Source organism: Zonotrichia leucophrys, chromosome 2 (genome assembly GCF_028769735.1).
Source record: "Zonotrichia leucophrys gambelii isolate GWCS_2022_RI chromosome 2, RI_Zleu_2.0, whole genome shotgun sequence".
In the NCBI taxonomy this organism is placed as follows: Eukaryota; Metazoa; Chordata; class Aves; order Passeriformes; family Passerellidae; genus Zonotrichia; species Zonotrichia leucophrys.
The window spans coordinates 98,554,670-98,843,027 of record NC_088171.1 but is presented as its reverse complement, the minus strand read 5'-3'; the positions used below and the strand labels follow the sequence as shown (position 1 = coordinate 98,843,027).

The window sequence follows — 288,358 nt, the reverse complement described above, 5'->3', positions numbered from 1 at the left end:
AAGGGTCTTACCTTCCTTTTCCGTATGGCAATTTGAACTCGAGGGGAAGAGAGAAGAGGGGCAACGGTTCTTACCTTGCATTTTCAAATATCCCATCGTACTGGAGGGGAAGAGAGAAGAGGGCCAAGGGTCTTACCTTCCTTTTCCATATGGCAATTTGAACTCGAGGGGAAGAGAGAAGAGGGGCAAGGGTTCTTACCTTGCATTTTCAAATATCCCGTCGTACTGGAGGGGAAGAGAGAAGAGGGGCAAGGGTCTTACCTTCCTTTTCCGTATGGCAATTTGAACTCGAGGGGAAGAGAGAAGAGGGGCAAGGGTCTTACCTTCCTTTTCCGTATGGCAATTTGAACTCGAGGGGAAGAGAGAAGAGGGGCAAGGGTTCTTACCTTGCATTTTCAAATATCCCGTCGTACTGGAGGGGAAGAGAGAAGAGGGGCAAGGGTCTTACCTTCCTTTTCCATATGGCAATTTGAACTCGAGGGGAAGAGAGAAGAGGGGCATGGGTCTTACCTTCCTTTTCCATATGGCAATTTGAACTCGAGGGGAAGAGAGAAGAGGGGCAAGGGTTCTTACATTGCATTTTCAAATATCCCGTCGTACTGGAGGGAAGAGAGAAGAGGGGCAAGGGTCTTACCTTCCTTTTCCATATGGCAATTTGAACTCGAGGGGAAGAGAGAAGAGGGGCAAGGGTCTTACCTTCCTTTTCCATATGGCAATTTGAACTCGAGGGGAAGAGAGAAGAGGGGCAAGGGTCTTACCTTCCTTTTCCATATGGCAATTTGAACTCGAGGGGAAGAGAGAAGAGGGGCAAGGGTTCTTACCTTGCATTTTCAAATATCCCGTCGTACTGGAGGGGAAGAGAGAAGAGGGGCAAGGGTCTTACCTTCCTTTTCCATATGGCAATTTGAACTCGAGGGGAAGAGAGAAGAGGGGCAAGGGTCTTACCTTCCTTTTCCATATGGCAATTTGAACTCGAGGGGAAGAGAGAAGAGGGGCAAGGGTCTTACCTTCCTTTTCCATATGGCAATTTGAACTCGAGGGGAAGAGAGAAGAGGGGCAAGGGTCTTACCTTCCTTTTCCACATGGCAATTTGAACTCGAGGGGAAGAGAGAAGAGGGGCAAGGGTCTTACCTTCCTTTTCCACATGGCAATTTGAACTCGAGGGGAAGAGAGAAGAGGGGCAAGGGTCTTACCTTCCTTTTCCATATGGCAATTTGAACTCGAGGGGAAGGGAGAAGAGGGGCAATGGTTCTTACCTTACATTTTCAAGTAACTCGTCGTACTTGAGGGGAAGAGAAGAGAGGGGCAGGGGTCTTACCTTCCTTTTCCATACGGCAATTTGAACTTTGCACTGATTAGGTACCATGCGGGTGCCCCAAGTTCAGCTATTCAAAGATGTGGACGTCTAAGGCAGATGTTACTGCTACTGCTCCTACATGTTGGCAAATATCTCCAATAAAACAGGCCAGGATTTTCCAACTAAATAAAATAGGCATGAGAGATTTTGCTGGAAATGTGCCATACACTTGATGAAATTCATCAGACTAAATATTCTTTTTTATCTCCCCTGAAACATAGCAGGAAGCCTTTCTGCTTTAGGGCGTTGGTTGGTACTCAACAAGCCTATTGAAGAGACAAAAGTCACAAGTGTAGGCAACGTGATTACATGGACTCCCTCACTGAAGGACAGACCTCTGCTGGAAGGTAAGGTACTCATAGCTTCCATTTCACCCAGAAGCTAATTGATGTTGATAGATTGTGTACATTTTCCACAAACACTGGAAGCGGGTTTCATCTCAGGTAGCTTTAGACACTTACAACATGTATGGGATATATCAGAGCTGCTCTGTTAGATTCCTTTTGTTGACAGCAGGGAGAAGTAGGTACCAAGGAAAATGATTCATCTGACCTGCCTTAGAAATCTGCTGAAGGACGAGATGACTCGTACTTGAGCAAATTGTATTACCTTCCATTGATAGGAAAAGAAGTTCAGACAAGCAGCCTGACTGCAAGTAAATCTGACACAAGAAAACAGCACTGATTCATAAATCTGGAACCAACAGAAGTCTTGTAATAAAAGGGAGAAACAGCCTCATTCCTACAGAAGAGCCACAATTTCAGTGTGCCTGCTTCAGACATGATTAAAACAAACCCACATAAAGAAGTATTACAGTGCTATGATCAAAACTACAAGTCGTAAAAGTTTGAAAATCAAACTTTTTCACATATTGAAGGTTTTTAACCTTCAATAAAGCCATGGAAGATGAGAATGATAGTTTATTTTTCAGAATCTTTATATATCTGAACGATATTACATTAGCTTTATATATCTGAAACTTTATTTGGCCACCAACCAGTTCCTTCTGAGTATCATCACATATAACTTGCAGCAAGTAGCAAAAAAATACAAGCTTTTTTGGAACTCCCCTTGTTTCTCTCTGGGAGGGTAAAGTTCCTCTCAATCTGAAATCTATAGGGTACCACTGTAACCAACAAAGAGCTCGCAGTCAGCTCACAAGTATTTCTGTTCCTATTTTTCATCATTATAGATAACAATTTCCTAGAGCCTTCTTTGGGGAATTATGTAATTTGGTGAAAATATGTCTCAATCTACCTCCTTTTGTTTTTTTTTTCTTCTTTTTCCAAATGAAAAAACAATGCTCTTTTTTTTTTTTTCTCTGATGACTGCAGAAAGCCATCAGAGATTACTTGACTGGGAGAAACTGATCAGCCAGAATCAAAACGGAGACAGAAGTCCCAGAGCTGCCCTGGTGGCCTGTAAGGCTGCCAGGAAGTCTCCCAACTCCAGAGCTCAGCATCATGCCTTGCCTAAGCCCTCTGTCCTCCCCCTGTAGTGCTCAGCTGTGCTGCAATTCCAGCTGCCCAGAGTGACTCTCTGAGTCATTGCAGTTTCAGCACCACATAATCCTGACAGGGATGTGAACAGAACAAGTTGAGGCTGCAGGGGGAAATGCACACATGCCAAAAGAAAAGGGAAGCCAAAATGGTAGGGAAGTGATAAGTGTGATGACTGAAGAAAAGCATGACACACCCAGAAAGCTGAGCAAAGGAAAAATTGTCCTGTGTCCCTCCACAGTAGCAATGCAGAGCCTTGAGTGTGACAGAGGGAGCACAACATTCACATGGAGAGGTCATCACCTTCCCCACCATGGAGAAGAGCAACCAGAGAGAACAAATTTTCATTGAAAGGGAGGTGAAAGCTTCTAGCACGTGATGATGATGATGATGGACATTCAGCAAACTTCAGGCTTATTTAGAAAAACCAAAGGAAGTTTTCAATAATTTATGCTGGATCTTCTTAATAAAGAGAAGTGAAGCTTATTTTTGAACATTGTAATCACAGAAAAATGATGAATAGACCCCTTCTATCCCAAGAATCAAGTAAAGGAAAACAACCTGCTGTGCTGCTTGCTCAAAATTTAGCACATGGGTACCAAAATAACAAAGCATCTCCAACGGTAATTTTGACCAGAGTGGCTGACCACCATATTGGGGTTGTGGTCACACATCATGACCTTCCTGCAGCAGAGCCAAGTGAAGACACTGCCAGCCCTGCCCTGTTCCCAGCTGTTTATCTGCACTATTTACAGGGGCCACTGACTTGTGGACCTGCTGGCATAACTATGCAGTCAGGTGCTCTCTGCTTCAATAAAAGCAAGTCACATGAGCTGATATGTCATAAATATAAGGCCTTCTCTAGGCTGAGCTGTTGCATCTCACTGGGTCCTGTGGTGATCAATCACCAGCATTTCCAGGGATCTTGAACCTTACCAGCACTGCCAGGGATCTCGAACCTCAGCTACCTCTGGCCAAGGATTGTTACTTAATGGAGAAGGGAGACAAACTCTTTGCCCCTCATGCTGCTGAATTCTAACATCTCCATGCTTTTCCCCTGACAACTCTCTCCCTACAAACTCTGCCTTTAAGTCATGTTAAAAGTTTTCTCTAATTTTTCTGCTGCCTTGGCCATCAGCTTCTTTAGTGTTTCTGTTGTCTTCAGCCTGCCTCCTTCCCTGGCATTTTGTCCCACAGTGTCCACTCTCTGTCCAGCAGAGACCTACTCCTACCGTGTTCAGATCCCTGCAGCTGCTGTGCATTTTGACTCATAGTTCCCAGTGCTTTGGTTGTCTGCTCAGTAAAGAAGCTTATATCTTTTTGGCAGGGTAGCAAAGTGCATAGGTTCTTCAGGAACACAGTAAATGAGCTGGTCCTTGCTCTGCATTGAAACTAGGCACAGAGAATTGCATTAAGATAGAAATTTCAGTAACTATCCAGTCCAGGAGGTATGGTGGGCTGGCTTTCAGAAAGGGACACTGAGAAATGTGCATAGGGAATCCCTGTCTTTAAAGAGCCTTATCCATTCTTTTCTATGGACTCATCCCCAAGGGATTGATGGGTGATCTGAAGGAAAACAGACTACTTTTGCTGTCTGGTCTGAGCTGCCCTTTGCTTATGTCTGAAGTCAAGCCTTGTGGCTGACAGGCCAACCCTTGTTGGCACCCTTCAGCCTGACCCTGCTTTTGTGGAACCAGCCTTAACAGGGCACCCTCAGCTCCCAGCACTACAGTGTGTACCTTTAATGTCAGTCTCTGTCTCATGATTTCACTTTCAAATGAGATACACAGTAAAATTTGAAGGGGCAGAGAGATATATGTCCTCACAAAGGTTCATACTGTTAAATATTACAGCTGATTTCTCCCCAGAATATTCCTACACTGCTGTGTTGGTACATGTTTCTTAGTTGGTATGGTTTAACTGAGAAAACGTTTGAAAATGCAGCAGAAATCATTATAAAGATATCACAAGTAATTTGTAAAACTAAACTTTTTTCATGATGTATAATTAATGAGACTCAGTCTTCAAATACTTGTGTTCAGCAGATAGAACTATAGACTTCTTATTCCAGAAATGAGATTTGTGATATACACAAAGATCTGAAAAATGGACCAGCAGTGAGGAAAATGTGCATTTGTCACTCATACCACAAAAATGTTAGGACAATATGGACAATGATTTTTGAAATGGGCTTAGTCTTTTAAGAAAAATACTGCAAAGGCTTAGAAATAGATTAATGCTTTAAGGGCTTCTTAAGTTCATTTTCCCAGAAGTTCTGAACTAAATTCTTCTACAATTCCAGTATTACAGTAAGCCATTTATTCTAAATACAACAGGAAAAGAATATCTATCACTTGGATATTTTTAAACTGTCTCCCATAATACATTCCTGATAAATGAAGCATTGTGGGGCCAAGCTCTAATGGGAGAAGAGCAACACCAATGAAAGCACTATTGTCCTTGTGCTACCTTTCATCTCAAACTGCAGATGAAAGCAGTTTTAGCCTTCTTTTCCTTGGGAAGAAAATTTTCTATTTTTACTCTGTTCAATTCATTTGCTTTGAAAGCACAAATACATCCACACATATATTTGTCTGAGTTTTTCATCAAAGCACTTATCAAAGTGAAGAGACATTGACCTTGTGTTCCTTTAATATTTCATTCATATTGAGTCACCACCTAAGCAATGCTGAGTTTTGTCTTAGAAAATTCTCAGTTATAGCCATATTTGGCAAAGAATCACACTATCAAAATACAGATTTTAGAACCACTTTTCTCTTTCAAGAGAAAAGCTAATAACTGGTTGAGTCAATAAATGGCATATTAAAAATAAAACTTTAAAAATATTTGTGAATCCAATTAGGGTTCATGGAAAGGGTAACTTTGTCATTGATTTGGGATCTGTTATAAATTTTAGCAGTTGTGTTTGAAGCTTGAGTGGTCAAAGTGCAAACAGAAAATATGCCCCATGAGCCCTGCTCGACGGCCAAAGGTACTTCAGCCAGTAAAACAAAAAACAGTTCAGCATGAAGAACTCTCATATTTTATTTTTAAAGAATATGGGATCAGACCAGAAATCATTACTTCATCAAAGCAACCTTTCAGTTCATTAGATACACAAATTTGAAATCTCCAAAAATGTCATTCTTAACAATATACCCAAGCCTATTCTTCCAAAACTGTATGTTTCAAAGTTGCAGTAATTCATTGAGAAACACAAAAGAATTTCATAGAACTTTAGAAAATAAATGACATTCTTTGGTTAGATTGAGAAACTCACAAATGTTGTCCAAGTTATATATCAATATACTTCTCCATTAACATAATTGTTAGTCCTGACATGGAAGACAGTTGTGCACATCTTGAAGTTAAAACATTCCTGGAATTCAGATTAGTTTTTGAACATGTGATTAGAGTGCTTTTTGAAACAGAAATAAAAGATATGTCACTCAAAGCAATGAAGATTTCCCTCATCATCCCACACACTTGCAAAATATCTGTTGTAAAATGAAATATTATGAAATTTTTAATTACCCCATCTTCAGATTAAATGAAGTAAAAGCAGATGGATAAAAAAGGAAAGGTCATAGTATATGTGTATGAACTAATAACATAGACAGCATTGATTTCTAGTATAACTGAAGTGTCTCTGATAACATTTTAAAATTAAATAATAAGTGTAAATATTTGAGGCAACTAATCTCAATGGCATAAATGTCCAGAAATGTACAGTGCTGCAAATATAATTGCTGCACATATTCAGACATACAGTTTCCTAATTACATATGCAAACATTTGCTTAAGAACTACTTCAGTCAATATGGAAGAGATTGAAAATGATTCCAAACATTGAAAAATTACACATTATTTCCTGAAAGCTACAGTGAGATGTTTAAATACAAATATTGAAAACATTCTCCATTAAAAATGTAATTTTGAATTATAATAATTTAAAAATAATGCTAACTTTTTTTAGTTAAGTTAGACTTGGGATGAACTAGATTTTCTTCATGATCTGAAAATTTGATAGTTCTCTTGCCTCAAATACAAATTTTAAGTCTTCACCATGTTCCAGTTACTCAGGTTTTTGTCTGCGTCCTCTTCAGACCAAATGGCAACTGATCTCTTCCTGAGTCGGGACACACAGAACTGTTGCACACTAAAAATTCTGTTCTGCCTTTGGAACTCTGGGTGTCATGTTGCTTTGGTTTGTTTCTCTGAACCAGCTCTTGTCACAATCACAAAAGCGGGCAACTGTAATCCTCATCCAAGCTGCAATTTGCGTCCTCTCCTTCTCCAGTACGGAAAAGAGGTTCCACATCTTCAAAACCGGTTGCTATGCTGGTACTAACAGTGTACTCCTTTGGGATGGCCAGCAGTTAGTTCAGGCCTCTACACATGGCAGGCCATTCTCAATGTCCTTTTCAAAAACTTGATCCTGTCATTTAAATGGCAGAGCATTAAAATAATTAAATCAAGTTAACACATCCAGCAAACTGTCTAGTGAATAGTGACACAACTTTCTCCTTTACTAGAATGAAAATTGCTACAAAGGCCTACAAGTACACCTAAGATTTAAGTACAGCTATGCAAATACTTAAAGGGTATGACCAAATTACTCCTTCAAGTTGCCTCAAGTTAAAAACTCTAAGGATTTTTGTGAGAGCTTGTATATGTTTTTTTCAACTACACATAGAATTATTATTTTAGGGCCAAATCACAGCCAGCATGGGTTCATTAGGGTAAAGTCCTGCTTGTCAAACTTTGTAGGGGATAGAATAAAAGAAATAAAGATCGTACAGAAAGTAATCTTACCCCTAAGGAGTTGCAGCTGAGCCAATTACTAGACCATTAGGAACAGGCCTGACTTTAACAGGCCACAGCTGTAGCCAATGAGGAGAGTGCTATAAAAGAGTGGGTTGGTTGCTTGAGAGGGGAACTGGAGTCAGTTGGCTGCTGCAAGAAGAAGGGAGTGTCTGTGCTTAGAGGGGCTGCCTATGAGAAACATCAAGGAGGTATGAAACTTGTGCAATAAGGAGACAACAATATGGGACCTTTGCAATATAATGACAACAGAGCCTGGTTTCCTTTTATAACAGGGTAACTCACCTAGTTGATCTGGGAAAGCCAGCAGATGGATTTTTCTTGGACTTCTGTGAAGCTTTTGATGCTGTCTCTCACAGCTTTCTTCTGGAAAACATGTCCAGAAGGAACCTGTGAGAGACAGTACCAAAAGCTTTGCTGGATAACTGTGATAAGTGATGTGTGAGCAACTGGCTCATGGGTCAGGCCAGAAGGGTTACAGTGAATGGGGTGACATCAGACCAGTGATCTGTCACTAGCTGGGCTATGCAGGGCTCTCGCCCAGCCCAACTCTCTTTAACAGGTTCATTGCCCACCTGTATGTGAGGCTCAAAGCAATACTGTGTCTGCTGACAGCACTGGATTGGTGGGAGTTGTTGACTCTTTTGAGGGCAGAGAGGCCCTGCAGACAGAGCGAGACAAGAGAGATGGGCAATCACCAGCTGTACAGAGTTTTACAAGGGCAAGTGCCAGATACTGTACCTGGGCCAAGTCAGCCCTGGTTGTGTGTATAGGTTGAGGAATGTAAGGATGGAGATCAGCACTGTGGAAAGGAACCCGGAGGTCCTGGTCAGTGGCAAATGGGACGCAGCCAGGAGGGCCAAGCATGTCCTGAGGAGAGCCATCAGGCACAGCATCACCAGCTGGGCAAGGAAGAGTTGAGGTTTCTTGGTCTGTTCAGTTTGGAGAAGGTGAGACTGGGGAAAGACTTCATTGCAGTCTTCAACATCTGCATGAGGGGAAGAGGAGGGGCAGGCACTGATCTCGTCACTCTTATGACCAATTACAGGACTCAAGAAAACAGCATGAAGTTGAGTTAGAGGAGGTTTGACTTAGATTTCAGGAAAAGTTTTTTTGCCCGTGGGATGTTTGCTCTCTGGAACAGGCTCCCCAGGGAAGTCATCACAGCACCATGCATAACTGAGTTCAACAGGTGTTTGGACAATGTTCTCAGGCTCCTGGTATGACTCTTGGGGTGTCTTGTGGAGTGTCAAGTGCTGGAGTCTGGGATCCTGATGCATCTCTTCCAAACAAGCCATATTCTATGGCTTTGTTTCTGTTTTAAAATCGCTTGAGTGTTTTAGGACCCTTCTCAAGGTGTGGATCTCTGTAACAGGCACCTCTTTACACCTCTTTCCTTGTTCATTAATTACCTTTGTAGTTATGCTATTGGAGACTATTGCAAATTCCTATTTAATTATCTACTTAGTCTTTAAGAGTATTTGCTTTCTGGTATAGTTCTTCTTAAAACAGTCTTTCTGTATGCATAGCTTGCATTGTTTTGTTTAGAAAGGAATATTTTTCTTGTCCTAGTTTACCAAGTGAAGCCTATCTTCTTGTGCAATGATTTGTACTGCTCATTTTGAACCAATTACAGAATCTTTGTCTTTTAAGTTATTGACTGTGACCTTATTTCTACTAGGCCATTGACAAGGGTCAAAATAATGTGGGGTCAGAAATCTATTTTTGCTCAGCTTTTCTCATAATGCATTCAGCCATGCCACATTCAGGATTTAAGCATATTACTCAGAAGTTATTTGTCGTGAAATTCTATGGGTATTTTTATTTTGCATTATATCTAAACCCAATCAAATTTAACCTTTTTGTGTAACATTGAGTTTAAATGGGCTTTAAGATATTGGTGTAATACTGAAAGTACTTATTGGAACAAGTAGGCTTTTACACTTTCTATGTGTAGTCACAACTTAAATGAGTTTGTAAGAAAACCATTTCAGCTTGTAACAAGTGTTCCTCAGCAATATCACTGAGTACATATAAAACACCATAAAAATATTTTTAAAGCTGATATTTAGGTATTAGAGTGCTTGTTCCCACAAGGGTTTGGGGCATGAAGAGCGAGGTCCTTCTTGGTGGTCCTTCAGTGAGTCTAGACTCTAGTTTCCCGTGGTAAAGAGAGGCATATTTTCAGGGAAGGCACTGCTTGTAGTTGTTACCCTCTTTGAATGAAGAATCAAACGAATTTTGGACTGCAACTTAAGTTAACATTTTTCTGCCACTAGCTTCCTCAGGCCTAATTTTCTTCTTAGTTCCACACAGACTTCAGGAGTGAGATTCATTATTAAATATGTGTCTATCTTTAGCCTGACTGTGTTTTCTGATGTAGCTATTGTTGTTCAGAAGGTGCATTGTCTCAAGTGCTGAATAACTTACTGCTATATTCACAGAAGGTTCTGTAGATATATACCTTCATGAAAATAGCATTTGAAGACTGTCATGTTTTCACCAAGGTGTCATGGTTTGACCAGGAAGGAGTGGGAATTCTGGGAAGCTGTGGTCAAACCAATGAAGGTTTTGGGTTTCATACTGACACCTGGTGTAGCCAGTGGGGTTTGGACACACCTCCGAGAATACACAGGGGTTAAAAGCAAGGCACTGCCCTGGCACTTCCTCTTTTGGACATCGCGGCGAAGAGTTCAGATCTCTCTCCCCGCCCGGCCTGTTGCTGCTGGGCGGGGGAGGGGCCGGCCATGCGGTAGCGGTAGGCCCGGGGCCTGGACAGAGATGGGGTTGAGGGGGCTTTGGGGGGGCTTCGAGGATGGAAGGGTGGAAGATCCCAGAGAGTCAGCCCTCGGGCAGCCAGCCCCCCTCCCCCCCCCCAGGAGAGCAGCCAGCCGGGAGGAGAAGGAGGGAGACTGCCCGGCCGCAGCAGCAGCAGGTGTGGGAGTATCATCGTTCTAAGATAGACAGAGACTGAAACTTTTAACCCTTTCCTTTCATGATTAGAGCCTTGCAAAAATGCTAATCCTCCTCGAAGCTGAATAAGAAGGGAGATAAGAGATGAGATGTGGAGATGATTGGATGGGGAGAGATGATTTGGAGTGGCCTTTTGGCTGGACTTTTCTCGTGGCTATGGACTCAGTTGTTCCTGTGACACAGACTGCATTTAGGGGGAGGCAGTGCCTCAAAACCAGGAAGGTTCTTCGTGAGGACCCCCCGGCCCCAGGGGGTTGGAAAAATATGGGGGGGACAGAGGTCCCAAAAGCAGAGACTGTGCCTTTTTGGAGTGAGACAAGGCATCCTTGAAAGACAACCCTAAAAGCAGCTCTGGTCCATGCCGTCAGTGGTGAGAGCACTGGGCATGGAAGGACGATGTTACAAGCGGCAGAAGGACTTTTTTTCTTCCGGGCGGTGCCGAAGTAACAGAGAAGCACACGAGGTTCTCAGTGTGTTTCCAGGAGAAGCCTATGGAACGAGAAGGACTCCTTTCCTCTTCATGAACTGATGTTTGAGTATACTAAAGTGTCGTGCCGGGCTGGGCAGTTGTTTTGGGAGAATGTATTGGATTGGGAAAGTCAGGTGGTGGGGGAGGAGGAAAATGGTTTTTTTTTGTAAGGTTTTCAATTCTTTTTTTCTTCTTTTTCCTTATAGTCTCTCCCTATTTCCCTGTAGTTTAAGTAATAAAGTGGTCTTTATGTTTAAGTTAGAGCCTGTTTTGCTTATTCCTGGTCACATCTCACAGCAGACACCAGGGTGAGGCATTTTCATGGGGGGGCACTGGCTCTGTGCCAGGCTCAAACCATGACACAAGGTTATATCACAAGCCACAGTCAAAGAAAGCTACGTTTCTGATCCCTTTCAGTGCACCCTCAGTTCCTCCTTACATTCTCTCCCTGAGAAGAAAGCCCTTCCTCTAAACTGGAGTGCATATTAGTCTTCTGCAATAGTTTCAGCCTGTAGAGGTAGGAATAAATTGCATGTATAAGGCACAGGTGAACAGCTTTTTATCTCATGGAAGAGCATGTCATAGATGTCCGGTCTGTTATGTCCAGTGGAAGTCTCTGCTTCGCCGAAGGCATGGGGAAAATAAAACAATATTGCGTATGTTTTTTAAAACCAGACTCCAAGCCCCAAAAATGTGTGCTACATAATGAGGCATTATTCCTTCTGTCCCTGAACCAGAGAATGTGTGCAGCTGAAGGAAGGAGCAGAAGTACCGGTTTTCTGCCCTCTGGAAGGAAGCAGAACAGAAAGAATAAAACTGATTCACCTCAAATTGAGGCTGACAGTATTAGGCCTTTACAAGGACACCTCACCTCCCACTGCCTCAGTCAGAGCTTGTGGCATTTACTCAAAAACCACTAGGCATACATGCCAGCATATCAGTTCAAACTCCTTAGAGACATGTCAGCACCACACCTGGACTACAGCATCAAACTGAAGGTGATGTGTGTCTGGTACAAAAGCTTATGTGATGACAGTGCTTTTTACTAAAGAAGATGGTTGAATTAAACAAAGAAGCGATGGAATCATAGAATCATTGGTTTGGAATAGATCTCTAAGATCACTTAGTCTGAACCTTATCTAACACTGTCAAGACCACAAATAACCTATGCCTGTAAGCAACATATTAACTAATCTTTTAATTTCCTCTAGGGCTGGTCACTCTGACAACTTCCCTGGACAATCTCTTCCACTGCTTCTCAACCACTTTAAGACTAAGCGTTCTTATTGTCCAATCTAAATGTCTCCTGGCGCAGCTTGAGACCTTTTCTCAGCCTATCCTTGTAGTGTGAAGAAGAGTCTGATACAACCTCCTTTCATGTAGTCATAGAGATAAATATGTTCTCCCCCGAGCCTCCTTTTCTCAACATTAACCAACACCAGCTCCCTCAGCCATTCTAGCCTGTACTCTAGACTTATGTTGTAGACCTTCCACCAGCAAAGGTGTCCTTTTGTGGACATGCAAAAACAAGAAATGCAGGAAGTAGAGGAATGCATCTCTGGGTTTTGCTCATGTATACTTGATGTGTGTGTCTACATGGCCTTGTTGGTAACTTGCGGGTGGAGTTGAAAAGATTGGGCCAGCTTGAAAAAATACAGAGAGACCGAGAAAAAATTTGAATAACCACCTTTTTTTGTGCCCTAGCACTTTTACGATTACAGTTTAGTTCCATCTCACTACACCTTTCAGGCTGTAATCAAGTGTGTACTCCAGGACTTTGAAGAGGAATTCATGTTTTTGGGTGAGTGTATCTGTCTGAGATATCTTCAAGCAGTGCTCTTTAAAGTAGATCTCCAAGACCTATCCAACAGTTTGAGTATCTTGGGCAGATACTGAATGAAGAAGAGAATGTGCAGTGGTCTTTGCACTGGCTGAGAGAACAGCTAAACAGATGGAAATGGGTATCAGAGGTCTCACAACCAAGACTGACCTCATGCACTAACACAAACTGCACCAGAACCCCCAAAACAGAGGAATCATTCTCATAAATAATTTACTTTTAGCCAAATGAATTTCATTCCTAGCAAGGGATATACTAGTAGGGCATTGATGTCAGGTTCTGTATTAGTCTCATGTTCAACTGCTAAACATACTAAACTTTCTTTCCTGGGTGTTTTAGGCATATTAGTAGCATAGGTATGTCCTGGTCTTGTCATCTATCACAGTCCCTCTCTCAAAGTTAAATGTAAGCCTCTCTCTTTACAGAGAGTACTGTAAATTATGGATGAAAAATGCTATATGGAGGCACAGGAGAGCAGTTAGCTCCTTAGAACAGATGAAAACCAGAGGTCATGGATATGAAATTAGTCTAAAAACTGAAAAAATGACAAATTCTAAATCAATTTTTATCAAGACAGTATAAAATATGATTTTTCTATCCTATTTCCACTACGCCATAAGCTAACCCTTTTATAGTCATGTGAGGATAAAGCAAATAAATCATTCTGTAAATGTGAAAATGAAAATTAAGACAAACAAGTGTGGTGGGTTGACCTTGACTGGATCCTACATGTCCACCCAGTTGTTCTCTCATTCCTCCTCCTCCTCAACAGAATAGAGGACAAAATTAGATGGCAAATGTCAGGATAAATATACAAACATCACTTACTTGCCAATTACCACCATGACAAAACAGACTCAGCTTGGAGAAGATAAATTTAATTAGTTTTCAATTAAAATAAAGTAGAATTGTGAGAAACAGACCAACAATCCTGCCCCCATCCACACACCAAAGCAGATCTCTCCCACTTAGCCTTCTCCCCAGGCTTGACATTTTTAACTCCTTTACTTCATCCACTCCCTGAACGATGCAGAGGGATAGGAATGGGGGTTGTGATGAGTCCATAAGAGTTCCTTGCTGCTCCTCCTTCTTTCTCACACTGTTTCCTTGCTGTAGTGTGGAGTCCTACACACAATGTATAGTCCTTCACAAACTATCCAGAATGTGTCTTCTCAACTGGGTGTTGTCCTTCAGGAAGAGACTTCTTTCATGTAGGTTTCCCACTAGGCACAGCTCCTGCCAGAAAAACTGATCCTGCATGGGCACTGCTCCCTGGGCCACAGCTTCCTTCAGGATATTTCCATTTGCTCTGCTGTGGGGTTCTCCATAGGCTACAGGTGGGAATCTGCTCCAAATTGTTTCACCAAGGACTGCAAAGGGTCAGCCTGCTTCACCGTGGGTTTCTCCAGGGGATGCAGAGACCTATAAAACCTCTTCCTTCCTCTTTGACTTTGGTGTCTGTCACAGAGACCATCACTGCATCCCCCTGCTACCACCACCTTGATATGTAAACCCAATAGAGCAATTGAACAGTCTACCGTTTCCAAGGACAGGTTGTAGGGAAAAAGAAAACAAAAAATCTTTAGTATCATAGTAATAAAAATCCAAGACTTTATACATAAAGTGAAGTGAATTACCAAATTACTTCTATGTATAAGTTTCTGCATGCTGAGTATTTGTGCAGATTCAAATGGTCATTCCTTACCTAACCAAAACTATTTGAAGACAATATGAGGGAGTATGGTGTACCATATTGCTGATCTACTGATAAAACAAATCTTAAATCCTTTGTCTAAAACTGAAATTTTGGTTGCATATCTTTCTTAATAGTTTCTCCAGCTTTTAATGACTTGTGAAAATGTAGTTAGGAGAATTACAAAAGGGAAAAATTGTACCAGCTGAAAGAAAACGTGTCCGTTTTGTGTGTTTGCAGAGTAGGGATGCACAAGAATTTCTGTGTATAGTTACTGTGTGTACTTTGCCACTCAGTTAATGTCTATATTCCAAGTTACAAAATGTAACTTGTGTTCTAGCATCCATAAGTGAACACATAGTAAAAAATAAATAAATTAATAAATAAAAAAAAACCACAGAGAAGTTATTATTTATGGTAAGAGCCTTTGGAGTAGTATTGAAAGAGGAAATCAATACAAACACTGTCACTCAAATCACTTTATCCTTTTGATGAAAATGGCATTAAGCCCTGGTAGAAATGCTGCATCTTGTTTAGCAGACAAAAATAAATACATGTACGTAATTATAAATTGTGTTTATTGTAGACTGCCAGAAGTAGCACTAATGATAATAATTTCTGTTAAAACTATTGAGGCGTATTGTGGTTTTACTTTTTACCATATGGTTTGCCTGGAGAGACTGTTTTAGATAAAGAATTTTCTTTTTTCCTGCAGAATATCCAGTTGTCCTGAAGAAAAATAACTGAGAAAATGCATTAGATCAGATATTTTTTACCCAAAGTTAGCAGAATATTTTGGACAAATACAAAAAAAAAAAAAGGCAGTTTTAAAAAATGAGGTAGGCTCTTGCAACAACATATTGCAAACTTTATTTTGTTGTGAAGCTCATCATCAAGCAGTTATATGAACTCCTGCTATTACCTCTTATAATGAAATAAATTTTTCTTGCCTAGACAAGATATAACTAATGAAAATCAACCATCCTCAATTGGTTCATTTTAAAATAATAGTGGAATTATGTATTACTATGAAAGATGAAACCTCTCAAGAAAAACTTGGTCAAGGAAAAAGAGCTCTTGATCTGTAGCTGCATCTGCATTTTTGCTGGACTTTTATTCAAATGAATCATCTGGCAAATTAAGTTTGTTCTTCCTAGTGGTGCACTTGTCTTCTGGGTTAGTAAAATCGTATGAGAGTCCAGAGAAGGGAAAAGGAAAAGAAAGTAAAAGAAACACAAGACAATAAGTGATACAAAACACTGCAAAATCACCATTATGTGGATTGCCAGATATCAGCCCTTCTGTGGGGATAAGTATGGAGGTATTGTTTTGCGGAGAAAAGAAGAAACCTCACAACTTGTAAAAGTTGTAAAGCCCGGTATGCTTTATTACGACGCGCGCCGGACGCAAGACTCCCCAAAAGGGCATGCGTACCCCTGAAGATTTCAGACCTCCTTTTATCCCCCTTCCAAATGCATATGCATACAGTTTCACAATAAGTTCATACATATTCATCTTGCATGACACTTAGCACTAATTCTTCTTTATCGGAGGAATTCCTAGGTCGGGGGCAGATTGACCTCGTGGTTTTTCTGTTTTTCTTTCTCTGTCTCCTCGCTGTCTCTGGAACGCGGCCTCTCCTTCAGCTTTAGCTCCACAGACCCTTTACCTCTCCTAGACACTTTACCTAGTTCAGGATGGATATTCTGTCTCATTCCCCCCTTTCCTAGGAAATAAGTAAATTCTTTTACTTAAGGAAAATTTCCACGACAATAAGTGTCTTTTAGCGCTTTACCATGTACATTTGACAAAGAGGTTAGTACAGCTATTCGTTGTAGCATTCTCCAGTTCCAAATTAACAATGTAATAGATAATCCTAAGCTTATCCCAACTAATATTAGTAAAACTAGAATAGGGTGGCACAACTTATCAAAGATTCCATTTGCAGTTGGTGATCACCCAAAGATCACATCTCACCAGTGATTATCCGTATTTTATTCTTTGTAGAACTCTGGTTATTTCTTTTGTACCATGTTGGACAGTAATTAAGGTTTTCTTTCCACTTTCTCGGATTTCTTTCAAGACTTCTAATAGGTCTTGGTGCTTAATTAATTGTTTTACCAATGTAAGGTTCACCCCGGTAGGGGTAGGTGGTAGTCTGTGATACATTGTGTAATTGGCTGTAATCAGCTGGTGGGATGTTACTGGTACCAAATACAAAAAATCACACCCAATAATCTTAACAAAATTACAAATATAAATACAGAGATTAGAATGGTTTCTACTAGACAGAATAACATCATTGCTATTAATTTGTACAGCAGTACAAGCAGTTCTCAAACATACACCCTTTTCCAGTATATACGAGCACAGTTTTCTGGTCAGTGACTGGATGAATTTCAAAGTGACAAATACTCTGTTCAGTGTCCAAACACATCCTGGGCATTAGCAGTATTGCTTTCACAAATGAATCCCATTTGTTCTCTAGTAATGCAGGATTCTAAGTTTACTACCTGCCACTTTTCATTCATCTTTTTGTGCCCACACTCTATGTTCTGAAGGATAGAGTGTTGTTTCTTCATGGTTTAATCTTAGGGCAATGATGGGATGGATAACATAAACAGTGGCATTACATATGGTAAGCACAAAGGCAGTGGCCACATTAGAAATAGGATCATAGGTGAAATTCACCATAATCCACCAGGATTAAAACTTCCTTTCAAAATCAATTGCATTATCCCATTCAATTCTCTGAATTTCAGCTGGAAAATTACCTTCACCCCTTTCCTATATGATCAGAGCTGCTGTTGCTTGTATCCATAACTGTGCTTGTATACAACTGAAAGCTAAAGACACATTATCTTGAACTATACTAAGTGCTTCTACTATCAATTTGTGGTCTTGGTCCCCGGCCTGTTCATACTTCTTTACTTTGGCAGTACTTTTGAAATCTGTCACTGGCTAGTTCCTAATGCCAGTAGAGATTACTATAAAGGCTGCTTCAATTTTGTTAGGCTACCTGCTGCAGCAGCCAGTTTATTCATCAGTATTTCTGAATCAATTCTATTTAAAACTCCTAATCTTGTCCCTAATATGCTAGTTAGATGTTTGTTATGGGGAACAGGAACTGCTTTCTGTCCATGATCATCCCTCCCTGCCAGAGGGATGTGCTGGGCTCCTACTACAAATTCAGACACACTTCACAAGTGTATCTGACAGAGGTTTAGGTCATACTTGAGACAGATGTTTGTTCTGAAATGTAGAGACTTCAGGGAATCTTAACTTCTCTCTCTCCCTCCAAAGCACCTGATTTCCCAGATGTGTGGCAAGCAGGAATGTCTCTCCTGGTCACCCACCTTGCCCTTAGCTAAGATCAAGCTGTGGACTGTGTTCAGGGCAGAAGATAATGGAGGGGAAATCTTGAGAGAAAAGCCTAAATTCATTGCAGTGCCTCAGAAGAAACTGGGATCAGGTTTCTGCTATTTGAAACACTCAGCACAAAAGTGATGCTCAAAATCCTACAGCCTGCTGCTGAGCTCTGAGGGGGTCTCTCTCTCTCTACCTCTTTTAAGCAGAATCCAACCACCTCAGACTGGGACAATCACTGATCCAAATCTCAGTAGGAAAAGGGATAGCTATAAATAAGGAAAATCACCTTATAAGGCCCCGCTGTGGTAAAAAGTGCAGTGTCCACTTTGAATTCAAATGAAAATCTGACAGTAACTTGAGCTCAAAGGCAGGTCACTTCTACAGGCTGTGTCAGGGTGAAATTACACCAACAGTCTGATTCACTTAGGTCATCACAGACTTCCTGGTGCTCATATACACCAGGGGAGGTTCAGACACTAATTACATCTGGTCTCTCATAAGCCATCTTATTGATGACTAAGCACTTTACTTTGATTTCTTCTCTTCAGATTCCTTGAAGTGTTTACAGCTCCTGTTCTTGCTATTTTTACTGCTCACATACTTGATTCTCGTGGATTACTACAGTAGATATGTTTAATATAAACCTTCTTTATCTCAAAAGGTTTTCCTATGGATCCAGTATACTGATTAAATGCCAGGGACCAAGGCCATTCAGCATTGCTTTGGGTAGAGGTACTCTCTAGTTCTAAAACTTCAGTTATAATTCCATACAAAACAATTCTGTACACTAAAGTATGAGCTACTCCCGACCGCAATATACTCATTTTGCCCGAATAAGTTTTAGTCTCAGTTCATTGTCTCCTGGTGTCACTCCTGAAGGGGCTTCTGGGCCTTCTTCACCCGAGAGTGATGGATCCAGCATTCTGCTCCTTGATTTTGATTGCAGTGAAGGTGGTGAGAGGTACTTGCAGTGGTCTCTCCCACTGTGGTTCCGAAGTCTTCTCTGTAAGAGACTTAACATATACATCAACCCCAGGCTATCCAACTCCCTGCTCCGAGTTCCAGCCACAAGTTTCTCAATTACTCTGAGCTGTTTGCTTAATGCCACCATGTAAGTGGACATTCTGGACATTCCCCTTGTATTCTATTGTCTTCTATAAGGCATTCCAAAAGGATTCAGCATTCCTTTAGCTCAAAAGGTTTAGTTTGAATTTGCAATAGTGCTAGTGGAAGAGCTTCTTGCCCCAGTCTTACGATTTGCTACTTAATCAAATGATTCATTCTCTCCCCCTGGCCGCTTGATTGGGGGCAGTATGGGGTGTGAAGTTCTTAATCTATGCCCAGATGGCTACTAATCTGTTGCACTATTTTGGAAATGAAAGGTGATTCTTTATCTGAGGATATTGTGGCTGGAACTCTGAAGCGTGGTATTATCTCTTGTAAAAATGATCTGGTCACCTCTTGAGCTTTGACAGTTCTGGTGGGGAATGTTTCTGGCCACCCTGAAAATGTATCTATTAATACCAGTAAATACTGATACCCCCCTTTCCTTGGGAGTTCTGAAAAGTTGATTTGCCACTGCTATACAGGCCCATGGCCTCTCCCAGTCTGACCAAGTTTTGGCCCGGGGGTATTTTGAGGTTAGTCTGGAGGCAAGGATCACATTATCAGCTCACCTGAGTGATAGTGGCATATAGATTCCTGACAATGATACAACAGTCCTTTCAATCAGATGTGTGTTCTAGAAAGCCTGTGGGAATTACTACTTCAAAGTCAACACTTCATTCCAGTGCACTCTGTATCACTCGCAGCCTCGGTCATTTTGAGAAAGGAGCCACACTCTATAAAAGGCTTTAAGTAATTAGGCCCTAGTGTGTTTTCTAGTGCCCTTCCTTCACTAGTAACCACGAAAATGGGAGGGGATTACTAGCTCTCTTTCAATGGTAGCCCACCCCTTGCAGTTGTACGTCTCTTTTGATTAGTATTATTGTATTATGGCTTACCTTCGAGGAAAATCTGTACCTCACCCTTTGCTGCTTTCTTTGCCTCTCCATCCGCCAGCTCATTTCTTTCCTCCAATTTTAAGCTCACTGTCTGGTGTGCCTTAATATGCTTTTTCAGGTAGCCGAACTGCTTCCAGCAGCTGGATTGTCTCTTCTTTTCCTGTGAGGTCAGCAGTCCCCTCTCCTTCCAGATGGCTCCCTCTCTGCAGGTAGTCACTGTGAACTTTGCAATGTCGCTTTCTTGTCAGTGAACCAGGTCTCTGCATCGTCCGGAGGAGTGTCCTTTAAGTCTGGGCGGCTGGAGTAGGTAGCTTCAGTGGTCTCTAGGCAATCATGGTGTACTGCTTCTCCTTGATTCCACTGAGAAAAGAAGCTGGGTTGACAATATTAGTCACCACTATCTCTCCATCATCTTGCTCTACCATGATGGCCTGGTATTTCAGAAACCTCTCTGGTGAAAAGCCAGTGGCCACCCTTTACTTCCAGTACTGCAGACACTGTGTGGGACACTAGCACAGTCATTTTTGTCTCAGGATAAACTTGTGTGCCTCTTGAATGTTCAGCACAACTGCTGCTACAGCTCTGAGGCAACCTGGCTATCCTTTGGCTGTTGCATCTAGTTGCTTAGAGAGGTAAGCAACTGCCCTCCGGTATGGACCCAAGTCCTGAGCCAATATTCCCAGAGCAATTCCTTGCATGGAAAAATAGAAAGAATGCTTTACTTACATCTGGAAGTTTCAAAGCTGGAGCCGACATGAGGGGACTCTCTAGCTGGCGAAAGGCCCGTGTGGTGTCTCTTGTCCACTGGAGATCTCAGTTCCCATTGGCAATAAGAGCATAGAGGGGTCTGGAGAACAGTCCACAATTATGAACCCACAGCTGGCACTACACTGCCATGCCTAAGAAGGTTTGGAGTTCTTTCGTTGTCTGGGGTTCAGGGTTTGGCATAGGGCTTCCCTGCCTTAAAGTCTGCTGCTCAGCACTCACTTCTTACTCCAGGTAGATTACCTTCTGTTTCACTACCTGTGCCTTTTTCTTTGAGACTCTGCGTCCTTGGAGTCCTAGGAAATTCAAAAGGCTTACCGTCCAGGCTTCTCTTGCTTCCCTCGTCCGAGTGGCTACTAGAAGACCATCTATGTACTGCAACAGCCTCCTTTCCTCTTGTGGAGCTTCCTGGGACTCTGGGTCCTTGCAAGCTGTTCTCCAATCGGAGTGGAGAATTTTGAAGCCTTCAGGCACATGGACTGTGTGAGCTTGTGTTTGAATGCAAAAATGTTCTGGCTGGCTTCATGGATAGGGAGGCAAAAGAAGGCATCTCTTAGACCTAAAACAGTGAACCAGGTTAGCTCAGGTGTTAAACAAGTTAGTAAGGTCTATGGATTTGCTACCACAGGGTACAAATTCTGTGTTATCTTATTGACAGCCCTTAATCCAGTACTACCAGTTATTGGACTGATTCCTTCCTTACCTTCCTTTTGAGGGTACTACTCAGTTCTCACTGGTTGTGTTCTTTCATTAAGCTTGATGGGGGAGCATCCCATGGGGGAGCATCTTTCACTCTCCCTGGTGCAGCAGAGGCCCATACCCTTGAAAACACTTATTTACTTATTCTAATATCTCCTTACTAATGTCTTTCTTAATTTCAGTGTCTGTTAATATTAAGCCTAACATCTTTATATTATTTGCCTCCAGAGTAACTTTTCTCATTTGAGAATGTTTAGCAAATTGAGCGAATTGTACAAAAGCTTTTAGGTACACATAGTACACATGTTACTTTAAAGGTTTGCAAAAGTATGCCTTTTCAGACTGGCCAGTTGTTCATTCCCCACACTACAACATAAACATTCTCCACAGGTACTAAAGCTTTATTTAAAACTGAACACATGACCCTTGTGCTGACAAAAATTCTTCCCTTTTGGGAAGGTTACCTTTACCCCTCCTCCCTTACCTTGGGAGGAAGCCTTTACAAATCATATGTACTCATTTTGCGAACTGTGATTGCTTCGCATTTCAGCGTGATAACCCTTGCCTGATTTCATACGTTGCTATCTTATGCTGCATGCTGAACAACATGTTTGATTTGCTTTCTCTTTGCCTTGTTTTCCTTTTCAGGGGCCAAGACCAGAGAGCAGTCTGATCTCACAGTCTCTTTGTCATTCTGGGTGATTTCTTAAAACAAAAGACATTTCAGCATACAAAAACTATCCCATTTATCTTCCTATTATAAAACAGTACTAACAGCAATGAAGCACTATAAATCTTTTTATTTTCTGAGCTGCTCTTACTGGCAACCTCCTCCCAATGAGCCCCTCCCAAAAGGGGCTAATTTAGGAACCTGTTTGCTCTGGTCAGTTCTTATTATTTATTTCTCCTTGCCCTATCCCGCTTCCATTCAAACCTTTTTACAGACCTTCACAGTAGTTTCTCAGTTTTCCTCCTATACACACAGCTCCAGGTGGCAGGTATCAGATGTAATTCCCACACACAAGCTCTAAGACCTTAGGTTCTGAATCTGCTTGACCAGAAACCTTTAATTTACACTCGGGGCGTGTACCCTGACACTTATTGGAACAGCAAAACAGCAATACCAGTGTTTCTCATAAACACCGCACTGCAATAATACCTGCACATCCAGCTTTTGCCCACAGGCCATTCCCGTGTTCCCTGGGGAGACAGGGCAGCCAGAGCTGTCCCTGTGCCCAGGGCGCAGCCACTGTCACCTCACACAGCCTGCTAGCCTCTTGATGTACCAAAGGCTCCCCGAAATTGCTCACAAAGGGAGGCTATTCTGTTTGTTACAGAGAACTTTAAATCCCTACAGCAGATTGTTTCCAGTAAAGACTTACTGCAGTACCAACTGAAGTCTCATAAATCTCATAAGTCTCATTAACTAATTCATCTCATTCACCTCTTCTATATAAACTCTGTTTTACAAAATATCAGTCTTTTCTAGTTCTCTTCTTGCACAATCTAATTAAGGCACTGTGTCTACTTACACTTGTTTTGCTGCTTTGCAAAAGGGCTGTGCTAGTCACAGCCAAAACTCTGATATACTTGCAGACACAGACACACGCACTCACTCTCCCCCCTCCCCCTTATCTCAAATTCACTAGAGCCATGGCTTGAATTACTATGAGGGGGAGAATTCTTGGAATTCCTTTAACTCGCTTTATCGAAGTTAAACATAAATCACCGTACTATAGTTCTCCTATGTAAAATGCTACTCTTGTTGCAACAAAATCTTAAAATCTCCACAAACACCACTATACAATCTGAGAATCAAATTACCACAATGCAGCGAAAAAAAATCACCACACAAAATCACTGGGAAAGGGCTTATTTCTCAAAGTGCTCACTTTTCTCAACACAGCACAGCACACCATAATTCGGCATTTACTCAAATCAATTTTCCTGGACACAATCAAAATAACAGCACACAGTCTAGAGATCAAGTCCAAACATCCAAGGCAAAGGAACTCTCTGAGCTCATACTCACGGTTAAAATGTACCAAATCTACACAAATCACTACATTCAAACACGATAAATACCATCACTGACATTCTTCTACTCACTTCTCCGCGGGCACTTCTCTCCCTGCCCCCGCAGCCTGCTGCAGCCGGCGCCTCTGGCCTCACTCGGCTGCTTCAAACACGGGGAGTACTGACCCATCCCCGCACTGTAGGGCACTGTAGATTTACTCTCTTTTATACACCATACACATATCACCTGCACGATCACAAACACAGTGCACTGGCCACACACATTAACCATACAGCAACACAGTGTCCGGACACCACTCACACACGCACAAACAGAAGAAACATACGCGAATTCAGCTCTGCCCTATCAGAATCTGAATTCTAATACACGCATACACGGGTTCACCCGGCTTACACCCGGAGCCGCTGGCAGTCCTGCTCTATCAGGACGACGAGGGGACGAACCCCGTCTCTAATACAGCCGCTCTATCAGCTGCAGCTAGCTTACACCCGGAGCCGCTGGCAGTCCTGCTCTATCAGGACGACGATGGAACGAACCCCGTCTCTAATATGGCCGCTCTATCGGCCGCTCTATCGGCCGCTCTATCGGCTGATCCCCAGACGTCTCTGGGTCGTTAATTCCCTTGTTCTTTCCTTGTTCTTCCCCCCCTGGGGCCCCATACATACCGTATTCTCCTCCGCAGGCCAGCGGGTCGTTGTCTGTCCTCGCAGGTGGCAAGTTGAGACAAGCGGAGCCCCATCAGGAAAAAATCCTGGGGCGCGCCTTGGAGGTCCGTCTATCCCCCCTGCCCCCGCGGGGACAGAGAACTCCTGCCTTGGCTCGCCAAAATGTTTTGCGGAGAAAAGAAGAAACCTCACAACTTGTAAAAGTTGTAAAGCCCGGTATGCTTTATTACGACGCGCGCCGGACGCAAGACTCCCCAAAAGGGCATGCGTACCCCTGAAGATTTCAGACCTCCTTTTATCCCCCTTCCAAATGCATATGCATACAGTTTCACAATAAGTTCATACATATTCATCTTGCATGACACTTAGCACTAATTCTTCTTTATCGGAGGAATTCCTAGGTCGGGGGCAGATTGACCTCGTGGTTTTTCTGTTTTTCTTTCTCTGTCTCCTCGCTGTCTCTGGAACGCGGCCTCTCCTTCAGCTTTAGCTCCACAGACCCTTTACCTCTCCTAGACACTTTACCTAGTTCAGGATGGATATTCTGTCTCAGTATGAATTCTGGTGTTCTTACTGTGCTGACTGTTTAGAAAGCATATGAAATGGTACATCTGTTTTTTTCTTCTTGGTTTTATTTTTGGGATTTCTTTCATTTGGTTGAAGTATTCTCAAACAAAATTTATTTTTTTAGAGCACCAAACTACACGAAGTGCTCTTAGAAAGTACTGAAACCAGAATCATAATTTTAACTACTTAACTCTACAAATGATGAAAGTTGTCTGCCAAAAGCTCTTTGTCTCTGCTTTGCTATATGTTGTCAACTACATGTTTCTCATGAATGGGCTGAAGAAAGCTGTTGTTTTCTGGCCCTCAAAATGCTGTTTCATCACAGGGATGGAGTCCTTCCTGAAAAGAAATCCTTGCCTGGGCTCTCATTCCCATGTTGTCCTTTAATATTATACTTCTTTTCTGTGATTAAATCTTATCAGACTTCTTAACTTCAGGCGCTATCACTGTTTGAAGGCACAAAATAAAATACACACTTGTCATTTATCCTATTAATGTTCCAAATTAGTTGTGGAGCAGCAGCATTGATTGGTGTGAGGGTGGGGCTGGTAGTGCAGGTAAGACTGTGCCTTTGCAGACAGTAGTATCTTTAGAGAACTTTCCAGAAAAGAGCTATACACAACAAGATGGTTTTTCAAGGACTTCTGATTATGAGCCTGAGGCACCTTCAACCTGCTTTCTGCATTGACTGAAAGAAGTAGCTGAATAAAAGGCACAAGAATGAGTAAATAGGTGGAGAAGAGCCAGGCTGTTTTTGCTGTGAGGCGTCAGTGTTTTCAGGATCCTTTACCTTCACATGTTTCAGGTCTGATCTGTATGGAGAGCAATATTTTAATGCAGTTGTGGTGACTTACCACTGATATGTCTGAAACTAATAGATGACAACAATGAAAAGTTTAAAAAAATACTTTATGTATGTAATTTGAACATATATCTATCCTCTAAATAGACTGTTAGGGCTTTCTTGTGGATTGACCTATTCAGGGACTTAGGTACGAGGATGTAGGTGCAAGTAATTGCTGCTAATGAAGCATTAGTTGTTGGTAGCATTTACATCAGGACTGTTGCAGAGAACCTCAAAAGTGCAGACACAAGACGATACAAGTGTCCTAAGGGAATGAAGATAAATCACAAGTGAATAATTATGTGTCACTAAAAATGCAACCTTAATAGCTGGATAGGAGAGGTAGTAGGGAATACATAATTATGCTTCCAATTTCATCTTGTTAGGAAGTAATCACTTAAGAGTTCCTTGGTCCTGATTTATCCCCTGAGTTGAAGGGATGTCTAAAAATGTGAGAAAATCTATTTCAGAGGTATTCCTTCCCTGTCATGTCATATATGTCTAATGTGTTGAGTCCTGTCCTGGGCTCTGATATAATATCTCATCACAGATTATTACTTGCTGAGTCAAGAAGCAAAGCTGGTGGCTTGTAACATTCATCCAGGCAAAAGAAGAGAAGCTCCAAGAAGCCAGAACAATTCTTTTTTTTTTTTTTTTTTTTTTTTTTTTTTCAAATGACAAATTCTGTTGAATTGTGAGATTTCTCTGTTGGGAATTTTTTTTTCTGGCTCAGGTTAGATGATGAGTCAGGCATGAAAATTGTCCTAGATTATGTAAATGACTCCTTAGCAGTATCACTGTTGAAAGCAGAAGCAACTTGAGTTTTATGTGTGGTTGGCTTTTGAAGCTGTCAGTCTGACCAGGTGGTGTGCCTGTAGCAGTTAAATTGTAGGCATTAGGTGCTGGACAGTCGCATGGCAGAGTAAGGAAGACTCAAAATGCTATGCAGGGTAATGCAGTGCAGTTTTCTACAAGGCTTATTTATTAAGCAAAATGACAAGAGCCACTCTGAGTCACGGCTCCTAGAGAACCTGAACTCTTTGGACTACATATCAAGGCATTGCAAATACAGACATTATGATTAACATGCTAGTGTGCTGCAAGTCTGTATTAAAAACTTCTTCATACTGAATGCAAGCCTGTGTAAGCATGGGTATATATCATAGCCCCAGAGACTGTGGAAAAATCTGAGGTAGAGCATGACAATCATTCAACGAAATTTATCAATGATCGAGGACATGTATTAATAATGGACCATTAGTGATGACAGAGATATGACTTGTTCAGTCTGAAGTAGCACATGATGACAGCAATAACCATAATGACAAAAAGCTTTTACAATCAGGCAGCAGGTGACTAAGGTACATTTCACTTGCTACCAATATTAATAATGTTAATAACAATGATTTTAGATATCAGAAGGTTCAAAAGATTTTGAAGCATTACCTCACAGGTCTATTACTAACCACTAACAGTCTGTAACTATAATTCATTTTCTTTCTCCTCTCCTCTCCCTGCCTTCCTTCCTCTCTATTGGGCTAATAAAAGCAAAACTTGTTCTGGCAGAAATTGCTTTCAAAATTAAAAATATTATTATTCTGGTTATCATCTTTGTAAACCAAAAAATTGTATATGTAAAAGACAGAAAATTAAGTCCAGATAGCATTCTTTACATCATAAATAATATTGAAAAAATATATCTCTACAATTTTTAAAAATACTAAAATTTATCAAATTAAATTTTTATTTTGGTTTTAGATCTATTCATTAATTGTACCAAAGTAATATTAGCAGTTACATTAACTCTAAGGTAGCAAATGATGCATTTGTAGTATTGATCACATTAAACACTGCAATAAGCAGAATTAGAAGGATAGAAATTAGTGTTCTTCTAAATGTCAGAATGTTAGTTATTAGAACTTACAATTATATGACCACTATATTCAGCCAAGAACTTTGAATTGATCATGAATTAAGTTATTCCTTCTTATGTTTAATTTAGTTTCCAATGTAATTTAATTATGTCCTGTTCTTTCCCTCTCCTTTTTAAGTCCAGAACATGCTTAAATTGGAATTATTTAAATTATGAGACTGCAATTTAAGGTAGCTAATTACAATGCAAACTGAGGAAATAAATAAGAAGAAATTGATTTTTTCAGAATGCTCAGCTGATTTTTAAGTTCCAGTTGTAATATGAGCATTACACAGGAAAGAAGAAGTACTTTATCTTTCTGACAGCAGAGGTTAAACTGACCATTAAAAGAGCAGCCAGGGTGCATACCAGGACAACTTTTTTTAGCATGTGTTTAAAACATTCAAGGAGATAAAAGCCACCACCTACTGTCTCATTGAAAGTAGTCCAGCAAGGAAGGTGATTTATATTTTGAGGACTAATCTTCAGGAAATGAGAATTGTCTATTCTTCTTAAAACAATGAGGGACAACTCATATTGCACTTACATAACCTGATAGTTGGGAAGCTTACCAATACTGGTTGATGTGGAAAATGTATAGGGTTCTGGGGATTGCCAGTCCCTTTGTTGCCAGAAGAGATGGTAGGTGACTTAGGTCAAAATGACACAAGTCATGGACATTCATTTACTCTGCTTTGTCAATGACTTTGGTCATAATCTCCCAAAATTGGTCAGGCCACTTTGGATCCTGAGGTCTCAAAAACTAGTTTAGGTGCCCATTTGTCCTGTATACTATCCAACTGACTTGTGGTGTTGAACAGCCACAGCATTCCTCTAGATTTTGCCCATTCTTGGACTATTCTTGCTGTGAAGTGACTGCCATTATCGTATTGATTATAATAATAATAATAATGATTATTATTATTAATGGTAGCATTGATTTTGCTTTAGGAAGGAAACTGAACCATAACCCTTTCAGCCCCAGTGACCCATGCTACTGCTTCAGCCTGCACCAGACCTGAGACGATTTCAACTCATGCATATAATATTTTTCTTCTAATTTGTCAAAAGCACCAATGTAGTCAACTTGCTAAGTTTCCCATAACCCTTTTCCTGCTCTTAGAAGAAGAGGGGAAGTATTGCAGGGGATGTTTCTCCAGTCTAGTGTGGAATTGGCTGCAGGCAGAGATAAATGTTTCATATGCCTTAAGGGTGACCAGCCATCCTCTACTTAGCCCCTCTCTTAACAAGTCTCCATCCTGGTGTGACCATGTTTCACTTGTGACCATTCCAACAGATAACCTCATTTCTCTTCTTCTTGTTCTACTTCTTTTTCCTCTGCTAAGACAGCCAGCTGAGTGAATGAGTCCATTTGATTATTTAAGAGTTAGGCTGCATGGTCCCCTTTATGCTGGGCTGTTTCCCATCCAGCTGATACTGCTATAGATCTTAGAATTTTCAGGGTTTCTCCCACTTCACTTTTTGCCATACCAGTACCTTATTTACCTCTCGCAGGTTTTGTTCCCAAAAAGGGAGCCATTCAATACACCCTATAAAAGCTGCATGGGAATCTGTATAAAAATTGACTGGCCTCTTATCATTCAAATTCCTTATAGTCAGACTCCAGACTGCTGTTAACTCTCCTTCGTGAGCACTGCCCACCCCTTCTGTTCTCCCACTGTCAGATGATCAATTGGTTATTTTACGTACAGTTAATGGTAGTAGTTTCCTAAAGAATATGCATGTGAAAGATGGGAAAACCACATCCCAAGATATAATTAACTCATCTCCAAAATACACCCAGGATCTGCATCCTGGCAGTTATGCCATTTTCTAGACAAAATGTTATTCTGAGCTCTATAATTTATCTCCCACACAAATAAGTACCATTTAATCACTACAAGCTAAGTGTCTAACTCTCACCTTTTCCCATCTTCTACCTTTTTTTGGTTTAGGCTATGAAGAAATACATTTACTTGAAATTACTTTAGCCTGCAGGCAGTGCACACAGGAGATTTTCCAAGCTGTGTCAAAGTATGAATACCTTTTGAGACATTGAAATCTAGCCTTTTGGGTTAAAGGAAATTAAGATTAGGAAGAAGAGAGCTGATAATGTTTCTTTCATCTGACAAAAAAAAAAAAACTTACATTTTAAAATTGTATGGGACAAAGGATCAGAGTGTGGATGTTTGAAAAAGAGCAATCTTTATTCTCTTTGAGCTAAGAAAGCTGCCTCAGGATATCTTGTAATGGATTGATGGGAAAGACAGCCTCTCTCCAGCCCCTGTGTTGACTCAAGGCAAGAAAGTGAGGAAGAGCTGTGATGTTGGTAGGAAATTCATTTTGTAGAGTGATCCTGTTCTCTCTTCATTGACAACACTTTGAAATGCTCCATGGACATGCCCACATTCACAAGGTTATGATATTTTGCTCTTTTATGGTGTTTTTTTCTGCATTACAGAATCATAGAATCATTTAGGTGAGAAAACACCATGGACCTAGGGGTCTACAGGTCTGTGGATCTGACTTCACGTTTGATTTAATGCACAATTTCTCTGAAAGCTGCTGCTCAGAATAGTTCTCCATCCTTTCAAAATCTTGTAAGTGTTAGCAGGTTTCCACCAATTCATTTACTTCTGAAGACAGCTGGGCCCAAAACTCTCTTTTTGCAGCCTTGCATTGAGATCTGACCAGAAGATAATAGTTGGTCACACAAAGTGGTTGGACTTGCTGTTCCTGCAGATGCCCTAGAAAATTTCCCTAGCTCTCTGTGTGATGTTGTCCTTTTCTTCCCTTTATATAAAAATACTTTTCTCTACAAACATAATGATTGCGTCAGAAACATGGAGCTCCAGCCCAGTTTACCTAAGCTGCTTACTCAGGTCATGTCTCCTGGCTCTTTCCATGAGCTAAAAATCTGCTAGAAGCCTCTTATCTATTGCATCTCACAGGTGGGTGGCAGCTATGCGTCTCTGGATATGGTATATGGTTACCTTCACGTTTATTCTTGTTGGGTTGTAGGTTTGGGGGTTTTGGGCTTGGTTTGGTTGGTTGGTTGGTTTGTATTTTTTCTCTTCTTTTACTTCGTCCTGTACTTCCTGACTTCACATTGCTATCATGGAGATGTGGTGAATCAGTCTTTAGTTAAATTATCAATGCTCTGCCGGGGAAGTGAAGGTCAAGAGGGAGTGAATTTTTCTGCAATATATTCCATGCTTTGGGATTCATCAAAGAAAGAGACTGACCTGATTGGAGGCCAAGAATAATTGAAAGTATGGTTAAAGTTGTGCAGTGACATAGAATCTGTCTCAGAGTTTGGTGTCCACAGTACAACTGTGAATAAGGATTTCAAACTGTAAAGACCATCTTTCTACCTCCTTGTCTCACTAGTAAATACATCTCTTGGTCAAAATGAGAAATTAAGAATTGTATTCCTGAACTCAGTTTACTACAACAAAGTGCAATAAACATACTTGCTAATTGGGTGTCTTTGTCCACATTTTCCTGTTCATCAGATTGAGATCTGTGCTATACCAAATGCTTGTAACAGAGAAAAAAGTGGGAAAAACAAGAGAAAAGATCTTATCTCCAAACTAGAAACAAGTAGGAACCTCTACCTGACAAAGTTCTGCTTCATAGAAATCTATTAGTATTGATTACAAATTTTCTTTCAGGACACAACATAATTATGAATGCTAAAGTTCATGCTGATAAATGCCTAGTTAGTGGCTAAGATAATGGAAGGAGGAAAGGTCACTTTTTAAAACTTTTTTTTCCTTAAAATAATAATTTTTTGCAATTCCCCTAATTCATTAAGTACTGAAATAAAACCAGGACATGCATTCATTGCTGTCTTGTAAAAAAATGTCTCAGTACTGAATTTGTTAAGAAAAGCTTTTAGGTGGAGCGCTTGCAGCCCATCCATTTCTCAGAGAGTGCTCTTAAAGAGGGAAGAACTAAGAGTGGGGTTTTGTCTGTGGTTTCTAGGCCTTTAACTGATTTCCTTATATTATATTTTTTGTAATTTTCTGAATGCAGCTTCATGACTGCTTCTTACACCAGTAACGCATTCAAGGCTTAATGAATGTAATTTGTGAGACACTGACTTGCTGTTAATGATGGACAACAGCAAGCAAAAATTCCCCTCTGATGATCATTGCTATTGCAGACTCAGAACAGAGGGACTATATTCTATGATATATATCTAGCACAAAAGAGAATAGTGAGACATTTTAACTGTGAGGCTGGTACTGCCTTTTCTTAGAAATTCACCTTCAATCCTAGACTTGTCTTTTATCAGTGATGTCAGAAGTAGGGAAAGTACTTGTGTGCCCAGAAAAAGCATACCAAAAATTGTTAAATGTAGGACTGGAGTGAAAATGTAGAGAATACTGTGAGAAGAATGCCATGAAAATGTTCTGAAAATCTGATGTGGTTAAGTATCCAGGTAGATGAAAAGGGAGTCCATCATTTGAGATGAAGACCTACAAGTCTGAAGTACCACATGAAGTCCTACATCCTGAGACACAGCAGTGAAAAATTGGAAATACCTGCTCTCTAAGTTCTTAGCTACATAATCCAACTTGAAATCAGAATTGGCTGGATGGTTTGAGTGTTTTATACTGAAGAACTTTGTTCCAGTCACTGAAAGAAAAAACTCTGAGTATTCAAGTTCCTGGACTCACTGAAGTGTCACAGATAGTTACCCTCCTATGTTACACATATGTGGGTGCAGAGACATGGAAAGGACCACAGAAATACTATCACTGTAAAGTAATTAAGAACAAATGTCCAACAAAGAAGTGAGTACTTATTCTGCAAGATTTCTCTGAAAGATCTTTTTCTGAAGATCTTTTTAAAATTGCATTATTGTTGAATACTTTCATTAAGTAATCTCAGTTTTCAGTTACAGGATACTAATTTGCATTTTAGCAAATGGGTACTAGTGGGTGTTGCTTCGTGAGTGTAAGGACACTAATAAAAAAGCTTTTGGCTGGGTTATTTTAGTATCAGACTCCAAATAAGTGGGTGAACAATAGAAACAAAGCTGATTTTCCTATAAAATTAAAATTGTGGGGAAAAAAATGCGTTAAAATACATGGGAAAGCTCACAATATGATTTTTAAATATTGACTTGTATAACTAAGCATCTTTTTTTTTTTCTTAGATAGCTAACTTTTATCTTTTGACTTCCATATACATTTTTCTTACCTTTGTGAGACAGATATTTTTTCAAGAGCATAAACTGTTTGCTTTAAAAAATCCTATAAACCCAGACAGATAAAGATTTCTTCTTCAGTTCTTCAATTATACTTGATTTGATTGCACTAGCATAATTAACCCCTTAACACTGCAAAATACATGAAAGAATTGTGTAGAGGTCTGAACTACCTCTGTTTTTAAAGGAAAATATAAATGTGTGTTGAGTGGTTTTATTCCTTGGAAGGAAATAGTATTACAGTTTAAAAACTCTGGCAATTTTACAAATTATTACTAAAATAAATAATTGTTCTTGACTTCAAGTATATCTCCTAGGAATATGTTTTGTGGTATAAATATACAAAATAAAATTAAAAAAAAATAAAAATGCCACACATAGTTCAATGCAATACTTAAAAATTAAAAGTAATCTCCTTTGCTCATTGCATAAGTGTAGGGGGATACAGTATGGGTAAGTGAAGGTGGTATAGAATGTAATGTTATCCCCTAAAGAGTTGCAGCTGAACCAATTACTAAAGATTAGGAGCAGGCCTGATGTTAACAGGCCACACCTGTAGCCAATAAGAAGTGTTATAAAAGAGTGGATTGGTGGGAACTGGAGTCAGTCGGCTGCTGTGAGGACAAGGAAGAGTCAGTGCCTGGAGGAGCTGCCTACAGAAAACATCAAGGAGGTATGAAACTCTAGCAATATGGAGCCCTTGCGATGTAATGATAATAGAACTCTTGCAATATAATGACAACACATAAGTGAAGTTTTTTGTCAAATAGAAAAATTATTTGAAACTGTTCATATTATCTTTTAAGTAAAACATCATGTCCAAGTCTTGGGGTTGTGAATAGGAGAGGAAATGTGCTGTTATTGAATTCCAATGAACTTTAGATGTCCAAAAAGCAAAAGTTTTTTTATGCTAAGCTCCTCACAATCTAATAACAAAAGGCAGCTCAGAGTTAAATCTGAGCTAAACAGATATTAGTGTATAGACAGGCAAAATGTTAAATTCATTGCAGCATCTGTAAGCAGCAGAGCTAGAGGTAAAATTTCCTTAAGATAGTCAGGGGATATAGTAGGAGTCCTAGTAAAATATGTGTATTGTATTTGAATATCTGCATATAGGCCTTGCCTTGATAAGCCCCAGTTGTTCTTGATGGGCTGCAGCTGCGATGTCCTTAATTGGGCTGCAGCTGTAGCTAATGAAGATAACTGTGATAAAAGGGGCTGGGCTTGGCCAGTCTGGGAGAGCCTGGAAGGACCCCTGACTAAGAAGCAGCAACAAGCGGAAGAAGTCTGTGCTGTGAAGAACTGCCCCAAGAAATATCACGGAGGAGGTATGGGACTTTAGAAATATGATTGTGACAGTATGGGATGCTAGAAATACGATAACAAAGAGGGGAGACAAGGAGGGAATTCTGCCCTTTTTGTCAATGACCAAATGGAATCCTGGACCTCTGCCTGGGGATGGGTGAGGTATGAACTGAGAGCTTATGCTCAGGATCAAAGAGAGGCCTGGAACAGGAGACATTAGAGCAGAAGTCTGCCATAGTATGCCGCTGTAGGAGAGACTGAGACCATCTTAGCAGTCCCCTCATGGGACTTGGTTTGATGCATCAGCAGGTCCTGATGGAACTGGCAGATGATGTGGCTAAGCCACTATCCATCATATTTGAGAACTTGTGGCAGTCTGGAAAAGGGGCAATACGATTCCCATTTTTAAAAAGGGAAGAAAGAAAGACCTGGGGACTACAGAATGATCAGTCTCACCTTGGTTCTGGGGAAGATCATGGAGCAGATCCTCCTGGGGTGTATGCCATAACGTGTTGAAAATGATTACATGAGCCAACATGGTTTCACAATCTGCAAATCATGACAGCCAAATTTGTTCTTCAGGTCAACAGAGTTTATTCTGTTCATCTTCTCCACTTTTGTAAGACCCCACCTGGAGTATTGGAGCCTCCAACAAAAGGAGGGCAAGGACATGTTGGAGCAGGTCCAGAGGAGGACCATCAAGATTATCAGAGGGCTGGAGCATGTCTGTGGTGAAGACAGTCTTAGAGCATTGGGGTTTTTCAGTCTGGAAAAGAGAAGATTCTGGGAAGACCATTTTAGCAGGCTTCAGCTAAAGATGGACTAGGAGAAAGCGGAGATGGACTTTGCACAAGGGCATGTAGGGATAGGGAGAGGAAAAACAGTTTTAAATTGGCAGAGAGTGGGTTTAAATTAGTACTAGAAAGAAATTCCTCACTCTGAGGGTGGAACAGGTTGTTCAGAGAAGTTGTGGATGCCCCATCCCTGGAAATGTTCAAGGCCAGGTGAGGTGGGGACCTTGAAACAACCTGGTCTAGTGGAAGGTGTCCCCGCCCATGGTAAGGGGGTTGGAACCGGTTGGTCTTTTTCCACCCCAAGTCATTGAATGATTGTATGATTGATTCCATGATTCTATCATCATAGTCAGTACTTGTCTGTAATTAATATTGAAACAAAACCCTAAAAGCACCTAGGAAGAATTTTTCTTTTGATTAGTTTCTGTATATTTATAGGGGTAACAACAGCTTAGGTGCAGTTAGATTACATCTAAATGCTTTTCAGTATCAGATGGAAACTTATCTATTGTAAAGTTTGTGTTGCCCTGTTGAGCTTGATTCTGATTTTTTTAGGGCCTTGTAAGTGACATTAAGGCTTCTAATATTATACTGGCCTAGAGACTTGCACAACTGGTATGGGAAAGCACTTTGCAAAGTTCAAAAAATTGCTTTAAAAATGGAATAGAAATTTGCATACCAACATTGAAAAGAACATATAATACAAGTAATTGATTTTGTGTGATATATTAAATGAATAATTGTTCAAGAAGAACCTTTCAAACTAATTTAAAGCATGAAATGTATAAAATAGAGTAGTCAGTACATTTCAAGGAAAAAACCCAAGTGGAGAACTTGGTAGAATCTTCCGATGTGCTTGCCTCATAGCTACTTCAAACTAGAAAAATTTCATTCCTCATGTGTGTGATTATGCCAATATCTGATTCTGTCATATGCTGCAGAAATTCTTCAGTCCTGACAGAGCTAACTACCTTGGACTAGTGTCCAACTAGAGCGCTGAAGCTGTACTCCACAGTATAAGTACTGGGGCTTAGGTACTTCAGAAAGGGATGAAAAACTTTCTCCCCTTTGGGAGTTTCATGCTGAGAATTTCAGGGCTAGTTTCTTTAGTGTTTGTACCCCTGTGAACTTCCTCCTTTCTTTAAAATGGAGTAATGGCAGTCAACTATTTAATATCTCCAGCATTGTCCCAAACCAGGGGAGACAAATAATGAAACTTAATCTATTACAGTGGGTGGAATAAGGTAGGAAGAAGACAGTTAATATAAAGCTATTTGATGTCTCCCTGTGCTTCAGGTTATGAAAGGAAAACATAATTGAAAACTTTTACTTGTTTCTACAAAGTACGTTCTTTATTTTCTCTGTGGGTAGAGGGCAATAAGAAAGGAAAGCTACTGACCTTCTGCACACATTAGCATATGGCAAGACTTTGTGTACATAATGGGGTGAAAAGGAACCTCCAGTATTATTCCAAATGTCACAGGCCTCATAATCTGAAATAAATACCTTAAGGCTGAATTGTTCATCACTGAAATACAAAATAAGCCCTTGAGAGTTTAAAGCATGTGATTCTGTTGCTAAAATTGTAAAACAGAAGGCATATTAAAGAGGCTAATACAGAATAATGCATAAAGGACAACATAGTCAATTTAAACTAAATTTCTGCATTAAATAGCTTATTATAATGCAGTTATTATTATTATGACAGGCAGAAGTGGTTGCATATAAATAATGTTATATGCTTAATATTTTTTATTAATGACATATGCATGCTGAAAGACTAATTGTACATTCGTCTCCACTCTGGCAATATCCAAAAATGTTATAAATTAATAACTCCCAAATTGTTGCACAGATTAAAAGCAATCATATATGCTAGTCTCTTGACTTATAGCTGGACTTTTCAGGCTCAAGACATTGTCAGTTACTATATTCCTCAGTTAGTCTTTCTGTTTAATTACAAACCCTCTTATATGCATATGATTTAATAATTCATGCAAACTACCATGCTGTTTGTTGTGATAAAATTTTTATCTGTGCACACTGGGAACACATGAGGACTTGTAGTAGTGCTCAGTTTATTCTTTCCCAATAGTTCATGACATTTACATTGGTCTCCTGTGATCATTAATATGCCAATCCAACAGTTATTTTCAACCATCCTATTGCATGACTGGCACACTGTCTGTGAAAATCCTTTTCCATAAATTGAAGCAAGCAATATCCCAATGCTTTGCTGGATGGTATTGAATTTTTGATGAAGTCCAATTTATTGGTCAGCTGCTCACAGATACTCTTTGTTTGTAACTTACTAGATGACAGTCTTAGAATCCAACATCAAAACTGTATAATTTGGGTGGTGATGCTCAATAAATGGGCTTTATCATACAAATACAGGAGGAATACATTAAGGGCTAAGCAAAAAGATGAAGACTAGTTGAATTATTTGGTCTGGTTTCTATTTTAATTGAAAAGAATTTCCATTTTAAAATCTTTCAAGAGAATCAGCCTCTCTTCCATCATAGAAAAAAAAAGTCCTTTTATATTGTTTTGTGATGGATTCAATGTTTTGAAAGACTAATCATATACAAACATATTTGTTTCTTAATATCCTCAGTCAAGGAAAGCTAATAGGTACTTGGAATATGAATAGCTGGAGGCTAGCAAAAGTAATCAAATAAATCAAAATTGCATGCGCAGCTAGGTATGTTCTATCTGCAGGACTGGCACCTGCATAAGAAGAAAACTTACAAAGAAATACACATGTACACAAAAAATATGCCCATGAACTATACCTACGCGTTTAATAGTTGTATAATACTACTAATTTGTTAAATAATAGAACATTAAATGGTAGGGGAGAGGAATTGAAGCCAGTAAAATAACCTTCAATTGAATAGAAGGCTAGATATATTTTTCTGAATCATTACAGATTGTTTTGTGTGGTTGTTTTTTTTTTCAATCTTGCTAATATCTTGAAATACCAGTGGAGAGAAGAAAAATAATGAATTTCTGAGAAAAAGTATTATAGTATGATGCAGTAATAATAAAAAATCTGAAGGTGCGAGCTGTGACTTGCTACTATTTCAATCACATAAGCAGTTGATTTTTGGTTCAAAATATACAACATTAAGGAAATTACTAGAATTACATTGAAGTCTGCTAGACCTTAGGGCACCTCACTGAAGAAAGTCTAGAGGGTCATTAACAGAAATTCACTTTAAAACAGAAGAGTGTCATTGGATGGTAGAAGAAATCTCTGCAAGTCAGCTGGGTTGGGGATCTTTGTAATGTTCTTAAGTTGTTGGGTTTTTTCTGTGTGCAGAGTATAATGTAGTGCTGTGGTGGAAAGTAAGTTGTTCACTCACTAAAATGCAAATAAATGGATGCCAGACTTGAGCTCAGAGAAACCATGGCATGAATGGGTCATTTATGCAAACCAAAGGAAGCACCTTTGTACCAGAAGGGTTCCATCTGAGTTTGATCCAAAAATATTATCACTAACAGGTTTCTCCTGATTTTTTTTACTCAAGTCAAAAAGAGAAGGTAATAATGTAAATAAAAATGGAGGGAAAAATTTCTATTTCCTGACATCTGGAAAATTTGTCTCTATCATGCAGACATATATTATGGAGCTCCTGGACTGAAGATTATTTTTTATTTTCCTGAAACATAAAACAGCAGATGAAGGTCCTTCTGTCCTTCTTGCCTTCCTTCCTGCAGTACTTTCATATTAAGATGGTTTCTCTTCTATAATCTATGAGAAATAGCTTAATGTCAAAGTGTATGGGAAAACTTAAGTTCTGATGACACTTAAACATGTCATCTTATTTAATCTGAGAGAAAATTAAGAAGTCTTCTCAGGCTTGTCAAGAGCACTAGATCAATCCACCAGCTACTTTCCCATGTATTGGGTTTAGATTCTACCACAGAAGAGTTTTAGATGAGTTCTGTCTACACAGGCCTTGGAAGCAGAGAGAATATCACAGAAAACAAAAGCTAAAAAATTCATGAAAGTTTCTAGGTTGTTACATGTTTTCCAAGTCACCAAATTATTTCAGATATTAATGTTATTTATTTGGTAAATCTATGGTTAGCTTTTGCCAACAGATGGTACTAGTGAATATAGGGCATAAACCTGTGAGGAGTGGAGGAAACTGGTCATTAGAGAACCAGTAGAAATTAGCGAAATGATAATCTAATGGGAATCAGAAGATAAGGCTACAACTGAGAATTAGAAAAAATATGTCATATTAACATCTAACCTATTCCTTTTACCCATAACATATAAATTTCTGTACCTGTTACTGCTGGAAGATGCTTGGTTAATTGTAGATAGTTTTGGCTATATCTGTGTTACCACAAGCAATGTAGTCTGGTGTTGGTTTGGGTTTAGACATAATTGGGAGATGAAACATACCTGATTGTCATCTGATACTCCATCATACCCTGAGACTCTTGGTGTTGAAAGAGACTATCAACATCCTGCTTACTAAGAAACAGTTAAAACCTCTAGGGTTTTTTTGTAGTTTAATGGCAAACAACATATGGAAAGGTAGGAATCCAAGAAAAAAAGAGTACTCCTATGTTCTGATTTCCCTATCCATTGTAAAAGTTTTATTATAACTCTCTCCACCTTCAGAAGCACCTGTGTTTTGTGGAGAAAAGAGGAAACCTCACAACTTCATAAAAGTTGCAAAGCTTGATATGTTTATTTAAGTTGCCGGACACATGCGAAGAATGCTCTCCTTAAAAGGCTCCCCTACCTCTGAGAACTTCAGATTTCCTTTTATCCCCCTCTCAAATACATATTGAAACAAAGTGAAAAGTTTCCAGGATAGTAATCCATTTTAATTTAGGTGAAAGGTACATTTTTGAGTTGAGCCTGTGGTTAGAAATTGTAGTTATTTTGCCAGACTGCAAGGCCTAAGCTCAGTGAAGTTACTTCAGCGAAGGACAAAGATAAAGGGGGGGAGGCAGAAGATGATAGAGACAGACAGGGACTGCTGTAAGGGCAAGTCAGCCTGACCTCAGAATTCTTTCTAATAAAAAGGAACTAGTGGTAAAAGTCACACGAAACCCATAAAAATGAATATTTATGAATCTATTGTGAAACTGTGTGCATATGTATTTGAGAGAGAGATAAAAAGAGACCTGAAGTTCTTAGAGGTACGCATGCCTTTTGAGGAGAGTTTTCTCCACATGTGTCTGGCGCCATAATAAAACATACTGAGCTTTGCAACTTTTATAAAGTTGTGAAGTTTCTTCTTTTCTCCGCAAAATATTCTGGCGAGCCAGCCAGGTGTTCTCTGTCCCCGCAGGGGCAGGGGGGATAGACGGACCTCCAAGGCGCGCCCTAGGATTTTTTTCCTGGTGGGGCTCCAGTCGTCTCGACTTGCCTCTGGCGAGGACAGACAAGGACCTGCTGGCCTGCGGAGGAAGATACGGTATGTACTGAGGGGTCCCTGGGTGGGGAAAAGAGACCTAGGGAGTAAATCACTCAGAGACGTCTGGGTGCAGCTGATAGAGCAGCTACAGTAGAGATGGGGTTCATCATTCTGATAAGGCAGACTGCTAGCGTCTCTAGGGGTGGGTCGGGTGAACCCGGGTATGTGTGTATTCGGGGTTCATTGTTCTAACAGAGCAGAACTGCTGAATTCGTGTGTGTTTTGTTTGTGTGTGTGTGGAGTCCGGACACTGTGTCGCTGTATGGTTAATGCATTGTGTGGTCAGTGCACTGTTTGTAATCATGCAAGTGTGTAAGTGTATGGTGTATAAAAGACAGTAGATCTACAGTGCAGGGGGGTGAGTATTACCTGTGCTTGAAGCAGCCAAGTGAGGCCTGAGGCTGCAGCAGGCTGTAGGGACAGGGAGAGAAGTGCCCCGCAGAGAAGCGAGTTGAGGAACATCAGTGATGGTATTTATTGTGTTTAAATGTAGTGATTTGTGTAGATTTGGTGCATTTTAACCATGAATATGAGCTCAGAGAGTTCCTTTGCCCTGGATGTTTGGACTAAAGTATCTCTAGACTGTGTGCTGTTATTTCAATTGTGTCCAGGAAAAACTGATGTGAGTAAATGCTGAATTATGGTATGCTGCGTTGTGTTGAGAAGAGCGGGCACTTTGAGAGATATGCACTTTCCCAGTGATTTTGTGTGGTGATTTTCTTCCACTGCATTGTGGTAGTTTGATTCTCAGATGGTATATTAGTGTTTGTGGAGATTTTAAGATTTTGTTTGCAACAAGAGTAGCATTTTATACAGGAGTATAGTATGGTGATTTATGCTTAACGACGATAAAGCGAATTAAAGAAATTCCAAGAATTCTCCCCCTCACAGCAATTCAAGCCTTGGCTCCTGTGAATTTGAGATTAAGGGGTGGGGGGAGCTGCTTGTGTGTCTGTGGGCATATCAGAGTTTCAGCTAGGACAAGCACAGCTTTTTGCAAGTAAAACAAGTGTAAGTAGACACAGTGCTTAATTAGTTTGTGCAAGAAGAGAACTAGAAAAGACTGATATTTTGGAAAACAGAGTTTAGATAGAAGAGATTAATTAGTTAATGACACTTCAGCTGGTACTGTAGTAAGTCTGGACTGGGAACAGTCTGCTGTAGGGATTTAGAGTTCTCTGTAATAAACAGAATAGCCTGCCTTTGCAGGCAATTCCTCAGAGTCTCTGGTGCATCAAGAGGCTGGCACACTGTGAGGTGACAGTGGCTGTCCTCTGAGCACAGGGACAACTCTGGGTGCCCTGTCTCCCCAGGGAACATGGGAATGACCTGTGGGCAAAAGCTGGATGTCCTGGGGTGACGTTATGATGCTTGTATATCCCCATTCATCTGTTCTGTGCCTTTAAGACCGGCTCTGAAGAGTGGAAGTTTTGTTTGGGTTTCTCTTATCAGGGACACAGAGACAAGCGGTACATAGGGCTGTTTTTTCACTTCCAGCTTCAGCTTGCTGCTTTTGCTTGCTCTCTTTTTCTGCTCTTGCTTCTACTCTGCTTTCTGCCTCTGCTCATTAGCTAGTTCTAGCTAAACAGTCCACATTGCTTCCTGGACTGTTTCTCCTCTCCTGTTCCTGTGACCATCTCGAACCTGCTCCGGACTGGGACCCGGGAACACCGAAGGTTCAGCTGCAGCGGCTGGCCCAGCGCCGGAGGGACTGAGAACAGAGCAACCCCCCCCAAAAGAGACTTTCTGATTTTGCCATCTTTCTCAAAGCGGTGTCATCGGGTATTGTTCATTTTGTGTGCTGGGGGGTGTGGGACCAGTCAAATAAACAGGTTCTTTCCACCTCTCTCCGAGGAATTTTTTCCCAAACTGGTTGGGGGGAGGGGCCGTGTGGGTTTCGCTTTCTGGAGGGGCCCTCCTTTGCAGATTCTTTAACAAATTTGCCCTAAACCGGTACACTGGATGTGCAGGTATTATTGCAGTGCGGTGTTTGTGAGAAACGCTGGTATTGCTATTCTAATAAGTGTCAGGGCACATGCCCCGGATTTAAATTAAAGGTTTCTCATCAAGCTGATTCAGAACCTAAGATCTTAGAGCTTGTGTGTGGGAATCACATCTGATACCTGCCACCTGGAGCTGTGTGTGTGTAGGAGGAAGACTGAGAAGCTACTGTGGAGCTTTGTAAAGAGAAGTTTGGGTGGAAGTGAGATAGGGCAAGGAGAAAGAGATAATGAGAACTGCCCAGAGCAAAGAGGTTCCTAAATTAGCCCCTTTTAGGAGGGGCTCACTGTGTGAAGGCTGCCAGTAGGAGCAGCTCAGAAAATAAAAATATTTATAATACTTCATTGCAGTTAGTACTGTTTTAAAATAGGAAGATAAATGTGATAGGGGTTTTGTATGCTGAAATGTCTTTTTGTTTTAAGAAAACACCCAGAATGGCAAAGAGACTGTGAGATCAGACTGCCCTCTGGTCTTGGCCCTGGAAAAGGAAAACAAGGCAAAGAGAAAGCAAATCAAACGTGTTGTTCAGCATGCAGCATAAGATAGCAACATATGAAGTCAAGCAAAGATTATCATGCTGAAATGCAAAGCGATCACAGTTCGCAAAATGAGTACATATGATTTGTTAAAGGCTCCTCCCAAGGTAAGGGAGGAAGGATAAAGATGACCTCCCCAAAAGGGTAGAATTTGAATCGACACAAGGGCCATATATTCAGTTTTAAATAAAGCTTTAGTACCTGTGGAGAATGTTTGTGTTGTAGTGTGGGGAACAACTGGCCAGTCTGAGAAGGCATACTTTTGCAAACCTTTAAAGTAACGTGTACTATATGTACTTAGAAGATTTTGTACAATTCACTCAATTCGCTAAACATTCTCAAATAAGAAAGGTTACTCTGGAGGCAAATGAAGATGTTAGACTTAACATTAACAGACACTGAAATTAAGAAAGACATTAGTAAGGAGATATTCTAATAAGTAAATAAGTGTTTTCAAGGGTATGGGCCTCTGCTGTACCAGGGAGAGTGAAAAATGCCCCCCATTGGTAATCAAGCTTGAGGAAAGATCATAACCAGTGAGAGTTGAGTAGTACCCTCAAAAGGAAGATAAGGAAGGAATCAGCCCAGTAATTGATAGTACTGGATTAAGGGCTGTCAATAAGATAACACAGAATTTGTACCCTGTGGTAGCAAATCCATAGACCTTACTAACTGGTTTAACACCTGAGCTAACCTGGTTCACTGTTTTAGGCCTAAGAGATGCCTTCTTTTGCCTCCCTATCCATGAAGCCAGCCAGCCAATTTTTGCATTCAAACAAAAGCTCACATAGTCCATGTGCCTGAAGGCTTCAAAATTTCCCACTCTGATTGGAGAACAGCTTGCAAAGACCCAGAGTCCCGGGAAGCTCCACAAGAGGAAAGGAGGCTGTTGCAGTATGTGGATGATCTTCTCTAGCCACTCAGACGAGAGAAGCCTGGATGGTAAGCCTTTTCAATTTCCTAGGACTCCAAGGATGCAGAGGCTCAAAGAAAAAGGCACAGGCAGTGAAACCGAAGGTAATTTACCTGGGGTAAGAAGTGAATGCTAAGCAGCAGAGTTTAGGGCAGGGAAGCCATATGCTAAACCCCAAAACCCCAGGCAACGAAGGAACTCCGAACCTTCTTAGGCATGGCAGGGTAGTGCCAGCTGTGGGTTTATAATTATGGACTGCTTGTCAGACCCCTCTATGCTCTTATTGCCGATGGAAACAGAGATCTCCAGTGGACAAAAGACGCCACACAGGCATTTCACCAGCTAGAGAGTGCCCTCATGTCGGCTCCAGCTTTGAAACTTCCAGATGTTAGTAAATCATCCTTTCTATTTTTCCACGCAAGGAATTGCCCTGGGAATATTAGCCCAGGACTTGGGTCCGTACTGAAAGGCAATTGCTCACTTCTCTAAGCAACTAGATGCAACAGCCAAAGGATGGCCAGGTTGCCTCAGAGGTGTAGCAGCAGTTGTGCCGAATATTCAAGAAGCACACAAGTCTACCCTCGGACAAAAATGACTGTGCTAGTGTCCCACACAGTGTCCGCAGTACTGGAAGTAAAGAGTGGCCACTGGCTTTCACCACGAAGGTTTCTGAAATACCAGGCCATCATGGTGGAGCAAGATGATGTAGAGATAGTGGTGATTAATGTTGTCAACCCAGCTTCTTTTCTCAGTGGAAATCAAGGAGAAGCAGTACACCATGATTACCTAGAGGCCATTGAAGCTACCTACTCCAGCCGCCCAGACATAAAGGACACTCCTCTGGGCGATGCAGAGACCTGGTTCACTGACAGGAGCAGCTACATTGCCAGTGGAAAGCGACATTGCAAAGTACACAGTGACTACCAGCAGAGAGGTAATAGAGTCTGGACCCTTACCAACAGGTACCTCTGCACAGAAGGCTGAGATAAATGCATGGACCCATGCCTTAGAAACAGCAAAAGGCATTCAGAGTTGTGCATGGAGCCATCTGGAAGGAGAGGGGACTGCTGACCTCACAGGGAAAGAAGAGACAATCCAGCTGCTGGAAGCAGTTCAGCCACCTGGAAAAGCATATTAAGGCACACCAGAGAGTGAGCTTAAAATTGGAGGAAAGAAATGAGCTGGCGGATGGAGAGGCAAAGAAAGCACCAAAGGGTGAGGTGCAGATTTTCCTCGAAGGTAAGCCATAATACAGTAATACTAATCAAAAGAAATGTACAACTACAAGGGGTGGGCTACCATTGAAAGAGAGCTAGTAATCCTTTCCCATTTTCATGGTTACTAGTGAAGGAAGAGCACTAGAAAACACACTAAGGCCTAACAACTTAAAAGCTTTTTATAGATTGTGGCTCCTTTCTCAAAATCACCAAGGCTGCCAGTGATACAGAGTGCATTGAAATGAAGTGTTGACTTTGAAGTAGTAATTTCCACAGGCTTTCTAGAACACACATCTGATTGAAGGTATCGTTGTCAGGAATTTACATGCCACTATCACTCAGGTAAGCCGACAATGTGATCCTTGCCTCCAGACTAACCCCAAAATATCCCCCTGCTGAAACTCGGTCAGACTAGGAGAGGCCATGGGCCTGCACAGCAGTGGCAAATTAACTTTTCAGAACTCCCAAGGAAAGGGGAGTATCAGTATTTACTGGTATTGATAGATACATTCTCCGGGTGTCCAGAAATTATTCCCCACCAGAATTGTCAAAGCTCAAGAGGTGACCAGATGTTATTTTTACAAGAAATAATACTACGCTTCAGAGTTCCAGCCACGATATCCTCAGATAAAGAATCACATTTCATTTCCAAAATAGTGCAACAGATTAGTAGCCACCTGGGTATAGACTGGGAACTTCACACCCCATATTGCCCCAATCAAGCGGCCAGGTAGAGAAAATGCATCATTTGATTAAGCAGCAAATCATAAGACTGGGGCAAGAAGTTAATCTACCCTGGCCCCAAGCTCTTCCACTAGCACTATTGCAAATTCAAACTAAACCTTGAGCTAAAGGAATGCTGAATCCTTTTGAAATGCCTTAAAGAAGACCATATAGAATACAAAGGGAATGTCCAGAATGTCCTCCTACATGGTGGCTTTAAGCAAACAGCTCAGAGAAATTGAGAAAGATGTGGCTGGAACTCGGAGCAGGGAGTTAGATATCCTGGGGATGAGGTGTATGTTAAGTCTCTTACAGAGAAGACTTTGGAACCACAGTGGGAGAGATCACTGCAAGTACTTCTCACCACCTTCACTCCAATCAAAATCAAGGATCAGAATGCCTGGATCCGTCACTCTCGGGTGAAGAAAGCCCTAGAAGTCCCTTGGAGAGTGATACCAGAAGAGAATGAACTGAGACTAAAACTTACTTGGGCAAAATGAGTATATTGCGGTCGGGAGTAGTTGATACTTTAGTTTGCAGAATTGTTTCGTATGTAATTATAACTGAAGTTTCAGAACTAGAGAGTACCTCTACCCAAAGCAATGCTGAATGGCCTTGGTCCCAGGCATTTAATTAATTTACTGGATCCATGGGGGAACCTTCTGAGCTAAAAGATTTAAACCTATCCACTGTAGTAATTCATGGGGATCAGGTATATGAGGAGCAGGAATGGCAGGAACGGGAACAGTGGACACTTCAAGGGATCAGAGGAGAAGAAATCAAGGTAGGGTGCCGGATGATAAATGCGACGGCTTATGAGAGACCAAATTAAATTAGTGTTGTAACCTCTCCTGGTGTATATGAACAGCAGGAAGGTTGTGATAGCCTAAGTGAATCAGACTGTAGGTGTAATTTCACCTTAATACGGCCTGTAGAAGTGACTTGCCTTTGGGCTAAGAATGCTAGTGGACTTTCATTTAAATTCAAAGTAGACACTGCACCTTTTACCACAGCAGGACCTTATACAACACATACTAAGACTCAAATAGTTCAGAGTCAACCCAAATTTGAACCTGAGGTGTATGAAATAGGCCCCTACGTAGTGAGGAATGTGGGTGAACAACAACTATTATTCAATCCAGAATGGTCTCTCAAACATGTGGAGTTGATAATGCAAATTAACATCTCAAGAATCCAACCAGCCTGCTCCTCCTTCCTAAAAACATCCTTTGAGGGCTGGCCAATGTGGTTACAAAGAAAGGCATATCTCAGGAGCAGAATAAGAAAAGGTGTAACTGGCATATTTGAGACAAGATTAGGAGTTTTAAGTAGAATTGATTCAGAAATACTGATGCATAAACTGGCCACTGCAGCAGGTAGCCTAACAAAATTGAAGCAGCCTTTACAGTCATCTCTATTGGCATTAGGAACTAGCCAGTGACAGATTTCAAAAGTACTGCCAAAGTAAGGAAGTATGAAAAGGCTGGGGACCAGGACCACAAGTTAATAGTAGAAGCACTTAGTACAGTTCAAGATAATGTGTCTTTAGCTTTGAGCTGTATACAAGCACAGTTATAGATGCAAGCAACAGCAGCTCTTATCATACAGGAAAGGGGTGAAGGTAGTTTTCCAGCTGAAATTCGGAAAATTGTTTGGGATAATGCAATTGATATTGAAAGGAAGTTTGAATCCTGGTGGACTATGGTGAATTTCACCTATGATCCTGCTTCTAATGTGACCACTGCCTTTGTGCTTACCATACGTAATGCCACTGTTTATGTTATCCATCCCATCATTGCACTAAAATTGAACCATGAAAAAACAATACTCTACCCTTCAGAACATAGAGTGTGGGCACAAAAGATGAATGAAAAGTGGCAAACAGTAAACTTAGAATCCTGCGTTACTAGAGAGCAGATGGGATTCATTTGTAAAAGCAATGCTATTAATGCCCAAGATGTGTGTCTAGACACTGAACAGAGTATTTGCCACTTTGAATTTCATCCAGTCACTGACTAGAAAACTGTGCTCATATATACTGGAAAAGGGTGTGTATGCCTGAGAACTGCCTGTGCTGCTGTAAAAATTGATAGCAATGATGTTATTCTGTCTAGTAGAAATCATTCTAATTTCTGTATTTATAATTTTGTTAAGATTATCAGGTGTGATTTTTTGTACTCAGCCCAGTGACATCCCACCAGCTGATCAAAACCAATTACACAATGTATCACAGACTATCACCTACCCCTATAGGGATGAACCTTACATTAGTAAAACAATTAATTAAGCACCAAGACCTATTGGAGATCTTGAAAGAAATCCAAGAAAGTGGAAAGGAAACCTTAATTACTATCCAACATGATACAAAAGAAATAACTAGAATTCTGCAAAGAATAGAACAAAATGCTGATCATCACTGGTGGGACGTGATCTTCAGGTGGTCACCAACTACAAATAGAATCCTTAATAAGTTGTGTCATCCTACTGTAGTTTTGTTAATATTAGTTAGAATAAGTTCAGGATTATCCATTATCAAACGTACATGGTAAAGCACTAAAGTACAGTTGTTGTCATAGGAATTTGTACGAAGTAAAAGAATTTACTTCCTCCTTTTAGGAAAGGGAGGGAATGAAGCAAAGTGAAAATTTTCCAGAACAGAAATCCGTTTCAATTTAGGTGAAATGTACATTTTTGAGTTGAGTCTGTGGTTAGAAATTGTAGTTATTTAGCCATACTGCAAGGCCTAAGCTCAGTGAAGTTACTTCAGTGAAGGACAGAGATAAAGGGGAGGAGGCAGAAGATGATAGAGAGAGACAGGGACTGCTGTAAGAGCAAGTCAGCATGACCTCGGAATTGGTGATCACCTAAAGACCACATCCCAGCAGTTGCTACTCTTGTTGCAAACAAAATCTTAAAATCTCCACAAACACTAGTATACAATCTGAGAATCAAATTACCACAATGCAGTGGAAGAAAATCACCACACAAAATCACTGGGAAAGTGCATATCTCTCAAAGTGCCCACTCTTCTCAACACAACACAGCATACCATAATTCAGCATTTACTCACATCAGTTTTGCCTGGACACAATCAAAATAGTAGCACACAGTCTAGAGATACTTTAGTCCAAACATCCAGGGCAAAGGAACTCTCTGAGCTCATATTCATGGTTAAAATGCACCAAATCTACACAAATCACTACATTTAAACACAATAAATACCATCACTGATGTTCCTCAACTCGCTTCTCTGCGGGGCACTTCTCTCCCTGTCCCTACAGCCTGCTGCAGCCTCAGGCCTCACTTGGCTGCTTCAAGCACAGGTAATACTCACCCCCCTGCACTGTAGAGCACTGTAGATCTACTCTCTTTTATATACCATACACTTACACACTTGCATGATTACAAACACAGTGCACTGACCACACAATGCATTAACCTTACAGCGACAGTGTCTGAATGCCACACACACACACACAAAAAACACACACGAATTCAGCAGTTCTGCTCTGTTAGAACAATGAACCCCGAATACACACATATCCGGGTTCACCCGACCCACCCTTAGAGTCGCTAGCAGTCTGCCTTATCAGAATGATGAACCCCATCTCTACTGTAGCTACTCCACCAGCTGTACCCAGACGTCTCTGAGTGATTTACTCCCTAGCTCTCTTTTTCCCCACCCAGGGACCCCTCAGTACATACCGTATCTTCCTCCGCAGGCCAGCAGGTCCTTGTCTGTCCTCGCCAGAGGCAAGTTGAGACGAGCGGAGCCCCACCAGGAAAAAAATCCTAGGGCGCGCCTTGAAGGTCGGTCTATTCCCCCTGCAGGGACAGAGAGAACACCTGGCTGGCTCGCCATAATGTTTTGTGGAGAAAAGAAGAAACCTCACAACTTTTATGAAGTTGTAAAGCTCGGTATGTTTTATTATGGCACCGGACACATGTGGAGAAAACTCTCCTCAAAAGGCATGTGTACCTCTGAGAACTTCAGGTCTCTTTTTATCTCTCTCTCAAATACAAATGCATACAGTTTCACAATAGATTCATAAATATTCATTTTTATGGGTTTCGTGTGACTTTTACCACTAGTTCCTTTTTATCAGAAAGAATTCTGAGGTCAGGTTGACTTGCCCTTACAGCAGTCCCTGTCTCTCTCTATCATCTTCTGCCTCCTCCCCTTTATCTCTGTCCTTCGCTGAAGTAACTTCACTGAGCTTAGGCCTTGCAGTCTGGCAAAATAACTACAATTTCTAACCACAGGCTCAACTCAAAAATGTACCTTTCACCTAAATTAAAATGGTTACTATCCTGGAAACTTTTCACTTTGCTTGACCTGGCAAGCCTGCTTGCATTCAATAACAAAAATGCAACTTAGCCTGGCCTAAGGCAAACTCTACTGGATTGTCTCCACTGGAGGATGTAAAAGATGGAAGAAATTAACAGAGCAGTTGCAAACAACCATAAATCCAAATAGATCAAAGATGTAAAGCCTATAACATAAATACGTTTCCTAATGCAGATGTGAGTAGTAAGGGGAATACAACTAACAAGGATCAGCAAACTATAAAGAATAAGGATAATTTAATGGGTGAACCTGTGGTTGATGTCAGCTAGCTCTCTGACTAGCAGATTCAGCGAGCAAGTCAATGATCCTAGATCTGAGCTAAATAAAATATGCTGGCATCTGTGGCCATTTTAAATTTTCTCAATTGCATTTCTCAAGTACATTCTCTATTCCCTTTTCATGTGTCTCCAGTTTGTGTCTCCAAATCTGTAACTCAGCATCTAGGTGAGTTTGGTGTCAGACTTATTGGATTTCACTGATTTAACTATTTGATTTTATTAATTCTAATTTTTATTTTTATAGTGAGAATTCAATTTTTAATAAAAAATATTTTATGTTGTCTGTTCGGTGAGACTGCTCTAAAGATGGATTTTCACATGTTTTATATCAGAACAGCTTTGTTATATTCCTCTCTTGTGGTTTTACAGTAACTCAAGGACAAATATTTTCAACTTAATTCAATCATCTTCATTTTCAGTCAGGACTGAATATAATGTAGATGGTGAGTGACATGTCAGTGTTATTAATTTCTGGTGATTCTGGCTTCAGAATCTGAATTTTTGAGGCCCTAGTGAAATATGAGTGCTGTGTTTCTTCCCCTCTAATTCTGGCCAGGTGATTGGGTTACTGAAGCTCTTGGACAGATTTTGCTAGAAATTATTTTGGTCTTATGAAGTGCAGGAATGTACTGACATGCAATTATTAAGTATTATGGGGCTTTATGACCTGTTTATGTTTAGTTTCTTAACTGTGGTTAACCTGGCCTCCTTTTTGAGATGTACTTGTAGAGAAGGAAATATCCTTGTATTTCCTGGGAACTACACTTCACTGTCTCGGTGAGAAATTCTTCAGTAGTTGCGTAGCTACAGATACAATTTTTGTTCCTGCAGTTTCTTCTCTGTCTACACTCATTGATGTGAAATTTGATTTCTCCTTAATCGGAGCACAATACCTTTGAGCCCATTGATTACAAAAAGTGCAGTGATATTTATATTTTCAGAAAGAAAGATTTAGCAGGTGTTGTAACAGACATTTTGGAATCTAATTGTTTTCATAGATATATTTAAAAAATCCTTTTTTTTTACATTCCCTTTAAAAAAATATTGATGAAGCAAATAAATTTCAGAATCTTGCAGAAACACAAACTGGTAGATACATGGAGAATTTCACAGAAATTTATTAGAAACAGTAGGAGTGAGTCTTATCATTCCTATTGGAGCTGCTAGGAGTATTCTCTTTGTGGTTTTTCTTGCCCTCAGAGCAAGCTACCAAACCTTTCTTTCTCCATGGCAAGGAACAGCAGAGGTATCTAGTCTGACAGTAAATAATTTTGATTCTTGTGGTTGAGGCTGTGACCATGTTCAGGTCCACTGGGAATGTTTATGGGACATTTGCTTTTAGTATGTGTGTCCACTCAGTCTCATTTAGATGGATTGGGATCTAAAGGCATTACAAGAGCTCCAGCTTGGCTTTCCTATTTTATTCTGTTACCTTTTGTCTTAAGTTGAATCATAACTATTGCCTCTCTCAAAAGTAAATTTGTAAAGAAAAAGAATAATAGCAGTCTGTTTATTCTGTTACTGAATTTCTATATCAAAGATTTTAATGTCTGTATGATGACATAAGATTTTTCTCAAGTGGTTAGCTTTTGACCTTGTAATCTGCTGTCTTGATTTGAAATTACACCTAACTCATCACTTTCCATGTCAAAAGATGTATCAGTATTCACCAGAGCAGCGGATTCCTCAGGGAAAAGGCATGTATCAGTTTACTTTAAGCACTGACAGTTATTCTTTATCCTCTGCATTTAGCCTTTATCATTGGTTGTTAATAGGTTTCCTAAAGGCTCTATATGAAAAATGAAATCCAGAAATAAAAAATGGAGAGGAAAAGTAGATCATATATAAAGGCTTGTGTTTCAAATTAGAAGTCAAAGAAGAACATTACAGAGCATGTATGTGGGCGTTTTGTTTTATTTTTTTTTTTGTTCATGTTTGTTTGGGGGTTTTTATTGTTTTCTCTTAAAAATAAAACTTGCTCATCAGGTCTTTAATTCCCTTTGGTTTTTGTAATGCTGTCAATATTACCTTATTAATGTAGATGGTAAGACTTTAGAATTATTTTGATGTTCAGTCACAAAAAAAATTATTAGTATTAAAAGTTTTTCATCAGGATTATTTCAAGATAATAAATATATTAAAGAATGTAAGGAAATTTCTCTTGTCATTCTGTATTGAAGAGCAAAAGGATTAAGAGCAAGACCCATAAGGAACTCTCTCCCTCCGTACTGTTTCCTTCAGCCAACAACGCCACTGCTCATTTACCTGTGATTACAGCAACGGTACTGCAAAAATTAGACTGAATCCAGAAAGAGATATTTTTCTCAGATTTTATATCTCCAAACTACTAAATTGTTAAATTACTAGAATTGACATCATAATATTTTTCTCGCCCTTGAAGAATGCATCTAGAGGCGGAAAGCTTGAGCTCATTAGTTTGATAAAAACAAATCCATATCAATTTCTCTGAAATTTTGTCGTATTGCCTCCAGACTCTGCTAAAAAATGACAAGTATTTTACTTTCAGCTTAGGTTTTGAGTTGAGAAATCTTAATATTTTTAATATGTGTACTTGATATTCAGAACTATTTCTAGACAGCCTTGCTTGATCAAGATTGTGGAGCCTAGGTTTTTTTACAACTCTGGGACTTAAAATAGGTCAAGATTATGCTTTAAGACAGTTTGGTGACAAGTGTAATTCTAAAATATCATGCTTTCCTGACTGTCAGATTATTTTTCTTTCCGACAGCATATTCCTTCGTTGGTCAAAATCAAGATGGTGTATCCTTCTGTACTATATTCTAAGCACTGATTCCCATCTTGAAATTTTAACCATGGATTTTAAAAGCTCTAGGACAGTTTATTGAGAAACTTACTTCACGACTTTAATTTTCTTAAGAGAAATATGGACTCTTATGGACTGTACAAGTGTTCCTGTTCATGCTCTACCTTCACAGAAAGTCCTAATTCAACAGGGATAGTGCTAGATACCTTATGAATTGTATGGATCTTACATTTTTTAACTCTTCCTATTAACAGGAAAATAGTATTTTTTCTCTAAACTGTCAACCACAAATCAGTTACACATGATATCTGTAACTCAAACCCCTTTATTTTCCCTGAATTTTAAAATTACTGTTAAAGAAAAGCGAAATTCTCTTGTTATCTTATCTTCAAAACTACTTTAGTTCTTGTAAGTTATTAAGTGTAGTGACTTTATCCAAACAATTTGTCTAAGTCATAATCATCAGTTTAGTGAAAGAAAAGTTAGTCGTGTGGTTAATCTTCTGCAACTGTCATTACACCTATTCTGGGCTGACGAGATAATACCACCAAATGGACATGACTTCAGCACCTGTTTCACACAAAAAAATTAATAAAATGGCAAAAAATGTTTAAATAAACAGAGGGAAGTTTACTTTGCATTAAAATTTACTTTAAATCACAGTAATTTTTGAAACTAGAAATTTTTAAAGAATTCTTGGCCTTGTCCTAATACAGTTCCCTTGGAAGAACCTGTTTGTAAGAAAACTCACTAAAGTGAAAAGAAGAAACTTCAGTTATGGATCAATGTTCGTTTATAGTCACCTAATTTATTTATTATATTCTGCAAAATATTACTGTAAATCATTTCTTAAAGTGTTCAGGGATCTCAAATTATTTAAGATTTTGTGAGGATTTTTTCCTGATTCTGGTTTATCTCGGTTATGTCTACAAATTGTAAGGAAAAAAAATATTGTTCAAAATCCTATCAAATTATTTCTATTCTCCTAATTGTCTTTCAAATATTCTGTAGGTTAAAGCAATAAGTAGGTCTAATATAAAGCTTAAATCATGTGACTATCTTAATAAAATTCTAACTGAAAATTTTTCAACCAACTCTGATTGTAAATTCTATCTGACATCTAATTGCATGTTACATATAAACAAATAAGCCCATTCACAAGATAAAAAAATAATAAAAAAGATAACCTGAAAACAGCTTTGTGTTTAATCAGAGGTAGATCCATAAACAGTATGAAGGAGTGAAGTATAAATTAATTTTCTGTACCGCTTGCTTTGAAAGTGTCTACAAACAATAATTGATAACTGGATTGGATTTTGAACTGTAATACTGACCCTGACATCAAGGCTTTTTGATGCTTACTATGTGCGTGCAGCTTGTTTTCTGTCATTTTCATTTAGATTGCATCTCTCTGAGGCAGGATTTCTCTCAATTTTTGTGCAACATGGATCAAATCGAGCTCCCAACTGCTTCTGCCTGCTCAAAGCATGGATCCTAGAAACAATTACCAGTTCAGCCATATCTGGCCTCCTAGATTATTCTCAACACTTTCCAACAGCTGAGCTCTATATGTAAGAAAAAACAAGTGTATAATGCGACAGAAGCAGTCCTCTATATCCAGCGAATTTTATGTTATATTAAATGACTAAATGCAATTTAAATTATAAAAAATTTGGCGTATTTAAAAAAAACCTTAAATCAGACATCTTTAGAAACAATTTAGATAAATATATCTCTGAAAGTTATGTTTTTTCTACGCATTTTCCTGTTATCGTCACATAATAGACATTCTCTGTCCTTTTATAACATTCTTGTATAACTCCAAACATCAAAGGAATCAAAGAAAGTAAGGAATATCAGCTAAATGATATTTCAAAATTCAGTTTCAATCAGCAGTCATTTAATAACTAATATTTAGAACTAAAACTTCCTCCTCTAGGAGACTTTCTCAAATATCTGTTTGATAAATATGCAGATATTGTAGTGATATTTCAAGTTGGACTATCTTGTCTATGTATGTCTGTATCTTAGCATGCTCCAGGATAGGTCCAGATGCATCTTTATGTGAGGTAGCAATATGAGAGAAATTAATAATAAAAGCAACGTTATTGATACAAAGAACAACAACATCAAAAAAAAAGAGGTATGGAATTAAACTCTGCTAGATACTTCACTCCTCTTTTTTTCTCTTTACCCAGGACAAGTCTCCATCCTTGGACATATTCCAGTGTCTTCTGCACATGGTTCAGGGTACCTGGTCTGGATGTCCTTGACTAAACAGGGAGGCTGGATGAGGTGATCTTCCAATCTCAATCATTCTGTGAGTTTTTGATTATCTGAATCTGACATGCCTTTTTTGCCTGATGCTGGGATAAATAGACAAGCTGCTGTGAGAGATTAGTAAAAGGTGTTTTGCTAGCATTATCTTAGATAGTATATGGGGGATTAAGAGCCTAGCTTTAAAAAAAAAATGAAAGGTTTTCTTCAGCAAGTCAGCCCAAATTTGTTCTGAAAACTTACAACAATAATTCAATGCTTTTAGAAGTACTTGTAAGACATAGCTAAATCTTGCTAATCTGTATAAATGTATTATTTTTGCTATAATCAAGATTATGGACCTGGTTATGATTAACAAAACATTCATGTTAATGGAAAAGCTTATAGAGACATATTCCATTTTATAATACCTGAGGATTTGAACTGAAATGGATCATTAGTCTTTTTACCTGTTGGCAACTCCTCTCTTGATGCAGTCCTGGATGCAGTGGGCTTTCTGCACTGTGAGCCACACTGTTGGCTCATATCCAGCTTTTCATCTATGAGAACCCTCAAGTCTTTCTCTGCAGAGCTCCTCTGAATTCTCAGTGAGTTCGTCTCCCAGTCTGTACTCATGTCTGAGATTACCATGATGATGTGTTGACTTTGCTTTTATATACCTTTTATATACCTTTTGTGTGTCCTCAGTGCTTTTAGCATGCATACTTGTAATTCCTTAAGTCTGATAATTTAGCTAGTCCTGATATTCTGTTAGTCCAAAAGACCAAGCATCCTAGAGCTATTGTAGTTGGAGGTCAGAAAGCCCTATCTTGAAAAACCAAGGTCCTCTTTAGAATACATCCTGTAAATTAAGATTAGGCCCGTTCAGGAGGGAATTCTTTGGGGTGGGGGAGTATCACATTATTCATTTAAGCCTCTCATTGGGGCATCTTTTTTAGATATGCTAATTTGTAAGGTCCATAACTTTGTATACACAATCTGTGTCTGCGCATTTCAGTGTATTCCACCTTGGAGAAGTGGTGCACCATAAAGATCCTTATTAAATACTGAGATTAAAACCCTTTATCCCTTAACCGTATCTGGCTCTTAATTTTTAGGACACAGGGAAAGGCATCAGCCCCACCCAGGTGAACTTGGACTTGTTGAACTTCATTAAATTCTCATAGGTCCCACTTCTCAAGCTTGTCCAGGTCACCCTGTATGGCATCCCATCCTGCTGTGTCAAATGCAAAGCTTGGCCTGGTGCCCTCCGCAAACTTGCTGAGGGAGAAATTGGTCCCACTCTGTGTCATTGATGAAGATATTGAAGAACACCAGTCCCAAGACAGAGCCCTGAGGGACATCACTCATCCCAGGCCTCTTCCTGGACATACAGCCATTGAACACAGCTCTCTGTATCCATCCATCCCTCCATCCATCCATCCATCCCTCCACCCATCCATCCATCCATCCATCATCTCCTTATCCACTGAAAAGTCTGCCCTTCAAATCCAAGTCTCTCCAGTTTGGAGATAAGGATGGTTTTTGGGACTGTGTTAACGGTAGTACAGAAGTCTAGGTAGATTCATCAGTCAATCATCTCTTGTTGACCATGGCAATCACTCCTTCATGTGTGGCCACCAGATCGGCTGCACCTGATTTGCCCTTGGTAAAGCCATGCTGGCTGTGAAGGATCATCTTCTTGTCTTGCATGTGCCTTAATGGGGTTTCCATGAAGATCTGCTCTGTGATTTTCCCAGGCATAGAGGTGAGGCTCACTGGTCTGGGGATTCCTTTATTTCCTTTTTAAAAATCAGAGTAGTGTTTTCCTTCTTCCAGTCACTGGGCACTTCCCCTAACTGACATGGCTTTTGAGACAGAGTAGGGATCCATCCTGAATTAGGTGAAGTGTCTGACAACGGTAAAAAGTCAAACGGCCAAAGCTGAAGGAAAAACTCGCATGCCGAGACAGCAAGGAGACGGAGAAAGAAAAACAGAAAAGACCACAAGATCAATTTGCCCCGACCTAGAAATTCCTTTGATAAAGAAGAACTGGTGCTACGTGTCATGCGAGATGAATATGTATGAACTTATTGTGAAACTGTACGCATATGCATTTGGAAGGGGGATAAAAGGAGGTCTGAAATCTTCAGGGGTACTCATGCCTTTTGAGGAGAATTTTTCTCCGTGTGCGTCCGGCGCCGTAAATAAACATACTGAGCTTTACAACTTTTATAAAGTTGTGAGGTTTCTTCTTTTCTCCGCAAAACACTTTTCAAATACAAAGGAGACTGTCAGGGCAAACATCAGCCAGCTCCCTCAGAACCCTGGGATGCATCTCTTCAGGACCCATAGACTGGCAATTCAGTTTCACCAAGGGATCCTGCATCTGCCCTTCATTTACATTTGGAGGTACTCCACTTGTCCAACCCTCACCTGGATGTTCAAAATAGAGAATCTGGGCATTCCTCAACTAAATGTGATAAGATCAGATGTGCCACACATTTTTATCAACTTTTTTTCACAGTATAACTCAGTGGAGTAATTTAATTTTGACATTTACCTTATCTGGAAGTTGCAGAAACACTGAAACATTTATAATATATTAAAAAAACTTCAGAGCCATGTTTTGTCACTTGTGTATTTTGTTTAATTTATATTCTTTCTCAGGTGACAAGCAATAGTGGAACGCTTAGGTTTGCCAGGATGAATATGTGTGCTATGCTAAGCCCCATGAATTACCAACAGCATTTTCAATAATGAAACACAGCTTTTTAAACACATTCATATATCTTAAAAGCCAGCTGAACATATGAGGGTTTTCAGAGGATTTTTTAAAAGCAAAACTGTAAAGTGTGTTGATTTATGCCATGCCTTGATATTGAAATGCATTATAATTATCCTAGTCAAAGTTTTATGTGGCAACATACCCATTCCATAAAACATTCCTCCAAAGAGGCATTTTAGCCAGTACAGCCATTTCTCATAGTATAAAATGTACGTGCATGTATGTTTACATTGTCTATATCATTATCAGATTAGTTCATTGGTATTGATGCATATGAATATGTGTGTGTATGCATATCAAGTATATAAAAACATATATGTGATATAGATAAGGTGTATATTTCTATCTACATAAGTACTGGTCCTAAGAAATCTGTAGCCTCATATGAAGGCCCCAAAATTTCTATACTAGAATGTTAGATCTCCATTTTGATAAGGACTCATCGTACTCAAACTCTACACTGAAGCCTAAATCTGCATAAGAAGCCCAGTGAATTCCCTTCAGTCCTGTGTTCTCTGTTCTGACACAGATTTATGGAATTCTCAGGCTCTGGCATTGTGATGCTCCATTGTACATTTTAATGATTCTCAGTTGCTGGAACCCAACGGTAACAATTCAAGTCAGTAAGTGGGGTGCCTCCACCCTAAACTTTATAACGCAGGAAAGTCCTTGCTTCTCTAGGGGGTTTAGAAGGTCCTTGCCCTCAAAACAGAATCAAGTGCTGATGTATTAACTCCATTTTCTTCACTGATACTAACTGAACTGTGAATACAGGTAGATTTTAAAGTGTCAATTTCTACAGTTACCGTGGTCAAAAATGGAATTCTTTTCAGACCAGTTTGTAAATCTTTACTACACCACACCTCTCATATTAGGTTCCAAAAATCACATCTTCCCCCTTTTAAACAATAAGTTTTCATGACAGACAGCTTCTATTTGTAGATCACAAATGTTAAAATGAAATCTTCAGCAATCTGAGTGCATGATAGCCGTTGCCCATTCCCCGTTCTAGGTTAATTCCAGCCCTAGGAGTACTATCTTCAAGTGCAAGGGCTTTCCTTTTTTTTTTTTCTTCAATTCTTCATTGCCTCCTGACTTCAGGAGCTGCTGAGGATGTAGCTACACAGAGAAAATATCCAGAGTTTTATGGCATGCTTACCCCAGTCTGGCCCTCTGCAAGTATTGATGCAACATATTTTTCTCTTACTGTGCTTCTGGCTGAATATATCTGCTCATAATATTTAACAGGGAATGTGAGGCAAAGAGTAAGTACAGGTTAACTACATGTAACACAAGTATTTTTGTAATCTTTGAATCAGATGTACACTGGAATCATTACTGTCATCATAACTGCTGTTTATACTCAAAAGGTGCCCCTAGAAAAGCAGATTGCTGGCACAGATGAACTTTGATGGTGTTCCCAACACGGGGTTGTTCATCAAAATGCTTAATTTTTATCTCTGTGCAAAGGAACAGGAATGAGATTGAGCTTAATGGCTAGCAATTTAACAATTTAGTAGTTTGAAGGTATATGACCTAGGAAAAGTATCTGTGATTGGCTTTGATCACATTTTGCAGTGTCATAATAATCACTTAGTATTACTATTAAACACTTGACAAGCTTTTCATTATAAGTCTGTGTTATTAGGACATTTCAGCTTAAATACATTATCCTTTAAAAACTATAGCCCTAATCTAAAGGGAGGAAACTTACTTTGTAAAATGGTTCTTTTTATGTTTTTTCCCCCAAAGATGAAGTATATAAAGCTGCAGAGAAAAGGTGGAAACCACTACTTGATCTAATTTTAATATATGATTTAGACTTTTTCACTTTTGTCATGGTTGCAAACAAAAAAGGACATACATGACTAATAAGAGTTAAATCTTACCCTGTGCTAATGACCAAAAGAAAAGGGCATCATGGGAATGTACTACTTTATGAATGATACCTAATCAAACAGTATTTACATAAAGCTAAGCACATGCCTGATTTCCAGCAACGTGTTGTTTTGATCTATGAAAGCGGTTCAAATGAAAATTTCTTAAAGAAATAGACAGTCTAATGGTAGTATTTGTATTTTAGAATTTCAGGCTTTAGAGTTAACAGTAGTTTCTCTAAACTGAAGAAATTTATTTATTTACTAGCCCAGTTAATGAAAGATCTAATTTAGAACGAGTAACAGTACAAAACCCAAACTTCACAGTGTTAGTCTGTGTCCTGGTTTCAGCTGGGATAGAGATGATTTTTCTTCTGGAGTTGGTAGAGTCTTGTTTTCCAGATCTGGTATGGGAATATTGCTGATAATACAATGATGTTTTAGTGATTGCTAAGCTGTGTTTGAACTAAACAAGAAGGCTGGTGGGACGCAAAATGTTGAGAAGAGACATAGCCAGGACCAGCCAACCTACACTGGCCAAAGGAATATTCCATAATGTATGGCACCACTCTCACAATATAAAATAGGAGGGAAGCTGGCAGGGCAGCCACTTGTCAATGGGCTGGAAGTGGCGGGCAACTGTTTCCATTTGTATCATTTGTTTTTTGGGTTTTTTTTTTGTTGTTGTTTTTTTGTTGTTGTTGTTGTTATTGCTATTTTCTTCTTTTTCCGTCCCATTAAACTGTCTTTATTTCAACTGACAATTTTCTTACTTTTAAACTTCTAATTCTCTCTCTCATCCAGATAGGGGCAGGAGGAGTGACTGAGTGATCTAGTGGCTGGCTAATTTTAAACCCTGATAATTTGTGACATTCTAGAGGAATGTATTTCCTCAGGATTACATCTCAGATGTTTGTCCACATTGTAAGGGAAAGATATAAGTTTGGAAAGAAGAGATGTTCTTGAAATACTTACCTAACCCTTACCTACTACTATCAATTTCTCAATACTTATTCACAAATTTTCCAAGATAGTTCTTCTCATGAAATATCTGATATACCATAAATTGAATAAAATATCCAGTATTTTTAAAATTTTTTTAAACTTTTGAACAAGACTGGAAAAAATGGATCTAAGGCTGACAACACCTCTAAGGTGAATCAACAGTTCTAAGCAGAATCACAAAGGAAGAATTTCAGAGTTTTGATTATATGAAAAGCCATTGGGATTTGCTTAATAATAATAAAAAAAGCTTAAATACCAAAACAGGAACATTTATGATCATTCCAGAATTTCAAAAAGAAATGGGAAAATAGACTCACTAAAAGATCGATCATTTTGCTTTCTTGTGTGGCAGTAGAGGAAGAGGAAGAAAATGATCCATTAGGTTTTGAATTATGAAAATTCCCATAAAATGGCCTGCCAGGAAATGAAAACACATCTCAATTCTGGAAATAGCAAATATGATGTAACAACTATGAACCCATCCAATTACTACAAGCTACATGAGGACAGAATGTGGGAAGGAAAAGACATCCGCTATCCTGAAAACATTAAGTTAGACTTTGCATACAGGAGAAAGGAAATGAATCAAAATGACACATCAATATTGAAGATATTAATTATTACCAGATTTTCGCACACAATTCCCACAGGCTGTCTGACAAGAGAAATAAATTCAAAATCAAAGCAGGTTATTATTTATGCATAGGTAATAGAAGAGGAAGTTTATCAAAGACAGCCCATTCTCCTGGCAAAGAACAAAGCTCTCCTTTCCTGGCGAGAAGAAGAGTTCTTTTGTCTGGAGAATACTTCTTTTCCGAGAACAGGATTTTCAAGGGATGTGGGTTTTCTGTAATGTCCTTCTGGGAGCTCCCCTGATCTAGCTGTATTCCAGCTCTACATATTGTATAAAATCAGAACAAGAGTGAAATATTAAAGATTCACTAACATTAGATCTATTACTGCATACTGACTACATATTAAAAAAAAAAAAAAGACTTCATTAACTCAGCTGGTGCAGCCATATTCTAAGTCTTCAAGACAGGGCCAAACTGAAATGCAAAATCTTGAATAAAAAAAAATAAAAAGGAATAATATCTTCATGGATAGAAACAATGAGGTGTAGATATGTCAGTTAAAACACTGCAATGAAAATGGAATCCTGATCGCATTCAGCAGAGCAATTGGTGGATGACCAGGTTGCCTAAAGTAGTTAGTTATTTATTATATATCAAAAATGAGCTGGAAAACATATCCTGGAAGACTGTGAGGCTCCTGATGCAGAATCAGTAATGGTCTTATTCCCATTCAGCAGACATATTCTTATGGTACTTAAAAATCAATACACTTCAAATGAGAGCAAGAAGGTAGAAGTAATTCAGCAGTTGAAAGACTTCACCAAAAGCAGCATAATTTGTGATTTGTACACTGACGGTGGAAGAAAAATTCATATTATTAATGTAGCAAAAGGGAACTTAATATGTATCCAGGCCATGTATTGGCATATAAGCTTGTAATGTACCTCTTAGAACTAAAGAGGAAATTGAAAGCAAAGTTACATATCTAAGTAGATTTGAGCAGCAAATCTTTTTAAATTATATGTGCAATAAAGTGCCCCTTGTGGAAGAAGTATTATCATCTTAACTCTCTTTTCATCAAAGCTCAATACATACCAGTTCCAGAACTGAGAGGCTGTCCTAGGCAGGAAAATGATTGTCAACCAAAGCACACTCTGTGAAGTTTTTAACAAGTAATAACAGATGCTGTGTGGATTCCAAACAGGCTGGAGGCTTAGTTTGGCACAGGAACTGTGTTTGCATTGCTTTAAATACAAAGACTATGGGCTAGTCCCTGTTTCTTAAGCCAATTCACACTGGGCATTTCAAATATGCATTCATGTATTCTGTTCATCAGTGGTTACATTTACCACCCATAGCTCTTGGTGGTGGTGGTTAGATACATATCCAACATGTCTCTCTGCATATTCATCCAGACACTTCAAGACTACAAACACCATCTTTATCTGCACTAAGGGCTTGCAATAGAAAAAAAATTGATACTAACTCAACATTGAGGTAACTTCTGTTACATGGCACAGTAACTTGTACCTACTACCCCTACTCCTGATTTTTGGCATCAGAACTACATAATCTGGCTATGGTTTGTCTGACAGAATTTGGTGTCTTTGTTAATAGATCTTCCTCAGTCTTTGTCATGATGTCACTTCAGCTGCCACTTATTAGAAACATCCAACCAGAGGCGTAGGAGAGTACTCCAAAGAAATTAGGCTTAAACTCAACAATATAGGTGCAAGTATGGACTGCTACCTTTGCAATTTTCTTGAGAAAACTTCTGCAAATTAAAAACACATCCCTTGCAAACATTTCTTATCCATTGCTTCTTCAGTCATGCTTCCTTCAGCCTTTGTGAGTTCAGTTCAGGATTGGCAAGACACTTTGGAAATAATTAGATGAAGTATCCATGCAGTCCCCTATCCTGGCTGTCAATGGGTGATTTGCAGTAACAATCTACGTCTTGGATGTTCTGGCACAACAAAGGCTGATCAGCTGACAGAGGGCAGCCGGCAAGGACAGGTAAAATGTGGCCCATGAAGTTTTTATGGGGATGTCCCCTGCAACTTCTGAAATTCATTTGCTACTATCACTGATCAGCAATAGATGAAACCATTTCGCAACCACACGTCACATGCTAGAGCCTTTAGGAATTCATCTTTAGATGAAAAGGGATGGGATGACAAGTTCTCTTTATCTAGGACTCTCAGTACACGTGGGGCATCAGCAGGACTTTTCAGGGAGCAAGATTCTGCTTTAATCATACTTTACTGTGCATTCACTTTGGGACAGTCCTGGGCATCACAGCTTCTCTCTGGAAGGTGCATTCATCCAGCTGACAAAGCGTGCAATAGAGGAATAAAACGTATATGCATAAAATGTGCAGATTATCATAGACTGCTTCACTTAGTGCAATCTATGTAAGATACTTGCAGTGTGTTCAAGGCAAATGAGTATATTTCATACTTTTTGAAATCTTGTATTTTCTATTGGCAAATGTTTCCAAATGCAGATTTCCAAGTAATTATACTGTAATAGGACTAAGTATAGCAATAAAGCATTTTTTTTGAGTCACACACAGATTTAAGATGAGGAAGTTTGAAGAATGCTATTCATTTAATAGCTCATAAGAGCCATCCTCACCAGGTGTTGAGTTTTTTGTAGCATGCTAAATACTCATATTTTTTAAAAAAACCCAAAGTGTTCTTCTTGGTTCACAGTGTTCAGCATTTTCCATATTTTCCATGGTGAGGACCTAAAAATGCAGGTTGCGGCACTTTTTTTCTGACATATGCTGTTGTTCCTGAAAGAAACATTGCAAGGGTGGAAATATCTCTCTGTTTAGTCCATATCCTGTTAAAAAATCCTTTATTCTCTCTTGCAATTAGTTTACAAAGCTACATCATCCACATAAGAGCAAATTATTTCAAGCAAATGACTCTTGGGAGATGGTGAACTGAAGTACAAAGGGTCAGCCCAAGCCAACTTACACTGCCAAAAGTGGGGATGTGAAGTAATTGGGGCAAGATAAAAAAAAAGAAATTGTTTTGCATTTGTTATACATTTTCTGCATGGATATGAAAGGCATGAATAGTTATACTTAGTACTCATGTCAATAAGTTAACTCAATCCTACAGAAAGCATATTGTCAATGCAATCATATGAAAAATATAATCTCTAAGAATTAAACTAATTGCTAATTATTTTGTGATGATCTAAGTTAAAATGTGGGAGATTTTTGGCATGCATGGAAAAATATTTTTATATATACAAAAGCTATCATTGACTGCAAGAGAGTTTATAACATGTAATATTTCTTGTCACAATGGATGGCAGATTTTACTGAAACTCTTACTAATGAGACCATTGGTTTTGGATTCCTTACTCAACAGTATAATTGCAGCTGACTAAAAGGATCTTAAAATTCTTTCAGCAGAGGTGTCAAAACAATTTTCATTCAGTCTGCCTTCAGCATTCACTCCCAATGGCATAGGACAAAAAACAGTGCAGGTAAGAACTCACTAAAAATGTACAAAGTTTTTCAAAATACTAAGTTCATTATTTCCAAGTTAATAAACTGAAAGCATTCAAGCATGAGGTTCACCTAACAAAAATATTTTTTATGAAATAACAAATGCATCATAGGTAAAATCATTCTCATACTACTTTTAAACATGCTTAGAGGCAAATGGCGCAAATAAAAAAAGGTTTCAACCAGAACTTGGAATGAAATTCAAATAAAAAAATCACAATTGCATGTTGAATTTAAAATAATACTGACCTTCATCACTAAAACGTGTATTCTATATTGAGTCTGACTAGACTACAATCCGGTGCACAAATTAAAATTTGCATGTGCTTGCCTTTGCTACAACTCAGTACTATAGAGCTACTTTTAAGCTTACCACATCCTTGATATTAGAATTATTGAGCCAGTGGATGACTCAGATTATAAATGGGAATGTTTATATAATGCACTAGGGATTGGTTTAATGCAGTTTGGTCCTTTTTCACCTATCAAAGTAAATAACAAATTTGATGTCTAAGTCCCTAAATTACTTCAACTTTTCTGCAACTCCAGTCAGTGTTTTAACCTTATCTGAGAGTTTGCTTTAAGACTGTCATAAATGAACCACCAGGGATAAATGCTGTAGGAGTGAGCTTGAAGCAAAATCCTTTCCTGATCAAAATTTCTCGCAGATAATTTGTGTCAGACTGATTTACAAAGATTGCTTCTGAGATTGAATGCATTTATGTAGTTATTTCTTAAGATTCATGTAAAAAAATTGTGTAGCTCCACTTGTGCTGTTTCTCTATCAAATTAATTGAAGCCTCTGCTACCAATGTACTTTCTTGTCTGCTGGTATCCCAAAGGCAGACTTGTCAATCACACCATCCCTCTGCTGCTGCTCTGCAGTTGACCTGATTCAGCACTGAAAAGGAGCAAGTGCTTCTATGCAATCAAACTGAAATGTATGGATACCGAGGAGACCTTGAGAGACTCACTTAGAACCAGGCAATGGAAGTAAGGGAGGCAAGATAGAGTAAAAAAACATGTACCGGGGGAAATTGTTGATTTAGAAGTGATATTTCTTAATTTTTTTTTGAATCTTTGCAGAAAGAAACATGCAAATATTCAACTAAGGTAATATCTATGCATATATGGCGTGCATACCACGCATCCCCTACCCCCAGGTGTAATTGTAAGAATGTTAGCTGACTTTCGAATAAACTCAAAATATAGATTTGTTTGAAAAATTCTGGATGGGACATTTGACAAACCTGATACTACCCAGATGTACAAGGGCACAGTCCAATGATCCTTCAATTTGAACTTAATTTTAGATAATTCAAAACTTGAATATGACGGACATCAGTCCCAGTGGTTATAGGAATAATTTTAAACTGAGAAATTTAAAATAATTTAAAATTATGCCTTTTTTTTTTTTTAATTGCACTTCTACATTGTCACCCTGATGACTTAAAACTTCAAATTTTAATGCTAAAATCACAAATGTTCTTCCCATTGTAGGAAGGTGATTAAATGATGATCCTATCACTCAGACATTTAAAAAGTATTCTTGGTAATGTAATATTAAGAATAACAGTGAGTAACGACCCATAGAGAACAGCTATTGAGAGTCCAGTCTGAGAAAATAATCTGATTGTTTTCTCAGAAGATACTAATTTCTAAGGAGTACCATATTGGGTTAGCAAGATTGCATGTTAGTTTTCCAATGTTTTACAAGGCCTCAGACTTGGTCTGAATTTGGGTTTGGCAGTCTTGCTCATTTGGATGTTTGTGATAGATCTAAGATAGATTCTTTCACAGGCATGAATGATGTTCACACACACAGCTCAGCTTTAGGTGTTTACAGCTGGTTTTAATTATCCAAGCCTTACTGTATAACTACAGTAAGAGAAGAAATTCCTTTTGTGGATTGTCACAGACATTTTTTCATAGAAATCCTTTCTTTGGGATTTGTTCATCTTCTGGGAAGCTGAGGCCCCAGAAAGAGAATGTAAACAATGATTATCAGCTGCTGTGGAACGCAATAGGGTGCACCTAGTGCCATAGTGATTGGCTCATGTTCCATGTGTACAATTAAGGGCCAATCACAGGGCAAGCTCGCTGGAACACAGTGACAGAGAACTCTCTTGTTTTTAGATTTTAGCTTAGCAAGCCTCTGCAACTTCTCTCTTTATTCCTTTTAGTATAGTTATAATGTATTATACATCATATATCAATAAATCCAGCCTTCTGATCATGAACCAAGATTCTCTTCCATCTCTATCACCCTGAAGACCCTCATCAGGTCGCTGTAATAGTGGATGGTAAGTGTCCTTAAACACTGTTCTGAAATTAAGGAAAATGTAGCCTAGGGTGAAGTATTTCTCTTAGGAAAAAATACACAAAGTGTATCAAGTTTCAGTATTCTCTTTAAAAACAAAAATCTGTTATCTTTTTTTTCCCCAAAAATGTAATAGATGACAGAAACAGGAATACTGAAATAAATCAACAGTTGCCACGAATAATTTATGTACAATGAAAAAACCAAATTTAGATTTTACAGAGGACTATATGGCCAAATTTCTAGGGCCACCTTTCTGGAATCAGATTAAAGGTTGATTGTGTATAGCATCTTGACTTTTGCAGAACAGAAGTTTTATGTGATTTATCACATAAAGACCCATTGAAAAACAGTTGGAGACAGAAATCTGATTAGATGTTGTTCAGAGCCTCAATAAATATTTAGGAAGATAACTCTTACTGAAATTAAGAGACATTAAATGCCTTACAACCACTGAGAATGTAACTGTGTATGGCTGTATACACTGACAAAAACAAAAAAAAAAGATATTACAAGACTGGTTATGTGTTCTTTTAAAAGGCTGGAATCTGGAATCAGATTAATTTAATCTGATTCTCAATTCATGTTTACTCTTTTTGTAAGAAAAAGAAAGACTTTAAATGTTTATCTGAAAAAGACAAAAACTCTAGAATACTGTCCTCAGACAATTTAGTTAAATTTGAAATATGTTTCACCTTTTGAAAGAAGGCAATTAAGTCGAGATGGTTATTATTTTATTTTTTTTTTCCTCAGTTTGCTCTCAAAAAGACAGTAGTTCACAATGCAGAATGCACAAGTTTTTTTAAAAAATATGTTATTAAAATAATAGTAATAGCTTAAAACACAAAATTCTGTTTGGAAAAGATACACCTTGGATGGATTAAAGCCTTTTTGAGGATACCAAAAATTATCTTCAAGAAAGAAAAGAAAAATTGGTAACAGCTTTCCAGAATAAAAAATTAAATTATTTAGTGTATTCTGTAGGGAATGTAGGGGGATCTCCACATTAATAATTCTGAAATTTTTTGCTGCTTTTACAAATATAATAAATATTCAACTTGCTGTCTAGAAGTTATGAATGCAGGATGCATTTTACTTAAATTTATATCCTCATAAGAGGACTGTTTCCCAGAGAAGATATACATGCAATATCCAGTGATCACATGCAAACAGATCAGTAAGATCAGGTATTCCATCTTATGGGGACAAAAACAAGGACAAGCATGACACTTGTTCAGCATATTTTTACTGTGGATGGTCAGAGGTTGCGCTAAAGGTACACCTCAGTCTCTGTGTGAACCTAACCTGTGAGAGACTTCTCCAGTTGCCAGTTGCCCTTTGTGCATCTTCTAGAGTTTGCTGCTAAAAAATGTCTGAGTCAATTTATTTCAGTACCTCCTGTTCAAAAGCTGTGTTTGGCTCTCTCTCCCGTGACATTCAGATAACCTATCATCAGTCTGGTGCATCAGACACCTTGACCAGAAGGTCCATGTCTTGTAGGTTGGGATACCCTTGGGGAAAGAGTTGTTTCTGTGGATCTTCCACAGGAAGCAGCTACTCTGTAGGAAAGGTAGTCACAATCATTTACTGCTCTTAAATACTTTTGTTTTTCTCACTCATCTGTAGGAATCTGAACAGGGTTCTGCATTTACACATGATTTTCTGATGTTTGAAAATGGCAAAAATGGTACTTTCACCTTGAACAGCCCTCAGCATAAACCAGACTGCAGTTTTCAGAGCAATGGAAGAAGTATTTCACATCTGGGCATACGTGTGTATTTCTGTTGCAGTAAGAGCAGCATACTAAAGAAAGACAACATTTTGCTCAGTGATTGTCTAGACATTCTGCTATGTCTAGAGAACAGAAAGAAAAATCTTTAAATCACGTCTTTCAAGAGAAGACCAGAATGGCTTGTGACTCAGGAGGCAGATTTTTTTTTAATAGGGAAATGATAATAAAGTGTCAGTAAAGATTTCATTAAAAGATTGAACAGAAAAAATACTTGAGAATATTTGTTCAACTTTTAAAAATATGAAGCACTGCTTTTATGAATGCTATGAAGAGACCCAAACAGAAGAGATATATTTGCTTACTTTCATCCATGAAGGTAGATTGGAAATATCTAATCCAGACATAATCTTTAATGGATGCTGTCACTGTTAGTATTTATGGCAAAATATGCATGGTTGATTTCTCAAAAGGTTTAGAAATTAACTCTGAAAATAATTTTCTGAAGTCATTAGATATAGACCGTTGATATTCTCTGATAATAGTAATCTCATGTTTTAAGTAATTGTAATCAAATAAATCTTTACCTTTAATTTTTATTTGGTGGATTTTCTCTGACTCAAACAAAACCAGCTTCTGCTTCCATTTATTACCTTCTTCAATATCTGTGTTGTTTTTTTCCCTAATTTTACTGCACTCTGGAACTATTTGACACAATATAAGTTATAATAAATGATGATTACTAACTTAAATTTCCAGCAAGCAATTTTCTTGTCTCTTTTTTAAAATTGTTCATTTGATCTTCTCTTTAGAAGAGGTGATTGTCTTCAAGCCAATCAGAACAAGATGTGCATTCTTCAAAAATGAAGAAAGGAGAGATAGATACTTCTCCTCAGGGATGAGATTAAGATCAATATTTGCATCTGAAAATCATAATTTTCCCTCAGTTGAAAGAGAAATAACAGATCGATTAAGTACCTACACCATGAAAAAAAATTATATTCATAATCTCTGTATTGTCTCCTCTGCTACAAAGAAACACATTGAGATCTACATTCAGACCAGATAAACACACCTTGGTAGCAGTTTAACAACAAAGTGCTGTATCCCTTGGGTATTAGTCCCTGGTTTAAGTGGTTTCTTTTTGACAAGCTACTACATACTCTTATTCAAAATGACCTATTGTCTAACACAAAAAGAAAAATTAAGAAAGAGAGGGGGAAAAAGGAAAAAGTGTCTTTACTCTATGGAGTTCACCAGTCCTCCTCAGATGTATTCAAATAGAAGAGTGGTGAAATAAATATTCAATAATTTGGTGGGGAAAAAATGATAGCTAAGTACTCTTGACCTTTGGTACAGCCCATTAACACAGTCCACTAGCACCTGCTTTGTAATTAATGTGCTAATCAAGGCAGCAGGATTCGCCAGTTGCCACATTTCTGTACAGATTTCCAGCTTTGTTGCCACGTTGCTATCAAAATTAGTCTGCAGCACTCTTCATGTAGCCTCCTCCTGCTGGAAGAAAATTGGTTTCAAATGTGAATGCTTCATAATGAAGCAATCCCTTAATGTATAGTGAACTTATTATGCATTGTGCTGAAACTAATCTTCTTTCTTCTAGAAGTGTATGTGTGCTTAAAACTTAGAGGCAGAACAAATTATATTCAGATTTGTCCCAAAATGAGGTGTTTGGGAATAGTTTACAATAAACAGAAAACTGTCACAGTCACGGAGTTGAAAAAGCTGTTCAATCAATATGCTGTTTGCTTAGGTTCTGTCCACACACGCACACAAACCAATCATTTTATGTCATATATTTCACGTCCACTTGCAATATTAATACTGTTAGAATTACTGAAATGACACCTGTAAAGCAGAAAAGCATTTGAAAACTGTCATGTGGATAAGGTTCCCATGGAAACCAATTTCCTTGATATCCATGTGTTCAATATACCTGCCTATAATTTTGTTTGGATACTTGTGGGGAAAAATACCAACCAAATGGAAACTAGAACAAAAACGTGGAAATAACTTACACATTTTTAAAGTATATAAAAATATTCATTTAACACACTGTATATCTCATGCTGTAGAACAGCACTAATCTGATCAGCATTCATCACTTCTAGCTGCAGCTTTCTTGCTACCTATGATGAATATAGTGTGTTGACTTAGAAAATCTAAGGATTTTACCTAAGTAAACACAGTGCTTTGAGTTCTTTGCTCAGTAGAAAGCAAGACTAAGCACATTTGCAATGGAGACTACAACATCACTAAATTCCCTTCCGAGAGTCCCTGAAACTGGTTACCTTATACAGCGCTTCTCTGTGACAAAAATATGTTTTAGTTCCAGGAGACACTGCTTCTATCCAAAACTATTTATGATAAAATGTAATGCTTCAGACAGAAGTGGTGAGAAGTCAAAGTGTATGAGATGCCAAGATAAAACTCTCATAAGGATGTCCGTGATAAGAGCTAATAAAAATAAAGAAAGCTTATGGATAACTATAAAGTTTATTCCTTAAAACACAAGCAAAAAACCCCACCAAAAAGACCTTATAACAAATCCCAAAGGATTTGTTGATATATTTTTTTTCTTTTTTTTTTTTTTCTTTTTTATTAGCTGAAGAAATTTGTGGTCTTTAAGGCTGCATTATTTTTAGCTTTGGTCTTCCAACATCCTGCAGTCACCTAAGGCTACATTAATCACCTATATCCTCAGTTACTTAAGTTTCTTCTGCCATCTCATATCCTTAAACACACTAAAACTTCAACACCTGGCATCTTTGTTTACCTTGTAAATATTCCAATAAAATAGATAGTCCAGTTATTGAAGTAATGCTTCTAAAACATGGTTATGTTATCCACATGAACTATGAAATAAGTGGTGAGTATTTTTTCTGTCTTTTTGCTGATGATGAGGACCAGGTATCCAAAAGATGTCTACATTTAATTTAAGACACTGGAAAATAAGGATTCTTTTTTCTGACATTTTTAATAAAAAAAACAACAGTGTAAAAAGAGAGAATATACTTTTCAGTAAAACAACACTGGTAATTCAAGGGGAAGAAGTAAGAATACAGACTTTTTGTTTTGTTCAAAACAAGTTTATGAAGATTTTCCATCATTGTATTGCTTCATTGGGCCCTAGTTAATCTGTTTGCTATTTTACAAAGCTGATAACCTAGATTTTCTGAGCTATATGGCAAAGTACTGAGCCCATGTCAAATAGAAATAAGAAATGTGCTCAAAGCTTGAGATAATTCTTGGTGTTGTAATTTCTACAGCTGCAGTGACAACTGTAATAAGATTTTCCAGAAAGTACAACAGTATATTTTGCCTCTTTAAATATATCCTACTAACTACAAAAAATGTTAATCTCAGTACACTCTGTTGTATTTCCTACCTATCAAAAATAAACCATAAGCAGAAAATAATTTAAAACTGTATTAGCTATTTCCTGGAAGGAATTAAACACTGTATTATACTGCTGATAAGTGGTCTGATTCTCAATTAATGTCTTAATTCTGGCTATGCCATTCTTTGATACGCTTTGGCACTGAATGAAAACATGATGTTTTCTCCATAGGCTACACCAATTTCTAATTTTTGTGTGCACACCTACTTTTAAATCGAGTTTGAAATATAATTTTATTTTGTAGTTTGTTTTCTTGGTTAAAAATAAAAGAACTCTAAAATCATTCTATTGCAGTTCCGATACATTGAGACAAGACTGTTCTGAGATTCTTTGTTTAAATTCCAAAGGCAGTAACCGTGTGATCAATATGTTAAAGTCATGAAAAATGTTTCTGGATAGTCAAGAGACATGCCCAAAACCTTCATGCAGTGTATTGTGGAAAGAACAAGAGAAGCAAAAAAAAGAAATCAGATTGTAGTCTTTGAGGGCTTAAAGTGAGAATAATGGAGTAAATGGGACTACAGAGAGTTTTGTCTCTAGCTAGATACCTTTTACTGTTCAGAGAAGATGAGGTAATAAATTGATAAGGCAAATGTACTGATCATATATGTATTTAAACTTGCTTGACTGGACATTATCAACAAAGTTAAGTTTTGTTTTCTTTTTTCTTCAAAACCCATTCTTTTTAAGGTTTAATATTTTATATTTTTATAAGTTTTACCAGAGTTTTTAGTCTCCTAAAATATGTGGGACTATTTGCTCATAATATTCTTCCCAATTTGTATTAGAGTCTAAGTAAAGAATGAGTAAATATATGGAGTATTACAGAAGTGTTTTAAATGTAAATTAATTTTCAGAGAAAAAGAGTACAAATACCTTGCTAGCTCTTGGTATTTGCTAGATAAGAGTGATGATCCTAAATCTGAATGAATCCTGAATGAAAACTATCTATCTTAAAACACAAAATAATAGTGAAATATTTATTGTATGTATATTACATCACTTGTTGCATATTTTTAGCATTACTCTGTAGCACAGATTTTTTTTTTTAATTGATCTTTCTTCCTTGAGTGTATTGCAACTACAAGTCAAAATGTAGATGTCTCTGAAGGTAAATGCCCAGATCCTTACAAACACTTTCTGAAGTTAAAAACATTTGTTAAACAACAGGCTATGAACTCCAGTTTTGTTTGTAAATGATCAAGCCCTGCAGAAGTCTTTAGATTCCTATTATAGGAGCCATTTACCCTGTACCATCTTCAAAAGAAACTGAAAATATCAGACCCAAATGCATGACTACAGAACGCTTATCTAAACATTTTTTTCCCCCTAAAGATACAGGGTCTGAAGAAACCTGATCTAGTGATTGGCATCCCTGACCATGGTGTGGGAATTGGAATTATATTTAAGGTCTCTTCCAAATCAGACCAATCTATGATTAGTTAGTTCTACAAGTTTTGTAGTTTTGGGCCTGATATACTTTACCATTCTATTTTTTTTGTGTGTGTGTGTGTTTCTAAAATATAGTCTTTCACCTTACTGCAGTATAAGAGCCACAAAGCTAAATGTCCTCATTCCTTTACATGTTGTGGAATATGAAGTAATATAAATTTAATGGAATATTTCTATGAAACCAAAGGGAATATTACTGGAAATAATTCTTTGTAAATAGAAGAATCCATGTGTTTTAGAAGTTTTGTGTCTTCACAGGGCTGCTCTCAACCACTTCTCTTCCCAATCTGTCGGTGTGGACAGGGCCTTGAACAACCTGGCCTAGTGGGAGGTGTTCTGGCCCATGGCAGAGGTAGTTGGAACTGGAAGGTTTTAACATTCCTTCCAGTCCCTAAACATTCTATGAATCTATGATTTGAGAAGACAGGCTGATATCTTTGGGAGGCTACATATGAGTTCTCTAACTGATAAATACTATTGGATCTGGCTAACCAGCTAGTACAAGGGAGGTATTTAAGAGCACCTGCAAGAGGCTTAAAAAAATCTTAATTGTCTAAAACACTATTATGATCCCCAAAGGTCTTTGCTCACTATGGCAAACTTTATAAAGAATTTGCAACCACTGAAGCACACCCTGCCTCCTGGGTTTTGGGAAGCTGGACTTTAAGACACCTGATAGGAAATTGAGATAAGATAAAGGTGACACTATTATCCAATTATCTCAGATCGAAGGAGAGGTAGACAGGGCTTAGGGAGAAGAATGTAACCACAAGGAAAGCCAACAGCAGCTGTGCTGAAAATCAGCTCTGATTGGGTTTGGTGTAGGAGAGACCATAGCCACACTCATTTGATAAGGTCAGGGAGGCTCTTGAGCATTCCCAGATGCACCTGAACTGCATTAATCTGTGGAACTGTGTGTTTTGTGCAACCCTCACCACTGAGAAGACCAGAAGACTGATGTGACACCATGGGATCTATAGGGCTGATGATTATTGTTCTGCTTAATCTATCTCTCTTTTTGCTCCCTCACCACCATGCCCCCTCACTCTCCCCACTTTTCTATGTCTTTTTTTTTTTCTCTTTCTCTCTCAATTTTACTGCTAAATGAAGTTCATACTGTTGACTTCAGACTTCAGCTTATGGTCTTGTTTGCACCTTAAGTTGGGCAGAGGTACCTCTCTAATAATTTTAATAATCAGATTGTAACAGTGTGGTGTAAATAAGCTGGCAAAATGCCAGTCCTTTTTATACCTTTGGTCCTAGGGACAGATACTCCAGTCCTCTCCTTGCCCTACTTACGGTATAAAACATTTGTCCTCTATGTGCAAGCACAGTGGCAATATTGGAAACGTAATTTTATATGAGAGGGTTCATTTTTTTTGTTGTTCCTCTATAAGACCAAAAAAATAAAAAAAAAACAACAAAAAAAAAAACACAAAAAAACCTGTAAATGGACTATATTCATCCAAATAACAGAAAAGGCTGATACACAGTGCTGATCTGAACACATCTCACTAATAAAAGAAAAGAGGACAAAAAATACCTGTTTATCTTGGTAAAGCCTATTATCTGGAGATACAAATTTTATTCCTATTAGAAAAAAAATCCTTTTTTGACATGAGACTTTTAATTTATGATACTTCATCTCCAAATTGGGATGAAAACACATTTCTGTGCTCCAGAAGAGTGTTGTATATAGATGTATTTTGAGATTTTTTGTGATCTTAGAAATGAATTAGTGAAGTCCACAAAATTATCTTGTATACTGTAGTGTAAGTTATGTTCCAGTTGTGTTTAATACATGCTTTTATAACATAGCAAACGATCATGATAAATAAAAGGTTTTATTTGGTTGGCTTTTTTATTCTTCCTTGAATGAAGTAATGCAATTGTACTTTCAGTTCTTCCAAAATTACTGCAAGAGTGGCCTATTTTTAACAAGCTAATCAGAAATGATGTGTCAGAGCATACTGTTGCTTTAAGAACAAGATATTAACCTCATTTTTCTTATGATTCTTTCCCAGAATAAAGAACTTTAGGCAAACAAAGTGCTTTGCTGGGTAACAATGAAACCCTGAATAACTCCGGTAGCTGAATTTTCATTTACAATGGTTTCAGCCACTAGCTACACATTCAGGTTGTAAGTTCAATTTTCCCAAGATTTTTGTATCTTTTCTATATCCTTGTTAAGTTCTATCTTGCCATCCAGAAGCCTGAAGTTAACCATGTATAACATGGTTTGATTTAAAAAGTCAAATGTAATAGAAAATAGGGAAAAAACCCCATAAAATAGAAGTAATCACATAAACTCTGTGTCTCAGCCTCATAAGCTCTGCAGCTCTACAGATTCATCATCCAAACTTAATTTGAAGTGACTGGACTGATGCTACATTGGCTGCCGCTTAGGCTCCGACTAGTGCTACTGCTGTGTATCATTAGAACACCTCCTGTTGGACAGGAAAATGTCATTGCTGCTGGCTAGCACTGCAAAAGTATGCCATGCTACAAGAATCTGTTCAGTACCTGGAATAAGATTTGAGCTGTCTCAGTCCCATTTAAATGGAATATAATTTTAAAAAATTAAAATAAAATATATAGGAGGGGCCTAAGAGACAGGGTAGGAGAGAAAGAAGTGACTAATAGTCAATAAAAATAAGTAGTCAATAAAAAAAAAATCTGACATCCTGAAGAAGAAGCTGGAGTAACAGCTGTCATCAGATTGAGATGGAAGGTGACCTCTTCCAGAAAAAAGGTGTCCCTGGAGTGTCCTGGCTGACACCACAGTGGATACATCAGCTTAAATACATCTTTATTTAAGCACATAAGGTTGCAGCTAAAATGTCAAATCTCAGTAGCAATACGTAAACACACACAGAGACAAATATTTATATTTACACATGCATGCACGTATACACACAGATGTACGTGTGAGGGGAGATTGAATGCACATAAAGAATATAGACAGCCCTGTGGTGGCAAAGGAAAGATGAGGAAAGCTGTAGAAATCTAAGACAATTTTTTGAAGGAAGAAACTTAAATTCACTCCCCATTGTTTATAGGGTACATGACCTCAATTTGTAGGAAACTCTTACATAATTTAAACTCCTAATTTCACATATCCTCAGAGAATTTGCCCGTACAGCTAAATTGATGTGTTATTGCTAATAGGGGCTAATTTCCAATGTGGAAATATCAAGCACACATTGAACAAATTACTTTAAAGTCAGTTAGATTTACAAATATGCTATTTTTTCATGGTAAAACAATCCACATAGACAATTAATTCTCAGTAGCTAGACATTCTAAACCTACTTTATTGAACATTTTTTTGTAATCTAGGCAAGTCCACAGTTGCCTTACACTTAAACTCTTAACAGAACAGTACACCATACGTAGGCAACAGACAAATATACCCTCTTAGACACTTTTCTTCCACTATCCTTTGACAAGAACTTCCAACAGTCAATGGATCGAGTAAATTTCTCAGATTCTGAACCCTATGAAAATATATAACTATGAAAATGGAACCTGGTGAAACCTAGGAAATTATGAGGGAAAAATCACACATGTATATATAGGTGCGTATTTTTGTATTACACAGTGGTAATACAAAAATAAATCCAAAGAAATTATTTGTATTAGAGATTTTTTTCTTTGTAATTACAAATTAGAAGAGTTTTTTCTTAGACTGCTTTTTTCTTTTTCCCCCTTTTAATTTTTCTTTAACCTAAATAAATATAAGAGAATTCCCAGAAGTAAAAGTAGTTCTGTTTAGTTGAAGAATGACTTAAATATTATGAATATTCTTTAGCAATATAATTTAATGTACTATTTTTTATTTATTTTGAGATTAAACACAGACACTGATAAATGTAATGCTGAGCACCAAAGAGAAGATTTTGTGAAGGACTTGGCATTCAAATTCAGTGTGTTGTGTATAATACATTTCCTGGCTCTGTGTGTAACTTAGGCACTTAAGATTTAAAGAAAGCCTTGTGGCCCAAAATAGTGTTACAGAGGATATGAATAGAGTCCATCATTAGTGGAAGAAAAATGCACTTATCTGAAGAAAACAATGTGCTGAGTTGAAGGCATGTGACATAAAGGTTTAAAATGTCTGCACATCTTTGGAAGTGTGACATTTTCTACTGGCAGGAGCAGAGACAGGCAGAACAGACTGAAGAAAGGAAAATGCCTAATGAGGTTTGAAGGGAAGGTTGTTATAGAGCTGGTTGAAAACACACCATAATCAATTTGTATTTCTCTTTTTTGCCTCATCCACTGTACCAGGTTTTCTGTCAGGGTCTGCAATTCATTCATAATAACATGTACACTGTGCAGGGATAAAATGGTTAGGAAAAGTAGTGTGGGTGATAATATTGACAGAAACTGCATAGTTTGCATGAAGGTAGTGATTTACACCAGCTGAAAAACTGGCTAGTATATGCATTTTTTAAAAAAACAATAGGAATTTGCAGCTCTCCTTTCTATTACTGGCACATTCTCTGTGCATATGCAAAAGAATAATTACCGATAACTACATACATTTATGTAGTACTCTAGGTAAAATACAAAACTCCCATTACTGCATGGTGACATGACATTTTAAGCTTTAATTATTCAATGAAGTAAGCAAGAAATTTTGACTTTTAGAAAAATAAAAAAAATAAGATTCTTAAAAATACAGCCTTTCATTCCAAAGAGTTTAAAATAAATAAAGAACAGTTTTGTATACTGTGTAATACTGACAGTTAAATTCTAAGTATTTTTAGAAAGTGCTAATAAGCATTTTGTCTAGTACAGATAACAAACAGCTTTCAAAGCAATGCCAAAATTCCTTCCATAGACAATTTGCAGAAAATTTTGCTATCCTATAGCCTACAAGAACCAGAACAGAGGGACTGTAAACTCAGGAAATCAGTCTGGCTTTTGTATGTTTTTCTATTTCATTGATGTCATGGTTACATCTTGCCTAATGTATAGCTGATGCTGGAAAACAAGTTGACAGCTATATGAAACAGCAAGTACCATCACTAGGAAGAATTGTGTTTAAATATGTATTGTTAACCACAGAAACTCATGGAGTTGATACTTAGAAAGGACTAACTTAAATCAGACTGGCTTATAGCCAGCATTGAGACAAGGCTGACACTTTCATGACTAATGAAGGATATTATTTTTTTTTTGTTTAAGCGTAAAGAAAAAACCCAATCTGTCAAAACATCTAATAATTAAATTTACTTTTTCTGTATTACCATAGAAATAGTAGTAGGTGGATACTCAAGAGCTCTGGGCTGTTCTCAATTCTATCATATTATCAGCTGTATCAAGTAGAGTAGTTTGAAGAATAGTAGCACAGAATAGTTTGAAGTATGCTGCAATATAAGTATATACCATCTTGTAAGTAATTTAATATATTGTTCTCCTGAAGAGCTCCTCATGTGACGGTGATGAAACTATATAATTAGAATCACAGAATCATAGAATGGCTTGGGTTGGAAGGGACCTTAAAGGTCATCTAGCTCAACCTGCCTGACATGGGCAGGACATCTATCAATGGACTGCATGGCCCAGGGCTCCATCCAGCCTGGCCCTGGCCCAGGATGGTGCATCCACAAGTTCACTGGGAAACCTGTTCCATGACTTACCATCCTCACAGTAAATAACATTTTTACTGACATCTAATCTAAACCTGATCTCTTTGTGTTTGAAGCCCTTTCCCCTTGTCCTGTCACTACATGTGCCCTTGTAAATAGACCCTCTCCATCTTCCTGGTAGGCTTCCTTCAGGTACTGGAAGGGCACAATTAGGTCACCCCAATGCCTTTTCTTTTCCAGCCTGAACAAATTGAAATCTCATAGCCTTTCCTCATAGGTGAGGTGCTCTATCCCTCCAGTCAAGGGACTACCTTTGCTACAAATTACTGATACTTTGATAATTTACTACACACTGCTGTGGTGCAATCTGCTACACAGCGAATGCTTTAAGAGGATGCATTATGTTTATGTTATATGGGCCAAGCCCTTTGACTGCCCCCCAACTGAATTTTATGACTTCAACAAAAATCATGCCTAGTTTTGAAAGCTTTCTTTATATTCCAGTGTTTGTTCGTCTATGAAGCGAATAAAATGATGTAATTTTAAGTGGATTATGATAACTAAAACTGGTGCAGACTACCATAAAAAAAACCCAAACAAACAAAAAACCAAAAACTAAAATACAACACAGACACAAAAAAGCAATCAACCAAACAAACAACCAAAACCCCCCACCAAACAAACAAACAAACAAAAAACCCCTCCAAACTCCCCCCTCCAAAAACCCAAGCACTCAAACAAAATATTTTAAGACATACAATATGAATTAAAAATACTAAACTGCACAGACTAGCTTCAAGAAACACTTTGTCAGTTTGAAGTGTGATAATGGACAACGTTTTTTAGTTCTTATATGAATCAAAAATTTCTCCTTGTTTCTGTTCAGCTACCTTTTTGAAATTTCAAAACTGTTCAGCAAAAGTTCATTGATAGCACCAGCTGCTGCTATCTCTAACGTAAGATAGGTGAGTCACCAACTGACATAATAGGAAGGTTACACTACATGATGCATTATGAGATGATGTGAATAGCGCTATTATGTCCACTGTAGGGTAAGACATTCCCTTCATTAAATGAAGAAATGAAACATTGATGCATCATACAAATGTTACCACAAGGTTCTCTCTTCATATAGATGTCTACATTATATGAAATTCTACAAGGTGCTGAGGCACTAATGATAGACACCCCATAGCTTTCCATATTCACATTCAGTAACAGAAGCTACAAAGTCCAGTGCAGCTGCTTCCCAGTGGGACAATGTGCTCCTGAAGCACAGGTTTTCTCAATGTGCTGGATGCCTTTGTGTAGTAATGGGAATGTTTCAAGTTTCTTTGCATAGGCTGAAATCATCTTGTTCACTGATTGCTTATATTGAAAAGGGTATTTCTGAGGTGGTTTTTGGTTTTATTTTTTTTCTATTTTGAAATTGTGTTAGTTGGTCATTTAGTAGGTGAAATTTGTTTTATGAAAAACTGCACTTTGATAGAAAAGCTTCAGAGAAGGCTTATTCTTTGAAAAAGGCAATTTTTAACACAAAATGGTGAAACTCTGGAATGAAACCATTTTATTTCCATGAGAGAATGCTTTTTCACTATTCTTTGCTCAGAACAAAGATTGCACTCCTATATTACTACCATCTTGTCTATGTTTGACCTCTTACTTCTTCCTTGCCATTTGTGGATGCTGACTATGTTTTTAGATTCATGATGCCTTGGTATCTTCAATTTTAGTTCTCAAAAATACCTACTTTGCAAATATATAGCAGGCTGAAGATTATTCTCCAAGATACAGCGCCTCATTAACTCATGTAGTTTCTATAAAACCATAGAATCACAGAATTATTTGGGTTGGAAGGGATGTTAAAGATCACCTAGTTCCAACCCTCCTGCCATGAGCAGGGGTATCTCTCACTAGACCAGGTTGCTCAAAGTCCCATCCAGCCTTGCCAGGATTGCTCATCTTCTCTGAGGAGCCTGTTCCACTCTCATAGTAAAGAGTTTGTTCTGCATATCCAATGTTAATTTGCCTTTTTTCTGTTTGAAAACATTACTCCCTGTCCTGATGAAGGAATGCCTTTATCATTGACTAACTATGGCAGTGTTTAGGTTTATTATGAGAAAAAGCTAGCTTTTAGGGTCTCATTGCTGGACTGAGCAGGTTGAACCTGAAAGTTCAGTCTTCATCACTGGTGTCTAAACCCGCACTGGATTCCAATATCATGTTACAATTTTTTCTCTTATAAGCTAGATGCCCAAGTCTGGCCTTTACTTCAAACTATGGATCATGGTTCACCACTAGTACAGGCATACTTAACTTAATGTGATCTTCCTAACAAATACCACTATTTTTTTTAATCCTTTCCTCCCCACCTTCTTTCTCTACCTGGCAGGAAAAGTATGGCAGAAAATGAAAAATGCCCTGTTTGCTTAATCACTGGGAAAGTCTGAAGATATTATAGTTTCATGGATTATACATTTAAAATGTACATTTCTCCTATGAAAAGACTTAAAACCCAAACCAAGCAAAAACTTCCAAACTCTTTATCAGTGGTTTTGTCTTAGGGAAAACAAAGCAGTTTCCAGAAGTGATATATGAATGCAAGTTAGAGAAACATAGGTATATCCTAGATTTTTCCTACCTGCCAAGTCTGTCTTTGATTTTATTTTAATTAACACCAGATACATTTCTCTTGCTCACTCACACTAAGAAGTATAATTCATGATGACTCTTCCAAAAAAATTTGAACGAAGATGAATAGATGATCTGAAATAGAGAAATTTCTCAGAGCTAACTACACTGATTTACTGGCACTTCTCTGAATATAATTTCAGTAGCACTACTTCCTAAATAGTGGAATATTTTCAATTTTGCAGTATCCTAGTTGCACTGCCAAGAAATGTGGTGCTTAAAGCATAAATCATTTAACTCATCTTCAGTTTCTTGTTATCAGCTAAAGAAACAAAAATCTGGTAAAGAATTAGATTCATAAACTTGTCTTTCCATGAGACAGGGAAGTGGACTGTACTCATGAGAGCTAGAAAATATCTGTGTCAAAGAAGTAGGCCAAGGGACCATCCTGGCATCAGCATTTTTGCTGTATCTTTCAATATATTTTATTTGATGTGTTGGGTGGCAATGCCTTGGTGATGAGAGGGGTTCAGAGGAGGGCCTGTCCTGTGCTGGACACAGCTGGTTCCAGCAAGGCACAGCTCAGTCCCTCATCCAAACTTACTTTAGAAAGGGCAAAACACTGCACAGTAGCTGTGGGAGAGGAGTGAGTGAGAAAAGGGTGAGAAATAGCCCTACAGACAGCAAGGTGAGAGAAGGAGATGGAGGAGGTGCTCCAGGTGCCAGAGCAGGGCAGAGGCTCCCCTGCAGTTCAGGGAGATTACACTGGAGCAGATACTCACACTGCAAGCCATAGAGCACGTAGATATTTTTTGAAAGAAGCTGCCATCTGTGGAAAATCCATGTTTATCCCATGGGAAGGACCTATGATGGAGGAGGGCAAAAGTGTGAGGAAGAAGAAGCAGCATGGAAGAACTGTTAGGAACTGACCACAGCTCCCATTACTCATCACCCTGCTCTACTTGGCAGTGAGGTAGAGGAGTCAAGAATGAAGGAGTTCAGCCAGGCCTGAGAGTAAGGATGGGTGGTGTTTTAGTTTTTCTTTCTTAGTATTTGAAGGTAATTTAATTAGCAAAAAATGAAATTAATTTTCCCTAAGTAGATTCTGTTTTGTCCATGATAATGGTAATTGGTAAATGATCCCACTGTATTTATTTTGACTCATGAGGGTTTTCATCTTAGTTTTTCTCCCTGTTCTACTGAGGAGAGCACCTGGCAGCCAGCCAAGGTCAACCCACCACATCTGTACATTAATGGCCAGCCTTCAAATTCTTTGTTTCCTTGAAGGGAGTTATACAGCAACTTATCTGTAGAAGAAAAAGGAAGAGCAAGACAAAAGGATAGAAAGATATAAAGGCAATTTAAAGTGGATATTGAGGTCATTTGAAGCCCAGAATAATATAGATTTTCCTTTATTAAAATATTTTTTAGACTGAAGTAGAATCTGTGAACTTCATAGGGGCAGATTTTCATCATTGCAAATCATATCTCCTCGGCTTCCATAATGGTTATGCCAATTTGTGACAGATGAAGATGAATTGCACCTTGAACTGATCTTGCAGGTTTAGAAAACCTATCTTCTAGAACAGTAAAGAAGACTGTGTTATGTTTATTGATTTTGTGTCTGTGTGTGTATGTACATGATTTTTTTTCCCCCAAAGTGATTTAAATTTCAGAAACAGGAAAGCATATTTGGAACCCTAAGTATAAGTTTAGAATTACAAAGAATTCAGCAAAGGCTAAGAAATTAGCAAGAGAGAGGATGAGGAACAGTGTAAGATATATAGTGCAGTGTATGAAGATTTAGAGCTTGTATCTCCAAGATATAACTAGAATATAACTTGAATGCGCTATATAGTTTTTGTCACAACTCTCTCCTTGCCTAATGCTCTTCTCCCGTAGTTTTTTGCCATACTCCTTTGCTTTGTTATTTTTATTCCAAATTTTCTGCTTTTTCCTCTACTCTTTTTAAAGCCCTATCTCCCTTTACTTTCTGGTTTATTAGTTTTCAGTAATTCAGCCTTTCAGAACCCAGCATTTATGACTTTCCTAGTCAGTTCCAACAAACCTGTTTCATATTATGCAAAATTAACATGTCCATTATTATTGAACATACTCCTCTTTTGAGATGCAGTAAAATCTTAGGCCGCGTATGCATTACTACGTATGACTATATACAGAAGATTTCTTATTTTTGAAAAAAAAAAAAATACAGTAAAATCTGTGTGGTATTACCTGGAGCTGTGAATCAGCATATCTTTTATAATTCATATTTTTTCAGCTTAGTATCTGAAATCAGAATTGTTCCCCAATTTGTCCAAAATGTGCCTGTCATTTTAATTAACTTGTAACCAATAAAATTAATTTTTAAAAAACTTAGCAAATAGGTTTGACAAGGACGGTCATTCTATCAGAATACTGTAACAGACATATATGACTAAAAGAAACCCAACAAAATGGTAAAGACCTCGTTGTCTTGGAAATGTTGCAAGGAAGTATTAAAGAAGAAAGTACTGCTCTATCACACTAATAAGTTCCAAAATCTATATTAAAAATTAAATATTTTAATTAATTATTTATATCAGCTCATCAGCTGCTAAGCACAACTTGGATGAACTTCAGAGAGCATTAACATTACTGCAAAAAACAAAGGGAGGACATGAAAGCTTGTGTTTCCTGTTACCTTACCAGCCAAGACATTATTGCAGCATCAAAGTAGAAATTAGTTTTTCACATCTGGATTAAGAGAAAATTTAAACCTTTTCACTGCTGAAAAACTTTTTCTGTTCATTCCACAGAACGGTTTCTCTGAGCTCGATTTTCTCACTGCAGAAAATGAACTCAGTTCTTGCCTATAGTATAGAAGTTATAAGAATCTGAATGTGATATTGTGTTGTCATCTGTTTACTTAAAAATACGGTTGATAACAAAGTTCAAAGGACTCCGTTTCAGCATATGAAAATCCAGGGATCATTTGATTTTCCATCTCCATTTATTTGATTCTGTGGATCATCATACTATGCCATACTTTCTTTTCAAATTCCAACATCCATTATGAAATTTTTCAAATTTTGTATACTGTCATTCTTAATCTTTCACCACTTTATTACTTTGATACTTCTCAGATCATTGCTAAAAGACTATGTTTAAAAATCAACATCTAACTTCAGTTAAATATGTCTATGGTATTTTTCCATCTCCTCTTTTTTTGCAAAGAGAAACAAAATCCTTTATCAATTTATGTTTTGCAAAACTTTATTTTCTTCTATGGAAAAAGTGTTCTATATGAGAGGTTGATCCAGAGCTTTATTAAAAGATCTTTTTTTTTTTTTTTCTGAGGTTCTAAATTTCAGTTATAGAAACTGGACACAGTATTTCTAAATACATCTCATCAGGATCATGAGACTCATAGAAAGTGGATTTGGAAAAGATTCCAGGAGTTTACATGTATCATGTCATTTTTCTACAGTATTCTTTTAGCTCTGTTAGTAATTTCATTATTTGTATGAGCATGCTTAGTTTTTCACAGTTTCTTTGATTTATAGAATCAAAAGGGGTTGGAAGGATCATCTGATTCAACTTTTCTTGACAAAAGCAAGGTCTTGAAAAACTGTCCCAGTATCCTGTTCAGATTAATCTTAAATTTATCCAAGGGTGGGAAATCCACAATTTCCCTGGGGAGATTATTCCAATGGCTGATTTCTCTCCTTGTGAAATATGTTCCTCTTGTGTCCAATTGGAATCTTCACAGGAGGACCTTGTACCCAATATCCCTTGTCTTTTCCATGGGAGTCCTTGAAAAAGAGGATCTCCATCCCCTTTGTAGCCATCATTTAAATATTGGAACATGATGATAAGATATCTTCTAAGCCTTCTTTTCTCAAGACTGAACAAATGTAGCTCTCTGAGCTTTTCCTTTTAATGGTAGGCACCCTAATCCGAGAGACATCTTTGTGGCTCTTTGATCGTCTTTGTGTTCCTTTTCTAAACTCTCTCCAACCTGACTACATCTTCACTAGTAATGCAATTAAGTCAGGTTTTTTTCTGTTATTTGTTTTAAGTTTATAGAAGCTAACCTAATGATTATCCAAGTTCCAAGATCTGGCACTTTAGACTATTTGATCTTTTCCCATAATTTTTTAAGTGGTTCATTAATCAATGCCTAAGTCTTTCTATATCATTTTATCAGGTTCCTTGTACTGATATTTTCCGGTAAACATATTTCACCATCCTATATCAATGAAAATATGAAATGACATTGCCCCCTAATTTTTTGTGGATTTCCAGTTCTTAAGGATCTTTATGACAGGACAATGAAAAATTACACAAAATAATTTAAGTTTACTTTCCATGATTCTGCATGGAGTTTTTCAATTTTCCAGTAGTGAAATTTCCAGAGACACTTTAGAATTAGATCAAAGTTCCTGACATCAAAGATATATTAAGAAAACTTTAAGAATCCTCTTTCAGACTTTATATCAGTCCACTAGTAAAAGTTTTACCCTGTCAGACACTTTGATCAGTTAGCCTAAGCAACATTAATATTAGAAAAAGTCCTTATAACTACTACATATCCTTTACATGAAATCATGAGATCTGGGAGTGTTGCACAGAACATCATTAATCACATGTTAATTAAATAATTATTAAATCACATATACATTAAATATACATTAATACAGAAAATATTAGTAGTATAATATCTACATCAAGAGTAATGAAAATGATGCTTTAAAGAAAGCCCTGATTAAAAAAAAAAAAACAATAATTTCTGTGGGTCAATTTTTTCCCTATTTTTTTGGTGTGATTCTTCTCCTAGACACTCAAGATAAATCTATGGGGTTTTCAACCATAAATATTCTGGTCTCCATTGTAACATCTATTATCAATAAATTGCCATGTAATCTGGATGCTGCTGGCTGATTGTGCATTATTCTCCCTCCCGAAGAGAAAATCTTGATCAATGCAAGAATATTTTTGGCACAGAAAGCCCCTGACCCTGAGATAGACTCCTCTGCCTGAGATAAGGAAAAGATAGGAAGAGTTCTTTGTACATCTTGACACAAGTATTAGCTTTGTGGATAGCTTTTCAGAGCCGTGGTGTGTTATAAGGAGACGAAAGTAAGCTGAGAATCAGAGTGAATACCTCCGTCTCCGATTTCACCCTTCTCACCCATACTGTTGTGGGAGGCTTTGATATGAGTCTCAGCAGCAGGGAGGATGCCAAGAAAACTCAGCACTTTGTGATGCCATCTTGTACTCCTCTAACACTACTTCTCAGTCCAGAGGAGAAGCTGTTGCACTCTGTGGCCCTTGTAGCTGTTTGATGTATGGAGTCAGAGCAGCGTGCAGGGATAATACTCACTCCAACACAGGACACTGTGGAATAGACACAACTTCAATGCATTCTTTCACTGCTGAGCAAATGCTTTGGCAGTGACATGACTTAAGTTAACCTTCCTTCTCAGGATGGCAAAGGCCCTTGTAAAATTCTGTGTGCTTCAGGGAGGTATGTTTGTGAGTAGTAGAGAAAACAGCACACTTCACAGGCTTTTCTCTGTGTTTCTTAATTTCTGAGGCTATCACTCTTTATCACTTGACATGATCTAGTTCTCATTATTTGTGCTTTGAACACTGTTCACTGCTAACAAAGTTTATATTCTAGTTTTATTTCTGAGCCATATGGCAAAGAGAAACATATAAAATAAACCTGGACTGAAAATGAAGCACAAGTTTCATCATAGACAAGTGTCCCTTGTCTATGATGCCACATTTCCATTGTTTTTACCGTTATCAGATCTGGAAGGGAAGCTGACAGGAAAATTGCTTACTTTTACAGATCACAGGTTGAGCTCCAGAAAGTCAGCTGGCATGAAAAATGCCTGAGTTTAGACAGAGAACACAAAGTTTTTGTGTCACTGTTCCTGAACATCTAATCTATAAAAGGGTTATTAGAACTCAAAAGTAAAGTGATTTGCTGAACACTTTAAAGCAGAAATATTTGGGTTATGAATTCAATTAGGAAATACAATAGAAAATTGTTATAATACCATGAAATATGAATAAAAACCTGCTCATTCTTATCTCAATCTATTGAAAGCAAAGGCAAACTTTAAATCAGGCATGTCCTCATTTTTTAATAGAATTCTCCTTATCTAGATTAAGCTTCTTCTTAAAATTAAAGAGACTCATTGAGACACAAAATATCTGTTTCCAGATTAGCGATATTAGGGATCTAATGTTTCAATAAGTTTTCAATTGTACAAGAGGAAAGAAATTTGCAGACTCTCTACTCAGCAAACCATCCTACCTTAGGGCATGACACTAAACAAAAAAATAAAAAAATTTTTCTATTGATTCCAAAAAGCTCTTTCCCTGACCTTATAGCTGTCCTTATGTAGTTCTTACAAATGGAAGTGAACCACCTGAAGAATTTTAGACCTTTTCTTAGAAACAGGCCGAGTCTCAACTGGCTGAGAGTATCCAATTTTGGATTTGGGGAAAAAAATATTGTTGACTGATACTTTAGTAGAGCCTGTCAGGAGAGAAAAAAAATTAAACCAAAAAAAACCAAAACAAAACAAACAAACAAACCCTAAAACCTTCCAGGTTTGAGCTTTGTTTAGGGAGCATAGTTAGTGGGTTTCTAAAAGAAAGTAAAAATTCAAAGACGAAATCTCTCGATTAGATAGATGTGCCCACACAATTCATGAGCCCCTTTAGCTGCTGCAGAGGATTCTGGCTACTTATTATGAAGGAGATCCTTGTCTGACATAGAGATGCATGTTTTAATTCTCTTGAAGACAGTAAACAATAACCTTGGTATCAAGATATTTGGCAATTTTTGTTAGTATAAAAATTCTGAGCATTTTCTCCTGAGGTGGCCTCCAATAATTTCAGCTCATCTTGTTTATCTGCTAACAGTAGAGATTCAAGTACTATTTTGAAACAAATATAAAGGTGTTTAGTTTGTGGGGAGGTATTTCTTATTTCCCATTTCTTCCTCCAATGCTATCGCTTTGTCTCCATAAGACATTACAGAAGGCTAAAAACCACAATCTTAGAAAATTGTACTAGGATTAATTCATAGCCAAACAGAAAAAAGAGTGGTCTTAACAGAAGAAAAAAAGAAAAAAAAAAAAACATGACAGAAAGAAAGCAGAACTTGGCTGATGCAACTGATATAAACTGGACTTTTCTAATTTACATAACTGAACTGGAATTTTTGTTTTTGGTGGTGGTGGTGTTATTGTTGTTGTTTGGTTTTGGTTTTTTAACAGGTTTGACTTCTTAGTGCAGCCTTTTTTGATGTATTCATGTGATTCCTCAAAGTCCTCTGGGGGTAAATACTGAAATGAATTCACTTATCTGAGAAAAAAAAAAATATATATACCACTGATATCATTGCCTAGAGAAATATTAGGAAAAACAAATAAATCACAATAGCAGAATCATTCCAGAGGGGAAATAAACTCCAGAGACGGAGTGTTCTCTTGCACATACAGTATATTAGAGATGCAAGTTACCTCAAGGCTTTCAATTGATTTGATTTTTCTGTGGTTGGGTTGACTCACTATTTCAAGGTTCTTGATTCTTTGTTATGTTACTGTTTTCTTGTTTATTATGTTTTTATTTTGAAATATTATGCTCAGAAGCAGTATTTTGAATATTGTATGAAGACAGCAGGATACATAAGAGCACTGACATTTTCATATGACCTCATTATTCCTTCAGTTTAACCGACTTTTGGACACCTCTTTTCTTCTGCAACCCACCTTCTTTCCCCCAGTCCTGCTCTGCCTCACACATTAAATATTTAACATTTTGGGAGAAATAAAACTCAAAAGACCTGCTACTGTGGTAAAATAAGTGAAGACGTTCAGGGTTCTTGTGAATAGTACATGATTTTAAATCATTAAGGATAAAGTCTGTCTTCATCTTCTCATGGGTATCATGCTGAGTAACTTAGAGAAGGGGAAGAAGAACAGCATGCTGAAAAAGCATATGGTTTCTCTTCGGCAGGTTGCCCTAGACTTAAGACATGATCTCAGCTATGTTGCCTGTAATTGCATTTTTCCACTCATTGAGGTCCATTTTTACACAAAGATGGATATTGAATGAGATCTTTAAGAGACCTTGCTTCTACTACCTGAGAAAACTTTCAGGAGTCAGGCCAAAACTGGCTTTTCATCTTGCTTGTTTTTAATTTTGGCTATCCCCATATTGTCTGTTATGACTTTTTAGAAAAACAAGAAAAATTACTCACATGGTTTAGTTATATTCATTTCATTGCCATGTAGGACACATAATTATTTTTGAACACAATTTGCTTAAACTACTTCTAATAACTTTTAAAATAACTTGTACAGGATATGGATGCTATGAAGGGTTTCTGACAGAGACTACTTGATTTATAAGTTCAAGATGGACCATATTACTGTAAATTTTACTGTATGACATTTCATAATGCACTTTTAAATGTTTGAAAACTATCAAAACATCCTAAGGATTTTACTTATTAGTATTTTTTGTGTGTATCTGACATGTAGAGAGAAAATTATCTCTTTTTTATTAATATTTAGCAGTTGTATTCTATGTCAAAGACCTGAGGCATTTGGCACTTCGTTCAGTTGCAATATGTTATGCAGTTGTTACACCGGTTCCAGCTATACAGTTCAGGCAGAAGGGGATTTTTCTGCCCATAGGAGTTTACAAAAACACATGAAAGGTCAGTGTAATTCTCTCTTAGAACCATGACAATGAGAGCAGCAGAGGAGCACATCATGTAGTGAAAGTGGTGTGCAAAAGGGATCAAAGGCAGCCATGGTAATGCTCTGTGGCTGAGCAGTACAGCCTCCTCAGGCAAGGTGGGAGCTAAAGCAGCTTTTCAATTCCATCTAACCTTCCTAGGGGGACATTTCCAGGGGGTCACTTCAAAGGCAACGTCCTGTGTGGAAAACTCAGCTGAGTTCTGTCTCAGCCACTGGAGGTGCAGTTGGCTGCGGTGTTGGTAGCCCTCACTGCCTTTGAAGATGGGGTCCTCTCTGCTGAATAAAGGATAAGATCTCCCAGCTCTTTGTGTTGCTGCTGTCTGATGCAGCTACAACAACCATGTTGTTTGTGTTTTAAACAAGGCTTTCTGCTAGTCAGTCATCCCTTAGTGGAATAGGCCTGGTGGCTCTAAGTAAAAAAACTCACTAAAGACAGTCCAATAATAGAAAATGTAGTAATACCGCTAATAATATAAAACTATAAGGAGGAAAAGGAAAAGACACAGAAAGACCTAATAAAGACAAGTGATGGCAATGAAAACCATTGCTTGCCACCATCATCGAGTGACTTATATCCAGCCAGTCCCCGAGCAGGGTGCCCTGCTGCCAACCTCCTCCCTAGTGAGACTGCTGAGGACGGTGCCATATGGTGTGGAATGTCCATTTGGCCACTTGGGGTCGGCTGTCCTGGCTGTGTCCCCTCACAGCTCCTTGTGCACCCTCGGCCCACCCACTGGTGGGATGGGGTGAGTCATAAAAAGGCCTTGGCACTGTGTAAGCTCTGCTCAGCCGTACCTGCAGTATCCGTGTGTTAGCAATGCCATTTTCAGCACAAATCCAAAACACAGCCCTTTTCTGTGAATAAACTGCACTCTATCCTAGCCAAAAAAAGTGCAAGATGAAAACAGGACCTGTGCAAGCCAGCACATGTGTTTAAGGAGTTACCACATTCAAAGTGCCTGTCTCAATCACAATTTGCAGTGAATACCCCATCCTCCCTTAGGGCATAACGAATTCAAGAATTAAAGAAACCCCTATATAGAGTAATATAGGTTAAACTAGAAATATTTTGCTGTGGTGTAGATGTAAGGAAAGAATATTGATAAACTTCTTCTAGATATCTCTCATCATCTTTCTGCATAAAAGGCTTTAGAAATGCAGAAATAGCTTTATTGGAGCAACCTAAGATAGATACAATGTAACAGGTAGATGCATTTATATCGCCTTTATTCACTTTGATTCTGCTTATTTGTCCTACACCCATATACCTCAGTGAATATAATTCAGATTTGAGTTTTCACAATGAAAAATCAGTAAAAAATAAAATTCACAGCTGATTCGGTCTTGACATACTTTTCACACATTTTATTACATACCTGTGTACAATATAGTCCGTTACTGTTTATAGAAGTGTTTAGGAGATTCTTTTGGGGAAAAGGGCACTATTTGTAAGTGTAAGCCTTTCACAGCACTCTCCTTTATTCACACACAGTCAAATATGGTTTGGGGAGACTTGGGGAGACCAAAACTGTTCAGAAAAAAAAATCAGTTTTATTCCCTGTAAAAAAAAAAATTATAGAGAATAAACCTTTTCCAAGATCTGTACTGAAGAGAAATACACTATATTATTGATGAAGTAGATAAAAATAATAATGGTCTAATATTATTGATTGTATATTCCAGATCCTATTTGCTTACTATTTTCCCTTTTCTTCTGAATGTTTGTCAATAAGAGATCAGGATTACTGCTTTTCAATTTTAGTTTCCAACTTTCCCAACTCTTTCCTATTGCAGGTTTGTATTTTTTCTATAATTATTCTTATCTTGAGAATAATTTTAAAATATATTACCCTTTCCCTTTCTTATTTATTTTCTTTTATTCTTTTATCTATTTTATCCCCTGCTATTTCAATTTCATTTTTTATCTTTATGCAATTTATACCTGCCTTCCTCTTTTTTTCCCCCCAACTTTCCTCTTATGGTTCTTTTTGTTCATCAGGTGAAAACATGCCATTTAATTTGACACCAAAGATCTGGAAGCATGGAAAAGGTCTGTGTGTTGTACTGTCTATGGCAGGTTTCATTTTAAGGAATATGAGGTAGGGTATCATCTCATAGGCCACTTTTGAATGGTTTCCATTAATAAGCTTTTCTTCCTACTGTCTGATTCTTTAGCTCACTAAGAGCAAAAAACTCTATTCCCTTTATTTTGCCCTCTTTTATTCTCAGTGTGATATCTGGGTCTCATAGCAAGGAGCAGAAAAAAACACATACTATTTTCTTTATGCCACTGCAAAACTGATTTTGCTCAGGGTTCTTGAATCTTTGAGTTTTCTCCTCTGTCCTCTTTTAGTCTGAGATTTTTTTTCTATATTTTATGTTCAAGTCATCCTGTGTTCCTTGTTCAACTCCTTGTCTAGCATTGTGACACCTCTCTTTACCACCTTATCTATCCTCCTCCTCTGTGGGAATGCATGGCAGGATTAGGAGGATGAGTTAGGATCCCATGTCCCTATCTCATTCACTTCTAAAAGGAAAAGATATTTCTCATCTTGGTGAAGCTGAGCTAGATAGAAAACAGGAAGGACTGTCAGCACCCATCTGAAACCAATCTTTCCTTATTACCCTCTCTTCACCTCACTTTCATTTTAAAAAATGATAAATAACTGAAGCCCTGTCACTGAGAAATGTTTCAGTGCTTACCTTGAGCATCAATTCCAAGGCCACACACAAATAAGATAGAAATGCAAATTTGTACACACTTTGAAAACATAAAGTCCTATGCAAGTGCTAAGTATGATTATGATGACTATTAGTGATCCTAAGCACTGTGTGATTTTTTAGGGCAGAACTGAGACTAGTTTGACATATCAAAGGGAAGTTAGCCTAGATTTGAGGCTCTGCTTTCACTAAGTCAATTTCACACCTGCTCCCTTTGTCAGTCCATATGTTTGTCATCAATGAAAAATCCTCTCCACATGAGCATTTGCAGTGGGAATGATTATGACACATTTCATTATCTTCAGTAAATTGGATGGTTCAGTCCTTGAACTGCTCAATACCCCACACAGGTCTTGTCCGCATTGCAGACTTCACTCAGTTACAGTGTAATTGAGTTGAACTCATCACATAGTGCCTGTGCTTCTATCTCTGCTGTACAGAGGAATCTTTTCAGCTGCGGTTCAGAGCACTAAGGGATTATTTTTTTCCCAAATCTAAGAAAAAAGCTAGCCATTTTGATACTACTTAGTCAGTGGAATTGTACTATTTGAGTAAATAATCAATAAGAGCTCTAATTTATTTGCAATTTCTTAAGTACTGGTTGGAATTTCTAAAGCTACACTTTGGGGATTTTTATGTCCAAAATGTTCTCATTTATGAATGAGTCCATTTCCATTGTGCCTTGAAACAGTTATTGCCTCATTTATTCCTATCCAAAAATGATAATTACACCTGACAACATTTTTACTCTATTATGAAGCATTTTTCAGCTTAAAGCACATTGAACTCTTCTGTGTAATGGAGCTAAAGGGTGTTGAATCAAACTAAACAGCATTTGCCTTCATTTCACTATTCCTTTAGTCTAGAAAATGCTAGAATTCAGTGTTTCAGAGTGGTTTAGGAAATTAGCATTCTACCTGGGGGTTACATTTCCTACAGACTTAGCAAAAATAATAGAACATACATCCTGGCATAGTGAATATTTAATACATATCCTTATAAATCATTGGAAATTATCTATAGAATGTTATATGAAATACCATTTTAACAAAAGCTGTTTTGTGCTGCTAATTTTCCTCACAGGAAATTTTCTTTCACAAGTGGAGAAAATCACCCAGGTGCAAGATTTAAAGCCAAGGTTTACATCTGTGTATTTCAGGACCCCATATAAATACATTTCTCTTTGATGTTTCAGAGGTGAGTTGGCAGTCCCTGGGGTGTGACCACAATACATAAGATATGTGCCACCTTGTGACTCTTGCTGGATTGATTCCTTCAAGTGAGGTAGTTTGAGGAATTCCTACTTTACAGTTCTCAGTGGGGTTTGGAGATGAGAGAGATTTCAAGCTGCCAGGTGCCAAAGGCAGGAGCAGAGCTTTAAGTTTCAAGTGAAATTTTACACTGGAATAAATACACTCACAAATTTTTTAGGTGCCTGCAGGTGGTTAAGTCTTCAGATAATTGCACAGGTATCAAGTTTTTATAGAAAAATAGAGTACAGACAAAGAAAAGACATTCAGTTTTCAGCAGAATACGCCAGCTACTCGTTATGAAATGACTCAAAAATAAAATGGGAGGGTAGACTTGTTTATATTTTGATCTTTGTTTTTTTTTTTCTTTTGGTCCTTAAAGTATGTAAGAGTTTCCTTATAAGAGGGGTGACAAGGGAACAGGGTTTCTCCACCAGATCTGGATCTATAAGGCAAGTGAAGCAGCAGTGCTTCCATCACCCATATCACAGAAAAACTGGTTGATTAGATCGATTGAATGAAGCCATCACAAAGACACTTGGTGGGGCTAGCTTCATATGTGAATGCAGATAGTTTAAATTCCCCGAATACTCACTAGTCCATCCTCTTCTAGCAAGTTTTATCAGAAAACCGTATCTTTAGATACAGACTAAGCAGTGAGCTAATGCATGATTTAAAATTAACTACATGGCTTGCGTTGTGATGAAATAAATTTTTTCATAATGTTATGTCTCAAATAACATTTCCACTGAACAAGGTTCCCAATATCTTGCTGACTTTGTTTTAGAGAATGTTGGGTAAAAAAGCATCAACATCTTCGTAGGTATAGTATTTTCTTTATAGCTTTGAACTTGCTTCTTGAAAAAGATCAAACATTTTCCAACTCTAGGAAAGACATAAAATATAATTAAAATGGCCAAAAAATCCCAATGAAAATACAGCTAGGGAAGGCTAAAAGAGAATTATCTCATCAGAGTTGAAATTATGGTATGAAATGGGAGGAGGGGGAATGTAAGTTCTATGTGTAAAGTGCTCCTGTGTGAAAGCCATCAATCCACCTCAGTATCCATCATATATATGCAGCACAAGTAGTGCACCAGGGGCAAAGAAAGAAAGATTAACTTTTTTCCCCTGTTTTTCTTTTTTCTCCTATTTTTTTTTTAATTTTTATTTTTTATGTTTGTCCAGCGTTGCCATGGAATAAAAACCACACACTAATGCACTTATGAATTCTTCAGGTGCAGATATTTAGTTCTTAACAGCTGGAATTTATTCACATGCTGTGAGAATGCTTTGCTATTTGAAAGCTAAAATATTTGAAGAAAGGTAAAGATTTTAATTCCAGAAATCTATCACAGATTTATTTCCTAAAATTATATCTGATTGCATTTAAAACATACTAGTTGATATTGTAAAGTCATTATTTAATATTTTTTAAATTCATTTGTTAATCTTTGTTGTAAAATTAATCATGGTGAAATAAAATGGCAATAATGGGGTTGCCATAAGTGTATACAGAGGTTTTGGAGTGTAAAATCAGCACTGAGGGCTGGGTGATCTCTCTTTCAGTTCTTTTACTATTAATAATAGATGTAACAGTTCAGTAATCAGAGCAAAGAAGCAGCTTTATATAATTTTCTGAGATTATGCTATTTTTTGAACTCTTAGTAAGGGTAATTTTGGATACTAGGAAAAGAGTAAACTTTTTCAGAAGCAGAACAAATAACGAAGCATTTTTGAGAAGAAAATCTTTTTCATTTGGCATAATTAACAAACCATAGAGTATAGAAAAAAAATGAGTATAGAATATAAAGAGTATAGAATAAAAATGCAACAAAACCAAATCTTTTATCCCCAAATACCATTACTAACAATTACCATAATTTTAAAAAACCTATGTGGCATTCAGACTCACTCTACCCCATTAATGAAAAAAAGTTACTTTCCATTTAACCTTTTGAAAGAAACTTCATTTAAAAACTATTTATACTGTACCTGGAACAGCAAATTGAGAATATCTATGTGCAAGAATTCATGGAGTCCTCTTTTTCATTCAATGCTTGTCTTTCTATCATCTGTCTATCTATCTGTCTATCTATCTGTCTATCTATCTATCTATCTATCTGTCTGTCTATCTATCTATCTATCTTTTAACAGGGATTGCTCATAGATAATTATTAGGCAGGTCTAAAATGCAAGTGATACACTACGTAGCTTGCTTTATGCTGCCATTTAAAACCAAAGAAAATAAAGAAAAACTCCCAACAAAGCAAAAGGAAAGAAGAGGGACAATAAAAGAAAAGAGATATTTACGGAATCTTTTTTATTGTGAGACTGTTTTGATTGATGATTTTTAAAATATGTTCAACAGAACATATTATACACCCTGATTAATAATGAGAAAACACGGCCCAGGCGAATGTTTGTCATTGATATCAGTTTTTATAGCATGGTATCATGGTACTGCTTTTCCTAGAGTCTCTTTGAATACTGAAAGTGTGTTTTATGTTCCATTTCCTCATGATCTTTCCTTGATTAACTCACAGTTATCATAGAAATAGACATCTTTGATAAATGTATCCTTCTCCAGAAACAGTATGATCTGCATTGACACATCAAAATTAAAAATCCAGAGGCATCAATGCTGCTGCTATGTTAGTAGTATTTGATGGAAAGAAAAGTTATTGAATAATTTCTATTGAATAATTTCTAGTTTATTAATTTCTTCCAGTGCTCATTTATAATTTTTTTTCAGTGGGTATTTGGTATTTTTCTCATCCGTTGCTTCATATGGCAACAGTAAACAAGACAATCATGTCCCTCAGCATGTCATTTCTCATGCAGCAACATCCTAAGAGACCACCTCTTAAACATGCTAAATAGATCTCCAGGCAACTTGAGAGAAATTCACTTCACTAGAGAAGAAGCAATGAATTAAAATTTGCTTGGACTTTTGAGATTTCAAAAGCCCTTACAGAGCTTGTCTTCATGTACTTTTGTCCACAATAAAGTCCAATGATATAATTTATTTTAAAAAATGGGAAGTTCTTTTAAAATTAATTTCTATCTTTCAGGTTCTAAAAAATACATCAAGTATGTTTTTTAAATCTGTTTTGTTCAACCTGTCATTTTATCCACAGAAACCCTTAGATGTTGACAAGAATTTTGTTCTTCAAACAGGTATTCTTAGATTATTTTTTTAATGCAAATGTCTTGCTCAGAGACTTCTCTTGTGATTTAACTGTTTTCTTTAGAAGCTCCAGCCTTTTCTTAGAATTTGTTTTCCTATATATTGTGGTGCTCTTCTGGTGGTGTTCCATTATTAAATGTCCCCAGACCAAAGAACTACAAAGGCCACACACTGCTTGCTTAGATCAAAATATCAATTTCATCTTCTGAGAATTGTTCAACATATCCATCCCAATTCAAGTTCTATATAATTGCATGCAAGGACTAAGGTTATAATGGATTTACTCCACATGCCTATGACTTCCAACTCTGGTTCTCATTGTATTATTAATGGTTAATTACATTATTTTTAGCAACTATTTTGATTACTTTCTGGCTTTGGAGAAAACTAATATATGTAAAGCTTTGTTATCATTAAAAAAATCCATTAATGTCCATTTTCAAAATTACATTTGCTTTTAATTTATTTTCCTGAGCCTATTTAAATTTTCCAGAAGCAGCTTTACAAGTATTTTGTGCCATAATAATACAGATGCTAATTTGTCAGGATTTCTGATGAAAAGGGGAGAATTACTGAATACAGGATGCTTTAAGTGTGTTTCTTTATATCATGATAATGTGTTTGGTAGGGGTAACCAAGATGCTCCCAAAAAGCAGTCCAAACATGCTTATTATGCTTTTAGTAATAAAAAATTATAATTGAAATTTATTTCTTTAAAAGCAGATTTTCAAACCATATTTTGAAAAACAATTTTTTGAATCATACAATGCCATTTTTCCAGGCTTTCTACAAAACTGGTCATTGTCTATTAAATTATATTATGTGACTACTTTGACATTTTCTTTTTGCCTGCTATTAATGACAGCAGGAACCCTGTGAAAAAAAGAATTCAAAAGAAATCTTAAGGTAGAAAAAACTCCTGATTCTCCCAGACTTGAATAGCCTTCAATATCGCATTGGTGTTTTATTGATAACAGGGAGTTGGTTGAGTCACAATTTGTTCACAGTCAACTCCAATATCTTAGCAAACTAGTGTGCAACAGTATTTAAACATACTCTTAGTGTCAGAACACCTTGTTAAAATATAGATTAATATTTCATTTAATTGTCAATGTACTTTATTATTTGCTAGTCAGTGACTTGTAGAGGCTGCTGCTCAGATTTTGTGTAATTCTTTGCTACATGCTAGATACCAAGAAGAAGATACCAAGCAACAGCTCTGAAGCTAAAGATCTTAAAGGGAGAACAGAAAGGAAAAAAATCTTTTTCTTTTTTTTTTTTTTTTTTAATTTTTATGTAGTACAGGAAGTTAGGAAGAATAAACTAATGTGTTTTTTATCTATGAAAACACCTTTAATAAAATCAAATCTCACTGCAAGTTTCTTGAGGATCAGATGTAGCATTCTAGTTATAGTGTCTCCTTAAAGATTTAATTCTGAAAGACAGAAGAAAGGAATATATGAAAGATGTTTAAATATATATGTACATATGTATTCTAAAATTATTTCATATAGTTGTAAGTCCATCCAGGGCCACTCCATCATCTTTGAACTGTTGTAGAAGTATTTCCCTTTACCTCAGGATAAGAAATTCATTAGCAAACTGGACTAACTTCAACGGAGAGCACATGTAACACTCAGAGACGAGCCCTAGGAGAAGGGCTGAAGGACAAGAACTGGCTCATCCTAAAGAACATAAAACCTGGGGGACCTAACTGCACCTCCCCAGTGTATTAGATTTTTTGGGAAAATAAAAGACAGGCTCTTTACAACCATTCTTGGCAGAATAAAGAGACAACACATAAAAATTGCAGTAAGAAAGTTGTTTCCCCACAAAGACAGACAGGTAGTGAAGTTGGCTACCCAGAGAGGCTGTGTTCTCTGTCCTTTGGGGTTTTTAAATCCTGACTGAGATCAACTCTGAGCAACCTGATCTGACCTCATAAATGTCCATGCTCTGAGCAAGCAGCTGGACTGGCAGTCTCTTGAACATGAAGTAAGACTCTGCTCCTATGCCTGTGATAAAACAGGCATGGGATCATTGCAGATTAGTCTGGCAGCTTATATTGCTTTTTCCACAGATAAAGGTCAGGACGCTGCACTCCTGAAATATCTTACCATATTGTAAGATTCTGGTCTTTTAAGAAAGCATTTGATCATCAAGCAGTTGTGGTATGTGGACTTTGGCTGGATGGCAGGTGTCCACCAAGCTATTTAATCACAGCCCTCTTCAGCAGAACAGGGAAAAAATAACATGGAAAGAATTCCTTGTGAATGAAGATGATTTAATAAAGCAAAACCAGAATTATGCATGTGGGAGCAAAGGAAAAACAACGACTTCTTTCTCTATTTTCCATCAGCACACGGTGTCCAACCACTTCCCAGGAAGCAAGGTTTCAGCACACACAGTGGTTGCTCTGGAAGATAAATATCACAAATAATGCATGCCTTCCCTTCCTCCTGTCATCCTTAGATCTTATGTCTGAGCAGACACTCTATGATCTGGAATAACATTTTGATCATTTGGGATCTGCTGTCCTGGCTATGCCACCTCCCAAATTCTTGCCCAACCCCCAGGCTGCTTGGTGAGTGTGGGGAACATTGAGAGACAGAGCTGATGCTGTGCCAGCACTGCTCAGCAGTAGCCAAAAAACTGGTGTGTTATCAACAACTTCTAGCTACCAATGCAAAGCACGGCACTGTGAGGGCTGCTGTGGGAAAAAAAGCTCCATCTCACCAGACTCAATTCAACAGCATTCTGCTGAAACCATTAGAAAGGTGTATTTCAGTCTTCTTTCTGGGCACTAGGCACAGGGGATAACTTTAATTTAGTTTTAGCACTCTGAGATTCATGCAGGTCTTATCACAACCTTAAAAAAATAATGCAGGAGAGCTTAATCTACAAGCTAATTTATTGTTTATGGAATTCTGTTAGCAGTTGTTAGTCTGCCTTTGCTGAGCCTAATAGCGAATAATCAATGTATTTAAAATTAAACAGGGAAAGAAGGTTTTGGAGGATGGGTGGAAGAGAAAGAAAATAAATTAGGCTTGTCTTGTCACATTCTTCAGTGATTTCACTCAGTGAAAAGCAGAGTTGCAGTTTTTCAGTCAAACAGAAAATAGTTCTGAAAGAAGAAGCACAAAATTAAGCATTGTCTATTTAATTCATATGCATAATAAATTGTGGCATTTCCAATTGTCTCCTGCCATTACACAGGAACCCTATTCAAATGGATTACCAAAGGCAACACTGAGGTCAAGGAAACAAATCCTGCAGACTCATCTTGAACAGATCATTGATTTCCACACTGCAGCTAAATTTCTCATTTATATTTTTAATTCATTGTGGTTAAAAAGAAAAAAAAGACCTGAAGAGAAAGGGAAAGAGATAGTTTAGTAAATCAATGCAGAAGCTTTTATTCCTTGCAGTTCTCTCTGGATTGCAGATTTATTCCTCTGGGACTAGGTTTTTTCAAATACCTTGCATTCCTATGGCAATAAATCTGACTCTTGAAATAAAAATCATGCAACGTTTCGTAGTTTTAAAACTATTCGATCCTTCAGAAACTACATTTTTGTTTTTTCTTTAGTTCATATGAACTAAGTTAAAGATGTATTATTTCCTTTCTAAATAATTCTTGGCTTTGTGGGATTTTTATTTTTCTCATTTAAAATATGAAAAAATGAAGAATATTTTAAGCTAAGGCATATTTGTAACTAAGTACTCATTGTAACAAGGAATTAAAAAGAAAAAAATAAAAATCAACTTATTTGTATTGCCTAGGAAATAGTCTTTGATATTTTTTGTATCACTTGCCAGCTGATAACTGAAATGACACTGGTAGAAGACCAGACAGCTACAGAAGCTGAGCTTGGTAGCACCACAGACCTCCTGGCCCTGGTACAATGGAAGCTGTGAGAGAGATAAACCCAAGGCAAGAACAAGAAGTGAAGGCACGACATCTGATCACTCTGATGAGAGAGGATGTGGACGAGGACATCGCTGGCACAAAAGGTTGTAACAGGGGTTAGGAAGACTGTGTGTCTAATGGAACAGACTCAGGGGGGTCTGAGTAGGAAATTTTGTGCAGAAATTAAAGAACTATAAATATTGGTGTTTAGTCTAATAAACTGGCTTTTCCTTGCTTGCACTGCATGGTCCATTTCTTTCAATCACTGTAAATGGTGCCCTGTGTGAGGAAAGACAATTCCCGTAGCTCGTGTTCGGCAGCGAGCCCCACAGAACTGAAGGGCTGATGAAAGGAAGCTGGAGCCCAGACAGCATCAATCCCTCTGGAATTCGAAGGTGAGCTGTGGAGAACATGGACAGTAATATGTCCTCAGAAGAAAAGCATGTTTTTGAACTTATGTCTAAACTTTTAGAGAGCCATGGCAAATCAGTTGCTTCTCACTCTCTTAAACTGATTTTATCCTGGGAGAAATCACATGTCAAAGGGTTAAATGCCAGCACTGCTTTTACAGTGGAGTTATGGGATGAAGTAGGGGTGCAACTCTGGGATCAGGCAACTGAAGGTGATAAAAGAGCAGCTGGTTTGTTACCTGTGTGGCAAGCTATCTTAGAAACTCTTAAAGCCCAGGAAGGTACTCAGGAAAGGATCATCTCCCGCTGCTTTCAATCACTGCAAACCTGTATTGATCAAACTAAGATGGCTTCTACCTCTTTCTATAGATTCTACACCTGCCCAGGACATGGTATTTTTTAGAGAAAAATTTATCATCTGGTGTCTTCTTGAAGCTTCTCACTGCATTAATCTATTTCTGCTTACACACTGCATGTGGATTCCCTCTTTCCTGTTGCTGTTTAGTGTTGCTATTGTTTGGGGGTTTTTTTGTACTTGTTTTTTTTTGACTCAGGCTAGAAGTAAAATGACAGTGCTCATCCTGAAGTGAGACAAGAAAATTTAAACAGATTAGAACTACAGCTATATATATCTCTATCAATCAGTATTTATGTCTTTCTGTATCTGTAATCTATCTTCATTCTTTAATCCAGACTATGCCTGTAAGGCAACACATGTTCCCCAAGAAAGAGAAAATGTAAAAATGGCCATGCAGATCTCTTAGTTTATTTTCTCAGTAATTCTGTTCTGCTTCTCACTATTTATTTCAGCAGGAGGTTTTTTTGACCACAATTTCATATCCACCCTCCACAGAAAATGTTTTTCAGGAGATAAAACCACAAGTATTTAGTCACAGTGGACTCAGTGCTGGATATAGGGTGCATGGTATAGACAGATCTTCTGTTTACATTATGTCATCTGGTTTCAGTATCAATGAACTTGATCTTTCAAGTTATTCAGTTTGTTCCTTTTCAGATGAAGCACCTCTAATCAAACAGTTTATTTTGACATCTATCAAAAGAAAACTACTGGAGCTACTGTCATACAATCGACTCTTAGTACATTATGGATGACAATAATGCTTTGTACCAGCAGTATCACACCCAGCCTTTCCTGGTATCTTGGCATCTCTTTGGTTTTCTACCTGATCCTTCAAAGGACTGTTATCAATAATGGTCTCACCCAGAGTTGCAGCCTTGAGTGGAGAGTGGCTTTGCTGATTTCTAGAAACAACATGCTGGATTTGTTTTATTGCAAATGAGACAAAGGCTCTACTGTCACTTACATTATCCAGAAAGGGATAATATAGAAAATATCCAACCAAAAAACTTGACAAAAGCAAAGTTTGAGATTTTTAGGATACTAGTTGACCATGTGCACTAAAACCTTGCAGAATATAAATATGTTCAAATTTGCTCTCTTTTCCAGTGACATTCTTTATCACATTTCACTTTTGACAGAATGGAGAAAAAATTCTATAACGATAATATCTATTCTCACATTTTTTCACAAGATATCTCACTTTATCCTAATCTGTACCATCTTTAGTCATATGACACCCTCCTGACTGTCTAAAAATATTTATCTTTTTTACTGCAAAATTAAAGACTTTCTGAAATTCAAATGTGTCTCAGTAGATCTGGACCCATGATTATTAGTTTAGTTCAGCTCATAAATAATTACCAAATATAACCAAAATCATAATGCAATGGTAATATATGTTGATGTTAACATTTACAAGTATTGACAAAAAACTGTTAGATAGATGGTGTTCTAATAGCAGGTTGCTAAATGGTGGCTCTGATGAATAACTAACTTTTCATTTTTAAGCTGCAGGGTAATTTCTTTCCTTCTTAAGAATATTACTAAAAAGTCAAAATATTCTAAAATTAATTCCTTCATTTTAAAATGTATTGCTTACAATTTTTCTGAGAAAACTTCTACATCAGTCCAGCTTGACAGTATTGATTACCAAAGACTTGGTTCAATTTTGTTAGAATGTTGCTAGTAGTTTTCAAGAACATTATATTCTCCAGCAGCTTGGGTTGGGAGAAGGTAGGAAATTGCCTTAACACAAAGGACAAACACTTTTAGGCAGTGATCTTCTTGGACCCGTTAGACAGTTCACACAATTTTAGGGCTTAATTCTGCAATAGCAAAAAAGGTGAGTTGATTACATCTGATTATAGAAAGCAGAGCTTGCCTCTCTAAATGTAAGTGTATTTGCCCAAAGGCAGAAATCCTCTGTCCCTGTTTCCTGCCTGCCTTTCCTAAATCCTGACCAAATATTCCTATTGCTCACAACGACAGAGTCTTCTGGGCAGGTTTTACAGATATTACCGAACCAGAAGGTCAAACTGTCCTGTTGTTTTGACCTGCTACGTCTTGCACTGTCTGTAGATGGTTTTCATCATTGCTCTGAGTGTGCAGTCTTGTTGGGTTTGATGAGCCAGACATTCAGACTCTCACATTGCCTTAGAAGGGCACAATCCCTTGTGTCTCCTGATGATTTTCACTGCTCATGCTTGGAGTCTCTATGTGCTGAAATACTTTGTTAGATTGTGAAGGTTATCCTGTCAGAAAGAGATTCCAATTTCAGAATTTCTGTGCTTCATTGCAAGGCTTTTCTCTTGTGCCTAGACAAATTTGCAATCACAGAGCTTTGGAAAATTCTTTTTTTAGTGTCTCCTAAAAGCATGTGTGATCACAAGAGAAAGGCAGTTGCAAGAAATTAATACCATTATTCTAGTCCCATTCCTTGTTAATGACTTGTGAGAACAGACTCATTTTGTGCTTGCTTCAACCCTCATTAGAGTTTGCCACTTGGGAAAGAGAACAGGGAAACAAGTACACTTTAGCCTTTAAGGTACATGGAAAAGGTTGCAGTCAGTTGGTTTCATAGTGTAAGTCAAATAGTTGAAGATAAACGTATGTCAGTGTTCTTAGAAATCATGTACTTAGTGTTTAAATCACTATGCATTATGGTTGGAGATCATGACCTTTTCTACCAAGAAAACATAACTCAATACATCCGAGACATGCAAAATTCAAATCAAAAGACAAAATAAAATATTAAAAGAAAGAGTGGGTGTGTGAGAGGGTATATACACTCACAAATATACATGTAGGTGCAAAAAAATTTGTTTATAATTTCTATCTGACATTTATGACTGCATAACCTTTGTTACAAGTATGACAGTTAGCAAAACATTGCTAACTCCATTTTTTAATTAGAGATACTGAGACCCAGTGACAGATTAAAATATCACATAAAAAAGGAAGTACTAATTATACTCCAGTATGGCCTTTATAACTGTTCATTTGATTTGCAAGTTATAAAATATGAAAAAAAAATCATATTTAAAAATTATTTTTTTTCAACTGAGCAAGATTTTTAGGTTGGGTTTCCTCATCGACATAGCTCTTAAGTCTGTTCAGTATAGTTACGTGTAACTGGTACCACTGTGAGTTGTAAAACAAGTATGTGACAGATACTTCCAATAGCAAAAGGGAGTTTAACTAAAATTCTTAGTGTTTAACTAAAGCCTCCTACATTACATATTCAGATTTTCTATTTCCAGTGAAAGAGAAAGATTGTGTAAATTTAGGATGAGTATTTTATGCCAAAACAAAGTGTCATGTTAGCAGTGGCAATGGACTTTTTGTGGAGTTTCAAGAAAAACAGGAATGGAGGTAATACTAGAGGCTGGAAAGGTGAAACACTAGAGAGAGCTCTGGGGTCAGAGGCAGAGCATCAGAGAGGTTTAGGGTCCATGCCATGAGGACAAAGATACATGTCAGGATGGCTAAAGAAAAGTAAGAAAAATAATACAATGGAACAGTAGAGAAAAACTGAGCATTGACCGATTTCAGGAGGCAGCTCAGAGTAGTTTCTGATTTAAATAATAAGCAAGCTTTTTAACAATCATCAGGAACATTAGAAATTGAGACATATTGTTTAACTAGTTCTTCCCCTTTCCCAAGTGTATGCATTTATGGTGACAGGACTTAGCTGTGAGCCTGAAAAGCCTTGAATGCACGGAGTAAATACACTCTCCTTCTTTGACATACAGCTGGGATTCCATAAGAGGTCTGACTAAGCACCACACTGATGTAAGGGATGCTTTGAACTTTCTCAACTCAGTAATTCTGCAGCAAAGTTAAAAAAAAAATTGATGTGTGTGCTCAGGGCCAGTATTTTGGATTGTTTTCCAGCTCAGAGATATTTCATTAAGTACTGTTAACTAGGATCAGGAAAGGAAAATCATTTAAAAAATACACTTCTGCTCCAGAACACATTGTTAAAGCAGTTTTCAAATGCAAGCTCAGGATTACAGAAACACAGAAGAGTTGAGGTTTAGAAATACTTCTGGAATTTATCTGATCCATCCTTCCTGCCTGAACAGTAGCATTTCTAGTTGATTACTTTGGACTTTGATAAGATGGACTTTTAATGTCTCCTAGGTGGTACACTCCACACATTACTTGAGCAATACTGCCAGTGTTCAGACACCCTCACAGGAAAATAAAAAAAATCTGTTATTCAGGGGAAACCTCCTGTGTTTTACTTTGTGTCTGTTGACTCTGGTCTTTTTCCTGAAATCAGTTTGGCTTGATTTTTTTTTTGAAACTGTCTACTCTATAGGCTTAGATAAAAAAGAGAATTATGGAAGAGGGAGGATAAAAGTAGTTATCAAAATATGTGACTCTTTTTCTTTAAGAGTATATGGTGAGAACAGAATAAGTATTCATCATACTGTAAGTTCTTGAAGAGTGGAAAAACACTATGAACAAATGCCTCTTCTAAAGAAAAAGAGAATTTATATTACAAGAAATGTTTCTGTGCAAAAGATGGAAATTTAATCAAGTATGAACTGAAAGTGCAGATGATCTGCATTTCCTTAAGGAATCTTTTTATGACTTCAGATTTACCTTTACTGATTTTTTTTATTTAGACACATATAAGAAATAGAGGATTTTTTGGTTTTGTTGTTTTTTTTTTTTTAATTCTATGTTTGAATATATAATCAATAAAAACTGTTGTTATTATGAGCATGGTATCATAAAATAAAATCCGTATTCTAAAACAAATTTTCTACACTTATACAAGAAGAAGCTTAGCCTTCCAAAGGCAATGCATTGTGAAAAGCTATCTTGGAAAACTATCACTGTATTTTAACTCAGGCCCTCTAGACTGAAATTCACAGTGAAGTCAATCAGTCAGTCAGAACTGTTTTCATGAGAACTAAATGAACACTGAACATGGGCCTCAATTTTAAGTCCAACATACCTCTGAAAAAGTTACATCTCTGCTTGCATCCGGCTGTTGTCAGCAAGAAACACAGACGGTATAAAGAAAACCACTGACCAAACCAATCTGTCTTTCATTTCTTGCACAAAAATTTGCATAAGTAAGTGATAGAAGTCCCTGAAACCAGATGTGCTACCAGGCTGCATCAAGGTTGTTTCCTACTGTAACACAAATGACAAAATAATACAGCCTCTCAGAGAATCACACTAAAATATACTGCTTTGGATAGGAAGCCAAGGTGAAACCCAGAAATTAACAAGAAAAAAGCAAACAAAAAAACCAACCTAACAAACAAATAAAACAAGACCAACCCAAAAACAATGACAACAATAAAAAAAGCCAAAAAGAAAACAAAAAAAAAAAAAAATAAGGGGAAGCAGAGAGAGCAAGAGCTCTTTGCCTCCTCTGGCTGTCTTTACTCACCTCCAGTGCAGAAGGGAGGTCACTTGCCACTTTAAAAGTGAGCTAGTTATCTCAAAAATACTCTCCTTTGCTGTTTCTGATACACTTTAGTTTCACAACACCAGGTTGTGCCTAAGTGGTGTGGCTGAGCTCTGTACTGCTTTTCTGACAGTTTCAAAGTGACTGCATCTCTTTCCTGGGATTTAACATTATCAATTTTCTACACAATTTCTGAGAGGTGTAATTTCCTGTCTGAATATGTCTAGAGATTGTATCTTAATTGAAGAACTTCCCAGATGGATGAAACAAAAATTCATATCTTATTAATCATATAAATTTCAACTGCACAACTGTATAGCAGCAAACAGATATTTGTGCGTTATCTGCAGAGGTTTTGTCTGTATAAAAAAATATGCCGCTGTTTGCTGGTTGGTTGCTTAGTAAGATTGTTCTTTTTTCGACAGGTCCACCATTTCTTCTTTGACATCCGGACAGATGTGGGTATTATACACAGCAGTAGTTATCCTCAGTGAGACCATGCAGATGCCATGAGATTCGTCAGTGCATGGATTTTACAGAGCCTGGCTTGTGTTTAGTGGTAGATTTAGGTTGTCCTATTTTCCATGTAACATCAGAATTTCAAAAAACAGATTCATGTTGTTGGAATGTGTGCCAGAAATTGTTACAGTAGAAGTGGGCAGGCCTAATCCTGCTTATTTCTGGAATTTTGAAATCTTACTACTATCATGAATAGTATAGTATGAACAACTCATTTTAGTGCAAAGTTATCATTTGTCTTATGCTTTGAAAATGACATATAGCCAATGACCTTAACGGAATAATGTTAAAGGATGTATTAAAATTACAAAAAAAACCGGAATGGGTGTGGTAATAATGTATGATATGTCCTATTTATATTCTAAATTTAATTCTGCTTCCCTACACTCCAGCCTTGCCTTTCCAGTGCACACTGAAGAAACTGGCATGTGTTGTATACAGCAGATGGACATGCTGTGGCATACACAGATTCTCAGCACAGTTCTGGCACACATATTTTCTGCTGAATTTACTAGCTAGTAAGAGCTCCAGCAGCAGTTGTTTCACAGACAATGCTGTTCACTGGCACTATATTAAAAATAATTAGGCCAGAATTAATCAATGAAACCAAATTAATAAATCAGCCTTAAATCAGGCTGGATGAATATTTTTGATATGTATCTTCACACTTTCTTCCTGTAGTTTTAAGTGGAAGATATGTTATTAAAACAAAGAAGAATTTCATCCTGAATCCTCTACTAAGACACTTATGCAACAACTTATTCTCTCTGAAAACTGCTGCTACAACCCTGCTAGGTTTTGACCATTTGGGGAGGGCAGCCTCAAGAAAACAGTGTCAGCAAACTCCACAGGTTGATGCAAAGGTTTTCTCATTGCAGCATCCTGGGCATCCTGAGTTTTTGGCTTGTGGTACGTTTTTTGTTTTTATTTGTTTGTTTTGGTTCAGTGGGTTTTTTTGTTTCATTATTGTTTTCTGTTTGTTTAGTTGGGTTTTTGTTTTTTGTTTGTTTGTTTGGTTGTTTTTTTGGTTTTTTGTGGGTCTTTTTGGTTTTTTCTTGTTTTTATTGCTTCTTGATTTTGGGGTTTTTTTTGTTTGTTTGTTTTTTTTTTTTGCTTCAGTGTAAGCTAGCTAGCCTTATGTGAGTCAGAGGAGCAGACCTTACTACATCCTTTCTTGGATGTAGTAGAATGCCAGTTTTAAATCTTATATATACTTTTTCTTGGCGTTGTTAATACTATCAGAAAGATAACCTCATACATGCTTAACCAAAGATAGGTAGATACTCAAACAGATGTTTGATTTATCCTATCATTTCTGGACAACTCACTGGCAGTGTGACACAGAATAAAAATGTTCTTTTCTTAAAAATTGCTAAATTCTTTTATTGCTCCTAATCCTGTTCAAGTAGTGGAAACAAAATGAAATGGGGAGAGAACAGGAAGGAATAATCACAGAATCACATAATCCTTTAGGTTGGTCAAGACTTCCAAGATGATCAAGCCCAACTTTAAATGATCACCACCTTGTCAAGTAGACTATAGGACTACGCAACAGGTCCACCATTTGTTTATTCAACATGTCCAGGGATGGTGACTCCACCACCTCCTTGGCCACTCCATTCCAATGCTTAGAAACCCTTTCCATATAGATATCACTCCTGATGTTCAGCTTGAACATCCCCTGGCACAGGTTAAGGTTTTGTCTCCTTCTCTTGTTGCTGGTTGCCAGGGAGAAGAGGCTGACACACATGCGCGGGGACATGAACGGCCCTGGAATCCGGCTATCTGGTGAGGGGCGAAGGCCAGGGCCCCTGCGCATCAGAAAGCAGCCCCCCCTCGGCGGCTTTGGCCTCGGGCTGAGCTGGGGGACAGCTCGGAGCAGCGCGGTGAGAGACGAATTAGGAGGCGACCGCTTGCTGGGGGTAAACTGTCGGTTTATTACAGAAGAACCAACAAAAAGGGGAAAACACCCAGCAAATGGCCCCGAACAAGGGGCAGGAGAGGGTTTTAAGGGAAAAGGGGGGAAGAAGGCAGGGAAACCCGGCTATCCAATAGAAATACATATTTGGAGGTACGAAACATAACTGATATACTAAAGTAACCAACTGTTATAAATCATAGGAGGGGCTCCGGGGCTACAGCCAACCATACCTCCCAGAGAAAAGAAAATTCTCGAAACCTGGGAGGAGAAAAAGAGTGACTGACTGACCCCAAGGAGGAAACAACTTTCACTTTATAAGAGAAACCAAGGGAGGAGCAGTTTCATTTCCATAGCAACATAACTGGCAGGGTAGCGGCAGGAAGTAATACAGAAAATGGGGGGAGCAAACTAACAAACTTAAGAACACACCACAGCACACACACCTTGATAGAACCTCTTTCAGGCAGTTGTAGAAAGCTACTGCAGGATCTCTTCCCATCATATCTTTTGCCCCTTAAAGATGTAACAGTGGTCTAGTTTTCTCTCAATAGATTATAACATTTGGCTGTAGACAGATAAGGATGGTAGCTGAAGTAAAATTTCATCATTAAATGAAATATACTGTCACAGACATCTTTTGTGAAAAATCATTTCTTGGGATTTTTCTCCCCTCTGAAAAGCTGTGGCCTCAGCAACAAAATGTAAACAGTGGTTATCTGCTGCTGTGGAATGCAACAGGTGGATCCATGATTGGTCTCCTGTGGATGTTTGGATTTACTGACCACTCATGGCAAAGGTGGGTCTCACTCTCTGCTGAGACACAGACCTTTGTTATTCATTCTTTTCTCTGCTGAGACACAGATCTTTGTTATTCATTCTTTTCTATTCTTAGCTTAGCTAGCTTCTGAGAACTTTTCCTTCTATTTCTTTTAGTATAGTCATAATGTAGTATATATAACATAAAATAATAAATCAAGCCTTCTGAACATAGAATCAACATTCTCGCCTCTCTCACACCCTGAAAACCCTTGTGACCACCGTTACAATATACCCCTGTGTATTTAAACCTGGAATTCATTCACATTTTAGTTCTTCACTTGCAACATGTCAAGTTTTGACCCTCAGTTTGAGACTGCTATATCGGTAATTGTCCCGATGACTGACAGTCATGCAGGGTTTTCCTGACAGTAACTGATAATAAGAGATCATGTTCATGGCTCTTCTTTCAAACCTTGGCAATTTTGCAATTTATTAAAAAATGTACTAAATGAGACTGCTCTCATCCTTGATGAATAAGATCTTCTCATTAACTGCATATATATTTGAGTTTTAATTTCATACCAAATACAAATAGCTCAATAGTGAACCAAGAAAACGAAAATGCAATTGCCCTGAATTTAGGCATAAAGATAAGCATGCAAGCATTTCAGCATTTAAATTATTGATATTAGTACCTGACATTTCTCTAGTTGCTCAGGGGTCTTTTATTGACTTCTCTAGTTAACACTATTAACGTTTATTACCTGGAGAACTACTTATTACCTTAAATGGAAAATAATATTTAGTGACAACTGATATTCTCTTTTGCTCTCCCATGACAAGATTATACTACTAGTTCTTTTTGGAAATTGACCTGCTGACCTCACCCTTTTTTATGCACAGCATTTGCTATTACATATGTAAAGATCTGCTGGAGTCTTCTTCAGCAGATTATTATCACGTAAAATAACAAATGGAAAATCCCACTGCATAAGTTTGCCTTTGTGGAGTCTACTTGTATTTTAATTCTGCATGTACAGGTATCTCAGGATTTGACCTGATGTTTTTTGCTACGTTGAGGATGCTTTGTATCACATACTTACCTGATGGAATACATATGTTCAACATATTTATTTTTTCTTTACATAATTGAATAGGTAAGAACCTCGTTATTGACTTACATTAGAACTCCAGTTTTTAAATCTAATTTCTCAAGTGTGCAAAGTGCCTGATGTATTTTAGCTCCCTACTTCACAAATGAACACAAATCTGTGTTTTAGATGACTCTTCCCTTAATTGATTTGCCAATATTGTAACTTCTTGTTCACTCGTACCTTGTGTGAAATTATAAGCTCACATAATATTAGCTAAATTTCACGAATATTAATGTCTCTTCATTTGCCACTGGGTACTGGGCTGCCTGTATTCTAAATTACACAAAAGAAATTGCATTGATTTTCACTTCCAAGATGAGTTACTTCTCACTTAAATTTCTCACCTAAATTTCCACAATCATTGAAAATGCATTAGCACAAAGACTAAGAGGTGAAAATGGCAAATTCAGTAGGACTTAGTAAAGCAATAACTTGATATGTAGGTCTAAAGTTGACCTAAATTAATGACTGTAAATTTTTGAGAGGCAAGAGGAAGACACTCCATGGATGTCAGGAAACTAGGGAAAAAGAAATTAGTTATGACTTGCTAAAATCAAACTACCACTGTAGTTAATAGCCCATCTTGTCTTGGTAAGATAATTTTGCTTTATACTGTCATCACATACCAAAGCTTTGTCTTTTTTTTTTTTTTTTTGTTCTCACTTCTGAATGAGTAAAGAACAGCACCACAGAGTGAGGTAACTCACTTACACTGTTTGTTCATTGCAAAACTTTTTTGGAGGCCGGGTTGCACAGCAATATTTAAGACACTATTGCAGTGGCACTAATAATCACACTTGCTATAGCCTATAGTGTTAACGGAATAATCTGATGTACAACTAAACGAGTAAAGCAGTTCCCTTCCCTAAGCATATATATAGAGTTTAAAGTAGGCTTTGTGAAGATGATTTATACCTTATGACAAGGTACACCATCTTTTCCTCAGAATTCTGTAAGTGTAACTAAGCACAGGAACATTATAAACAAAGAAAAATACAGCTAGATGGCCCCAAGTGTAATAACAGCTACATCTCTCAAGAAATAAATTATCCACAAGACATAGCAGACTCTGGGAAATGAATAGGAGAAAATACATGTCAGTAAATCAACAGAGGTTCAAATGGCATTATGCTGCATGTCTAGCTGAAAGAAAATTCAGAGTAGTAGCTGACACACTATCCTTTACTCACTCTCATTTCCAGCTGGTGCCAAACTCATCCTTAGCTGGTTTTTTAATGTTTTTTAACAGGAAAACTGTTTAACAGGAGAATGACTTAATGGAAAGGTAAATACCATTAAGTATAGGATGGTGAAGTATTTTTATTCCTGCCTCTGCAAGAGACATCCCATGTGACCTTGGAGAAATGCCTTAACTCTTCCATATCAGTGTGTCCATGAAAATTCTAATCTGTGATCTGTGGATGACTACAATAAATACATAATGTCAAGACAGCCAATGCTATTCACACTTACGTCCACTTTCAGTAAGGATACATTTACAGGTTTTCCAAGCTTTTCCTTTTCCCCCTTGCTTCTTAATTTGCAAATTTCTAATCAGAAGTTTGTAATTTGTTCACCTATGCTTTAAAAAAAATCTAAAAATATATTTTGCTCAACCTTGGGAATATCTATTAAACTACAATTATAATTTGTATGGTTCTGGCAGTATCATCTCAGGGTGAGCTGTGGGCAATTCTTTATTTATATAGACTTATTCTGGTTCTATACCATTTAAACCCACTTCTGTGTCAATAGCTTTGAAAATAATATCTCAAATTTTATCTTTCTTGGTGTAGTAGAATTCCCTGTCTCCAACCAGGTACTCTTTAAACTGTGAGAATATTGTGGCTCTTTCCCATTTGAGAATATAATGTTTGCTGCAACTTCTCAACTAAATGCACAGACAACTGAATCTATATTTCATTTCATGTAATTCAAAGTAATATCACTGATTTTAATATAACTAGAAATATTGAATTCCTGGATGCCACGCATAACGAGGAGATCCATTCTGCCACCCACAAGACTATATACAATCATGAACAGGAACGGGACGTCCAGACAAGTGACATGAGCTATTTATTTAGCACATCAGTCTCAGCACATTGTTAGACAATGGAGACAGGATGTTAACAACTCGCTGATCCACAGGGAATGCCAGAGAGGTGTGGCATTACAGCATAGCATAAAACCATCTCAGCTTAGATTTCAGCCAATCACACATAGAGCAACACATATTGACAAGAATTCTATCCAATCATATGAAACACACGTAATGGTAGTTAAAACAAAGACTGGTTCAGAAGAGACAAAGAACAGAGCTCTATTCATACTAACCTTCTAAAGATATACATTAAATAACCTTGTTGCAATCCATAAGCCAGTTCTACAGAGGCCTATTTTTATTTGTCACGTATGCTCTACTGCTTAGGAAACTTTTTGCTATATTTGCAATGCTAACAAAACTTCTGTCTGAGGCCTACTCTTTAAAACCATTCCCTTAAAACCCTCTAACTTTATGAATTCCAGCACTGGAGGCCTAAAAAAATCCAGTGATGTAATTCAAATTAGCTACACAAGAGAGTCAGTATTAAAAAAATACATTTTCAATAGGAAATAGTGTATAAATGCCAAAAATCTTGTACATACTTACCATTTCAGAGGAAAAAAACCAGAACAAAACAAAACAAGAAAGTAGTCCTTGTTCTAAATAATCAGGCTTTTTAGTCATCTCTGCAGAAATTATTTTAAAATATCAATGAATGATCCCAATAAACTATGGAATTTTTTCTCTAGCTTGCTAATGCCTACTGTTTAATAAAGAATTTTTTGGCACTTCACTGCATCTCTTGATATGTCTATCACATCTGTGGGATATAAAAAAAGAATGCAATGGTAGCATCTAGTCAGAAAGCAGCTGAAGGCTACCAAATGTTCTGAACTTTGACTTGCAGTTTTTGGCTCTTAACATATTTATTCTATGATCTTTCTGAAAAACACTGGATTTTGACACTCCAACTTTGGCAAAATGGTATTGTCGGAATTTTCCTCTCACTAAGTGGCCTCAGCATGTCAGTGTATCCTGAAGGGAGTACGCTGGCTCCCTGTCAAACATCAAATTGAATTTCAAATTGCTTTGATGGCCTATAAGGCAGTGCAGTTTGAGAAGTACGTATTTATCAGAATTGCTTTCTCTGCATGAGCCCAGTCTCTCTTTGAGACCATAAAAAGCAAGTAAATTGGCAATTCTGGAATGTGCAGGAGGGTGAAAACTCAGAAACACATATTTAACTGTTTTACCACTCAAATATGTAATTGATTCTGTGACAGGGGCCTATAATGTGACTTCATCCTGTCATATTTATGTAGCATTTCAGACATCTCTAAATGATGAACAGCATTTCTTGGTCACTGCATTCATTAATGATCTAGGCCAAAACACAGGAACTGGCCTTGCAACACACCTTTAAGGGATGGGTCCTGCTATCCAGGACATACAATAGCTGAAAGGGAAAGACAGGTTGTTCCCTGAGGTGTTGGAATATCTGTGCTTAAAGCTGGCCTATGATTGCACAAAGGACTTTATATAATGTCCATAGGAAAGCTATGGGCAGTGCACAAGACATACAGAGTTCTTTACATATGCTCAAAGGTTTCTATTTGCAGATGCTGAGCCCAGAGCAGCAGACAACCCTGTTTTAAATTAATCTCCTTTAGTGCCTTTCAACTCAAAGGGTTAATGTCTAAGCCAATAAATTTAAATTTTAAGTACATCTGAATTAGAGACTGAGCAAATAAAAAGCCTTTCCTGCTTCAAAAAATGCTCAATGAAAGTATTTATTGTTTAATTTTAGCATTGTGAAACCCTGTTTGCCTTGACTCTTGGGCTAGAATATGTTGGTCACATAACACTAATTGAAATTCTGAGCTTGTGAAAGAATTTACAAAATCTAATGGCACTTTCTGAGAGTAAATCTACCTTTTAATGGGAAAAGAGTGTTTGAAGGGGGTCTGCAAGCCTTCTATCAAATCATCCATTTGTGCATGATTTTAAATATGAGGATGACCCCAAATACTTTCAAAGGTAGTAATGAAATTTTGTTGCCCATGTTGTCTTTCATTCATCTCTATCTAATAGTAGTCATTGATATTTACCATAATAGAATAGTTTAGGAAACAAGATGAAACACTAACTATCCCCACTTTCTTACAGATATTTATGAAATTAAAAGATCAAACTTCAATGGGAGACGTTAGAAGCATGAGTTAGAGAGATGTGAAAAGACCACCAGAAGAAAAATTATATTGTTTGGATACATGTTTGATTTTTTTCACTATCTTAGAATCCATCTCTAGTCTTCTTTCATTTGGAGCTGTTCTTCAGGTGACCCCCAGAATGCATGAAATGTGATTTATATATTCTGTCAATATTTTAACTTGTCTCTGTGTGTGTTTGTATGTTGAATAACATAGATTTCTTTCAAAATTCAATGATTTTTAAAAACATTTCTCAAAACCTAACAGTTAATTTATTTTTTTGAAAATATCTCTCACCTATATTAAACTAATAGAACAATATTTTCTAAAGCCCCTTAGAAATGTCTTTTTTCAGTCTTTGAACTGAAATTTTCAAATTTTCAGTCTTTGAACTGAAAATATGCTATTTTATTTTATGTATTAGTTTACAATGTGCAAAGACAAAAAGCAAAGAATGAAAGCAAAGAATGTTGCCAATAAGAATGATGCATTTTATAGAACTGTGAATGTTAAATAGTAAGAAATGTGTAAAATAATTTTCCATTCCAAATAAAACCCCAAAAAAACCCAAACCAACAAGGAATTATAAAATTAAACATAATATAATATAATTTTATTACCATGCTGCATTCTATCATGTATTCTCATTCTGAATCTTCCAAACTATGTAAAAAGACGTTTTTTGTGAAAATAAATGTAATGTATTTTATAACAGCTAACACAGTAAGTTGTTTGTCTCAAGTGAAAGAGCTTAATAATTATAACAACAAATATTTTTCAATCTTTCAAATAAAGGTCTTTCTGGCAATGTAAAATTATTTTAAAATGGTATTATTTATTTTTAATAACAAATACAAATGCTGTGCTGACATTTTCAGCTTGAGTATCAGTCTCCATTAAAGTTATTTTAAGCGTCTTGGATTTTATAATGAGACAGGATGATTGCATTTTCAATGAAAATAGATTGTATGCTTTCTTAACAAGTGTCATTGAGTTAAGTTAAAAAAGATGGAAATATTTTCTTTCTGTTAAAGAACAAAAATTAATGTAAATATCAGAAAAGCATTTCAAATAGATAAAAATAGAAATATGCATTCTTAATAAATTCATTAGGAAAAATATTTCAAAAGTTAAATTGTTTTGTTTTCATTTTTTAAAATTGAATTTACATATATACAAAATATTTCAAAGTTGTGATTCACATTCTTTGAGTATGACAGATATTTTGGAAGATGTATCTGTAGCGTGCTGCCAGATTTACTTGATAACTACAGAATTCCCTATTTCTATACATATATTTCATCCTGAATAAGGCAGATATGGCCCATTAGCTGGTAATAGAAGCTCTTTATTGGGTCAAGACAATTTCAGCGAGTGCCATCTGACACATATGGGAGGTTATCACATAGGCAGGTTAAATGTCAGTCAGACAACTTGTTGTGCAATGATGTGCACATTGACTGGTAGGCACACAGGTCAACTTATGTGACAAAAAAGGGGTAAAAAGTCCTTAGGTTCATTTAAGTGCCACAAAGCAATTAGCAATTATTATGAACAAACTGAGACCAGTACTTCAAGCCCATTGGGTGTTTTTGATAAATCATTTAACTATAGTCTTGGAAAGAGCTTTTGTTTTCTTTTAAAGAAGGTTTTAATGGTATTCATTAACTAAATTTTTTTAAATTATTATTGTTTTTTCTTCTTTTAAGAAATATTCCATTAAATTTCCTGTTAATTAGGAAAAACAGTTGCAAAAACAAACAAATCAAAATGACTAGATACTTGATCTTTTGTAAAACCTTGGAAAACAACAACAAAGTGTTGTGGAGGTGTTCTTGCTGTACCTATGCAATTAGTTTCACTTAAAATAATTATGCTGAAGTGTTTCTATTCCATAAAAGCATAAAGAGCTCTAAGCTGAGATTAGTCTCTTCTTTGCACAGAGGATGTGCAAACATATAGACAGAGGATATAATTCATACTCTATGGACATGAAGCCAGTCTCATAGAGAGAAAAAATAAATGCAGGAATTAACAAAATTACTTTCTTAAGTTCATAGAAAATACATCTTTAAGTGAGACATGTAACATTTTTCCAAACTCCATCATGCAGTCTCATGCCACAGGGAGGGAGACTTTGGGCAGCAACAACCAACCTTCCTGGATTCTGGAGAAACCAAAAGGATCTTGTTGATATGGATGATATGATCTGGATTTGAGAATATTGTTAAGATCTATATTGCGTGCTAGAAAAACAATAAATCAGTGGTTCATCCAGGAGTAGAAGACAGATTTATAGACTACTGTCTTTATCTTCTAAACTATAATGTGACATCCATGCAAGTGATGAAAGATAATATTTTCATTAGCATATATTATACAGCCTGTAGACTCAGAAGTTTGTTTCTGTAACCTACTGAGGTATCTGATAATATAATTCCCCCCTGTAATTAGCTGTGATTTCTGTGAAAATTAAAGGTACTCAATATTCTGCGAGAGAGAAACAAGAAAGTTAAATCTATAGGTTACATGTAACATAAATCAACATTATCCCAGTAGAACCATCTAGCAACAAAAAGACAGTCTTATAAAAGCTCCTTAGAATTTAGTAGGTACTTCTTAAAATTAATGAAGGTTTATACAGTGTAAATATTTATAATTTCTTCTGGTAAAAGTACATTTTGGAGAAGAGAGTTTAGTATGATCACTTAGAATATGTATTTATACCACCAAAAAAAATCTCTGAAAGTTGAACCCCTCACATTTAATCTAATAATGTATTTTAAATCCATTATAAACTTTCAGAATAAATTGAATTACTTAACCATAAAGCACTTGGAAAAAAATTTAAAAGGATTGTTTCATAAATTAGAGGAGGTTTATCACTTCAACATCCATTCTTCCAATAGCACTGAATTTCAAGTGAAAAAATATATTGAATTCCTGTAATTTTTTTAATGATTTATTATTTATTTTCCTTTCTTCATTTACAGAAGACCTTCAACAGGAGAACTTACAGATATCATAACAACTGGATTTAATTTTCTCCTTAAAATGTATTTCCCATACTGTTCACTCATAGATATCAAATACAGTTGAACCTTTCCAGACAAGGTAATTTTCTTCAAATGCCATATGAGGAAATAAGATATTCTATTTTGTCATATCTGTTGGCTTATCTGTTTTCAGCAGTCCTGTAACCCATATATTTGTCTAGAGGTTAGTGAATGTTTTAAAGGTAGGTCTCACTCAGTGTAACATTTACTTCTACAAAGGGCCTGAAGATAACAGGCTGCAAACACTCTTAGTTTCCAAAACATGTTTAATTAATTATAGAGGTATGTATCTGCATTTTTAGTGTTTGTATTGGCTTGTTTTTTGGTTGTTGGGGGGTTTTTACACAAAAAACTCTCTAACACATACCACAGAAAATGAATAATATGCTGTGTAAATGACACAAATGGATTCCCTGGAAATGCACTAGTTCAAAGGTAAACACAGGAAATCACCAGCAATCAACCTTAGCCAAAGAGTTGCTCTTCATGGCAAAGATTAACCCTTGGACCCTTGGCTTTATTTCAGAGTCATGGCACTGAGGATCTGTGTAAAGGGGCAAAGACAGTCCCCATCTGCAAAAATGGGGATCACCCCAGACTGTGGTGAAGAGGAAATACAGCAGTGAAATCTGGGGGGTTCTGAGTGATGAGAGCTTTCCTGCAGCACTGGCAAGGCTGGGAGGAGCAGCAGTGCCCCAGGGAGAATGGCATCACCCCAGCCCTACTGAGCATGTGAGAGAGCGCTCAGAGGGCTGGTCTGACACAGCTGCTTTACTGAGCAAGCCGCTAAAAAAGAAGAGTATGGAAGAATGCAGCTAAGTCCTTTTTTACCTGTTCTGACTGCTCTTAAAAGTTCTTTTTTTTTCCCTTACTGATTTTTTTCCTTGCCTATTGATCTTTTAAAAACCACAATTGAAAATTCTTTTGAAAGAAACATGAAAAGCCAAGACATATAGATATTTCTAATACATTTTGGATAATAAAACACATTTTGCTTATTTGTTATTTGCTATTTATGTTTTTTGGTTTCTTTTCTTTTTTGACCAGATGAATCCAGCCCTAGACAAAACACAATTCAATTTTTCCCATTTTCTTTCAGCTCTCTGACAAGTGTCAAAACACTTCTGTCCATCATTTCTTGACGACACGAAACAGCGGTTATAAGTTTCAAGTTATAATAATAACATAAAATATGCCAACATAAAGATTGTCAGAAAAATATTTTTAATCTAGCACTGCAATTACAAGCAAGTATGTTTTCATAAGCAGGCTTCCTAGGCTCAAAAGAGTTAAAATACTGGTATGTATTCATAAACTAAATATAGGAAATTGTTTCCAAGTTGGTGATTGGAATAAATTTTTTAAAATACCCAGTTTATTAACAAATATGCCACCTTCTCATTTTTATCATCTCTCTGAGACACAATTTTTTCCAGCCTGAGACACACAGTGATAAAAGATATAGCAAGCAAAAAATCTCTAATTTTCCATTTGGCATTCTGGTACTTTCTTCAGGTTTTTTTAGATCAGGATGGAGGCATTCAAAAACTCAAGAACAAGTCCTCAGAGTGAGAGATGGGGCCTAGAAAGGGCTACAAGGAGTCAGGATGGGTCAGTCATGATAGCAAATTAAGGACATTGCAAAGACTCTTAATCTTACTGCACACTATGCTCTATTAACGGTTCCAGCTCCTGAAGCAATCCAGAACTAGGGAGGGGGACGTGCAGACTAATGCTCCAGAATCCCTCTTTCTGAAGGGCTGCACTTTGCTCTGTTAATCTCAACTAGAGCAGACTTACTGAACCGTCCCACTGTGTGTAAATTAAATTTATACTTCTGAGGGAGTGTTCATTTCATAATTACAGATTCTGTAGCAAAAGGCATGGGAAATAGCAATGTAATTTTAATAATCATACATATTTCCATTTGAGATTGAAGAAAAACACTATACTGACAGAAAATGTTTCAAAAATAGTGCTATATATTTCTCTAGAGAAAGATAATTGTCTATGCTTCTTTATTGTTTTATAATGGCTATTTTGTTAAATATTTCAATGAATATTTATTTTACAAAGTAGAGAAGAATTAATTGCATGATAATTTAAACAAATATGTCTCTAGGCACTGTTTCTGTGCTGCTCTTTTTTTGAAAAAAAATCTTTAAAGTCCCAAGAAATACTCATTTGCTGTCCATATTTAAAATATAAGAATAACTAAAAATACTCCATTAACATAAAAATAAGAAAACATTGAATTTCAGCATGGAATAGTATGGAAGAGGATGAGAAAATGTCACATATGCTTTTAATTTATCTTCAGTAAATTGCATGTGTGTTGTTAAAAAGTCTTAAAATAGATTGATTAGTAGTGCATTAAATTATTTGAAAGTATTCAATAACAAATATTCAAAATTATTCTCCTCCTGTAAAAACAAAAAATCACAATACTTGTTTCTGATGCCAACAATTATACTAAAAATAATTCAAGAAAGAAACCCAGAAATATAAAACAGCTGTGGTTTCTCTATTTGGTCAAAATGTTGTCCTTACACCCCTAAAAATCATTAAGGATTCTTATATAAAAAGAAAAAAAACATAGAAAATTTTTGTAATAAAGGATTTAATAATGAGAAAATAAATATGCGAACATAAATCATCCCTAACCATATAAGATCATTATTTTTTCTGACCTTAGCTGGACATCATCTGCTCATTAATTCAGATTAACAAATGGGAGTTCATGGTGTTATGTTTGAGGGTGACATATCTAGGACATATTTGAAAACCATAGTATTACCGACAATGTAGGCATATGTTAAGTCCTAAGAAGATTGAACTTTCCCATTTCAGGGTTAGCATAGATCTGCCCAGACAAATAATGAAAAAAATATTTTTGTCTGGATATGTGTACTCATTTTTCTTTTCTTTCTTGCATCAAAAATATGTAAATATGAACGAAAAAATACAAAAGATGCAGTTCTAGTTTCATGTAAGCTGGTAACAAAACTTTTGATTTTATTTGGGCTGCTTTCTGTGACAAATATAATAAATATAATTTAATGTATAGCATATTTTATTACAAAAATTATACTGCAACTGCATCGAGTGCATTAAAATACAGCCAAAACACACTTCCTGCTTCCTTGTCTTCGCTTAAGTTTCAGATGAATTCTGAAAACTTAGAATGCAGTTGTAATTTTCTTCACCATAGCAGCAGATGTCTTTCACATGTCTTGCAGCCTATCCAATCCATAGGCCTAAGTAAACAGCCTTTGTTTCTGATGCAATTTATGGGAAAAATCAATTACCTTGAAACTAAAGAAAATAAGGCCAGTTTCTTTACTCAAAGAGTAATCTGCCATGGACAAATATTTGTAAACAGAAGTAAACCCTAGACAAAGTTAAAAACCAAAGTAGCTCGGGTTATCAAGTAGATACCTAAGCAATCCTGGCACCCTCTGTCCATAGGCCAGGCAGGATGTTTCCACAAAGGATGAGAGAGCTAACTGATGTAATTTCATGGTCACTTTCAATAAGATTTGAATGATCCTAATGAATGGGAGAGGTTCCTAATGAATCGAGGCTCAAGGATATTAATTTGAGTTTTGAGATATCTTAAAAATGCCCTATGAAGTTGGATCATCCAGTGTGCTTAATTTATACACTCAACAGCATATAAGAGCTTGTTTATGCTCTTAGTGTCAGTGTTGCTTTTATAGTTTAGATAGGCTGGAATGGGATATTTAATTTTAACTTGTTGCTAAAGATTATCAGATTCTGAAAGGTCAGTGTGGATTTCATAAAGCATGCAAATTTATACCAGCTAAGACAATAGCCCATTGGCACTAAAATCCCTGCTTCTCTTGTGTTTCCATATCCTGCTGAGTGAAGAAGGTTAACTTGTCATTGCCTGGATCATTAACTTTTTGGAGAGAGATTTTTGAATGCTCTCATACATAAATTTACATGGCAAGATGAACTTCTCAACTCCATAAAGTAGACACTTCAGTATCTCCCAAGGACAGCATTTGGAAATCAGCATTTTGATAAGCAAGTGGGTTTTTTTCAGAATGTAATTTTGAAATGGCACTGAAATACTATTACTGAGGTATAGGGATGATGAATGTGTGAGGTAAACAGAGAAGAAAATGTTCTTTTTGTTTGCTTCATGAAAAGGATCACACTCCCCAAAGACAAATTTGTTTAATATGTGTGGAGCGACAAACAGGCTACAAATATTTGCTATTTTTTTTTTTTTTTTAAGTCGGTTTTGAAAGAAAAGTGTAATGGAAAAAAGAATGAGGTCCTACCATGACTATTTTGTTTGTACTCAAATAATGTCATAGAAGATCAATGCCACTGTATACTGTCATAATTTTCCCACATTTCACCTATTCTGTCCTACTGCCCTGTAAACTTCAACATGCATCTGCAGCTACCTGCACCAGCTTTTTGACAGCAATTAAAATTGGCATGTAGAGGCATTCTGAGATGAAATCTTATAATTGACAGGCTGAGACACTAGCCAAAGGGGTATTCATTTGGGTAATCCCTGGGCTGAAACACTGCTGGTTTGTCAGCCTCTGAAATTATTGGCAATCTCATAGACTGTATCTAGCAGCTGAGAGGAAGCTGTGCCAACTGGTGGCAGGCCTCAATAGGTTTAGAAACGCCATCAGTGTAATTGTCATCTTTAACTCTGAAAAGTGCTTATCTGCCATTGTGATAAGTGTGATAGAAACTGTGTAAATAGAAAAGAGCCAGCAGAGTCTTGGAAAAGGCATTCTGCATTTACTGTCCCCTGCTGCTTTGAGCTGCCTGCAAACAGAAACTTTAAAACAACAGACAAATATCACATCCCATCAAGTACAAAGCATTATCAGAATGACCTCGGTGAATTTCTCTGATGCATTGTGCTGCATGGCAACAGGGGGATGAGGGAAGAGCTGGCAGTTCTCTGGATCAGACAGATGCAAGATGGGACTGTGTCTCTGTTCCTGACACTGAGAGAGCCAAAAAGCACGAGGGGTGGATAAACACTTGCTGGAGTGTTTTGAGCTATTGTTAGTTTGCTTTATTCAGGGGAGGACAAAAACCCTACCATATTCTCAAAGCTTTAAGTATTTCAGTACAGGGGCCTTTGAACTAGCACAGAAATACTAAAGCTATATCAGTCATGCTACATAGTGTGAAGCTGATAAAATTTTTCAGGTATATTTTGCTGGTTTTATTTTAACAACAAACCAGTCACTTCTTTCATTGTACAGGATGGTTGTATGTTGATGAATGGAAAACAGTTCTATCATCTAAAAGCCTGTAAGTGTTAAGGCATGATGTTAGAAAAAGTATGGATAGTTTTGAACTAATTTCATTGTTAAGTGCCATGGCACTAACAAGAATAAAGGCAAGGGAGAAGCAGGTGAAAGTTTTTCTAAAGCAAATAGTCTGGAAGAAGTTGTCCTTGTGTATTAACTATTTATTTAACAACAACCAAATTGAAAAATTCTGACATTTTGAAAAAGTGATTTCTTTCCTGCTTTTTCTGAACGATGTAACATATGCACACACATGTACACATGTAGAGGAACACTGTCATCTGTCAAACAGAAATATGTGTAATGCTTGTCAGCTTCTCTTACCCCAGTACTTTACCTGTTGAGAGACCAAGACAGCTGGGTTGCATGAAATGTCATTTTAGGGAAAATATTTTTAGTTTTTGCTTGATTTATAGTGTGGGGATTTTTTGAAGCTAAAAGAGAACATTTCGTTTGTTATGTAAAATATATTGATTAACATAAATATACTAAGTAAAATCAAATTAAGGTTTTTCTTTTTTTTAATACAATAAAAATAAAATTTATGGGGAATTTTATAAGCATTCTCCTTAGTGGAATCCTTCACCAAGGATTACAGGCCCATTAGGAACCCACTGTGTCACTGTTGGCCTGTTTGTACACAGTCCTCATTCAAGTGTTACATGTCCGTCACAAAATTAATTTTGAAAAGCATTTGAGTCTTCTGCATGACATTTCCTGAGGTGCCTGTGTCTCTGTTTCCAGGCAAGCTTGAATTTTTTTATCTCGGTCTCAAGAAGCGGTTTGTTCTTACAAGTGGGTCTGCTCATGCCTGCTGAGTCTGGCTCTATTCAAATTGCAGCAGGAGCTAATGCTTCCTTCCACAGAGAGCTGTTCAAAGAGCCATGGATTATTGGAAGAGGCCTCCAGCCCAGCTGGAGAGAGAGTTATGCTGAATTTGCTACTCTGGCACTTCAAATAGCCTCTAGAAAAGTGCGATAAAAATCAAGGCAAAGGGACCGAATCAGGCAGAAAAAGTCTTCAGAATGAAATTAGGTAATTCCATTAAGTGATGCTAGAGATTCCTTGGAATGGAATTAGAATGAGGCAATGGGGATAATGCATCTTTGAGAGGAGACTCCTCTATCTGAGGAGCTACAGGGCTGTGTTTGTGTGGTTCTGCTCTTCAAGCCAGCGTGGTTCAGTTGGTGGCACAGCTTGACAATCTGGCTCTGAGGCTGGGCTGGCAAACACCATTTTCACATGAGGTCAGGAAAATCCAACCAGAATTTGTATCTAGACAAGGATCCCCCCACATACTAAACCTGCACACCTTCAAACCTCCATATCTCTAAGGAGTTAAATATGCTGAAAACCTCCTCAGATCCAAAGGCGAGGGTTCCTCTAATGATGTTCAAAATAAGAGGGTAAACTGGGAAAGTATGTCTGTTATTATTTAAGAAAAAATAAAAAAGAAAAGCACATTTTCATATTCACTTTTTGTATGGGAGAATTTCTTTACAAAAATACTTAATAAATCTCTTATAAATACATGTTGTTCAAATAAAACACATTTTTTAGAAAGTATTTTTTTCCAATGTCTTTTTTGCTCTGCCAAGAGAAGGATGAGTAATGAGCATTTGAAGAAAAAACAGATCAGCACAGGGCATACACTGAACTGTTGGTAAGATTGCAGATAGCAGAGCCTTTTTAGATCTCTTTGATTAGCAAAGTGAAGCTTTTCCTTTGTACACATAATGTTCCACCATGTATTTACACAATAAATGGAGATGAATCAACATCTTGTCTCTAAAGGAGATTAAAGCATCTCATTCATAAAATAACAACTCAGAAGCATCTGCTTACACATCCTTATTTAGACAATATGATGCACAGTTTGGTAGCTTGTGGAAATAGAGCACATGCACAGTAGCACCAGTGGCATTCCCGTATTTTATAGACTTGCATAAAAGTACAATGTGCTACTGCACAATTCTGAAATTATTCCAATGCAACTGCAAGTAAATATGGTTTTTTCAGTGTTTCTCTAAGATTATAGTTTTTTTTACACTTCATGCAAATAAGGATAATGAGGTTCACTAGTTTAGTAACATCTTTTTCTAATTTCAGAAATAATTACCACCAGCCACTTAGTGTAGATTGGCTATTTGGTGAATATGCAAGCAGTGCTTTTCCCTTGTATTCACTTTCAGGAAGAACCTGAAATATTTAGGTTTTATTTGTAATGAACAAATAAAATAACTGGAGTTTCAATTTTCCACAGGAAAAGGCTTTTATAAAATAAACCCACAAATTGCACTGCACAGTGCAATTCTTGGCCAGTCTTGGATGCTTTCAGTTTACTGATATTGGTCAAGATAAGCACCACTGTTTTGCCCTTAAATATATTCAGTGTAAAGCCAGGGAACAAGTGTAACATTTGAAATTTTAATTTAACGCTTACAGTACAAGCATAATCACCTATAGGCTCAGAGGAAGGCTGTGCTGTAGGGAGTCTAGCCTGCGTGCAGAAATGTGCTGTAGGTAGTCTAAGCTGCATGTTTTTGTGGCAAGTAAAGATTCATTAACAAAAAAGAATACACACTCTATTAATTCAAAGATATTCTGACCTTACTATTCTGCTTTATTTTTCTTCAAAGGCAGTAGTTCTTAACTTAGATTCTCAGCAGTGTAGACAAGCTCTGATTTCCTAATGAAAATTCTGTAGAATTATCTGGACAATATTTTCTTCTAACGATCTGAAAAGCTCAAAAAAGTGCCATAGAAAGAATAAAATTTTTAAATGCATTTTATTGTAATTGCCTACCACCGGTTTTCCACTCTTTATTAACTTTTAATAGGCATTTTTTTTAATCCCTAGTAGGATCTACTTAAGAAAAAAAATATCATTTATTTAGCACAATGAAGCATGTGTCCTTGTGTGTTCTGAATAACAAAATAATAGAATCATAATAGAATAGTTTTGGTTGGAAGGGACCTTAAAGACTACTCAGCCAGGGCCAGAGACTAGATGTCACCTTCCAAGACAAGGTGGCATGAAGTCTTGTCTAACCTGGCCAGTTTCCCTGGACAATCTCTTCCAGTGTCCCAGCACCCTCACAGTTATGGATTTCTTCCTAATATCTGATCTGAACCTATCCTCTTTCAGTTTGAAGCTATTACCTCTTGTCCTTTCCCTGCACAACCTTATAAAGCATGCCTTTTTTTTTTTTTTTAGGGCCATTTAGGTACTGGAAGACTGCTGTAAAGTCTCTCCAGAGCTTTTTATTCTCCAGGCTGAACCACCCCAACTCTCTCAGCCTGTCTTCATAGGAAAAGTACTCCAGCCCTGTGACCACCTTCGTGGCTCTTCTCTGGCCCCACGCCAACAGTGGAGTTCTGCATCTCGTGTTGCAGGTCCCAGAGCTGGATGCAGTACTCTGGTGGGGTTTTACCAGAGCAGAGTAGAGGAGCAAAGTCACCTCCCTCTATCTGCTGGCCACACTGCTTTTGATGTAGCCATGTTGCTGTTAAAGTTTTCTGGTATGCAAGCACATGTTGCTGGCTGATATTGGGCTTCTCATCAACCAAGAAAAGCTCCTCTTCTCAGGGCTTTTCTTGATCCATTCTTTCTAGAGCCTATATTTAGCTGTAGAAATTATTCTTTCAACAGCCTGCTTCAAGTTTAAGGCACAGGACCTTAAACTTGGTTTTGCTGAGCCTCGTGAGGTTTGCACATGCCCATCTCTCAAGCTTGTCAGGGTCCCTTCTTTGCATGGCATACTTCCCTGCACAGCTCAGTGCTGTCAGCAAACATACTGAGGGTGCACTCAATTGCACTGTCCATGTCACTGACACAGATGTTAAACAGCACCAGTACCAATACTGATCCCTGGGGGATCATTCATCTCTGGTCCCTGCTTGGACATCGAGCTGTTTGCTGCAAATATTGAGTGTGATCATCTAGCCAGTTCCTTATCCACTGAGTACTGCATCCATCCAAACCATGTCTCTCCAATTTCCATATAAAGATGAAATGCAGGATTGTCTCAAATTCTCTGCACAAGTCCAGGTAGATGCCATTGGTCACTCCCTCCTCATCCACCAACACCATAATCCCATTGCAGAGGACGTCCGAAATTGACTGGCATGATTTTGCCTTGGTGAAGCCATGTCAGCTGTCATTCTCATTTTTCATAGTTTCCAAGATGATCTGCCCCATGATCTTGCCAGGCACCAAGGTGGGACTGACCCACCTTGGCGTTTCCCAAGTCCTCCTTATTTCCCTTTCTGGAGATGAGGGTTATGTTTCTCCTTTTCCTGTCAGTAGAAACTTTCCTGCATTGTCATGACTTCTCAAATATGATGGATAGTTACTTAACCTCTTCATCCACCAGGGCCTTCTGGATCCATCTCATCAACTCCCAAGGATCTGTGCACCTTCAGGTTTTTTAAATTATCTCAGACCTGGCCTTCATCTACAGTGTCCAGTGGTTACTGGTTTTCCTAGTCCCTGCCTTGCTGTCTGTAACCTGGGCAGTGCAGCAAATCAGTCATTGACTACCTCAGTCTTCATCCCACACCAGGGTAGTCAGATCTCCCATTTCCTTTCAGAGACTGTCCACATTATCCCTAGTCTTTATTTCATCACCAGTATACCTACAGCAGATTTTCTTGTTGTCTGTGATATCCCTGTCCAAATTTTATTCTGCCCAGGCTTTAGCTTTCCTAATCTGATCCTTGGCTGTTCAGAAAATTTCCCTGTATTCCTCCAGGGTTACCTCTACCTCCCACCGTCTGTAGGCTTCCTTTTTGTGTGCTTGAATTTGTCCAGGAGCTTTTTGTTCATCCATGCTAATCTGCCAGATTTTGTTTACTCTTTTTTGAGATGCATTGTTCTTGAGCTTGGATAAACTTGAATATTAACTGGCTTTCTGGGGCCTTTCTTCCCTTAATAAGCTTGCTTTCTTCACAAACAAATGAAAGGTATAAATGGATGAAATACCGTAGATTACAAAGGTCAGTCATCTCCTCTGAATTCCTAATACCCAAAACCTGTTTGCTATCCATTTTCTCATATGCTGCAGCACAGGTAGTATAAGGACAGTCTTACAAAAATAGATAGAACTGTGTCCAAGGAATGTAGAGGTGGACTGTTCAGCTGGTTCTGTAAATTTTTTTAACTTTATATGCTTTTCAGTGGTGACTAGTAAGGATTTATTTTGTAAGATATGCTTTAAAGAAGTAAGTGGCTGAATTCAATATGCATTGAAGACCCACTTTTCTCAGGCATGGTCTCAGAGTAATGCTAAATAATTTTTTCCCTTGCAAACAGAAAGAAAATCGTAACTAAGAAAATTCAGTAATAATTACCTAATCAAAATATATGCAAAAACAACTTAACCAAGAAAAAAAACAAGTAAGCCTCTTCTGGAATTCTGTTTACTTTTTAAATCCTGCTGTGTTTCTTCCTGGAAAGAAAGAGATGGGCAAAATAACCTAAAAGAATCAGATGTCTCAACACAGCTTAGTATTTATTGGAGCAAAAATTAAAAAAAAATGTGAAAAGGAAATTAGAAGATCAATTTTATGTGAGCAATAAACAGCAATGTTTTTTTGAAATGTCAGCTCAGAAAAAGAAGAATAATAAATAACAAGAGCATCTACATTAACAAGAATAGTGATAAGCCAAGATGATTATAGTATTTTGCAGATTGTTTTGAGGCACTTTCTTCCCTTTATATGTTAGAATAAAACCTATAATCTTTTGCCAGCAAATGAGAAAACAACAATTTTAAGCTATTTGACACAAAACTGGTTGATATAAAAACCAAAAGTGCTGTGAATGGTGATGAGAAGTTTCATGACTGCATTTTATAATGTTGAGGTCATTCAGTGAACACATGTATGTAGCATATATAATTGGGAGAAAAAAAATTCAGTGCAGGCAGAAAATACAGTCAAAATCTTCTTGTTATTACTGTTATTACTTTCCAAATAAATTCTCTGTTGAATGTTGATCTATGCTGGATCTGTCTGCTTTTAATTTTTTTTACAATACATAATCAGACATTCCTGATACCAATACAGCTTGTTAATGAGTACATTATTCTGAACTTTGTCGTAGTTAGGGGCAATGGCAGTCATTTCAGATAAACTAGAAACAAATAATTAAAAGTAATTGACTTTGTTAAAATGAAAACTCAGGATGAAGTAAAGTAAATGATTATGAGTTTTGTTGAATAATAAGAGATGGCTGAATCTCTTGTTATAGGCTTCATCTGCAATGTAAAGTTTTGAAGTCATTAAATCAGATTTCATCCATATCCTATGACTTCCTATCAGCTGAGGGGATAATTATCTAGCATGCTTACATTTCTGTTAATGTAAGCATTAAATTAATTATTTAATTAATCTATCATTCTCTTAATTTCATTCTCACACAAATAAAACATAGTTTGGACAAATTCTTTGTTATCTGGTGTTTCAGGAAGACAATATTGTAAACTATAATTCATTTTGCAATTTCCTTATTATATTCTTATTGCCTCTATTCATGTTGCTTTGCTGTGTGTGTTTGTTTTGTTTTCCTGAGACCTTTACATATTGCCTATCTTAATCACATAGGGTAGAATGTGTCTTTCTTAAAATCAGTTAGCCCAAATTTCCTAATGATGAAGCTAAAAGTGAATTTCTGGGTTGAATAAATACATTGTCTTGTATTTCAGTCATTCAGGATGGAAAAGACTTCTATAAAAAAGTTAGAAGATAGACTGGTTTAATTCCTATGGTATTTATTTCTTATGGTCCTTTAAAAAACCCAAAAACCCAAGTCAAAATACTTAGTCTAGAGCTTTTTTGATTTTGAAAGTGTTCCATTTGGAAAGAAAAGTAATTTATCTGTTTGATTGACAAACTGATGATGAACGCTACTGGTCCTGTGAAATTCACAGAGAATTTTTTGAAACTGGTAACAACACTGGTTTCAGGAAGGCTGGTGGGGAAGGCAGGTGAGAGGGGTGAAATACTGAGGTGGCTCCTACATTTCACATACTCATTCCCAGTGTCCCAGATGTCTGCTGGAGAGTTCAGAGGGTTCTCAAGCACCTTGTACCATAGGAGAAAGATACCTGCAGCTACTGTATGATAAGACATTTTATACCTTTAGAGAAAGTCTGGTTAATTTATAAATGTTCATAGGATGGATACTTAATTGCAGCTAGGATTGGACACCTCTCATATGTTAGTGTTTCCTTTTGTTAGCGCTATGATGATCTGATGTGTTTACCATGTGGCAAATGAAGTGATTGGCATATGGCAAAACTGAATATTTAGGGAAGGGTTGAGTTTGTTTCAGGTTCAGCTGGAAAGTCATTGAATTCAAATTACCAAACATATTCTAAGATTTTTAGCTGTTCGTATCTTTTAGCTACAAGAAATTACCTCAGAACATCTGAACTGAATGGAAGATATACAGTCAAGAACCTTTGATTCATTAAAAAATTACATGTTATTGTCTTAAAATTTTTCTATCTCAATGTACATTTCAATCAAGGCATGCAAGGCACCTAAGAGCTTACTTTGTACATATCATAAAGTATAGCATAAAACTGCAGGAATTTCAGCACAAGCACTTTAAATAATTTGTTGAAGTTCGCCTCACAAATCAGGAAGATCCAGAACCAAAACCTAAATCTGCTTACAAACCTCTTTCTTTTAGGAAGGTAAAATAATTTTTTTTCTAATGTTCTTTCTCAGTGAAGTAACATACTCCTCATAAATTTTAAATAAAATATAAAATCTTTATGTCTTTTCATACTGTGGTACAAAAGAAAGCATTAATAAAATACAATCTAGAAGGGAAACATAACATTAGAAGCAATACTTCAGCTGCAGGACCTTCCTTGAGCTTTAACCAAATATTGAACAACATTAGATTAGTTTTCCTTCTAATCTTTTACTACTCCCCCCATCCCTGACACCCCCACCCCGACCTATTTAAAAGTCCAAATTTCAGGAGTCTGGAGATTTGGTCTCTTCAGCGAACAAAGAGGTACAATGCCATCATTAATATGAAGTTTCTAGCCTTCTACTCAAAACTAATTTTAGTCTAGATTTAAGTGTTCCTACCAAAAAGGAAACATTCATGTTCTAGAAAAAATATGTAAGTATATGCTGAAATTTAAAATAAATTTTATAAAACAACTTTTTTTTTTTTTTTTTTCCGGAAGGCTGGATATATGTTACCTTCAAAATATTTTCCAAGTTGAGTTTATCCATTCTGTCTGGACAGAAAAAATCCTTAAGAGACAGACTTAGGGAAAATTTCCATGCAGATTTTGTGAAACACGGAATGATAATTTTGTATAAAACCAAAGCCCAAATATAAAAAAAAAAATTATGTCATTTAAAAAACAACATAAAAACCATATAAGGAATGATAAGCAAGGTGGTATCTTTAGAAGGAGAAGTCTTTTCTAAAATACCAGAAAAAAAATCTTGTTACTGTTGATGCATAATATGACTAACAGAGCAATCCTTATCAGAGAGACACAATAATTTTGCTTGGCTCACACTGAATTATTTTTAATTTATGAATTGAAACTTGAAATAAGAAAAAAATAGATATTAAATTTACCTAATTTATTTTTCTATCAATTTGGAAAACCCAAGTTCACATATGTGGCAGTCATGTTGAATTTTAAATTTTACAACACAGCCTACTTTCATGGAAAAAGAGTCATATTCTTCTCCTGTTTTCCAAATTTATAGATAAAAAACCAAGGAAGCAAGCCTATTTTCCAAATTCTAGCTCTATCCTTGTCTGTGCTTTGCACCATTTCCTTTACCCTAAAAGTAAAATCTAGACCTAAACAAAAGGAAAAGACCCCTCCTAACAGGAAATGTCACCAAAAGTTTCATAATATAACCAACAGTTTTTCTCTCTTCCCTGAAGTCCTTGCATGTAGATAAACAATGTTTCTGGGGTCTTTTTTTAGCATTGTTAACCTGTGAAGTCTTTGAAGCAAATGTGATCATTTGGATCACAATTTTTTCGCTCCTAAGTGTAAAAGAGACTCATCCATGACTGGCTCTCTAGGAGGTATGATAAGGTATTTAAAAGTACACTTTTAAAATTAAATTTAAAATTAAAATTAAAATGTATCTCTGCACATGGATCATAAAACTAGTTCTGCAGAGAATACACTTTCATACACATGAAGTGTGAGAAGAATGTTGAAAATAATGTCAAATGCAGATTAAAATCCACAGCATTAAAATGCAAAACTTTTTTTCTGGAAAGAAAAAAAAAAATTTAAGTTTAAATTCAAGTTTAACATGGTAGGTACCAATTAATTAACTCTGAAAATAAGAACCTAAAGTTTTCTTATTTATTTTTGACAGTTTATTCCTCAAATAGTTAATGTATTAGCTATTACAGGGTAATTTTAGTGATGCCAATGAAGATATCTTTAGAGTAATAGTTACTATTGCTTACAAGTGTCAGATGTTTTATTGTAAAGCAGGAGAGAAAAAAAAAACAGCAAACGACAAGCCAAAAAGTAACACCCACCAACCACTCACTTCCAGAAAATAAAAATCCTCTCTGCCCTCATTATTTGTGATTGTGGATAGACAAAAAAATGGAGTGCTTCAAAATAGACAATTTTAATAGAAGCCACTATTTTATATGAAAAGTGAACACTGACAAGCCTTCCATCAAATTGATTATCTGAAATTCGTAAATAAATTTCTGGAAGCTTCCCAAATTCTCCATAGTTTAGTGATGTCCTTTGGTTCTCATGTTTACAATTCAATGATTAAAATTTATTGCCAACCTGAATTTGGAAGCTAGCCTATGAAATCAATGCCTTTATAAAAGACTGGAAAGACATTTCAATGAATGACAAGTTCAAGCTAATGATTTTCTGTCTTTGAAATCCCAGATAATTCTCTATGATTTTGTTAAACTTGGAATAATACATTTCACCTGTTTAGAAGCTATAGAAAATTGTTTTGTAAATGTACCATTTTTAATGTATTTTGCATTATTTTATACTATTCTTGAGTCAAATTGTACAATAAAATAAATTGTGAAAGATTGATAAAGAATTTCCACTTGCCTAGATATATTAGGAAAAAAAAAACACCTGGATTTTGCCGAACATTTTAAATTCAGGAGCCAGTTAAAAAAAAATGTCTGTTTCATACAAAGCAGTAAAATATTACTTAGTCTATTTTACAGGTAGAAAAATCAATCAAGATTGTCTCAAAGCCACTAATATTCCAGAGGTTTGAACATTGGTTTCATTGAGATTCTGCTGCAAGACTGGCACTCAAATGCAGTAGAACATAGGTCATAAACAAAAGATAAAATCTAAAATTATTCTAAAATTTAGAATAACTAAATCTGGAAATCATTTCCAGGCACATAATGCACAAGAAGATGGTTAAAAGTGATCAGCAAGGATTTGCAAAGGAGAAGCCATGTTTGACTACATGTGAGAGTCTTCTGCAATTGAATGACTCAGTGGGTAGATGAGGGGAGAGCAGTGGACATTGGACACCTCATCCTGTGGAAGGCTTTTGGCTCTGTCTCATGTAAGATCTTATAAGACAAGTTGCTAAAATATGGGCTGGATAAGCATGGAGGTGGATTGAAAACTGTTGAGCAGGTGAGCCCAAAACATTGGGATCAATGGCATAAAGTCTGGTTGGAGGCCAGTAGCAGGCAGTGTATCTCAAGGACCCATACTGAGTCCAGTCCTCTTCAAGATCTTATTAATGATCTAGGGGAAATTCTGAAAAAAATTCACATTCTGTTCCACAAAACAGGCTTGTGGAGAGGTAAGAGGGTGAACCTAGGACCCCCTGCCAACACTAGACATGGCAATACAGGTCAACGATAACTTGTGCGACTCTCATAAGGAATCATCTATATAATAAATAACTTTCTAAAAAAAAAAAAAATCAAAGAAGTAGTTGAATGAAAAGTTATGACTGAGGTGTAAAACCAAATGCTACAAAATCTTGAAGCCAGAGAAGATATTTCTGAATGAAAAAAACAAGTTTCACTACTTTGACAATTGATTCCTACAGATAGATGTTAATATATAACAGAACAAAAATATGATTTAAAAGCGATTCCAATTGAAACAATAAGACAACAACTGAGGAGGAAGTTAATACTAAAAAGAATTCCTGAGAGATTAGAATGTACAGAAGAGAAATACAGCAAAAATCCCGTTGTTATAGACTAAGACAGCCTTGTTTTAGTCTGGGCTCATGCTGGAATCCCAGGATACCTGACAAAGTCAAATCAGTGTCATGAACTTGATGGCCAATAGAACCTTCATGCAAATTTTATAAAGCAAGTTAAGGGGAGAGATACTAACTGTGTGGGACCTTCTATCTGAATTGCCTTTTGTGGCAATTCGGAATATATGGGAACTTTTTCATGCCCCTTGCACAAAGCTCATCATGCCGTAGCATAGTTCATTCTGGAGCCATGTACCTTCTGGCTTTCAGTTTAACTTTTTGTGCACTAGATTTGGGTATCTTAGATTAATCTTCAAGTCTAACTTACCATTAGCTGACCATGCTGCTTAGAGTGAGGCATTTTGTGTAAGTTCTGACCTCATTACCAATGAGGAGGATGAGAGGGGTGCCCCTTGCTTTTCCTAAGCTCTGGCTTCTCTAAGGGAATGCTGGTTGTTTCATCTACAGCTCCCTTTCCTGGTCTCTGACTCTCCTACAGAAACCACTGCAGTCCCTGAACAGCAAGAGACCTATCATGGTGGAGAAACACAGGAAACTCAGTCCGTAAATCCTTCTACAATTTCCTTTTACTATTATTTTATAAGAATTCTTGCTTTACTCTTTTTCTTAGAGATCTTTCCATATAATGCTCTCTCTTGGTCTGATTTCTCAATATGTGCAGTATTTCAAAGCTTTTCATTTAGAGCAATAACATTTCTCCATTGGCTGGTATTGCTTATTTTTCATTCTTAAAGCAATAATAATGTCAAAACAAAACAAACATCTGCTCAACTGCAGTAAATTATCTGGCTTTCCATTCTCTGTGCAGAGCAAAAATAGCTTCACTTTATTTCATAAAGTGAATGTTTTCAGGCTGTAGCATGCCTGACATGAGTACTGCTCAAAGGCAGAATTTAACCTTTCATATCTGGTTTAAAGTGCTCAACTATTCTCATATAATTTCCAGCAATTTTTGGCCCTGAGTTTCTATAAGTCTTACATGATCAATGAATTAGAAAACAGAGCATCACTTGAAGAAACATGTGATTTATAATGGAAGATCCACTTCTGTAATTTGCAATATTACTGGAATCTGTTAAAATAGTAACCCACAAAATACTGATGCCTGTTCTGCTGAAAAACTGCTCTTTTGAATTTGACCCCAACAGTAAAATAATCTTCACATTATTCAGGATGAGGCTAATATTAGAGCACCTCTTTGCAGAGAAGTGCAGGCAGGCAGGTGTAGAAATGTCAAGGCAGGCACATGGAAACCTGTTGTGATTTCAGAGCTGCATAGTGGAGCTGCTTTTAGAACAAGTTAGCACAATTTCTTTCTAATAAGGGTTTATTTATGGGCTTGAATGATAGTGTGGTTTCTATAGCTACAGCTGGCTGGCATCTGGACAGCTCAGGGGATGGTGGGAATATTCACAGAGCTCTCTTTTTTCACACATACAGACACATGAACCAGAGTGACAGGAGCAGAACAACTCCAGTGCAGATCCTCTTTGTGACACATTTCTTTTGCCACCTTTCCAGCCGCACCTCATAAATCAGCGCGTGCTCCATGACTCCATATGCTGCATTGGGTACCACTTTTCACAGCACTTTGGGTGAGCTCATCAAATATTCTTAGTCCCTTGCACAGAAACTCTTATTGTCTGTACACAGCAAAGTAAATAATTTTGAGCTGTTGAAGGACGGGGATCAAGATCCAGACTAACAATTTGTTTTTATATTTAGATTTACTATGATTATTGTTTCAGGAATCAGAAGTAAAAAAGTTCAGGAGGCAGAAAGATGTTGTACATGAAGTGGCTTAGATAAGAAAATCAAACAAACAAATAAAGGATGCTAGTTTGTATACCTATAATCAAATTAAATTTATGGTTGTTTCTGAGACAAAATATCACTGCATGGAGTATCAGCTCCTTGGAATTATATATGTCTTAAGAGCTCTACAATATATCCATGCTTATCACAAGAAGAATATCAAATACTTTAGTATTTCTTATACAGAAGAGCAATAAAAATATTTATCATTTTTCCCTTCCCCTCTTGCAGCTGAACCCATTTAGGTAAGCCACAAATAAGCCTGATTTGTTTACCAGTGGATTTTGCATTAATAGTTATGTGTTATTTGATAATGTTATTTGGAAAATAAAATAACTGAAATATTAACATTCAAAAGGCTTGTGTGAATCTATTCTGAAGCGAATCCTTTAAGAAAGAATTAGAATTATTTGCAGAATTGGTTTACTAGAAGCTGAAAAAGAGGATGTAGAATAAAAGCATTTTATGTGGAAATAGTGTATTTCTAACCAAAGTGTTAAACTGATAAGTGACATAAACTTATTAAAACCTAGAATTAAAAATCCCATTCTGTTGCCACTGAAAAGTTAATCACAGTGTGAAGCTAATCCTGAATATCAGGATTTTCCTACCAATAAGCTCCACGGTATATAATGTAGGCCCTAAAGTAGCACATCTATGCTTTACATGCTGAAACTTGAGCCCATATGAGTCATCTTAAGTTAAAAAAAAAAAAAAAGAAAGAAAATGAAAAATAACCACAATAATCAACATTTAAGTTAATATACGAGCATGAAAGGATGTATATAATCATCTACTTAGTGGAAACTGCTTGTGCAGTAATTCTCAATAAGTACTGGATCTTTGGGTCTCCTTTAAAGCAGAATTGCTTAAATAGAGAAAAAAACTGTTTTCTGCAGCCATCAGAAAAATAAACTAAAAAAGCCAACAGACCTAGCTATATTTCATTAGGATTGTTTCAGTAGCTTTGCAAGATAAGTTCAGTTGATGGAAGCTTTTAACACCACAAATACTCTCCTGCAACAACAAAGAAATTCAGAATACCACTTATATAAAAAGATTGGGCAAACATTTTCTGAATTCTTTCAATGGTGTAACATTGGATAAAACTTCTCATTGTTAAAGCATATGAGAATAGCCTTAATGAGTCAGTGTGCTTCTACAGACACACAGAATTTCCAGCAGGGCAACTCTTTAGTGATCTTCTTCCCATCCATTAGTCTCAGCAAATCTGCATCAAACATAACCCCCAGTAAATATCTCCACACTAAAAAAAATCAACACTATACATGTCCCCAAAATGAAACTATTCTAAGGAATTTTTAAATATGGTTTCTCAGTGTATGGACAATTAATTGTTCCAGCCAAAAATCCTCTCTCAGTAAAAATAAAAATACCATCCAAGAAAATCAGTAGACACTTATTTATTTTCTACTTGTTTTATATAAGACTGGGTTAGGACCTCAGAATATCAGTTTAAGGTGGTAGGAATTTAGAAAATGTGTTATAAATTGGATAATTAGTTTTTTTCAATTAGCTGTTTTGATGAGGAAGCATGCATAGTCAAAATAGGCATCTGAGAGCGAAAGAAGAAAGTTTTTGGAAGTTATAATGTCAGATTGAGCTGGACTGCTGCCTGGAATGTGCTCAAAGATTAGCCTAAAAGCTCAAAGTGTAAATAGCATTGAAGAAAATTGTTTTCCTGTAAGAAAATTATGTTTTCCTCTCTTTACACTGTTGCCACATATGTACTTGAAAACTCAAAGGGTGGTTCAAGGTATAGTGTTATTTCAAAACAATCACAGAGGAAATAAAATTGATGTTTCTCTCTCAGGTTCATCTTTGAAGCTTGCCTTTTAATGGCTTTTCAAGGTCTGAGTTTTTTCTGATTTCTTTGTTTTTTATGCTTTGTTATAAAATATGACTTAATTTTCTTAATTTAATTCTGAGATGCATGGCATTTGTTTTCTTTCTTGTCCTCACACATTCTTCTCTAAGCTACAGATTGCAGACTTTCCCTTCAACTATTATGAAAGATAGCAGTAAATGGGTAGGAATACAAGAAGTCCTTTGGGTATGCCTAGGTTCAATCTAACATTTTTTGGGGCATGCCAGCTTCTGGAAAATGGCAGGGAATAATAAATTCCCAGGAAGTCAGAAGCAATCAAACATATAAAAATTACTTAACTGTGATCAAAGAAATAAGTAAGAATTGCTGGGATTAAGATGATGTTATTTATCTAAAAAAACAATATGCTTTCTCTAGTATATGCATAATACTGTTTTCACCTCTTAAAAAACAAAACAAAACAAAACAAAACAAAACAAAAACAAAACAATAAAACAACCCCAAACCCCAACAGATTTTGGGGTGGTTGAAGTTCCCTTCACGAAGCAATGGAACTTGTCTGGTTCTTTCTTGTTTGTTTGTTTTCTTGTTTGTTTTTTGTTTTGTTTTGTTTTTATTTTATTTTTTAAAGTTTGTTTTGTATTTGTGCAAATTGACATAAAGATGTTATTAGCTCTTCCTTAAACATTACCTGTAGACAAGGAGCACGCATTCTTGAACTGTTAAATCGCCAGACTTCAGAGGTCACCTTTCATACATGAAAAGGTAATAATAATAAAAATCAAAGGAATATGAGATCAGATAGTTTTGTTTAGTGATCCTGATTACATATTTGAAATTTTTCCCATTTTCAACTCCCAAGTAAGGATTATAAAAATGCTTCTCACCACACTATCATGAATTTAAAATCTACAGTGAAATATCCATAGCATATCACTCTAAGGCACCAACACAACAGAAAGCATTTCTAATGTCCTAGGTCTCTGCAATAAGAAGAATGCTTTTAGGTGTCAATAAACATATTTTGCATCTTTCAAAGATAAAAAAAGGCTAAAATTCTTATTTTATTACAGCCTTATACAGTTGTAAAACTCCCAGTATGTTCCATTTCTGATTGTCTTTCCAACTCCATTCCACAATGACACTTTTACATGTCTGCTGAGGTTTTGGTCCCCTCCTGCTCTTTTCATTTTTTCTCTCTTCCTTCTTTATTCCATTTTAGGTTTTTTTCCTCCATTTAAAGGTTAGCATTAAAGAAACATCAAGAAAATGCTCAGAGCAAAAAGTGTGCACTTGTCAGAATCCTACAAGCCAGTAAATCAATAAGGAGGAGAGACACGGAAAGCAAAAATTGTTCTGCATGATCTTTGGAGAAAACCAATATATAAATGCAATGTGTATTTTGCAAAGAATGTCAGGAACAGTTAATTTATGTCCTGGATAATGCAAAGGAAAAATTAAAAATATGGTACAAACTGAATTTAATTTTCAGTGCCAAGAAATTGTTTGTTTCCATTTACACTTCTATTTAGTATCAACCCAATATATTAACTACACTAATAGCCTGAAAACATCTGCTTTATCCCTGAGGAATGAAGACTCCAGAGGCCTCTGCTGCAACATCTATTTGGTGCATTTGGCTGTCCCTACAATGACTTGCATTGCAAAGTTCTTTTTTTGGACAGAAGAAAAAGCAAACAGGAAAGCATAAGCCAAGCATATTTTTTGAAATTTTGCTGTTCCAATATCAGCAATCAGTTTGTGGATCTTTTTTTAGAGGGCTGCTTCTCTAATCATTATGTTTTCATTTTCTCTGCCACTCTCCAATAATAATGGAAAATGAATATTTCAATCCTGTCGCAGTAAATCTTGAAAACTAATTGTGGTTGCTTGGTTGCTTGGGTTTTTTATTGAATCCAAACCATCTATCACATAGGAGCAGTGAGAGAGCAGAAGACCAACAAATTTTCTGCTGGTTGCATTAATAAAAACTTGGTGAACAATTAGGAATTTCAAATTACAAATCTGCTCTGAAGAAATAGCAAGGATGAAACTACTGTTTCTGACAAATACATACAAATTATAATATTCTAATATAGTTTACTTTTTCTTTGGTAATGCAGACCAACACAAAGGTAAGGGAGATCTTTACCTCCTTTCAGGGAAATTCCTCTTCCAGAAATACTTGAAATTTTAGGAGATTAATTCTTAGTTTCTGAATGTGTTTTCCCTTTGAAAACATTCCAGTGATTTCAGATGTGTAGGTAGTAAGTATGCAGATTTTACTGTTTGTGAGTGGCTTGGTACTAAGATAACACAGGCCAGCTCTTCTCTGGATTTATCTTGGCCTGAGAGAAGAAGTTATGTCTCGTTTAAACATAAAGAATTACATAACCATCAGGTAACTTTTATCTGATTTGTTTCAGATCTGTTTATCTTTATGTAATCATATGGTGTAACTCTATATATCTGTATTTGTATTTTTGCATTTTTTGAAAGAGTTATTTGCTGTAGAATGAACCTATGATCTTAAAATAAAATCCAGAGTATAATAATGTCATAAAATGAGAAGAGGCCTTGAAAATATTGTTCTGGGATTCTGCCACTGGAATAGGATGCTACAAGGTGCAAACAACTTACTAGCGCTTAGCTTCTGATCACTGAATGGATGCAATATTGCATCCTGGTTAAAATGAGCTTTAGAATAAAGAAGTATTCAATCTATGCAGAACAAAGCATATAAAATATAATCAGACTTGTAGACCAGTGAATAAAATTAATGAGTAAAAAATTCTCACAGATATATAAAATGTCCTCAAGCAAATATTTTGGTCACAGGCCAAACATTTTTTCCCAGCGACCCACAAAATGAGAACTGACCAATTCAGGTGGATGTAGAGTTTTTATATGAAACGTTGTAGTTTAAAACTAGCTGGGAATTCAATTCCAAATAAACTGTGCTCCCTTTGCTGTCTCCCCTTCTGGTGAGAGAGCGACAAAGGCAGAGACTATGGCTTGAGATAAAAATTTACTGAAAACAAACAATGGGATGAGAAATGAACAGTAACAACAATATTAATAACAAAAGTATACAAAAGAGAGGGTGATTTACACACAGACAAGGTACTCACCACCTTGACTGGGTTCCACATGGCCACTGAGACAAAGAAAATTGAAGGATGATATTTCAGGATCTACAAGTTGTTTCCAGCTCAAGAGCTAAACAACTACAGGAATCATTTAACCTCTTTTGGCCTTGATTTCATGCATCTTTATCTGTATTTCCTGAAATTTGTGATATCAAAATAGCTATTTCCACAAGGAGCTAACTTGGAAACCTTTAGCTGTTAGCAGGAAAATATGAAGCAATAATAATCATTCAAGAGTGACAGGAACTACCACCAAAAAAAAACCATGGAGTTTTTAAAAAGAAGTCCAAATGTACATGAAGGTAAAATGACTTAGATAAGTCCTTATACCACTCTCAGTTTGGGGACAGTAGATGAAGCTTTGGGAGTCATTATCAGTGACTTAGTGTCCACAGTGAGATGAAGGAAAGGTATTAGGAGGAGTTCTTTGCTTTGGAAGGTCTACTGTGTCTAAGCCTTTCCCATAAGAAAAGATGCCTCTCTTATTTTGAAGTCCTGGAGAGTCCAGCCTGCCTTGAACTTCTATGATGTCTGAGGTAGTGGCAGCACAGGATGGGAAGGAAGTTGAATAACTTACTCCAGGTTTTTGGGTGTCTGAGGTTGAGTGAGATGTACCACAGGGGATGTGAGGGCTTATAGAAGCTGTCTAGGATGTTTTTACATTCAATGGTGGAAAAGCAGAGCATGACTTTTGTGATAACAAGACACAGAAAGAACCTGGATGATGTATTACTTTAGACACTAATCTTTGAGAATTCTTATAAAATAATTGTAAAGTAATTGTACTAAGACTTTGAAGTCATAAGTGATCTGAGTAAATTGTCATTTGCAACCAATGAAATGAGGTTCATCAGATAACAATGAAAGGTGGGCATATTGAATTAGGCTGTTGAAAGTCTAGAAGGAGATGTTTAAAGATAACTTATTTTATCACCTTTTTTATATATCTTGGACACCTTATCTTGGTTTGCCAAAGTGTTTGCACATTTTCAAAAAATAATAAATTAGAAACTAGATTTTTTGTCCTATGAAAACACTTAATAGTAATATTGGGTCTATTTTTGCCATACTGTTTAAATGAATGGGTGAATTTCAGAAACAATGGTCAGAGTCTGACAAACAGTATGAGCTGTCAAGTAATTAAACAGTGGGGTAGTCCATTATTGATTTAGTTTCATAGTCAACATTTTATATTACCTATTGTATTGTACAGGTGTTGTTCATATTTGATTTTTTTTTCTTTTTCTGGAATGAATGTTGTTGCAATTTCATAGTTATTTTAGCAGTTAGTCTATCCTTGTCCTGTTTAATTGCCTACGGATTAGTGCCCAGTATAAGAGCAGATTTTTATTTTTTTGATTACTATTTTTAGAGTGGATGATTTTTATTTTTGTCAATACATTTTACCAATTTTCTATTTTTCTTTCTTCAGGGTCATCCAATTTTTGTTTATCTCTCAGGTGTCCCCACTATTATTAATGCAGGATATTTTTTGACATTTTTAAGTCCAATTTACTGAATCAGTACATAAAAACATTCCTTTGCCAGCTCCCAAGCTACTAAAATTTGTCGAAGATGTCATTTTTAAAGTCTTTTCAGAGGAATTTCTAATGACAGAGACTGATTTACTTACAACAGTGTCAGAAGCAATGCTTTGTATATAATTTTTTTAATTTATATATGTATATATTCCTATGGATAAGTCTGTATCCTTTTAGGCTTAATGTAATAGCTTTTGTTGTATCCATTTGGTCAGATATATGTATGCCGATATATGTATGCTTTATTGCCTCTCTATAAATCAAATCTATTTGACTCACCATATGTGGACCATTACTTAAATTATAAACTTTAATATTATGAAAGCATTATGTAAATAATAATTAAAATGTATGGGGAATTAAGATCCTTTGATATCCTGTTTCAGTTTCTGCTATTTGAGAGTTTTTTGAAGCACTGATGTTTTCTAATTATATTTATTAAGTTTTGCTCTTAGTGCTATATATCTAACTGCCTTTGCTGGCAAACTTCTTGTTGAGTCCTATGCATATTTCTGACAAATGTTATTATCTGTTTGCTGCAGGTAAGGTGTTTCATACTGATACAAGCAATTTCTCTGTATGCATGTTTTATCCTTCTCTAGATATCAGAGTTAAATGTTACTGTTCCTTGAACTCCATGTATGATACAGAAGGCTGATATGAGATCATGCATGTAGAATTTGTCTTTTCCCAAACAAATACAACAGCAAGAAAATTATTATTTTAAAATATGTCATTTTTTAAATGAACATTAATTCTCTCACTTTTTCTTTATAAGACACAGGTTTATCAGTTTTCTGGTAGAAAAATTTTATGGGCTTTACTAATAGCTACTAGTTTTTTCATATAAATTCTATTATTTTTTTTTTTTGTAATCTGGATCAAGGGGAAATATCTTCTTTTCCAGAGTGAAAAATCACATAAACTCCTCAACTTCTACTCCTTAGAGAGCATATATTAGATCTGACTTTCAAGCTTAAATTGTGCACTGTCTTTTCAAACAAGTGTTACCCTCATCTGACAGGGTGACACCCTGTAATTAAGAATGATTGTTAAAATAACCAGATTTCCAATGCAGATTTTGAAAGCAAAGCTAGGTGTGTAATGAAAATACCTGTTAGAAAAAATGAGGTAGGAAAATCATGTGAATTGAAGACTAAGACTACCCACAGCACAATTTCTTCCCGGTGTTAAGATAATAAAAAACCTGCATCAGGACATATGAAGTCAAAATTAAACAGAAACTTTTTATTTTGGCTTAATTGATAAAAAAATATAATTTTCTACTCACAGCAATGAGTAGAAGAAGCTGCAATATGCTATTAAGTGATTTGTATATTTTTTTTTTTAGGTTTAGACATCTGAATGCTAATTATTATTACTATTATATATGCAAAGCGTTTTTTCCCTTTTTTTTTAATACAGTAAAACAAAACTCACAATACTCTGTGAGTTTTGTCTGAATCTTTATGAGTCAGACTGAAACAGAAACAATCTTTTGTCTGGTATTTCGCCAGTTCTTAAACTCTCTTTTTACCAGGTTACAGAAAAAGACACCTGTAGGAATATCTCTTCAAACTATCCGTACAGAAAAGCAGTCTGTGTGACCATGCTTCCTTTCACTGTAAGGAATCCTCAAGCAAATAAGTCTTCCTTATATTGCCTTGGGCAGGTCATGAACAGCTGAATATTTATTTATCATCTGTCACCCTACCTGCACTCTTCAGTTCAGCCAATAACATAGTGAATTCTAGCTAGTAATCAAATTTTGAAAGATAAAGATAGTGGAAGATTCTATTGGGAAAACCATGCTACAATTTAATAGATTTCATTATCAGAAACTCTAACTTATAACTTATCCTTTATTAATTTCATGTTACTCATGATTGTGATCTCTTATATGATTTTTTTTTTTTGGATTTTTACTTCCTTCAAATAACAAGACAATTCTAAAAAATCTTTTTCTACTCATTTTTCAGCAAACTTAAAGAAAGTGTGAAGTTAAAGTGTGAAGTAATTTAAGTGGTTCTTTTCTCACATGTGAAAATTGACAAGGCTGGGTTAGATTGAATACCAGGAAACTAATAAGATGTGGTTCAGTATATATTCCAGCTGGGAATATATTCTTGTTTCAGAGGAAAACATTCCCTTTGGCTGTTATGTGAACATGATCTAAGGATTTTTCAGCTAAAAATCATTTAAGATTCATTGCAGGCCATTATTCTTTTTCACATAAAAATTACTGACAGTGGCCTACATGAGGTTAAATAAACTATGTTAGTGGTATGCACTACTTACAAAAATTATTTGTTGTTAAAATAGCTCACAGTAAAGGCAGAAAATGATAAACATGATGCTTTAGTGTTGAAGGCTATTTTCCCACATAAATGGACAAAATCTCTGGATTGAGAAAGGATCAGACACTGTTATCCTTTTTGTACTAAATACAACCTGAAAGCACAGAGAATTCTCTTAAAGCTACTGGGACCATCTGTGGACTAAGGATTTGTTTAGGGTATAACCCACATAAATCTATAGACCTAATCCTAAACATGTAGTTTTCACTGTTGTCAACAACTAGTAGTGTATAGTCTTTCTCTCTCCATGAAACAAATCATTAATATGTAAAATATTTTCTCAAATAAAAGCAATTTTTATTTGTCGGTTTGAAAGCCATTGGTGTAAAAGGTTGAAGTCATTAATACAATGTTTTAACTTGTATTAATGACTAAGTAACGAGCTAACAAAGCTTGTTTGTAGCTGCTCATTCACACTGGCATCCTACCATGAGACTGGGAAGAATCTTTTTTCTTTCTTATGAAAACAGGTGCTGCTTCATCTGCCTCTGGTCAGATGGCCACCCTGTCCCTTACCCCCCTACCGACCCAATTTTTCAGCTAGGAATATAATGACTAATATTTCTGTTATTACCAGACCTCACACTAGAAATCTCTCCTGATTTTCAAACACTTCCATGTTTTATTTTTAGGTAACAGGAGTTTAAACTGCACTACATACCTTGGTTTCCTTCAGTGAAGAGCAACTGTAGTAAACATTGCAAAATTTGTTTGTTGGGGCTGGTTTATTTGTTTGCTTCTTCCTTGCATGAGCTTTCCTGAATCTGTAATTCAGTTTCACTTACCTAAAATTTTACTTATAAAAAGAAGGAAAAAACAAAAAGGGAAAATAGAAAGAAATATGTTGCATAATTTGGTTTATCACGATGCCAGATTTTAGGAGATTGAATCAGTTGATTGCAGGATATTATTTCTGTAAGATGAGTACTCATTGAAAGAGAGGTGATTAAAATACAGGTGGGTTGTTTTTTTCAGACAGACCATTTTGAAAACATTTGATGACCTCAGTTGCAAAGTTGCTGCTGGGTAGTGGTTTCAGTAAAGAATTGTTCTGGGATAGTTATATATTTGCTATGGAGTGGCTGGAAAAAAATACAATGTGAAATGAATTTTGAAATCTTACTTGAGTCTTGCAGAATGATTCAGGATCATTTTCAAAGTGGATTAGCATTTAAAGCATTTTATTATCTTATTATCTAATGTCATACATAAAGTTTTATAACCATCAGTTTAGCATTTTAAAGATTCTTAATATTGTTATAATAAAACTGACTACTGCAGATAATTTTATATTCCATAATAAAAAAATAAATCTGTGCTGGTAAATCAGTCATCCTTTAAACTCTTAATAAAAGGAAAAAATGCCTGTATTTGGACAGCATTTTGTTTTAAGTGCAGTAATATATAATGTGGTCGATTGCAGTATTTAAGTTAAATATTGATTCTCTTTCCTATCTTCTTTGTTAAATTAAGTATTGGTTTACACATTTTCCAATAGCTTCATTAAAACTAAAATGGCAGCAAATACTTGCTGATGTCGTAACGTGCTTTAAATTTTCTCACAGGAAAAGACATTTGTTTTAGTTTTATCATCCTAAGAACAATAAATAGATGATCTTGTAAGCACTTTTGACAATGGTATTAGAATATCTAGGGTCTACTTTTTCACAGAATTATATTTATATAATGAAGCATTATACAAACATGCGTGTTTAACTTTGGTTAATGTATGTGTTCAACTGCAACAATATATGTTTGTCAGCTTTGGAAACTGTTTAAAGCTTATGGATGACAGAATGTTTACAACATCCATTTATGGCTTCTGCTCCTCCTTTTATACTAGCAAGATCCAGATTTTCAGTATCCAGAGGAGAATCTAGATATCCAAAGAGGCAAGGTTTGCATGTAAGCCCTTGGATTACGACAAGGTTTTCCAACTATAACCACCATCCCTTCATGTGGTAACACCCCTGGTGTGTTTTATCCTTTCCAGAGGTTCCCACATCCAAAACTTTCCATATTAAATCCCTTGGGCTCTTAGTTCTCCTGTTTAATGTGAGATGACCTCCTTTTTAAAAATCCACAGTTTCATTTGGTTGCTGAGACTTAGGAAAACAAAAGAACAGTTCAAAAAGTGCCTAATCCCCCACAGTTCTGTGGGAAGCATACATGCCTGCAAGCTGCTTAAAGTGAGGTCCCCAGTCTGCAAGGTAGTCATAGCTCTGATCCATGTCTGAGGTGCTTGAACCCAACGAGCTGAGGGATCCTGCCAAGGAGCCAGTCCCCTCAAACGCGTACGTCTGAAGAGAGTCATAGGGAGGAACGCTAGGATCCGTATTTGCTTCTTCCAGCTTTTCTGAAATGAATTGCCTGAAAATTGCGCTGTCTGGGCCAACCTGCAGAGACTGCCTGTAGAGGCTCTGGATTTCAGAGGCCACCTTCTTCCGAGGTTTGTGTGTTCGCATGACAGTGCGTGTCCTCAGTGCTGAAATATCAAAGGCTTCTGTGTCCTCCTCGCCCCCTCCTTCATCGTCATAACTGACAATGTTCTCTCTGAAATCTTCCATCTTCTCTGAAAAGGGAGGCTTCTTGTGCTGCTGCTGCTGCTGCTGCCTTATGGCTACAATTGCCAAAAAGAACACTGACAAAATAAAAAGAAAAGAGAAGGGGCAAGAGAAAAAATTAAGCAGAACTAGATGCTATGAATATGTTTGGAAAGATTTAAAATATCGCTTCTTATCTTAGTATCAAGGTTGTTGAATAGAGAAGCTATCTTAACAAATTTATAGAGCTGTAATTTTTATGCATTTTATGGTTTTGAGATGAGCAATGGGTGTGCTGGAAAATGGCTACAAAGGGACTTATAAAAAAGGCAAATTAAATGGAGCAGTTCTTTTGGTAGATGCAAATTTGAAACTGATAGAAACACAGGTTATGCTTTTTGAAAGTACTTTTTTATCACATAATATGTCAATTTCACATTCAGAATTTAAATTCTTAATCTCTATCCGTCTCTCTGATAAAAGCCCCATCAAGATCAAATAAAAAATGAGACAATGAGCAAGATATACTCCTCACCTGGTTGAATCATTCAGTTCAACAAACTGTGCTGAATGGTGTTCAACTATTTCTGTTGTGCTGATTTTAAAATTTGAAGACTCACTAAATTTTGTGTCATTTTACCATCAAGCCTATGAATCTGATGATCTGATTTCTTTAATATATGAAAAGTTTCTTACATTTTTTGTTAAAGCATTATTTTTTAATCCCACATAATTTCATTTAAACTGAACAATCCCTTTGAATTGGTCTATGACTTTCAAAGAGATTAATTCTTTCAGTTTTAACAATATCTTGCTGCAGTTCTACTTAACAAGTATTTTGTGGACTGTAGTGCTTTTACTCAGAACATGAAATGATACAACTACGAAGAATTACAGCATTTTTCTTAAGAATACGAGGAACCTGAAGCAGTTCTGTTTTCTACCTATTTACAGCTCAGATTTAAATAAGACAACTCTGGAAGTGCAAGGCAAGCCTAGAAAAAACAAATTCATTGTATATTCCCATGTCTTCACTTGGAAACCGGGCCTGGATGTAGGGAAGATGATGCATCATCCCTGGGCTTTTCCATGAAGTTAAGAAACGGCTGGTGTCTAGAATGGCCAGCTTTGAGTTGTTGGTTTGGTTTTGAGTGCTGTTTGCCAGCTGTGCACAACCCTTTACAGAGGTACTAGAAAAACTCCTGAGCATTTGAACCCTTCTCAATCCCAGTTCTCATATCGAGAAATTCCCAAATGTATTGGAGGGTAAGTTGGTGTCTCCTGAGAGGAAAAAGGAGATGTCCAGCATTTGGAGAATAGGCTGTCTAGAGATGAAACCTAAATTGGGAAAGAAACTTCGTGTGTCTAGAACTTTCTGGCTGATGTCAGATTCCCTGTTTCTTTTATTATTCATAATTGATCTCAGTTCTACATTTGCCATTCCTAAGGAAGAATAAGTAGAGTACTAGAGTACTACTTCTTTTAATATATTCATACACTAGCAAATTTTCTTGCATAATGCTGTCTTCAGCTTTACCTGTGATCAATACAGACTTTGGGCTCTGAAATCTTCGTTATTGCACTGCCAGGAGAGTAAAGAGGACCATGACTCAACTACACCTAACTTTTAGGAAATTACATTAGAATTCAAATTTTACTGAAAACTGGGGAAAAGAAGGGATAAATTATAGTTAAGAAAACAGGAAAGAAATTTAACATTTGCCTTATTTCAATTTTTACCAATGGCCCAGTACTTCCAGTCTTCGAGTCAAGGGTCCATCTTTGTTACTTAACCAGCCCTTCTGTAAACGGAAGCAAAGTCATTTTTCTTACTTGTACTTACCAAGGAATATTAATATGCAAGCCAAAGCAGCAACTAAACCCTCTGTGCTGAGACCCAAGGAATACATGAAAGTTCCATATCGGCAGTAGAAGGTGTTAACTTCCGTGTCACAGTCGCAGACAGTGACAGTGAGAGTATTTGTGCTCGTCAGCGGTGGGGTTCCATTATCCTGAATTAAGATTGGCAAGTAGAAAAAAAACTGCTCTTGCCTGCTGAAGCCACTTTTTGCTGTGAAAATTCCAGCTGTGTTATCTAGAAGATAAATTATTATGGTGATATGCATTTATGTATCTTGTAACCACAAGAATAATATTTAGTGCTGACCTATTTAAAAGCAATTGTACTCTGCAAAGCTACACATTAGCAAAAGTTAAAAACATAAAAGCAGGCACTGACATTTGGTGCATATTTTGTCAATTGTGAATAAATTGTATTTAGTTTTGATATATGTACTCCAGGGACAATAATAAGATTTGAGCAAGGAGCTCTGGTTTTAATGTTCAGAGCTAAAGAAGTTAACATCTTTTTCAGTACCTAGCACCTGCTCAGACTAATTAATTGGTTCTTAAAATGGTTCCATGTATCCAGCTGCTACCAAGCCAGAAGTTCACAGATAAAATACAGACAGTTTGTCAATCAAAAAGGTTAAAAAGTGTTTCTAGCAGCACATAGTGAAAACAGGTGGCAAGGGAAAGAAGAAAAAGCAAGAAAAAAGTCCACTAAAATGGTCTTTTATTTATTTCCCTGGCACAAAAACTGGAGCTACCTGGACTTCTACTGCCTAAAATAGCAAAACTATTTAGATGCTTTCACTTTGCTTTGTATTTAAGTATGAGTGTTTAGAAACCTGTTTTGTAAAAAACACAGTAAACAGCTTAAATTCAGGTCCTGCTGCATATCAGTTAGAGTAAGTAACTTAGATTGCTGCAAAACAAAATAGTCCTGTCTACATACATGTATAATGAAAAGAAGAAAAAAGAATCTAGAAATATTTCCATGTCAGAATTTTTTCTCATGGCAGAGTGAAAGACTGCACGTGTGTATATGTAGTAGGGAAAAACTTGTATTGTAGATGTATTTGCACAATACATCTATACAAACAGTCTCCTGAATTTAACTCCCTCACATGTAAGTTGTTCTAGGTTTCTATCATAGTTCAGAAAGTAACTCTGAGATAAAATACTGAAGATCTACAGTCTTTTTTTCTCTTCCTTAGGGCTATCACAATTCAACCAGCCATTTCTGTTGGATGTGGCAGAAAGAGGCAGGATGATATCTTATTGCATCATATTTCAAAAAGTTTTGTTTTCCCCATTAGTAGCCATCAAAAGGAACTGAATGGGTTGTTTTGTGTGAGGGTCTGCTTGGGTTTTGGGCAGAAAGAGGAAAGGTGGGAAAGGCTCATGGCTTGTGCACAATTTGACCTTAATATAATGACTTATCTCTTCCTGGAAGGGAGTGAGAGATGAAGATGGGAACTGAAATTCTTATTGATACATTGACTAACTTTGAAGATAATTGAGAAGTCGTTTGCCATTTAATGTATTTGGAGCTCCCCAAAACTCGTTTCCATTGATTTGTTCCCTTGGCCAGAGCATTCAAATAATTACCATGGTCAATAAGAACGATGTGTACTTTAGCTTAGTCCAACAAAGCTTTATTTTGTAGTCTCAGCAGACTCACATTCCATTCCTAGTTATCTGTGTTTATAATGTTGGTCTTGCTGAATTAATGAAATAATCTTCTTATATCAATATTCTCTTTCTAATGGTCTTATTTCTCAGGCAAATAATTTTAACAAGAAAGTTGGAAATGACCACCATATTCAGCATTAAGAAAATAATTTTTAAGAAATACCAGTGTATTTTTCATCTCAGCTGTTTTGTCTTTCCCTGAAATAAAACTGCCTTTTGTTGTTTACATTAGTCACTTGAAAAGGAAAATACACTCTTTGATACTATTAGGTTATTGTTTTGAAGTGGACCTCAGAACATATTTAATTTTTATGACAAAAATTTGTATTTAAATGGAAAATTTTAAGAAATTAAGAACCTGTTGGAAGCATGCATCTTCCATAGGAGGGTCTTAAAAAGCCGCATGACTGACACTACCTTGATTGTCTTTGACAGTAAAATGTGAGCTGTTTGAGTCCTCCTGAGCCAATGAGAAATAAAAATGGTGACCTTCTGCTGAGTCATCTTGATCCACTGCACTGATGCTTTGAATTAACTGGAAAAATAAGAGAACAAAGTTGTTTAAGAGTAAAAGATTTTCCTTGTCCTTTAAAGCAATAGAAAGGATATAGCAGGTATGTTAAAATTAAACTATTGATGTTGAGGATATGATCCACGAATCTGTATTTAGTGCATAATATGCAAATATTCACCAAACACCCAAATAGGCTTATTGAGACATATTCTGCAAATACTCTGCATTAGGTTTTCATCCATTTGAGACAGGTAGGCATTAAAACCTTGAGAAAATGTAAAATGCTTTCCAGATCTAATGACCAGGAGCAAATAAAGTCTCCATAAATCGTAAAAAATATATATATATAGAATGTTTTGTTCTTTTTTTTTTTAATCCAAGTGAAGAGTATATCATTCTGCATTTGAAGAAATCTTTCTATGCAAAACCCATTCCTTTTGAGTCCACAAACACATGGACATCATTCAACTGGTATATTGTGTCTCCAGTAAGTTACATGCATTGACAAGTTCACATGCTGAATTGTTGATTCTGGATATTATAACAGATTGATTATGGAATTTCTGGGCTGCTTTTTCTCAAGAAAACAAAATAGCCTTCATTTAGAAATCTGTCAAACCAGAAAGTCATTGCAAGATAAAATAAAAAATAACAGCGTTCAAAAGAATGTTTTTCATCTCTGTAAATAAACAACCACATAGTAAACATAATTAGCAGTATTTCTTTTAAAAAATCTATATTTGTTCTATTTATCAGTAAATATTTAATTATCAGCATATATTAGTGAACATCCTTGCTGATCAGGAGGAAAGCAAACTGCTGGAAGTTGACCAATTTTCAGAAAAGAGAGGGTCAAATTTGAACTTCAGCTTGATTTTATCAGTAATCTCATGCTCTGTACGTATTTGAACACAAGAACTTGAACCCTCAACTTTTCTCAAAGCACAGATCACCTGAATGATACAATCAGGGCTTTGAGTCAGTGGAAGTGGCTACTTCTGGTCTCCCTCTGTGCCTTTGACAACTCTTTTCTGGTTAGATCCTTTTTTAAAGATCTAGAACTTCATCACACATTCTTTTTCTTTTCAAGCAAGCCAAGTGTGATGAAATCATCACAGGAAAGTGCAAAATGTGGCTTACACACCAAAAGCTTTGTATTCTTAACACTGTTCCCTCTTCATATGTAAAAGTTTTTTTCAAATCTATATTTTCTCTCTATTGAAACATGAGGACCCTTGAGGTTTATAGTTTGTGTTTGTTGGGTTTTTTTTGGGTTTTTTTTTATTGCCATTAATGAGAGGAATATCTTTTCAGTGATGTCATGGTGTACAAGGGAAAGGGATTCTCGAGGGATTTTTTTTTCTTTCCTTAGAACTAACAAAATAGCTGAGGTGATGCAAATACAGGCAGAAAAATGCAGGTCAAGAAATCAGTGAGGATAAACTGACAGCTAACATTTCCTTGACTACCACAGGCGTCATTTTTATAAGAAAATGTAATTCCCAGAATATGCTCAACACAAACAGAAATAAGGTACAAAGTTTAATATCCAGTCTAAACTGCAAAGAAGGACACATTTTATAATATTTTGCCATTGACCTCAAAAAAAAACTAAAAGAGACCATACTGGCTTTTCTTGAAAATTTGTGGGCTACATTTCACAGATGAGGATGTGTCTTGGTATGAATGTACACCTGTCCTTAAAATTCAGGGTCTGTTAAGGTATACTAATTATGCAGAATAAAATAATTATCCACAAAGACATCTTGGCCACATTTACTTTGTTTTGTTTTAAACCAAACTGTTTTGGTTTTACTTTAGTTACTTGGTAGAGAAAAATTACCTACCTACAAACTAAAAAAATTTATGAATTATTTTCATAAATTGAAAATAAATGAATGATTTTCATTCAACAAGGTATTACCAATATCTTTTGAAAACATATTTTTAAGAATACATAATGTTTGAAGATCATGAAATTAGAGCAGTTGTGCATTAGATACTGTTTTGCTATCTCATTATTGACTTCCAAATTGTACATATGGAATTTATTTGGCTCTGCACATTTAATCTATATCTGATTCAATCAATAAAATACTAAGGAGAATGTGGCTAACTGAAAAAAAACCCAGTCTAACTTCCCTTGCCTTGATCTGCGCTGTCCCATTCTGCACAAGATTCCTGTGGTCGTTCTAGTTATATAGACATATATAGATACATATATAGATATATGCCTTTAAGGATTCACCTTAGCAGCAGGGGAAGATTTGGAATGTAAGCACAGGGCAAATCCTTATTGTTTACTTCTTGCTGTAGCTCTTCTATTAAGATTCAACAAAGCCCACGTTAGTCTACAAAATATGCAGAGAGCAATAAATGCCTCTGATTTTACTGACTGGGAAGGAAAAATCACTCAGAGTGAAATAAATTCCTTCTTTTATTTCTGATTTCCTAGGTTTCTGTACATCTGACCTAGGAGATCCTAGCTTTGTACCAGGGGAACAGGCATCACATTCTCAAAAACTGCAATTACTGCTTGCCTGTTAAGGCTTACGCAACTCCTATATTTTAGCGTATAAATAAAGAAATTATAGTGGATGAATTGCTGCTTTTGCAAGGTTATGTCAGTTGTTGTGTTGACATGGCTGAAATTTATTTGCTTTAAAAATTCTTATTTCAAGTCTCATGAATATAGAAGCTTTAAAGGTCCAGAGGTTCATTTTAAAAATGGATATTTCTTTAAAACAGAGATTAACTCACATGATTCTTTTTGAAAAAACTAATTTAAATTTCTGATGGCTTTTGAGAACTTAAAGAATGCAGTGAAATATCTCAGTGCACTAGCAGAGAAGAAAGCTTTCACAAGATAAGCAACCAGAAGCACAGATGGGAAACAGGAAGATGCTCATTTTAGGCCTAAATGGAGGTGAAGGTTTAAAATCTGAACATTGGACAAAATTCCCCTGTGAAGACTTGTGGTAACTATAAATGGCAAGAACAGGGGAATATAAGGCATGGTAAATCAGTTGTGAGTGATCTATCTGAACAAAAATTCCCAACCTGCAAACTGAAAGAGGAAGAAATTCCTTATACACATGCCAGCCCAGGTTGTCAGAATGTCATCTTGTAAACAAATTATTTTTTTTATTGTATTTATTCATCTTGGAAATAAATACTTGTGGATTATGGAATAGTTGACTGCCAGGTAAGCTTGATAAAACTTAATTGGAAATTTATTTCCTGAACTCCAAATGGTCTTTATTGGAATTATGGAGAGGTCCAAAAGGAAAGGTCAAATCTTCTTTGTTGCAGTCCTTTCTGCTTCTATTGGCTTTCAACCAAGATACATTTAAGGCATAAATTATCTCTCTGAACAACAGTACTCCTAATTTTGATGCTAGAGAACTTTGAATGTAGAATTTTGAGTCCTTTATGTGTTAGTCTTACCAATTCCATTCGAGAAATGGAGGGAAGTACAAACATTTACCACCTCTGTCTTTCCACTTCAGTTTCTCTGTTTTGTTTTCCACAAAACATCCTTCGATAGGAGTTCTGCTGTGGATTATAAATTGAAGGAGACCTAATCACCCATTTTTTAGAGAGTACAGGACTGATTTTGTTTAAATTGGCAGAAGTCTTATAAGCAGTAAGATATTTCTCATTCTCATAAAATTTACTGATCATCAGAGTTCAGAGCAGGTAAAAGATTAAAGTGTTGATAACTAGTAAGCAGTACATATTCCAGGTAGACCTTTTACTTCAAGAGCCAGGTTCTCCTGTTGACTGCTTCTGTTTTGAAAAGCAAATTGGGACAGTATTCAAATGATTTATCTGGGTCTATTTTAAACGTTTCTGCTCAACTATAAATAAAATTGTGTACTTATCTGCAAAGACTTAACAATTAAAAAGCTCATGCTGTGACACTGAGGTGCTTTTTATATGTTTGCTCACATATGCTAATAAAATTCTCCCACCTGTGCCATTCTGCTAAGAGATAATGTCGTTGAACCATGGCCCACATAAAACAGAAAAAGGAATTTTCCATGAGTCACTGTGGCTCCTGTTTCAAAACATCACGTGTTACACTCAGTGCATCTGCACGTATAGCTCAGTGTAAGAGTCTGTTTTATTATACATTGCTTTCACAGCTCCATCATGTTTTTACACTCTAAAGGATGCATTCATTGTTGAGGGTTTTTTAAACTTTTTATTTTCTTATCGTTACTGCTCAAATGCTTTTTGTAAATGTTGAAGAAAACATGCAATATGAAATAATAAACAGTCTTAACTCTCACTTTCATTTCTGTGCTAGGAAAAACAATTTTGCATCATGATTTGCTAGAAAGGATCTGTTTTAGCAAACTACTCATTTTTGGATTTAATCATATGCTCAGAGAATTTGTTTAAAGATTTCCTCTCTTTTCTTCTGTCAACATTTCATTATGTAGAGAAGTAATAGGAAATGAGTACTTTTCACTTACACTGTAACTGATTATTATTTTATTATGTGCGAAGTACTGAGTAAATAAATTTGGTTTTTTTCTTATCTGACTCAAAGTTCCTGCATACTCAATCACATTTTTGAATCTAATAAAAATTGCTATGCAAGCTTTAATATCAAAATCACTTCATATGTGATCTCCAAATTAAAGGAACTCAGAATTACCAGAATAAATATGCATTAGAGATGACAGATTAATTCAGAATATAGGTAGTTCAGTATAGTTTATCTTCAGCTGAAATCAGCTTTCTCTCTGATAGGAAGAAAGATCAATATTCACAAAAGGGCTGAAATTACCATGCATAGATACACTATGGATGGTCAGCTTGCTCACATATAAGTATTTTGATACAGTTTACATTATTACAGTTTACAATCTTTCAAGCTGCATCATCCAGATGAGTTAATTTATTAATATCTTGGAAATTAGGCTTTTTTTTTTTGAGATTCATTCTTGATGAGATGTCTCTAGTGCTACCTTTGGGGTGGATTTGGTCATCTTGGTGTTTTAACTATTTGTAAAGCATATTTCCTTGGAAGTTCAAAGGTTTGTACTTACTTTACACACCCCTACATGGTAAATATAAACAATTAATAGAACATTGTAGTCATCATTTACTGTGTTTACATGCAGTTATTAAGTCAAAAAGTCTAATCAAAAGGTAATCACAGGTTTGAATGCCTTAATAATACTGTTCTATTTTATCTGATGATAACTATAGCTGTAGTGGAACAGAAGACTGTTTAACAGTGCAATTTTCATGTTCAATTCATTTGGAAAACAGCTCATAGAATGGTGGTGGTGCAGTGAAAGTGTTTTTCAACATTTTAAAGAAAACTTGAGTTGTGGTGTAGCATACAGCTGACTTCTGTATTATAGGACAGTACTAAACGATAACATTAAATGGATAGTGAAAATTCCATTCAAGATGTCTAATAAACATGATGAATGCATTCAGTATGATGCCAAAAACACCTATCTATCTTCTTTATACCCATTTTTATTGTCAAATTTGGATTATAGGCCCACAGACTGAAATCTAATCCTTTTGTTTGAATAACTTTTGGAGGCTAAGCTAAACATAGCTGCAATTCGCACAAAAACACCATGCAGGGGCTTGAAGGTCAGCACTTAGTCAATAAAAGCAGACCAAGAATTTTGGTGGTCTTTCAGAAAATCCAAAACTACAAAGCAAGCTCTCTCATCTAGATGAAGTTAATAATAACTGTGTCTGAGTCTGGATAATTAGAAAAACTATTAATTTTACTCATAGTGTATTTTATATTCTATATCACAAATCAGTATACTTTTAGGCTATGTAAAAATAACTTAATTGTAACCTCACTCTCCATTACTTTTATAGCTAACCAGGCTGACACCAAGATAAAGACTAGATTGAATTAAACAATTAAACATTCATTTATTAGTGGTATCTTTTCCTCCACAGTGCCTTTCCTTCATTTTCCCCTAAACACTGTAAACTCATGCAGTGAGTAAACTCATGCAATGAGACACAGTTCAGATCAGGGTAAGAAGTGAATTGCAGAAGTGCAGAACATCTCTGAAAACATCTCTCAGCACAGTGATTCCAGCTAAAAGGGTAGACAGGTGTGATAGTGTATCTACACAATCTTTAATCTGAACTTAACATGTAAGCAGATTCCATAGCTGCTTGAAATTGATTGCAGAAACATTGTTAAGATAAAAAGGTATGTAATATCCTGGATAAGTCCTTTAATTGCTTAAGCTAATTCTTCTGAAATGTAAATTTTATTATTCATTGGACAACCAGGCCACCTATAAAATCACATTTGAATCTTGGTTTCTTGCTGAGAAAAAAAAAATTCTGTGAGTAAAAAATAAAAAAAAAAGTTAACACCAAATAAGATACATCAGCTAAGAATTCTGTTTTAATCTTAAACACTGAATAAAATATCATAAACTCTGACTGTGATAATTATGCATTTCAGTAGCATTTTTCTGTTGTTCTTCCTAAGATAATTTGTTAATGAGAAAATTATTTATCATTACTGCTGCAGTCTCAACAGGCTAAACTAAAGATGCCTGTGATTCTCAAAAACCTATAACAATGAAAATAAAAAACATTAACATTCTACTTGTCTGTAAGGTGAGAAAAATATCACATTCAACCCTCATTCATATATTGCAATGTGAAAGAATTATTCAGTTTACTATACTTAAAGAATTTATTAGTATTGTTAACACTGCTATTCTTTGCAGAACAGTTTTATCCAGTTATTCTCAAAATATTTAATATATATGTATGTAATTGATATTGAAAAGTAGCTATTGATAGTTTAGCATACAGATTTTATTTATCAGTAGGCGACTATGGAATACTAAAAACCTTGAGAAATTAATCACCTGGGTTTTTATCTTGGAGGCAAGTCTAAAACATGGATAACAAATATCCATGTTATAAGCATCCATATTTAATTAATGGTGTCTTGAAGCCAAGGAGCATGAAATGCAGTTGATTTAATGCCTGCACCTTTATCTGTCAAAGAGATACCCCAAGACCAATAGAAATGGCTTACTCCAAATACCTCCTAAACAGAGGTAACCTTTGCAGACAGGAAGATTTCCAAATGCAGAACAAACAAAGTAGTTTCTGATAGAGAAATATATAAATGGATGCAAAAGGCCATAAAGAGATCATTTGAGCAACTGGAAAAGTTTTCTTTAACTGCAGAGTAATTGAGGTCAAAATAAACCAAAATGGCATAAAAAGAGAGATTGTTTGACTGAAGAACCAACACAAAAAACCATTTGAACAGAACCATCACATATGTCCTAAAGGTCTTTTTTTTAATGCCCAAATAATGCTTTAGAGTGGTGGAAGAACATATAGATGATTTTCCTTTTAAAGACCTTTTTTTGTTTGGTTGGGTATTTTTTGATGTTGTTGTTTATGTCATATATATTTCTTTAAAAATATCCAAACCCACCAACCAAAAAAAAAAAAAAGCCTACCCCTAAAAAAATTTTTTTTGAACATCCTGGATTTTTTTTTTTACAGGAGGAAAATGGAAAGACAGCAGTGTAACTGGGAATTGGGGTAGCTGACTGATGATACACCATTCATGTGGATATCAAGCAGGAAATGGAAAATAACCTCCTGGGAAGGATGTTAAATATAACAATAAATTAAGCTGCCAGCTAGGGAAGGTGTAGTGAGGGCAATGTCTTAAACATTTTAAGACTTGCGCTGAACTAGTTGGGATTTGAATTCAGTTCACAGTAAAATATTTCTACCTGAAGAACACAATGTATCTGGTTTGAAATTGGTCTAGGTCTGGTTCTTATGTTGTTGCTGAAGTTACCAGCCACAGGTTTTTCAACTGTGACCCTAACATGAAATCAATTTGTGTCCTATATTTTTTCAGAAGTTTTTGCCTAAATAAAGAAGTTTATTACTTTTTTTTAAAACACAAACAAGACATACAGATTTTCTTTTAAAGGGGGAAAAAATACACACCATCGTACAGAAATTTAAATTTTGTATTATGCATATATCAACAGAACTAACTTTGGAAATAGAAAAAATGCAGTCTGTACTCACAGAACTGAAAGAATCAATGCTAAACATCTCAGAACAAATCTTCATTGTAGTGAGAAAAATGATGGGTAACTACTTCATGCTCACCTGTCCAGAAACTGCATTTTCACAAACAAATGTTTCATAATTTTTAGGAAATTCTGGTGCATTATCATTAACATCAAGAACTTGAACATACACATTTGCTTCCGAAATTTTTTCAGGATTTCCTAATGGTTGAAAAAAGACAGAAATAAAAAAAAAAAAAAAGTTATGAATAATCTTCTACATATTTTAAAGTAATATAAAGATTAGAAAATTTTGGATTTGTTCATGCTTTTCTTTACCCAATCAGAAACTGATTTAAATGTAAAAAATAAAACATGATCAGTAAAAAATAAATAATTTCTTTTTGATTTAGAAAAATTTACTGTACAAGCCATATCTAAGGTTATGTGGTGGGAAAGTGTCGACACTTCTAAGGGTATCTGGTGCTTTTCCAGTTAAATAGGAGTTAATAAGACAAAGAGGAAGCCACGAACAACATACTGGATCAAAAACCTGTGGGACAAGCGATAAAGAGAGGGGATGATGAGGACGTAACCTGGTCAGGTATACTAATTGATGTGGGCACCTGAAGTGGTGTGAGAATGTTTTTTCCATCAGATGGGTGGTCTTGACAACTGAGAAACCAGTGGAGAAAAAGGGAAAACAGACGCAAAACCAAGAGACAGACCTGACAAGATAAACATAGAGACTATGATAAGGAACAAACCTAATGATAATTGATGGGTTATCCAGAAAACACAGGACAACAATTCTGGCTAGATCAACTTGGACTTTGTAACTGGCAAGACTTTAAATGAGAGGTACCCCAGATCTGGCAAAATGGGGACGCAGTGGAGATTTATGGACCCACGGGATACATGCAGAGAGGAACAAAGGTCAGCTAGAAAAGGGAATAGAAGGGGCTGGTTGTGTGCAGAACAGGGCCAGCCAGTGCATTTGTCTGGCTTAGCCTTGCACCTGATCACCAGTCTGTTCTCTCAACTTACATCTTCTTAATAAACATTTTCTTAGCCATGTTTCTGCATAATCTCACTCTTTCTCTCTGCATATGTATGTGTGCTGCAAGGATTAAGTGGCAGCTCCTGGTGTGACCTGCATATGTGTGAATGAAAATTGATTCCAGATACTGGAGCAGGATGGGAATCTGTGATGCCAGCTACTGACTCAGGAGCACAGGGGACAATTGTCTGTGCCCTCCTCAGACTTGGTGTGCATGAGGTTCGTGTATGTTTTTACTGACAAAATTTAAACTGGATTCAACAATTGTTAGGGATCCTTGGGTCCAGGAGAAGTGCTTGGGAGGTTCACACTTAGGGAGGACTTGCAAATCTGGAGTGCATGAAGGATTAGTATGTGAGTTCTGTGGGTTTCAAGTAAGCATCAGGTGTGCACTGGCTGGTGAGTTGGAGACCTGTGAATTAGATAAGAGGATTTGGGATTCAGGAAGGGGCGTTGGGCAAACAGATACTGAAGGGATCCATGAGTATGTGTGTGCTTGTGAATCTGGAGAGTGCTGTGCATGTGTGTATATGTCTGCATTAGTGATCTTCTGCCTTCCCAGAAGAAGAGGGGAGTGGGCTGCCTGTGCTTGTAGACAGGGTTAGTCCTGTATGTAGGTGCTGCTGAAAGCAAAGCCTTGTCTGTGTCAATCCGAGTGACTGACTGCTACTGGCTGAGCCTGCAAACAGGTCAGCAGCATTCCTGACCTGCTCCACATTCCTGCTGCTCCACAGCAGCTGAACATGAGCCAACTTGTGCCCAGCAGGACAAGGATTGGCTGAGGGAGATGGAGTTGATAGTCTGGAGAAGAGGAGGCTCAGGGGCGACCTTATCACTCTCAGCAATTGCCCAAAAGGAGGTTGCAAGGAGCTGGGGGGTTGGTCTCTTTTCCCAAGTAAGAAGTGATGAGCAGCCTCAAGATGCACCAGTGGAAGTTTAGAATTGATATTAGGAAAATGTTCTTCTTGGAAAAGCTTGTCTAGCATTGCAATAGGATGCCCTGGGAAGTGGTTGAGTCACCATCCTTGAAGGTATCTATAGTGCCAGATACAGACTAGGCAGCAGGCGCATGGTTGAGTGGTGGGCTTAGCAGTGCTTATGTTCATGGTTGGATTCAATGACCTTATCAGTTTTTTCCAAACCAAACTACTCCTTCACTCTTTGATTCTATATTGGATACCTCTTGGAAGTCCTTTACCTATCAGGACATGGAATCCTGCCTTACACAGCATAGCTTTAAGAAATATCTGCTAATCCTTAATGTAATTTATTATTTTTATAGGCACAAAGTTGCTCTGAAATAACAATGCTCACATTAACATGGATGTGTTGTTGGGTAATTAAGATGTTTTTCAGCAATTAAAGTAATCTTAAGATATTCCAGGAATACTGAACATTTGTCAGCCTAAATGTCTGTCAATGCATCAGGCACCTATACCTAAACCAGGACTACCTCCATTATTATAGTTAAAATATGTCTCATGTTCAGTGCTAGTGTCACTGCATCTGATCTTTTCAGAAGTTCTTAAGGCATTGATTTAAATTAATTAAATAGATCTTTAAGAAAAAAAGCTAAATTTACTTCTCTCTGCCTCTTTTCAAACTACATCTGTTTGGTTGGTTCTTACATTACTTTTTTAATGCATAATACACTAGGTGCTTGGAGCAAACATTTGTTTTCTTGGATGTTATGGAATCTATGCTGATAGCTTTGAGTCTTTTGCTCAAGGAAATAGCAGGAAAAGCAAGTACCACAGAGATAAAGGCATAGATACTCAGCAGTTTCACATTTCTGTTCCTCCTGTGAAGTCATTACAGCTGTGCTAATTTACCAAACGTTGTGATCTGTCAGACTCATTTCAAAAATATTTCTTTGTGGGATGAAATTTCTCCTGTTGAATCAAACGTCCATATAATACAAAAGGCAATGAAATAGTGCTCGGCTTCTTTTAGATAAACATAAGAAGTATCATACATTCTTTTTAAAAATAATATAAAGAGTGTAGGAGTTACCTTAATTCTTTTATTGAAGTCACAATTGGATGCATAGGGCAGAGATTTGACTACATTGTCTTTCAAAGGAGAGCTTTTTAATCTTTAACAGAAGGCAGGGAATGCCTTTGGTGGCTTCAGTTGTATAGAAAATAATACAGGAAGGACCCAGCTAGTTTTGCCTATTCTTACCTTCCTTGTTTGTAGCATTCATGGGTACTATATTGGCTTCAAAGACTACCCTTAGCTTACACAAAACATTTAGCTAGCACGTTGTTGGAATCACATCTGTATTCTTTCAAAGAAAGGTTTTAGGTTTTTTGTTGGGTTTTTGTTTGGTTGTTTTTTTTTTTTGGAGGGGGGGTGGGCAGGAGTGATTTTGTAATAGCCTTGTTTCTAATTCTTTAATGTATTTGGGTTGTAGCACCATGGCTGCCTTGATGGGATTTTTTTTCCTTAGTATAGGGTTAAATGACAAGGAAGATCATTTCTCTCATTTCTGTATCAATGGAAGTTTTTAACAATATGAAAATTTTTAATTTTTCTGAAATCACAGCTGTTTTGTTTTGGGAGGGAGCAACATATTGCAAAGACACTCTTGAAATCAGTGTCTGGTTAATATTTAATTATAGTTATTACAGTTTTGGTGAAGCAGAGTTACTCCATTATTTGCATTTTGAAAAGAAGGTAGGCAACATGCATTCAGCTAATGCACCCATATCGTACAATATCTAAATATCTCCCAATTAGCAGAAAATTTTTTGTTACAATCTCTACAAGAGAGATCAGGACTTGAAAAACAAGGACAAAGACAAGAGGATGTCAAGTGCAGCAAGCTGGATCAGTGTGAAAATTAAGATAACACCTCAATTGCTAGGGACCTGTATTATTAACTTGAAAATAAAAGCAATGACCATCTCTATATACAAAACACAATTCTGTATTTGCAGGGGATTAAAGAAAGCTTACATTGACATGAGACAAGTGAAGATAAACCTGTAATGATAACAATAATACTTGCACTACTACCAACAATAAATGCTATCTTCATAATTCATGTTTTTATAGCATGACTATCATTTATGCTAAGGTAAATTTCTTTACTTCCTAAAAGAAATAAACCTAAATAGTTTTTTAAGAAAGGACTACTCCAGAAAGTTAAAAGCTTATCAACAAAAAATATATATGTGACCAAGGCAGGGTGACATTCAATTTCAAATTTATATTATCCATACTGAAATTATCACAGAACTTCAGTCCTGTATCCAGGTCTGGAGACCCCCATGAAAGGACACCAGCAAGACTCAGTGATAAAATGACATTTGTCTGTTGTGAGTTAATTTTGTTGGGATTGACAGTATTAAGTAAAACTGATCACAGAATCGTTGATAATTGAGGTTGAAAAAGACTTCTAGTTAATTAAGTCAAAATGTCAACCTAACTCTGCCACGTTCAGCACTAAACCATGACCCCAGGTTGAGGTATCCCATGAATTCTCCCCCCTTGGTCAATCCTCAAGCCCTCAGCCCTGGAAACACTAACTACTTATCATAGAGTAATCCCTCCCAAAGAGAAAAACAATAGAGTCATCCCTCCCAAAGAGAAAAACAGTCTCCCCCATGATGTCTCAACTTCCCTGGATTTCTCCTTCCCCTGTCATTGGCTTGGTACCCCTGGTGGCCACCCCCCTACCCCTGGTTGCCAGGCCCCTCTGCCCACCCCTTAGTTACGCCCCCCACCCTTCCCCTTTATAAGCTGCATGATCCACATGGTTGATCCTCTTTTCCTGGGTTTGTCCTTTGGTAGCAGTGTTACTCTGCTGGAATAAAACCTTGCAAAAGAGCCTTTCTTGCCTCTATCGCTGAGCCAGCTGTGCTTAGTGTTGAGTGGAGGTTAGACTGCACTGCCTGAGTGTTAACTCAGCTTGCCTTTCGGCAGGAGAGGCTTGCTGGGGACAAGAGATCGGCAGCAGTGCCCAGCACTTTAACACCCACATTTTTACCAGGTATCACATTCACAGGTTTTTTGAACACTTCCCAGGAAGGTGACGCATTTACTTCCCTGGGAAACTTATTCTAATGCTAGACAACCCTATTGCAGAAAAAAAAAATCACTAGTATCTAATTAAACTTCCCCTGGTACAGCTTGAGGCCCTTTCGTCTTGTCATCTTACTTGTTACATGACAGAGGAGACTGACCCCTACTTCCCTGCAGCTTTCTTTCAAGTACTTGTAGAGAAAGTTCCCTCCCAGCCTCCTTTTCTCCAATGCAAACAACCCCAACTCCCTGAGCTGCTTCTCACAGGACTTGTGCTCCAAATCCTTCACTCTCTCTGTTTGCTCTCCTGGATATGCTCCAGGACCTTCTGGCCACTCTGCTCTCGGCCTGCAGTGCCACGCAGGGTTGTTGTGACCCAAGTGCAGGACCTGGAACTTGTTGGATTTCATACAAGTGGCCTTGGTCCATCAATCCAGCCTGCCCACATCTCTCTGCAGAGCTTTTATACCCTCCAACAGAAGAACCTCCCACAGCCCAGCTTGGTGCCATAGGTAAGCTGACTGAGAGTGCACTCAGTCCAATCATGCAGATCATTGATAAAGCATATTGAACAGAACTGACTCCAGTACTAAGCTTAGGGAAAACCAGTACTGACTGACTGTCAATTGGATAGTAATGATTTAAAGATTTCTTGCTCAAAGGCAGGATTAGAATGCCATTGTTTGTGCTTGAGCGTTGTACTTGGTGAAAGTTTCTTACAACCAAGTAAAACCTTATGAAAGGAAACTTGATTTTTCTTGAGCTTTAGGCATAAAGTGGAGAGTCAAAAGTTTGCAAGTTCTCCCTGCTCACATTTAAGTTCCAACAACTTAACATTAAGCCCTATTTCTGAATAATTTTAAAACATGCTCCCTCAATGGCATGAGGATAGGATGGTCCACATCACAGGTCCAGAGTAACAGAGTTAAGCCTCTCTCACTAATCTTTTATCCCTGCAATTGTTGCAATGGACTCAAAAGTCTTGTGTAGTGTATGAATGTCAGGGCATATCAACAGGCTTCTGGGGCCTGTTGTAACACAGTTTCAGTACTTAACTAAGGTACAATGAACATCTTATTTGGATGAACTCTAATGACATTTTGATTGTGCTTTGGTGGAGCCAGATTGCCATTCACCAAATGTCTCATGCACACAGTACATATAGTTGTATTTTAAGAAGTAATATACTGCTAGTTCCTGATACAAATCCTTTCAGGTGTGCCCAGACTAAGGTGACCTAAATTCAGATATTTTGAACATATCATTATAGACAGTGACCATATCATCATTAAAGAAATAAAGAATAAGCATTTGAACATAATGGGGTCTCTATTTCTCTATAATAACTTTCATTACCATGAAAGTCTAACTTTCTTTTGCTGCAAGAGACAGTTATTCATTTGTAACATTTGGTTCTCTCCTGTTTTATTGTTTAACTAAAAAAAAAAAAAAAACAACTCTAGGCCAAAGTTGTCCTTCTGTGTTTCCATAGAGCTGTAACATGACATTGAAATTCATGCTTAAAATCTCACAAAGAGACTGAAAAGTAAGATAGTACCATCAATTCCTAAGTACAAGTTAAAGACTTCAATGAAAATTGATACTGACTATCCTATAGTAGACTTCCAGCAGTAATGTTCTACAGGGAAGTCCCCTTTTTGGCAACATTGAAGTTGAATAATATATATTTAAAGTGGTCATAGCAATAAATTACATTTAACTGAGATTCAGGAGTAAAAAACAGATGCTAAGATTATTTGGCAAAATAGATCTGATTTATTGTTGTTACTCTAGTTTCATATTGTTTTTCTCCTTCCTGAGGATGAATGGGAATAGTTTTTAATAAATGAGGAGCTATTAAATTTCTAGTGCTGTCCCAGATTCAGGGGAAACAGATCACCAAAAACACAAACAGAGGTAATTTGCATTTGACTTTCAAACAAAATTGACAGGTGAAATCTATATAGAGGGTGCTTTAAGGTTCTAATTGTCCCTGAATAGACGTCTAGATGATTTAGGCCTTAACATTTACAATTAATTTGAGCCACAGGTTTCTGACTGATGTTAAATTAGACCCTGGCTAATTTCACACTAGTCAAAAATCTGGTGTGAAATTAACCAGGGTCTAATTTAACATAAGATCTTGCACTGCAGGAGCAATTCTTATGCTTCAGTGTATCTTGAAAGCGTTACACTCTCAATCCTATTACAATTTCTTTTTTCATAAGGTCATCTTTTATGAAAAAGCACAGGACCTTGGAGCTCAAGTACATTCCACTTCTATTTAACTAATCATTTTAATAATGCTCCTTAGTGTAGCAAGCAACAGCAATATAATCAGAAAGAAGAGTGTATTCTCCACTTTAAAGAAGGCACATACAGAGGATAATTACAGTTCACAGTGTAAGAACCCCAGCGTTCCTTACATTTCTTACTCACTTGTTTCTGTGGCTGTAACAGTTATGTTGTGCCAAGAAGCTCTCTCTCGGTCCAGAGGTTCAGTGGCAATGATTGCTCCATTGTGTTCATTGATGCTGAACAGTCTCTTTAAACGACTGCTGTGGACAATGGAGTACCTGCACCAAAAAAAGGAAAGACATTCTGTAGTACTGAAAAGTTCCATCAGAGGCAAGGATATAGAAAGCTTTTGTCAGCTGAGGAAATAGAGCTGTGCATATATGCATACAAATGTGTGCTGCAACAACTCAGAAATCATGAAAAAATGTACATGTATAAACATTTAAAATTCACTGCTGCCAAGATCAAAGCTCTTCTTTTTATAAAACTAAATACATCTCAGATCTATATTAATATGAACTGAATCTGAAATGCATTATTCATTCTTACTTCTAAGTCAGTCTCCCAGCAGGTGAATGACTTCATTGCAAAGAAACAGCAAAATTGCCACTTGTGAAATGAATAACACCAACATCTAAGTGAAAGTATAATAGCAAATCTATTTTATCATTGCTGACATGCTCTGATGCCAAGGGAAGGGGCACTATAAAGACACACAACTGTCTGTAATGAGGTGACACTAAGGCAGAGTACAAAATCCTTCTGCAGGAGATTGCAGGAAAGACTCTGTGCTCCTGAGTCTTTGCCAAAAAGGGTCTGGATGCTGTGGATATGTGGATGTGTATATGTGCACATACATAAACACACACCACTCAAGCTGTTAAAGTCTAACAGCTTGTCGCAGGACAAAGATGAACTGAAATAGCAACCAAAGATATTGCAATTGAAATAGCAACCAGAGATAATGCAAAATATATTTACTGTTGTTTTTAATGGTCTACAAAGCAAAAGACCATATGATGCAGTTGCTAAATAAAGTCTATTTCATGGAACTAAAACCTGTTTGAATAATTGAAAGATTCTTTCCACTCCAATTTGGAATGTCCACATGCAACTTTTCTTTTTTATTGTACCTTTAATTCTGCTTGACAAAGCCTTTCTGTAAATGACTCTCTAGTTTGTTATTTATAGCTACATTGTGTCTCTTTTAAAAATCAGTAAGAAGATAAATTGAAGAACCAGCACAATACTGTAAGTGAAAGCTCTTACAATTTGAACAAAGTTTTGGATACTTATAAACTTTTGTTTGAGGTATTTATAATTTTTCTGACATAGTTATTTTGTTTGGGCATTTTTTGGTAATCTGACTCTTGAAAAAAAAAATTTCAGAAAAACTTTATTAGGTATTTTTTATTTTTTATTACTAACATAGTGAGGTTTTGTTGCACATCTTTTTAATTTGTTTGTTTGAAACGTGGAGTCCACAAACCAACAGAAGTTGTTTTCTAAATTATAAGTACTGCTGTCATTTATGATAGGAATGGTTTCAAAATTAGATTCATTTTCATGGCACTTAGCTCAAAACTATATCTTTTTATCAGAAATTATGTACTCTATTCAAAAATAACTCATTGATGCAATACCTGTATCACTGTTTTGGAAATATGTGGACATATTCAGTTTGAAGCCAGTTCCTCCAGAACATTTCTGACTAAGAAGTTATAGATATGTGTTAATGTTTAATTGTTCCACAGAAGATATAGAAGTCAGCTAACCAAACCACCAAATGAGCCCTTTTAGAGGAAGGGAAAAAAAAAAAAAACCTATGTACTTTTTTTTTTAAATTTAAATTATTATTAGTCTAATAAATAACAGTAAATTAATGGAAAATCATAACAAATCACCACCTACAGCTCTGAAGCTGTAGCATAATATATATATATTTCTCATATTAGAAATCTACACACCATAAATTATTTTGTGTCTCAACCATTTGTCACTGTATCCTGCTTTTTCTGAATTGCATAGTACATAGTGATGTCAGGCAATTCAAGAAGCTATTTTAATTATAAATCCCAGGGTAAAGATAATTACCTGGTTTCTCCCTTAACAGACAGCAAAATTATTTATCATGGATAGTATAAAAAGAAGAATCTGCTGTTGTTGGGTTGAGTGGCTAGGTGTCAGTTGGCTTGTGGTGAGAAATTGTTTTGGGTCTTTTTGCATCACTTTTTTTTTTCTTGGGTATTTGTTGTAGATATGGGATTTTCCCATCTCTTATTTTGTTTGATACTATTATTGTCATTGTTATCGTTATCGTTATCGTTATCGTTATCCTTATCCTTATCCTTATCCTTATCCTTATCGTTATCCTTATCCTTATCCTTATCCTTATCAATAAAATAATAATTAACAGCTGTCTTTATTTGAATTTTTTTTATTTATGAGTTCTCACAACTTTACGCATTCTCTTTTTCATCCCAGTGGCTGTGGAAGTGAGCAAGTGCCTTTATGGTCCTTACCTGCTGATGTGGGTTAAACCATGACAATAGCAATAACCTTGGCTATCACAATAAAAGCATGATTAACTGTAATTGAGAGCTATGGTAAAGAACAGAAATATCCTTTGGAAATACCAACTACATTTACCTGACATCACTATGTACTATGCAATTTAGACAAAGCAGGATACAGTGACAAATTGTTCACATTTTAAGACAGGTACCTGACTGGACTCTCATCATCATCTGGATCTCTGGCAGTTACAGCCCCAACCAGTGCGCCCCTCATAGCTCCTTCATCAATCTCCATCACATAGTTGTCCAAGGTAAAAACTGGAGGTTCATCAGCATCTTCCACATTGATTTTGACAATGGTTGTGTCTTCAAATGGTCCTTCTTTCAAAAAACGCTCATCAATGTATCTATTTACAGCTTTTACTTGAATACTGTATCTCCTTTTGCTCTCATAATCCACTCTCTGTTAAGAAAGAAAGTGAGATTTGGAATATGTCTTTCTTAATATTTAAATTAAATATAGTTCAATAAATGGGGTGAGATTAAAGACAAAGTAGCGTTATACTTGTTTTAAGATTGTTTTAAAAAAGGGTTACTACTAGAAGTTAATTCTAAGGTTTCCTTTTTATGTTAAAAACATTTTCAAATTCAAATGTGCTTGTTTGCTTTCACATTTCACACTGACTTTAATGCTGCAGTCAAGCAACACTGTAAAAAACAATTCCCATAGAATATCATCCCTAATGACACATAGTTTCATTAAAATTTTACATGGTCTTTATCTTTTGAATTAAACAAACAAACAAATAAATAAATAAATAAAAAGTCTACTAAGTAAATAGCTTCCCAAACTAAAGAAAAACCCCACAAAACAAACAAGAAAAGATCAAAACAAACAAAAAAGATGTTCACACTTAAAGCATTCAATTCTTCAGAGGCCTACATTTCACTAGGTTATTGAACTCTATCTTCATTTAAGTGATCCCTGAGATGACTGAGAAATCATTCTGAGTGGTTCCAAAATAAATTATGCAGTATCAAAGAATATTAATTTTCTTAATTCATAAACTGGTCCTTTTTTATTGTACTTAATAGCTTTTTAAAACCGTGTCCCAACAAAAAATCCACTATCTAATACATTAATAAATTCTTGTTTAAGTTAACAGGAAGCGTTGGAAGTGAGGTGAGATTGCTTGCAATTTATTAATAAATATTTTACAGGCAATGCACAGAAGAGATAGAACATTTTCTCACAACGGGATACAGTCTGTGGCACAGTTAGGGATAACATTAAGATATTCTTGCTGCCGCTATTATATTCAGCAGTAATAGAAATGAGTCAAAAATGTCAACAGAAAGAAAAGCATTTTTTCTTTTTTATCCCTCGTAATATTCCAATCAAATCACAAAGCCTAAACAAAAAAGAATAAGAGAATCCAAAGCAGTAGATTTTCCCTGCACATCCAGCTTTCTTGAGGATTTTCCTTCAATTATCAGAGATTTTTTTAAAAGTTTCTGAGATCTTACCTTTTTTAGTAAGATAATTCCTTCTTGAGTCTCTTCGTTAGTAATGATGTTAAAAACATCTGGGCTATCTGCTTCAATGAAATAGTCCATGGCTGCGTTGTCCCCAGTGTCTCTGTCTTCTGCAAAGACTTTGCCTACGGTGGTGCCCACGGGAGCCTCTTCGGAGACACTCATGTAGTAGAGTCCTAAAGAAACAAAAGCTGGCAAAGTTTAGTGATCTGCCATGGTTAATAGTGCTGTAGCTTGAGGTTCTCAGAGAGCTGGGAAAAGTCCCAGCTTCCACCGGAGCAATTGATGTGATCTGGCATTGTATAGATCTTGGGTGGAGGGCAGGACAATCTTTTCCCTTGGGAACCCTTCGCTCTCAGGCCTACTTCATCAGTGTATAGAGCTAAGGACTAAAACAAAACAGCTCATGGTTTTAAACTGAACGAGGGAAGGTTTAGATTAGATATAAGAAAAGTGTTTTTTACTCTGAGGGTGATGAAATACCAACACATGTTGCCTAGAGACAAGGTGAATGTTCCATTCCTGAAAAATTCTAGGTCACTTTGAATGCAGCTCTGAGCATCCCTGTCCAAGGAAGGTTGGACTAGATGACATTTAAAGATCCATTCCAACACAAATTATTCTATGGTTCTATGACTAAACAGGGTGAAAAAACAACCAAGGACAGCACTTGCCAACAGTGCAGTTTTTTCCTGATAGCCCAATGAGCAGCTCCCACATCTGCTACAAACTACCTGGACAGAGAGGTTCTCATCGTTTGACAAAAACTCTCTAGCATGAGTCAGAAACAAATGAAAAGAGGAAAAGAAGGGGAATGAAAATGATGCTAAATATCCTGTTTTCCAGATTTTAGGCTGAGGTTGTGCAAATTATAGGGAAAGCAGTTTAACGATTTGTCTCCAGAGTCTCTTAGTAAGAGAAACCAGCAGATCTGAGATTTTTGAAACGATAGATTTTATTTTCCTCTTGGTTTTTGAGCTTTTGTGAGGACTTTGGGGATTTTTTCCACTATGTTATTTTTTTTACAGCTGTATGCTAATTTTAAAGCACAGCCCTGTTCTAAAAAGACCAACCTGCAAACCTAACAGAGATACAGTGGATCTAAATTTCCTCAAGACTTCCATTACTGTAATTAGTCTCTACTCACGTTGCTGAAATTCAGGTGGATTGTCATTGACGTCAGAGAGATTGATGGTAACAGTGGCTGTTGCAGAAAATGCTCCTGGTTGCCCAACCATATCTTTGGCTTGAATGATGACCAAATACTGATCTTTTGTTTCTCTATCCATTCCGGAAGCCATTCTAATGACCCCTAAAAGTAAAAAGAATAATACAATGGCATATGTCTCATTTTTTTCTCAATGTCTGACATGGGTTTATAGTATAATATACATATAACATGTATCACAGCAGCCAGTTATGAATTTTCATTCTAAACTGTGCATAGAACAACTGTTCTTATACTGGGTATTAGTAGTCCTCATGGTAGCAAGTACACTGTATGTCAAACCCATTCTGTATATTTAGAGTTCTGGGGAGCAGAATACTCCATATATTTCCTCTAACATATAAAAACCTCTCTATTACTCAGAAATTAGGCTATTGGAGGGATGTCACATATCTGTAGTTTCTCAACATACAGATAGACATATCACATGATGTGCCATAGAGGTGTTGATTCAGAAGTGTTCCTAGAATAATGTATAAAGTATGATATTCAGTGTCTAACTCTAACAAGATTTTTTTTTTTAATTTTTAAATAAAATTTGGATTTGCTAGAGAGAAAGAATTTCATCTTCCTGTGGGAAAGAAAAGTTGATTTTTTTCAGCTCTAGGAACTATGCAGAGATGAAAGAGTGTAGAGTGATGTCAGTTGATCTTGGTTAAAATCAAGATAGACAATTTTGCTTGCATCCATTTTATGCGTTTATGAGGGTACAAATTCACTTGTAATACCTGTCTTCGGCTCCACTGAGAAATAAGGCTGTCCCTCAACAAGACTGTAAAGCAGACGAGCACCATTCCCATAAGAAGGATCATCAGCATCTGTAGCTGTTACCTGTGTAACCGAAGTACCTCAAGGAAAAATAAAGTAGATTATGTTTGTTTTCTTCTTGTATAAATTGTCTCATAGTTACAAAATATGAATTCTTTAAAAACCTTTTAACATACCAGTTATACTAATAAACAGTCCTAAAAACTTACAGGAGCAAATGGCATCTATTAAATTTACTGTTAAAAAGGGAAAATATTTCCTCAGCAGCTGTTCTTGTTGCATTCAAAATTTCAATTAAAACAAAAATAAACCATATATGTTTTTTCAGCACTATATTAATATTGCTTAAAATGCTACATATATCATGCCTATTTTGTAGTATGTCAGTGGAGTAAAGCAAATTGCTTCTCCTCTCCTCCAAAGTATTCTACAGAATTTTCCCATAGGAATAAGAAAACACAGTCACTTTATCAACAGTAGGCCCTCTGGTGATAAAAAAATTAATTGTTAACAAGCAAAGCAACCAAGAAGTATAACAAGGCTCTGAACAAATTTTTTATTCTTGAGTCTTTAATGAGCTTGTCCCAGCTCAAAACTTGTGGCAGAAATCCCAGTGCAAAAACACAGTGGAATCAAACTGCAAAGCTTGGTTTCTTCTTTGATGGGAAGCTGTTCATATCCTAGATAGAAGATTGACAGTAATCTCATGGCACCTTGTCTAATGACTGTCCTTTAAAAAAAATATCCACAGTAACATCATTTTTTAAGGTAATCATTATTTTTATCTTTTTTTCCTCTCTTAGATTCTGCATTAGAAAACAAATATCACTTCTTGTGAGGAACAGCAGGAAATCAAGCTACTTCCTAAAAATTTCTGGGATACATTCACGCAGTTGCACCTGCTTATCAATACAGCAGTATAGTTAGGCTGGAGGGGAAAAGAAGAAGAAAAGGTGGAGTGCAAGGAGTTAGACCAGAAACACCATTTTTTAATGACAAAAGCAAATGTGATATTTGTCCCAAATAAAACAAATATATTCATTGCTGGGTTTTCTAGCAGTTAAATAGTTTTATTTTTAAATAGAAATGAGAAACAGCTTTCTCATATAAGGATAGGCTAAAATAAATAATTGACTTCTTTAAAAAAAAATGTTTTTTCATTTTTCTCTCAATTTGTTGAGCAGCATTTGAAGTGATTCCATAATGCATCTTTTCTTCTCTCAGGCAGAGAGTGAACTAAGCTGTTATTAGTTCACACTAAATTTTGGACCTATATGTCCTTCATAACTTATCTACAATATCAAATATCTGACATGTGGGTTTAGATGCATAAATATAGATTATTTAGATGTGTGTATAGATGTATAAATATATAGAGAGATCTTGTTACTTCGGAGAAATTTTAAAGTTAAAATTACAAATTCATATTTAATCAGAGCACACATATGCCTCAGAAAACACAGAATTCTTTAGTAAGTCAAAAGAGCAAATGGAACCTTCAGCTACATAATTATTAACTTCATGTCAGCTGTGATCTATGAAAATTGGTCTCAGTTGCAGAAAATTCATCCTCTAAGAACATTTAGCATGACTAGAACACAGTTGCTTTAAAAAAATAAATTGCTAATTAGGAAAGGATCAGTCACTATCGATGATCCAACAGGTTTAGTATGTCAATGTCATTTTCTACTGAACAAACTCAAGTGTCCACAATTATGTTTAGGAATGCACCTATTTATAGCAATATATTTAGTAAATCAGTAATAAAATACAACATATGTAGAACTTCAAGTCATCATCACAGCCTTTGTACATTTAAAGGTAAATGTATTTTCTGCACAGTTTCTAAGCAGTATAAAGAAATATTGATTCTAAATCAGCTTTTCCTTCTTCTCTGGAACCCAAACACTTTTCTTCTTGTCTGTTAACTCTTCTAGAGTATTTCAGAATACAGTAGTAAGGACTTTGTTCAGCTGGAGCCAGTGAGATGCAGCTGGTGGATGTAATCAATGGAAACGTGAATAGTCAAAAGGAATCTAGTAAAGAGGGAGCTGACCTGGAAGGAAGAAATAACAGATATCCTGCACTCCAAGGAAGAAGCTAATTTATTTCTAAATGTGAGTGACAGGAGACCATGTGGAGAGCAGGCTATCATTTCTCACATTTTTTTAGAACAAAGATTGTGTGATAACTACATGAAGCTCTACATTAAGTATGGACTATGTAGCAAGAAGAAGAAAAATGTTACCCTGGCTTTAGAGTACATCCTCAGTTTTTAATTTTCAACTTTCATGAAACTTGTATTTCTTTATACATTTAACCATCAGAAAAAAAAAAAATCCATCAAAACTAACTAAACTAAAACAGAAACAGAATCCCAACAAGAACAAAAAACAAAACAGAACCCAGAAAAAAACCCGCAAACCTCAACTCAAACCATTTGCAGAATAGTATCATATTAACCTAATATTTGTATTTGGGTGCAAGAAATTGAAATGTTAATATTCCATACTCAAAAACTCCCAAGAGCCATTATTTGTAACTACATGATTGTAAGAAGAATAATTGAACAGATACAAATAATTTATTTAAAAAAAATCAATTAACATATTTCACATTGCACAGACCCCCTAAAGTTAAGAAACCACAAAGCCCTAGTCCTGACATTAAAAACATGACATGATATAGCTTAGAATTGAACTTTTTTATTAGCTTTATTTAAGGCAAAGTGCTACTTTGTATCTCTGCAGCCTTGATTTTACCCTTCTTGGGCGAAATATGGTAGAGTGCCATTTATACCCTGCAGCCCATTAGGTATACTGTGGGGCCCTCATATGGCAAATAGCTCTCCATTTTTCTAAATAATGCTTGAGATCTATAAAGACATTAAACACTGATAGATTATTGCATGTGACTCTCAACCACTCCATCAGATATACTGCATTTGTACAAGTTTAACAGTTATAAGGAAGACAGTGTAAAATCGTAGCGAATGCCTGAGGGTAAAACAGAGTCCTGTGTTCTCAGAAGAGAGTCCATTTGCTGACACACTGTTCATTTACTGTGACACTTGCATATAAAAGCCTAATAAAATTTACTACTGAAGATAAAAGAGAGCTAATAAAGAATTAAAATGTATTCTAATTTGTTGGCACATTTGTATATATATTGGTACTTGTAACTAACTTCAGGCACAGTTATTTGTGTCTATTTTCTGGTTGTGTTGTGGTTGTCTGAGGCAAGTGACCAGCTCTGAATTATTATCTACTCGCTTTCTTAGTTCCAGACAAAACGTGCAGCAGCAGTGACTTGCTTTTCCAAGTCTTGACCATGCTTCCTAAGAATGTTTTCTGTGAGGAAATTATCAGGAGACCAAGCATCAGTGAACTGAACCGAAGCTAGAGAGCACTGAAACAGAGCAAAGACCAAGCCTCTCTATTGCACTGCGTCATTTAAATTAACTCTGTTCTTCACCCCTTATTATGCAAGAGTATGTTTTATTTTACTGGGAGAAAACCACTAATGTAATCAACCACTATGCTACCAATACTGCAAACTTCAGTGGGTTGTCCTTCCTCTCTGCTACGAGTTTATAAATTTCCTTGTAAGACTGAAACAGGTTCCACCTCAGTAGTGCCGTCCCTGCCTTTTGAGAAGCAGGGTAAGTGAGGCCCCAGAAATACTCACGGTGTGTGGTTCAGGTGTTTCATGTTTTGGAGCTGGCCACTGTCAAGTATACACTCCACTTGCATTTTATACTCCAGACATACACATTAGTATTCCAGTAGTGTCTCCATGGAAGAAGGAGATGAAAGAATGATCTTCTTTCATTGGAATGGCTATGGTATTAGTGCTAGAGAGGTCAAGTGTAGAAGCAGTAATGCAGAAAATATTTCAAGATCCTGGATGACCTGGATTCATCTATCATACACTGGATGATCGTAAATCACTGAGTTTGCTATTTCAGGAAGTCCATGTCTGAGAGAGAAGGCAAATAGGGTTCTTACCTTATTTTTTACCCATTCTGACATGGGTAAAAAATGGCACATGGCTTTAATTCTGATTTTTAATTTATTTTTCATTTCATATGTTTCTATATTTCACTGGAATATTTTTTTAACTATATAATATTACAGGACTATCACAAAATAAATTACATTTTCTGCAGCTTAATTAATTTTATGGTGAAGTGATACCATGTTTCAGGAATGTATATACAATAGATGACACAGGAGAGTGGACAAAGACAGCTGAGCCTTTCATTTTTAGTGGATCTCTTTATAGCAAACTCAAGGCAGTAAAGAGTGAAACTCCTCAATTCTCAACTGCTTCTGGATGGTTTCAGGTAAGAAACAGAAGTATATGGGAAAAGATTACTACTGTTGTTTTTGGTCTTATGTACCATCCTACTTGACTCTTTTTTTTTTTTTTTTTTACTTTTTTCTCATATAGCTATCATAAAGGCAGAAAGATAAAATGGAAGAAGTTCAGTTGTTCTTACATTTATGTGAGTGTTTACGAGTCTTTAAGAGTATAAATGAAGACATACTAGATAATCAGCCATTCAAAAATTATTTTTATAACAGATTAAGGAGCCTATAAAAAGTGTTTTACCACAGAGGGAAAAAAAAGAAAAAAAAACAAGAAAAAAACAAGAAAAAAACAAGAAAAAAAAAGAAAGGATTTATCAAAGTCCTACATTTTTTAAATTTTAGGTAATTCTTGACAATGAATTGTACTCATTTTTGCTATAAGAACATAAAAAATAAAAATGTAAAGGTCTTTGACAAATCGCCTATCTTGTCTCCAAACTTGAGCAAATGAACAAGATGCAAAAGCTGGAAGAACCCTCTGAACTAGCAACTGATTATTTTAGAAAAAGTTATTTGAGCAAGAGGTCAGGTGCAGAATTAAGTCTGTCTGCACAGAAGAAAGTGACAGTGATTTCCCTAGTGGAAAGTGGTATAAGCAGGTAGCAAGTGTCACTAGCAAGTAAATTGATCAAATTCATGTCTTTTGCCTCTACTGCTGGTAGTGATGATAAGCTGCTGCATCCTGGCAGAAATTAGGGTACTATCCTCACCTTCAATTAAATAGCAGGCATGAATATCCTTTTCTTTAATCTGCTATCCTGGCTGGTAGAAGAAGATAAAGTTTATGGCTTGCTGTCAAATATTCACTGATTCTGCTCAAAAAGTTGAGCAGATAATGCTTAATAGCATCACTGATGCTATTACATTAATGACCTCATTGATTCATACTTAAAGCATACTTACATTGATTCGTATTTAAAGCACCACAATATTTGAATTTCTTTTCAATATCAGTTGCAATAAAACAAAAGAAGTAGGTGTAAAAATTTGAAAGATTACTGGAATCTTTCCTGTAAGATCTGAAGTTTCCCTTTGATTTTGAAGATAGCTATTTGGAGATATTACCTATAACATTTCTGTTTATGTCAGCTGTATTAACACTGGGGTTTTCGAAGGCTTACATGTCCATGTATTATGAATGCAGATGTGTATGTAAACATGTATATACATATACCTGTATTTGCCAGATGTTGACTTTGCTTTGCATTTGTTGTATTAAGTTTCCAGATACATGACAGATCCTAATACAGGTCTCTCTGATCATGTGAAAGTGAGAAAGAAGAGGTACACGGATTAAGTTTTTCCTATTGACAAGAAAATTACAATTCGTGTACTTAAGAAATCAGAAGGCAGAATGCATTCACTGCACATATCTAATCCAAACAAGGAGAAGCTGACTGAAAGGAAAGAGGCTTGGCAGTGTAAATAAGTAGGCCACATGCAGACAGTGAAAGTGGCTATCACTTCTTCCCAACTGGCTGCAATACTCTACCTATTTCTACTGAGAATATTATATTTTTAAACAAGTGCAAATTTCAAGGCTGAATCACTGACGAGAAAGACCAATGTCTATAGTCAATCTAAGCATGTATCTAGAATCTGTAAAAGGACTTGGATAGATGTAGGTACCTAAATATTTAAAATCAAGAATGTTAAGTAGAGGTATTTGCATCCTCAAGTTAAGAATATACCTTTGCAAATTTCCAAACCTATAAAACAGTTTCCTTCCTTCTTACTGAGATGCAGTCTGTTAAAGATGCTATTAAAATTTTACTTCAACATAGCTGTCTAGAAAAAAATCAGGAAATAAAGAGTTTGATTCACAGTATATCATACCTTCAGGCGACATCTCTGGAACAGTGGCCACATAAGGTCCATCCAGGAACTGAGGTTCATTGTCATTGATATCTCGAACCTTGATGATAAATTCTGAATCAGGTTCAACACGAAGCTGGGTGCTCCGGTTAATTGCTTTTGCTGTTAAAATGTAGAAAGGTTTCTTTTCTCGATCCAACTTTTGTTTTACATAAATTTTGCCAGTATATTTGTCAATGTCAAAAAAGCTTCCAGCTCCCTCCCCGGCCAAAATGTATTCTAAGTTGCCATCCTCTTTGTCTAAATCTGATTTCACCTGAAAGCAAAAGGGAGAAAAATAAGTCACAGTTTAGGAAGAATGAAGTTTTGAAATATTCTTTTTATGTTTTGTTTTGATTCTACAGTGAACTCTGTTACTAACGAGTCTTCTTGGACATTATTGTTTAAAAGGAGGTACTGTCACATTTTCAGCCAATCATTTTAATTTAATTTTTTAAAAATTTATTTAAAAGTATTGATATAGCAGACTATTAAATGTGTAATATACCTGAAAAGAGATGCTTCAGCTACTTTGAAGTGAAGGGAATGCATCTAAGTACCTACTTTAGTTCATTTTTTCAGGTCCCCCTACGGTTCTGCTGAAAAGACTGCAAAGGTCATTAAACATTATCTAATTTTTATTATTTCAGATGATACATGTACTTTTTAAGTTGTTTATTTTTTTTTAACTTAACAATGCTAAGTGTGAATGTATGCAACAGTGATGTTCTGTTTCTGTTGAAATATTAGAAGGGAAAAGACATTCTGTGGTGAAAGTCTGTATTGCTTATTCCAAAACAAATTCATAGACATTTTTCATTTCTATCCAAGATGATCTACATCCTCTGTTGTATTGCTAAGATGAACTTTATGGTGATGATTCCTTTGATGAAGCTGAGCTTCATGAAAGAGGATTGAGGAGAAAATTTTAGTCCAGCTGCATTTGTTCATGACAACCAAATAGTTCTGTTAATATTAGTGATATATAATGGTGCAATATTTTAAGAGCAATAACCTGATCTCCTGACATAGCAAGCATCCACAGTTGAATTTTATGGGAACAAAAATTTCCATTATATCATTAATTCTCTATTTTTTTCTCTACTTATTTTGGTTTTAGAACAAAAAATATCAAACTCTCTAAGAGCCTGGATACTAATTGAAAAATCCAAGGTAAAAAAAAAAAATAAATATTCAACTTATTTCTCTTATGAAGAAACATGATTAAAATGCAAATAATATGCCTAACTGTTGACTTTAATATCTCACTGTTTTGCTTATGTTTATTGAACCTAAAGGTCACTGTAAGTTGTGAAGCCATAGAATGGGAAAGTAACAGTTCCCTGTCAGATATCCTCAAATATTTTATAATACCTTCTGAGGTTGCAAAAATAGTTTAACTTTTCTTTGGAAGAATGACTATGCCTTTTAAGATTTTCATAATGCATAATTGTCTGCACGCATCAGATGGATAATTGATTCAGAATGTGACTGGGACACTGCTCTGAGGTATGAGGAACAGTTTTGAGTTCCTATTCTGAGTTCTGTAAAAGTATTTAACACCTAAAATATTCAGAGTTAATTGTCCTTGCCAGTACAAAATACAGAATTTTCAAGTCTTAGGGAGTTTAGAACCATTTTAAATATGAACAACTTAAATATTTTCAGCATAAGTAGTTGTGTGCTAAACATGGACCGTGTTACCCCCTTAAGTGGTCTGGTCAAACTCCTTTTAACACCATCCAAATCTGGCATCTCACTGAGGGGCAACACAGATTCTTTGTTACCCATAAATCTTTGTTTCCTTTTCACAAAAGCCAGGACATGGGAGAAGTGATATATATCTAAATCTTTAAACTAGCATGGGGCTCAGATGTGACCACAGAGTGTATCAAAGCCTCAGGGTCTGGGAGCATGCCTTTGGCTGGCTGCTAAGCCATAGCCTGTGTTTAGTAATTTCACTCAGAATCATTTGTCCACAAAAGCTTTCATGACCTTGAACATGTGAAATGAGAGGTCCCTTACAGATGACATTTACTGAGAAAGAATAGCAAAGGTTCTAGGTTAACTTGCTTTTTTTAGGCTGGGAACAAAATAAATGGTCTTACCATTGTAAATGAAAATTGAGAACAAATATTTTTGTACTCATCCTTGTGTATCTGCCATTGCAGTGCTGATGGACACATTTAATTTTTCTTAATCTTGATAATGGAAATGGAGTCATGAGTCTGTGTTATATAAAATTTGAAAATTTATTTCTGACTGAAAAAAGATTTTGATATGGAATAGTGATTTAAAAACAGAGACTGTCTACCTTTGAATTTTCGTTGATGCAGTTTTCTTCAGAGCCTTAATTACTAAAAATTCATGTGTTGATCAGAGACTACCACTTCATTTGCTCAAAGCAGCGCATATTCTACTCAATAAAAAGACACAAGTAAATATGTCTTATTAGACAATGGTTTCACTGCAATATATTAACATTAATCTTCAATAAAATCCCCAGTTAACCTGTGAGAAATAAAAAGGTGAGATCATGAAAATACATGACATTTATGTTGATTGTTTTTTCAGGAAGTACTTTTACAAAGTATTGAAAAAGCAATAATAATTGTTTAAAAAATAGAAAGTATGTCTTCACATTTTCTTTCAGAAGTGAGACATCACACTTCCATAGTAACTACTTTGAAAGGGCTGTGAAAAAGTAATTAATGAATTTTGAGCACTTCACCCTTTGGGCCCAATTAAATTTTAGTGCTAGTTAATTAGCAGTTAAACTTATTTTAGCTCATTCATTTAAAAAGGGCCTTAAAGAAAAGAAAGGCAGATCTTAAGATTAAAATTGCTTCTAGCATACAAAAATAAATAATAATAATAAATAAAATAATAATAATGATAAGCAGAGAGAGAAGGGGGCAGATAAACCCTCATTAAGACAATTATCTTAAAGCACATTTTTAAAGGAGGGTGAAAAATAATTGCTCGTTGTACTAAACCTACGTTAATCTAATGAACCATGCAGATTCCCATAGTTTCTCAGTGGTAAAAGGATTTAGTATTAATCAGCTTCATTAAAAATTAATGAGGGGTAAATCAGCTGCTACTTAGTGTAATAGAAAATCAAACTAAATACTGTTTGTAAACTACACTACACTCAGTATGGCTGCTTTGATGCAGCGCCAAAAATAACACAAGCAAATTGCCAGATGTTGATAAATGAGTCTTAACTTCCACTCAGAAGGAAGAAAGGAACTTTTCAGCTTTATACCTTCATCTGCTGCACATGGAGCTAGTTTTATTAACAGCATGCATGTGAAGTTTCCTTGACAGCAGTCCTCAGTGAAGGAAGGCGCTTGTTGCTGCTGTGGCCTAAAGCTCTCGGACTTCTCTGACCTTGAGAAAGGTCACAGAAAAGGAGAAATGTGGTACTGCCTTATTACAGCTTCCTGAACTCCTCTTTCTACTTTTCTTGCTATTTCCATGCCACTGGAGATATTTGCCTTTCCAAGTCAGGGTAGAAGCTGCTACTCAGCATGCTAAATTGAACCTTGCGCTGTCCTTGAATCATTACTTATCATACCTGTCCAATATACACAGGTTCCGGCGAAATCTGTTCCTCAGTTACAAAAAGAGGTTCCCACAGCCAGCTACGTTTCACTCTTCGAACTGGTGTGAAAGACTGAGCTGTGTTTTGAGCGCTGGAGTTCCGTGTGCTGGGAGAGCAAGGCCAAAGTTGAACCAGCATCACCATGAGGCGTAGCAATACCAAGGAATTCATGCTGAACCGTTCTTTCAATCAGTCTTAATCTGTGGAAGAGGGGAAAAAAAAAGTCTTTGACAAAGCATCACTTTTGTCTTTCTACTTCTATATACTGATTCTGTGCTAATATAAGAGCTGATTTGCAGGGTTAAAACCTCCTCCTCTCCCCAAAAGTAAAAAGCTGAAATGAAGTCTGTTTCTTATTAAAATTTTAATAAGAGAGTTTTAAAAGACCTTTCAGAGTCTCTAACATGAAAGTCAAGTACTTAACTTTTCTTTATGAATATCCTACACAGGGACTTATTATGCAAAAAAAAAAAGGAAAACAATCCTTCAATTAATTCATCTTTCAAATTAAGGTGGATAATTGTATTGTCTAGCCCAGGAATAATTTGATTGGAATAATTGTATGTTTCTGCTTAGATAGGACTCATTTTGAGCTGCAGTCATAAAACTGCCTGAAGGATGAATATCTAGCCTCAGTAGCCCTGATGTCTGACAGCTGAAACAGAGTGATGCAGATTTTTTTTAACCTCTTCTTACCCACTTTCCCAGCTCAGCAAAATGCCTACAAAAATGTTAAACATGATAGGGTACCATGAAGAAGCAACAAAAATTTACAACTTTCTCCTTCCCAGCCAAACAGCAACATGGACAAGGCAGATGTGTTAAATGGATTCTTTGTCTGTGCCTTTGGCATGGATGATGCACCAAAAGTTCCCAAAGCCCTGAGCTGGAGGACCATGACTGCAACAATGATCACCTCCCAGTCAATTCTGAAATTGTGCAGGAGCTACTGCTCAAGCTGGATCCCTAAAAATTTATAGGGCCTTATGGGGTTGATCTGAGAATTCTCAAAAAGCTGCTGATGTCATTGCAAAACATCTCTCAATGCTTTTTGAATGATCTTGGGAATCCAGAGAGATTCCAGCTGACTGGAAGCTGGTGAATGTTGTCCCATTTTTCAAGAACGGCACGAATGAGAGCCCCAGAGACCACAGGATTATCAATTTCATTTTGGTGCCTCCTCAAGTTAAAGAGTATGATATTGAGGAGATATTGAAAAATACCTGGAGGACAACACAGTAATTGGTCACAACCAGCATGGCTTTATGAGAGGAAAGTACTTCTTATCAAATCTGGTTTCCTTTTATAACATGGTATCTCACCTAATTGATCTATGGAAGCCTGTTGATGTAATCTTTCTGGATTTCAATACTTTCTCTCACAGGATCCTACTAGACACATTTTCAGCACACAGCTGCATAAACACAGCATGGGTTGGTGTTGGCTGAGTAACTTGCTCACAGGTTGAGCACAACGTTACAGTGAATGGGGTGATGTCAAACTGAACACCTCTCACTAGCGGTATTTCACAGGCCTCCATGCTCAGCCCTGTATTCTTCAACATCTTAATGACTTTCATGCAGAACTGGAAGGAATATTCAGCAAGTATGCAAATGATAGAAAACTGGGAGAAGCCTTTCAAGGCAGGTAGATCTTGCAGAGAAAACTCAAAAAATTAGGGGGCTAGGCAATCACCAATTGTATGAGCTTCAAAAAGGGAAAGTGATGGATTCTGCACCTGGGATGAGGCAACCCTGGATGTATGTACAGACTGAGATGCTGGAAAGCAGTGCCACCGAAAGGGACCTGGGGGTCCTGGTCAATGGCAAGTTGAGCCTGAGTCAGCAGTGCCCTGGCAGCCAGGAGGACAAAACCCTGTCCTGGGGAGCATCAGGTACAGCAAGGGAGGGAAATGTCGTGCTCTGCTCTGCACTGGGGCAGCCTCACCTTGAATACTATGTGCAGTTTTGGGTGCCACAATATAGGAAAGACATTAAACTATTTGAGAGTGTCTGAAAAAGAGCCATGAGGATGGTGAAGGGCCTTGAGAGGAAGCTCTGTGTGGAGAGAAGGAGGTCACTTGATCTGTTCAGCCTGGAGAAGAAGAGACTAAGTGGAGATCTTGTTGTAGTTAAAAGTTTCTTGTGAGGGGAAGAGGAGGAGCAGGCACTGATCTTTTCACTGTGGTGACCAGTGACAGGATCCAAAGGAATGGCCTGAAATTCTGTCAGGGCAAGCTTAGGTTGGATATTAAGAAAAGGCTTTTCACCCAGAGAGTGTTTGGAGACTGGAGCAGGCTACCCAGGGAAGTGATCACAGCACCAAACCCGTAGACAAGGTTCAAGAAGAATTTGGAAAATTATCTAGGATACATGGTGTTACTCTCAGGGATGGTCCTGTTCAGGGCTAAAAGTTGGACTCAGTGATTCTTGTGGGTCCCTTCCAACCCAACATATTCTGTGATTCTGTGATTAGAATTTGTCATAACAGATTTTACCACCTCTAAGATTATTTTCTCCAACTAAACTGACAAAGGGCAAATGCATCTTAAAAGCTGTAGGTTTCTGAAGCTAGTTTCATTTCCACTATGTGTACTTTCAGAAAATTAAGGCTCTTCACAAACTGTAAGCTATTACTGGCTTTTCAGTGATTTTTGGCACAATGAAGGAAATTTTAAATATAATTCCATGCTCAATTAAGAATAGCCATCTTCTGCAAGGCAAAAAGAAAAATTTTGAAGATACCTACCCATTTGGCAACGGCATTAGCCGTTCTTTTCAAGGCTTTAGCATTGAAGAATAACATTTTCTATGAAGGAGATATCTGGTTTATGAGTTTCTGACACACTGGTCAGTTTGAAAAACACACTGAAGAAAAAATATTTCGATTAATTTATCTTAGACCTGAAAAATACATAAGTTTTTTAAGTATTAATATTTTAAATACTCATCCTTATCTGTAGCTGCATTTCTCTTCATAGAGGAAAGCAAGGCACAACTTCCCAATGATATTTCTGGGATTCACATTCTCTGAACCTCAGAGAAAGAAAAAACAATTCTAATTTCTTATCTCATTTACTGCTCCTGTGTTTTGGAACAAGTGGAATGCATTGTGGAAGATTGTTTACCTGAAGGGAATTGGTAATTGGATTCTGGTATGAGTGTTTTGATTCACTGACCAATTGAATCCATGTGTGTGTTGGACTGTCAGCTGAAAGTCATGAGATTCTGTGCAGTTGAGTGGAGTTGTGTTGAGTTAGGTGCTTGGCAGATTCAGTTTAGATGTACTGTAATATAGAATAGAATAATACAGTATAACTAAGTAATTAATTAGTCTTCTGATATCCATGGAGTCAGATGCATCATTTCTCCCCTTCGCTGGAGGCCGCCAAGCTTTTACTATACTTATCCAAAGAGAAATGCCATAATTGCTTAAATAGACAGACAGGTAATACAGAAAACTATCTATTTCCTTCCAGCATCTTTATATGATGTAGGACAACAGTTTGTTAAAAAGTAATCTGTAGAGATGGAATGAGAGGAGTTCTAACAGGAAAGTCAAATAGAACAACCAAGACTAAAGTGTACATCCCAATTTTTTCACATTTTGTGTTTTTTGACTGTAAAGCTGTAACAGAGCAAGACAAGATTTGAATAGAAGGAATGTGACTTGGGTATCCTCTTTTTCCAGTTTCCTGTAGAAAACTTCTTATTTTCCCATGGCTGCAAGAATAATATTTGTGACATTGAAGAAAAGTCCAACAAAGTTCAGCATGGCTCTGAAATAAGTCTTGAATGAGGTTAAGAAGGCCTAAAGACCTTGGAGAGTCTCTATGCTATGGGTGTACTTAATTCTAAGCAGTAATCTGCACACAAAGTAACCTTGAAAAGGAGCATTCATTTGATTATAATGCATTGCGAAGGACAGAGTACTTAAAGAACAAAAGCTGAACAGTCAAGGAGACCTTTCTGAGGAATCACAGAAAAATGCATTTCAATCACTGTTTATATCTGAAGAGAGGTGTTCAGTCTCGGCAATAGCAAATTTTTCTGGCTAGGCTTTTTTTGTTGCTGTTTTGTATGCTTGTTCTAGGAGTTTTCACATTATTCAACAAAATATCTCAGGCTTGTGGGGCAGTTTTTCATGCAGAGTGAATGTGAAAGAAACAGTCCTTATCAAACTTGTCTGAAGACACTGTGTATTGAAAACAACATAGTGAGGGTGCAGAAAGGCAATGCTGGTCTGCTGTTGGCCACCTTTTTGCAATGTACTCAGCAGTTACATATGAACAGCATAAAGCATGCAATGGATGTTTTGGAGCATTTTCGTGTCTCCTTTTTACAAATTTATGTTAATATCCTATGTTATGTGGACTTAAGCATCATGTCTCTGACAAATTGGAACAAGTAAATATTTTTTAGATTCTGATATACTGCACACATTGTTAGTGTAAGAAGGCTAACCTGAAAATACAGATGGTAGGCAAATTCTTCTAAAAACAAAGCTATTTAATGGAATTGAGATCTATATGAATCTCTGTTTTTCTCTCCTCTGCTATAGCGAACATTCTGAATTTGCCTTTACTTTCAGGACCTTTCAAAGCCTATTTGCTTCTAACATCTTCCTACTCATTTGGCATTGAGACACTGCCTCCAGCTTCTGGCCAGCATGTGTTGCCATTTTTTATAGTCCAGTTATAGTCCTTGTGAAACAATCACATTCTTTCTCTTCCACTGGTTGTAGCTCAGTCTCAGAAGTCAGTCTCATAAAATATCCAGAAAGTAGTTTCTTATTCCCTCATCATTTTCTAGTCTTTTCTTTAAAAATCCAAACTTCAGTATTACCTACTTAAAAGAAAAACAAATATAAAAGGGCTCACCCTGTTAAGATTATTCTGTGCTGAGTCTGCTGCCTATCACTGTGTCTAGTATTGCCTCATTATTCCCTTGTACTTTCCTGTCTTTCCCTATCGGTCAGTTGTCTCTTGTTTTACACTCATTTGCCATGGTCTTTGTAAATGAAATGACCTTGTACTCTGTGTTATAATTATAGTATGCAGCAGAAGAGAGGATTAGTAAAAGCACTGAGCTTTTGGGCACTGCAGTAATATGTCCTAATAGATAATTTTTAGTAGAATAGTTTCTCATTGAAAAAAAAAAAGGACAAATATATTTTCAGAGATGAGCAAATGATCTGTCACTAAAAATTTCTCAAGAGGAAGATAGGAATGGAAACTGTTGTTCTGCTCCTGTCCTTTTGGAAGTTTGTCTCCAGTTTTTCTCACATGCAGTGAGTTGCAATAATAAAGTCTGATAGTAAGACCAGAGCAATGAGAATAGCCATTACAATTGTAATAAATGGGATGCAGCTTTTAAAGCTTATAGAGCAGCATCTTCCTTACATACCCAAGAGAAACCACAAGTTCCCTGGAGACTAGAAACAGATTTACCTTCTTGGAACAAAGTTGACGAGTTCTTTCAAAAGTTTATTTTGGAATTTTCACCCAGTGACATCCTGTCTCCATTTGAAACTGGATGTTATTTTAGGTGTGCTGGTAGTATGACTTGGTTCAGAGTTCCCTTTGTTTCAATTTTTTTTTTCAATTATGATTGTGTAATTACATTATAAAATGATACATACTACTGCGTAGCATTGCAAGAAAAACAACAGAAAGAAACAGAGGTCTAAAAAAGACTACTTCTGGGATACAGTGAAGTTATACATTTGTTGGTGGAGAAAATAAAAGACTCAAGTTAGAGACTAACAACACCTTTCTAAAGCAATTAAAAAAAAAAAAATCCAAATTAAAAAGCAGGTTAGACCATAGGTGCTGAAAAATTCTGTTCCAGTTCTCTAAGTTGAAGAATAAGGAACAACAAGCTTAATTTTGTAACAAAAGTCCCATAATTTGATATAAGTAAAGCCTTTTAGTTAGGAGGTAGCAAAACACTGAAATAGGGTAACAAGGGATGTGGTAGATATTCCTAAGTAGAGATCATTAGGACCATCACCTATAGATGTTTGGTGCTACAATTTTGGAACTGACTACTGAGAATAGCAAATCTCTCTGTCCTTGAATGTACTCAGCCAAAGAAAAAAAATTAAAAATTCAGACTGAAATATATTCTTTTTTGGAATTTGGTGCTGTCTTTGCTTGATTTAATAATGTCAAGAAAACAACGAGAGGAATAATTCATGTAAGCCAATCTAACTCATTAATATGCAGCTTCTGAAACATTTCTTATCTCAAGAACAGCCTTAACATGATGTTGTTTCTCTTGCATGTTCTGTTTTATGCCTTGGTGTTATTATGATTGTAGCGAAATCTGTCTCCCTTGTATGTTGCTATCTTTAATTTTCACTTACTTAATAGGATAAAGAAGAAAGGCTATGTGTAACTAACCCCTACAGATTACGAAGTTATAAAAACTTTAAAGTTATAGAAACCTTCATATTTCTCCACTACAGACTTGTCCATTTGTTCTATGTCTACTGGCTATTCATCCCAATTGCATTTAATGTGGTTGAATACTGAGAATCCTAGTGTATTATAATGCTACTACTCTATCTTTTTACCAGAAGACACTAGATATGAAATAATTTTCATTGACTAGTTTAGGTCTTGCACAATATGGTAGACACCAAGACTATATTACTTATGCAATTCTCAGAGAATTAATAGTAGCTAATAATATATATCTGAACTATTTTAATTAATGCATATATTTTGTGGGTTCACTAGTTTGTTTTTTGGGTTTATAATCTCTACAGAACAATGATAAAATATTCTGGCATGTGCAAAGTACTGGGCTTAATCTTATTCTTGTTAGTCCTTACCATTGTTGAATTTCCGATAGTGTAGGATAATCATTTTTATAGGTTTGGTGTGTTATAGCTCTACCTTATCTTTTTAAAGTATTTAATCTGTGAATTAGTCTTTTGCAATCAGTACCAAGATGTATTTTAAAGAAGGTTTTCCATTTGCCTTGTATTTTTACTATTTTATTTGGAGACATTAGAAGAAGGCCTACTAAACTCCTAAGGAATAAATATGGCATATCTAACTCCAATTATGCTGGAAGTCACTATTTGACAGTAAGGTTTAACTAATTTTATAATAAAGCAGCAAAAATTTGCAAGAATTTATTTTGCAATTTGAACTTAATTTTTACTAAATACAATCGCAGTTACCATTTACCATGCATACATATTGTGTGCTTGACTGAGTGATTAATTGATTTTTGTCAGAGGGTAAAATTGACACCAGTTTTGCTGTAGCTTAAAGCACCTTTTCCACAATCCTCTCAGCTTATATTTATCTGCCTGAATGCATTTATTTATAGTTGTCTAGTTTAGCTATTATTTTTATTGAATCTGAACATTTTAATTTCATCTATTTTGACTTTCTTGTCTTTCACATATTTTTCCTAAATTAAACTTGGACTCCTATATCTAACAAGTATTCTGAATTTAATTTTATAGTGCTTAACAGAACTTACATCTAAATGCAATATTCTCTTCAGTCAATTAATTGGAGGCATATCAAAAATTGTCTTTCTAGTCTGCTGCAAAACTAGCTTCTTTAAAAGCTGCTACTTAGCCTTGAGAGGTGTTTTCTTTATTGCATATCTTGATGTGACATTTGACCAAAGCGTGTTGACTGGTAGTGCATATTAATACAGCATGACTGCATGTGTCTCTTCCAGCAGTCACCCAGAACTTCACTTACATGGAGAGCAGTTACTTAGATGTTATGACTATTTTAAAATTTCACTTCATTGTAATTAGCACATAATTTTCTTCATTTTGAAAATATACCATTGTGCCATTAAGGAAAGCCTTCAAACTATTATATAGAACTAGCAGTGTCATTATCTGTCAGATATACATGGACAAAATAGCTTAGAGAAAGGAATTTTTTAGTTGATTAGTGCCTTGAAGGCTGTGTATTTTAATCAGTAGAGAGCAGACTCACTAGAAATAATGTAATTCTTAGTGTTTTATATATATTAACACAGTATATTAACACATCCCCCATATTTTGCTACAATATCTGTTGCACTGTATGAAAAGCCCCAAATGACATTTTGGATGACAAAACTCTGAGTCTTCAAAGCATGATAAGCAGCAGCTAGATTTCTGTCCCTACTAGATATTCAAAACCACTTTTTCAGTGTCAGATTGTAATATTTATTTCTCAAAATCCTATGTCTTCCGTTAAAAACCCATGACAACTCTAGGCAAAAGTAGCAGATTTGTTTAAAATGAGGGGACAGCAGCTAAGGTGAAGGGTGAGATTTCCTGTAGTGAGTAAAAATGAAGAGAGGTAGAGCAGTTACTTGTCAAGCTCACAAGTCGAAGGAGATTATATAGAGGATGTGGTGACACACTCTATGTTCCACAGCCTCATTCTGCAGTGTCATTGGTGCCTCTCATTTTCTTAGTGGAAATCTCTCTGTGTTAATCACCAATAGACATGAGTAAACCCCAATGGAGAAACAACTCTTAAATTAATTCAATTTGCCGACTTTGATAGTATTTTATTCCATCTGAACTTTGGCATATAAAACTGGCTTCACAGTACCTATTTCCTGATGGCCATGAGCATACATGGTGATGTAACAAGTCTCTTGCCTTTTTCAACTCTGAACCACCAGTATTTTTAGAACTGATTAACTGATTGCTGACCTGTAAGTTTGCCGAAGATATATATAGCTGGAACCAGCCCAATATTTCTGTGTGTGGTGCAGCATTCTTATGTTTGGCTTAGGGGCTTGCTGCCACTCACTGCTGTGATCGTGTGAAGTTTCTCATGAATCTTTGAAACACATGATTATGAAAACATAAAATTATTATTTTATTCTCTGTTATCAACCATATAACATAGAGCTGGAAGCATAGCCTCAAACATTTCAAAAGGCAGGAGACCCAAATTCTGTCATTGCAATTTTTTTGAGATCCTTTAGAAAGAACCTGAAAGAGATGACTCAATCCACCTAAAAATCTCTAGGTACAAAGAAAAGCACTCACACCATTCCCATCAACAAAAACGAGAGTATATGTGTAAGGATAAACTTCTCTTGTGCAGGACAGCTTTTGCTCTGCAATGGTGACCTTTGGAAGTGCTGATTAAGGCAAACCCTGCATAGGGACTGAGCTAGAGGCAAGCCACTGCTTCTGTAAGCTTCCTCTGTGAGTGTTTGTCTTACTGTTTTTAAGATAATATTAAAATTAAATCTGCAACATCACAAAGTAATAAAGTAATTAAGTGTTTCATTTGGAGTCTCCTGACATCCCCCAAAGGGACCAGCAGGTATCACCAAGAACATCATATTGACACACACACAGGTGCAATTAAACCTATGAGGTTGCTCCCTGTTTGATGTGGCATTTTGTGTTCTTCTGGAAGCACAGCTTTTCCACATGTTATTAACTGAGATACGAAGTTATTTGGGGAATAGTTCCATAGACAAGACATAGAGATATTCCTACTTCCCTTTCTTTGTGCAGAAGAAAAATGAAGCAGGAGGAATATCTATGTCTCTTTTCTAAACACTGATAAACTAAGGACTACGTTTTGCTCTTTTTCAGGGTCTTTCTGCCGTACAGCTAAATGCTGCTTCAGTCCAGATGCTTCCTAGCTAAAGAAAAATTAAAAAGATTACCTTAGAACTTATGAAAAATTATGTTCATTCTCTGCATTTATTCAATAGCTTCAGACATTTTATTCTGATATAAAAATCGATTTGGTAAATAGGTGCTGAGATGTTAAAACATTCAGTTATGCCAGTACAAGTAGCTGCGGTACACCACAGCTAAAAATAAGCAAGCATTTAGTTTTAATTGTAACTTTCTTTAACTAGGACTATTATTTATTTTTAAGATAGTCTCCACTATAGAAAATTACTACTAATCCCATGTATTTTAGCATAAATATTTTGCTTCTTTAAAAAGACTAACACATGTACACAGTAAAAACAAATTCTTGCCTTCTGGCATTTGCTTTTTATTGCAGGAAAGTAGCAAATCCAATTACAAGATATTTGATTCACTGGGCAAATCCTTCTGGAACGTTTTTGGCTCTGCAGGATACCACTCAGTACTGAAGAACCACTTGTCAGCATAATGATGTAAAGGACTGCATTCTGTGATTCACACTTGAATCTGTTTGCCAAATTATTTTCAGGATGGCACTTCACGAAATGCTCCAAAACTCTCTGTAGGATTTAGGTTCTTTTAATCTCTTTAATTCATAATTATTCTTTGCATACATTTGAGCTAATATTGCAGTGAACTCACCTTTTCCATGGTTTTGGAGGAGATTTAATTCCACCAAACATGAGATAAAAAGAAGCTTTGATATTTAAGAGGATGCTCTTTGCTAGAATTTGACTTATGTTAAACTTCTGGGTTTGGTTTTAGAGTTAATTTTCCACATATTATGAGGCAAATCAGAAACACCCTGAAATTAAATAATCCAGTATATGTCAATGGAAGACCAGAATGAAATCAGATTTTAATGTTTAGATTTGAGGATATTTACCAGGGTGTGTTTTTAAAGTAAATAAATATTGCAGAAAGCAGTCCCTTACAACCAGTTAAGGAAACCTTATCTTTACATTAGGAAAAAAAAAAGAAATAAGAAGAGGAAAAAAGGCCGTTAAAAAAAAATTATTAACACTACTTGTTTATTGATAAAACACATGAGATAAATAGAGCAAGGAACAATTACTTTTAATGGTATGTAGAGTTTTCTTTATAAGCAAGAAAATCTGCTGTGATATGTAATCCACCTATTCAATTTAAAGATATAATTTAAATTTAAAAAAAAAAATTCTGTCCACCACCACTGTGAAAGTCAGTTAGAAAAATGCTGAAAGAATGCACCTGCCTCAGATAGTCTGCAGTTGCATCAGATAGGAAAGGGTAGAATTTGTCTGATTTTTGAAAGAGACAACACAGTGAAGGTTATGCATATTTTTCAGAATAATGAGAAATAGAGATAGAAAGTATCTAACTGACAAAATTCCTAAAAAATTAATATATTTCCTTGCCTTTTTATTTTCTTAATCTAGTACTCTGTTGATGAATCTTCCCTTATCTCCTGCAATTAAATAAACTGTTTCTGTTTTACTTAGGTCTCAATGATCAGTGGCTTGTCTCTTCCTTACCTCTGATTTCAATATTTCACTGTTCAACTTTACTACTAAGTATGTATCTTTTCTTCACTCATTCTATGAGTTACATTGAAGGCTGATATATTTTTCTAACCTGTAATATATAAAAAATATTTTAATTCAATGAGTTCATTATTTGATTCAATGAAACACTCTAAGCATTTTCCAGCACTGAGTTAGTCAGAACAGTATAGGAGCAGAGCATTAGGTCATCCAGGTAACACAAAGGGTGCTTTACAATAAGTTTCATATAAAAATATTTCAAAAAGCTTTTCTTTTCTGTCACGTTTCAAGGTGACAGAAATGGAATAAAATTTTTCAGATAGGGTCCAGCAAATAGCGTCAGATTTGAAAACTGCTTTTTTTGAATGAAATAATATTTTATTAGACCTATAAATAAAAAAAAAAGTGGAAATGGAAGGAAGTTTCTAGGTATTGATATTGAATTATCTAAAAATTATTTACTTAAAAGCTATTTTTAAAGGATATGTGTGAATTTAGATTTCTGACATCCCTGTATTCTGACATATCATCAAGATATACTATCAGGTTAAGCAAAAATAAAATTTAAGGTGCATAATATCTGGGACTTCACTCTCCATAGTCAAACTGCCTTGTGATATCTCAGCATAATTTTTATCCATTACTTGCATGCTGACCCATAGAATTTCTCTTATTACCTTGCTACTTGGTACATGAAACTCTTCCTATATAGATGGGGGGAAATGCTGTTTATATTTCCATTATCATTCAACATAGTCCTTACAATGAATCAAAATAAGATATCTTTGGATATTATTATTAATTATTAATTTGCTTTGACTAAAAATCCACTCATAATGAAGTTATGAACATCACTGAGTATGTGTTGAAATTTGCCTTTTGAAAAGGAAATGTTGAGGTTTCACTCTGGTTTTGGGTGAGTTCTGTAAGGTACCTATGTAGGACAGAGGCCTTGAAAAATTCCTGTTATTATTTTTGTGCCTGAATACCCACATATGCTGCCTTTTCTACACACTTTTATCACAGGTCCTTACATTCTAGTCACTCTTCAAGATTTATGTTGTTTCAGAGGGGGAAAGTAAAAAAAAAAAACCATCGCGATATCTGTGGAAAAATGGATTTAAAATTCAATATGGCTAAAGACTTCAGAGTAACTCCCAAAACTCAGATGATATTAATTCAGTTAAGTGTTATTGTTAGTTGTCAACATTACTTAGGTTCTGGACTAGTTCTCCTGATAGAAGAAAGCCAGACAGCCAGATTGCTTTGAATCTGGAAAAAATATTGGTTTTTATTTCTCCATATTTTTTTGTTCTGTTTTTTTTAAAACTTTTCATTGATTTCTTTCCTTTTACAACCATTTTTACCGTACTAAAACATAATTCTTAGTCTTTCTAGCCTGCATTGAAGTCAACTCCTTTCTCGCTGAGAAGCTGAGGCACTGAATGTTCCACCCTACTTTATTTCCCTCTCTTAGTTTAAAAATGTTTTCTGTTTGCACCTCAGATTAATGAATTACCTATTCACCTGTCACTTCTGTCCCTGCTGCTGTAGGTCATCTGCAATAACAATTTATTGCATCCTTTTCTCTCTTTATAATCTTTGTGTGCCATTCTCCCCTGGTTACCTGTGTGACCCTCTGTTGCTTCTCTGCTCAATGTTATCTCTCAAACAAACCTCCCTGTGCAGATTTCTTTTGATATATTCCTTTACAGAAGCCTATTATAAAAAATTTTTTTGTTGAGCCAAAGTCTCTGTGTATCATTCAGAGGATAATTTTGCCAATTTCAAGAGCTCTTATGTACTTTGTAGCCTTGGCTTTTGTATCTCCAACTGAGCAGGTATCATGAGGACTTTATGTATTATCAGAGTATTGGAATGCACAATCAGACTCAAAATTTTTACATTTCATCACCTACTTTTTCTTTCCATTTAAGAAGCTTCTTAAGCTAAGAAGCAAGTGGAGGAGACAGGTAGAAACAGAAGGAAAGTAATTCCTATCTAGGATGACTTTAATAGGGTAGGAATCACGGTGAATGCTAAGTGATAAGAAGTGCACAGTAAGATGTTTGAAATGCAAGACTTCATTCTCCCACAGTGATTGGGCAAGAGAGGAGCTATACATGAACTAAGGCCTGCATCAGAGAGGGGAACCAAGTGTGCTGATCTGGGGGATTTTCAGTCCACAGGAGACATTGAAAGGACAACTTCCCATCTGGTCAGTACACAGCTCTGTTGAGCAGGGCTTTGAAAAGCGCAGACAAGTCCTTTGCATGTTCCAGTTTTCACCACAGTTTTAAAAACCATACTAATCTGAAATCTAAAGATATGTCCAGTATAGCTCAATTGAAGTTATTCAGAAATATTACTTATGGGATGGTTTTGTGTCCTTTCATCTGACATATTTATGAGTTGTTGAAATTCAATGAAAGAAACACATGTCAGGGAGAAATCAGCAGAGCATTCTGTCAAGTATGAAGTACTCTCAGTTGTTTCAAAAGAATATTGAAACCAACAAAGGCTGCTGCTGTGGCATCAGTGTGGTGCACTGTGTGGTCAAAGTAGTGCCTCCAGAACAAAGGAGGTAAGAGAAAGGATTAGGAAATCTATAGAAATTATTGTTATCAGACCCTGGCAATGAAGTGGCCCAAGACATACCACCTGAAGAAGTTGTGCAGTCAAGAAAGGAGAAGAGTTTGTGGAAGGCAGATGTAATCTGAGAAGATTTCAAAGAGAGAAGAACTGTGTTGACATGCAGGAGGAAGGGGGCTTGGGAGTTGAATTAAGTTGCAAATAGTCAGGTAGTTCAAAAATGGTGCATGTTAAAGGAAGCTAACAGGATAAGAATGAGTGAAGGGGAAATAATTAATTTCCTGAGAAAAAGTTCTGGACAAAGAAATAAAGTAACAATGTAGAATATTTTTTAAAATGTTAGCAATATAAACACTAAAAATCCCCAAAAAACTAAAATGAAACAAAAAAAGGGAAACAAATGCCAAACTAAATGAAATTTAAAAATATATTAAGGGTAAAATTGACTTTATACAACTAATTTCATACCATTATCTGTATTGATTTTCTTAAGTAGAAGAGACTGTATAATAACTGATAATTCATCTTAGAAACTTGCCTATAAAAATTAGAGACTTATGGTTCTAAGTTGGCAAAATATGACCAGGACTATTTCTGCCATGACAGATACCACTTTTTATTGGTAATTTTTATATGACTCTGCAAATTAAAACAGCAACTCATGAAGAAGAGCAGAAAGAAAAAGCATGGATTATAATTCCTATCTCTCACTGCTTTTAATTACTAGATTTGTGAGACACATGGGGGAATTTCCCCCTGGGAAGTAATGTTTTAATAAAATCTCAAGACAGGAGATACGACACCTCTTCATCGATGCACATGTGTATTTCAAAAGTGATGTGCAAGGCTTTGGGTACTTCTTTTAAAGTTAATCCCTTCAGAGTGGTGCATGGAAATTAGTATTGAAGAAATAGCACTTCAGGGTTCATTAATGAGTGGATACTTTTCAAGCCATTTGAAAACCACTTCTTGGCCCTGGACATGGGCATCAACACTCCTGCTTTGTAGAATTTTCCTTTCCTTCATCAGGCTATGGAGATTTATTTGGTTCCTGTGGAGCCAATTGGATAACTTAATCCATATAAATGCATGAATATGCATGAGCCTCCAGAGACATCACGATTCACTAAATCATAATTTGCCCCTAAAATAAGTTCTTACAAAAGAAATTATAGTTATAGGTTTTTATGGATAGCTGGCTATTTTAAAGAAACTTCATCCACATAATACCCCTTCTTTCAGGAGCCTGTCTGAGTTTCTGACTTTAATTCATTGCAAGCCAAAAGAAACTGGAAAGTCCATGAAGTTGCCATAGTAACTCAATGGACAAAGACTTAATTCCCTAGTTTATATAGGACAGAACTCATATCCTGCAGATGGTAATGGGCTTAAATTGCTTTGGTCTAAAAAGTCTATGGATTATATATATTTAATAAATAAGTGTCACTTCCTTAGTTAGTGAAAAATGGGCTTTGATTGCCCCATGCTGTCTCAAAAGTATTTGTGTGTGAGATAGTAAGCCAGTCAAAAAGCCAAGGGGAATAAAAAGGAAGAGAAACTTGCATATGGTGAAACTTAAGAGAGGCTATGAACTACGCTATTAACTAATTAAGAATTTATTTTGAAAAAAATCCCTCAAACTGAGCTGTTATGGTCCATAAAGGCCTTGTGTATTTAACAGAAAAAGAGGATGGCACACTTGGAATTTTGCAATCTAGTGAAAACAATGGGGCAGGCATGAAGGTTCACAGATATAATTTGCAGTAACAGCGCTGAGGTAACAAAATGTGGTACAGCAAAACTGAAGAAGTTTATTGAAAAATGTGTTATGAACCACATAATTTTGTCATGGACAGCAATTTTTACAGAAGGGCACTACATAATTTTTGATTAAGAGTGTGGCATAATCAACAATTGGGCTGGGTTTTGTCAAGATGAATGTGACAAAAATAAATGGAAGAAACTATTTGCTTACTCCAGACAATTTCTCATTTCTCAACTTCTTGATCACAAACAGAAAATCTTTTACCTAGAATTGATTTGAGATCACCCACCAATAGAACAATAACAGTTTTCTTTTTTCGTCTGTTTAATTTTGCCCTCCTTCCCCACACCTTCTGCTTTATGTCATATTTAGCAACTGGGTAGAGTGAAATCATAAAGCACGCCTGCTGCAATGCAACTTGCCTAAATAGCACTGGTAAATATAAGTATAATAAACATTCCTTGGAAACATTGTACTAGTAAATGTATAGGGACATTTTAATCATCAAATCTACCAATAACTTCAAGTGTCCTAAAAAAATTCTATATAATTTAATTCCCTCGAGTAATTAATTCTGTAAGTCTTTTTCATGATGTTCCTGAGGACATGAGTTATTTATTTGTATCTCGTAAGTGCAAAAAGAACAGCTCATAGGGGAATAACCACTACAATTTTATTGTATTTTATGTTACTTGTTTTTTATTCTTTTCTGATATTTTAATTTATGTTCCAGATTTCAATAAGATATTGAGCCTGGAAGTCTCCCATGCACATTTAATTTGAAGAGCAGACTGACATCTGTACTTCTGGGGTGGAAGGTAATCACGCAATAAAATTTCATCCTTGTATTTTCTTATTTTTTCATTCCAGCTATCTCCTATCATTCCAGTGTTTTGGGTCCTTTCATAGTTTCCTGCTCATGACTTGTAAACTGTAGGTGAATGGCATGAAATGCAACAAGACATGAAAACCTATTCAGACAAATAAAAAAATACTGTTACTTGCAATCAAAGAAAACAGGGAACAGTTAGTTATGCCACTATCATAAATTTCTTTGTTGCTCCATATGATAACAGAAGGCTTGGATTTATTTTTGATTTTAAGTATGTTTTGCTTTGTTCAGGAGGTTCTCATGACTTGTGAGATGTGGTAGTGTGTTGTTAAGTTTCTTGTGTTATTCCCCCAATTTATGTATTGTTCTCCCCTATTATGTGTAAAATGGTTTCGTTTCCCCAGTTTTTCCCGCCACTGCTAGCCTGTCAGCTAAGTTGCTATAGCAACTGCTATTCATAGTTGCCGATATGTATTTGCCCCTCCCCTGGTTTCCCTTATAAGTGAAAGTTGTTTCCTCCCTGTCCAGTCAATCACTCCCTTCCTCCTCCCAGGTTTCGAGAACCTTCTCCTCTCTGGAGATGGTGGTTGGCTGGGGTCCCAGGACACCTCCTTTACCTTTTGATTATTGGTCTCCATGGAATGTCAGTTCTGTGAAGTTCATCCCCTCACCTTTCCTGATTGGCTTTGTCTGTACCCACCCCCTTGCTTTATAATCCTGTTTTCACCCCCTATGAAAAAACTTTTTCCCGGATGGTTTCCCGGTGTTTGGATGCGGCATCACCGTCAATAAACCGATGTTTAACCCCCGGGAAATGGTCAGTTCCGTTCTTCTCATATACCAGCGAGGTACGCCAGTCCGCAGCCAGCACAGCCCGAGGCCATCAGACGCCGGAAGGGTGCTGGCCAGAAATTGCAGAGGGGCGTCGGCCTTTCGCCCTCAGCTAGTCGGATTCTAAACTTCGGGCCACATGCCTTCCCCTCAGCAGCTGGCGCCCAACGTGAGGGCTTTACCGTACCCCGCGGACTGGACTTTAAATCTACTAGCCGTCAGACTTCCTCCGGTGTCAGTGGACTAATCCGCCTGAACTTTTCGTTTGCAACGCTCTTTGATGAGGTGAACCCCGGACTCGGTTCCTCCCCTGCCCTTTTAATTCTCCCTGGGAGCTCTACGAGGGGGACTGCCGTCTGCCGCTTTTCTCGCCTGCGGTGTCCCGGCCCGGTGACGCCCGGCCCAGCAGCGGGGCTCTCGGCGCGGCGCTGACTGGTTACAGCGGGCCTCTTTCAGCGCGGGGCGGCTTTTCCGCGCGGTTTGCCGCGGCGGGGCCGCTACACCCCCCACGATCATGGGTGTGGGTCAGAGCAAAACCCAAAAAGGAGTTTTTTTTGTAGTTAAGGGTTTGTTACTTGGAAGAGGTTTTACTGCCCCCAAGAAAGAGTTGATAGTGTTGATTAGATGGGTATTTTCACGTTTCCCTGAAGTTTCCCCAGAAGTTGCGAAAGAGCCGCGCTTTTGGGCAGCCGTTGTGGCCAAATTAGACCAACAGGTTAACGCTGGGGAACCCCGGTTGTCTAACGTGGCATACTGGGCAAGCAAAGTATTAACTTCGCTGCGCCCAGCCGGGAGTTCAAGAAACGATCTTTCTTCTTCTAGTTTGTTCCCTAGTTCTCCCAGTTCCCGCATCCTTACCCCCCAGCCCTCTCCCTCTTCATACAGGCAGGAGCCCTCGAAAGAGATTTTAAAGGCCAACAAAAAGCAGGGAAACCATTCTGCCCCTGCTCCCTCTCGACCTGCTCAGCCTCCTCGTCCGAGGAGCCCTGCCCAAGTTCCTCCATCCTCCCCTTCTACCCCAGTTCCCAAGTCCCCAGTTTCAACCCCTAAGTTTGTTCCGCTTAGTAATGAAATTCCACAAAGTAGCCCCTTTACTGTCCAAGATGGCGGGGACCACGCGGTCTCTGCCGCCAGAGCTTCTTCTTCTTCCGCTAACCCGTTCCTCCCAAGCACCAACCCCTTCCTTCACCCTGACCACACCCCTTGCCCAGTTACTCCTTCTCATACCCTCCCTCCGTCCCGCTCACTCCTCAGCACTCCGCCCCACCTTCAGCTCCTCCTCAAACCCCCCCCCCGGTTCAGCCCCCCACTCCCTTCCCCCCGCTCTGTTTTCGTTTTTCCCTCCGCCTCCGAACGCCGTCCGGGGGGCGGAGAAGGGTACTTTGCCGCGCCCACTCCCTTGCCTTACGTCAGCGCCAAACCCCGCCTCAACCTCCTCCAGTTTCGGTTCCCACGCCACCCCCCCCAGCTCTCACGCTTTGTGTTCAGAGGAGGGGGGGGGGGAAAGCCGGAAACTGGAGCAAGCTCCCCTATTAGAAGCCGCTCCGGTAACATATCATCTACGGGAAGGGGGAAATGCACGGGCACAGTGGGTGCCTTTAGCACAGGTCCGAATAAAGGAGCTATGCAAAGCTCAGAAAGATTACTCCCGGGAGTCAGAATTCTTCCGGGGTTTGCTACACAATACCCTTGCTCAGGGAGATTTGGTACCGACGGATTTAAGGTCCCTCTTCTCTAGCCTGCTCAGACCCATGGAATTTAGAGTCTGGGTGAGGGAATGGAGGAGGGAAATAGTGGAAGTACTCCCAAGTTTTTGGGGGAACCTTACACTGTCCCATGACGCAGATGGTCAGTTAATTACCCAAGAACATCTTTTGGGTGAAGGACAGTGGGCTGAAGGGGCAAATCAAGCTAAAGCCTTATTCTCATCCCAGCTAGTAGAGACGGCCCGGGCAGCTGAGCGGGCCTTCTTTAAGTTAGAGGTAGTTACCTCCCAATGGGAAGATGCTGAGGTTTTGCAAGGAGCGCAAGAGCCATACATGGAATTTATCGAACGCCTATACAGATATGTGGAAGCGCAAGCGTTCGGAGAGGATGACAAGGAAAAAATGCTTGAACAGATGGCTTATAGCAATGCCAACGCTGACTGCCGCAAGGCTATAAAAACTCTCCCTCGAAGTCCTAAGCCCACAGTAGAAGCCATGATAGATGTCGTAGTGCGTCAAGTCCCCCTGGCCCCAAGGCCTAAGAGAACATCTGTGCATTTTGCTGAATGCCCCGAGCAAGACTTCATAGAGGCTGAAGCTTCCCCGTGGCCGGTCCTTCTACTTCTGAGTCCGGCAGGAGGACATCAGCAACCCATCCCTGCCATCTCTGTGGCAAGGTGGGGCATTGGATGCCTCAGTGTCCCATGCGCCAAGACTACATGGAATGGAGGCGGAAGCAAGATAAGAAGAAGACAGAGGAAAAAGACCATCCAAATGAGTCAGGCACCTCATCCCGAAGCAGAGGATGCAGAAGGAAGCTGAGTCACAGGTTCAGGCGTGCTCGCGGTGACGGAGAAAACCCTCCCAAACACCATCAGTTTCCTCAGATGTTTACTTCTTCCCCAATGCTGAGACTGCTGCTCCTACCCCTCTCATCACTGAACTACCTCTGGTCTATTAATCCCAACCTCCCTCCCCCATTTCTTCTTCTTCTCCCGAACTGGATTTATTATTTGGGGCAGAACCATCTGTTTAAGTATTTTGCGTTTAACTGTTCACCTTTTGTCTTTTAGTACATTTCCCCAACTCACTTTTGATTTTCATCCTCCTAATTTGCAAGCTAGTCCAGAGAAAACTGACTGCGCCGAGTGCCACTGTCCCTTGCAATGTTCAGAAGACAAAGACACTCGTCATGACCAGCTGCGAGTTCCTGCATTCTAAGCTTAATTTGGACTTTTCTCTTCATTTTAATTTTTATTTGGTAGAAAACGGGGAGATGTGGTAGTGTGTTGTTAAGTTTCTTGTGTTATTCCCCCAATTTATGTATTGTTCTCCCCTATTATGTGTAAAATGGTTTCGTTTCCCCAGTTTTTCCCGCCACTGCTAGCCTGTCAGCTAAGTTGCTATAGCAACTGCTATTCATAGTTGCCGATATGTATTTGCCCCTCCCCTGGTTTCCCTTATAAGTGAAAGTTGTTTCCTCCCTGTCCAGTCAATCACTCCCTTCCTCCTCCCAGGTTTCGAGAACCTTCTCCTCTCTGGAGATGGTGGTTGGCTGGGGTCCCAGGACACCTCCTTTACCTTTTGATTATTGGTCTCCATGGAATGTCAGTTCTGTGAAGTTCATCCCCTCACCTTTCCTGATTGGCTCTGTCTGTACCACCCCCTTGCTTTATAATCCTGTTTTCACCCCCTATGAAAAAACTTTTTCCCGGATGGTTTCCCGGTGTTTGGATGCGGCATCACCGTCAATAAACCGATGTTTAACCCCCGGGAAATGGTCAGTTCCGTTCTTCTCATATACCAGCGAGGTACGCCAGTCCGCAGCCAGCACAGCCCGAGGCCATCAGACGCCGGAAGGGTGCTGGCCAGAAATTGCAGAGGGCGTCGGCCTTTCGCCCTCAGCTAGTCGGATTCTAAACTTCGGGCCACATGCCTTCCCCTCCGCAGCGAGATGCCAGATGCAGTTGCCTTAATGATAAGTTTTCTTTCATCTCCCTTTTCTAACCTCCACTGCTATTCAGCACACTCTCAAATTTTTAGGGGTTTCTTACAGAAAACATCCTCTAATTCTGAACCTTTTATATATTTATATATATACATAAATGTATATGAGTTTGGGTTTCCTTTGGTCATGTGTTTTTGTTATTCTTTTTTCTCAAAAAATATTTTTTTCTGTTACAGAAGACATGAACTTTGCATTCTATGTGCTATGGCCTAGTAAGCCTTCCACTGCAAGCATTAATTTTAATGAAATTATCTGTCCCCTGGACACTCAGAATTAGAAGACTACTCAGGAACCAGTGTCTAATTCATGACTTTCACAAAGGCCATCAAATATGGCAGTGTAATAAATGGAGGATATTTGCAAAATACAGATATGTGCTTACTTTATTTTGTTGAAATTTCATTTATTAGTGCTTCATAATTTCACTAGGTCTTTAAAAAAATTAATTAGGTTTAAGTATCTAGGCTGAAAATTCAAGTAGAGATAAACTGGGATTACTTCTTGGTCTTATGGTTTTGCTACAGGGAAACATGTAAACAAAAGGGCAATAACAATATTTTAGTCCTGAGTTTGTGCTGTTATTGCCAATTCCTGTCAGCCAGGAAAGCAAATTCTGTACATTTTCACTCTCATTTTCCTTCAAATTACTTTTGTGACCTCCTTGGCCCTAACTGAAATATGACTCCAAATATACATCGCTAATGCTGATTATGTTATTGCACTATTTCACCTTCGCTGTGCAGTATCAAAGGAGCAGAAACAGGGACAGGGTATTGGCACAGTGCTATGGAATGTTAAACACAGCACAGAAATCTCCCTCTTTGGGAAGGGGCCAGGGCCATTATCCATGCTAGGAGAGCCAGCATAGCAATGTGAAAACAAAACAAAAAATCCCCGCTGCATATAAAGTGTCATTTTCCAAACAAATAAATACAAGGGTTTCAAGTTTTCTTAGTAGAACATTAAAATAAGCTCTACTCTGTAGAGTAATGAATAAATCTAGTATGTTGATTCTACTCATTGCTCAAAAAGTGTCAGGAAGGATTAGGTAAAACTAAAGGAGACAAATGTATGAAGCACTCACACACAACCTCCAAGAGAAAAGAGGCAACATGCCAGCAAGACCAGGGAATAGATAAAGGATTTTAGATCATCTGAACTTGTCTTTTGGGATGTCTTGCCATTTCCTTCACTTGATATCCAATGAGTTTTGCAGAATGCAAACAGCAATATTTAAAGTAAGATAATATGGAAGTACTATACCTTAAAATTGAAATATGCTTGAACAAAATGTTTTACCTTGAGAAAATAATTGAACTCTGAGCTATTTCAAAGTTGAAAGTTTCCAAATAAATCAAATTATCTGAAATTTTTCAATAGATTATTTTTCTCTGTGGAAAAGAACAAGCAGGGAAAAAAAAAAAACTCATAAAAATCCAGTTAGTTCATATAAGGAGAAAAAGAGGGCGGGCATTTTTTGTGTGGATCACACCACTTGATTTTTTTTCAAATGCTGGTGTCAAACTGGATGCTGAACTATTTGCAGCTAGGATCAAGTAGAGACTCAGTAGGCTTTGTGAAAAGGTAACCTTAAAGTAAAATATGTTCTATTATCAGGATTCTTTCAGTACAGTCTATTTGGATTTATAATCTTTGTGGAAACAGCAACTGATTCAATATACAGGGCACATAATTCATCTGTAATGAAAGCACTTCACCTTGAAGAGCACTTCCACTGGTTCTCAGTAGAACATTGTTCTATATTAAGAATTCAGGGGGGGGAATTGTGCTTAATGGTAAATGAATTGTAAGAGTTCCCTATTTATCCCAACAGAGGACTATGCTGCTCTTCTGCAATCTTCTTAAAGAATAGTTTGCAGTTTATAGCTTATAGTTTAACAGCTGTTTTCAGAAGTCTGCCTTTTCCCTCTCTTATTACTTTTGATGTCCCTGGTCAGCCCCTCTTGTACTTTGAGCGGAGAAATTGTATGCTTTGTGTTGAAAAAACGATTAAAAAAAAAAGCAAAACAAAACAAACTAAAAAGCTTTTTTTTTTGCCAGTTTATTTACTACTTGTACAACAGAAGAGAAGGTTTGAAGGAAGAAAGTGCTGATAAGGTAGGAGAGTGACTGTCATGCTTAGAGCATGTTTTACAGCTTCAACTCCTTCATAAAGATGGTTTCTTTTCAAGGCTAAGGTTAATCTCTTGTCACAGGACTTTTTCCTATACAGTGTTGAGTTTGTTGAGCATTTTAATACAAGGTCTAAGAAATACTTCCAGCATCACTACATATAAATCCAAATGTTCATTCCTCTCCAGAAAGCCTGTACAATATCACCGAAACTATGGGATTTATTTCTGCTGAGGAAGCAGAGGGATCAAAAGAACTGAAAGAAAATTATTATTTCAAGATAATATATTTTTAAAATATTTTAGCACATTTTCCTAAGTGTCACAAAGTAGAAAGTACTTGGAGTTTAAGTCCTTTATCCATGTGATAACCAAGATCCTTCCTGATTTACTTTATAGAAAGAGGTCTTCAACTAGGTTGAATTCAATGGAATAAATTGAGCTCTATAAGTTGTGTTTATTGCAATCAGAAAATGGCAAACTAATCTGAACCCATGCCAAAAAATTCCCCTTCTGTAATTGTAGCCTGTTTTCTTTATCACAGATGTAGAAATGGGAGAATTAGAGTGCATTATAACTATTGGAAAACAAAACATGAACATATAAACATCTATACAGAAATATTCTAGTTTTTATAAGTAGTTTAGAAGTTCAAAGCAGAAAATAGCTTCCAACAATAGAAGTGATGTTTTTTAGCACACCATTAGATCTGTGTTGGACTGTTTCTGTACATACGGATTGTAGCCCTTAAAACCCCAAAACCAACTCCAATTTATCTTTGTAAACTGAGGAGCTTGTATGTGATTTAATGGAAATGCTATCAATTTGCTTTTCTTTTATACATTTATATGCAGTTATTTTTTTAATGGTAAATAGTGGTAAACTATCATTATGTATCAATAATTAGCTGCCTAATGGGGTAGACATAAATACCTAAAAAATTACTGTTGAGTATGCCCTCTTAAAATCTTTAAGATTTGTGTCTTCAATGCCAGATCCTTGAATTAATACTTTTAAATACAGTAAATTGTTTCAATGGCATATTATGACCATTGTTTTATAAATATCTTGGTATTCAAAAATAAAAATCATGGGTTTTCTATACGAACACCATGTAGTTTAGCATCTCAGATTTTCAAAACTTGCTTTCTTCAAATTAATGTCCTCTCTTGAGAGAGAGATGTGAGAACAAACAAATTTAAATTTTATTTTGTTTTCTTTTTTAATTTGCCTGAGCTTTCATTAATTGTGAAGTAATTTCAAACTAACCTTTAACTAATTCTTAAGCTCACAAAGCAGTGCCAGGCAAGAGAGAGAAGGTCATGACTGCTGAGCCCCTTCCCCGTGGTTTGTCAGCAGCGCTGCTGCGGGCTGAGTGCCTGAGCTCGGCTGTGGGACGGGCAGCAGGGCTGGGCTGGCTCCGCATCCCGGTTATCCCCGGTTATCCCGGGTTATCCCGGTTATGCCCGGTTATCCGCGGCTATCTCCTTCCCCCAGCTCTGTCACCCATAGTTCAGCCTCGCATCGAGCAATCGATGTGTCTGATGGGCAAATACCTCGCAGTGTCTTTTACACAGATGAACTTGCTGCCACTTGACAGAGTTCCAACCTTTTACACCTATTAAGGAAGGAAACAATAATGCTGTCCTCTTCTCTCTAGGGTGTTCTACATGCTGCCCCTGACTGTGTCCTAAATGAATCAAGAAATCAATTTGCAGCCTCTCAGCCTCAGTTAAATCAAACTTATTCACAGTTTCTGCTGAGTGAAAAACATCCCATGCCTCTCTTTGGTACCCACTGTCATTTTAACAAGATCTAGCAGAGCCTTGGCCAAAGCTACACTGTCCAAAATGTTTCATTTTGCCTTTCCCCCCTCTTTTTATCTTTCCTTGTTACCTTTTCATTATTTTATTACTTTACCTTTATTAGTATTATTTGTGGAAATTATTTCTTCTCCTAGAAACATTGTCTGCTAAATACAGCTGCCAAATGAGGTATAAAATTAATTTTATCACCAGAAGAATGGAACATAATATGGAATAAACTTATTTTATTGGAAAAATAGTTATTACAAGATGAAATATTACAGTGTTTATTGTGAACTTATAGATATTATAGGCCTGGTGATAACCCAAGAGTTTATCTAATTTTTTTCATGTGAGTGTTTACTCTTTATGGCAAAAATAACATTTTTGCATTTAATAATACAGAGCCTGAGGCTCTCATGTTTTTTTGAGATGGCATTTATAATGTAAACACCTGAAAGTTAGTGACTTAATGTAACATCCAGTGCAGCCTCCCTAAATAATCAATGGAAAGAGAAAAGTATGTGTGCTTTACAGCGTTGTAAGAAAGGCAAGCAGTACACTGAGTCTAAACCACCACCCTTCTGTCCAGAGAGAATCTTGGCAATTAACCTAATGTAATAAGTTACTTAAAGGCATCTACAGGCAGCTCACATGTTCCTCTATTAGGAATGTTTTCCTTTCAGGTAGTGAAAGATGATTCCAGTAAAGGAAATTGAACCTGAACAAAGATGTTTCATAGATAAACTAGTTTAAAATAGTGTTTAAAATTCTTAACTAATATGCTTTTTATCTTCTTGGTACAAACTACTTTGAATTATAAGATAAGCCCTTATTTTTAACTCATATTTTTCTAGATTGAAGAAAAGGAATAACGTTATCCAAAGAAGTTGATATTTCTTCTTTTTTTCCAGTATATTTTTAAAAAAGATAAACTAAAAACTTCAGAAAACTTTTTCTCACATATTTAATCCCTCCTTAATGCAGCTGATTGCCAGAATGCTTTTTCTCCATATGATTACTAAGATTTATGATCAATATATCATAATGTCATAGCATTGTGGTATCATATTAACATATAAATCCTAACCACTACCTCATGTAGAATGAAAAAAAAAGAATATCTCTTTAGGATATGAAAAAATATCAAAACAAAATAAAGTCTTATTACCTCACTTTATAGTGATTTTGTCACACAAGCATATAGATTATCTCATTTTTCATGCATTAGAGGTAAATATGAGTGCAGTCTTTCACTGGCATAAATTCATTCTCCAATCAGTTCTGCTATATCAGCCCATGGATCACCTCATTTCCCTGGTGTGGCTACAGTGAACATTGCTCCAACATAGCCAGACATAAAAAAAGAAATCCGACAGGCAACAATTATGAATACCTAGAAATCTAAAGTTGTTTCTTGTGGAAGGCCACTGAAATAGTTCCAAGAGAATTTATCTTCTGATATTCTCCTGAAATAGTGTGCTTTTTACTCCCTTTGACATTTATGATTAGTAATACTCAGGAATATACTCTATCATTTTTATGATGCAACAGTTTTTGCTGCACTGTCTAGTTTTCATTTGAAACAAAATAGGCTGAATCAGTTTCTAGTAGTTCAGACTTAAGCAGTATGTCTCCACTTGGAAATCAGCTATTATTCTGAAGAGGCTATCTATCAGGAAAAAAAAAAAAAAGAAAAGAAAGGAAAAAAAGGAATAAACAGGCAATCTACACTACAAAAACCCAATGGAGGAAAAAGCAAAAATCCATTATTTATGACAACAGTTATTCACATCTCTGAATTATTTACTTTTGCAGTTTGTGTAATATAGGTGGCAAATGTGAATATAAATTTTTATTTCAGAGTTTCTTTGAATGTTTCATGCATGAAACAATACTGTGCTTGTTTACACTAAATTTGGGAGTAAGCTCTTGCTTTAAATTTTCTTCTTTTCTGAGACAATAATTTCATTTTGGAGGGAAATAAGCAATATTGTCTGCTGAAAATAATTTATTTTTTTAATTTTTACTTATTTGGAGGGGATTTGGTTAATTAATCTCAGGTTTGCACTTTAAGGACTCAATGTAATGGAAACTTTTTTTTTTGGTTAGTACTGGGTTGATGAGAGCACGGGGTTGCTAAGTTACATGTCAGGGTCCTTCAGATGGTGGTGGTGGAACTAGCTCTGCCCCTCAGGTGAGGATCCTTCATGATCCAGTCTTGGACTGTCCCCTGAGGGTGGCTCAGGCTCCCAGTGTAAGCAGTTTGTGGTGCTGCTCTGCAGGAGCCACCAGCAGAGCAGAAAAGCTCTGAAAAGCCCGGTCAGAGCCACATGGGCTGGGGCAGCGTGCTGAGTGCTGGAATGGGGAATCCCTGCAGATATCCACCCGTGGGACCAGCAGCTGATGGGGCTGGGGCTGCTCAGAGAGTTACACGGGGAAGGCGCCCCACAGGATGTGAGGAGAGAAACTCTGTGTGTGCATGTGGGGGGACTCAAAGAGGGAATCAGAGAGACCCATCCAGTGCTGTGCACCATGAGGTGGAGATTGCTCTGCTGACCTGCCCAGACTCCTTCCTGGAGAGCAGCATCACTGCCCCTGCCCCAGGCTGCAGGCCAGAGCGGTAGTGTCACTCATAATATTTCATATAGCTCTGATTAAAATTTCCAGGTAACTTGGCCCATTTATTCTGCACACTGTGAAACTGGCCTTATGCTGCGACAGTCTTTGAGTATAGGGTCTGTTTTCCTGTTATCTTGAAGTGGAAAAAAAATTTTTCTTAATATGATCGCTTAACAAAAGAGTTGAGATAAAGAATCGAGTAGAAGAAAATTATAAGTGAGGCCCCAGAAAATGGACCTAATCTTGTAACATTTGTACACCCCTGAAAGAGTGCATATGAAAAGCCAAGCAATCATCACAGTTTATCTCTATGTGACATTTCCAAATGCTATTTATACATTTTCTGGGTCAGTCTTTTATGAAAATAGCCATGTATGCCAGCTATCTAATGACCTGGCATTTGAAACCAATTCAATTTATATGTTAAATTTGATGTTAGGGGAAAACCAATACACTTACCACATTTTCGTTCTGTAAGACTAGTTGTCGTCTTAATTTGTCTGGAAACATCTTTTTATTTTCCAGGAGTATCTCATGAGATATAAAGCAACATAAATCATTCTAGCTCTTCTACTACTGGGAATAATTGTTAAGGGTAAATTTTGGCCTAGTCAATATACATCACAGTGACACATAAAAACAGCACCAACAATGACCTTAATATTCTCCAACAACTATCTGCATCTCATGGAGGAGTGAGAAATCAGCCGTTCAAAGTTGAACTGGGCAGTAACTGAATGCATCATTTTTTTCTGATTTTTTAGCAAAGATGGAAGGTGTATATCCTACTCACCATTCTGAAAAGGTTCTCTATAGGGAAAGGTCTGAGTAACCACAGTCTTTACATTTAACAGGCATTGTCTCTTTAAATCCCGTTTTATTTTTGTAATCTTGGTAGTTAGAGAAAACTCATCACTTTGACTAAACCATCCAAATGTTAACAATGAAAAGCTTCAAACCTTCTTTATGCTGCATGGCAATGAGCACAGGGCATTTGAAATATTTTTAACATAACAATATGATCTATTATTGCTTAATATGCTTGTAAACCTAGTCTTTAACCAAAAATTTTTAAGCAAAACAAAACTTCAAGAACTTTAATTTTCTGCTTTATTCAAGACTGTCTAAAAGATCTGTAAAATACTGGAAGATTTTGTAGACCTATTTTGCAGACCTGGTTAGATTTTAATCACATTAAATACTGAAGATAATATTCAGTCACACAATTCAGTTATTTATTTGTTACTCATATTTTATAATTTATGCTACCAGAGTGTCTTTTGGCTTCCAAGGTGTCAAAATGATGTGTGAAAAGTGAAATGTTCAATGACATCTTCCGTTTCCTCTAATGTTTAGTTAACGGTTTTAAAGTTGTAACAACTGTCGTTCCCTAGTTATAAAAAAATTACATACAGTGCCAACGTAAAAAAGAGTTGTCCCTCCACAAATTGAACATTGTATCAGAGTGCATGTAGTAGAGTTCTCCCTCAAGATAATCTTAGCAATCTTTAGGCATCGTATTTTTAATTCCAGTACTGTATTTGGAGATACAAAGTCTTTTACTGAGGTTTTACTTTCCTTTCTTTTTTTTTTTTTAATGATTTTATTGTAATTAAATATCCTTTTTTCCTTAATTATGTTTTCTTAAAAGGAGTTTGCTTTAACAGTTAGGTCAGTGGCCTGAGACTGAAAGATTCTAATTTAATACCAAGGTCTTTGCTATGTTTGTGTCTCTAATAGAAAGCCTGGGAGAAATGTTCTTTTGCAAACATTGTTAGCAGTTACATCTTGTTAGCAGCAGCAACTGCAATTTCTTCTGTGCTGCAGGCAATGCACATGCAGAGAAGAGACCTTGACACGTGTACCCAAAGCAGAATTATGTCCCCTGCTCTGTCCCATGTGGTCCTGAGCCACATCAGCCTCCTCTGTAATGGATGTGTACCATGTCTGCTTAGCAGGGTCCGTCATGGATAACCAGGATAACCAGGATAGCTGAGATGACCAAAAGACACTCTCCTGACCTCTGATTCATCCATTTGCAGAAACGAATGTGTTTTTGGATAAAGAAAATTGGAAGGACAGATAGGAAAACCATTGTGACACATCTCACTCCCTTTAGCATCAAAGGGGCTGGAACACAGTTGAAATTGAAAAAAAGTTAAGGGACTGTGGTGGAACCTATCTCTATTGCCTGTGACTTACAAAGTAAAAGGAAAATAATGTTTTTTACCTAAAAAGGATCTAATATTTTAAATCAGTATTATCTATTGTATTGTTAAATCTGCTGGCAAAACTATCTTATAAATTAAACTCATTTGAAAAATAGCCAAATATTTCTGATTAAGCTAAACAAGAAGATTCCAAGGATTGTTTTAGAAAACATGATGCAAAGACTATGCAATGGAAATTTCATCCAAAAGTATATACATATAAAGTATTAAATCAAATAAACCAATGAACAATGATGCAAAGCAACAAGTAGACTAAACCACAGACATCATTAAAATATGCCTGTATAACATATAATAAATAGTTTTCTTTTTTCAGTATCAAATTGTTCTGATACAGTCTGAAAATTACTTCATATCAGTAATTGTAAAACATTCTGACATATGAAAGAACTATAAAGGATACTATGAATTTTTCAGTTTTGAATATAAAGTGTGCCTTATAATTGCATAGATTACCTTACACTGGATAAAAGAAGTTAAATTTTACTTCTAATTATGTGTGGCTTTCTCTAGTAGATTTGTGCCTTTGTTCTTTAATTTTAAACTACTTTTCTTAGAGTATTTTGTGAACAAAGCCCTCTCTCATCCTCTCTCCACTACCTAAAAATAAGTCCAAGAATAGATTTTTGTTGTCTAGCTCTTTCACTGATGCATTTTTTAGTCTGTAAAAATGCAAAAATCTGAACTCCAGTTCAGCCCTACATTCATTTCATGGAAATGCTTGGTTCAACACCTCCAACAGAAAAATGCTGAATATTGAAATATATCTTCATAAGTCCTAAAACTGAATCCATAGACCAATTTTTGCACCATAGTGCTCATTCATCCAGGTATAAATAAAAGCAGTATATCTGAGGTGCTTTTGCAACCACAACTGATTCTAAGTAACAGTCTATTAAAAATAATATTATAATCCAAAAGCTGTGTAATTCCCACCAGTTTCATAGCAAAATAATTTGCAGAAATGAAGAAGTTGACACTCAGTATTTTAATAACAAATCAACAAGTATTAAATGTCTCTGGGCTATATTCTACTGGATGCTTTTTGGCTACAGTCTATTTGAAAAGTCTGAGCTTTAAAAATAAATTTTAACTATACCTCTCAATAGAAGTGTTACAAAAGAAACATGCAATGTAAATATTTTGCCAGTGTATGGAATGCGCTGTTCTTTGAAAAACTCATATCAAGAAATTGCCATTTCACACACAAGATCTGACAAAAGTAGAGGCACACATTTTCTGTGGTCTGAAAAACATTGCAGTTTCTGGCTCGGAGATTATAAAGAGAAATGGAAACAAAAATGTGAATGAAAACAAGAAAAAATATTTCCGCCTCTGCAGAGTAACAAGACAAGGAGTATTTCCTATTGTCCTTTAAACAGGAAAATTTTCACTCTTGATGTCACCCTCAGAAATTGCTGGCACACATTCATGACAATAAAAGTGCAGCTGAAACAGCCATAAGCACTCTGTCAGAGCTGAGGGTCTTGCAAAACATGGATTTGTAATTTGAACACAAAACAAGCATAGTGAATATTTCTTCTGGTAAATCTAATTTAGAAATTTGGAATTTCACAGATACAGAAGTTAGTGGACTCTGAAGAAGCAAAAGCAGACCTCTCTAGAGATTTTCGGGGACTTCTGGGTTTGTCTTTGCCTTTTGTGCCTTTTGCACTGGAGACACCCAGATAAATGTTTCAAGTTTGATTTTAGAATAATGTAAATAAAATAAAAAAGTAGAGACATATCTTACCTGTGTAATTTCAGGGCCTTCTAGAGGAATAAAGGAATGGATGTTGCAAAAGTTGGATGAAACATGGGATGCAGAGAAGTAAGCAGTCCTGCTTTACTTCACAAATCCTCAGAAAACTCTAGGAGTTACAGCTTCCTGCCAGTATAAGTCAGTTCTGCTTTTACTTTTGAAAACTCACAGTATGACACTGCTTACTGCATGCTATTTTGGGTGCCCTGAGTAAAACTATGAACACAGGCACTTTTGTGCAAAACATCATAAAGCCTCTCTGATGTTCATTCAGAGTCCAGAATTAAAATGCAGAAGGCTCTAGCAAGCAAAATACAAGCTGATTTTCTTCTTCCTAGTGGAAAAATAAAGTACTCTCTGGCAAGTAACCAGGGTGGTGGGAAGGTAATTTATTTTGTGTGAGAGCATTTTGCAAGTGAAAGGGATATGCCTTCTGTTTAGAGATTAGTCAGGGAAAAAAGTGGTCAATTTAGAGCAGTCACAAAAGTTAGTCAAAGAAGAGAGTTTCTATGGTCTGGGTTTTGCCCTCTGGCCATTTCTTTTCCACCAAATTATTTAGTTTCAAGAATCATACAATCTTCACACTGAGTTAAAAAAAATATGCCCAACATATTGGTTTATTTCCTTACATGTTTTTAGGGACATTAAATGAATGTTCTTGCTTTTGTTATAACTCTCTGTGAAAATTGAATTTTATCTACTAGCTAGTGTTGGGGTTTCATAGTCAAATGAAAAAATATAATAAAAATTAATACAATTTAAAAAACCCACAAAAATCACCTAAAAATATTGTGGAATAACTATGCAACAGGTAATAATTTTCCATAGACATCTTAAGTCAGTTTAGTAAATTTTGAGGATTAATTCAAATATTCATTGTGCCTTTAAAAAAATGAGGATATTTGGTGAGAAAACAAGAACTATGTATTGCAGTAAAACTTCAGCAATTATTATGAAAGGCATGTTTATGGTGGGATAATTTAGAACCTAGTCCTACATCAGTTATAACTCCAGGACAAGAAGATTTCTGAGCACTCCTAAATAGGAAAAAAAAAAGAGAATATATTTTTTAAGACATAATGGGTCCTGGTAATGATAAAACTAAAACTAAAAAAAAAGCTCCAAGCCACCAACCTCAAGAAAAATCTCTCTCCCTTTTTTTTATTCCTCATACAGTCTCAGAAAATTTCTATGTGGAGCTGGAAAATTTCTTTTCTGTACTCCTGTTGCATAATTTTATTTTTTTTTTGGTAATAAAATACGTTATGGACAACTATGGAGATCTTAGTCAGATGTTCAGAAATTTCATGAGCAGAACACAAGATATGGCAAATGAGGAAATGTGACTCTAGAATGGATAATGCTGTCAAACAACTGGGTGAGATCATGGTCTGCAAAGAGAACAGTTCTGGTTGATGCAGATGTGAAGTCTGGTGCCTTGGCTATTGTGGAATCCCTGTTTTATTTATTTACATGTAGATGTCAAAGTCAAATTGACTTCTATCAAACAAACACAAGCACCCCTAATATCACAGATTTTAAAACTTGAATTGAATGGGCTTGAAGTACTACAGGAAAACTGTCCACCTGTCATGCCCACAAGAATCACTTGTGAGTCTTTTGAGGATGATTTCCTGAAAACTTCTTGAAGATTATCTCATACTAATGACTTAAGTATAAGTAACATAATTTCAGTATCAGGCTGGAAATGAATACAGTTTATCAACTTATAAACACTTTTGGCTTTAAGATGTAGATAGATCAGCTAATATTTTTTCTCACATCAAGGCAAACATAATGTTATACAGCTAAAGGTTCCTTGACAACACTGTGTTTCTAGTACACATTATTTAATTATTCATGAAATTATCAAAACCAAGCTGACAGAGATTTATTTCTGCTGGTCTTACCTCAGGTATTTTTTGTCTGTGCTAGAAAAAACTTATGTCTAAATCTTGACATTAGATTTGAGTAAGGGAATCAAAATTAACTAAGATCACATATTCATATCTTCTGCACATTTTATCAAACTTCATTTTTTGTTTGCTTGTTTTAAGAAACAGGAATGTTTGGTGAGAGCTGGTGTTTAGTGAGAATGGTTACTTCTTACTCTTCATTCATGGTCTGACATCAGCTCTGTACAGACTGAGGTAGAGCAAACAGAAGAATGTGAAGAGGAGACGGACATTCTCCTAAGCTTTGTGGAAACTGAAAAAGTGTAATTGGAATTTAGAAATATGTTGCCATCTACCACCTGGAAAAAAAATGCTTTTTATGAACTACATTTCTCACTGACTTTCTACTGATAAAGAAGAGGTGATAGTTCATTCACCAAAGCAGAATTAACTAGACACAGATGAAAGAAAGGGCCAAACCTATTGCTGGCAGATGTCCTGTCAGCATCCTCATTTACTGAAATGAGGATATCCTCATTTACTGAAAATGCTGGATCTTGTCACAGGATATAATCTAAGCAAGATGTGTCATGTGAAACAAACATAACTGAGCCACAGAAAGCAAACAAAAATGGAAATTCCTTGGAAATGCTTGTTGAAGAGCTGATGAAGATGGCTGGGCAGAACAGTGGCCAGGTTTTTGAAGAGGTGAAGACTTGGTATGTGGCTATAAGGAAAAAGCTAAAGCTTGTACAGGCTGCACCTAAAAAAAGTAGTCTAATGAAGGCTAAATCACACAATTATGAGAAAAAATTTCTAACTCAGAAGAAAGCACAAACTTATTCCCAGTACAATGTTCTCATGTGATCAACAGTCTCTGCTTCTCTTTGTGTAGGCACCTTTTAATGATCAGCAGGCTTTTTGATATTAACATAGAGATGAAATAATTTGGACCACCATCTACGAAGGAAATCTTTTACCTCTGTTAGCTCTTTCCTGATCTCACAGAACATGTTATTTCCTCCAGAGAAGAACCTCAGCTAAATGGGAGAGATCAGCAGAATAACTCTACTCACCACCTGAGCAAAATTTTCAGGAGGTTTGGAGTTGTTGAGTCAATTTTTATTCTCTACTAAATAAAAAAAAAGGAATGAGTTTTTACAGAGAAAACAAGAACAAAAATACAGTTAACCTGTTTGGGGTATTTTCTTTCACTGCCTTTATCATAATTTAAAATAGGAGTTTAATCCATCCAAAACATGGAGCTTAAATTAGGTGTTTGCTTAGAGGTAAGAGCATAATAAATTTGGAATTAAAATATATATATATAATTTAAAGCTTGCTTGCTGATCAGCCAATTATAACATGATATTTATTGACTTCTTTTAAATATAAACCTGAAATATAGTGTTCAATCATACTTTATGGATATATGTGTACATACTATAACAACTTGAAGAGACAGTCTTAAGAATTCAGTAGAGTTAATTACCTTTTATTTTCTCTTTTCTAAAGAAAATATATTCCATTTTTCAGAAACTGAACAAAAATAAAGGTGGAGAAACCCAAGAGAATTGTTTGTCTTTTTAAAAAACAAAGAACTCTGTAAATTTTTTAAAGGGGTCATTTTTCATTCAAGGAGATTCGTGCTTTGACATTTACCTAATTGGACTGAAGTAATAAGATTTCTCTCTCTTGGGTTCACTCAGTTCACTGATATCAGAATAAGTTGAATTTATTCAGTGAAGGAAAGGAAGTCTGGTGGGGAGAGGGACAGAATTTCCATGATTTCAAGGGGGATGATTCTCCCATACCACTTCTGTTCATCATGGCTGAGATCATGGCTCCTTGGAATATGCATTTCAAATTTTCATCAAGCTAAAAAGAATTAATCCAGGGTAGGTAAAAGCCAGCACAACACTTGTGGAAAATGGAAGTGCTGGGAAAATAGGAGGAGTTTCATTGCTCACAATAGCAGTGAAGCCTTTCAGAATATCTGTATCTCTGGATCTGTATCCCACAATTCAGTATAAGAATTGGTGGGATTTGTGTTATTTGTTTTGTTTTGTTTGTTCTTTTTTTTCGTGTTGTTGGGATCTTTGCCATTTCTAGAAGGAGATTTAATGGGGATTTTGATATGCAGCTTTTTCTAAAGCTAGTCTTACTTATAACCACTTCAGGGAGGTATAGCTTCAAGAGGAACCAAGTGGAATCAAGAGAGCACAGAAGTGAGACCTTGAGGGCTTCATAGGCTGAAATACAATAACTTTTTCTTTCACTCCTGAGAAGTCTCCTGTCACTATTCAAAATTAATATACGATGCTGAATGTTTTTGGGTTTTTTTTCATGCATCTTTTTTCCCCTCCCTTTCATCTTTAGTAATTTTGCAACTAGGATTCCATTCCCACTAAAGTATCTTACAAGTCACAGCTTCTGGAAGAGAAGATAGAAGTTACACATGAGTCACTGTAAATACAAAAATGCATGGATTTATCTATTATACTAATGAGAGTCTTTTTAATTGAATTATCTGGAATCTATTTAAAAATAATTTTCTGTATTTTCTAATATTATTTTAATATTATTTAATGATGATCTTGTGCATTTTTTTTTATTTTCTGTGTAATGAATTTTTTTTTTCCAGAGGGAAAAATGTTTAATGAATTGCAACAAAATATAATTACTTATGACGGCACTTATTGGCTTGTTTGAAAAGCCTGTGGAAATGGTACATAACCAGTCATTAAAAGAATCTGAATATCTCACTGTAATCAATGTTTCCAATCATATTTCCTCTCTCTTTTACTTTCCTTTACCCTTCCCTTTTTCTTTCTCAGTGAATATTGTCATGATAGAATACACTGTGTTTGGAAAATAATATTCAGATACTGATTATCTTTTTCCCCTCTGTTTCTATTCCCACCACAAGATAGAACCAAATAAGAATGAATTCAGAGCAGGTAAATCTTCTAGATGATCCCCTGAAAGAAATGGAGTTCTCTTATTGTCTCACAATTAAACAGTGTTTAGATATAAATTGAATGAAATAGGGGATGTTATCTCTTCTCTTTCTTTAGCCTGAGGTCTCATGCTGATGATCAGATCCTAAGAGCCTGAATTGGGCTGGTAAGTAACTCGTAACTGTAAGTAACTCGTGCATATTCTCCCTTCTCCTACAGAGAAGACAGTGCCTATCATGAGATACAGATCATATGTAGTGCAGTGCAGAATTCAGCTGTGAATAACAGAATATGTAGAAGAATAGCAAGACAAATATTTTTTTCCATTTGTTTACATACCCCTCATACACTTTTTCACATACATGATCAGTTGCCTACAAATGTTAGAGCCTTTCTACTTCAATGTAAGTAGCAATATGTCTTCGTGCACCCACTTGCATGTAGAAAAAAAAGCATGAAAAAAGAAATATTAGAAATATCAAATGTATGTTTATGAAGAAAAAATATAACTGTGTCTGATCAGCCCAGTATCCTGCTGCATTATAATGTCCCAATTTGAAAATAAGCGTAAAATTAGTACCGGAACTGGAATAGGGACTACAAAGCTGGGGCATTTATGGAAGAGATACTTATGTACAAATTTCAGTGGCAGAAAATAACTGTGCTGGATTAGTTCAGAAAAACTAAATTAAATTTTTTAATTTCAGAAATGTCAATGTGTTTTGGTTTGTTTTCTTTATTTTGTTTAATTAATCCTCATGACATTTCAATTCTGAAAATGAAAGAAATCAAATAAAACAAAATAAAATGAAGGATTGTAACCTGAAGAATTCCATAATGTCAACACTTCATCCCATATGCCACCAGCTAAGCTTAAATGATAGCTTGGAAGGCAATTGTGTAAATTTTAAATCCTTTGAGACGAGCTGCTGAGTAAGGATCCAACATTTATCACTTTTGCCATGAGGAAGATGAAAATAGGATGCCAAATATTATTTTATTTTTGTTAATGGGTGCTAAAAAGGTTACATAGGACAAAGTACCCTCAATCTATGCTCAGTGTACCACCCTAAACCTCTACCTTGTTTTGATTTCTAGGGCATAGAGGTAAGGAGTAGAGCAATTTTTTTGAGTTATCTGATTTCTTAGAATGAAAAAACTGGGATTTTTTATTACACCCTGAGAAAAAGTTTTTCAGTCAGCAAAAATGAAAGAAGAACCTTGCTTTGTTTAACAACAGTGCCACCTCCCATTTTGTTTAGTTTTGGGTTTGTTGCTTTTTGTTTTTGTTTTTGTTTTTTTATCCCTAGGTATTCCCCTCTTCAATCCCTTTTTCTAATTCAGAGGGAAAAATGTTTTCCTTTTTTTCTACATTGAGCTTCAGAGGTAAATGCTTAAGAGAAGAGAATTTAATGCAGTTTACAGTTGTATTCTGGACACAACAATTATGCTAACTTGTTTTCTTTCATTTTTACCTAGGGGAACCTGTGACTGGGTCTGTACCATCTGCCCTGTGTGGTGGGCCAATGCCTCCACCCAAACAGAGCTGTCGGAGGGGGAGTGCCCACTGCAAACCTCAGACTGCAGCAATTCCCAATTCTTTCTCTTGGGGTAGCAATGGGCAGCAAGGAGGGGTAATGGCTTTGAAGTAAAAGAGGAGGGATTTAGATGAAATATCAGGACGAAATTCTTTGAAGTGTTGAGACACTGGAACAGGTTGCTCAGAAAAGCATGCCTGCCCCATCCCCAGAAATATTTAAGACAAGGTTGGATTTGGGCCTGGTTTAGTGCAAGGTATCCCTGCCCATGTTGGGGAGCTGAAACTGGATGACCTTAAAGTTCCCTTCCAACTCAGATCACTGTGATATTCTTTTCTATGATTCTATGATCTTTAAATATCAAAGACATGAAAGATAGCACTGAGTAACTGCTCTTTGCAAAATGTTCCTATTTGATCTACGAGCAGGACAGGCAAATGCAAATGTACCTCGCTTCACTGGCCGCTGTGTGCAGTCTGCCAATTAGACCAGCTGATGCCCTGACGTGAAGTCTACATGAGTAACAGCATGGAAAGGCATTGACCTCGAAGAGTCAGAGTCAAGCAACAAACAAGACCTTGTGTGACAAAATCTGGGGAGAAAAATGAGCCGGTTAAATGTGGTATTTCATTGTAAACTGAAAATATTCACAAAGCCTCTTCCTTGTAAAAACGTTATCTCTTCATGTGCTTTCCTCTTTGGTACCAAAGATATTTGTTAATAAGTAATTATTTCTATGAATTTGTGTTGTAAATATCTTTACCCACTGGAGAGGGAGGAATGGATATATATGCACATAGTTGATAGTGATGTATCAAAAGGAAAATTAAAATATAGTACAAATAATAAACAGAGATTTTTAAGCTGTTTTAATTTTTGGAAGTGGGAGTTGTTTGGAATAAGTTGGAAAGTTGTGTAATGATACTGAAACAGTCTTGGGAGGGACAATTTCACAGGATTTGGGAAACTTTCTGCTACTGGAGGACACACAAGAATCAAAGGAAAAAAAATCTGGGGGGGAGGTGCAGGGGAGAAAGGCACATCTCCTCTCCACAGTTATGCAGAAGTCCAGCCAAAATTAAATATGTGTAGATGATGTAAGTAGGCTGTGGAGAGAGGGTAGGAAGAGATCGACTGTTCTAAATTAAAACATCCAGTTCATCTTTCCAAGAATAAGCCAGATGGAGAAACTGTGACTGGATTGGTCTGGACAGTAGCCAGATGGAGGACCAGTTATTCTGGCAGCCAGGAGAAAGGAGAGAGCAACCTATGGGAAGCACAGCAAGGTCCCAGACAGATGAAGATGTGAGTAGCCCAGGAGCAAGGTCAGGCCTGCCTTGGGCGCTGGCCAGCTCACCCGCAGCAAGATGGGGAACAGCTTGTGCAGTGGTCAAGCTGCTGCCTTGAGGAGCCAACCCACCTCCGAGTCTATGGCAGGGCGGTGGGGCTTCACACAGGGAAGGATGTTGATAGCAAAAGAAGCTATTGTTGTCACTGGATGACTCTGCTCTTTAGGGAAGGTTTAGAGAAGCTAAATCTAGCAAGGATGAAATGGGATGCTTGGATTCTGTTGTTTTATTAAACAAAATCTACTTTTTTAAAATTAAAATCTACTTTTTTTTACTTTTCACCTTGGCCAGATAACATGCTTTCCGAAGTGGAAATTCAAATTTCCCAGTATTTTCAAGATCAGCAGTTTTTGTATTTATGTCTAGTCTCAAATTTGGCCATTTTGACAAAAGTTTTTTTTGCATCATGTGTTTGTAGGTGAATATTTTATAAATGGTAAAGTCTTCCTTTCTCCTTAACAAAATTCCATGTCTGTTTGCAAATGAAGATTTGAAATCTGAAAGTTTGCACCATAAAACTCTGAAAAATGCATGTGACAGAGGAAAACTGAGTTATTAATCTAGAAGCTAAGATACATGGACAATATATATACATGTAGCTTCTTTCACAGGTACTAGTATGCTAAAAGTACCTAAAAGCAGGGTTTATCTGCTTGGGTACACTTCTGATTTTGTGTGATTGTATGTAACCTTAGAAAATAGATCTGCTTTTCATTAAAATGACACAGACTGAAGTAGAGATTAGTATAGCTCTGTATTTTATCTCATCTGAATTACTTCAGGTATTATATGTGCCAGACAACTAAACATGTCTTGTATGCTGTGGAGCATTCTCATAGTTATGGCAGCTACCTGGTCAGAATATGTAAGATCACTGAAGCTGGTTTGAAAAGGAATATCAGGGCTAAATTTAGCAAAGAGTGTAGCCACAGCTATGTAGTTCTGCACTGCATTATATGGACTTGACAGTTTTTTCCTTTAGCCATTGTATTTCCATTTTACTACCTCGTAGAACTGCAGTTTCCCAATAAAGAAAACTTCTAAATACAAACAGTGTTGCAGGTCTTTGCCACCATCAGTCAGGACTGTATGAAGAAAGTAGCAGTTTCAAGATTTACAGCTTGTTAATTTAAACTGTGTTACAGAAAACAAATTCAAATGCCATGTGCCATTGCAAGCTCTGTATTAAAAGTTTGCTCCAGGCCTGACCTGCAGAGAATAATTGCTGCATAGTCCCTCATACAGCTCTAAAATAAGTAAAAAAAAAGAAAAACATCTACTACGCCTATGTCTAACAAGACAATCAGGTTATCAGATTTATCAGATTTCCATTGCCAGTGACTCAGGGCCTTTCAGTCAGTGAGTGATGATATAAATGCCTTATAAATGGACTATATCTTTGCACCTCCTTTTTCAAGAAAGCAAGCTCAGCCTTCGAGCTGTGCAGAACAAGGTCATTGCTAGTTATGGACTACAGATTTTGTGTTGTTTAATAATTATGTGATTTTGTTTCTCTTTCTTTGGCTTTTTAAAATTGTGCAGCTCTGTATAGACATTCATTTTTCTGTATAGCTCCATACACTTTGATAGCTGCTTGATATCCATATTCAGCAGCTGTGTTTGGTGCAGAATGAACTCTCTATGACCCCGGAGTGAAATGCTGCATGGAAAAGGGGACGCACAGGATCAGAGAAAAAAACCTTAAAATTATGGGCAGGGAATGGTGCCAGAGATGACATACCAATGTTTTTGAGGAGGATGTAACCTGGTAACCTGAATCAACATGTAAAACATGCAGAGACAGTGCATTTGGATCCGACATGGTCCTGCAGACCAATGAGGAAAGATCAAGATACTACAAATGGGGGAAAAAAAAAAAGAAAAAGGCTTCAAGCAGTGATGGGGAAGATGTTAACCATCCCAAGAGCCAGCTACTTCCACCGAAAGGCTACAGATGCTGATGCTTCAATGCAAAATTTCCTTTAACCCTCGCTGAAGCTACTGACCTTAGCACACAACAGGCCACTAGAAATGATGAAAGAAAAATAAAGTGAACATACCAGGAAATTTGAGCACAGTAATTCTAATTGTCCATGTTTTTAACTATGACTTATTAATATGGTAATTGTGATAATATTAGTTATTATTTCATTTTATTCTTGAGACTATAATTTGAAAAAAACGTTCTTGATTTTTAAGAGAATGTATTTGATGCCCTTTGTTTATAACAAGATTTGAGACTAATAAATTCCAAAGGAATTTAAGCAGCCCATTCTACAAATCAGGTGTACCAAAAAATCTCGTAGCACAAGTTTGAATTTACCACAGTGTTTTGGAATTTGAGATTCTCTGTTACTCAAAAGATAACATTTTCCCTATAGCATAAAGATTTTGAGGCAGTCAAGAAAAAAAGGTAAATGCTTATAAGTAGATATTTACATGTCTTTGCTCAGCATTCTGAACATAGTAAAAATTTATTTGGTCCACACAAAGAAAAACCCAATACAGATAATAAATGAAAAAGTGTTGCATTCTCATTTCAGCTAAGAGATTCAAGAGGAAGATTTAAGAGGGTGTTTAAAACTTTAGATTTGCAATCTCTTCCTAGGTCAAAGCATATATTCTGCATGTTTAATTTTTGCTATGAATAAAGTAATTTTCATTAATTTAATAATTAATTTTATAAATTTTAATATATATAAATTTACCTTCAATTTTATAATTCTAAGCAATAAACTAAGTTCTCAAAAAAATGACATGCAAACAACATACCACATCAATTCGATGATGTATAAATTGATACCTTCTCCTGCATCATAAAACTTTCTGGAACCTATATTTCTAGGAACATTAGCATTCAAACGTTTCTTCGTCAACACAAGAAATAAATTTTGTTTTCAGTCTAGTAATGATATTTCCAGAGGAAGTTATTTCATTACATATCACAGATTATTTTTTCTCCATTAATTTATCTAACTAACCAGATACAATAGGTTTATGAAAAATTTTATGCCATTAGGAATTTTCCAAAAGATCATATTCAACAAAAGTAGAAACAAAGTATACAGAAAAATACCCTAATATTCATCAAACAAGGCAATAAGTCTTTCTCATCTTCCTTTTTCAATGTGACCTAATAGTTACAGATTTTAGCATGGTAATTTTTATACATAAACTTTTACAATCATTCTTAAAATAAGAAATATTGAAAGGGAATGTGCAGGTTCAAAAATGTAATTTGTGGCTAATAAAATTAACACAGGAATATTACAAGAAATAATATTCATTCTCTAGAGGTCAATGATACAGCATTTCATTTTTAGTTGTATTTGACTTTCTGCCCTTTTTGCTTCAAATGCAAATACGTTGTCATAAACTACTTCACTCTTTCATGTTACACCTTTAACACTTGATTTAATTTCATAAAACCTTCAAACTAATAGAAATATAATTCTGTAAAAAAAAATAAGGGTACTGCTCAAGAAATAAATGTATTCTGAAGTGTTACCCCAGAAGGTTAATAATATTATTAGTTTTTCCTAGTATGAACAGAAATGTCAAGGAGACTCTAAGAAATAGCATTTTCACTGTGTTAGGTACCATAGCCAAAGACAATAGAGTTCCTTCATGCAAATATATATATACCCTAAATATTTAAATTAAAAATCAGAGGTTCTTTTTAAAGATTGTCTGATATTCATAAATTAAAGACAATAATTCATCATCTGTATTTGATCTATTTGTTTTGAGAATAAATAGGGAAATGTCAGAAAAGGGATATTCTTTCAACAGCAAAAAACCCCCAAAACAACCTGGGTAAATTTGTATGTTCATAACACAGCACTTCCAGTACAGAGAAATTATCATCTTTGAATTTACCAAAGATGAGTCTGTGAGTCTGAAAATCTAAAGATTTTCCAATAGCTTATGGAGGCATAAGAATTTGAATATTCTGTTTAGTAACTGTAGCAGGTCAGGAACAGGTAGAAAATGTTCTGAGACTTCAGCTTCTGTATATTGCTATTAAGGAAGCATAGCTACAAGCACAAATGAAAACTATATATTCACAGATATTTTTTAAAGTAAAAAATTTGTCTACCTTTGCTTTCTTTTTACTCAGTTCTTGATAAATTCAAATTACTTTCTTGTCTTAAGGGAAAACAAGTATTCCTGGTGTTTAGTACAGGTAAAATGCATCTTGGCTATGTTTAACTATACCGATCACTTCAACCAATTTTGTACCAGAATTTTGCATCAACCTATTGCATCAATATTTGCAAGGTACATACTTCCTGTTCACTAAATGCAATATCCACCCTTCTTTATCTATATTATAATAAAAGTTACAGGGATAAATACTTAAAATAATTTTTAAAAATATTTTTGCAGATCATGCATTCTTCTGAGAATATTTATGACCATGAATTTCAAGAGTACTTAAAATATGTTTAGCAGAAATTTGGAATAAATGCAGCACCAAGACAGAGGTAACTGCAGGAACATTGGAATAGCCACATTGGATGAGACTGAGGTCTACCCAGAGTTGGAGCCAGTTTTCAACAGTTTGTAATGTTAACTGATCCAGAAAGCTATCAAAGGAAGGTAGCAAACCAATATAAGGTAACATGATTCTCTCTTCTTTTTCTGAACTACTCTTATCAATAGCCTGATCAAATCCTTAAGCAGTTTCAGGTTGCTTCAACACCTTCAGCTTGAAGACGAAAAAGGTAAAAAACATTTCCAACAGAGCAGAGTAAATCTGGAAGAGAGGACAGGTTTCTGAGAAGGTGATAATATTTCAAAATGGCCCAAATAACTGTGGCCTTTCCACAGAGTAAATAAATAAAAAATATGTGTCAATTCCTTCCACTGTGGTGGGAAAAGGACTCTGCACAAGGCTCAAGGACTGGTTAAGGTGCATTTCTTGAAAAAATAATGAGCAAATTAGGATCTGAGCAAATAACCCCAATAAAGTCCTTATGTATAAACATTGATAAGTAAAAATTTACCATCTCACCCATAAGATTTGGGTTCAGATTTGTTCTATTTCTTGTTTTTGGAGAAGCTTAATTAGCGCTCCAGGGGCTGGAATGATTTCCCATATGAGTATCATAAAGGTGTTCAGCCCAAAACACAGAGTCTTCCAAAGTATAGCATAAATAAATAAATAAATAAATAAATAAATAAATAAATAAATAATTGCTTAGATCCACATGAAAAGTATTTGCTAGAAAGAAACAACACTACCAGGTATTATATATCTGTAGAGGTGTCTCCAGATTGTAGCACATTTAAATTCTTGCTCAGGAAAAAAGTGGGGAAATTGGTAAAATTGTTGTGATGATTTTTTTGGGGTTTTTACCAGGCTTGAAATAAAGCAGCCAACAGAACAAGAAAACAAGGAGTGCTATTCACATCATCAAATATATCCAACATGAGAAAACCAGCAATCTGTTATAAGCTAAAGCTCAGCTATATAACAAAGGAAACAAAATCAGCTGCGTAGTAAAATACATAGAAATGAAATATGACTTGACATTAAATTGGAAGGCTGAAAGCTGGTAATTGTTTTTAAATATGGCACCAAATTAAGAAACAGTTGGTATTTGCAAAGAACAGATGTTAAAGATCATTATTATAACCACTGGCAATATTGTATCTTATAATATGCACTATACCAGCACAAAATAGCATAGAAGGAAATAATATCTCTGTTGAAAATACAGTTTTATGAGCAAAAAACTGTCTTGGTTACTATTAATTGAGATCCTAAATATATAGTACATGCTTTAAGTAATCTAAGAGTCACACTTTGCTTATAAAAAGATAAAGTAGAAAAAAAGTTCATCAATCTCTATGAATAAATAAAGGAGCATAAAGACCTTTAAGAGTGACACCTCATGTAGTGATAAGTGGAAAAGAGCTTCTCACATCTGCAGTGGAGCAGATGACAAACATCATTACTCTGAACATCCATATCAGCATCTAAGTTACACGCACATTTGAACAGTGCAAATGCACTACTCCCAAAGGGAGATGTTACTGCCTGCTTCCAACCACGGGAAAGAACAATGTTTCTTGTACCCTGGGGTAAATATTTGCAGTCTAGTTTGCAGTCCGTGGGACATTCAATTAAGACCTTAAAGGAAAATATAAAAATGTAAACCAGTATACTATCTAGTTCACTGCTTAAGCAGCTAATATATGAAACAAGAAGAAATTACTTGACAGAAATCAAATATGCATACAAAACCTGCAGAAGAGTTTCCAGGAAAAAAATCAAAAAAACAACATCCTTTTTAAACCCGGAATGTGCCCTAGGCTCAGTAATACCAGGGTGGAGAGGTTTGGTTTTGTTTTGTTTTGGTCTTTTTTTCCTGGAGTAAAAGGACTGTCAAAAGGTGAAAGACTAGATCAGCTTTGAGAAAGGCATTCTGGTAATCGTCCACCTTGATGCTTTCTTCTATTTTTTGCTGCTTTGTCTCCCTAACATGAGTATAAAAAGGAGAGATTCTCTTAAGAAAGTATGAGCCTTCTTTTTGTTAAGGATGGCAGCAATAACTTCAGTGCACACATTAGGAAAACAGATAAATGAAAAGCCAGGGATTTTCAGGCACTAAAAATATCTTCTACAGCTTGAACTTGACTTGGAAGTCCCAAGTTGTGCTTTAATGTTGCTGCTTATTATACTTATATTTTATTTGCTCCTTTCCTACCATCTAATAAGGAAACTGAAACTGCAAGGATAAAAAAGACAGAGAGGGAAAGACATACATAATGCAATTCATACAAAAGTGCTCTAAGTGGCTCATTTAGATATAGTTTTGACATATGGGCTAAATTAAGACTTTAAATAGTGCAATACATCTTTTAATGCCAAAGAAATAGTATAAATGGGACTCAATTAATGAGCGGAAAATGTAAAAGACATTCTGGAAAAGCTATAAATTGCTTACTAAAATAAACCAGCAAAATTAATAGATAATGACTCTTGCAGCTCACTGTCATGTCCTCTTAACCACAACATCCATCAGAAAAAAAACATGCTTAGACCCAGTTATTTTACTTATTGAAGCTGCATGATTGAACACTCTGATGAGGATAATTGAAAATCTCCTAAACTGCCAGCACAGAGGTAAAGCAGGACTGCAGATACAAAAAAAAAAATTAAAAAAAATTAATCCTTCCAAGCCCCATGCGTTGACACCTGATTCCCTGCTTCTGAAGTTAAAAAGAGGCCTCCATCAGCAAGGCATGAATCCTGAGGTGAGGGGGCGGCTTCTGGTGTGTGCTCCAAGCAGGGCCTGCCTGGCTCCCAGGCCGCTGCTCCTGCAGGCGCCTGGCAGAGCGATGGCGCAGGGGCAGCCCTGCGGGAAGGGGAAAGGCGGAGACAGGAGGGCAAGGGGCACATCCCTGCCTCGTCCACTGGCACTGCTGCGTCAGTTTTTCTTCCAGGGAGGAGGGGAACAAGGCAGTGGGGCACAGACTGTGTGTCTCACCACAAAATGATTAAGACAACAGAAGTTTTTATTTCCTTTCCTGTAACTGTTGATGTTACCGCTATTGCCATCTTCTGAGATAAATTATTCATTTTAGGCTTCAGCAGTTTTATTTCATGCTCCCAGAGGAAAAACTGATGAGGTGTTGTGATTATTTATATTACTGCTGGGGATGGTGACTTTAACTCTGACATTCAAAATCGATGTACAGTTCTGCTTTACAAAAAGTACATGTGATAGTTACCATGTTATCTTTGATTAGTGAACTACCATTTAGCTCCTCAAAGAACAGTGATTATTATCTTTTTGATTTATTAGACAAATATGAATAATGCAAAGTATTAAGATTTTTTCTGTTCTTTGATATACTTGTAGGAAGGCTTTTTCCTGTTACAGTATTTTAATTACTTCTAAGACAATCTAGCCAAGCATGTTCTACCACTCCTAGCAATGCCCTAGACTCCAATGAATTTTTGTGTATTTTACTTAATTTACTTAATTTATCTGGTGTCTCCTATAACTACAGTTCTAGGGCTGTTTTCCTTTTTTTTTTTTTTTCCTTCTTGATACTTAGCATACACACGGTACTCTCTGATTATTAAGTTATATGTCATTTACAATAAAACTCTTTCTGAGGTTCCTAGAATGCCCTCATTTATTGTTTAACTTCTCTGTGTCTTTGAATATTTATAATTTTCCCCATTCTTTTTCCATTTCTCTTTTGCACACAAAAGAGGGGATTGGTCATCTTTTGGGATTGCTCATATTTCTGATATTTAAAAGATGGGAAGCAGAAATGAGTAACTATATGGGAAATTATTATGGGAAGCAGAAAAGAGCACTAAACCAGGCACAATATACCCTGCTTTCAGAGTACTTTTGTGAATCAAATCATCCTTAGTCTGAAACTTGGCAAATGATACAAGAAGATGCTTTGGAGAAGGAAGGTGAGCCATGACCTTCAGTAACTTCCAATGACAATATACCTTGATATCTGTCTTCAAAGCCTTTCAGATTCGATGAAGTCATCTTTTCACTAAAATTTATCAAGCCAAAATATTCACATTAGTCATCTTGTAAGCCATTCAGCATGCAGTGGGCATTGCTGGTGATTTAGTGATGGTGTCTTTCACAGGGAGCTCAAGAGATGTTGGGGAAGGGAGGGATGGAGGGCAGCATTTTTGCAGTGATTCTGGAGAAAGTTTAGAAATTTAGAGAGACATGACAAGCATGACAAGTTATAAGCATGTGATGACATGCTTAGATATATTATCATCTGGAGACAGAACTGTCAAAAATTAAACACTCATGATAAGCTTATGAAAACATGGGCATATGGAGTTCTTCATGTATACATCTTGTTTCTGTGAGCTACAGATATCTTTCTCCAGAGGAAAGATGAGGTCACATATGTATATTTGCTTTCTTATAACACATGCATAGACCTGAACCTTTTTATCTCTAGTTTATCTTAGCCAGTTTAGTTGCATCATTTTGCTTTGGTTACACTAATAATTTCACATATAAAGTAAACGTGCTTTTCTGTTTGTTTTGGAAGCTTCATCAAAGTAACAAACATCAATATTAATTTTGGTCATTTACACAATCCCAGGGATAAACAATGCAATGATTTAGACATAAGTTGGCAGAGTGGCAAAATATGATTGAGAGCAAATATTGGAATCAGACTCCTGAATGGAGAGAAAATGCAAGTTTTTTTTGAGGAAATTTAAAAATCAAAATAAAAGTAATATTTCAAACAAATTAATAGAGATGCTTACAGATCATTACATCTGAATGCTTTCGAACCACCCAAGCAATAAGATTATGCTGTGGATTAGGCTATAGGTCCACAGAACTGAGGAAAATCTCACCATGCAGAATATTTTGAAAAGCCTACATAGGTTTTGTGGTGTTTAATAAAGAAGAGTGTAATTGTGAAAAGGCAGTCTATTGCAATATATTACTTTTTTGAAATATTGAAATCTGCTAAGAACATGGGAAAAAAAGGCAAGCCATACATGAAGGAGTAGGATAAAATATGCACTGTGATCTTCATAGGAAGACAACAAAATAATGAATGTCATTCTATATGAGACAGCATGAGTATAGGTGTCATGGGAATAAATCCAGCTGTGAGAACAGGTAAGTTATTTCTTGGTTATAAACTGATAGGCATTGAGTTAGGGGTGATTTATACAGGAATTTACAATGTGATGTAGCAAAAAAAATTGATGGTGGTGGAGGTCTGGATGCAGGAGGAAAGATACGTGATAATGTTTGGCTTTTACGCCAAACTATTGAAACATCTGTCAGCAATGTTTTAAGTTCAGATGATTCAGCCTTTTGAAAAAGGAAAGACCTAACGACTCCTTAAGGTCCAACCCAGTTGTTTTGGTTTTTTCTCTATGATACCAAGGGCCTGGGATATAAGGTTATCTTAAAATCATGTTTTTAAATGTCAAAAGGCTGCAGTAGAAATTTGTTCCTAAAAGTCAGTTTTCAACAATGTAATAATTGTCCTGACCCAAATTTTCTACCAGTTATCCAAGAATTAGAGATTGATTTATACTGCACGGGTGAACATGTTTTTAACCTTTAGTAATTCTTAAACCCATTGAATGAAAAGTGGAAGAAAGGATCTTTTCTTTCAAAATTTATTTCTCCATACTTCTCTGAAATAATTTCAATTTTCTTATGTCATTTGCCTTAGACTGTGCCTTTTTTTCCCCTGTACTTGTGCCACTGTAACTCTTATCTGGTGCCAGATAACCTGGCACCAGGACTGGTATGAAGAAAGTGATTTTGATTTGCACTAGTGACTGCAGCAGCTGGACCTCATATGAAACTCTGTTTCCATTTTAACTTGATTATAAAAAATGGGTAAAAACATAGCATTTTCAATTCTTGTTAGATAATGGAGAGAGTCTAGTGAGGGCTGACCTCAAGTTTTGTGTTTTCATCCAATCATTTTTTCTGAAAATCAGTGAAATAGAACAATCAATAATTTTTCTTCCTTCAGAGAATTTAATTCAGTTCTGGATTAATATTAATTTAAAAACATTCCGGACGCTTCAGACACTGGGCCATCAGATAAAAATTACAGGTTTAGAAATCTGTCAATGCATGTGCCATTCACTCCTACACAGAATAAGGTAAAGTAACTATATCAAGTCAACAAAACAAAAGAAAAAGGTGAGAAATTTGCTTCACATACTTATAAAAATACATCTATTTTGCACCTCTTTGAGAGTGGAGAATTGATGTCAGAGCATGAGGCTGATTTTTAATATGCAAATAAGTTTATCCATTTTAAACAAAAAATCTTGCACTACTCCTGAATGCTTTTTTGCTCGAAGATAAATAGCCTAATGGCACTTATGGAGTATCCTAAAGTGCTTTACATCAACAAAAGTTACTATCATAGGTATTTGAGTGAATTTTTACTTCACATTGAATTATTATTTATGTCATCCCCTGCAGATATATGACTCCTCTACAGCATATTTTCATAAAGATTTAATAGGTTATTCCTAATGAGTTGGCTTCCTCCTTTCTTTGCAGCTTTTTCCCTGTAGTAAAACTTGTTACTAGAAAAAAAACCCTGTATTTTTAAAACAGTATACCTCAGTGATAAGTTTTTTAGTGAAGAGTGTGTTTCTGAACTGTTAGCAAAGCAATACTTAGGAGAAAATACCTCATAAAGGTTGGAGTACTCTCTGTTTTTTATGTGGTAGTATAATAAGAAATGACATGACAGGATGGGAGGTAGAACCTTGAAGTGATAGCTACCTGAATAGACATGAGAAAGGGGGGGGAAGAAGTTGAGTGACCTTGCTCTGTCATAGTGTGTCATACTCCTGGAGCAACAATCAATTCTAGCAGGACACAGGCACTTGCCTCAGTGACCTCAAATTGCTAGTGCTGGTGGGAGTCAGTTGCTACTGCAAAGAACAAAAAAAAAGAGGTGGACTGATGATAAATAACAGAGAATGGAGAGAGAAAAAACAAAACAGTTGCATAGAAATCTCCAGACAGCATGAATCCTTGGAGAAGGGTGGTTGGCCCAGTAAGTGTCATATTTCCTGACACTTGTTTTCTCTTCTCCTTTCCTTCCTTCCTTCTTCTCCTTCCTTCCTCTCTTTCCTTTCCTTCTTCTCTTCCTTTCCTTTCTTCTTCCTTCTTCTTCTTTCCTTTCTTTCTTTCTTTCTTTCTTTCTCTTTCTTTCTTTCTTTCTTTCTTTCTTTTCTTCTTTCTTTCTTTCTTCTTTCTTTTCTTTCTTTCTTTCTTTCTTCTTTCTTTCTTCTTTTCTTTTTCTTCTTTCTTCTTTCTTTCTTTCTTTCTCTTTCTTTCTTTCTCTTTTCTTTCTTCTTCTTTCTTTCTTTTCTTCTCTTCTCTCTCTTTCTCCCTTTCCCTTCTCCTTTCCTTCTCCTTCTTTCCCTTTCTTCTTCCTTTCTTCTTCCCTTCTTCTTTCCTTCTTCTCCCTTTCTTTCTCCCTTTCTTCTCCTCCCTCCCTCCTCCTTCCTTCCTCTCTTCCTTCCTTCTTCCTTCCTTCCTTCCTTCCTTCCTTCCTTCCTTCCTTCCTTCCTTCCTTCCTTCCTTCCTTCCATGAGGCTTTGGTTTTGGTGGTTTTTTTTTTTTTTTACTATACATATATTTCACATTTATGTACAGCCTACTATTCTTTATTAATTGTAAAAATAAGAATTATTCTGATGAAAGAACAATTGAATTCAGCACTTACATGTCTCTAACACAAAAACAAAGAAGTAGCTTAGCAATGCACCACAATGCTCTGCAAAGAAAAGGAATCTTGCTTTGCAGATTGAGTAAAAATCATATCAGATACAAGAGGAAATAGCAAAACTCTTATTCTGGGTTTCAGTGGACTGTGAGTCTTTTTGAACTCCAGCATTGTCTGGCAGATAAGTGAATAATAAACTTGTCTCAATTTTCTACACTGTCTAATCTGTCCATTGTGGGCTTGATTCAAAGTAGAAACCTCATAATTAACATACTTTTTACATGAATTTCATTTTAAAGCAAGAACAGGAACCAATTGAAATATTCAGTTCAGTATTTGAATATTTAAAGGCTTCTTTTGTGTAAATTGAAAGCAACTTGAAAAGGAGTGATCTAGCACAATGAAGAGTACTTTGAAGATAAAATTTAATAAAAATATGTTATTGATAAAGATAGTGATAAAGAAATAATGAATAAAGATATGAAGATAGACATAAATGTATAAAGATAAATATAAAAATAGGCACACTTCGTAGGAGAGAGTTTTCTTCTCCCATATGTATCCTACAAGAAATATCATGGGGAAGATCCTTAATAATATTTTAATGTCCAAGACAGATTCTAACGTTAATTTTCAAAATCTTTTATATTTTCAGCTGGCTTTAACATTAGTCTCTAATTCTTACTTGCTTTCTGCTCTCTTGAATGCAATGCTCAAAAAGAATATTTTATTTCAGTGTAACGAATTGTTTCTCATTTGAATTCTTTATATTGAACAAAATATGTATCCACATAATTCTGCTTCCTGAAAATAATCATGAAGTAGTGCACATGCTTGTTGGGTTTCTGTAATTGAGAAAATATGAATTTGCATGAGCAAGGCTACAGTCTTCTTCCAAAATGTTCTTATGGGTAATTTGTACACTATATCTTTGACTGTCACTTGGTCTCGTCTTTTGTAGTTATTCCCTATTTTTCTGCTCTCATTAAATAGAGACAGCTTCATGTAACACTGGGAGATTCTTCCCTCTGCCAAGCAGCATGGCTCTGCCCTGGAGGATGCTGAATAGTACATCTGAGGCAGTTAGGAGGACAGATCAAAATCTATGCTCTTGTTGGGTTGCCAAGGGTACTTACACTCTCACCAAGCAGAGTAGGGTTGTGAATATGTTCTCTTATTTTTTTTTGACTCTTTCTCTGCCTATGAAAGCTGCAACTATATCATGCTCTGTATCTAGTTTTGTGGCAGAGCTATGTTTAGACTTATTTAGAAAACAGTTATGGCAACAATGTAAGTGACAAGACCTTGGAAATATATAGACACACAGAAATGCACGCCCATGTGCATACACATATGCAGACATTTTTGCGCACAAAATCAGTATTGCTAAGATTTGTTACTTCCTCCTGTAAACAGGGAAATTGAAACTTCACACATTTGTTCTTGAACATGGCGAAGATCAGTTAACAAAATATATGAACTAAAGGCAAAGATGGATGAATCATGTTGCCTGCCTGTATCATGTAAGTGGACTATTATCAGTGTGAGCATCTGTCTGTATTCATTTGGAATTACTCTGATGACCTTTTTTTGCCAGGACAAATAGAGTGGTAAGTGCAATAAAATAAATTTTTATTGTATGAGAAGAGAAATAGTGTCAGGGTCTTGCTGAAGAAATAAAAACCCGATAAGATAGAGTTTTCATCTCTCCTAAAAGATGGACTCCAGAAACAGAAGGAAAATCACAAAATTTTCTGAAAAAGAGAAACAGAAAAAAGGTACAGGGATGGGGGGAGACGATCAGCCCTGCTGAGGTGAAGGTTCATTTTCCCCAAAAAAAAAGCAGCTCAGAAAACTGTGGCAGATGTCACCCTGACAGGGAAAGTGGCAAGCGGCCATCTCAGCTCTGCCTGTAACTTCTTTCACAAGAGTCAAGCTGTTTTTCCCACTCCATTCAGCATGTTTGTGAGTGCTGGGTTTGTTCACAAGACAAAAAAGGGCAAGAGCTCTAGAATTCAATAGAAGGTCAGAATGGCAATCTTTTTTGCAGGGCTGGGCTTCCTTTTATACTGTGACATCTGGAGCCATTACCAGAACAAATTAGACCAATTCAAACCACCAGCAGGAAAAAGTGGGTTTTCTGTTTTCCATACAGCAGAGCTACAGATTTGAGAGCAGGAACTGGGGCTCCCAACAACTCAGCATAGAAACAGATTTGCTATACTTGTTTTACAGATTCATACGGCAACAAATGTAATCAGTGATTAAGTTAAAGATGTCCACCCTTCAGCACAGCCTCCACAAACGGAAGAGAAGAAATAATTACTCTGATGAGTTTGCACTTCATTTTCAGCCTGTTAAAGCATGAAGTACTAATAGTTCCTAGGAGGCTTGCAGCAGAATACAGAGCACACCTCCTCTGCCTGTCTGGCGTTTTAATATCAGTGACTAATGTAATTTTTAATTCCATATTCCAGTAAATAATAATGAATACTTTACTTGTAGGTACAGACGTAGACTTCCTAGATTATTTAGAACATTAAGTCAGTTACTAATGTTAAATATTTTGAATATCTGGCTGACTTTAAAATTTAGTGCTCAAATTCTTTTCCATTTTACCCTATACTTAAATAGAAACTCTTTCTACTGCCTGTAAATAGGAGAGTTACACAGTTAATACATCTTCTAGGTACATTAGCTGCAGGCAAAACCAGGTCTTCCACATGTAATCTATACTTGTTAGTGGGACTCTGTTCAACAGTAAAACAATTTATTGTGTCAGATTGGACTGACTCTCACTTTCAGGAGACTTTCACAGCTTTTATTGTTAAAATCTTTCCCCTGTCAGAATTCGATTTTCATTCTGATGATATAAGCTTTTTTTTTTTTTTTTTACAAAACATATCTTGCTGTGATTCAAGCAGAAAAAAAATGCATCTTGATGAGGTTGAGCAGAATTGTATGTGCAATACCAAGGTCCTTGGCCTATTAATAGGAAATATCAGAAAATCAAAGATATTATGCTCTGTTAACATTTGTAAAAATGTTCCCTTCAGGCACCAATCTCAGGCTCAGAGCCTGTTCTGACATGTCTCTGATGTCTTGATATTGGGCTGATGGCCAGCAGATAATGCCTTTTACTTGTAGTGCTGAGGGGACTTGAGGGACTCATACTCACAGAATGGTTTGGTTTTGAAAGGACCTTAAAGACAATCTAGTTCCAACCCCCTGCTAGGGGCAGAGACAGTTTCCAATAGATCAGGTTTCTCAGAGCATCATTCAGTCTGGCCTTGAACACTTTCAGGGATTGTGCAACTTCTCTGGGCAACTTATTCCAGTGTTTCACCAGCACCACAGTACAAAAATTCTTCCTAAAGCTACCCTCTTCCATTTAGGAGGCATTATCCCTTGTTCTACCACTACATGCTATGGTAAAAAGCCCTTCTCTTTCTTCTTTTTCTTAAGATTTTTTAGGCACTGGAAGGCCACAGTCAGGTGGTTTCTCTTCTCCAGGCAGAACTGCCCCAACTCTTTCAGCCTGTCTTCATGGAAGAGGTATTCCAAACCTCTGATCATCTTCAAAGCCCTCCTCTTTGATGAACTGCTTCTCTCAAACTGCAGATTATTTGACTGGCTACTATATGTACAGAGGGTTCCTGAATAGATATATAATATAAAAAGCAAGCTACTGAAAGTACTTATTTTAGAGCACCACAGGCACCCTCTAAATAGTGAGAATCTATTTGTTCATAAATTGTTATTAGGAGGAACTGCACTCAGTGCAGATTGAGGATTGAAAGATCTAAAATTTGAGTTTCAGTGACGCTAAAATTAATCGTGGAGTAAATCTTCTAACTCAACCAATAATAGCAACTTTTTTCCCTGCCTTTTATATCCTCACTTGCAATTTTTAATTTTGCCAGAATTGTGATCTCATGGAAACAACATGTGTTACTGTCTTAGTTCATAGGGGCATGGTGCAAAGTTTTCACCCTGCTGTGTATTACTTCTTATCTGCCAGTTTGCCCATTACATCATCTTCAAGAAGACATGTTTTGTCAACAGAACCCTTGATACTGAAGGACATCAGTCATCCAACAGATCAAAATCATTTTGAAAAACTGTCAGGAAACTGGTAAATGCTTTCTTATAATCTAGTTTTATAGAATAATAAAAAAAAGCCCAACACATTTTTCAAAACTGGTTATCCAGAAGACTTCCAACATCCCTTTAAGATGAAGACCTCTTTACTCAGAGATGGTCCACAGTTATCAACAATCAAAACAGCATGTCTGTCTTGTTTATGGAGTGTCTCGTGTTCAGTAGGACTCCTAAGTGTGAGATTAGCACTGGATAAAGCAAGTGTTTTTCTCTATAAGAGGTAGGCTACTCTTCTGAGGAGCAGGGAATTGGATTCAATGTTCCTTTTAGATTCTTTCTAACCAGAGATACCCTGTGATTCTAGGAAGATGTTATACTTTGCATAACTTGCAAGGTGAATCACTCTAACCAGCTTCTGTTTGCTCTAGAAAGATAAATTCAAGTATTTTCTGATGGAATTTTACTATAAATCTACTATTGTACATGTTAATCCATAAAATAAAGCAACAAGAGCTGATATTTGAGACCTAGCTAACAAGAAGTACAGCCCTTCTTTTCTCACAAAAATCATAGCAGAAAAGACAAACCAAGAGTTTCACCATTAGGTATCATATAATCATTTGCCAGAATAAGACAAGCTGACCATACGGTAGCATATACCAAAACTGAATTTACACAGATGTGATCAGTTTATCCATTCATCCTATGCAAAATATGTTACTATGTCACCAGGTTGCTAAGATTAATTTACAAGCCAATATATGACTGTGTCTGGTCCTTGCCAGCACATGGGATTACCACAATGAGCCACCCGAATTATCAAAAGGAGTCAATGAATATTAATTTTTCAGAATTTGGCAAGCAAATAATGGATTTTAAAAGGCCATTGTCCCCTGAAAAGGACTTGAGCTGAGTAAAACAGCCACCAAGTTGAGAAGTTTGCATTTTATTTAGCACAAGCTGTGGCATAACTTGTTTATAGAAACCAAAAGATTTAGTCTCAGGTAACCCATAAAGGAAAACTCCATGTCCTATGCTCAGCTTAACCTAATTAAAAACATCTTAACAGAGTAGATATGCCATATTGCTTATTTACCAGTGTATACTTTTATCTAAATACTAAATATTTATTTACATAAAATAATAAGAATTGACTATTTGTTATAAAACTTTTTAAATAATGATGACAAAATAGAACTTATTAATTTTTATTAGTTCCTCACATCTATTCACTTTAATTACAGTACTAATTTATTAAATAGCTTCTGTAATAATTATATTAGCTTAATCTCGTACTAGTATTAAACAGATGACTTATACATCCTGACATAATATACTGATATTCAATGTAAACATCTACATGATATATCACACTCTACAAGACTACGAATATAATGACACTAGTGAACAAGTTATTTCATATTTTAATATAAGCCTTACACCTTCATATCTGAAGACAGTGGGCAGAAAGTATAACCTCGATCTAAAATGAAATGGCCTGTCCATCAACGTCCAAAACTAAGATTCTCAATCTGAGTAGTTATTAGAACAGGTAAAACAGAAATACAATTCAACAGATGAATCACTCTTAGATGATAATGCTAAAGTGTAGGGATTGAAATGAATGCATATAATGTATTTAAAAAAAATATTTGAAATTAACTTCTACATTAATCTCTTACTCATGTTTACTAGAACACTGTGCTGCAGAACTTACTGAGGTATAGAATCATCAGATGTTTTCAGGTACATGATTATCTCATTGCTTATTACTAGAAATACTGCTAAAATGTGTTTGCCATGTTGTTTTTCTCTTTTCCCCCCCTCCCCCATTATGTACTCTGTGTGTACTTATTCTCTCGAGGAAAACCCAAGCTGTATGCCTTTACATGCAGAAAGAATTTTTTATTCACCAGAGCGGATAACCAGGATAATTGTGTATGCAAGTTAAAGGCTTGTATAAAAACAGGGCAGCAAATCTGAGCTGAGATATTCTGAGGCAGGTCACCTTCCAAGGGTAGAAATAACTCCCCTTTCACCCTCAGTATACACACAGTCAAGGTTTCCCTTCTCTAATACATGAGAAACACATCTGCCTGAACACAAGGTTTTTTACTGATTTTTTTAGAAAATCACAATAATGGTCATTAAGCTGACTCTCACAGAGAAAAGTAAATCTGTAATTCTTTGTTCTGCATGTGCAGTGCAGCAGTCTTACACTGTCCTGATAACAGTAGCCTGGCACAAAACCAGCCTAGTTTCCCTCTGGGCTTACAGTCAAACATTTTGTACAGGCTAACAATAGAAAATGATTTCATAGGCACAGGGTCTGCCCTGAGCTCACCCAGAGGCTTAAAGTCATTCACGCAAGCTCCCTCTTCCACTCTGTCCTTTTCCTCTTGTGCCCTTCATTGACATCCAGAACACAAACCATCCTGACTAAATTTGATATTTACATGAAGTTTTCTCTTGCCTGAAACTGACAGATTTTGGGTGCTTTCAGTACCTTACTGAAACTTCAGTACAAATAATTGAAATTCTGATACTCAACAAACATGGGTAGCTTCTTCAAAATAATTCTCTGTGTACAGGAGCATACTTCTTTTATATGAGGTTTAGCCTTTGGATTGCATCTTTAGACTGTAGTGCTGGTGTTGGGTGCCATGAAGAACCCTCCTAAACTTCAGTTCTCACCTGAAAACACCTGTGCATTGGTGCAATGGTGAGTCACACAGGTCCCACTTCTCAGGCATGACTGGGAGTTGTTACTGAAAGAGACTCTCTTTCTTTACTTCAAGAAAAGTAAAATGAAAAGTGGGTTTTTCCAGCTCTTAAAGAACTAGCCAAGGACTCAGGCACTCATTCTTCTAATGCGACTCTTGCTAGAAACTGCCTCGTTTACGTGTCTCAGAAGTGTTCTTCACTGATCCCTAAATCTAGGAGCTGTGTAGTGCCTGGTTGGAATCATGGGGCTGGGGAAAGCTACTCATGGTTATCTGTGGGATCCAGAGAGCCACTCATTATATCCAGCAGGTTGATACATCTAAAGAAAAATAAGAATCTTTTTCCATCATGATCCCTTGAAAATGCATTTCTCTGTTTTAATTTCATTTTTCAGAACTAGAGAAGTAGTGCACCATTTACGTTTTATACTGTCAGGGGTGTAGTGAAAATTTCAAATTCCTAGATAGAGGGCAATGCAAACCTTTTTGAGATTGACTATCAGATCCAATGGGGACCTAATAAATCTTTTCATCAAAGTGTTTGACTGTTGGAGGGTTATTTCCATCTCTTGGGTGGATTTAGCTGGTTTTTGTTACAAATCTGCCCATCCCAAGAATGCTGGATAACTCAGAAATATGACAGCTTCTCCTTTAAGGAACAGCTTCAGCCTCACAAAATAGCTCTGGTTTTAGCACATAAGGGGATAACTTTCATAATAATATTTAATAGATAGTATTTTCTCCCCAGTTTCTTTAGGTCTATATAAATGAGAGGTATTTAGCTAGAACTGTGTCCCAGTGTTTGACAGCTAGATGCTTCCTGTCTGGTTTGGTGACAAAGACTGATACCATAATTAGATGTCTCAAATATGTTTCTAACACAGATTTGAGATTAGTCTTAATAAGTGGATATGTTTTATCTCCTCAGGTTTGTAGAAGAAAACTGTAGTGCTTAGCTGAAGATTTGTTGCACTCTCACTTTCTTTTTTCTTTATATTTCATTTAGGAAAAGAATAAATGTAAACTTTAATAGCACATTAACCTTTCCTTTGTAAGTTTTCATTTTAGTATGCCTTTTGGTTTTCTCCCTTCTAATTTTCAGTATTTATTTAGCTTTACCTCTATGAAAAGCTCTTAACTTCAAGGGCAGAAATGGGTGAATTGGTGTTTATAGCTTGTTTTGTATCCCACTAGTTCTCTTCTGGTTTTAATTATCCAGCATGTTTTTTTGCATATTCATATGGCCTTTTACACAGCACTGGTACAGTAATTCAAACATATTTGTAATATTTGCCAAACCATTTTCCGTAACGGCTTCTATTTATAGTCACTGTTGAGGCTAAGTCTTTGGAATTACTGTGAAACAAAATGTTCTTATATTTGGGGTTTTTTTTCGAGCATTACTTGAAATGATGTCTATTTTCCACTCAAACTGGAACATCTAAATGTGCTTTCAGATAGGATGTCCCAGTTTCTTTCACTCACATTACAACTATCAAGAGGCATCAGTAATGGAGACATAAATTAGAAGGCAAAAACTCTGCTAATTTGCTTTGTGGACTGAGAAATACTTTGTAAAGTTGTGGAATCACACTTGTGATACATCTCAGAGGAGAGAAGATTCCGAGATAAGTGAAAAATGAGAGATATATGTAGGTATGTTTTAAGACCATATGATATATGTGGTGAAAAAAAAGAGGAATGCATTTGTTTTATTATATTTACAATCAGAATATAAATTTTATTTGAATGCATAAAATCTCTCAATTTTGTCCAAGTTAGACTAAGTTCTCAGGTGTGAATGGTACAAACACAGCACAAAGAAAAAAAATATGTCATAGATATAATGGAACACCCTTGCTTGAACACTGCAGAATTGCTGTGAGAGTTTTTTCAGCCTTGAATCCCATAAGTCATGAGTTTTCTGGTTCTGTTTATGGACATTCTCTGCCTCTGCCTGAGGTACATTGGATATGAGCTTCCCCTAGTATTCTGATAATCCTTTGGCACCAAAGTGCCCAGAATGACTGGGTATTGGAAATAAAGTTTGCCTTCCCCAGACACCTCCAGCAGCTCTGACTGAAGATTAAATTCTTCCTTTACAATAAATGTTTTAAAGAATTTGTGACAGGTGTGAGTATTACACATATGGGCATTTTGCTCATACCTGAAAGCAAATTGCTGTCAGACTATATGTCAGACTACATTAGAAGAACCAGACAAAACCAATAAACAACAAAACACTCTTCCCTGACTTAATGGTCTCATTGCTCTGAAGTGTTCTAGGATACTTCTGAGAGCATACTCTTACTTATCCTCTGCATTTCGTGCATTCTCTAAAATGAAATGTCTTCTGTACTTCATAGAATCATACAATCACACAATGTTAAGGGGTTGAAATGAACCTTAAAGATCTTGTAGTCTTAATCTCTTCCTATGGGCTGGGACATCTCCCACTAGACCAGATTGTTCAAGACTTTCTCCAGCCTGGCTTTTGGCAGGGTTGGGGCATCCACAGCTTCTCTGCATGACTTGTTCTAGTGTCTAAATACCCTTACAGTGAAAAATTTCTTCTTAATATCTAACTTAAATTTTCCCTTTTTTAATTTGCACAGGGACTCCCTGTCCCATCGCTACAGTTCCTGAGGGAAAGCCCCCTCCATCTGTGCTGTAGTCTCCTTCAGATACTGGAAAGCTGCTGTGAGGTCTCCACACAACCTTCTCTTCTCCAGGATGAACAACTCCAACTTTCTCAGCCCAGTTCTCTTATCAACTTCGGGGCCATTCTCCTGACTTTCTCCAGCAGTTCCATCCCCTTCTTAGGCTGGGGACCCCAGAACTGGATACAGTACTCCAGGTGGGATCTCACAAGTGCAGAGTAGAGGAGAAGCATCACCTCCTTCAACCTGTTGGCCATGCTCCTTTGGATGCACCCCAGGATTCCATTGGCTTTTTGGGCTATGAGTACATTCTGCTAGCTCACAGTGAGGTTTTCATCAACCATCACACTCAAATCTTTCCCTACAGAACAGCTCTCAGTCACCTCTTTGGCCATTTTTTTCTCTTGTCGCATTGGTCCTATAATTAAACCAGATAATCATTCTACTTCCTCTCTGCCTTAAGAGGATAATTTCCCAAATGCAAGGAATCAATAATTTTCTTTTCTTTCCAAACCATTCTCTATGAATTTGTAGATTTGATCCATTTTTTCTCATTTCCCCAGTAATCTGTTTCTGCCATACTATGTCTACAAGTTTTCTCTGCTCAAGTTCTAGTCTCACAAAAGTTATATTCCCTCTGAGACAGATAGTGTAATAATTCCTTTGAGAGCACACTGACTCCCTAGGGCATCACCACTGCATGATAAGAGCACAGGCCTGATGATCTCTTTGTTCCTAAACCCAGAAAGATTTGTTTCAGCTTCTCTTTGCCAACAGGAACTTCCACATTTTCTGAAACATTCAGTGATACAACAGGAAAAACATAAATGAATGAAACTTCACAGCCTTTATCTGATCTAATAAACTGTGCCGGCATACTGCTTTTACTTTCTTTGCAGGGGAAACTGAGGATGATTTCAAGTTTTGATTGCTGGCTGCTTTGTTCTCTTAGATGTTTGGGTTGCATGGAATTCATTGCCTCAAAATATGGCACCGGGGGCATATTTCTAGCTCATTTCTAGCCATCCAAAGCACAAACTATGCAGCTTGATTTTTTTGTTGTTGTTTTTAAAGAAGTTTCAACTTCTTTGTGCTTATTATGCAATCCACTAGCCAGAGGAAAGTTCATGTTAGAAATCAGTCACTTACAATAACTAAACACTTAAATCCTTTCATCAATATGCTGTTGAGCTCTGCCTCTGCAAGTCTTTAATATTAGACTAAGAACCTTTCTAAAAAAATAATTTGTAGCTCTACCAGATGTTATCTATGCTCATATACTGAAATAGTATGTAAAAATGTAAAGCCTTAAGATAGATACAAGAACTATGGGATAAAATCTGCCACCTGGAAAGGTTAAATTAGGTGAGCAAAATGTCTATCCCCGTGACTGGAAATTGATTAAAGAATAAGGATGCCTTGGCATCCCTTTTCTACCTGGTCAGTCTTACCTTTAAAGAGAAGTTTAAAAGAGATTACAGAAGCTGCACTGCACATCATAAAAATAATCCTTTATTTGGATTCACTCTGATCTTCTATTGAGATTGACCTTAGAGGAGCTTTTCAGCAAGAGTAAATAACTGCAATGCTAGGATAACATTATTGAAAATATGGTATCTATAAGAAGGAACATTTTAAATTCATCCAGTTTTCTTCTCCCTATTGATTTTTAACTAGTAACATTTTGAGTTGTGTACATTTATTTTAGCTCTCCCTGACTTCCATAAGTATCAAATTTTAAGTTCCTGTACAGATATTTCTTCTCTCAGGAAAACTTCAGCATCACAATCTTGTGTGTGTGTGTCTGTGAGTGTGTGTGTGTGCTCATTTGTGCCTAACAGTGGTTACATGCAACACTAATTTAAAATTAAATTCCTTTCTAAAAAAGAAATTGTGTATAAAAGAAAAACATTTAAAAAGGATCATCAAAATTTTCCTCAGTTTTTCTACCATTCTTCTTTTTGTCTGAGGTATTGTTTTTTCTCTGCATGGATGATAAAGGATCTCAGAAAGATTTCAAGAAACCATTTAGATACAGGAGACCTTTAAGGTTTCAGACACCCCTAAATTTGAGGAAAACAATCGTTAAAGTGAACATTGCCCTTCAGGACAGCAAAATTAAAACACTTGGAAAACAGAATAGAATCACAGAATCATACATTTGTTCTGTTTGGAAAAGACTTGAAGGCCACTGTGTCCAACCATTAACCTAACGCTGCCAAGCCCACCATTAAACCATGCCCCAGGTGTCTCTTCTACGCATATTTTAAATGCCTGTGGGGATTGGCCTTGGCACATCAATCCAGTCTCTTCAAATCCCTCTGCAGAGCCTTCCTACACTCCATCTCAGCTACATCAGGGAGATCAGCACTCCCATCCTGTTTAGTGTAATCCGCAAATTTTCTGAGGATGCACTCAGTCCCTTCATCCAGATTATAGATACAAGACGTTAACATGGGAGCAGCTTCAACACTGAGTTCAGGTGAAACCCTCTCGTGATCAGCCACCACCTGAATGTAACTCCATTCACCACCACTCTCTGGGCCTGGCCAGACAGCCATATTTTTAATTAGTAAATTTTTTACCTATGCTGTTTAGAGAGCAGAAGATGGTTGGTTGGAAATCCAGTCCTTGATAGTTGTCTATGATTCAGCTCCTGCTGCTTCCCTTCAAAATCCAAACATCTCGCCTCAAGTAATGACAAAAGTATATTAGAACAATAGGGTGTGCTCATGTACTTAAAGGAAAATACAAGATATCCCAAAGCTGATTTGGTATTATTATAAATATTAAACAAGTAGAAGGGAAAAACAAGAGAGTAGCAGATGCAATCCAGTTACAACAATGTCAAAGGAGAATGTAAATCTGTTTCTTATATTACTAATTTAATTTGCATTCAGGATTTAGAATTTACTGATGAATATTTTTGTCACATCATCCATCATAGCCTGGCACTAGAGAGTAGGAAGATAGAAAAATTAAAAACTTGCTTGTTACTGCAAACTAAAGAGCATGAACAACATCCATCAAAGACAGACAGATAAAAGCGATTGCCAAAGCCAAGTGATCTATGCTGATTTTCTTTTAAACATTTATTAAAACAGTCTAAATGCAGATCCACTTACCTTTGGTAAATATTTATGGTTATTTCTTTTGCCATGGACTGGAAACTGTGAACAGTGATAAATTAGTTGCAGAGGTCTGTAATTTTACTCTTGTTTTTAAAAATATGTTTACATCTTCTACTGAAGTGCTGGTTTTTGTCTCTGATTAACAAGGATGCATTCTATGCAGCTGTTAAGTAAGATGCTCTTTTCTTTTCGTTGCTGAGAGAGTCACAGAACAAGCCATGGGCCGATAGAGGAGGACAGATACTGCACAAGGGACCTGCTACAAAGTTACCGCTGCCAGTGGAAGTGTTTTCATTGATTCAGTCGGCTTTAGATTAAACTAGAGAGCAACTCCATTGTACCCTCAAACCATAAATTTTTGAGCTTTAACTTACACAGAAATACATGCATTTTTTTCTTAAGAGGTGTTCTGAATGCCCGTTTATTTCCAAACTGGAGCTAATGCAATTGTACCCTCAGATTGGACAGTTTCAAAGTGTATATAATGGCTTGCCTTTTAGAAAAAATTGCAAGGTATAACATTCCTGATAGCAGTGCTACTGGGTCTTGGACAGCAAGTGCAAGGATAGTGTGAGTGTGAAAACTGTGCTCTGACACATAATGCACAATTGTTTCCTTTGTTTTCTCCTGACAAAGGAAAACCAAATGTGTTCAAAACAAAATTCAAATGGTCTCACTGAGAGACAGCTCAAGTAGCTCTAACCAGCAACTGCACCAACAAACTAAGGGAGCTCAAAAAGAGGAGCTCTTTTGACTACAGACAACAGAAGAGAGAAATGTGTTTGTTTAATACAATTAAAACAGAGATAAAAAACAATTACGAGGGTGAATAGAAGTCAGAGACTGACATGAGCATAGCCCATGCTTATGTTAATGAAAAGCAGAAGGACAATGCGAAAAAAAAATGAAGACACTTGACAGGAAATTATATTCATTGTCATCTAGAGCAGTGTAATGCACCTAGCAAGGAGGAAAGAAAATCCATACAAATTAATAGATTTAGAATTTGTTTTAATCTAAGAGGAATAAGATCTATGTGTCAACACAGGCAGCATATCGAACTTGTTTTCTCAATGCAAATAAGTGCTCAGAAAAGCTAACAATTTTTTATTTAATTATGAGAGGGTAGAGAATAACATGAGAAAGTGTTGGTAAAAGCTGACACTCATTTTCAGAACAAGACTGATTTGTACTACATTATCCAATTTCTGTGTCCCCAAAGTTCCATTTAATCCTCTGCTACCACAGAGTACAGATAGACAGCTGGCTGCATCACATTTTGTTTGCAGTTCATCTCTCAGCAAAGACATGTTGGTTGCTGCCATAATATTCTCTATAAGAGACTCTTGCCTCTGCAGCTGTTTGTCCTGCAAGGTCAAAAATAATCTCTTCAGCTTCTTCATAGACTACAAAACATGGGCTCTGGGAGAAACGTTGAGATCCCTGTTTCTCCATTGGGCCCTCAGGGCTGCGCTAGGATGAATATTTATGTCTTAACCTCATTTAACTTTGGGCAACTGATTTAGAAGTCGACAGGCTCTTAGATTCTTTGCTTGAATCATTCTTCAAAAAAAATTGTTAACACATTTGAAGGCAAAATTAAATTTTCAGTCTTTTAAGGTAGTTTTATAAAACCTGGCCATAAGCTAGGTATTTATGTGGCAATATCACATCAAATTTACCAGTTATCCTTTCCAAACTATCATATCCTAGTGGTGCAGTTATGTAGAAACCTGAGATGACTTAGGAGCTTTCTACATTCAAATGGGAGAGAAAAATATTTTCTTTGGAGAGAACACTCCTCCAACTCTGCTGCTTCACCACTTCATACTGTACAACCCTTCCCAACCTTGAGCCACCAAAACACTGTCTGTGTGTAAATCAGTTCAATAAACTAAATCTGGCTAAAAAAAAAAGAAAAACAACAACAACAAACCACAAAACATAAACTCCCCAGCAAAAACAAGAGAGTATTGTTATGACAAGTAGGTTTATCAACCTATTGCTTCCACAGACTCTTATGTACATTTGCCTTCAAAATCAGATGTGTCACAGTGGACACAAGAGAAGTGAGATTCCTGCACAGAGATGAATGAAAATATGAAGTGCAAATGAAGGAGCTGGAGAAGAGAGAGGAATGATTGGATCAGGAAGAAGATGGAGGTAACTTAACTCATTGAAGTAGCTATATTAGTAGCTACATCCAAAGAAGAGATCAAATCTTATTTTATGCCATATGTATTTTCACACACTTTCAGCTTTAAATGCATGGCAATTTTGATTAAATTACCACATAAGTACCACATCATAATTACTATGTAAGCTTCCATTTCCCAATTTTCAAGGCACTTATCTACCTATAGAAGGAAGTCTGAATAGTGTTTATGCTTAGTCACTAGTTCAAAACAGAAGGTAAATATTAATAACTCCACTGCCTCCTGGAATGGATGACATTTGCTGATTTTCTTGAAAACATTTCTTTATGCTGCTGGGGTTAGAGGAACTACACTGCTGTAAAAGATTCCTAACCCACCAAGACTGACACAGAGATAAATTTGTATCAAACATATTAATATAGCAATAAAATAATAGAAATATTCTAATTTTACCTGCCTAAACATGCTTCCATTCTCCATGTAAGATTTGCTTTGTTCATTTCCCTTGGGAATTTAAAATGTAAAAAATAAAAAACTCCAAGTGCCTCTTTCCCTGCTGAAGTGTAAACTTAAGCTTTAGCTTTCATTTATATCTAACTTCATTCATATTCAAAGCAGGAGACTTCTCCCTAGAGCTAATAAGAACCTTAAATTTGAGCTAACCTGCCAGTGTGTTATTCTTGGTTCAAAACCAAGCACTGACATTGTGAACACTGAGCAATGACTTTGCAAAGGAGTTCACCTAAGCATTGAAAAATCTGAGTTAGCATCATTGTGGAAACAAACCAAGAATTTGGACAAAGAGCTGAACTCGAGATCACCCTAAACTCTATCAGGGCCTCAAAAACCAGTAAAGAACTTCACCAAAATGCCTTAGAACAGAAATAAGTCTAACCCCAGAAGAAAATTATATTTCCAAATGCCTTTAATTTTCAGTCTCTTTGATGAAGTTCCCAATGAATTCTCGTTCTGATGATAAATTTCCTGATGGACACTTGCCTCCCAAGGAAAAGAGCTGCTATTGGTATTGCAGTGATTTTTACAGGTACTATGGAAGAGATACTGAACTTTAAAAATGTAACCATCTCTTTATTTGAGTTAGGTAAGCATCAATGAACTACAGATTAAAATATTTTCCCATACTGGAGCCAAGTGGAATTTTCAATCAAACAAAATTAAGCTTTTGTACAAAATTGCAGAAGCATTTTAAAAGACTAGGAAATTAGTTCCAATACTGCATACAACTAGTAAATTCTTGTGTATTCTCTTTATAGAGAGATAAAAATCTGTGTAGGATGGAAAAGAAAAATCAACCAATTCAATGTTTATGGTTTGGGGTTTTTTTCTGATTTGATTATGTGGTTAAAACGTAGATCTATGGGAATATAGCTAAGAAAATATGTCCTCCTTTAAAACATTATACAAATTTGGTCAGAACAAATATGTACAATATAGAGAACATTATTCAAATTTCAAGAGTTGAATCAAAAGCCTTTCTATTTGAGAAAGAAATTGACAGTTGTTGGTGACAAATTTTGAATCTGAAGAATATTTTGTAGCATTAAGGATTTAGGAGTAAATAGAAAATTAGAGCAAGGCTTCACAAAAAAATAATAAAGCCATAGAACAAGGTTCAAGAATAGAGTATAAATGAGTTCAAGAGATTCCTAGGGTATAATTGTTTCTCAACAAGGAAGAAATTGATGGATATGATGAAAAGGTGAGAAGTTGAATTCTGGGAATAAGATAAACCTAGGGGGGAAAATGTACATGCTGAGTTGCTTGGGCACTTTGTAGTTCAAAAGTGTTTCATGTTCACTAACCTCTGATAGAATTCTTTATCAGTTTGATTTGATTGTACTTCAGGGTGCACTGTGGCAGACTTTTGCTGGAGCTGCCCATTGCTTCAGCAAGAGCCAGAAAGTGCAATGCTGTCTAATTATTTCTCTTGAAATATGAAGCCCTATTCCATGTATTGTGTATTATTTTTAAATACAATTAAAGTCTTTGAAAGAGCCATGAGTGGCCAAGTTTTCTGAGGCAGTCCTAGGTTATTGTATGCTATTTTAGGGAATGTGCTCTCTTTTTTACAGGAAGATGAATGTGACTTGGTTGACATTTTGTCAGTCAGGTTACCCAGGATTTTGCAATTGTTACACGTTTGTTCAAGTCGTACCATCACCCTGGTAAATACTGCTGCACAGTCCATTTTCATCACCTGAGTTGTTGTGACAGTTACTGTTTGAAGACAAATTTTCAGGTTTACCCAAAGATTTGGCAACCTGGACTGATAATAATAAAAGAAAAATTGGTGACAACCCTTTTTTGCTGCTCATCAAGAATAGGTGAGTGGTGGAAGTGTGTACATGATAGGTTCTTTCTCCTGTTTGCTTCACTTTTTGAAAGACCAGTATAGCTCATCTGACTTTTTTCAGTAGGCTCCAGTGCTTTAACCAGGTCCTCTTTACACTGACAGAAGCCAAGGGAAGCTGAAAACATGTATACCAAATTACAAAGTTAATAGTCTTTATATATAATGCTGAAAAGCACAGGTTTGCTTTTGCTTTTTGAAATATTCTTTGTTTCCTAAGTGTACTTTTGTGCTGGTTTCATCTTGAACAGCATCAGACCCATAAGAATGCCACTTGTCTCTAATTATATAGCCTGTATTTTCTGATTTCAATTGATGTGTATTCTGTGAGGGTATTCACATAGGCTTAAACTTAGAGACTTCTTGTTCTTTTCAATTACAGAATTAAGAGAGGCCAATCAGGAGAGAAATTTGGCAAAGGATAAAAAAGAACATTGTTTGCCTCTATCTCTACTCTTTCATTCAATTTTTGCTGCTTTATCTATATCCCACTCCATGCTCAGTCATTATGTGACATGAAAAAAAATTAATATCTGAGCCTGGGAAAGTCAAAGCTTGGTTTTTGTTTGCTGCTTTGCTTATTTGTTTGAGCACAAGGACTCCAAGAATTATTAATCATACCACCCTTCTGAATCTTTTCAGTCTGGTTATCATATGAACCTCCTTTCCTGAAAAGAAATTTTTTATGTATTTTGTGTAGTCTCACTTGAAACAGACAGGAAAATGCTCCTCTCAGACTGGATTTGTATTCACTCCGTACTGAGCACCGCGGCTGTGATCCAGTAAAGCATTTAAGGTTAGTTTATCTTTAAACATTATCCCATTGAAGTTAGTGGCATGATCCATGTCCTTAAATTTAAACACACAGCTGAGTGCTTTGCTGGATCACAGCCAGAGTACTCAGTACCTTACAGGATTGAACACTCTCTTTTCCTTGACACTGGCCTAAGGCAAAATATACAGACATGTGTGAATATATGTTCCTTATAGTATAGAGGTTAAACACAGTGTTATTCTCAGATTCTTTCATATTCCATTCAATAGAAGATATTCTCCAGTTTCTTAAAACTCTTGCCAGTTGTACTGAAAGAGGAAACATTACAATTCCAAAAGAGTCTAACCTAGACAGTCACTTTTCTTTCTCTTTTTTTGATCATACTGAATTTTGTAGCTCAGGAGATTCAGGTCAAATGGTGTTCTGAATGAAGGTAATTTGTTAACAACGTTTAAATCCCTGCCATGTTCTGCTGACAAAGGCTAACTTAATACGCGACGGATTCAACACCTCTCCGGTGGTGGTATGTGCTTTAAATGAAAGTGCTTTTTGCAGCTTGGACTAACTTGAGCCATTTGGGGCTGACTGAATGTCAAATGCTTCAGGCAGCCGAAGTTAAATCTTTCTACACAAGTTTGTTTAAGCCTGGTTTGGATACTAAGACCTACAGTTCTTATTGAAATGGGGAGATATCTTGAACATTTGTACATAATAAAATATACAGACCTCTAGAGAAGCACTGTTTCCATCAGATTAAACTATGCATATAAATAAAATTATATTGTTACTGAAAATATTTTTTATTGCCTGCATCTCAGCATATTTAAAGGTGATTTCAAATCTGATTAATGGGAATAAGTTTGGGCTCGAACATGGATTCACTTGAAAGGTGTTTTCTTCTCCTCCTTCTTAATGCTTTCTTTTTTTTTCCCCATTCTTAAGCACCCTTGTACATTTCAAAGTCCATGTTCCTTATCTGAATATCAGCCAATCAGAGTTGTATCTGTACAGACTAATGATACATTCCAAGTATTATTTGCTTGATTATAAAGCCTGGTTTGATGGGATACAATCACTTTTCTGTTCTCAATGACCCACTGAATGATGACATTACTCAGAATTCCATTTAGATGATGCAAATGACCTAATCAACTTGTCTTCTGCCAGGGCACTAACTGAACTCAAATGTCAAAGGAAACTTAGTAAACAAAATCTTCCTTTTATGTAACTGAAATTATGCTATGGAAACCTTATGAATATTAGCTATAGAAATTTTGTTTTTTTCATTTGCATAACATAGGTATACAGGTCCATACTTTTTAATACACTCAAGATTTTTTTCTAAACAAAGAAAGAAAAAATACAGAGCAAAAAGTAAAATTACATTATATGAAAACTTCTACATGGTTATTTTGTTTCACTTTCCATAATAAATTATAAACTATGTCTTAATTCAAATTTTACACCAAGTTCTCAATGGAGTTAAAATTCCTCTTCTGCATTTTCAAGTACTGATCATAGTTGCTCTGCTTCCTCTGTTTCTTTCTTTACCATTAAAAAAAGGCTGAGTCATGCAAGCTACAAAATATTATAAGCATTGTACTGGTAGAATAACCACAGTAGCTCAAGGTTACATGTATCAAATACTGTCATATGTGTCACACATATGTCACACATATGACACATCAAAATTAAACGGTATATCTTGGTAGCAGTCTAGTTTCTACAGCACTGAGATTTCTGGAAAACAGGCACTTGTTTTTGCTTTGCAGGCCCATGTAGCTGAGTTTGCTGTTTTAGCTGCTATATCTAATGTTCAAGGTTTCTAGTGAAAAATAGATGAACTATATTTACATGACCTGCTCTCATGTCTTGGTTGCAAATATGCTTCCACAAAATTGTCACCTAAAAAGATGGAGATAGTCTACTAGATTGCCTCAGACACACAGAAGAGCTTTTCCATAAGCAAATGTTTGAAAGACTAATCCAGTCCTTGCACATTAATTTGGCAACATCAGGGCAAAAATCTTAATCGATAATGTTAAAATGCTGCCAACTAGTTTTCCAACTATTTCACTTCTTTCTCAATATCATACTCAGTTAACTGTAAAATGATATTTGATTGTTTTGAGGGAGATCTTATGCTGAAGAAATTTTAATTACTGTCTTTCTGCAAGAGTGAGAATTGAAAGTTGCTATCAATGTTAACAGTGGTTCATTACAAGGGATCCCACCTTCCAGGTTGTCTGTTCTTTTGATTTTAGGCAGATTTATACATGCCAGAGGACATAATGATCTTTCCATAATAAGATTATGTTCCTGAGGTATTACATGTCTTCCTTTAAACTGAAGATCAAGACTGAAGTTTGATGGTCTGCAATCAAAATCACACTTTACATTCCTTGAGAAAAATCAAGAGTACTTGATCCATTACCTTTAAAGCATGGATATGATACATAATTTTCTTCTTTTTTTCTGGATACAAAGCATACACACATCAATATCTGTTAGAGATGTTATAGATTTGTGATGAAAATATTCACTGTTAGTGGCTCAGTGATGCAGTGCTCTCTTCATGTCAGAGAAAATAAGGTTATTTTTATGTAACCAGTGTCTGACAACAGAGAGATGCATATAGACATCATGTTATCTACTACACCAAACTATATTAGTCTAACATCGAGACAGAAAGTTCAAATTTGAATTTTTTGAACGACCTCAATGAACCATGCTCCTATTTCTAAGTTCACCACACTTGGGGATTTCTTCAAGATATAAGATCACAGCAATTAGGGGAATAAATAGTGAATAGAGGTAACCCTAATAAAATTTAAAGTAGAACTATATTGCCTGTGACTATTTTTACATCTCAGTTGTGATGTTTAAACTCCATCTTTTCATACAGTTATAAACATCAAATAATACATACTAAAGGGTGAATAGACTGATGCATTATTTTGGTCTAATATCTATCACCAAAAAAGGCATATGAAAAATGCTTTTTATGCTGTGGAACTAACCAATAATTTTAGAAGTTGTATACTAACTCAAGCACTATTTTATTTGTACCTTTGATCTGACATGTCTTCCATTTACAGTTTTCAGTCCAGTTTATTAACTTCTCGGTATGGTCAGCAGCCCAAATTCATAAAAAATATTTTATTGTTGTGCATAAATATGTTTATACATGCACACATATGAAAGAATATTTGTCTTTAGTATAAAAAGTCACCCAGAAATGTTCTGAAAAATTCAAAGCATGATAAAATCTATTTTATATGATTACCTTTAAATGTATTGCACAGTTTAAGGATTAACATCAGCCTCAAAATTGTTTATTTCATCTGTGGTCTTCAAACATATTTTATTATTTCTTCCCCCGTTTTTTCTCTCAATTTTGTTTGAAATAGGAGTAATTAAATTTAAAATCCCAGTGAGTCTACCACAACATTCATGGGAATGAGATAATAAATGTCCTACAGCAGCCCAGGCAAGTCATCAACATTGTTTTACGGCAGCTTGATGTTTTTTTGCCATAAAGATTATTGTGCTTCACACACAAAAAGCTCTGTTGACTATCAATCTTACATGCATGGAATTTTTGCTTCACCTTTTTCTTCTTCTGTAATACTCTTTGCCTTCAATTGAATATTATCTCATTCCTTGGTAATATGATTTTTTAAAAGAAGCAGTAAAATCTTCAAAGCCTTGAGCTCAAAAAGAAAAAAATAAGTTAGTTTTTATATTCACAAGAAATTATAGTTGGATTTTAAATAACTTTATTTATCATGAGTGTTTGGACTCCATCTGTCACCACTTTCAGTAATTCATAATTGCAAATTATAAGGTGGAGACACTGAGTGTATAAAAAGCATCTTTTTCTTACTGAAACAATCAAATATAAGTATCCTTAAGGCTATTCTTTTCCCTGGATCTGCTAAGTAAGTGGTGTGTGACAAATTAAATCATGATGAGACAAATTATCTACCCAATGTAACAAAGACCACACAAATCAAGAGCTCCTCTGAAATCCAGGATCTAAGAAAATTCTCAGTAAGAATCTGCTTTATTCATTATCAAGGTCTGTCCTGGATATTCCAAACCTTGACATCTCATTTTTGTTTAGCTTAGAGATTTTGCTCTTCTGTTTTCTGACAAACTTCATGAATTTTGTGAAAAAAACCTCCATTTTTCTTGTAGCCTAATGAGAGATGCTTAGATAACATTGTTAGCTCAAAAATTAAAATCTGAAAGAATTAAACAAGTTTGGAGGAGTAGATGTACCTTTCCTTCCCCTACATCACAAGTCCAAACACTATTTCTGTGTGTGAGTAGGGCTGATAAAACTAAAGAATATGAGAACATACCCGCATATATATATACACATTTTTAGACTCAGTGTTTAGAAAAACAAACAAAGCCTATGTTCCTTAAACATTATTTCATAGAACACAATGAAAGCATTACATGGATTTCAGTAAAGCAGTATATATTTCAATAAAGGGGATAATTCAAGCAATTTGGCCTGCAGGTAACCTGGCATAAGATGCTTTGTTCTATTACAACAAAATCATTCACATCTTCTGTTTTCTGGGGTTTATTTGGTTAGATCTCTCACATCCCTTCCATGGCTCTATGAATTCAAAATTAACTAGAAAGGTCTGAAGAAGTTACATACCAGGAAATGGAATATGCAAACTTTCTTTCCAAGAAGAACACCACTTCTAGTACAGAAATATGATTTTACAGTAATCTCCAAATAATGACTGAAAGTTAACAGATTTAAATACTTCAGACTCATTCAGATCAAGATTTGTTGTCATTGTCTAAAAGGTAAATCATCATTTGTTATCTTGTTTAAATGTGGAAAGATATAATCACACAAGGCCTATAGTTTATGTTTGTTTAGGCACATTTTCATTTCTCTGTTGCAGCCCAGAAGCAGGGTACAGCTGTGGAGGAATGGAAGAAGGGTAATATTACACTGGAAATCTTTTGGCAGACTTGAAGAAAATGCCTGAATAGTTCTGTTTTGCTTTGTTCTTCTGTTTGAGTGTTTCCATTTTTTAAATAGAACTTTAATTAAGAGAGTTGTCATTAATGTTTTAATCAAAATCCCCAATAACTTCTCCTTGCTATACTCATGTGATATAGATGTACTCATGAACTTTTGTAAATGTAGACAATTATACCAAAGAAATACCAGACCTCACTTTACTGACTTTTACTATCAGGAAGTGATCTTCAGTGTCCCACATAGGTTACTGCACAGCAGAATAACAGCCACAGCCAAACTTAATGAAAGATATTAGAGTTTTAGAGTTTTCTTAGAGTTTTCTTAGAGTTTTCTTCTTCTCTCGTGTGACCTGATTATCCTCAGATAAACTCAGACAAATATGCTGCACAAGCACAAGATCTGATTTGTAATAAGTCACTGAAATAACTGTAAAACTTTACCTATAAAGTTGGTAGAAATGCATTTAGTATTTAAGTTGTTCTGTATATTTGGTATACTTCAATATCTCCTTTATATTAATTCTAGGTTTGCATATGACCAAGTCCTGAAAAAATAGATTATAATCAGAAAAAAAAAGCAGAACACGAGAAAACCAGTGCACATGCAAATCTTCATAATGAGCTTTATTTTTTAAGTACATTGAAGACAACAGTAACAGATCTCCAATCTATTCTAATTCTTGGCACGAAGTCTTCTTTATTTGTGGATCATTGATCTGACAGACTGAAAAGGGAATGACTTCTATTTCTTTTGGTGGCTTACACCAGTCTATTGCAAGGAAAATAGATAAAAAATTCAGATTTGTGTGCAGTGGAATCAGTTTGAACTCTCCTGCTAAGGTCTGTAGTTGTCTTCCCAAGGAAGATTGGGATTATATCCCATTCACTGTGTGCACTGTTGCTGAATGAGTTGTTCATAAAAGCATTTGTAGAAGCAGTTGTATAATTTTTGCGTACTGTAATATACTGAAGTTTTTTTGCAAATAAGCTTTACAGTGGGGCAGCTAAGCCATCTTGTTCTTTAACAATTGATAAAGGAGAATGTGGATATTTCTTTACACTCCTGAAGAGACACATGGAATTAATTTTTGTGGCTAGTATGTGTCTCACAAACAAGTAAGTTGAGTCATCCGATACAATCATGGGTAAGCAGGGAGTGTGAAGAAAAACATTTTTTCAAACTCAGTTTGCTTCCATGGGACAGATAACTCTGGGTTCAGGATACAGAAGACAACTGCTGGACTGTGAAGCATAGGTTTCATTAATTATTCTGTTAGATTTGTAATTTCATAGCACAGTCCATATGAGAATATCCTAACAACCTTTCCCACCCCAAGGTGTCTGCATACAAAGATTTCATCCTCCACACCAGCCATAAAACTTTCACTCATTTTCCAATATCCTTTAGGATATAATAAACAATTTGTGCAATTATGTAGACTTTGTACCCCCATTGTGGAAGAAAAAGAGTTAAATGTATCCCAGACTTGAAAAAACCTGCTCAAAAAAAATTCTAGCTCTGTGGGATGCAAGGATAAAAATATGATTCCACTGTAAGGAAGAGAAAGACCAGACATGGATACTGATTAGTCTTCCCAGCTTCCTTCATGCTCTTTTTCTGGGAAAAGAGGAGATTTTACTCCTTTCTTTTACATTTTAAAACACTACCCTTCTTGCAGCATGCCAGGTTAGGAGAGTTAATTGGACCCAGATGTCTATCTTGTCATGATCCAAACCCAAAATTCAAAGTCCCTTTGTTTAGTCATCCTTACTTCTAAAGGGAAAGAAGGAAATGGGTAAACACCTGAGTCATTTCTTGATCTTAGCATGCATTAGAGGAGCAAAAATTATTAAAAACTAGTGTGACATTTGGCATAGAGGCCTATAACTATTGATAGAACTGAACTGAAAAACCCATACTCCTATTTGTGGCTTCTCAGGAGCGAAAGAAAATTCATTAATCATTCAGTACCACAGTCTGCTGTAATATCACACCTTCCATTGAACAAATGGATCTATGATTAATCGGGTTAATTGATTTTGTTGCTTAAATCCAGACTACTTTGACCATGGAATAATTTTAGGCTCTAAAACTAATTCTGAGAGAATGAATAAGGATAAAAGAATACGTTATCTTCTGATGATTAATATTGTTCTTCCAGTGACCAGCCAAATTACTTTCTGATCAGTTTGTACCTATTTAATCTTGTTTTGAACTGAATATGGTGATAATGATCAAGGGAAGCATGACATGACTTGTAACATTTTCTGTGTTCATATTATGAAGTAGAACTGAGAAATAAAGTCTATAAAAAGAAAAGGGAAAAATTTTCTTAATTTACTCACTTCTCCATTCTTAGCTGTAAACAATTTTATATATATATTTTTATATATATATATATATATAGAGAGAGAGAGAGATTTTCCCTGGCCCTTAGATTTCTGAATTAAATGAAAATAAAAATGAAGCACAAAAGATAATAGATTAATAACTTGTTAATCTCCAGCATTTTTATCTCATCAAATAATAATTATTTTTAAAATTGGCATAGTTTTTTCCTAAAATGAAATAAATTTCAAAATGGAAAGTCATTTCAATCAAATAACTACAAATTGGAAAAGTAACTCAAACTTTGAAATGGTAAGGCATAATACTTTTATGAATTAAAAGTATTTTTTCTTTTCCTGTGTAAGAAAAAGTAATTTGTGAATACTTACATTTGTTCACTTATTCATATTGCATGTAACAATTTTTTTCAAAAAATTAAAATTTCATTAGAACATTCCCTCATATACGTCAGCAATTGCCTAAAGATACACAATTTTTAAAGAAAACATTTTTAGCATTAAGAGCAAATTAAAACAAGCAATTTTTAAAGGTTTTGAAATCTCTGTGGTTGCTGGAACATACCACTTCAGGTGGATCTACAATTAACTACACTGGGGTAAGTTTAAAATGTCCTCATCACCCCTGAATCAGTGTCAGTGAGTCACACTTTAATACTCAGCACTGTTTGGTTCTGAACCTGAGAGCTGAGTGGATAAAAGTCTGTGGTTTCTTTTAAAAACTCTCCCATTATTGCTGGAAGTAGATCAGAGCCTGGTATAACATATTGCAAATTCTTTGATTTCTACTTTCAAATAACAATGTTTCTGAGAGAATTATGCCTATTCCATTAAATGTGTGCCGCACCACAGTCACCATGGACTGTAATTTTATATTTCCCCATAAATAGGATCTGACATAATGCAGAGCCAAAACTCAAAGTGTTCTTTATCTTCCAGATCTTACACAAGCTACTGAGCTTGTAGGTCAGGATTTGAAGGTGGTTTCAAAACCAGATATTGAAGAATAGATAGAGCCAAGATTCATAATTGAAAGATAATGACTGAGGCATTCATCTGTGGAGTTTATGCGTGTTTTCAATTAGTTGCAAATGTTCTTTACACAGTTTAATATATGAGACAGGTTAGACTGGTATCATGGTTTAACCCCAGCTTGGAATGAAGCTCCACACAGCCACTCACTCACTCCCCTCCCCACCAGAGGGACCTGGAAGAGAACTGAAGGGGTGAAAGCTGGAAAATTCAGGCGTTAAGATGAAGACAGTTTAATAGGGAAAGCAAAAGCCAAGCACAGAAGCAAAGTAAAACAAGGAATTAATTTACGGCTTCCCATGGGCAGGCTGGAGTTCAGCAATTCCCAGGTGAGCAGGGCACCATCACATGTAATGGTGACTGGGGAAGACAAATGCCACCACTCCAAACCTCACCTCTTTCCTCCTCATTCCCACGCTTTATACACAGAACATGATGCCATATGGTCAGGAATATCCCTTTGGTCAGCTGGGGTCACCTGTCCTGGCTGTGTCTGCTCCCAGTCTCCCATGCAGCCCCGACATCCTCACCAGTGTGTCAGTACAAAAATCAGAAAGGACTTTGGCTCTGTGCAATCTCTGCTCAGCAATAACAAAAACATCTATGTATTACCAACCCACTTTTCACCACAGATCCAAAACACTAACCCATACCAGCTACTGTGAAGAAAATAACTCAACTTCACCCAAAACCAGGAAATCTTGAAAAAACTGTACAACCTTTCAAACAATAGAGATGTTCTTCAGGACAACTCAGACATTTTGAAACTGGGAATAAAAACATGAAAAATCAAAGTGAAAGGAGGACAACTAGGAACCTGCTATCCATTTTGGGGGAGTAAGAGTAAGGTATATTGAATCACAGAGCCCTTTTTAAGTTTGAACACTTTTTTCTCAGAAGAGCAGAACACCTTTTCAAGACCTCCCTCCTTTAGATGCTCTTGATCACATCTTTACCTATGTAAACCCATCCTAGGAACAAAGAAATAAAGGTTTTGCTGTCATGACCAAGATTCTGTCTTGAAACAGAGCATGCAAACAAGTCCCGAGTTTAAGAGAGAAGGAAAACAGATGTGCAAAGGAAAAATAAACGCTGTACCTGCTCTCTTCATTTAATAAGTTGCCTCTTTGTGTGAAGGAATTCCTCCTGGATACCCTTTTCTCTGCTTGGCTGTGTCTCAGCATTCACTCCTGTTGTACATCATTTATCAGTACCAGCTCTGGGAGATAACCAGCATCTGTGAGATGTGTAGTATGTTTTGGATGAAAGCTGTCCCTGTTGCCTTTAACAATGCCAATTGTTCTACATCCCCAGCGTTCTGCACTTGTCTTCAGTGGTTAGAAACAGCATTCCCAGCTGCAGTGGGAAAGGGTTTTGAATAAATATTAAGCACACAGCAAACGTGCTATAACTTTTTCATGAATGGCATTTTTAACTAAGAGTAGCAGTAGGTTTTAAAATTTTTGAGTGTCTAAATTAGCAGCCTATTTTCTTAATTGTCAGAAAGGAAAAACCACTATTGTCCTATTATTTTTGGTAAATAAAAGAGTCTGAGATTTCTGATTCAAGACATTAGACTCAGACTTGAGATCTCAGACCCTGGAGGCACTCACATGCCTGACAGCAATTTCATCCACATTGCACTTTGATAAAAACAATTTTTTCCTCCAAAAATACCTGCAGAATTTTGTGCCATAATATGATAGCTCCTCTGGTACAAACCACCCTATCTGCATCATTCAGTCCAGTCTTCAGAAGTGTTGGGCTTGAGGAAACCTTCTGCTGCATGGAGAGGTCTGACTCATCTCTCACCATGGCGTCCAAGCAAGCTGTCTGTGGCTGCTGTGACAGCAAGAAAAACAGCTGAGATCTGTAAGAAGGAGACTGCCTCAGAGTGTCTGTGTTCCCTATTTAGAAGTCACATGGATCCAAATTAAAAAGATGAGATAATTCCTCAATTTTCATTCTAACCTTGACATGGAGAGTTTCTCGAGGTATCCTCCAGATGGGAAATTACAAATCTACATTTTGGCACACAAGGTCACAGAATTATTGCGTTCACCTTTACCTTTTCAGTAGTAGTTGTGGAAGACAGGACTGGACAATACCCAGTGGTGGGATCCCATGACTCCTCAAATATACCTGCTTACATGAATGATTCGGATAATAAGATGTCATGGTTTGAAAATACAGGTGTCAGCTAAGGAAGGCAGGAGCCTCTCTTGAAATGGAAAATGTAAATCTCTCCCTCCAAATTATTATATTTTTGAAATTAAGGGGCTCTCAGAAAAAGATATGGGAGTAGAAATTACAGTTCTTTATTAGGAAAAGTAAAAACAAAAATGCAGTAATACAAAACAACACAGACAGAACACAACCTGACACCCTGTGGGTCAGAGTGCTGGTAGCAGTCCAGTTAAATGGCACCTGCAGTCCTCCTGCAGTGACATGTGGGGCTCTGTTGGAGCAGCGATCCTGTAGAAGGGCATAGTTTTCTTCTGAAGGTTCAGTGGTGGTGTAGATAGGCCTGGGCTTCTTCTGGGAATCTAGAGGGAAAAGGCTACTCCTCTTGAGTCCAATGGGAAAAGGCTGCATGTAGTATCCTAAATCTCAGATTATATCCAGGTAGGAATGCTTGGCTCCTCCTCCTGGGTGGAGTATCTCACAATGGGATGATGCAATTTTATCAGTCATGCAGTGAGACTCAATGGCCCATCAACAGAAGATATTTTCTGGAGAGAGGACTTGTTTGTGGAAGAGATAAAGAAAACTGCTCCACCTGGTTTTAACAGTTGGCCCAATTAACAGAAGATAACAGCCCCACCCCTAACAGAGGACAATAGAATACACAACCCCAGCCATATCTTGCATTTGCAACTTAAGACTTAGTAATGTAATGAAAATCAAGATAGGATGGTATCACAAAAAATTGTATTGGAGCATCTAATTTAAGGGTTTATACTCTGAGTTGTTTTTTGATCAACTCACCATTTCTCATTAACACTCTGGAGCTTATTATTAGCTCCATAGATGAGATGATGAGAACCTGACATACTGGCTGACTTCACTGTTTTTCAAAGACACTTCCACTGCAGAAGAATCTGTCCAAAACCAGGGACAGCTTTACTCTTTCTGTTAATTTGAAAGTTTGAAAGTCAATGAGAAGACAATACCAATGCTTGCAAGTCAGAGGAAATTAGTCCTTTTTTCTTTAAATTATGTTTCTAGTTTTACTATGCTGTTAAAATACTTGCTAAAAATTTGTTGTTATTAGTTGATTTTGTTATTGCCTTGGACTTCAATAGCTATCCTGCAATCACAAAAATGGAGGTTGTCAAGGAGAACTGATTTTCTGCTTAACTACAGGCTATTTATCATTCTTGCCCTGTATCTCTGTGTATTTGCTGAGACATAGGTACATCAGTCATCTGTCATGTGCTGGTTCGCAGCTAGATCTGGATTGTCCCTTTTTATTTTCATTCCATGCACAAGAATGAAAGGACAAGGCAGCAGTGACTTTAGCTTTGCCCTGAGGTGTTGCCCGGGCACAATTCAGAAGTAATACCAAGTTCAGCAATCCAGTAAAATTTCCATGTCCTCCACTTCTGAGCTATGTGCTTTGTCTCAAGTCTTGGCAGGCTAGTTAAGGTTTAAGGTTCATTTAAAATTTGATTTATTTCAGGCACTCTCAAGAGTTTTATTAATACTAAGTGCAGTGGGAAGCCCTGTGAATATCATTTATATGATCAGATAAGATAAATAATAGGCAGATAGCGGTTTATGCAGGGATAGGAGGAAATACTTTTTAAATACGGTGCTTACAATCACATCATCATCATAGACATTAAGAAGTTATTAATATTTGCAATATTTCAAACACATTGCACAGAAATTAATTTTGGTGACCAGTAGTACAATTAAAATGTAGACTGAAACACTGTGAAAATGAAAACTGTGAAAATATCTATGAGCTTTCACCTGTCTATATTATTTCTATGTTCTATTTATTAAGTTTTATTCATCTGCTTCCATTAATCCTATGTGGCCCTAAAACTGCTTCATAAGGCACCGATTTTTTGCACAGTCAAATAACTTCTCTGACTTGATGTGGATTGAAAGTGAACAAGTGGCTGTTGTAAAACTGAAAGTGACAAAAAGAGGAGATCTATAACCAACTAAGCTTCACCATGATGTTTCCTAATGTATTTAACAATAGTTTTAAGAATTTTTATAACTAGAATTTTCCAGTTGTTTATAATGTCAGATGCTGAAGCTTTCTTAGTGGCAATCCTAGTCTTCTTCAATGAAAAAAAAAATACAACCCAAAACAAAGAAACGTCGCAAGCCTATTTTATGCTCTGCTGTGTCTCAAAGAAGCTGTCAGGTAATAGCATGGAAAGTTTCTGGTCATTGAACCTATAGTCTGTTGGGAGTCTGGGTATTGACATGAAAACTATTTTCAATATCATCCTGGAAGACAAATTATTATTTGCCTGATTTTGCTGGATGAAGGGGTTAACTTTTTTTAGACATAAAATTGTACTCCAAAACATTTAGAAAAAAACCAGCAAGCACAGCCTTAGCAAAACTAAGATATGATTTCCCTCACTTACTTCTTTAATAGACACATCAATCTCTCTTGTCATGGTTTTGTTGCTATACATATAGAGAAAACCTCTTTTTTATTCAGACTGATTTACTTTTATTCTAGATTGAGGAAAACCAACAAACAAGAAAACAGCAAAAGAGGAATTGTAATATCTTGTTTCCCACCTGAATTGCTAACTGGGAGCTCTTTCAGCAGGGAGCATGCTATGCTTAAAGATACAGTAAACCCTGAATATTTGTTTTCTTGTGCTATTTATAAGCTTCTCACTCCTAATTTTTTTTTCAATCCCATCTAGTACATGAAGAATTTTCACAGTCTCCTATTCTATATAACATATTGTATGTGAGTCCTGCACCTACAGCCAGTTTAAATATCCTGATAAACTAAGGTGCAGCCAAGAGTTATCACAGATAATGCTGTCCTGGACATAGATATGATTCCTTGAGAGTAATTATGGTTTTATTCTGAGCAGTTTGGCTCTAGTCTTTTTACCTGTTCTCTGGATTTAATAGCTCACAGATCTTTTTCCTCCTTATTTGATCTCTCCTTCAGAGAACCTGCTGCTACACAGTGCTAATACAAAATAATGGCTTCTTGGAAACTCCTGCCTTGTGCTTCTCATGGCCCATTGCTTCTGACTTACTTTTTACACCTTTCTCATCAAAGGACCTCTCTGATGGCTCTTAAAATTTATGGGAACCTATAGAAATCTTCCCAAGTCCTATCAAAATGCTGATATTTATTTTTAACCCCTAAAATAAATTTAGAATTTAATGGTAGTTATGTAGGAATGTATGTATGAAGTAGAAAATATGATAAAACAGTTAATCCTCCTCATTTCCATATGTCTAGCATTTCCATATGAAAATAAAATTTTAAAGGTGTTTATTTCTCTTTATAGTGATTAATGGGATATGATATTTTTTAGTGATTTAATAGCATCATGGCCACTGTAGACAAGTTTATCAATATGCTCAAAATTAAAAACAACTATTACTGCAGGGCATCTTACATAGTAAGTATTTTCTTACTGTGTAAGATGTTCTTAATATTTTTCCTTCTTCCTAATTTATCCCAAGTATACAAAGGCATTTTAAGCTTTAACTACACTGCAGCCAATACTGAAAAAAAAGAAGGAAAATAATTCATGAGCAATTTGATTTTAGCCTGATGTAATAAATTTCTAATCTTTAAATTTTTGTGCATGTATTTACTATGCAAAGTTATTTTCCAGAGTAGTATTTTGAGACTAAACATGGAAATTTTTCTTCAGAAAAAAATAATAGAAATTTCAGTGTGAGGACTTCAAATTCTGATTTGTGCACATTAAAAAAAGGCAAAAAAATATTGATTTCTGAAAACAGGAAATTTTTCTGCAATTCACAATAATGATAATAGAATCAGCAGACCAGAAGGACTGTGACTTATTTCCTGGATGTCTGTGCAAATTCTCTGATCCAGCCTTTTCAGTTATGATTCTTCCATGCTTCATAATTAACACTTCAACACTCAGTTAAATTTTGATTTATACTGGGCAAAACACACAGACACACACACATGTATATATAAACCCACGTGAATCTCTACTGGTTTTGTTATTTAGAAGGAAAATATACTGCTTTTCTCCACCAACATCTCAGGACATGTGAAGGTAGATGCATTACTGTGGCATAAAGAGGTGTAAGGATCGTAATAAAGATATTCATCAAGATTGGTTTTCCAAGGCAATTAAATACACCAGCCTTCTGAAAGGAGAATAGAACTTCTTATAGCCCTAAAATCTGCATCTTGAGTAAGATATAAGATACTTTACTGTGTAAAGAAAGTTTTAGATTAAGAAAAAAATTGAGAAAATCTTCTTGCCTTCATTCTATGAAATGGTGTGCCATTTAACTCAACTTCTGCTTTATTTTTTTTTAACTTGCCTTCAGCATATAAATCACAGTTCAGTGCCTGAAGTTCTGAGAATACATCAGTTTTTCATAACATCTCCTGCAGACTGTGCACATTGGGTGCTTCAAACTCTGCTTTAATACTCACAAAAGTCCCTGGATTGAGATTTGGAGAACAGTAGCTTGCCCTACTGCTGTTGTCATGAGGATTTCCACCCATTAGCAAACATAGAGGAGGGATAGGAAGAGAACTAACAAAATGCCAACTTGCTTCCTGTGATATTTAATGTCATATTCAAAGGGCAGCAGATTTCTGGTCTGCACATGAACTGTCGTATAGCTGCTACAAAAAGCAGATATTGAGATTCAAATTTCATAGTGTTCCAGACACCTGTCAGTCATTCTGCAATTCTGATATTTTGCTGTGATTTTGCTAGGTCTGCTCATGTTAACCCTTAAGACTAATAATAAATTTTAAAAATCCTTGACTAAAAATAATTTTTTTAAAAATTCCATGAGATTACATATATTAATATGTTCTTCCCAAAATAATAATATTTTAATAATTTAAAAATTTTCTGAAAGACCTAAAGATTTAATCACTGTAAAATATTAATTCCCACCTAAACTTTTCATACAGTAATTTTTGTCACTGCTCTTTGTGTTAAGGGGTTTTTTTCTGATGTAAGTTTATTTTTTATTAGATTATCCTGTTCCTTATAAATTCAAATGAAGGAAACCAGTGATAAATCATTGGCAGCACTATGCAATATATTTTATGCTGCTTTGGAATTTCACTGCTTCTTCTGTTTGACCTTTCTGACTTTGTAACACAAATTTGACAGCAGACACATCCTTTCAGGAAGTGATACATTGCTGCCATGATGAGAATTCCACAAAAATCTTTTTGCTACAAACTGAAAAAAAAATTAAATGCTGATATACAGTAAACTTTTACAGAGTTCCCTAGTGAAGCTGAAAGCAGCATGATTCTGAGGCTGTACACCCTTTGCATGGAAAATGTAAAACTGAGAATGTTCAGAGAGAGTAGCTACAATGTGTTGTGCTGTGCTCTGATTTTCTTACAGAACACATTTCATTTTATTTAATTTTGTTTTGTTCTATGCCTTTCCTCTTCCTTTTGTCACTACTCTTGTTTAATGCCAGTGCATTTGCAACTTCACTAACCCTAGTTATCAGTCACCACTCAGAGCAGTAGAAGACAGAGATGTATCAAGCAGGATAGCTTGGTCCCCAGTTGTTGCTGTTGTTAGTAAATAATGCTGTCAGACTTCCTAGACATCCCAGTCATTTATATGGATTCCACAGAACTGCCTAAATGTACTTTAAAAAAGGTCATAAACCAAAAGTGTAGTACAACAAATTTTCTTCACCTTTTTTTTTTCTGATTTCATTATAAATTATTATAGAAAACAAGGCTGTGTGCATCGTTAAAGATATGTGCACTGTTTGAGAATAAGGTTTCTGACCTTAATGCTCAAACTCTTAGTGTATAGTTTATCTTGCAAAGATAGCATTTTATTTACTCTAATTCTATTTTTTTGCAGTTCACAAGTGTTTTCACTTTCTGTATCTACACCCCCACACCAGTTCCACGTGTCAGAAGTCACTAGAAGTGTAATAGTCTCACAGTTGCTTTTCTATCCTCTACTGTTAATATTTTCCTGTATTTCCAGAAACACTTCCACACTGCTCTATTTTTTCCCCCACATGTCACATATTCCATTGTTTCTTCCTTTCTCTCAGCTTCTTGAACTTTAGGTCTTTGCTTATTAAATGAAAAATGCCTCATTTTTCTTGCATTGCTCACACATTGGTTCAGAACTTAAGTGTCAACAACAAAGTAGAGAAGAAAACAAATTAGATTTCAGTTCTGGATGACCTTATTTTCTGGTCATTCTGTTTCCTGACAGCAAATGAGGCTGGCATCACTTACAGTAAAAGAACTTATGATTCTGATTTTCTGTACAAGTAATCTTGGTTCCATAGGCAGATAGAATCTGATTCTGGAAACTAAAGGCTTGAAAGAAAGAATTGGTTTTGATTTTTAGAATTATTTTTCTAATTGTGATTTTTCCATTTGTTATACTTTCTAAGAAAATTCTAAAACCTTCTCAAGTAGTAAAAAGGCTTTAAAATATTTTTGTTATAAATATCAATGTTGCCGACTCCCTTTTGTAAAAGATGAACAAGTTGATTTCTTCAATTGTATTAGTTCTCTGTTAGGAGAAAGAAGTGGAGTATACAAGTGTTTTCTGTGCTGCAAAGCAGTTTTTGTGGCCTCCTGTGGATTTCCCCGCATGAAAAAATAGGTTGTATTTTGGTTTTGATTTCTATTATTATTATTCCTGAGTCCATTCTTCTTTTCTAGTGTTGCTATTTTTCATCTGCTGTTCTGAAGCAGTGGCAGATTGCTTTTCTGGGTTAGATAATATAATCAAATAGATCAGTGTCTTAAGGAATGCTATCATCTCAGAAATCACTTCAGTTTGAAAACATTGTGCTTGCTCTTGTTATAATTTACAAGAAACATCCCATATTTCTATAAAGAAAGGTGATGGGAGGATAATCTAATTTCTTTCAGTGTGTTTACTGTGTGAATTTCACAGCACTTTACAGTCAATTTCAGTTTCTTGTGTAATGTCTGCTAGACTGACTCCCCTGTTTCTTTGGTATAGGCAGGAATATTATTTTAGGTGGAAATCATCACTCTAAAATCACAAGAGTTGAAGTGGAGATTAACTACCATACACAATACTTGAAAATATATTTCTTTACATTTTTTAGAAATAGCTACATTTCAGATTGATGATGCCTTGCCAAGTAAGCTAATATTTTCAGAATATCCAGTGAGAATGTGCTCTTCCCTTTTTTCTCTGTTAGCATATCTTGCATTTTTGCTTTAATTGTTTAAATTATTAAAGATTTCTTCTTCCACTGAACAACCTCAGTGTACATACATTTTCTTAATCAATCTTGAGATCAAATTCCTATAGAAATATAAAATTTAATATGCAATGTTCAAATTTTCACTTGTTTAATGTGCAGTACAAAATCAGGGGATACTTAAACATAAAATTCTATTACTAAATCCTCTCTTCTACTCCTTCACAGTCAATCTAAATCCAAATAATTTTAATAAAAAATTCAAAATTATTGAATCACAATCCTTCCTTCCTTTCCTCTTTTTTGGTCAAAAATGTTTCCAGTTCTCTATTTTTCTAATTACTTACTGTTGAAATGCAAGTTATGCTTTTTCTTATATAGAGATGAAACCGCCTTTTCCATAAATTCCACCATAACAAATTCATCTTTAACTTCACGTGGCCTTCTACTGGGTTTCCAACATATCAGAGAATTGCAAACTTATCAAGAGTTCAGTATGGTGGACAGAGTCCTTATTCTGTGAGTTAGAAAGAACAATGAAATGAAATGAAATGAAATGAAATGGAGAGAAAAACAATAGAAATAGGGATGTTTCCCTACAAAGGCCTCACTGATAGATAGAAAACACTATATCACAAAATATAGGAAAGACATAAAGAGCTGATTTGAGTGGAAAAGAGAAGGAATGTAGCACCTACTGTGAGTTAGAAGCCAGTAGCTCTGCAGAAAGGCAGGGAACAGAGCTGAAAAGGATTTATCCCAAATTAGACCAAATCCAGTTCTTTTGGGCCATTTGAAAAAAATCTGAACTAGGATGGCCTATGATTATGAATGAGTTATCTATCAAATTAATTTCTATGTTTATTTAAGAATTGAAGACATCATGGTTAAGACATGTACTTCAGCTGGGATGGTACTTCGGAATAAAAGAGTGATGGAAAATATATACTGAAAATGAAGTGAAACATAACCACTTAATATTGCTTCTATCAGGATGTCTATAGTTTTTAACATAAACTCTCACTTTTGTTTATGTGGAATTGAAAATCGAGTTTGGCAGTATTAAACATGTAAAGAAAATCTTCGGATTTAGATATCCAAGTTAAAAAAAAGTATGTTTAGTTCATAATTCTTTAACAATCAGTGAAAAACTGAAACACTAGAGAAACTATGAGAACTATGAGAACTGTGAAGCACTATTCACTTTAAATTAACTGCTCATAAAACACGGGGTACACTTTAAGTCTCAAGCCTGATACAATCTGGCATGTCAGGTGTCATTGACACCCATGAAAATGCAGAGCACAAAAGCCCATATCTAGCTTTGCTTGCCTTATATATTTATAAGGAAAACCAATAAGTTCTGACTGGAAGGCCATGACAAAATGATTGTTCAATGAGCAGTACAAGCACAAGGTGCAATTGACATTTTGTGAAATCGTGATTTGCCACCTTGTATTTCTAATTATGTACAAAGAGTAATAAGCTTGGAGGGATACTGATGTTTTATGCATTTGATCTTCAATTAATAAAATATATTTTAAAGAAGTGATATTTAGGTATTTCATCTGAAAAAAAAAAGGAATCGGTGAAAATGAAAATATTCTTGCTTCTCTTTCCTCTGCTGCATTGTGTCAGATGTGGCAAGTTTTCCTTAGATTTCACACATACTGATTTTCAAGTAGCTCTGCAGTAAAAACCCCAAACAAAACAAAACCAAATAAAAGAAAAAACAAACACATCCTATTCTCAAAAAAAAAAAAATTATGAAATAATTTATAAATACATATAAAAATCATAAATTAATGGAAGATTTTTTTTTTTTATATTGAGTGGAAAGGGTAACTTATTGCAGTCTATGAATACAAGTCTTTTATTTATGTAAGTAAAATTATATGGAAACACTAGACCTTCAATAGCTGCTTACATATAAGCTATCTCCTAATCTGCTCTGTGTTAGAATTATGGGTTATACACAAGTGGTATTTTGAGCATCTGAGAATTTTGAGATAAATTTAAGCTAGTTCAGACTAAAAGATTGACCCTGTTTAAAATTATCTCCTCCTGTATTCTACATAAACACAAAAAAACTTGCATTTCTGGGCAGCATTCTAAAAGAAAGTCCTCCTGTTTTCCTTTGTTACAAACATTTTACACATGACTTTATTCAGACTAATAATTTTTTCATTCATGACAGTAATTTATAAAAGCAATGAAATACATTTGTACGCATCAATTTCCAAATTAAAAAATTTCCATAGAATGAACCTTGCTTTGTTTTATTGGTTTTATCTTTAATCTTGTTGATTAAAAATTACAGTTCACTGCTGTAATTACAACAGAATTAATTTCCTGGGGAGCTTCCATTGTTTTTAATTTAGGTATAAGACCCCACTGATTTTCCACCCTGTGAAACTTGAAAAGTTCAGTGAGGATAGGAAAATCTGCAGAGCCACGAAGATGAGATGATTTTTGTATGCACTACAGCAGAATTAGGAACCTAGTTGAAGAGAGTTATCTATCTACAGATAAAACTCCAATATCTGATCAATGAATTCTGCATATTTTTAAGGAAAAAACTACCAACAATCACAGAGCAAGGTGAATCACATATGAACCCCACATGCTCTAAATTGGTAGTTTTCTGATGTTTGAGGTTTTCAGCTATTTAAAAGTACTAATATTACCTATGATTTTCTCCTTTAAATACAGAAAACAGAAAGGTCAAATTTCATGCAACAGTATTTATTGAGAATGAAGTTCAGAATGTGTGAACTTATGATTGCAAATACAGCTCCAGGTCTTTCTTATTTTTCTGACACTTATAGTATACAGCTAATGGGAGTGGAGCTCTCAAAACACTTTTAATGATCAAAACTTTGGTTCATAGATTTTCCTGAAAAATACATGCACTTACTGCTGATAGAAAACAGCTTTACATCTAATAAACATTTCTGCTTGTCTGGACAGCTCAACTACATAAACATTCAGAAGTCAAAGCATTTCTCCCCTGGATCTTTAATTCAACCATGCAGAAACTTGGAATAATTTTGTGTTGAAGAGAAGCCAGAATGCAACCAGAAACTTATATTTCAGTGCTTACTAAGATATAGTAAGAGGGTAAAGGTATTTCAAAATAAGATTATTTATTTCATAACAACGATAAAAAGGTACAGAAACAGTCAAACAAGGCAATACAGAGCACTGGAAAAAAACAGCATTTGAACTAAACTTTTATATCTCTCTCAGTTAAAAAATTTTCTCACTTTTTTATTTTTTTCCTTTCCAAATTGCAGCAACAAAATACAGATTTTGTAAATGACCTTAATGTTTAAAAATAATTCTCTAGGTACTTAGATTCGCATTAGTTTTGTGTATTATCTTGCCTAAAGGAAAGCAGATCTGTGATTTACTTATGCCTGAAATGTAGTGCTATTTTTTGAAAGGAACGGTATTTCTTATTAAACTAATTTATAATGGTGAGGAAAGAAGTCAGTCAGGTGTTCAGGCACTTTGGCTTTCTTTTTCAGATATAAGGATTACAGAACAGTGTGTCCTGTTAAGGGCCCAGCACTTCCCCCAAAGCTGTGACAGGACATATGTAGGTCATCTTAGTGTGGAACAACAAACAAAGGACCCAGCACTGTCAGGGACATACTTTTTAAAAGAATAAGACCTCTCAGTGTAGTAGAGACACCAATTCCTCTGTGTTGTTTTATGAGGAAACAATTTTCATTCCTTCATCACAGGGGCCTATTTATACCTTGGTCTTACAGTTTATCCATTCTGGAACAAAATTACAGTCTCATAAAATAGAGTAGCGGTATTCTAAATACATAATTACAATTCAGTGTGAAATATAGTAGACTGTTATTAAGAAGTGATTTTTTTTTTAATTGCTGATTATAAAATTAATATTAAACACATTCATTGGTATAACATTTATAGGCAAAATATTGTAAAGATATGTGCAAATAATATGCGTTTAATAATTGTACAGCATCTTTACAGTTTTTTAATTTCATAAATCCTGATAAATATTTAATATTCTTTTTCCGAGTATATCATTGCCTCTATTAGCTCCACTAAGATATCTTGTTTCTCCAAATACTTGAGGTAACTGTACTCTTTGTATCCCCCCTTAAAAATACCCTGCTTATATTTTTATGATAGATTATGCTCATGCATAGTAGAAAGAATTCTTTGATTAAGGCTGAATGAATCTCACAATATAGAGACTGAGTTAATAGAGATTGAATAACTTCCCAAAATATTAATGGTTACCTGCACTTTACAGAGAATACTCCAGCAGTGAACATAGTGACTTGAGACCTAACCTTCATAATATTCTTTAGCCCTAGTTAGGAACCTGATTACAAATCTTTATTTCTTTGTTCATCCAGGAAATACAAATATTGAGAGAAAATCAAAGTAAAAAACTACATGAGAAACTTGCCTTCAATTTTCACAGAGATTGAGTCTGCATCCTAATCATGCTATACTGCTCTCCTCCAATTTCATAAATGCTATAATTTAGAATTTAAAATAATATGTTCCCCTTTCATATCAAAACATGAAAATTTTAGGATGTCTAAAATAACAGTAAAACAGAAAGTCTGATAGTAGTTGATTTTCTTTTCACTACACTGTGAGTTGCTATTAAATTAAATTTGGTTATACAGGATTCTATCAGCAATCTTGATGAATTTTAGCTTGTGTCCCATATTCATGAACCATATTAAATGCAGATATGGCAGCTGCTCATTTGGCTGACATAATAGGAATTGAGTCATTGAACTCCACAACTAAAAGCAAAAGCTATTACATTACTAGCAAAATTGTCAACATGCTGTTACCAGGGGCTATGAGAAGTTATATCCTTCGCATAATGGCTCTGAAGGGTACTTACAGTGTAGTCTCACTACTAAAATCCCTATTTCCATTGTAACCAAGTTCAAAACATTGGAATATAAATCTACAACAACTTTAATAGGAGCTTAGATGCCTAATATGCACGTGGGAGCTTATGTACAGACATGCAAATTTACGAGTTTAAATTTGAGGTTGAATTTCAAGCAGATTTTGTAACTCCAAATTCTCTAGGGCAGAAGAGAACTGTTGGCTTTTCTGAGCATTCAGAGGCCCCTGTGAAGCTCTCTGAAACCATGAGATATTCCCTGCCCCAGCTGATAACATGAGAAGAGATCTCTGTTAGTCAAGCTGATGCTTTCTGTTATGTCTCTGAGGGGCTTTAAGAGCCAGCTCAATGAAATTCTGCTGTCAGTAGGTAATCTGCTGCAACAGAAACTAGATAGCAGTTGTACAAGGAAGGTGAGGTCTTAATTTAAGGGAAAAGAAAAATAACCTTGTCTAGAAACTCAAACAAGGTTCTAAGAAGACAGGAATGTCTGATTTAATGAAACATGGGATATGGAAACAAAGTTTATGATACTGTGCTATATATCCTTGAGTTAGAAAAGATTGTCTCAAACCATTTCCTCTCTTTTCAAAAAGTACCTCAACCTTTCCAAAGAGCCCCATCACTACAGATTTTTAGAAAGAGTGGTAGGAAATTTACTTTCTTTCTACAGAGCAGTAGACTACTAAGAGGTATTCAGGGGATAAAATGTGCTTGTGGCAGACTGAGAATAAGCTGTATGTCTCAAGAAAACGTGAAAATTGTTTCCTTCTCTTTGCTGTCTTTGTGCGATGGGATACCGCTATTTTCTTCAATTCAAGTGAATTCATCTTCTGGAAAGGGTCCTCTGAGGTTGGTTTTTTTCTTTTTTTTCCCACTGTTTCGACAAGTATTTTTACCATTTCAAGAAACTGATTTTAGATAAAAATAGGACCTATGCAGTAACATAGTCAACATAGGCTGCCTGCCCCCTCCCATACTGACACCTCAGTAATATTTGAACTCATTGATTAATGATGCCTAATTTCAGAGAGAAGTAGAGATCTTAATGTCCTTTTGCTTGTTGTTGGCTGAGTATCTGTGGCTGCGTTCCTGCTTATTTGCTGAAAGGCACCACCAGCTGTGAGCCCTTGAACATCCAAGCTAGTGCATCTATTTTCTTTCTCTGCAGTTAGGAATTTCCATAAATGCTTCTGGGATCTTTTCCTAACCTTTCCTTATTCTTTTTTTTTTTTGCCTTCTCTTTGTTAAATTACCTCATAGCGTCAGGTTTGGGAAGTAAGAAAAAATCTATTAAAGATGTGGACACAAGTATACAAGTACCTTGAATTAAAAACAGTTTCACTTTGAACTAGTATAAATTAGAAACCTTAATTTGAAATCCATATATGAACAGAATAACTAAATTTTGCAAATAGATGCAAAATTGTTAACATTTTATTACTAGTGAGTACTTCTAGATAGAGAGGAACTGCAGCTCAGTCCTCAGAGCTGAAGTAGAGCTGGCAGGAAACAAACAGTCTAGGCAGATTTTTGTCTGCAGTTTGAGAATGTTTGATATGAAAATTGCTGGAAAAGGCAGTAAAAATAGGATCCCTTTAGGCCATTTGTGAGTCCTCAAAAACAGCAGTGGGATACATGTCCTATAGGCAATACCATTTACGAATGACTTCTGTGGGAACTATTCATAAATAAAATTAATGGAGTTCAAAATAAAAATGATGAAATTGATGTATTTTCTCACTGAACTTGCCAGTTGGAGGAAAGAAACAGCTAGTAGGCCATCTCTAATACAGAGGTAACTGTTAATGAGAATAAATATATTGGGAGCTTTTAGGAGGTTTTAAGTGCCAATAGATAATCTGCAGTTCACCTTAACTGCAGGGAAAAAAGGATTCAAGTCGATGGGAAAAAGGACCTGGAAACGTTGCACTCTGTTTGTTCATTTAAATTCTCAGATGACCATGCTAGAAAAGGAAGATTGGCGCAATAGAAAATAAAATCTACAACCTCAAGAGAGCAAGCATTTATCCTTAACATTAATCAGAAAGCATTGATAAGAAATTTTCAACAATAAAATTAAATATAGAGCTATTGAAAAATCAAATGAGGCCTAAGAGTTTACAGTAGTAACCCTATTTCTTTTATAATAACATTTGAAAGCTACTCTGTGTTTAAATATGATAAATGATTCTTTCTAAGTTACAAAATTTCAGTGTCCATATGCAAAAGCCCAGAGGGACAGTAGTAGAGGAAGAGACACAACTTTTATGCTGTGTGCAAATCTCATGCAAAATATAAAGTAAGGAATTAAACCCTTCTAAGATAAAGTTTTCAAAAGACAAGCGTTTCTTTCTACTCTATCACACATTACGGAAAGGCAGAACTCTGAAGAATCAAACCAGCACAGAGCAAAAAAAAAAGAGCAATATAATCAACTGGTTTCAAAAACAATTTTGAGATTTTTTCTATTCCATAAAAATAAAAATAATCTATGGGAAAAAATATAGAAGCCTAAAGGAAAATAATAAATATGGCGGTAGATTTAAAGATCCTTATTGTCATAGAGAGAGGAAGTAATTGTCAAAAGATCTTTTACAATGTAATTTGAAAAATCTGTTTATTTCCAAAGGTATTGCTCCATCTTTGTTCACTTGTTTACAGAAACATTCTCCCCTTGAAGAAAAGGAAGTGAAATCGCATTATTGTGTATATACATATATACTCTATATATATATATGCATATGTATGTATGCCTATACATGTGTGCACACACATATCTGTATAGATGTATTAAAAATGTTGTATTATATTGTAATAATTTAGAATTTACCCATAACAAATTTGACTATTTGCCATTATCCCTATACTTCTATTGAATATGTCATGTTAATACATAAATATATATTTAAGTATTTATGTATTAACATATATAATTAAAAGACTGACTTTTGCTCTACCCTGCAAAACACAGTATGAGATTTTTATGGTACATCAGCATGGGGGGAATTTATATTTCATTGTAAATTCCATGCAACTAGTAAAAGGTCATCTTTCTTGTTACCAAAATAAAAACATACTCCCTATGTCACGTTCAATAGGACATAATGTACACCAAAATGCCATTTTAAGTTTAATACCACCATTTCCCACTCCCTACCCCAAAATAAAAAAAATGGAAAAGGGAAAACAAAAAAACAAAGGTAAATAAATAAGACAGTCAAGAGAATAAAAGAAAAGAGGAAACAAGACAAAAGAAGAAGTAAAATGGCATTAAAAAACAAAAAAGAAAGAAAAAATCCACAGTTCTGAGCCTCAACCAGGAAAAAATTATTTTGAACTTTCTGAAATTGCAACTGGCTCAAAAAATCTGGCAGAGTTTTCTGGGGAGAAGGGAGCTTTCTTAATTTTTTTTAGGTATATTTATTTAACTAATAAAGCAGTTACTTCTGAAAATTTTTCCTTGCTTTCAAAATTCAGCATCTCTATATTTGGTTTATTTAAGTATTTTCAAGTATTACTACTAATCCTCCCATGGCTATGGAAAACAATACTTTTTTCACTGATTGATTAACAAAGTATATATATAATATTACTAGTTGGCCTTTAATTGTCCCATGGTGGCTAACACAGTAATGACTGTTTTCACTTATATTATTGAGTATGTTAATCAGTTGTAATGGCTTCGCTGCATTAAAGAATATGTTCAAATGCAAGTCATTATAGTTGTATATTCTTTGGACATTAACTGCTATGCCGCCTAACTCACCTTTTGTATTGTGCTCAGCTCACATACAAGACAATGAGCAAAAAATTCACCTTAAAATGAGTAAAGCTTAGTGGATTTCTTAGTGCATTTCTACCTTTCAGTTCCTGGTCACCCATTAATATCTTGGACCACTGAAACAAACAGCATTCACAAAAATGATTCCAGAATCGAGAGAATCTGAAAATAAAGACACATTCGCAAAATCTGGAATGAATAATGACTGCATGCTCTTTGTGAAAACTTACGACACATATTAACATTAAAAGCCAAGACATTGGCACTTAAGAAATTAGATCTTCCCACTTTGCAGACAAAGGAAAACAAAAATTATGATGACCTCAGACCAATTAAACCACGAGGTTATTCCAGCCAAAGTCATCCCTGCAAAGCCCCACCACTTCGTGCTGGAGTCAGAAATCTGACCACAGTACAGACCTGAGGGTGTATGAGCAGAGACTTGTGCCCTTTGAAATCTAATGCAGTCCTCCAGCTACAGATGTCTTCTCTCCCTCTTGGCAGGCTGCACCACCTGGAAGCTGGGAGGAAACAACCATGGCAGTCAAATAAAGCTCCAGGGCATGGCATGAGTCAGGGTGAATGGTCCAGCTGCCATCAGGTGCCAGTGCTGTAATATTTTTGTGAGTCACAGTCGGTTCACGCAACACAACCAGACATGTTGAAACACTGACAGTAAGATTCTGAGAAGATTAAAATAATGACTGTTTCAATAATGTGGTTGTTGTTGTTATTATTTCTTCTGAAGACGGGAGCTACAGAAAAGTGCCATTAAGAAGTTCTTGCCAGAATCTTGAAATTTACTGCTACACTACGCATATGCCTCCCTGATATCATGCCATTGTCTCCTGGATTGGGTTTGGATCCAGTGCTGTTCATTGGAATTCCATTTTTGCTTTTAGTGATACTGTGGCACCACTTGGAAATTACTTTCTTAGGTCACAAATCTCAGAAACCAGAAAGCTTACATTAAGATTGTGGAGTTTTTTAACAAAAAATCAAACCAACTGTTTAGTTTTTTCATCGAGTCAAAAAGTGCTAGCAGTTTTTCTTCCTTTGCTGTGTTCTCTTTTTCTATATTTACAGCCCTATGTGGTCTGCTGAACAAGAGAACATGCTGCAACAAATCTCAACTGTAAAAATGTCTTTTCTCAGAGCTGGTTGGGACATTTTGGCTGCTGACACAATTTTATCTGGCTTTCCCTGCTCTCTTCCTCTTTCACTTAAATAATATGATAAATTAATATAAATAAAAATGTAAGTCTCCTGTTATACCTTATTATGTTGCTAGCAATGACAAATATCTACTTTCTCAGAGCAGACACCAGGCTTCCTTTTAGCATCTTGCTGAGATTTTCTGAAATAGGATAGTTTCCGCTACTGTCGTGGAAACTTTGGAATTTTGTGTCCTGTTACACCTTTTAACTGACTTTTTTTCTGACTCTTTTATCACCTAAATGGTGCATATATATATATATATGCACACACACACACATATTTCGAGAAATGCTACATTAATAGCATTTACACATGTATCAGGTATTATACCTGATTTGCAAGTAGCTTATTGTAATGCCTTGTATCAAATCAAGTTTTAGTGCTTTTTCTGCTGAGCAGGAACTGAATCAGGCTAAGACTGGTCAGCTCCCTTGGCTCTGAGTAATTCCCATATAAGTCACCTTACAGCATATGTTCTGCTATGTGCTCACTTCATGGGAAAATCAACCAAGCATCCATCCTCAGTGAATAAAGAGTGGTGCTAGTTACACAGCATGAAATTTTCAGGCGTGAAAAGCTCTGGCAAAGAAAAAATAGTGTTTATGGTGCAACAGAATAGTCAAGCACATAAAAAAGAGAAAGGCTCATTTGTCACGTCTGCATTATTGACATCTTGTGTCAAGTCAAAAACCAGGAGAACTTCTTGCATTGACAAGTGAGTAATGACAGTGTACAGCAGTCCTGATGCCAGGGGGGGAGAAAAAAAACAATCAAAAAACCAAACCCATCAAAAACCTCCAAACCCAACAGCTAAAGTCATGCACAGGAATTTGAAACCTTTAAAATTTCTCTTGGAAGTTCTAGGCTTTTCTCTTACACTAGTTGAGCTACAGATTAGACTGTAGCTAGACTACTTATCCTGCTCTGAGCTTTAAATGTCACTTGTAGGTAGAATTTGTTTGCAAATTAAACAGGAAAAAAACCTGAAAAATCTAAGACTCTCCTATCCCTCTCTGTCTTCTAACTATCAAACAGAAAACTAATTCTGTAGGTTAAGTGCAAACAGTAGGTAACTTTTAAATCAGCATGCTCTTACCTTCTCATCCCATGCTGACCTGTAAGTCATCAATGTTATGTCTGCATCTTTATTTGAAGAAATTTAAAACTTGCTCCCTATTTTATATAGACAATGTTGATGACAACTATTTTGAATCATGTCAAGAAAACAGAAACATTAAGTATAATAAATCTCTATGCCAAACTCTAACAAATTCTTCTCTTACCTTGAACATGTATGAGTAGGCCTTGAAAAGTGCCCAGTTTTCACTTCCATGTTTTGATTTTGCCTATTATGTGATAAAAAATTTAAAGTGTAAAACTTTAAATTACTGTTTTCCCATATGTATATAGGAAATTGAAAACCAAACAATTTCAAAATTAAAAAAATCTACCTGTCTTGATCATAACTCTTTATATTTGCATTCAATTTCAACTGAATAACTGAATGTAAAGGACATGAACTCCTTTGACACAACGTTGGTCCCCCTGCTTTTACAACACTAGCAAAAAAAAAAATCTTTTTAAGTCTATAAATAAACTAATAGAGAAACATATATATATTGCTTGAGTCCCAAACAAAAATTCTGGCTTTAAATTGTATCCTTCTTCTCCAGTGTCTGTGCTATAGGGAGATATTGGTATGATCTATATTTATTCTGAGCATGTGTATCCACTTGAGAGAGTGCCTATGAGGGATGCTTAAGCTGTGTGGAAGGCACAGATTAAATCACATCAGTACTGCTGAGTTCAAAAGCAAGGATCTTCATGTGGTTTTTCTGCTGTCTAGTCTCATGCTGATTCAGAAATATTTTCATAATTTTACAATCTCTTCTAGTCTCATGTTACTCTCATGTTTTTTTCAGGGCAGGTTACTAATTAAGAAATGTCAGTGTCAGAAAGCAGAATACTGACATATAAATGGTTTTATTAAAATTATTTTAATAGAGATTTAAAGAAAAGCTCAAGCAAATTACATAACATGTAAGGTATTAAAATGAAGTACTTTAAGTTGTAGATGGATCTGTAACTCTTTCCTCTTCATTAAAAAACAATTAATGAACCTTAGAGTAGATTATTACTCAAAATTCTGAGAATATCAACTATGCTAAATTATTCAATTTACTTTTACCATGTAATTGTCATTCTTTTAATTATGGAATGAAAATAAATCTATGAAAAGTCAACCTTCAAACTTTTCATAGTTATCTTCATATTGACACTTCTTTATATTTCAATTTCTTCACATATACGTTGATTCTTATCCTATTTACAATGATGATAAAGTTCAAGGCTTTTACCTGTACATTCAAATGAAAGTAAAATATTATTTTGTCACCTTCAAAAAAAAATTTTTTTTCCTTTTCTCTTCCTTTTAAAAATATGGTTTTTATATTTCTGAATCTTGTGTGTTATTCAATCATGCTGGATGATCTAAGGACTGTCATACTCCTTACAAACCTCTGATAAGATTAGTGAAGTGCTACAAAAAAAGTCTCAGCAATTTCAATAGGTGCTATATTTCTCATCTTAAGAATTTTGTTACAAAGGTCAGTACTGACTAAATAACTTGTGGAAATAAGGTGTTAATAGAAGTGCACATGACTGCAGCAGCTCAGCCAAATCTAAGACTATGGAAAATCTGAGGGATAGCAATGACAGTCTGAAGGACGGATGAGGGAGTTATTTTTAGTGTTACTCTTGTAAGTCTGAAATCATTCTTTGTTCTCAAATCTCAGTGTCTAACCTATGTTAATATGGAAGATCTTTTATAATGAAAAATCTGAATATTAAGAGAAAATCAGATATGAAAAATGGAGGGATACTGCCATATGCAAACACTGCAAATTGCGAGATACACGGTCTCAGAGAGAAAAGATAAGTGTTTTCTGAATTTTGGATTTAGAAAAGGTGAACCTCTCTGTTTTCCAGTTAAAAACTTAGGAGATCACAGCCACTTTTGATGATTTGTGGATGGTCCAAACCCTGAGTACTGAAGCAAAATATTTGCCTGTGTCTATACTTCATTCTTTGTGGTCACTATTTTTTTATATACTATGGCCAATACATGAAAGATAAATAGGCAATTAATAGTTTTAAATGCCATGAGAAAAAGAAAATATTACTAAAAATCCCAAGTGAAGAATCAGAGATCTTTGGTGACTTCAAAGTAAAATAGAATGCAAAAGACACTATATTAAAATTTATAGCTATATTGAAAAAAACCAAACCTGATTGTGTGAAATAAAAATTTAAGTGTCAGGTATCTAATCTGTATTTCCACATATCTATGTATATGAAAATAATAAATGGACAGAAATTTTCTGGTTTTGGATGGTGTATTAGATGTAAAAAAATGTTGTCTTTCATGCAAGATACCAGAAAAAGTTTAAAAACTAGATGGGGAATAGAGAATATTTTGCATACAAAATACATTCTAAAAACAGAAAAGCTGAATAAGTACTGTAAACAGCAGACACCATGGCCTGAACTGCAGTTGAATACTTCTGGCAGTTTTACCCTTAGTCAGTTATTATATCAGCTTCCATCTATAAATACCTGCTCTTAACTCTATATAAATACAATTTAGCTCAAGGAATTCCCAAACACAGACAGGTACAAGATATATGCTGGGCCCTATTTCAGCTGCTGTAAAACAGGGACTTCTCTGGGGTAATTGCTTCAGCTGCTTGTGCCACACAACAATTTTAGGAGGAGAAGTAAAGTACAATAGTGAACATAACTGCAGCAGCTTAGCGGCATTTCCAGAGTTGATGGGAAAGCTCACCAGCTTGGTGCCAGGACCTCTCCACACAAACAATGCTCATTTAGTAATTACAGATTTCTGATCCATTTTTATGAACTTTTATAACAGCGACTGCAAGCTGACTCCTGTTTTTGGATAACCCCTTGGCAAGGCATTTTACAAAGAAAGCCAGTCCTCATAATGAAGAAATCTGAATAGCAGGTCACTTGTTCAATGACTAGGAAAGACCTCTTTTATGACTGGAAACAACCTTCTAGTAGCTGAAGAGTGCTGACAATGGGGCTGGAGAGGGACTTTTTACAAGGGCATGTAATGATAGGACAAGGGGTAATGGCTCCAAACTAGAATAGAGAAGTTTTAGATTAGATATTGTGTTGACTGCAAGGGTGATGAGTCACTAGGACAGGTGGCCCAGAGAAGCTGTGGAAGCCCCATCTATGGAAGAGCTCAAGGCCACGCTGGATGGGGCTCTGAGTGACATGGTCTGGTGGAAACTGTCCTTGGCCCTGGCAGAGGAGTTGGAGCAAGATGATCTTTAAGGTCCCTTCCAGCACAAACCATTCTGGGATTCACGGAATACTCTATATTGAAATGCATAAAACATGTCTTTACAATTAAGGAGTTTAAATATGATTAAGAGAAAGTGGGGGGGGAAAAAAAGCTCACAGTAATTGAATAATAACCAGATACAGTTTTTCATGTCTGAGGAGTTACTCTGAAATATTAGCAGGAACCACTTAAATAAGGAAATTTTGTAAGTATATGATATACAGGAAAATTATTAAAAAAACGTTTTCAAGGAGTAAAAATTCTTCAGAATATCTATGAATTTATTCTGCTTACATTGTAAAGATCTAGAAAATCTGTATGCAAATGCATATCTCAGAGGTACCTTGCATACTTGAGTAGAAAATCTATTGTACATAATATTTACAACAGAATGCCTTAGACCACAGCTGCTCCAGCCAGTTCACAGATAGATCATTATATTATCCAGAATCCTGATGTAGCATCAAGACATAATTCTTGTGTGTTGTTTGAGTGGGATATCATGCTGTTCACACAGTGCTTGTAATTGATGATGACAGTCATGAGACAGTGCTATATTTGATTTATACTATTTATTGAACTTGAAGATTTAGCTTGAATCTCCTGTCCAGTTTTTATAACCTTCTTTTAAGTGTAGAGCTCCTGGATATCGAACCCCTTATAATTATAACAACTGTGTAACTCTAAAAAGCTTGAAGATTAACATGTTAGATGAGTAAAAGAAGGATGTCACAGACTCAAATTTTAAAGAGAAGGAATACAAAAATCAGTAGTTAGTTTACCTTTGGGCAGGGGTCAAAACAGAGTTTTTTCAGACTTTGGTGTAAATAATGAATTTTTGTTCTCGTTTTTTGAGAAATAAGTGAATGACTCATTAGGGATTTACATTGGTCTTTGAGTAATGTCATGACAGAAGTACTCTCTTTCAGAGGATCAGGTAGAGCACCTGACAGAACAGCTAATCTCTAAATGAAAGCCATATATTTCAATCATCTATTTCAGAAATCATCATAGTTTGAAAAAAAAGATGCAAGTCCTTTGAAAATATGAGTCATTGGGAACTTGTTGGTTCATGTTAAAATATATTGAACACATATAGGACACTTATTGATATCTTGGTATCAATCTCACACAAACACCTCTTTAATGTCCAACTAGTTATGCAGATGAGAAAGACTGGAATTACTCAAAATCTAATGAGTTAGTCATAAAAACATTAGTTTTCAAAGTCTTTCAAAGGTTCCTTCTGAAGGGTCTTCAAGAATTTATAACATCAATCAACAAGAAAGATACTTACGAATTAATAAATGTCTACATGCAAGATACAAAGACCAGAAAAAAACTTCAGAGTATCAAATCAATGCTTATGCATAAAATGCATCACCAAAAGAATATTAAAATTCTGTACTGAAAACTGAGATTTATAATAAATGTCTGTGTGATTCAGAACAAGTTGTGAATGCTGATGTCTAAATATTTTCTAATAATGAAAAAATATTTGGAATAATGCAATTTTAATTTTTTTTTTAAACCCTGCATACACAAGAATGTTATTAAAGCTATCTCATGATACTACGGATACCTAAAAATCAAGCTAATGAAAAGAAACAAATGAAAAACCTTTAAAAATTTTGGCTATAGACACAGAGAGATAGCATAGGCCTAATTCAGTTATTGAGGCCCAGAAAACATGTTTTGGAGTTACTCGCCACA

At 36.4% G+C, this 288,358-nt stretch overlaps 1 protein-coding gene and 1 long non-coding RNA gene across 7 annotated transcripts; one reads left to right on the top strand and one right to left on the bottom strand.

Annotated features, from left to right (window-relative positions):
* The first annotated feature begins 33,361 nt into the window (after nt 1-33,361).
* LOC135443261 (uncharacterized) lies at nt 33,362-35,213 on the top strand. The gene is made up of 3 exons (XR_010438924.1): nt 33,362-33,408; nt 33,951-34,063; nt 34,623-35,213. It is a non-coding gene; the product is annotated as an uncharacterized LOC135443261 (long non-coding RNA).
* Nucleotides 35,214-148,411: 113,198 nt separating this feature from the next.
* CDH19 (cadherin 19) lies at nt 148,412-264,195 on the bottom strand. Of its 6 annotated transcripts, none has more exons than XM_064705769.1 (12): nt 264,044-264,195; nt 185,157-185,383; nt 181,559-181,853; nt 175,310-175,429; nt 174,501-174,665; nt 173,345-173,529; nt 172,027-172,280; nt 169,443-169,579; nt 162,015-162,136; nt 153,749-153,866; nt 151,638-151,889; nt 148,412-149,892 (listed from the first exon to the last, which is right to left on the bottom strand). In XM_064705769.1, the coding sequence occupies exons 2-12, from the start codon at nt 185,352-185,354 to the stop codon at nt 149,390-149,392; spliced, it is 2,349 nt and encodes a 782-aa protein (XP_064561839.1). In that variant the 5' UTR covers nt 185,355-185,383; nt 264,044-264,195; the 3' UTR covers nt 148,412-149,389. The 6 variants fall into 6 exon arrangements, with proteins under 6 accessions (XP_064561839.1, XP_064561842.1, XP_064561841.1 ...); XM_064705772.1 differs by lacking the exon at nt 264,044-264,195 and adding an exon at nt 263,341-263,520; XM_064705771.1 differs by lacking the exon at nt 264,044-264,195 and adding an exon at nt 248,704-248,807.
* Nucleotides 264,196-288,358: the final 24,163 nt, after the last annotated feature.

What these genes read in the sequence shown, in the direction of transcription:
- CDH19 (XM_064705769.1), bottom strand. Translation starts at nt 185,354, where the DNA reads ATGAATTCCTTGGTATTGCTACGCCTCATGGTGATGCTGGTTCAACTT. An exon ending in TCCAGAGATGTCGCCTGAAG is followed by an intron (nt 175,430 to 181,558) that starts GTATGATATACT and finishes TTTTTCCTTGAG; the next exon opens with GTACTTCGGTTACACAGGTA. An exon ending in TTGCATATTAATATTCCTTG is followed by an intron (nt 149,893 to 151,637) that starts GTAAGTACAAGT and finishes TTATTTTGTCAG; the next exon opens with TGTTCTTTTTGGCAATTGTA.